The 277357-nt window shown below is 43.7% G+C and overlaps 2 protein-coding genes and 1 long non-coding RNA gene across 10 annotated transcripts; 2 read left to right on the forward strand and 1 right to left on the reverse strand.

Moving 5' to 3' along the window:
• The first annotated feature begins 2314 nt into the window (after positions 1 to 2314).
• On the forward strand, positions 2315 to 31422 carry KCNJ1 (potassium inwardly rectifying channel subfamily J member 1). Of its 4 annotated transcripts, XM_088800830.1 has the most exons (4): positions 2315 to 2557; positions 13499 to 13650; positions 24890 to 25052; positions 28990 to 31422. In XM_088800830.1, the coding sequence occupies exons 3-4, from the start codon at positions 25026 to 25028 to the stop codon at positions 30127 to 30129; spliced, it is 1167 nt and encodes a 388-aa protein (XP_088656956.1). In that variant the 5' UTR covers positions 2315 to 2557; positions 13499 to 13650; positions 24890 to 25025; the 3' UTR covers positions 30130 to 31422. The 4 variants fall into 4 exon arrangements, with proteins under 4 accessions (XP_088656956.1, XP_019570382.1, XP_019570381.1 ...); XM_019714823.3 differs by lacking the exon at positions 24890 to 25052 and having other exon boundaries at positions 2322 to 2557; XM_019714822.3 differs by lacking the exons at positions 2315 to 2557; positions 13499 to 13650; positions 24890 to 25052 and adding an exon at positions 13672 to 13816.
• A 24835-nt stretch (positions 31423 to 56257) lies between these two features.
• Positions 56258 to 177492, reverse strand: FLI1 (Fli-1 proto-oncogene, ETS transcription factor). 5 transcript variants are annotated; one of them, XM_019714818.3, is made up of 10 exons: positions 176987 to 177492; positions 175722 to 175802; positions 108142 to 108350; positions 98536 to 98690; positions 93837 to 94040; positions 85635 to 85700; positions 63346 to 63411; positions 61634 to 61693; positions 59661 to 59708; positions 56258 to 58274 (listed from the first exon to the last, which is right to left on the reverse strand). In XM_019714818.3, the coding sequence occupies exons 2-10, from the start codon at positions 175758 to 175760 to the stop codon at positions 57745 to 57747; spliced, it is 1377 nt and encodes a 458-aa protein (XP_019570377.1). In that variant the 5' UTR covers positions 175761 to 175802; positions 176987 to 177492; the 3' UTR covers positions 56258 to 57744. The 5 variants fall into 5 exon arrangements, with proteins under 5 accessions (XP_019570377.1, XP_019570379.1, XP_088656958.1 ...); XM_019714820.3 differs by lacking the exons at positions 175722 to 175802; positions 176987 to 177492 and adding an exon at positions 172988 to 173206; XM_088800832.1 differs by lacking the exons at positions 175722 to 175802; positions 176987 to 177492 and adding an exon at positions 169774 to 169909.
• On the forward strand, positions 169417 to 171326 carry LOC109436304 (uncharacterized). Its single transcript, XR_002136081.3, has 2 exons — positions 169417 to 169922; positions 170466 to 171326. It is a non-coding gene; the product is annotated as an uncharacterized LOC109436304 (long non-coding RNA).
• Positions 177493 to 277357: the final 99865 nt, after the last annotated feature.

Below are 277357 nucleotides of genomic sequence, written 5' to 3' on the forward strand. Positions count from 1 at the left end.
AGGTGCAGTGTTGCATCAGGCATAATGTCTTCACTTGCACATTATAACCCAAATCGTGGAAGTGGAAGGAGGAATGCCTCAGCCCTGCCCTCTCCGTTGCTTAGCAACAACCTCTTTCTCTTTCCCAGCAGATCCCAAGGGGCTGTTTGAAGGTGGGAGCAAGGACAGGGGGATAGGGTTAAGGTAACTACCTGGTCTGCATAATAATGGGACGTTTGACTCTGTTGTGCAGGAGGTACCTGCCTTGCAAAGGAATGAGGCACTTAAGAAAACATTTATTTGCCTCATTTGGGGTTTGTTCTGTACTGTCTCTGAGAACTAATGTTTACCTTTGAGAGGTGTGGGTTTGTATGTGTGTGTGTATTTCCAGTCGTCTGGTGGATAACTGGGAGAATGAAAGGCATACCCACAACTCACACTCAGAAGTTGGCCTGCGTGGGCCCCTGCTCTAGAATTTGGTTCGCGAGAACCCTTTTCTTCAATTGTCCTGTGCAAACCCAATGTTGCTTCCTGCCGAAGTTTTCTGACAGTCTCACCCTGTCAGAACAGACCAGGTTCCAGGCTGGGAGAAGCAGACACCAAGACGGGGCTAATAGCGTGCAGATGGGGAAACACCTAAGTGAGAGGAAATAGGGCAGGAGGTAGGAGAGCCGTCAGGCGTGATTCAAGGCTGACCCTGAGTGAAGGAGAGAAGGAGGGAAGGTTGACGTATCCTAGCCTGCCCTGGAGTTTAAGGAAGGTTCCACATAGCCATGCAGCGTTCTCCAGCCAGAGGCACGCTCAGAGGAGCACCCCCCTCCCCAGCAGTGGTCTCCCTGTGCTGGTACAGTGCTCAGCCATTTTGGAGAGGAGCAGCCAGGGCCCTGGACACTCATTTCCCCTCATGTACAGGTCGGCAGGGCACGTTCTCATGGTCCCACACCCGACTTGGGGAGACGCTCTGCTCAGAGGTGGAAAGGGGTGAACCTGGGGTTGGGAGGCTATCCTGAGAGGTGGGGTTGGGATACCTGGAAAAGTAGGTAGAGGATCACACAATGGAGCATGGGAAAGGAGGTGCTTTGGGAGACAGGAGGGAGCCTAGGGACAGGGGAGCAAGGGTGGGAACTGCTGTGCTCACAGGAAGCCCTCTGTGAAGGGGAGTCATGTTTAGCATGAGCTTTGAATTTCCCCTCATGTTCTTTTTCTCCCATGGTCCTGCTGCTCCCAAGAAGAGGTCTCTTAAATCAAACTTCACATGAAAAATGCTACTATAAGCTGTTTTACTTACAACTAGACTATTATTTCTCCTTTACTACAGCAACAGAATATACTTATAAGTGTTTGAAAACAAAATTTCTATTTCCCATATAATGATGCATTCATTTCCATTGTATCCCCTTTATGAAAACCATGATGTATTAATTCCCCTGTGCACTTGAGTGGTGTCAGAATCATTGGAACACAGCCTCCGCACTCCAGTATGACTGTAGCTTCTCCTGCTCTTTTAATCACGTAAGCTCAAGTAAAGTCTGATACCCCATGTTGTCTTGTGTCGTGTGGAGAAGGGGACAGACAGTGAAAGGATGTGTGGCCTATTCATATAACCCCCCGCCCCCGCTACTCTATAAAAACAGAGCGACAGCTTACTAAGGAGACTCTTTTCTGATGCTCGGTGGTTTCCAGTGATGGTCCATGGAGGGCACATCACAGGGAAAGACAGTGAAAACATAGCTACTCAGGAGGCTGTGAGATAAGACCTCTTCTCTCTCAATATAAATGAGAGGGAGATGACACCAGGGGATGGGGTCGGGAAGGAGGAAAGAAAGCTGATATGTGGGATATATTGATTTTCATGAGTGTTTACTCAATGTCAAGTGTGTACCACCTGCATTACATACATTGTCTCACTCCCCACCGCAGACCTCTGGGGGCGAGAAGCTAAGAATTGCCCCCAGTGACAAGGTTGGTGCAGCAGGGCCTCCCTCCCAGTCTGCTTTGCTCTAAAGTCTTTGCTACAAAGCCCTACACTGTGCTGGGACCAGGGAGACAGATGAATGGCCAAGGAATAGTTAGGTCTGCCTGACCCTCTATGGTTACTGAGTGAGCAGGAGAAATTTTGGAGGGGCTCCTTAGGGTCCCCCGATACTCCCACCTGGGAGCATCCAGCCTAGATGCACACATGCACAGCCTTACCCATTTGACTGGCACACTGTCAGCCCTAGCAAACTGGCCTTCTGGTTCCAAGCCATGGCTCCATAAACAAATCTTTCTTAATTAGCCCTGGCAGCTCAACACCTCTGGTGTATCTAGCTCATTTTACTACCACGCCTACTCTTGTTGGATCCGGTTCTAAAGTAAACTGTGTTTTTTGAGAGCTGTTGCATACAGATGAGGGGGCAGACAGTCTGAGCTGACCCACAGACTCATAAAACCAGCAGGACCTCAGGCACCCTCACCGGGGACACTCAAACTCTTGGACCAAAGGTACAAGGACTCACTCTCATCAAAGATCCGGCTGCTTTTGGGAGGACTAAGAAATCGAGGTTTTGTCTCAATATTCACTCTGGCAATCCATGAGGTAAGGAGGAGAAATGCCATATTGCCCTGGGGGTTGACAAAAAGGAGTTAATTCTGGTGGAAATTTAGCCCTCATTTCTCTACCTCAAATCTCAACAGAGTGTCCATCACTCCCTGGGGGATAAAAGTGTGGTTAAAACCACTCACTCACTTGATGCTCTTGATCTTCTGGTCGCATGTGGATTACCCACTGTGAGCTTCATCTTGCCCTCCCTTGGCCATTTCGCAGCCTGGAGCGGGAGGGCAGTTAAACCCTGTGGTCGCCCCACGCCTGGTGCCACGGTTCTTTTCTTAGTAGTAGACGTGTGTAGGTAGAGCTTCTGTCTCTGATGGCATCTTCGGTTGCTGCAAGATCTTGCATAATAGCGGAAACGCTCTCACACCTTTTCCATCATTCAGGTAGAGGATAAAGGTGCTAATGAGGGCTAGTATGGAAAAGGTGTAAGTCTTATCTGGGTGAAAGGTGTTAGGAAGACATTTCATTTACATTCATCAAAATGACTTTTCTTCATTTTTTGAAATGCTGCGTGATTCCCAGTGACTGCGTTTGGATTTCTCATCTTTTGTTCAGCTCCCTAAATATTGCAGTGACAAATGCTTGTGGCAGTGAATACCACTCTTCTCCTATGCTCTGCTTTATATGAGCACAAGAATGAATAGGCATGGGCTTCGTTCTCCAAACATCTCTGCTGTAGATTCTGTGCAGAGTCACTCAAAAGAAGTTTGTCTATTGCAATTGGCAAGCTTAAGGGAAAGTGTGGGCTTATTTTTCCTTTAGTGGGCACACAAAATGGAGCAAAACATGGTGACTGTGGTCAGGAGGCCGTGGTTGACAGGACTTACCCAACCCGGCGGCAGTTTCCCGTTAGGAGTCTGGCTTGGGTTACGCGACCTTGTTCTGTGAAGACGTGGCCTCACTAGGTCAACCTAATTTCCCCAAGAATGATGGGGGTAGGGGTATCTGGGAAGGTCTGAGCCATCAGCAGAGCTTTTTAAAATTTTATACTTAAGGCATGAAGATGGATTTTCTTCTGTGTAAGGAAACACAGCAAGTCAGTTTAGGTGCAGGGCTGAACTTGCAAAGAAGCACAGTGTGGATCACTTGTGACTGGTTCTTGGAAAATTGGTGCTGTTGGTGGCTTTTGGTTTTCTCTGATTTTTAAAAAAATATGCAATATGCTGTAATTGCCAAGTACGCTTTGCTCTGCAGAGCTGAGATTGGGAATTTCTCATGCGTGTCCCTTTCCTTTTCTCAGCGATTCATTTTTCTGTGCTAGGTTATAGATCAATCCACCTTGGACCTTTTCACAGGTCAGTGGTTTCCCAAGGATTCCACTTTGACTCCCGTGCTTTGCCTTTTTCCCTGTCCATGGCCTCCATGGATTGAAGGCTTCCTAACTCCTTCTCAGAGTTCTCATTGGATTGCTTATGTCTCAGCACTTTGATCCCAAGTTTGACTCAACTCTCACTCCTCCTGGTGGTTCTATCATTTCAGATGCTAACGATGACTATTGTCTTTCTTCTCTTTATTATTGTCCTTCTCATTAATGTTATGTAAATACACACACACACACACACACACACACACACACACACACGGTGCCAAAAAAATGTATACACATTTTAAGAGATGTCTTTGGCACCCCCGGTGTGTGTGTGTGTGTGTGTGTGTGTGTGTGTGTGTGTATACATATACATATATAAGTTACCATCTACATACATCTCAGGGTCACTATATATATATAATTAATTTTAATATATATATATATATATATATATATATATATATATATATACAGGCATTTTCTTCATTTGCCTTTCAACAAGCTTATAATGAGCACCCACTATGTTTTGGGGACTGTGCTAGGTCCTGGGCAATTACAGAATAGTCCCTGTTCTCATGGCACTTACAGTTTAGGGGGTTATGTACGTGCAAACAGGCTCTGACCCTCTAGCAGGATAAATACCGTGATGAATAGGGACAGTTACCCGGCAATGGAGCCATGATATAATCAGTGCATGCACAGGAACGACATCCTACTTTACCTACAGGAAACCTCATGGAAGTATGATCTTAAACTCCCTGGGTAGGCAGGAGGGGGCCTGGTGGGGGCAGGAATTCGGGCATTCCAGAACAAGGAAATGGCATTTACTAAAATACAAAGACATGAGGGAGAGTGGCATATACAGGGAATACTGAGCTGGTGTGGTTGGGGGAGGGTGGTGTGGGGAGGGGTGAAGACAGATGAGATAAGAGATTCTACAGAGCAAGACCACGTGATGAAGGAGCTTGTGTGTGATGCTAAGGAGCTTGGGCAGTGTCTTGAAGGTGGTGGGAGACCATGTAAAATCATATTTACATTTAAAAGATGTTGCTCTGTCTGCAAAGTACAAGGTAGATTGGGGAGGGTAAGACCATTGCCAGGGAAGCCGATCAGGAGATTGCCAAGAGGTAGAACATACAAAATCTAGTAGCAGACTGGCAGCTGGGATAAAGTGTGGCTTTGAAATAGGAACCTGCAAGTTGGTTGACCTCATTCAGGAAACTTCTCCAAAGTCCAAGTGATGAACAAACTTTGAATGGAGAAGAACATTTTCTTTACGTTTACCCTTCCTCCCCCACCCCCCCAACACCCACTGTGGCCTCTTGGCCACAAGGAGAAGAGTTGATGGCCCTGAGACATTATGGGGAGTCAGGGACTGTGTAGGTCAGGGGACTGGTTTTGCAGCTGCCTCCTCCTCAGAAACAAAGCCCACCATAGGCCGCTTGCTTTTCTGTACCTTTGAAATGCATGCATACCTGGGGGGAGTGTTTCTAGTAGAGTGAGCCCACATGTCTTTTACCTCGGAGTACGAGGCCCTAGATGAGGCCAAGGGCACAGTAGTCTTGGTACACATGACACCCCTAAGGCACACTATTGGAGCTCTGTGCTGAGGAAGCTGAGCCAAGTCACACAGGCAGAAAGTGGCAAGCTGGGACTCAGACCCACCTCTGTCTGACTCCAGTGTCCTCCATACATTCTTCCTCCTTCCACTTGGTAAGTGAAAAAATATTAAGTGAGCTCACACAGTCCAGAATATCTGGAAAAATCAGCACTTTGGGGTTTAATTTCTGACCTACTTACTGCAGGCTAGCCACTTTAAGGCAATCCTAGGACTTTTCTCCCTACAGCTGAAGTAACTCCTGGGGTTCTGACAGGGACTCAAAGTGATTCCAGCTTATTTGTTGTAAGGCCCATGAAGACTATGCCAGAATACATTTTGTTGCTAGGTCAAGTCACTACTGATGAATTTATTGGCACAGAAAGAAAATTTGCCCAATAATTAATTGAGGATAGTTGACTATAGTAATTAGTTTTAAAGACTTCTGTTTACCATCTTCTCTTTTCCCCATATCAGCAGGGCATTTTCAGAGGTGGAGGTGAGAGTCAGCTTGAGAAGGGGGTTGAAGGAAAGCCCAAAGTTACCATCTACATACATCTCAGGGTCACTAAAATCATTCCGATTTGACAGGTTGAGAAAAGAAAAGTAAAGAATTATGATAACTTAGGGTAAAGCCAAAAGTGAAGAGAAAAGGCCTTGGGCCTTCCCATTCTGCTCTGTCTCCTGGAATATATATGATTCATAAATAATATCAGCTCTGCTCTAGGTAGCAAAAAAAATGGTTGGCTTGATCATATAGTTTATAAATCTTCCTGAACAAGCAGGGAGTATGTGGAAATTGGAAAAACAAAAGAGCAAAAAACCCAAAAATCTTCAAAAAAAGAAAAAGGATGAAGGAAAAATTAGAATGGAGATATATAGGAGGGAAATGCCTGGAAAAGTCAACCATAAACAAAAAATAACCTTAAGGTGAAAGGGCTCACTGGAGTCTGCTCACTGATCCTAAGCCATCCTTGCTGAGTGTGTTACAAATGATTTTCAGAGAACGAATGTGGCTGTCCCGGCCATTGTTTTGTCAGAATCCATGAGCAAACAAAGGGAGTGATGCCTGAACCCATGGAACTCCCTGGCTCTGATTGAAGAATAGCAGAAAAATACCAAGAATGATGCAAACAATGGACAGCTTCGAGACTATTGGGAATCCAAAGGTGATCTACCCCAAGTAGTTGCTTCTTGAAAACTCTTACTAAGGGTTCTAGCTGCTAATATAAAACTCAACCCAATATCCTCACATTAAAAAGCAGAGCACTGAAACTAATTTTAAGTACTCATTCCCAGGGCTCATCAAGTCCATCTCACCCATTGTACAAATGGAGAAACTGAGGCCTAGAGGAGGCTATGACTTGCTCAAAGTCCCCAGGAAAAATATAAACCTGAATTCATCCAGCATTTTGGATCAATAAGTTCCTCACTCAAAGAAGCCTGTTATTTTCCTAAATCCATTCCCCAGTAGACAATAGTCTGTATCAGTGTGTCTGTATCTCCCCTTTGCTATGTTCTGCAGTTATCAAGCCTTATAAACTTTGCATTCTAGTTAGATGCATATTACCCACATATGCTTCTAAAACAAGATTCTTTTTTGAATACATTGTGAAATACAAGCTTGAAATTTCAATTCTTTTAGAATTTCCCAATGTCCTTGCCCACCCCCCCTTCCAATTGCACAAACACCAATGTTTCTTGGCTGGGATTCAGGAACTGTGTCTACCAAGGTATATCAACATGCCACCATATCCCCAGGGAGTGGATTTAAATATGCAACACAACCCAGTTGAAAGCAACAGGTTAATACTGTCTTTGCAGTTAGAACAACCAAAGTTCTCTCAGGTGACTACCCCTAGGGAAAGACTCATGCTTCACTGCCCTTGATTAAATTCTTGGGAACTTTCTGGCTCTATCCAGATCTGCCATTTGTCCTTGAAGAGTTCAACAGTACTGGGAAACTATGACTAACTGTTGTTAGCTTCTCATAGGGAAAGACTCCCTGAAATCTGGCCCCTTGGAGTCCAAGTCCAGTGATGAGATGTCTGGAGAGATAAGCATGGTCCCAGTCTTGTGCTGGAAGGTGCATTCGACCATTGCAGGGACCGGGGTATTCTGATGCTGTCAGGGGACGGACCACTGATTAATTATGCATTGAGGAGGGAGGGCTTGAGTCGGATTCAGAGATAAGTCACAGAAATGGTCAGAGGGTCACTAAGAAAACCTCTGTGGAAGGCCAGACATTGCTAAAGAGTAAAGACACAGTCCCTTCCCTGCAGAAGTTCCCATCTCACTGGGAGGACAAGCATGAACGACAGGCACATTGTACCTGAGGGGTCTCTCTGGCCCAGTCTGCTTCTTGGGCAGCCCCAGTAGAATGGCGTGGTTCAGGAGAGAAAGCTCATCTTTTCTTCCAACATTCCATCTCTTTAGATAGAGAAGAGCAAACGAGTTCTGAGAGATCCTAACCCAATGCTTACGTGGCCCAGGTCTGAGAATCCTCTGTCCAAATCCACTGTGTGAGAACCCAAGGTTACCTTCCCTAGCCAGTGTAGATGCTCACCTCTATTAAGGCCCAGACTGGATGAAGCCCTCTGGAGAAAAAGGGTAGCCGAGAAGTGGAGAAAAGTGTGTACAGGATTTGGATTTTATTCCCTTCTTATTAATACATATGTTCCTTTGGCTGGGTGTCTTACAGCCTATGGTGGTGTTTGCAGATTTGGATTTCCACAAAGATGCTTCTTTAACTCTCTTGCGGCAGTGAGGGAAGGGGTGTGGAGAGGGAGGGGAAGTGGCCCAGTCCAAGCTGGCACCTGGAGTGACGTGACTGGGGAGATTGGTGCTCAGGGCGTGAAATAGGCCAGTTTCTTCCCACGGTCTGACTGCAGGGACAGTGAAGTGAGGTTGGGAAACAGGTTGTCATTTGAGAAGCTCGGCTGAGGGTGGTAGGCCAAAATTGCTGACATGTGAAGGGGCTGGTTTTCTCATACCTACAGATGACAGAATGACATAGAATCAAATCTCGGCCTAAGGATTTGGGCTGGATGTCAGGAAGAAGCTTGGTCTGTAGAGCAATTGAGAGGCACAGGTAGATTTCAGAGGGAAATGGACATAAACTTCTGGCCACGTTCCTTATAAAGTCATGGAACCTACGTCCATCTCTCTGGAAGGTGGTGTAGGGCCACTTGTCTACAGGCAGGGCATGGCTTGGTGCTCTTGAAAGTCTTTCCCCACCGTCTTGGAAGGGGCTTATCATGAGCCCCTCACTCTTGGTCTTGTGTTCTTTCACCGTGGAGGTGAGTCCCCAGTGACTCCACTCTCTGTGGTGCCTCAAAGGAGGAGAAATATGTTTCTAATGACACACAGTTTAAGTGTGGACCAGGGAGAGCCACTTTGGGTTCCCTCTCCTGGTTAAGCCTTTCTTCAGGATGCCTGGGTCTGCCTCATAAATGAGCCTTGCAGCTTCCTTTCTGCCTGAGGCCGCAGCGACCCCAGAACTGCTATAAACCTCCGGCAGCCAATAGTCAAGGCGTTTCCTCTCCTCCTCTTCCCTGCCCTGCCTTCTGCTTTGCCCAGCTGCTGCTCGAATCTCTTGCCTCTTCACTCCAGCATGTTTCTTGTCCTGTTCTAAACCCTCTAGCACACTTCTCTACATGGTGCCATCTCAACTGACCCCCAACCCCTAGCTGGGTCCCTGATCATCCGTCCTCGGGCACAAGCTGAGCTGAGGGAGTGCTACTTCAGGAAGCAGTCCTCTCTAATCCCCCCAGCTGGTGCTTGGAAGCTGGCAGCGCAGTAGCTCCTGTCTTTGCCTGCTTAGCCATGTGGGTGGGGGGGAGCCCCAGGGACTCTAACAGCCAGACCCCAGGCAGGCTAATTTGCAAACGCAGATACAGTAAACGCCATCCATGTATATTTATTTGGTGACTAGAGACCAGATGCTGAGCCATTGCTAGGCCCTGTCTGTGACTGGTGATGAAGAGAAGACAGGACATCTGACAGAAGGAGGCTGGTTTTGCCTCACACGGTTGACTGTCCCTGCGCCAGAGTTAACAGAAGTAATCCTGGACATTGTGCATAGCATATCTTTGCTTTTCGAACAATTGCAGGCAGGCTCCAGCAACGTAGCCCCCACATCCCAGAGAAGGAAATGATTGCACCAGGAGACGGGCTGTGGATGGGCCCAGTCACACAAGTTGGTCAGTGAAGAGCTGGGTCATGTGGTTCCCATGGATCTTTCCTCTATATCACACCTGGGTTTCAGAGCCACCCTCCCTCTCGCTATTCTGAGCAGCTCCAGATAAAGTTGTATTCTTTCTGCTGTCCTTGCACCCTGCCATCTCCTCACCTGCAGTAAGAGTCTCCAGGCTGTTGTGTCTCCAGGCCCCTTCTTGGTCAAGCTGATGTGGGCTACCCTTGCAGTGGCAGTGAGCTAATTTTCAATATTCCAATTGGTAATGCCTTCACTTTTCTTCATAGAGAATTTTCTGGAATCCCTGACCTAGTAATAGCAAAGAGACTTCCCGAGTTCCTTAAGCCATCTCTGCTGCAAGTCATGTCTGTTTAAAAATTCATTCGTTTCTACACTTACTCATTCCACACTACGAAGCCTGTGAAGTGTCAGGTACTTACTTGAAGCAGACATTGCTTCTATTTTACGTTGTCAATTACACGTGAATTCTTCACTGGAAACCTGCCTCAGCATCATATCGTCCTTTCAGTCAAAAAGTTCTTCCGTGTGTCTGTTCCCTCTTGCTACAATCAATCCCATCTCACTTTTATGCAGTTTGTCACTCATCCACCTGAATTCTCCCAGACACTACATCATTTGATCTGCATGATGGCCCTGCGAGGTGGATATTAGTATTTTCATTTGACAGATGGGAAAACTGCCGCTTGATTTGTGCCCATCCCGGGTAGAGGCAGGCCTCCTTCCCGAGGTTTCCTAAGTCTGTCTGAAATCCTACGACTCTGAGCAGCGCCCTCAGCAGGTGCCAGCGGGTACTGCTGTAGGTGAGGAGGGAAACCACCCAGCCTGGCAGGCTTGTGAGGAGGCAGAGTCTGAGCTTGCCCCCCAGCCTGCATGAGTACGTGTCCTCTCTCATCTTGGCATTGCTACCCCCACCACCTTTGGCACCCAGTGCCCTTCTACTTACCGACACTTTTCAAGGTCACCCTAGTTACTGTGGCTTTCTTAGTCCTTATCACAATCTATAATTGCCGTGTTTATTTGGTTCTTTTTTATTATCTGTCTAGCGCTCTCTGCCTCCCTGAATATCAATCTTGTTAATGCTATCTCCGCAGCTCCTAGCACAGAGCTCAGCATGTGACAGGCTCTCAAAAACTATTTATTGAAAGAAGGACAAGAAAGGAAAGAAAGAAGGACACAGAATTGGGGGGGGGGGGGGTCTGTTCTTTACCTAGGCTCCTGGTTTTCTGCCCCTACCTTAGACCAGAATTCACCCATGTATGAGCCTTGTGTTAGAAGGATCCAGGAAGACTTGGGTTCCCATCGCAGCCCTGCCTCATAATAAGCTATTTATTTAACCTCCTTAAGCCTCAGTTCCCTCTTTTGTAAAATAGAGATCATTATACGTACTTCACGAGATCTCCATGAGGATTAAATGAAATACTTTCTGCAAAGCCCCTACCCTTTTCTGGCACGTGGAAGACATTCAATACGTGTCTCTTCTTTTGCCCTTGTAGTAATTTCAATCCTTCAGCCCCAATTCCGTAAAGTAAAATCAAACCCCGCCATATGCCTCCAAGCACATATGAGAGGTGATCTGCCTGGCGGTATGAGGACCTTTTAGAGAACACACCACCAGTCTTCCATCTGGGCCAAAGAAAGTCTCATTGGAAGGGATGCATTTTAACGAGTTTCTTGCGATAATTAAACTGAAGGTGGAAACATCCACACCAGTTGAAATTACAGTCGACTGCATTCTAACTTTCCAGCTCTGTGAACTTGGATCAATAACTTGGCTTCTCTGATCTCTTGTTTTCTCCTCTATACACTGGGAATAATAATGATGCTGTCTCTGTCAGAGAGTAGTTATAACCTTCGAGTTTGCACCTGGAGAGTGCTTGGAACATAGTAATATTCATAAATGTTAGTTATTCTTGATCCATAAAAAAACTACCCTCGGATTAACTAGATTCAATAAAACTTTGTGGCATGTTCATTAATTGCCAGTTGCCTCCTTTCATCTTCAAATAACACTGACATATACCCGTTCCCATTTTTCATTCATTCATCAATTCACTAATTCAATAAACACTAACTGTAGCCAGTGTTAGCCATATGCTATAGTAACAATGACTAATCGTCAATAAAATATGGTGCTGTACTGTTGACTTATTCAACTACACTATCGCCCTGTCACCCATTAGTGTTGTTGGCATTTAGGAACTCACCACAGGTAGTTTTCACACCATCCCTGGACATTTATTTGGTCGTTAGTTGGTTGAGCAAGTAAAAAAATGTGTTCAGCTGCAACGTCTCTCTCTCTTTCTCAAGGTTTCGATTAACGTAGTGGGCGATTGCGGCACTTACAGAGCTGAGGTTGGCCCAAATTAAACAAAATAAATATTAAATAAGTTGTGCTAAGTACTAAGAAGGAAAAGAAGTGGACATTAGGAAAAATTTTTTATAGTAGGAATTTCCCCCCAAGATGACAGAACCCAGGTGTGCTGCCCCAGTATGCCGGAGGTGGGAGGTGTACCTCTCACACCTGCCCACTGGTCATGGGATCTGAACCCTTGCTACCAGCTCTTAGAAAAAGGATCGGGATGGGCGTCCATCACCAAGCCCTGTGCTCCAGCTGCCTCTGGATCTGGAAGGCTGGTCACGCTAACCTCAGAGGAAATTTAATTGGGCTGCTACAATTGGATCTTCATGGTCTAATCTAATCTCATAATTCTATGAGCAATCTTTTTCTTTCTGATCCTCAGCCTTTTGTCCCTTTTGTTTATTTTTCTCTAGCAGCCAGATCAACAAAGACTTCTCCCTTTGGGCTTCATGTATGCAAAAATGCCCCTTTGCAGTCCTCTTTAAAGCAGCAGAGCCCGCTGTCTTTCCTCTCCCAGAGGTTCTGGTGGGAAAGTCTTCTTGATGACTCAGGGAGGACGGGGATAAGGTTGCAGAGAATCCTTTCCAAGGCCTGCCATCTCCCCAGGCAGGACTAAACTCCCTTCCCTGCATTTCCTCTGTAGTTTGTGAAGGCACTTCCGAGGTTGCCCTTGGATCTGGAGGGAGAGCCAGCTGCCACCGGCTCAAACCCAGACCTGGGAGTTAAAATTATTCCCCAAATGCCAGCTCAGCCTTTGGCTGTCTCTTCATCAGGGCTCCTCAGCCCAACTAAGCAAGGAAGGAAGCTGACATTGATGAGTTTTCCCTCTGCTGGACCCTCTGCTGGGTGTTCTGACACTGGATCCTGTTTCAGCGTTGTGAAACAGGTATTCTTATCTCCATTTGGATGGAGAACACTCAGGTTCAGAGACACAAAGGAATTTATCTTGTTGACAAGTAGGAAGAGTTGAGTTTAAAGCCAGGTCTATACCATTTTACAGCTTATCCCTCCTCTATCTTCAGGCACCTGTTAAACCCCATCTTGGCTTTGCCAACCCCAGTGCTGCCTAGAGCGCAGACGTCACCACCCTTCAAGTGCCAGGGAGCCAGCATTTCGGTCAGTGCTAAAGCCAGTTGTCCATCTCTTCGCAGTTCCTGGTGGTCTTCTTTCCAACTCCTCTTCTCCATATGGATCAGCACAGCTCAGGGAGCCTTAGCAAGATGGACCATGCCAGATCTAAAACGCTATGGGGAAAAATCCCATCTCTGAAAAGTTATTGGGAGTATAGAAGGGTGAGGAAAGTGACAATTTAGGTCTGGGCAGAGCAGCAAGACTGACACATCCAAAAAAAAAGCAAGCAAACATAAACAACTCACAATGAGCTCCGGGGTCTTTATTGCTCATTAGCTTTTCTTACCGACTTTTCTTTTCTTGTTGTTTTCCAGGTTAATCGATTACATTGGGAAAAGAGCTCTGTAGGAATACAGGAGGTCAGCTCAGTCACGCACCAGTCAGCAGCAGAGCTGGAACTCAAGTCAGACTCTGGAGCACGTGTTTCAAGCCGAGAGACAGCAGGGCGCCTGCACGCATTCCCCAGGTAGACTGTCTCGTTTCCTTCCAGAGGAAATAGTGCTCATAAGAGGACAGGGCTATCCTTTAATTTCTGCCCCCCAAACCATTAGTTATTTATGATCCTAAGTAAGATCCAGGTCTGGTCCTGATGGTGTGTCATCACACAGTCATTTTGACTTATGTTAATCCAGGTGAGTATTTTTTTAAGGTAGGCAACTGAAATTAAAGTAGGGGTGGCCTGGTGCATTCTCTCTTGCTCTTGATAATAATCCTTGTTCAGGAAGCACACAAGGAACACCCAGCCCTGCCTTTGAGAAAGGGGCCAACCTCTGGAAACACAGAATGCGTGGTTTCCTTTCATCCTGTGAGAGGCCCTGAATGTGGACTCCACACTCAGCCCAGCTGTCACTCAAGGAAGCAGTAAAGACCTGCCCACCCCTCCCAGTCATGCTTGAGTCCCTTTCTCTCTCCTCTGTGCGTGGGGCAGGAGGGAAGAAATGGTATGCGGGGATATGGGGCAAGGAGGGGTTTGAAATGGTCGTGTGGGATTTGGCTTATCTGTGAGGTAGTGTGGAGACTCCAGAGAGGCCTGTTTCAAAAAGAATTGGATTATTAATGTCACTGACTCCAGGACTAGAACAAGGGCTATGGACAAGGGACAAAATGCTAGAAAAAAAATAATTAAAATTTTAAAATGGACTGAGAGAAGGAGAGAGGGAGGACATGAAATTGAGCTCCCATGAGAGTTTGAGAGAGGATGAGTGAGTGTGAGAGGGTACAGTGAGTCTGGGGCTGTGGTGCAGCAGGTGGGGCCAAAGCTATGTGAAACCCCCTCCCCCATCTCCAAGGTATCCCATCAGATGGGCCCGGTCTGTAGGCCTGCCATGCTTGGGCAAAATGCATACTTGGCTTCCAAGTGCATGACTTTAGCCCAACCTACGGCCCTGGGAGGTGTGAGGGGCCAGTGGGCAGAGCTGAGATGGGGCTTCACCTGGAGTTGCCAGCTGTGCATTGTTCTCAATCCTGTGGAGCTCAGGTGAGGGTGGATGGGGGGATGCTCTGCTCATCGCTCCACCTGGACAGGTGGGGGAAAAGACTCTCTCCCATAGACACCGGGAGAAGAGATGTTTCTCCATGTGCTAGGAGAACTTCTGTTTAATAGTGAGGATAAGCGGAAAAATGCTTTCTGTACCCCCAGGCATTTGTGACCAAGAACATCATTTTGATGGTGGTGCCTCCAGAATCACAGTGACCATTTGCTACAGGAGGGAGGTGACAAGTTCAGCTGAGGGCCCAGCCAGGGTTGTGCTTCTGGCTGGTGCTGGAGGAAGAAGTAGAAAGAGAAGTAGAAGAAATGATGCAGAGGGATGAGGATGGGAGGGGGAGTTTGCTGAGTCCCTTCTAAGCAACAGGCACTTGACATGTGTATTTTTTCTGTACCAGCTTGATTGAGATCTAATTCCCATGTCACACAATCCACCCATTTAAATGCACAATAATGGTTTTTTAGTATATTCACAAAGTTGTACAATAGGCATCATTACAATCAATATTAGTATATTTTCATCACCTCAAAAAGAAACATCATATCCGTTAGCAGTCATTTCCCATTTCCCCCTTCAACCCACATCCTGGCAACTACCAATCTAACTTTCTCTATAGATTTACCTATTATAGACATTTGTATTGGCTTGCTTTTTGAACTTAGCACGTTTTTAAGGTTCTTCCACATTGAGCATGCGTCAGTATTCTTTTTTATGGCCAAATAATATTCCATTGTATGTATATGCCATGGTTTATTTTTTGTCCACCCATTGATTGACATTTGGGTAGTTTCCACTTTGGGGCTATTACTGGGCAGATAATGCTGCTATAAACATTTGTTTTTGTGTGCACATGTATATTTTCAATTTAATCCTCATAACAAATAAACTATCATCACCAATTTTTATGAAAAACTGCAGCTCAGAGAGGCCAAGTAACGTTTTTGAGTTGGAAAAGCTTCTTTTGATTTGATTATGATAGAAGGGCAAATAAGAGGAAATAAAGTGGAATCTAACTTCACCTTTTCCAGGTCATTATACACACCATTGAGTAAAAAGAAACGAAAGGAATGAGAGAACGTGCGTCAGCAGGTCAGCTGTAGGCTCCACTGGCCTCTCTCAGGAGCTGGGTCTCAGTGAGGACCTATGTTTTCCCTGTCCTGGTGTGGCTCTAAGGTCTGGGATGTGACTCATCCTGCTTACCCTCTTCATTTCAGTGGCAGACACGAGAATTTGTCAAGAGCAGTTCATGACATTTACTGGAGTAGCTCCTTGTGAGGATCCAGGTGGGAAGTCTCTGCAGCAGTGTCCCCATTCTGGGAGGGCTTCCTAGGGTGGGCTCTGCCCCGTGTCAGGAAGTGCCCCCACCCCCTGAGAGAAGAATCCAGCTTGGGCCCAAGAGCCGTCTATGGCAATGGAACAACAGGGTCACCGAGGCTGTTGGCTCTGCTTCCCTTTGCCTCCAGGGCTTTCCCAGAAAGCTCTTGGACATGGGAGGGTGGGTGACGTGCCGCCCCATTAATGCAACTGTGATGGCTCGGCAGAACGCAAGCCAAAGCTGGTAATCATTGACCCTCAGAAGCTCCCCAGAGCAGAGCAGTAGAACCAACAAAAACTAATCCACTGCCCCATGGTTTATCCTGAAGCCTTGCCCTTCTCAGGACCTTTCTGGGAAGTGTGATGCTATTGCAGCCTGGATACTGGTACAGAGATGCCCAGAATTAAAGACATCACAGATAATGGCATGACTGCATCTTTCATTCAATGCACCACTGGAACTTGAAGGAGAAATTGGAGCTGAAGGTGGTATTACTGCAGGTGTTAAAAGCTTGATCATTTTCCATGCTTAGGTGTTGTCTAAGCTCTTTCTAGCCATCTGTAAGATTGAAATGAATGTCCCCATTTTTCAGATGAGAACATTGACACATTGAGAGGTTATGTAGTACTCAGTATTAGAGCTAGTATACCCACTTCTTCAATCCTGTCTGGTAGGCTACTTGATGGGGCTGTGACAGGGAAACTTCAAACATAAGCTAGATTGTGGGACCAGAAGGCATCACACCCAGAATCCCTTCCAAACTCCAGAACCTGGTGTTCTGTGCCTGCTACTTTGCACACCAACCAGAGCTGGGCTACACAGACACAAACACCTTTAGCCATGCGCACAGCATCATGAGTACTAGTTTCCCAACGCCTATATTCAAAGCATTAGCTGAATTATTCCCCTATTTTATAAGTTGCCAAAATTTGCAATTCTATATATTTTCTTAAAAACAAAGTGTACTTGTTGCAGACGCACAGGGAAAACTATGTTCAGCGCCTCCAGTCCACATGGAATTCATTCATTTCTAGGCTGGAAAGACTGAATTAATATAACAACCTAAGCCACATAGAACTAGAAGGGTCAGACTAATACCAGGCTCTCTGCACACATAATAAATACAACTTTCTTTAAACATTTAAACTTTTTTTTTTATTAATCTCTAGTGCCATTTGAGGTGGATGGCTCAATAGATGAGATTTCAGAATTGTTTCATTGCAGATGTATCCAGTTTTCAGAAAAACAAACTTTTCCCCAACACAAACTTTTACAAGGTAAATAAACAAGTGAGGGATAATTATTTTATTTGCAAAAACTATCCTTCACTTTATAAAATAATTCAGTAAAGGATTCCTTTAAATACCTAACATCTTAATGTAATATGACTTACTGTATACAAGCAATTTCTGTTCACATATCATCTTTTGAGAACACCATATATTGTTTTCAGTCTAAGATTACGTATCTAGAGATATACAATGATATTTTCAATGTAATGGAGTTATTTTAAAATGGGAATGAGAATAAAGGCCATATGACTAGAAAAGCCATTGGATCATTGTGTTAATTTAATTTGCAGTTGTAAGTTCATCAGAAACTAGAATTCATCAGTTAAGAGAGAGACCCTCAGGAGGTCTGGCCTGAGTGCTCAGAGAGGTCTGGGAACTTGAGTTGGGGTCAGAATCCACTGGAGGCAGAACTCACCCTTTTAAGAATGCTTTCCTGCATGGAGGGGTCCCATCTGTTCCTGGGACAGACTGAAATATCACACAGGATTTGGTAGAAACGTGTCTTCTCTGTCCAGACAGCAACTATGTTTGTTGTGCTTTACTAGGTATTTTCCCTACTATGCTTTCACCCCAGTCTGAGTCCTAACAAAGGCAATTTAGCAATTCCAAGCCCAACAAGGGGAATTCCAAACCTTGCACCTCTTGTTCACCATTCCAAGTTTCATTCATCCGAGGTCGGACAATTAAATTCACGAACTTGTTACAACGATGTTGCTAACCTTTTTTGTTATCAAAGGGATCATTTATTATGAATCGGCACCAACTGGACAAACATTTAACCAAGTTTACTATTTGGAAGTGCTGAAATGGCTGCATGAATAAGTGAGACAACCTGAACTTTTCATCAACAATTCATGGCTCTTGCATCACGACAATGCACCAGCTCACACGGCACTGTCTGTGAGGGAGTTTTTAGCCAGTAAACAAAGAACTGTATTGGAACACCCTCCCTACTCACCTGATCTGGCCCCCAATGACTTCTTTCTTTACCAGGAGATAAAGGAAATATTGAAAGGAAGACATTTTTTATGACATTTAGGACATCAGGGGTAATATGACGACAGCTCTGAATTCCAGAAAAAACATTCCAAAATTGCTTTGAAGGGTGGCCTAGGTGCTGCCGTCGGTGCATAGCTTCCCAAGGGGAGTACTTCAAAGGTGACTATAGTGATATTCAGCAATGAGGTGTGTAGCACTTTTACTAGGATGAGTTCGCAAACATAATTGTCAGACCTTGTGTATGAAGCTTGGAAAATCATCTCCTGAACCTCTTCAGACAGAGGTAAGTGTCTTGATGTTCATGTTGCCTTCTCAGTAAATGAGCCACTGGACAATCCAGGCTACAAGAAAGCTGATAAGGATTAGATTGTGATGAGCCCAAGGCTACAAGGCCACTTAGGCCAAGTGTCTGTCCATAATCCAATCATCCACCTATGCGAGTGCTCGGAGACCAAGTCCCACCACTGGAGAGTGGTGTTATGCTCCAGTCCCCTCTCCACAGCCCCTTCTGAAAATGAAGCACTCTGAAGCATTCATACCTTACTGTATTTATTTATTTTTTGGCAATTATTTATTGAGCATCTACTCTTTGCCTGACACTGAGCTAGGTGGGCACTGGAGATACAGTAGTGGAGTAGATGGATAGGATCACTGCCCCCAGACCAGCACACAAGTATGTTTGTCAGTTAAAATCACTGTAAATACTACAAATGAAAAGTAAAGAATACAATAAAATATTGTGGAAGGGGAAACTTGACTTAAATGGGGAGGGAGGTGGTCAGGAGCTCCCCTCTCTTTGAGAAACTGATGTTTAAGTTTCTTTTTGAGAAATGACATTTAAGTTAAAAATAAGAAGTCAACCTGGAGGGGAGAGTAGAGGGCCAGGGTTCCCAGCACGGGAAATAGCATGTGGGGCAGGCTCAGAAATGTTGGGCCACTCGCCCAGGTTTCTATAGTTGGTATGAGGCAGGGCTGGGCCAATGTGTCTTCTCGTCTCTGTAGCCCCAGTCTGTTGCCTAGGCATGACTTTGCCACTCAATAAACACTGCTGAGCTGACTGCCTCCAGGCCAGGATGCTTTGCCCTCTGCTAGAGCAGTGAGTACCCAGGGCTCAGCTCATCATCACTGGCAGATGCTCTTTGTTCACTGGGGGGAAGCTCCCCATCCTCCCACACTAGCCCTCATCACCACAACAAACCTCTGACTGTGGAAGATGCAGTAACTGCACCCGTCGATGTCTATAGATGTCTCCACGTGGGAGATGTAATTCCCATCACTTCAGACCATTACCTACAAGGAGCTAAAGCCAAGACAATCTCTAGAAGCTTCCAAAGTAAGTACAGTGCTCAACAGAACAACATCTTCAGCTGCCTCCATAGCTGCTTCCTAATTACTTCGGCATTATGACCGTTTCTGAACTGTGCCTGGCATCAGGAGGCCCTTCCCACTATCAGGGCCTGTGACCGTCTCCTCCAACATGTACCCTCGGATCTAATCCAGTCGATCCTGTGCCCTCTCCAGGGGCCCCCACCCTCTCTTTTCTCCGTGTTTTTGCTCAGGTTTTCCCTTATCCCTGGGAACCTGTCTCCTCTCCACTAATCTAGACCCTCACTCTCCTTTCAGGTTCAGTATCTGAAAGAGGTCTGGTCTCTTGCCAACTCTTATCCTCGTATGTGATCTCTATGTTACGTAAGGAAATGTATGGAAAGTCACCATTCTTGGTGCACTGTAAGTAGGTTCTGAATAAATGTTTGTCTTCCCTCTACATTGTTTATTAACTATTTTGAGTACGCCATAGGGCTTAAAAGCAAGGCCTTCTTCTTCAGTCAGGCAGATCTAGATTCTTCTAGATCTTTTTTCTCTTTTGCCTTTCTGCTTTGTGACCTTTGTCAAATTGCTTAACTTCTCTGAATCTCAGTTCCTCATAGGGTTATAGTGAGAATTAAATATGTTAATGCATGTAAGAGATTTTGCACTTGTGTGGGAGCCACACAGTAGGCTTTCCGGGACAGGATAATTTCAGAGCTCCAGGGGACACCATTTGCACTGTGCTCTAGGGGGCGCTGTTCACACAGACTGCAACTGTCTCCTGGAGCTGGGAGCGGGGTACTGAAACTCTCCATGGCAGTTTTCGTTGCCATTTCACACTCTCCAGAGATTTTTCTCAGCCTTGGTCTTTTTCTTCATTCATTTTGAACTATGCGTCTTCACTTTTGCATTCGTTTACCATTTTAAACCTGGCTCAGTCCACTCACACCCAATAAAGCAATGCCTTCCCTTAGAAAAGCGCAGAACTCCTGAAGTTTAGAAGAGAAGAATTCTTAGCAAGTCTCTGGACTAGAAGTCACGTAGATCCAACTCTGTGTCTGTGAGTTTCTCATGTCCTGTAGGGCTCTCCCACTCTGCTGTCACCACTCTTCATGGCCCCCAAGGATGTGTTTGTTGTTCTCTCTTCAAAATGCTGAGATGGGCAGAGATGAAGTATCCCCTTTTGGTCTTTATTTGCATAGCTGAGACATGCTACATTTTCAAAATACTTTAAGAAACAATTATAAAGAACAATAAGAAAACGATATTGAAAATAAACACAGAATAAGTGTCAGCTTCCAAAGCGTAGGTTTCTGACTCCACAACAAATCCATGCTGCCATGAAAGGCTGGTAAGATCCTGCGGACACAGTTCTTGGGTCCAGCCTCACTAGCTCCCAGGCTGGCTGGAATGGTGGGAACATCACGCCTCCTGACACTTCCCACCGGGACCCAAGCCAGGTGACATGAAGAGATACAGGTCTTTGTGATGAGAGTATAATTATCTCAGAATGACCTAGGGCCCTGGCAAACAAGTGAGCTAGATAGAATTGAAGACCTGAACTTGATAATTTTAACCAATTTTAATGACTTTTTGTACTTAAATTTGGTTGTTTCCTTGATTCTTCACATCCTGATACAAAAGCAAACATATGTACAAAGTGTACATACGTTAGTGTGACTTGGAAGCAATGGAATTGAATTGGTTCTCACCAATTGGCTTGCATAATGGCTTTATGATCTTAGTCACACTTCCTCTTTTGTGTGCCCTCACATCCTTTGTGGTGGCAATGCCTTCCAGTCAAAGAGCACCAGGTGAAGAAGGTGAAGAAGTTGGCTGTAGAAGTTCAACTATAGGTGAAGAAGTTGGCTTTTTGTAGCTAGTGAGAACACACACCATGAAGAACCGTAGGGAGCCTCACTGGAGAGTGTTAGAAAGCACTTACATAGGATTTGGACTGGTTTTAGGTGATTTGGGGAATATTTAAGGAAACAGTGCTTTGTTCTGGGTTCAATGTCAGGAAGTAGGGGGAATTCTATGATTGAGATGTTAATAAATCTTATCTAGAAGGAGAGAAGACTGATGTGAGGCTATAGCTGTTATTTGTGAAGAAACAGCGGTCACTCATCACAGCCAGGAAAGGGGGATATTTTGGTTGTTTCTATGGTTTGGAATGTTCAAGTTTTTGTCTGTTCAGCCATGATTATGAAGTGCCTCGTCTGATATTGATGTTCTATGAAATTGTGTTTGACCGGAGAACACCAAGACCTAGGGCCAGGCCGGCTCTCTAACATCGGGGCTGCTTTTCTCCTTTTCAGTGGGCATACGTATGTTGTCAGCAATACCATCAAATCCTAGTTAATGTGTGTGGTGAGAGAGGACAGCATTGCCCCTGGGTACCATGGCCCTGGTTAGCTTTGCCCCTGATAATTCTCTCCCTGTTCTCACCTCTCCAAGATACGGCTTCTGCCCTGATCATAGACAAATCCTTCATAAAACACATTGGCAGTTCCCACGTCTTCTCTTTCACATTGGAGGATGGGCTCTGCTGCCAGGATAGTTCATAGACATTGATGAATTGTCACAACTATGGTCACTCTCTCTTAGAAGCCTTTTCCTTCATTTGGCTATCATCTCCAACACAGCCCATTAGACTCTGTATATGAGACCCCAAATGGCCTGGGTCAGCCACTCCTGGTTAAACTGCTGCTCAAGTTTCAATTTTCAAACGAATAGCAGTTGCTACTATTTATTGCATTGAGTACTGTGTTTTAGGAACTTTGTATATGCAATTGCATTTAAAACATACTACAACCTTTGAAAATATATTATTACAACCATTTCATAGGTAAGGAAACTGAGGCTCAGTAAGGCTAAGTGGCTTGTTTAGGTCACCTGGCCATTAAATGACACTACTGTGGTTCAGATCTATGTCTGCACTTACCCACGATGGAGTTCCTTCCACTCGGCCACACTGCCTTTGGTTGTGACCTGTGCCATGAACATCCTGACCAGAACTCCCATCCTCTTTTGGTCCCTTTGCCTGGCACAACTCTGTAGTTATTCAGACAATTCTACTGGACCACAGATGTCTACAGAACACGGCGAGCCTTATGCGAGCACCAAGACCCATAGACCTTGCAATTCCCTGGCTGTTGTTCCCAAACTCTCTTCTCTGGATGGAGCCAGGCACCCAGGAAGGCTCGTGCAGCATTCCCACCCTGGATATAAGACACATCGTTTATCTAGGGCCTGTGTGGACACTCACCCCGAGGAAAAGGTGGGATAGTCCTAAAGTGCATTCCCCCATCTAGCCTGGAAGAGTCCTAAAGCTCCTTTACATGCCCATGAGGCGAGAAAAAATTGTTTCCACCAACCTTGCCAAGTTCTATTTAAGAACCCAGGCTGACCCCAAGTGAGCTGCCTGATATTGCTGAAGACAGCAGAAATCACTTCTCTAAGAATTACTGAGCAAAAGACAAACAATGCCTTCTGTCTACAATAGGTTCCAGACGTGAAAGAGGTGGTCCGGGGAGCTAGATGGCTTGATGCTCCTCAGGGCTCTGAATGTTTGCAAATCCAGCTGGGTGGCTATCCTCCAGTAGCTTGAGACCATTTTCATAGAAAACAGGAAATCTTCTTAGTTAGGTGCATTTATTTTAGCTCCTTAGCAAAGGTGTGTTGAAGAGTATAAGCTTGACTTCTAGTCTGTTGGGTCTCCTCTTTGGTGGCTGCTTTAAAACCATGTTCTCAACCCTTTCAGGGAAGCAAACCTGCTGCACTGCAATTATTGAATTACTTACCTGAATTACTCACTTAAAACTTGAGAGCAGGGAGTGTTACCTTTTGGGTTTCCTGTCCTAGCACTCAGTACATAGGAGACGTTCAATAAATAGAGTGTTTGCTTGATTATATTGGCTAAGAAGGAAGAAACCATGTGCCATAATCCCATTTCATGCCTTGCTATGGCAAGTCCTTAAGAAATGTGTGTTGATTCAATTGATTGCTCTGAAACAAAGCAGTACATTTTCATTGAAACTTGAATTTCTTCTCTACCACCATTGCAAAGGGACTACAGAAAATCATTTGACTTCTGCTCTCCAGACCCATAACTCATATTTTCTACCTCTAACATATAATGTTGACTCTCGGAAACATCACAAAGGGAACTTAGGCTGTGTATGAGTTGTGAGAGGTTTGACTAAAAGGCAGATGATAGTAAATGTATTTTTATCTGTATGGAGAAATGATAGCCTTCATAATTCTGAAGGAGAGATAATAAAAAGCAATGTCTCTTTGCCCTCCTCTCTCTGATATAGTGTTTGCTGAGTGTGCTGGGGTGGGAAGGAGGCAGTGTGGTAAGTATTATATAGGAAACCCCAAATTCATAGTGGTGTATTCTCATGTGGATACCTGCAAAAGAACAGCCTCTGTACTGGTTTTTAAAATGTCATGAATGAGCACAAACTGCACACACCTCACTTAAAATGAAGAGGGATTGGTGGACATGGGTGTTGCATGCAAATGGAGTGTGAATTTTTATGGCAAAAAGGATATTCCGGAAGAAAATATGTTTGTTTTCAAGAATTTGAAGGGCTGTTAAATAGAGGAGACTTCAGACTTATTTAGAATTTTAATGAGTTGTCTCTGAAGCAGAACTAGACCAGTATTCTTTCTACCAGTCTCTCCTCTAGGTCTACAACAAAATGACCTCACATGGCACACCAAGTGCTGAGGGCCATGGCCCTTGCTTGTCTTTCCAGCCCAGTGCCTCACCGAGGCCCCAAGCACTCTGTTATCTATTTCCCCAGCACTTCATTCAGCTCCTTCATGCTCTTTCTTCTGTTGCCCCTGTCGTTGTCACATACGCAGTAGTGCAGTGTGGTTGGTATTACCACAGGAATGTCTTTTCTAAGATATTCCTATTAGAAAGAGAGCCACATAAGTGACAACAAACTCATTGCTCTTATGCTTACGGGATCTGACAATTAAATTCACTAACTTGTTGCAACAATGTTGCTAAACATTTTTGATATCAGAGGGATTATTCCTTATGAATTTGTACCAACTGGACAAACAGTTAACCAAGTTTACTATTTGGAAGTGCTGAAAAGGCTGTGTGAAAAAGTTAGACGAAAACGACCTGAACTTTCTGGCCACAATTCATGGCTCTTGCATCACAACAATGTACCAGCTCCCATGACACTCTCTGTGAGGGAGTTTTTAGCCAGTAAATAAAGAACTGTATTGGAACACTCTCCCTACTCACCTAATCAAGCCCCCAATGACTTCTTTATTTACCAGAAGATAAAGGAAGACATTTTAATGCCATTCAGGACATCAAGGGTAATACGACTACAGCTCTGATGGCCATTCCAGAAAAAGAGTTCCAAAATTGCTTTGAAGGGTAGACTAGCTTCCCAAGGGGAGTACTTCAAAGATGACCGTAGTGATATTCAGCAATGAGGTATGTAGTAGGATGAATTCGCGAACTTAATTGTCCGACCTCGTTCATTGATTAATTTATTTATCATCGGTCAACAAATATTTATAGAGGTCCTATTAGGTGTGACTCTAATGCCATCTTCAGGCCTTGGCCTCAAGGACACTTCTCTGCCCCTCAGATGAGGTGCTCTCTGGAACACTCCCTCTATTTCCTATCCTGGCCCTATCAGGCAGCATTTGATTGTTTTTCAGCTCATTTGCATCTCCCACCCCCACACTCAACTGGAAGCTTCCTCACTATGACAATGACTGCGTCCATTTGGTAAAGGACTGCTTCCCTGATGTGTCCCACGGTTCCCGGCACACAACACTGGTATCAACACATCAGTGTTGAATAATGATAGACATCCATGTACACATAAAGGCAATGAGTTTTCTGTCAGTTGCAGAGTTTTGGCTGAGGGTGGATACCCATCTAATAGATCTTTTGTACAAGATGTGTCTTTGGGCATCATGCAAATCATACCACGTTGTAATTGCCGATTTACTGAGCTCACTTCCTCATTGGACTGTGAGCAACTTGAGAACAGGAACAGAGTTCTATTTGTCTTTGAAATCCTACACAATAAGTATATACACAATATTTGGAAAGTTTACAAACAGTTTATTTCCTGAGAAAGAAACAAAAAGTTTATGGAACAAGAATGTTGAATTCTTGAATAATTCACTTGCTTTGCCAGGCTAAGAATATCTTGGTAAACATTAGCTAATATAGAGCCTTTTGCTTGCTATTAAGATTTACTGATTTCAGTAGAAAGCAACCTAAAAACTGTGCAAGTTACATAACCCAGACACTAGGGCCAATCTCGAATCACCCAATAGTTCAGAAAAATACATATTGGCTCTGTCTGTGGTCGGAGTAAATGCCATTGTCTAGGCAAAGTCAGATATGTGCTGTGTATAATGGGTCTGCTGCGTGAATAATGGGTTTGGTCAGAGGATGAATTTACCCTGTAGTCTTGCATTCTCTGGGTATAATTCTTCTCACACTTTGAATAAATAAATCAGCAGGATTGGCTAATCCAGTACATGTGAAAAGTACCTTCAGTGAATGCCAGATTTTATAAAATAAATCCAACAATAAAGGCTGCTTTTATATCTCAGTTTCTTACATAACAGGGACTGTTGTATAGAGAGATTAACATGGTATCTTGTTTCTTCCTGGTGTGATGTTACTTTCATCTTACAAATATGTATTTGCCCATGTCTATATATTCACCTGTGTCTCAGTATCTCAGTGTGTTTCAGAGACTAGGCTGGGAGATTGATGATAACTAATTGTTTCTGGTGAAATGTTATTAGGCTTGACGTACGAGAAACAGCAAGAGAGCCATAGAGTGAGGCAAGGAGAGGAGAGAAATGCTGGAACACAATCTGTGCCTGCTGCCCAGAGACCTCAGCTGGTGGTTTGTCATGTCTTAGCATGACGGTATTCAAGCCATGTGAAGTTTGAAAAGATAAAATACATACCGAGGTTGGGGCTTGGTCTGAGAACAACCAATTGCCTTGGTTTAAACCACACAACTCAACTACCCAATGAAGTGTTTTCAAGCTAATACAAATTAGCATCAGGCCACTGACCAAAGACTAAAATATATTAAGCTGGGTCTAAAATCAGCCCACATACAGAAACCAACTCCCAACACCAGTTCATTGCTTTTCCCAGACATGGATGCTTCAGGTCGGAATGTTTTTAGGATGTTGGTAAGTGCAGACCATCTGGGGAAAGCATTATAAGCTGGTTGCTTTTGGTTCGGCTCTTTGCAAAGCCAGCAGATAATATTTTATTAGTAATGTAGGCATGAAAACCCAAACTTATCCAGAGATAAGTCAGGGGGTAATTATCCACTCTACAGAAATACTCTTTATCTTCCAAAGTGAAATGAATTTAAGAGAGACTGGAGCAGAAGAGTAGTGGGGAAGAAAAACTCAGCAGTTGGTGTGTTAGGAGCCATCTCTGAAATTATAATGTAATGACAAAGAGCATGTGCATTCAATTGGTAAGTGTTGGCTTTAGAATTTATTATTTTAGGTGAGGGCCACTCTATGAAGATCTTTTTCAACAGCGTGAGCTTCCACAAACTTGGGAAAGGGAGAAAGTCCCAGTGAATGTAAACAAGTTTAAAGGATGTATGTGCAGAGAAAAGGGAGAGATTGGGAAAGGAGGAGACTCTTTCTTCCTCCATGAGCCTCCCTTGGGACCATCCCCTAATACTCTCTCGGGACTTGAGGTCAACGAGGGTTGGGTGGGATGAGGGCAGGATCCTCTGAACGTGTACACTGCTGTTTGCTCTGCTGGTAGCATATTCTTTCTTTTATGTCCTCAGAATTTTAAATCACCACAACTGTGGTTTTCTCTTCACCCCTTCTACTTGGTGTTAGTGTCTTGTGTTTCACCTGGTTTAAGACTATGAACAAGACACTGTGGAATATCAGTTTTGTTTAAAATTTATCACTAAGTTGGTTTCGCTTCCTAGTTTGTATGAATAAACACATTTTTGAAGGGGGATTTTGAAATCTATTTTAGAAACATATTTGCATTTAATTAAAAATACCACGAAGACATTGCTAACTGTGATGGACACACCTTGGAGTGGTGGTAGTCTAGGGGAGGTGGTAGTCTCATGTTTAGACACCTGGGTTTCATCATTCTTGGCTGCTTGGGGAAAAAATCCCTTCACTTTTTTGCTGTAAAATGCAAGTCAAAATAAGGTTGTTAATAACAAACCATTGGTCAGATAGTATTTTGAAGAGATGAAATCATTCACTGAATTATTCCATTTATGTTTTTGTAAATAAATGCTAAGTGTCCATAGACTGTGCTAGCAGCTGGGATGGAGGATTAAATAAAACATGGTTATACCCTTATGGAGTATTATTTAAATCAGGACTCCTCAGTCCTTCAGCTTGGGAGCAGGGAAGGAAGTGTGAGATATTGATGGTGACCTTCATACTATTTTGGGGGGGAGGGCGGGGATGGGGGAGTGAATCTTGGCATACCATGGAGAGAGAGAGTAGGAACAGTCTTGCAGACCAACTGAGAAAACTTCTGAGATCAAATGGTAGGATTTGACCAAAAGTATTAAAGAACTCTGTTGAAAAGGAAGTTGACTAATAATTGTCTTAAAATGTGTCAGGGAAATTTAACGTTAGAATATAAAATTTCATAACTGAGATGCAGCTTGGTAGAGGTTCTTCTGGACTAAAAGCAGGGAACCTTATGCTCTAGCTGTCATCCTGCCACTGGTTAGGTCCATGACTTTGGGTACGTCGTTAAAATTTTCTGAGTCTCAGTTTCTTCACTTAATAAATAAGAGAATTGAATTGGATCAGGATTTCTCTTGATTTGTGAGTGCCAGTAGCAGTACACAGATGATTTATGTAGTATATAGATGAGCTGGGTTTTTTCATAGTTATTTATTTTCATCTATTACCAAAAAAATGTGAACAGTGCATCAAGCTTCTGCTTTCACAATGTTGCTTAACATAAGGCTAAATTTATTAAAGAAAAAGGGAGCGCTAATTTAAAGAATTTTATCAAATAGATCATGCTACAGATTATAATGGTTATCACAAACATTTTTAAGGTTGTGTGTGACTGTCTAAGATCAAGAAACACTTGCATATACGCTATCTTAGGTTCCTAACATTTTTATCTCTTTGTAATTATTTTTCCTCTTTATATTTAAACAATATGGTCTTCTAGTGGAAAGTTTCTATTGAAAATAGTATTGGAGTATCCAGAATAAACTTGTCAGCTTGCCCAAATCATCAGTAACCCAGATTGTTTGGAATGATCTTTTTGTACATAGTTAGCTCTTTATGTGAGTCACCTAAGTCACTGCTGCTATAAACATATTTTTTCGTTGTTGTTTTGTTTTTCTTTGATGTGTTTTCAGATCAAGGTGGTGACAGAAAGAATGTTCAAACATCTTCGGAAATGGTTCGTCACTCGCTTTTTTGGGCATTCTCGGCGAAGAGCAAGGCTGGTCTCCAAAGATGGAAGGTGCAACATAGAATTTGGCAATGTGGGGGCACAGTCGAGGTTTATATTCTTTGTGGACATTTGGACAACTGTGCTTGATCTCAAATGGAGATACAAGATGACCATCTTCATCACAGCCTTCTTGGGGAGTTGGTTCCTCTTTGGTCTCCTGTGGTACGCTGTAGCCTACATTCACAAAGATCTCCCTGAGTTCCATCCTTCTGTCAACCACACCCCTTGTGTGGAGAACATTAATGGCTTGACCTCAGCTTTTCTGTTTTCTCTGGAAACACAAGTGACCATTGGATATGGATTCAGGTGTGTGACAGAACAATGTGGCACTGCCATTTTTCTGCTTATCTTCCAGTCTATACTTGGAGTCATTATCAATTCTTTCATGTGTGGTGCCATTTTAGCCAAGATCTCCAGACCCAAAAAACGTGCGAAGACCATTACATTCAGCAAGAATGCAGTGATCAGTAAGCGGGGTGGGAAGCTTTGTCTCCTAATCCGAGTGGCTAATCTTAGGAAGAGCCTCCTTATTGGCAGTCACATATATGGAAAGCTTCTAAAGACCACAGTCACTCCGGAAGGAGAGACCATTATTTTGGACCAGATCAATATCAACTTTGTAGTTGATGCTGGGAATGAAAATTTATTCTTCATCTCCCCACTGACAATTTACCATGTTATTGATCACAGTAGCCCCTTCTTCCACATGGCAGCAGAAACCCTTTCCCAGCAGGACTTTGAATTAGTGGTGTTTTTAGATGGCACAGTGGAATCGACGAGTGCTACCTGCCAAGTTCGAACATCCTATGTCCCAGAAGAGGTGCTTTGGGGCTACCGTTTTGCTCCCATAGTATCCAAGACCAAGGAAGGGAAATACCGAGTAGATTTCCATAACTTTAGTAAGACAGTGGAAGTGGATACCCCTCACTGTGCCATGTGCCTTTACAATGAGAGAGATGCTAGAGCCAAGATGAAGAGAGGCTATGACAACCCCAACTTCATCTTGTCAGAAGTCAACGAGACAGATGACACAAAAATGTAACAGTGGCTTTTCAACACAAGTAAAATTTCAAAGATAACTAGTGATTAGAAGCATTATGAAGCAATCAATAATTTGGGGTATGGAAGTAGGACTAAAGACTTTCAAGTCCACCAACACAATGCCCCTGATCTTTATAACCATGATCCTACGAGACCCATGGCTCTACAAGGCAAATGCATCAGAACATGAAACGTATTAATAGGAAATTGGAATATGGAAGTTGTGGGAGCTTACGTGGAATCTTGAACATAATTATTTGAAATCATGCAACGTTGATAGGAACAGACAAAATCATCAAAAGTCTCAGACAGGCCAAATGAAATCTTTTTAAGAGTCTCCGTGAAGAAGTTATGAGCTTTACATAGGATCAAGGAAAAACTAAATTCTCACTTTGATTCTACTGACAAAAAAGAAGCCATTTTTATTTGAACATTGGCTGTTATTAAAGAAAAAGTCTCCTGAGTTGGGGGAGATGAACCAATCAAAGACCATAAGAAAAGACGGTTACACAAAGAACACCTGTGAGGCTCTGACCTTTTTGAGCCCTGGTTGTTGGAGCATCCAGTCAGTCTGGGTCACACTGTGTTTCTGAAGCAGCAAGGGGATTCTCAGTCTATGGACTCCAGGTCTCTCCGTACCCAGCGTGGACAGGAGCAATGCGCCCAACCCGCTTCTTGGCGTAGCTACACCCTGCCACCTAAGTTGGATTTTGGCCCAAATGATCTCATGTGGTATACTTAGACAGAAGCTAAATCACCACTTCAGCATCTCAATGAACACTTTCCTGCAAGGAAGAAGGCTTGATTTGAAAATAGTGGTGATATTTCTTACAATTTGTATTAGATGGGATAGGGGGCGACAAATCTGTTAAAAGACTGTCTCCTAATCTTCCAAGAAAGCACTGAGGAGTTTGAAGGTACAAAGTCAGTTTAGAAGGAAAGGTACCTCTAGTGCTTCTGAGAAAAAACGTTCCTTGTGTTTTCCTGCCTGGGGTTTGTATTGAAACGCTGTTTCTAAAAGAGAGGTGTGAAAGAGAAAGAAATAGGATATGGCCCCACAGCGAGGAAAGTGCTAGGTCTTCCTTTCTCTGAGGGCCAGCACCACATTTCCTAAAAGGGACCAGCATAATATAAGGACTGATCTTTAGAAGAAGATTTTTACTGTGAATATCTTGTTCAGTTCCCCACCTATTTTATTTTAAATGTATTCTGGAAAGGATGGTACTCAAAGCTGCTTAGGAATCAAAATGTTTTCCGTATGTTGATTAATATATTAAATCTCTGAAACTATGCACATACTTTCTGAAAGTGTCAGTTATTGCATATCAATTGTGACAGGCCGACGGGTGGAAATCCTCTTGCTGAGGGTGGACTTTCTTCTGGGAGCAATGTGAGGGGTGGGAAGGTGGCAAGCAGGACGCATATGTTGTCTTGACTCCAGCTTCCCCAGAAGGAAATGGCCTAGGCAGCAGGCATGCCCCTTCCTGTGCAGCTCCGTCAAATAACTCCAGTGTGAGTCTTGGCACATAGAGTAGCAGCTGCCGGCAGTTGTCAGTAGGGATGTCTTTGTTTGCCTACGCACGGGGTTGAGTTTGTACAGATCCATCCAAACAGTCTGGTCCTTCTGACCCAGACCAGTGGGAAGTCTGATGGGTTCAGGATTACACACTTAGTCAGTGGCCATAACAGTGGACACAGCTGGCCCACATGGGAGACTACTTTATACTCATAGATGTGTTGGCATTGCAATTGATTCTACTGACAAAGTTAGAGGAAATCAGGTATCTCAAGGTTCAGGGAGCTAGACTTCTCTGCTGGCCCATTATTATGAGGGTGTATGACTCTGTAGTCCCTTTATAAACTGGAAGGGAAATGTATGACCTGGGTCCTTCACATCAGCACGCATGCCTTTGGTGTGTTCTCCTCATTAGCAGCACGTTGGGGACTGCTGGAAGTGAAGTGATCGTAAATAATCCGTTTCTTTTGATTGTTGCTGAACAACAACTGGAATCTTTGTGACTGACATTTGTTTCTGGGTTATTAGGTGGAAGCTTATCTGCTTCTAAATATTCTTCTATAAGAATTAAGGCATTCTGGAGTCTCCTTTTGAATGTAAATTCTCACTGACTCTCTAGCAACCGTTGACAGACATCAAAAAACCCTTAGGAAGTGAGGCCCTGCAGGTAATTGTTGATAGTTTTAAGGGGTGGCTGGATCCCCAAAGCAGCATGAGAACCCTGGACATTTGGATAGAGAAGGTTACTAAGGGCATAGAAGTTCAGTGAGTAAAGAAAATAAACGGGAAACAGAAGGTTCCGGAAAGCCAACTTGCCTATAGGTTAATGGCAGTGCTGAAGGCAGGCTTTCTATTGCAATGTGATACTATTGTTGCCAGTGGTACCTGACTGGGTACTGCTACTGCTATTGGTGTGCCATGTTATGACATTTACTGATTTACCCATTTTAAAAGGAATTCAACATTTCTTATTCAAGAAAAACTGTATCCCTATGTACACTATCATATTCAAAGTTTCCCTTGGTACTGATTCCCCTTGAATTGCCTAACTTATCTCTGTTGCTGTGGGGATTTTGACTTGGAGAGTCTGATCCTGGTTTATCTTTCTGGACTTAGCTTGGCTCAAGCTTCAGTATTTAGAGTTAAGATTTGGGAAACTGTCTAACAATTGATTCCTCAAGAGAGAAAGGGTAAGGAAAAGATCCTCTCTTGGTTGCCAAATCTAAGTGAGATGATTGGAGTGTCTGTTTCCATGGCTAATGGGTGTGTAACAGGCCACCAAAGAACATCCATGGTGCATTGTGTGGACAGCTGAAGGGGCGCCTTCCTTGGAGATTTTTCATAAAATGAGAGATGGGTCCTCAACAGGGTGATTCTGTGACTAGCATGGGGAATCTTCCCCTATTTAGAACAAACAGTCTGAAAACCTCTGAAGCAAAGTATGCAAATGAGCCCCTGGCCCTGCCCCTGGGCCGTTGTTGTCTGCCATTACAGGAAGTGTGTGTCAATCAAAGCTTGATAGGGGAGATAGAGCATTTTATTTTGGAAGCCAGAAGTTTGAGAACAATGACTGGAATTTCCTCTTTCTGTCCAGCAAGGGCTGTTTGTCACTGGGGAGATAAAAGTCCAGGGGTAGGGAATAAAGGTTATCGGGAACTGCGCAACACAGAGCCTTGTTGGGGGGGGGGGGGGAAAGAGGGAGGGGGCACGGGAGGAGGGGTTATGGAGGAAATCTATTTCAATGCCTGTCATTAAGTTTCCATTAAAAGAACATTCAGTTAGGAATTCAAAAATAATTTAATCTCCCCAGCCAGATGCACCCAGCTGGACTCCTTGGAGCTGAGCCCTACAAGAGGGAGATTTGCACTGGGGCTGCAGGGGTAGGAACTGGTGTGGACTATTTCTGCATCACCATCCAATACATCCTTGACTGCACTGGATGTTCTAGAAGACACATGTCTCTTTCAACCAAGTGAGAACCCTCAAGACTTGTGGTATAGAAGAAACTTACTGTAGGGGCTACTTACTGAGTTCTTACTAGGTCTTAGGTTCTGTTTTAAGCATTTTGTATACATGACCTCAATTAATTTTCTCAACAATCTTACAAGGTACTATTATTACACCTATTTTTCACTTGATGCAGCTCAAGTAAGGAGCTTGTTTAGTGTCACTAGCTAGCAAATGGCAGGACTCAGACTCAGACCCAAATGTATCTGTCTTGAAAGCTGATGAGTTTAAAATCACTCAGGTCTACATCCTAACATGCATCACCCTCTGGGAGCACTTGCTGGGGCGTCAGACATTTACCTGGAAGCCATAAATAGCTGGCGCATGTCCCTGGTCCTTTCTTACACTTTGGGAGAAACCCCTCATTGCTTTAGCACAGGGAGAAAGCCCTGGCCACTGCTTAGTAAACACCTGTAGACTTACATGTTCTAGGAAGAGGCTATGTTGTACCAGGGCCTATTGATAATCTGCTCATTTGGCATCTGGATATAACATGGGTATTCTGAAGATTTGCCTAGCCTGTTGGTAAAAACTATCCTCCTGTATCTACATATATGCTAACTATATATACTAATTGTATATGTGTTGTTTCATTTCAATCTTTGAGTAAACATTCATTTGAGCTAGAGACATATTATTCTCATTTTGACAGATGGGTGGATGGAGCCTCAGTTATTCCTAGAGAGCAATGTCTATATTCCCTATTCACATCTATGTTCCTAGCACCAATACCGTGAATCAGTGGATGAATGATTTGCTCAACTCAACATGGTTAGTAGTGGATATGAACCCATGTCTATCCACAGCACTTTTGACCAAGTTACATCATTCACTAGCAGTGGGGCCTTGACAAATGACTTAACTTCCTCGAATCTCAGTTACTTTATTTATAAAACAGGACTTCCCAATAGGGTTAAGGGGAGGATTCAATGAAATAATAGGTGTAAAAATCCCTTTGTAAAAATAAACAACTATTGACATGGCAAAATGGGGTAGGAGCACGGGTTTGAAGCTGAGGGACTGAACGGGAGAGCTTTGGTCCACAGGGCAGATGGCTGCCTGATGCTTCATGGGCCAAGAAAGCAGAGTCTTGGGGGTGGGGTTGTGACAAAAACCAGAGGCGAGGAGACCTCCAGAAATAAATGACAGGGCTCAGAGGCTTACTGGATATTAGATAGGCTGACTTGGGGGATTTGAGTTGAATTCTGATGACTTGAGCTTCATTTCAATCTAACAGATGCTCATTGAGGGCCTACTATGAGCCAGGCCCTGGGGATGCAAGAAGGAGGAAGAGAGGCTGGTTCCCGCCACTGCGCTAGTGGATCCTGAGGGGCTTAAACCAGTCTGGTCCAGTCTGGACCACAGCTAAACTGGAAAACTGCTGACTGTGAAGAACGTAATTGTTTTTTTTTTTTGCCTTGTGCAAAAAATGATATAGACCTTATTGCTAACAATAAGACTATTGATTATAGTTTTAACATCATTTGGGATTTAAAAAAAATTTTTTACAATATATACTACTAGGGATGTGCTATCAACAAATTGTTTTAAAGTCATTTAAAACTCTTTTCTCTGTAATTATGCACTGACTTGACATAGAGTTAAGTTCATTTATTTCACTTTATTTCCAGTTATTAGAGCTTGCTTGTTTTTCTTTTTTGATGCAACTATTTTCTTTTATTAATTATGCAAAGAATTTATATGGCTTCAAAAATGATAGAACAGGGTTTAGAAAACTCATTTCTATTCCTGTGCCCTCTCTATGCCCTTCCTTTTATAAAAGGTAACCATTTTTATTAGTTTTGTCATGCTGCTGTTTCTTTTTGAAAAATATAAGCAATACAGATGTATTTATACCACTCATTCTTCCACAAAAGGTAGCATTTTAGAAACATTGATATGCAGTGTTTTGTTCACTTCGCCATATACCCTGCCGCTCACTATGTAAGGATGATGGTTGATAATACCAACATCTGTGGGATTCCCCCTTCCACTTGCCTTCACTGATGTTTTTGCAATAGTTGTTGGAATCTTGCTCCAGAGGCCCCTGCCCTGCTGTTTTGAGCCTGACAGACTGTGGATGGGCCTGTTTTGCATTCCAAAAGGCCTGCCTCCTTTTGCAGGGTGCCTGCAGATCTTAGTCTGTCTACAGCTTGGGAGGAAGCTGGGCTCTCAGAACCAGGGTTCTGAGTGGGAGACCATCTGCCTGAGACTAGCAGCTCTTTAAGGATCAAACCTCACTGGAATAAAGTCAAAACAGGTTTCCTCAAGAGAAATAGCCTCACTCAAGTTCACTTTATTTCCAGTTATTAGAGCTGGTCTGAGGTCTCTGCAAGAGAGAGGGGGATTCAATTCCCAGGGAATTTTGGATGAGAGTCCAGAACCCACCATTGTCTGCAAAATTGCATGCACAGGTATTAAAATTAATTCAATGAATTAAATCAATGAGTGCTATACTTGAAGTAAGAAAAAAGCAGTGAGGGAGACAGAGTCAGGGAAAAGCTTCTCGGAGGAGATGGCAGCTGACCTGGGCTTAAGGGATGGGTAAGATTTGGAAGAAGGGAAGGGGAGGGGTTGAGAGGTGGGTGACCAAATGGGCACACGTCCCAGACTAACAGAAGAACAGGATGTACATATGCGCGGAGCTTCTGGGAGGTGATGAACTGGTTTATGAGGCCACTGCTGTAGCTTATGGAGGGAAGTGGCACTATATGGTCAGAGAAGTCAGACGTTTGGTGTCAGACTTAACTTGGGATCCTGGCTCTATCAGTCAACCACTGGAGTCTTTCAGGGGGCAATGGCATGATTAAGCAAGTATTTTAGGAATATATCTCTGGTGTTGGCATGTGGGATGGATTGGAGAAGAAATTAGAGGTGGAAACTAGCTTTCTAGGGCGGGAGGGAGAGTGTTAGCATTCCTATCTTTCAGGAGAGGAAACATGCTCAGAGACCATAAAACTTGCCCAGGTCACCTATCTGTGGAGTGGATAAGTAGGGGCCTGAGCCCAAGGCTTCTGCCTTCTAGTTAATTCAGGGCTCTTTCCTGAGGCCACCCACAAACCTCATGCCTGAGGGTCACTGTTCCTGAAAGAAAGCTTACCAGGAGGATGGGAACCAAAATCAGGGGCTTGCTTGCCAGGACCAAAGGTCTAGAGTCTAGGAAACAAAGAAGGTACCACATCCCTGAACTGTTTCCCTTGGGGGGGTGGGGGGGACACAGAGGCCACGTGCAACTGCCTTTGCACTTGGCATCCAAAGAGTCTGGGAAGAAGGTGAGCGGCTTGCCTCTATGGTCACAGAGGTGACATCATTCATACCCATAAAGTGAACAGTAGGCAATCCACTAATTACTGGGCTGTTTGGACCACCAGCAAGTTGGTTTCAGTTAAACTAAAATTGGCAGCTAGAGACCATAATTATCCTGATGGGTCTCAGTTCCCCTGGTCCCCTCCTTACTGGTGCTGGTCAGACACCACCATGATCCTGGGACTGCCTCTCAAAGATATACCCTGCTGAAACCATGGAAGGAAAAAACACAGGTAATAATAGAGGAGAGTGGAAGCCAGGGGTACAGTGTTAAATTCAGGAGCTTTGAAGACAGACTTGGTCAAACTCAGCTTCCCATCCACTGGCTGTGTTACTTAAAACTAGTTCTGAACCTTTCTGAACTGCTTTTTTCCCAGCTGTAAATAATTATAATACCTATCTTAAAGAGCTACTATAAGGACAATAGTATGAAATAACACGTAATCAAATAATATGTAAAGCACCTAGCACAGTGCCTCGCATAGGCTCCCAATAAGTGGCAGTTTGAGTGATGCTGAAGTTGAGATGACTCTGTGATGATGGGCAGACAAAGCAAGGTGAAGCCTGACCGGTGCGGCTTGGTGCTTGGCCCACACACTGTGATTTGTTACCTCTGCCAGAGCCTCACCATTCCCCACTCCCTAGATCCTCCTAGCCTTGATCTTAACCTGAGACAAAATACCTCACCTTCTTCCCATCACTGCTTGTGCTTCCACTGAGGATGCACAGAATCCTAGAAGCATAGCAGGGGGTGGACGGGGCGGGGGGGGGGGGGGGGGGCGGGGAGAAGGGCCTATAAAAAACGCTGATCCTACACTGTTATTTTACAAGTGGAGAAGCTAAGGGCTTCAGGAGGAAATGGCTGTCCAATGTGTCTTTAATGGATCTTGGAAAGTGTCGCTTGTTGACCCAGACTGTGCTTCAGACATTCCACCGGTGACTAGGAGAACAGAAGTAGGTAACGTGTTATTGAACAGAGTAGAGAGGAAGGTGAAAGAGAGAACTTAAGTTGCCTATACCATTATAGCGCAGTGTGTCTCTGGCCAGGAGGTGGCGCCATACACTTCCAGATCACAAAAGTGAAAGTGCCTGATTTAAAAATCGATTTACAACAGTTAGGTGGTAGAGAGAGGGCTCTGGCATACCCAGAAAGCTCTTTAATAGCCATTATAATGTTTAGAATATTTAACAGAGAGATATAAAATATCTGGGTCATATAATCATTGCTGGGCTGGTAAAATGACTGTGAAGGACTTTGAAAATTGTGATACAATTGTAGAGGTTTATAACTCTAGAGAGATTAGAGTGGCAAAGGAGAAAAATGTTACCATTTATTAAGAGTCTACTAGAGTCCAGGTCCTTTACATTTTCTCTACAATAAAGCGCAAATAACATTATTATTCCTATTTTACAGATGAGAAGACTGAGGCTCAGAGAGATTAAGATACTTGCCCAAGGTCCATGTGTGGCTAGCGAGGACAGAGCCTTGAGAGGCAGGAACAACCCACTCATCCAAGCACAGGTCTTGCTGTGTTAAAATTCACGGGCTTTCCTCAATAACAGGCTAACTTCTGACACCTGGAGGCCTGGGTTCCAATCCTAGCTCTTCCTTTCTTATGAATTTGGCAAGTCACTTAACCTCTCAGAGTCTTAGCTTTCTCATCTGTAAGATGAGGATAATAACCAGACAAGGTTGTGGAGAAGATCAATTGGGAAAACATGTTAATTATAAAGCAAGATTTTATTTTATGGGATTTTTTTTGTACTACAGATACCTAATAGTTTAATTCACATAAAGACACACACAAGGCTGTTTGCCACAGGCTTATTCGTACTGATGAAAAACCTAAGTGCACCATAATAGGGAAATGGGTTAATGTAGTATGGGGTGAAACACTGTGCTAATACACCCCAATACATAATGGGGTGAAATACTATGCTACTTTCACCAAATATTTGGGGACTCAGCAAAGTCCTGGAGACACGCTGGAAAACAACATACACTAGGAGCTCTGTGGAGCTCATATTCTAGAAGCAGCTGACAGGAAACACAGTTGTCAAAGGGGAGACAAGGCGCAAGGGGTCCTAACCTAGTCAGGGACACCAAGGAGAGCCTGCCTGAGGAACAGATGTCAAGGTGAAACCTGAGGCATAAGGAAGAGTTAGTCAAATGATGTGGGGGTGCAGAGGGTAAGGATCAAGAGAGGGGGTGCTCAGGAAGAGGAAACATATGTCCAAAGTCCAGGATATGAGCGCACAACACATTATAAATCACATTTTAAAACCATGCAATGGTTTTAGACAATGTTCTCAAAATGTCAAATGACAAAAGTGTCAACCAAAAATATTAAACAGTTTTTTAATTAAATTTTTTTAAATTTAAATTTGAAGTATATTTTAAAAACGTAGAATTTTGTTGCACATGTATGTATAAATACACAGATACATGTTTTATACATGTTTATATACACATGAAGAAAGACAAAGATGTAACCACAACCCATCCATCCATTCATTCATCATCGAATGTGTTTTGAGGGCTGACAGTTCTGGGGATTATTAAGGGTAGTGGGGCTACAGCTATGAAAAAGACAGTCAAAAGCCTCAACTTCGTGTACTTACTTTCTAATGGAAGGAGATGGAAAATAAACAAATGCATGTATACATTTAAGAAAATGTCAATGACAAAGGCCACAAAGAACATTAAAAAGAGTCGGGATAAAGAATGACTGGATGGAGGGAGGTGCTTTAGCTAGGTGGTGAGGGAAGGCTGCTTGAGGAGCCAATGCTGAGAACTGACCAATGGGAAGGAGCCAGCTCTGCAAAGATACGGGAAAAGACTATTCTATCCAGTGGTCCTCAAACTTGGGTACACACTGGCATCATCTGGGAGCCTCAAAACATACTGATGGTTGTTGCTCCCAACATCCAGATTCTGATTTAATTCCTTGGGTTGGGGGTACAACCTAGGCCCTGGGGTTGTTCAAACCTTCCTATGGACTTTTACAAGCTTTTCTGGTGACACTAATATGCAGTGAGGCTGAGAACCACTGGTCTAGGTGGAAGCAAGTATAAGTGATTCACAGTGATTATCCAATCATCTTTGTGGGGCAGCATTATGATCGTTTTTATTGCCATTTGAAAAGATATTCTGTATTTTATAAGTTGTTTATTATAGACATGCATTTCTTTTATAATTTTTAGCAAAAGGTAACTGAGAGACAATACATTATAATATCTAGAGTTCTAGATAAAGATCTAGGCCTGGACTAGATCTAAGACATTTGAATTCTAGCAGCTGTTGAACTAATAAATAGCTGTGCAATCTTGGGCAAATTAGGTTACCTCTCTGGGCCCCAGACATTAACTCTATAATTTTATGATTCTGTGAACTGGAGCTCTGAATGAGGAAGAACGGGCAGAGGCCTGAACAATTAGAAACCTGATTCCATGCAAGGAAGTTCTCAAAATAGCAACCATCTCTAAACTTCCAGGGCGTGGGAGGATCTTATCAGATGCTTCTTTTGTTTTTTAATGTAATTTTCCCATGAACTTAATTTCTGTTGTTTTCTTGGGTTGGCTCTGAATGAAATATGAAGAGATGAACCAGGCCCTTCTCTTTGTCCCATTTCTCTGGAGCAGCATGCCCTCACTCTGCTATCTACCCCACCATAGTGCTGCCAATGTCTAGGAGAGCCTGGTTAGAATTGTCCAAGGCCACCTGGCAAAAATGCCTTCTATTTGGCTTCTGGAATTTGCCAAGACTCTACCCACATTTCCCAGAATCACTCTCTTGCCTCTTGCACTTCCCCCCAGAGCACACGAGTCCCAGGAGTTGAGCACTTGGGTTCCTCCCCAGTCACACCACATTCTTAAGGACTACATTTCAAAGTGGAGAGGAAGGAGAGATGGACAGAAGTGTGTTTCTTGTCCCGCTTCCTGATTGTGCCCTGGCCCTGGTGAAAGGCTCCAGTGTGTGGGGCCCACCCCTGGACTCCGTGGTCATGATTTCTGCTAATAAGAAGACAGCGACGTGTGGTGTGGTGCTAAGGGCAGAGCCCTGAGTCCAGGTTCCTCTCCTGGCTCTGGCCCAAAGGAGCGGTGTCACTTCAGTGTTGTGGGTCTCTCAGGAGGGTCCAAGTGACAGGAGTCCAGTGGGTGTATCTCTTCCCCAGACTGAATTCACAGTTTTCACACCAGTCACCTGAAATTGGCCACGGTGGAAGTATTCATACCATGGAAATCAGCAAACACTTCAAATCAGGCCCCCGGCTTCTACCCACTCCCAAGACTCAGTTGTTAACATTTAGCAGCACACCACTGAGGGTGTCTGCCTGGCTCAGCTGTGTCCACAACCAAGCAAGAGCTCTTGTTGTAAGTGCAGAAGCCCCTGGGCTCCATTGCAGACCTCTGAAATCAGGATCTTCAGGTCCCCTAGGTGATTCCAAAGACCTGTACATCAGACACTGTTTTTCTGATGAATTGTGGAATCAGTGAATTACATGTCCTTAAAGGTCATCTTTAGCTCTAAAAAAACATCTGCTTCTGATTGCTACCTGATGTGTTCATAGACTGGTAACTGTGGCTGTGAATAGGAATCATCTACTACTAATATTTTTCTTGCAAATCTGGGGACTGCTTTGCTAGTGGCTGAGACTGCTGACCTGTTTCCACCTTGACAAGGTCATTTCTGCTCCCAAGTCTTAAGACAACCAGATCCTGCATTGGGAGGTCCCTGTAACTATCTGGTCCTCACTAGCTGTGCTGCGGCTTCAAGGCAAAGAACACAGGCAAGGCAGAAAAGGTTTCCTGTCAGATATGACTTCCCAGGGGAAAGCTAAGAAGCACAGGAGTAATGAGGCACCTGCTGGCGTCCTTCTGCGCCCGGGTCCCCTTCTAGACGGGGGACATCTTCCTAGCTCTTCAGGAGCTGGTCTACCACATGTTGCTTATGCCTCGTGGGACTTAATGGTAGTTCTTACTATGATTTGGGGAGGAGAGGAAATCACTGCCAAAGAGAGACAGAGGCAGAGATGTTCTTAAGTAGACATCACTGTCCTGAAATTCTACTTTAGAACACTTAGCACACTCCCAGCAAACCCTAGCTCAATAGCTGCCAACAGGAATGTCTTCTTCAGTGAAGACTTAGGATGCCTGGGTTAGGGAGGAGTCTGCAATTTGTCCCGGAGCCCGGGGAAGCACCAGGTGTGCAACACAAGGTCTTCACAGCTGCTGAGGTCTTTCTCCATCCCTCTCCTGCTTCTATCAGCCCAGTGCTCTGCCCTCCTGTGATCAGACTTTGACTTTCTGAACCCAGCTCTTCTCTCTGCCTTCCAGGACAACTCTGAGTTAGGTCCCTTTTGCTTCCTATGTCCCATAGCTTGTTCAGCCTCCAGACCTGCACCCTTGACATTGGATGACCTTCCCTGGATGCAGGTGCCTGCCCAAAGGCTCTTCAAGATGTTGGTTGTCGTCGCATGTTCTGGCCTCCCTACACCGACTGAGGGACATCTTCCTTTCTTTCCATAGACTCTCCCCAACCCCCTGGCCCACCCAGTGACCACTGGCGATTGAGAGGCAGGTTTGGGATCTGGAGGGGTAAGCGAAAGAGGACTTCTGAGACTGGGGAGGGCGAGAGACGCCAGGGGCGCCCCCGAGGGGTTGTCTTTGCTGACCTTGGGCAGGAGGCAGGGACAGAGTTTGCACAGAGAACCAGAGGGGGGACCTGAGTGAGGGTCAAAGTTTCAGCTTCCTCTTGAACTGAGTCCCAAATCTTACCCCGAATTACTCTCATCTTTTCAAGAAAGCCACATTATAACTGCCAGGTCACGTGAACTCTGGACTGGGGAGGACCTCCCAGTGCAGCTGAATTTCTGCTGCCCCAGCCAGGCAGGGGCGCAGCCTCGTACAGACCCTATCCTGCGTTGCCCCCCGCCCCCGCCATTCCTCGCCTCCGCCCCCACGCCCCGTCGTGTCCCCCGACCCCCGACTCCCCGACCCCCAGCTCCCGCGCCCCGGCTGCGCCCTCCCTGGGAGCCGGCGGCGGCGGCGGCCGGGCGGGCGGTGGAGCTGAGCCTGAGCCGGCTCCGGCCGTCTGCGCGCCGCGCTCCAAGGCAGCGGGGTGAATGGACTGCATCCAGTCCTGCCGGCAACTTGAAAATAAAAATAAAAGAGGGAAAAGAAATAAATAATAAGGAGCGCGTCAGAAAGCCAAAGAAAATACAATTGCAAGGCCCGAGCAGGCTTCGAGCCCGCAGCCGGCCTGGGCGGCGAGCCTTTGGCGTTGGAACCGGCGGGGCCTTTGTGCGCCCCCGGCCACCCCCTGCGCGGTCTGTCCCCATTGAGGAAACACAATCTGGGTAGCGCTGCGACGCGCCCGCGCCCGGGGGCCAGAAGGGGCAGCGAGCACGCCCCCGCCCCACCACAGGGACCGCCTTGTTCTTTGTGCGGGCAAATATTTATTTTGGTTCAAGTGGACCCCTTTCCACAAAGACCACCTGGTTGTAATCAATAACACCTATTTTCAGATAATCTGCCGCTCTCTAGGCAGAGCCCACGGAACTCACCCAAACAGAGACCTTTTCAAAGGGAATTGTAAATGGGCTGGATTCACAGAGGGTTGGGGGAGGGGTCGGAGTGGGGGCTCCGAAATGGGGGCTCACGGACCTGGGTGGTCAGGCCAGAGCTGGGCCAGGTAGCTGTCTCTCCTGGACCTGGCTCTCCCCCACACCCCAGGCCCTGGTGGGGCTGCTTGATGGGGGTGGGGTGGGAGAGAGGAGGGCTTCCAGGAACCTTTCTCTAAACAAAAATCAAATTAAAAACTTTTCCTTGATGGGCCAAATGTTGCTGCTGAGGGAGACGTCTAGAAATTGAGAGCAGTTTCCTTTTCTGTCTGAGAGAGCATCTACCTTGTCAAATCAGGGTTCTGGGATGAAGCGCAGGCAAGTGCACTCAGCTCCGGAGATCTCAGAGGGGCTTTCCATAGCTTACTTGTACAGTGGGCTTCCAACCGTGCCCACCTCACAGGGCACCATTCATGCCCGAATGTATGCTGAGCACATACCGGGGCTGGCATGGTCGTAGGTGCTGGGATGCCGCAGGAAACAGAATGGAAAAAACCGTGGCCTCATGGAACTTACATTCCAGTGGGGAGAGGTAACAATAAACAAGTAAAGGGGTAAAATTCTTAAGCGTGAGGTGTGTTACAGGAAAAAGGAAGTATGTGAAGATGCTTTGAAAACTGTAACGGGCTTTGTGTTTCAGCTCTGAGGGGGAAACAGCTCTCCCTCTGGGCCAGTTTGTCTCCTCTGTGGCTGGTGTCAAGGAGAAGAGACACAAGTTCACCTCCTAATATAACTTGAGAGCCTCAGAATCCGAATCTGTAAATTGGGCTGGGTAATGCCTGTCTCACTGGGTGTTGTAAGGGCTGAATGAAAATGGCGAGCGCACTTCACTCAATTCTAGTTCCTTCCTCCCCAAATGCCATATTTTAATCTGAGTCCAGTGGAAATGTAGTATCCTGTTGTGATACGACATTTTTCGACTTTCCATACATAATTTAAAATTTCTGCAGCGTGGAGACCCAAATAAGGCCTGGAAGCTGGGGCTTGGGGTTCCTTTCATAGAAGAGGCTGCACTATGGTCCCGCAGTCTGGCAGTAGGGATGGCCTAAGCCAACCAGTCCGGTGTCTGCCATGCCCACAGCTCCGCTTAGGAAGAAGCCTACTCTGTACCATGTGACCCTTCCGGCCACCACCACTGGGCCCTGACCTAAGGACAGCCAATCCATAGACTTCAAGTAAACCTTGAGGTGCTCACAGCGAGGTGGCAGTGATTAGCTTGGTAAGTAATTAGCTAGGCATGTTAACTGGGAAATATGGAGACTGAGGCACATGGTAGTGGGAGGACAAATGAGAAGATGTAAAGAGGGAATCTTAGTCACGGGAACGTAGGAGCATTGCCCCTTGAATTCCTTGGACTCTAGTAGCTTTCTCGTCCTAGGCTCCACAAGGCTGTCTGTCCATTTCTACAAGGTTCCTGTCTCCCTCATCCCCTCAAGTGTTTTACAGTAAATTCCTAGTACTTGAGGCAACCTGAGCGAGCGCTGATGCTTACCATCCAAATTCCCCATATTCTATGAAGTCTGTCTAAATACTGTGGAGATGTTCTGTAACCCTATATGGCCAGGGGACGGGAGGAGAAGGACAGACCAAGGACAAGCATGTTATATGCACAAGGCTGTTAAAGGCTCAGCAGATAAGACTGTTTCAAGAATTTTTCTTCTTTATTCATTAGTAAGGAAGGGCCTCCGTAGTGTCAGAAGATTCACTGTAAGTCCTGAAAAATAACTTCTCAGATCCCAACACTGTTTGCTTCGTCCTTTGAGATGGTTGGAAACAGATGACAGGACTGATTTACTTGGTCTTTGTCCTATTTGGGCCAGGCTGGGGCTGAATTGATGTCACTGCTCTTCAACAAGAACTTGGCTTTCTCCCTCTGATGAGATGTCCTCAGCATTGATTCTTAGCTCTGAGCTTTCTGAGAGATTAAACCTGGGCCCAGACACGCTGGTGGGAGTTGATGGTCTAGGACAGATTATGATGAGAAAGGGGTAAGGGACAGGAAGAAGGGTGCTGTGTTGGAATTTGGGATAATTGAATTTGCTGTGCAGCCATCACTTATGACCTGGGTCATCCGTGGCTGGATCTTTGGTCATAAATCCACTAAGACCAGGAAATTCCATGTTTAGGCCAATCTTCTAATTTTTTTTCTGAGACCAAGATGGTTGAGGATTTAGCAAGGAATGGTTTTTACCCTCTAAAGATGCTGTGACTCTGAGTAAACTATTTTTTTTTTTTTTTTGCATTAAGATTGTTATATTTATGTCCTGGAAAACCAAGTACCAGTCCCTCTGTCTTTTTGTCATAGTTTCTATCAGGAAAACCAGCAGGCCCTCATACATAAAGGACATTTGTCCATCTGTTGTGATTACCCAAAATGTTGGAGGTGGAAGAGACTCCCCCAGGGACGTGTGATTTTCAAGGCCACACTGTAGTTTTGACTCCAGTTTTCCCTCCATTGTCTTTTGGACATTTGCCAATACAAAGCTGTGGGGCCATTTGTAATGAATTCTCAACAAAATGAATAACTGATCTCATGAAAACTAGGTATTTCTTGCAAAGTAAGATTTAACCTGACTGCACATTGTACATGAATGTGATTTTTATGACACCTCCAGCTTTTTCTCGAAACCCTACTGTCATGCAGGAGACCCTGCTCGCTGTGCCATTTGTCGTGCAGGGCGGCCTGCGGGGTCTCTGGTCTCGCTCCCCACATAAGAACGCAGGATATGGCAAGGCCAAAAAGGAACACCTACGGAGCCATAGGTAGGGGAGCCATACCACCACGGTCTCACTGGAGGCTGGGTTCACTGGATGTGCGACCTGCCGTCCGCCTTTCCGCCAACCAACCGACGACTCTCCTCCACTCTCCTAGACTCTGTTACTCTACTCTCCTCGGCTCTCCTCTTCCGCTCTCCTCGGCTCTGCTCGGCTCCTCGGCAATCCTCGGCAGTCCTCGGCAGTCCTTGGCTCGCCTCTGTAGCCACAGCAGCTATACCAGCGGCCAATCGGCTAACCGGCCACAGCCGACGGCCAATCAGCCACATCCGAGGGCCATCCACCACCCGAGCCAGCACCCTTCCACGTGAGGCCGAGAGCCTGTAAACTACTTTCTGGGGCTCTGTCCCCACACCTACTAATATATAGTGTGTCCCTCTTGGAATTAGCAAAACCTCCCCATAGGTAAGAGGCTGGCACCTTCTAGGAATGCAAGTCTCCTAAGTGTGCCGGGCAGCTGAGGGGTGACTGTGTTCTCATCAGTCATCAGTGTCCTCATTAGCTACATCAGACTGATGCAGCTTATTATGGGGATGGAAACCCTCCTTTCCTCCACTGCTCCCTCTTTCCTCCCATCTGCCCAAAACCTTCCTCCAAATGTTGGCTGTGAGCATAAACTGCCACTCTAGGATTTGGTTGCTGGATTGAAGGCACTTAAATTAGAGCCACTGGAGTTTTGTGTCTTGTATTCTGATCAGGTAATCACTGAGATTTGTAAAGATTCATTGTGAAAAGAAAAGACTGAGAACATCAGAAATACTCTTTTGAATGGAGGTTTCAGCTATAATCCAACTACCTTTGCTTTTCAGAAGTTAGTGGCAAGTTCATATTTCTTCCCTATAGACCAAGTACCTCTGGATAGAATTAGCGTTCTCCACATTTTAAAGTTTCCAAATGGATGTCTGATACAACTTGGTTTCCTGGTGGTCATATGTTCTATTATGAATTTTTAAATGATAAAACTTTTAGTTACTCTGAAAAACACTAGATAAGTAGAAATTCCTTAAAAGACAGGAAGAGCAAAGGAAGAAAAAGCTGTCAGGAAAAGCTGAGGTGTCTGGAAAGTATTGCTAGAATACATGTGATGCCTGATTAAACATTTCTGAAAGCCAGAGCCTCAGGGCAATATCACAATCAGTGGGGAAAGAAGTCTCCTGGGGAAACCAATTAGCACCAAACCCTGACTCAGCAAAAATCGCGGGCAAATACAGTGCTCTGGGTTTATACTTTGTCTCTCCTGTGTACTTTATTTTCTGTATGTATTTCTAGAGATGGAGAAGCTGGGCTTTGGACATTTCTGCCTACTGGGTGCAGTTGGACAAACAAGTGTGGATCGGACCCTTCTCTAAAGCTAGGTACTTGCTAGGTCCTAGGAATTTTAAAGAAGAAATTAGACACAGTTCCTGCCTCTTATGTCCTTATAGCCTAATGGAGGACAAAGATCTTCAAACATGAATAGATCCTGCCATCTTTAATTGCTGTGTCTGAGCAACATCCAACAACCAAAGGTAATGGCAAAGTCATGCTCTTCTCTACCCCAGGCTCTATCAAAAAACATTAGCAGCATATCCCAGAAAATTGCTTTTCGGCACTCACGAGCCTTATCCTGTCCTCTGCCCTCTTCCAATCTCTCCCCTGGATACCTAGCATAAGATTTTTATTTCCTTTTCTCCACCTAGCCCCCATTCCCAACTAGTTCCTAGCTCGTTAGCCTCTCTAGTTAACTCTGATGCCTTTCTCTCACTGTTCTTCAGATTCTGCATATCGAAAGGTGCAAAGATGCAGAGGTGTGTGTGTGCCCTTTTGTACACACACACACACACACATTTGGATAGGGGAGTGGAGAGGCAGGCAAAACCGACAAATTACTGAAATGTATAGTCCCTTGTCTCCACTCACAGCCAACACGTACACACATCAATGAGATACGTGTAGTCTTAAATGTATATTCATGGGTCTTCCTTTTCTCCACTTCCCTTCCTTTTCCTCTTTCTTTTCCCTTCCTTTCCTTATGCTTCCCCTCTTGGAGAATTTATTCCTGAACTAATGCATGGAGCAGAGCAAGGAAAGTACCAGAGTACAGTGGTATCAGCGCCTGAACAGGGCAAGAAAGGCATCCACCTGAAGTGTCCGGGAGTGTGGTGTTAGTACCCAAGTGGAGTGAAGAGAGTACCCATGGGGGGGAGGGGCAGCAGCCTGTCATGGGAGTCAGGGTTAGAACAGGGTGAGTAGGGTGTCCCTGCAGTGGAGGGCCTGGCTTGGGACATCAGAGCTTGAACAGTTTTGGGAGGACATCCATATGGAGGCACAGCCCGGTGTAGAGTAAGGAGGGTACCCATGCAGTCAGGGTTCCCAGGATGAGAATTGAGAGTCAAAGCAGGGAAAAGAACAAGGAATATATCACCTGGGGGTGTGGGTGCAGCAGAGATGGGAGATGGGTTACATGCAGGAGGATCCATGAGTAAATACATATGCTATGCTTATTGGAAACCACATTTCTCTTTGTCAGATAAGGAAATCTGGAAATAGGGAAAAGGAAAAACTAGCTTGAACCCTGTGGTGTTAGACTGGAAATGGATGCATCAGAGTGAACTCCAGGTCTTCAATTTATGTGGTCTGACAATTCAGTTCGCGAACCTGTTGCAACGATGTTGCTAACCTTTTTCTTTTATATTAGAGGGATTATGCATTATGAATTTGTACCAACTGGACCAACAGTTAACCAAGTTTACTATTTGGAAGTGCTGAAAAGGCTGTGTGAAAAAGTTAGACGACTTGAATTTTTCCCCAACAATTCATGGCTCTTGCATCATGACAATGTACCAGCTCACATGGCACTGTCTGTGAGGGAGTTTTTAGCCAGTAAACAACTAACTGTATTGGAACACCCTCCCTACTCACCTGATCTGGTCCCCAATGACTTCTTTCTTTACCTGAAGATAAAGGAAATATTGAAAGGAAGACATTTTGATAACATTCAGGACATCAAAGGTAATATGATGACAGCTCTGATGGCCGTTCCAGAAAAAGAGTTCCAAAATGGCTTTGAAGGGTGGACTAGGCACTGGTGTCAGTGCATAGCTTCCCAAGGGAAGTACTTCAAAGGTGACTGTAGTGATATTCAGCAATGAGGTAGGTAGCACTTTTTCTAGGATGGGCTCATGAACTTAATTGTCAGAACTTGCATGTAGATAGATGTAGAAATCAATGTGTATGTATATATGATGGTTAATTTTATGTGCCAACTTGATTGGGCCCAGCGATGCCCACATAGCTGGTAAAACATTGTATCTGGGTGTGTCTTTGAGAGTGTTTCCAGGAGAGATTAGTATTAGAAAGAGTAGACCTAGTGAAGAAGACCTCCCTCACCAATGTGGGCATCATCCAACCCATTCAGGGCCTGAATAGAACAAAAAGCGGAGGAAAGGTGAATTCTCTTTCTCTGCTTGAGTTGAGACATCCACCTTCTTCTGCCCTTGGACAATGGCACTTCTAGTTCTTGGGTTTTCAGAGGCAGACTGGGACTTACATTTCAGGCTTTTGGACTCACATGGACTGAATTACAAAACTGGGTCTCCTGGTTCTTCAGCTTGCAGATGGCAGATTGTGGGACTTCTTGGCCTCCATAATTGCATGAGCCAATTGCTATAATAAATTGCTTCACATATATGTATATCCTATTGGTTCTGTGTCTCTGGGAACCCTGACTAATACAGCATGCATATGCATTGAAGTGTCTGTGTATGTATGTACATGTATGTATGTATGTATATATGTATGTATGTATGTATGTATGTATGTATGTATGTATGTATGTATATACATATGTTGCCTAACTTGATCCCCTGAGAGGGCCAGTAGCAGTAGCAATGAGCACATCTAGCACCCAGATATTGGCTTCTAAATATCATTTGCCACTAAAAAGTACCAGTTGTCCTTAGAGAAATGACTAATTCCAGGGCTGGGACATGGAAGCCCAAAATAAGTTGTGGGAAAAGTAAGGAAGTGCTTAAAGACTGATGGGAAGATGTCAAAGGATTCAGAAGCCAACTTGAATGGCCTCCCACTGGAACACTGTAATCCTCAAGGTAAATAATGATAAGAATATATCATATCTACTGAATAAGGCAGGAAACCATGAGTCTTTAAAGATACAAATAAATGAAAGAATACATTGAAACTTGATGATAAATGGATGTTTACATAATTTCAAAGTATCTTCCCACAAAATACTTATTAATTACAAAGGGGAAAAGAGTAACTTTACAGTGGAGAAGCCTGGCAGATACTACATTAATCAAATCATCAAAATGAACTTGATCAATAATGGAATAAATTGAAATTGTGTACCACATGCAGGCTTGCAGAGAGAAGGAAGTTACATCACTCCCGATATTCCTGTCAGAGATGCCAAACCTAATTCTAATCATGAAATACCAGACAACCCCTAGTTGAGGGCCATTCTATAAAATAACTGGCCTATAACATTCAAAATTGTTAAAGTCCTGAAAGCCAAGGAAAGACCTTGGTAGTGTTTCAAACTAAAGGAATGTGATAACTAAACGCAATGTGTGATTCTGAATGGGATCCTTTTGCGAAAGACAATAGTAGGGCAATTAGCGAAGAGTGACTGGTGCTTGAGGATTCTGTGGGGGTAATCTGTCCATGTTAATTTTCTGATTTTCATGATTGTACTGTATTATGCAGGAGAACATTATTGTTGTAGGACATACACACTAAAGTATTTGGTTGTGATGGAGCATCAGGGTGGCAACTTATTCTTAAATGGTTCAGTAAAAAATATTCTTTGTACTGTTCCAAATTTTCTGTAAGTTTGTGACTGTATCAAGCTTTTATAATTTTTAAAAGTTAAAAAATGTATTAGTAATATACAATAGAATAGAGGAGTATGGTGGAATTCTCGCTTACGGTATCAGAAAAGAACAGAGACCTGTACAGAGTTTTGAATGATAAAGAGGGCCTGCCTATCAACCAAGACACTATCTTGCATTGTCATAGTTCTTTTCAATAAACAGATCATTTTTACTTACAGTCTCTTATGTAACTCCTGTGATAACCTTATATGATTATAACTATAATCCTCCTTTGACAGAGGGGGTGACTCAAACTCAGAGAAAGTCAGCTATACTTAGGGCAGTGGAAATGCTGGGCTTCAGAGCCAGGTCTCTGACTCTGTCCCTGCTCTTTATGGATTCACTTAGCATCTATTTACTGACCAATTACTGTGTGCTGCCTCCTACGCAGCACAAGAAAGAGACAGAGTGTCTTCTCTCATGGAGTTTACAGGCTGCTCTGGGTATGCAAACAATCTGGGTCCAAGCTTACTAAGCATAAAATCCCAGCTTCCGACCTCTATTTCTCAGCCTATTGAAAAATCCAACCCAGCATGACTGACGAAGTGCATTTTTAGCATTCCTTCATAACAATCTTATTTTACTTGCAGCATCCTGATCTTGGCTGCATGTTCTGCAGACTTTAGGTGCACACGGAGCTGGGAAAGGGCAGAAGCCCAAGAGGGGCACGGTGGGGCTGGGGATGGGAGAAAATGCAGTGGCTCTCTGGAAAGTCCAATTATTCCCACTTTTCACTCATTTGGAAAATGCCTTTGCAACCGCAAAACAAAATCTACTTTACTCAACTCCCCAAACAGAGTGCCCACCAGTTAACAACGACTTAATAAAAGTTCTTGGAAAAACCTAGGAAGTACTAGCAGATAACAGTGATTATACACACACTTCCTGTACAGTAATTTATAAAGGGGTTTCCACATGTGTCATCTAATATCTCATAGGAACTCTTGCATGAGATAGTTATTTTTCAGCTCCCCAGTTCATAGGTGCAGATAAATTGCCCAGTAGGTGCAAGAGTCAGAATTTGAACCCAGGTCTTCTGGCATTACATCCTTGTTCATTTAGCTACCTAAATTGCCTCTCTCTTCCCACTAAGAAAACACATGAGGTAACTCAGCTAAAATCCAGAAGGTTACTTTAGCAATTGTAGGTAAGTGAGTGGTCTCACTGGAAACTTTTTCTGTTTCCCCCTAGAGCTTTTAATCTAAGTGTAAATTGACTATGTGCTTAGGAATTTACCAGCTCAGACAGACTGAAACAATTAGACAGGAGGCCAAGTAAGAGTGAGAGGGAGACAGACCCCAGGCATGTGAGCCGACATTCCTTTTAAAAGCTTCCCTCCATATCCTTTCTCAATTGGCTGAAACCCTAGCGGTTTGACTGGCTAAACCACTTCCTCTCAGAAGTGTCTGTCCCCCAAGGGAGCCTGGGATTTGTAGTCTTGAAATCAGCCGACCTTTCATAATTCTTTAGCTGACTCCCTGACTGAAGGAGTGCAGTGTCAATTTCAGTAGCTTTCCATATGATGAAGTGTCCACTGTGCCTTTTGCAAAACACAAAGTCCTTCCTGGATACGAGTTGAAGCCTCTGTTTATTCACCAGAAACCAATCCCCTATTCCCCTATTCGAGTTCTTTATTACCTCCTCTCGCTCTCCCATTGATACTAAGCACCATTTTACGGGCAGCTCCTGAGGGAGTGCTGGACATAAGCCCAGCACTGCTGTTAATGGTGGAGGAACCTCTGGGCGGCAGATCCCCAGCTGGGTGTGGGAGCAGGGCTGGACAGCAGGGGGGCCAGGCTCCAGGGTTGCTTCCCAAAGTGGTATCTTTTCACTAGTTTTTTGGGTAATATGTTTACATGATGGTTGTTAATGAATATATATTAGAGGAAGTAGAGTGTGAAATCAAGTCCACAGATGACTTACAGAAAGAACTGCATTTTGTTTTGTTTTGCTTTGTTTTTATTTCCAACAACCATTGCCTTGGCCTGGCAGCACCTTGGTGTAAGACAGACAGATGTTCCTTTCTACCCTGGTGTTCTGGAACCTCCTGATCTCATTTGGTCTAAACTAGTCACACCCCATCTGAGAGCCCACGCTTTATGCATTACCCATGGACTAAATAAACATCGGACACATTCATTGTTCAATTACATGCAGATAACCATTGGTTAAATAAAATAACCATCATTTTTGGTGTGATTAAAATTCTGGTGGTCCTAACCATTAAAAATGTTGCCAAACAAGAGTTATTGAAACTATAGTTTCCTTTGCATGGAAGTCAACAATACTTTTTAACACTAAAAAATCTGACCTCCTGCTCAAAAGGGCTGTTGGCCAGCATCCTAAACTGTGGGGAAGACCGATTTCCAGTAGAACTGCTCACAGCCGCCTCACGTTCCTCTCTGCTTGGCTTGCACTGTTTGTTAGAATGAATAAACTTCATGGCATAGGTGCAGAATAGTTGAGTGGGGGATATACTGAACTAGAAAGCAGGAGGGCAAAGATCCTGTTTGTCCTCTGCCACTAGTCAGCTGGATACCTTTGAGTAAGCTAGGAAACCCTAAATGTGGGCATTACAGGAGACTGAATGCCAGCCCTTCCTCCACACAAATGCTGTCAGGGAGTGGGCTAGCCTCCGAAATGTGTAATAAATCACAGAGGACCAAATTGGCAAGATTTGGCCAAAGTTCTAAGACTTTGTAGAGGTGATGAACATAAGTCAGTGTTTAAATAGGATGTAAATAATAATATAAACAGAGCCGTTTTAAAATGGAGCCGGAACTGCCATGCCAGGGGAACTGCCTTGTAGGTCTTTATGCCTCAAACATTTGGAATGTTAAAACAGAGCAAAATAACCTTTGAACTGGGCCTAACCGACCTTGTTTCCCAAGGAAGTGTTTGCAAGATAACAAAAAAGCAGGTATTCTGACTACTGGACTGATGACTACTGGACTGAAAATTAAAAACATTATTTAGAATTAGCATCACAGTTATGCTATCTGCACCAATTAGAAATACCTTCCTTCTATTGATGTAATTGTTCCCCTTCTCGTTCTCATAAATACCCATTACCTTTGTCTGCTAATTGGAACACTATTTGGGCGTCTGCCTGAATCAGTGCCTCCTGAATAGCTGTTCTTATTGGTCTCAGTAAATGCTGTTACCTCTCACTTTAAAAAACCTTTTTTACTTTTAGGTGAACAAGGGCATATAAAGAAACCCTCTTCATAGGGTGAAATCCCAATAATCTGAGAATTCTGTATGTGCCTCCATTTTCCCTAACAAATACTTTACAGATTTCGAGATTGATGCCAAAATTGTTTGGCTGAGATGGAGATTTGCAAAAGAATTCAGCTGAACTATTCTTAAACATACATGGGCTTCATCATTTCTTTCTATGCTTGGGCCACTAATACCAAGTTTTTATTTTCTCTTTTCTTGGCACTCACTAGAAAGCCCATACAGATATATACATACACACTTATTCCTCTAAAAAATAACTTGTTGACAGCAGGAGACATGCAATACAAAGAAAATGAAAGAAAACATTAGAATTTCAGTTTCAATTTAATTAATTAATTAATTAATTAGAGTAAGGAAAGTTTATTAGGATACGTTCTAAGGGAAGAATGGGACAAGTCAAGAAAGACAATGGCCTCAATTTATTTTTATATTGCTCTTTGAATTTTCTATTTTGTGTTAGCTTTATGATATAAATAATAATAATGTAACAATTTGAGTGTATGATGTATAAATCAATGTGCATATATTGAGAATATTTGCTTAACATTTTTTAATGGACGGGTGCTAGTTAAAAAAATATTGGAGACTAACATTCTGGAGCACATCCTATTTCATCTAGGTGGACATGTTGTCTGGAAGGTACTTAGAGTTACCCATGGAAAATTATAGTGTTACTAAGGCTGTAAGTCTAATTCCTCACAACATCAAGGACTTTCCAGGCTCCATTCTTTTTTATTATAAAATAGAGGAGTTGAAGACAAGTTACTTAACAGTGAAGCAATTGGAAGCAAGTTTCTTCCTTGAAAAGAAAAAAAGACCTTAAAAATCTGCATGGACCATAAAATCCTGGCATGAGGCCAGAGGAAGCTGGGCCATCTTATTCTCTGTTGCAGTATTAGGAAGATGGCCATTTGGTTTTGAGGAGCTTGGTGCATGCAACAGAGAGCAAAGTCTAATCGACAACATCCATCCTGGATGGACCTGTTTGCTTTGTCCTGGTTCTAGGACACAGGTTATCCTTGGCTGTGGCTGTCATCCTATAAAACCCTTTTATGCTGGAGGAAGATTTAAAGAACATTAAAAAAAAAAAAAAAAAAAAAAAGAACAACAACAAAAAACAAATTGCAAACATCATCAACAATGTGAAGGTTAGCTTTAAGCATCAACTTGACTGGGCCGCGGGTGCCCAGATTAAACATTATTTTGAGGTATGTATGTGTGGGTGTCTCTGGATGAGTTAGCATTTGAATTGATGGATTTAGTGAAGTAGATTGCCTTTCCCAATGTATAAACCAATCCACTGAGGGTCTGAATAGAACAAAATGGCAGAAGAAGGAGGAATTCACCCCTTTGCTTTCTGCCTGCCTGATTGAGCTGGGACATAGCTCTTCTGCTGCCCTTGGACAGGGATTTATACCATCAGTTCTCCTGGTCCTCAGGCCTTTAGATTTGGACTGGAACTAATCCCAGGTCTCCAGCTGGCAGACAGCAGACTGTGGGACTTCTCAGCCTCCATAATCACATAACTCAATTCCTCATAATCAATATATTCTATTTCTATCTCTATCTAATCTCCTACTGGTTCTGTTTCTCTGGAGAACCCTGACTAATACAAATAACAATAAAAACCACATTGATTTTGTACTTTCTATTATAATGCAGTATGTACATTTGAATTCTTATGGTGGGAGAGATAAATAGAAAACTTCCCCTGGGATGACCCTTTGAACTAACGGGGGGAGGGGGGAGGGGGGAGGGGAATAAATAAGAAAACAGTGTCCTCAGTTCTGACAGATGAAGGCACAATTTATTTAGGCAAATTATTTTACAACATTGTCTTCATTGACAGTTGTCAGCTTAACACTTAATATAGTTTTAAAAAAATCAATGATTACCTGCAAAATTATATATATTTTAATATCTAAAAAATATATTGCATATATAGGGCAGGAAAATCCCTTGTATCCACAAGGGAAGGTAACTGCTATTTCTTTTCCAAGTTGCAATGATTGTAGTACGGTTATTTACAAACATTTCCAAAGCATAAAGATTTAAATGGATTGCGTTTGCTTGCTTGTGCACAAGTTAAATAACTGTACCAGTGCTTCTCTTTCTAGTAAGTCAGTGACTTAAATGTCTTGTTTTCTTTTCAGCAATAGTCACATTATGCTTTTTAAAAACCAGCTATAAAAACGTACAAACAGCCCAAATGTACAGATTGACAAAAGATGTACAAATTACATTTAAAAAAATAACAAAGACTGATTTGATAGTAAAATTGTATTTGTGACCGAGGTCAACTCGTTTATTTATTCTTTTTAATTTTTTAATTATTTATTTTTAATACTGTGTGATATAGGAAAATAACTCTGCATAATTTATACAGTAAATTGCCTTCTGATTGGGTGACCCTGGACTGATGGTCTGACAAGCGCACAGCGCTTGCGGATCTGTTTGTTTTTAGAAATCCCTAAGACTTTTCTAAGTTCTGGGACCCACTGTCATTACTTAAAAAAAAAAAAAAAAATAGTTATTTAATTCTCTGTATTTCAGGAATGTCTGCATTTGCATCAACATTTCTTAGTTCATATTTTGACTATGTCTAAAGAGAATGGTCAGCCTAGTAGTTATTGCCCACTGAGAAGAATTTTGCAATGCCCATGGCTTCTTTTAAATATACACAGATGTCCTTTCTTTTAAATTCCAGTTGGGTGAAAACTTCACTGGCCTTACAACCAATGTTCCAGTTGCCATCCACTGAATTAGGTCCTCCTAAAACAAGATTATAAGCTTTTTGCCTCTATTTTCACTAAGTCTCAAACCAGAGCATAACTGGTTAAGTCCATGATTCTTTATCATACCGAACCTTACAAGGTCCATGATATGACCCGTGTGTTGATAAGAAACTGCTTTGGCCATAAAAATATAAAGAAAATTTACAGATTCTTTTGTAGAGCCAAGATATAACCATTCCAGTCATCTAAATATTCAACTCATAAAATGATAGGAGATTGAGAATCCAAATTGGCCTACTGGCCCACAGAATTATCCAACTCTTTGTTCAAGATAGAGGAAGGAAAAGTTAGCAACATAAAAAAAAAAAAGGAAAAAAAAAGATTGTTTTTAAAGAACAAATACAAAGGTTCTATCCAGCAAGAAAGAATATCCAGTTTTGTTTTCTCTTCAAGGCCACATATATCCTTTAGAGTCCAAAGTATTCCAGAAGTGTGAGAGATGGGGCTTCAGCTATAACATCACCGATGATTAAGCTTCTAGTAGTAGCTGCCTAAGTGTGAGGGCACGTGGGTGTTAGGATGGCGGGGGACATTGGGGTTGGGGTAGATTCCACCCGTGGGGGAGGTCCAGTATTGTGAGGCTGCTCCAAAGAAGCTGGAGGAAGTGACAGGCATGGAGGATGGGTGGGGAGGGACAAAGTTCACCTTCTGTTGATGGGCGTGGTAGGAAGGCATGTAGGAGATATCAGAAGGGTACTTGTACATGGACGACTCAGTTGGATGTGGCTGCAGAGCCTGGGCAATGCCATGGAAGTCAAATTTGTAGGCATACCTTTTGCCATGTACTTTGGTCATAATGTTTTTATCATAGTAGTATCGGAGGGCCCGGCTCAGCTTGTCATAATTCATGTTGGGCTTGCTTTTCCTTTCCCCCCAGCGCCTTGCCACCTCGTCGGGGTCCGTCATTTTGAACTCCCCATTGGTCCCCTCCCAGGTGATACAGCTGGCGTTGGCACTATCGGAGAGTAGCTCGAGGAGGAATTGCCATAACTGGATCTGCCCGCTTCCTGCAGGTGGTGAGATGAACAGGAGAAAACAGAGTATTTCAGCCTGGGGAAGTCACAATCCAATTCCCGAAACGCGAGGATCCTCTCTTTTATAAGAAACCCTTTATTTCCTTTTACATTCAGAATCTACTGGGGAGCCCCTTCTTTTCATTGCTGACTTGCTTTTCTGTTTGCCAATGAAATTGGCATCATAAGCAGGGTTAGATCTTAGGATAATTTGCCCGAAGGCCTGATAAAATGCACTGTGGGTAATGAGGAGCTGGATTATCCAGAACTAGATGTGTGATTTGGGGCAAGCCACACCCAACACTTTTGGCAAGATTTTTGAATCTCTTCTTTTATAAAGGCCTCAATCACTGTCAATCTCTGCTTAGTGATGAAGTCCTCCAAGGTATTCCCTGTCAGTGTCAAAGAGTTGGGGCCAGAAGACTGCTGTCAGAATAACAGGGAGAAGGTGTGACTCTGGCTTTAGGCTATAAGGGACCTGGAATGCTCCTTAGCAGAGCCTTAGCGTTTGGCTCTCAGCTCTAACTTCTACAGAGAAGAACCTGGGAGGACAGAAAAGTATCAGGAGAGGGAGCTGGGTGGCTTCTTTTTCCTCTGGGCAGGAATGGACAGGCACTAAAGAATGGGCCTGGAGACACTGGCGTGGGAGTGTCATTAGTTCCCTGGGATGGGAGGGTGCTGGCCTCGTTACTGCACAGGGCCTTTTAGCTCACATACCCAGTGCTCTTGGTTTAGAGCTTACTTGGGAGTTATTTTTGATAATAAACCCTTAAAATACATATTCAAATTTATTTTATCTGCAACTTTTCAGGGATGTACCTCTTTCATAAGGCAAGATAGCTCTGTAACACTTTCTAAAGTCAAGAATAAAACGCCTTTGGAATATTTATTCACGTGTGCCTTGCATGAGGACGTTAAATGAGGGCACACTGGAATTATTTCTGCTCCCCGCCCCCATCTTTCCCTACTGAAACTTCTACCTGTGCCATTTAAGACTCATCTAAACTTCAGGGCTAATGTTTGTTTTCCAAAAGCATCCTCAGTTGTGACAACATGGATGGATCTTGAGATTATAATGCTAAGCGAAGTAAGTCAGACAGAAAAAGCAGAGAACCATATGATTTCACTGATATGTGGTATATAAACCAAAAACAACAAAAGAACAAGACAAACAAATGAGAAACAAAAACTCATAGACACAGAGGCATCCTCAGCTAAAGGACATTATTGATACCGAAAAACAAGACCTGAACTCTCATTTGTATACTAAAGAAACAGATGTTGAACTGTTCAAGGAAAGGAGCACATGTTACTCCCAGTCAGGTGTCTGAACTAGAGAACATTCTGGAAAGAAAACCTTGCAGGTGAAAGTCAACTCACCGGGGTTGGCTAGGCGACTGCTGGTTGGCCCCAGGATCTGATATGGATCTAAGGAAACAAAAAAGGAAATTTGCTTTGCTGTTATTAAAAATATGAAAACAACAGCATTAACAATAAGAATACCCCAAGGATTTATACTTTTATTTCAATATCATAGGAAAGCCCAATTTTAAAACTTGACTGCTTTTATTTGCAGACCTCAAAAGATCTTGATCATAGTTATGGTTCATCCCATTATTTACAGAAAGAATATAGAATAGTAACAGCATGATTTCTTTCATATTTGGTGTCTAAAATATATAGATAATGCTGTCATTACGTAACACAGAGTAATAAAACCATTTGGAAAGGAGCTAATATTTAATCGTAATGAATAAACTGAACATGGCTTATTAAATGGGCTTAAAAAAGTGCTAATGACCTTCTTGAAGGTCATTAATAGCTTTAAATGGTCTTTAATAGTTCTACCTATTACCAACAACTTTACATGTCTCTGTTTTTCTGATGTAGCATAAAAAATATACGCCTGGAAATCATGTGGCCTGGGTTCTACCCCCAGGTATGTCATAAACTAAATAACTCATTGGACAATCTCTGGGTATCAGTTTTCTCCTCTGCAAAATGAGTGGGTTGGGCTACTGGATTCCTCAGTTCCCTTTTAGTACAACATTCTGTGATTTTAAGCTTGAAAATCTCAGCACTAACCAGGATTTGTATTTTAACTAAAAAGTTACTGTTATTGCTATCTTGGATTACTTAAAATTTATGTGATTATTTAGCCATTAAAAAGTCTTTGCAATATTGGTTTTAAGTGAGGTCTTTTTTTTTTTCAGGTAAGGATATCATGGTAGAGAGTTGGATCATAGCTTGGCCATGTTGTTAAATGTTTGGTGCAATTTTACTATTTTTACAGTTACAATTTCAGTTTTTAAAAATCAACATGATTTCTAGGTTTCTACTTCGAATCATAAATTAACATGAAGAGTCCTTAAGGACAGTCAGTCTACTCTTTTTCATAAACACAGTGTGACAACAAAAATTTTTTGGCAGGTCATGTCGAGTTTGTTGTTGTTGGGGAGTCTTTAAATCCTGTATGTCAAATCCTCTCTGTCTGGCTTGTGTTTCATAGTCAGCAAGTTCTTTTGTAACTTTCCTGATGAATTGTAAGTCAATTCTCTATTGCTATGTCTTCAGCAGAGATGGAAAACAGTGTTTGCCCATCCCAAAGCGAATGGCTTGTTCAGAACTTAATCTCAGCTGTGTCATATAAAGAAGCCACAGCTAGCCTTGGGAGTGGGCACAGAAGCCATCTTCAGATATGTGAAGGATCTTCATATAGAACAGAAGGAAGATTTCTCCAGACGGCAAACTAGGAAGCTTGAATGGAAGTTACGGGGAGGGGTGCTTGGGCTCAGATAGTGGAATTGAGCCCAGCTGGGTAGTGAACTCCCGTTGCTCTCAATATTTGAGCAGAGGTGAGATAATGATAAGATTGAGATGTTACACAAGGATGTTACGGACCTAGATGTCTCTAAGTTCCTTTCTAATACTAAGAATCTCCCATTCCATGGTTGTAAAAGTTCCCCTGCCTAAACTGTTAAGTAGATCCATCACAGGATGAGGGTGTTTTTGAAAATAAAGCTTGGAGAACAAGTCAGGAGACTGGGACTATAGCGCTCATAAATTAGCTGTGTGGCTTTTAGCAAATCACTTCACCTTTCTGGGCCTCAGTGTCTTTATTTCACAAAATGAGGTATTGGAATATTTTGTCTTTAATATTCCTTTCACCTCTGATATTTAACAAGTCTCTATCTCATTCCAGTGCCTGTTACTTGATTCACAGATCTAGACCCTCTGTGGAAGAGAAAAGTGATGACAAATGAAGCATATTGTTTAAATCCTCCCCAGCTAACCACATGGAATCAATGGCTGCATAAGAAGCAAAGGAGGGATTACACATCATGGACAGGTACCTGGTTGGGGCCGTTGTTCAGTATTCTTACTCATTGTTTGTGCTCCTGCAAGAGGGGGACCTGTGATAAGAGAAAAAGAAATATAGTAAGTGGGGCCAGTCTCCATGAGGGAAGAAAAACATCTTGTCAAATGCACTCCAGAAGGAGGACAAATGTGCTTTCTCATTCATTCATTCACGTACTTGCTACTCACTAATTTATTCATTTTATTTTATAAATATTTATCTAGAATCCACTATGTGCTGGCACTGTTCTTGATGCTAGAGATTCAGCAGTGAACCAGCAGTTCCTGGTAAAACTTAGATGTTAATGGGGCAGACAATGATAAACAATAATAAACACATAGTATAGCATGTCTAACGGTATTGGGGCTGTGGATTTCATTTTTTAAATAGGAAATTTAGAGCGGTCCTTAATGAGAAGGTGACATTTGAGCTTAGATCACCTGCTTTCTGTGTTTTCATGTTTCGTGAGCTCCCCTCCATGGTATCCCTTACATACACCCTTTCCTTTCCCGTCATTGCTTCTCTATTTTAGACCTGCACCACTTCTTGCACAGTCTAAGGATTAGTTTGACTGTATCTTCACCATTCCTCTCTCTTTCCACTGACCCATCATGTGCTATGTAGCCAGTTTAATCTCCCTAAACCATTTCACTCCACTGTTTCAAAAACCTAAGTGACTCCTCATTGACTAAAGAATTAAAGTCTATCCTCCTAATGTCCTTCACGCCCCCTTCCTTACTTTTACAGACTTCCTTTCTTTCACACGTCCTAAACTCCAGGAACCCAGAGCCCTCACTGACTGTCAGACATCTCAACCTTGATGTCTTTCCCTGGACCCCACTCCTAGGAGGGTCTGGCCTCCCCATCTCCACAGGTCCAAATCCTGCTTCTCCTTCTAGAGCTAACTCAAGTGGACCCAGGATCATAGGGCCCTCCTCAGTACGACCCAGATGAAGAATGATTTGTGTGCATGACCCCTCTGCCCTGATGCTGTGCCTGACTCATCTTTGTGAACCCCAGAAGGTTGGGTGCTGGGCACATAGTGAACAAATAGTTAATACATATTATTAAGGAATCTTAGTTATTGCTGGGGCATAAATTTGTCATCCTAATCTCTTTCTTGAAAGAATTCCCTGCACCATCCAATCGTGTGCATGATATTTTACTTCCTAGAGACAGCAAGACTGACATATTTTGGTTCAGGAGTTTGAGTCATTCTCTTTCCCTCCTCCCCTAATGGGAAATGTTGGGTCAGACTTAACACAAATTCATGTCTCAGACCCCTTCCATCTCCTCATCAGGTTATCCTCCATCTCAGCTTTTCATGAAATAGGAATAGGGACCTTGGTGTGGCTAAGCCTCCACAGTTCTAGGAGCAAAGCCATAGAGGGTAATTTTCATCACTTAAATGATAGAATGCAAATCCAGTGGCCTTTCATTCACACAGAACCTTGTCCTGAGAAATCTTCTGACTTCAATGCTTCTAAAACCAAAGGCCATGAAGTAAAACTCAAACGTCTGAATGAAAACACCCTCTTTCAAGGAGCAAGTATAGCTGACAGGCCCTAAATTGGCGGTTAATTTTGATGTTCACTCAAAAAGCAGGAAAACAAATGCTCGCTCCTATCCTCCTGTATCTCATGACCCTGTTTCCCATGCTGTCCTTGGAAAAATGTTTTCCTCCCAAAGACAGTGACATTTACTTACTTTTGTTGAGGCCAGAATTCATGTTGTTGCCCCATCCTCCTCTCCTGACTGAGTCGTAAGAAGGGTCTAATGAAAAACAACAAATTGTCGTACATCAGCATCTCCTGCTTTTCAGAAAGTTTGCATGAAGATGACCTTTCAGTAATCAGGACAAATGAAATTTAATTCAGCAATAACTTTCAAGCATCACTGTATTCCAGAAATGTGTTCTTCCCCTGGGGTAAGTGTGGGGTGAGTGAAAGGAACATGAACTCTCTGACTGGGAGCAGAAGTAACCAGAAGAACTCTGAATTTGACGTCAGAGGATTCATGGAAGTTATGTCCCTAGCATTATGTGTTGTGAGACCTTGGATGAATCATAAGACATCCCTTGAACCTCAACTTTCTTTAATATGGAAATAAAAATTTGCATGATTTATCTGCCTTATAATGTTATGCACTAAATGTTTGTGTTCCCCCTGAATTCATTTGTTGATATCTAATCTCCTATGTGATGGTATCAGGAGGTGGGGTCTTTGGGAGGTAGTTAGGTCATGAGGGTGGAGCCCTGAGGAATGGGATTCGTGGCCTTATCAGAAGAGGCCATAGAGCTAGCTTGCCTATTCCTGCCATGTGAGGATACAACAGGAAGTCAGCAGTCTGCAATCCAGAAGAAAGCCCTCACAAGAATCCGACTCTGATCTCAGACTTCCAGCCTCCAGACATATGGGAAATAAATTTCTGTTATTTATAAGTCACTCGATCTATGGTACTTTGTTATCGCAGCCCCAACAGACTAAGACAGGTAATGATCAAATGAGACAACTGATGTGAGGCATCTTATAAAGCTTTCTAAAAATATAAACTAATAAAAGTTTAGAAAGAAAAATAAATGTCTATTGCAGCTCTGAAGAGATGGGCAGTGTCCAGATTCAAGACGCCAGGAAGAATGTCTGAAAGCCCAGGCCCACGGTGTTTCAGGAGGCCGACTCCAGCCCCTTCCTTCAGCACACTGATGTAGTGGGTGATATCTCAGAGGTATGAGCACATTCCAGGATCTCCTAGGCCTCTCATGCTTTTCTACGGAGAGTGGAGAGGGCTGGGCCTGATGACCACAGAGAAAGGAAAAAGGCCAGAGGTGTGGCTGGAAAGGGGGCTGGGAACAAGAAATGAGGGGATGGAGAGATACCTCCTGCCTGGAAATGACTAGAGCCTCACCTACAAATTGTTATGGAAACTACTCCATTGAACCCGAACATTTGTGATCCCAACCTTTTTCTTGAAAAAATCCACATGCCTCCATAACCATGTTCAGAAATGGCTTCACTAAGTGGCTGGAAACTTCCTCTTTTCCTTTCTGGTGGTGTAAGTCCCGTTGAGACATTGAGCAGGAATAGCAGAAGAGCTTAAGGATACAGAATTATGACTTTCAAAGTCTTTCCATGAACAACAAAGAAACCATGAAAACCATCTGAACAAACGGAGCACAAACCTCATCAAACAACAGCCTGACAGGGTGAAACACAAACCATCCCCTCCACCCCTTCTGAGCCTCTCAAACAAATTAGAGTAAGATCTGCAAAGATGGATGGGCTCATCTGATTGCCTGTTCTCATTGTTTCTGGCTAAGAAGAACCAAAAGACAGGGACAATTTTCTTGTGGAAAAATCCACGTGCGGATGCACATTCCTCCTGGCTCTGGAAAAGCCAGTGCAGTTTTTAAATTACAGTCTTTAGCAACTGGCATGAAAAGCAAAACAGAAAGTGAGGGGGATGGGGATGGGGAAGAAGAGCAGGGAAGGGGACAAAAGAGAGACAAAGCTCAACTTATTTAAGATGTCTGTTCTTATTAGACTTTTTTTTTTTTTTCTCACAATTCCTCCTGCAAGTGTATTCTTCTGCTTGCTTAAAAACAAAATAAAGCAAAAACAAAAACCCAAGTTGTTTACAAGCTTGGAATGAGGTTAAAGGCTCTCCTAGGCATTTTCTGGACTGTCTTCCACGGGGCTGTAGAGTCTGTGCAATGCAGGTATCAGCCAAAGGAAAGGTGAAGTTCCTCAAAGATTTTTCTGTGGTGAGGAGATGCTGGTTTGTTCTCCAATAATTTATTTCAGAGTGACTTTTGCAATGTATTGTGTGCTTGGCCACAGAGTGGATATGAAGTAATATAAAACATGTTCCCTGTCCTTGCATTTAAATATGAAAAGATAACTAAGATTGTGAGGAATCAGGTCATGGACCAAAGGAGTGGTGGACACATTAAGGCTGCTGGAGGTTAAGGAGGGAGAGGTGAGTGTAACTGGAGCCATGTGACCTGAGTAAGACCTTCTTGGAGAGAAGAGAGTGAGCAATACAGAGAGGCAAAAGGAAGAAGTGGGTGGTGGGATGTGAAAGTGATGTCTGCGGGATAACCATGGGAAGAACTGCACAACTGAAGTAGAGGGATGGGTGGGAAGAGAGGGCTAGAAGACAGGGCCGAGGGCATGTTCAAGGCCATTTTGATGGCGGCTAGAAAAGCTTAATGACCTGGGGTTACAGGTGATGGAAGCCCAGAGACATTTTGGGCATGCAGCGATGCCATGAAAACAGGGTGTGGGGGAGAACGAAACTTGTGGTGGTGTGCAGGATAGGTCGGAGTGCCTGGGGGAAGGAGGTGAATCTGGCAGGAACAGAATTGAAAGTGGAATAGAAAGTGATAAACTCACGTCAGAAGGAAAAACAAATCACCAAGTTCCAGGAATTGGTGTGTGTTATCTGAAGTCCTGACTTGCCTTCTGACTTCCTGCACTGTTAAAAATCTCTGTCTCAAAGATTTCTAATCAATTTTTCTACTCAATCATTCATTTAGTGAAGGCTTCCATCCTATATGGAAGCTATGCTATATGCATTCTGAACCACTTTTTTAGTCCAAACATGGCTATGGCTATCATTACCATTGACTTCTTATCAACTTTTCTTGTTTATTATTCTTTTACTCTAGGTCCAGGGACAGAACAGACGTAGAAAAGTTACAGAATGCATGGATGAATTAGCTGTAACCAACAGAAAGTGGGTGATGGCTGGCATTTTCTGTAACTCTAAGTGCCCAATCATGGTTTGAAGCTGATGCCTTATCAGGAAGTGTTTGGCAACCGCATCTTGGTGGCAATGCCTGAGGACCTGGGGAGGGCTGCAGAGCTATCAGACATGATTCTCCTACAGGCCTAGTGGGGAAATGGGGCAGAGTCTGGCTGAGAGGATGACTGAGGTACCAACCAACCCGGAAGTCTTCTAGTAGGTAAAAAAAAGGAAGCAACCAGAACAGAGAGGCCACCAGCAAACAGCCTGAACCTGTGTCCTCACTGCAAAGTTAACAGAGCAATCAACAGCAATGGGCCATGCCAGAGGCTGGTGTCTTTAGCCAATGGTCTGGGAGCAGCATGTGGAATCTGAGCAACAAAGACCACAAGTCTCCCTCCCATTGCTTTTTCATCCCCACCTATTTGCATGGAAAGTCCTGCCATTGGCACCTGAAACCACAAAAGACAGCCCGAGTCTGTTACTGAGGAGTTTAACAAATGCACTCTGTGGGCATTGGGGTTTGTAGGGACATCCACTAAATGTAAGATTTAAACGGGAACCAGTGTTTCTGGAGTAAGTCCTACTGCAAAGCCAAAGCATAAAGATGGAGAAGGCCAAGGCCAAGAACCAAGGTCTGGCATTCTGCCTTGGAGGTTTGAAGAACCCAGGCAGCTGGGTTCTTGTAGACTAAATGAGATATCCAAGTAAACACCTGGCACAGTGCCTAGCATCATGTCTGCTGCGGAAAATTGTTGGCAATTAATATTTCTATTGGCATCATTATTATATACCTAAAGAATGTTCGGACCCAAAAGCATGTTCGCCACCCCTACCAAATACACATTTACTTCCACCTCCCCTCCCCTCTACTCCCTGACTCTGCTCTACTTCTTATTTTTCCACTGATCACCTAATTTAATGAATAATTAATTCATGGTTGTTGTTTATTGTCTGCATCTCCCACCTAAATATCAGGTCCACAAGGGAAGGGATCTTTCTTCTGTTCTCTGATATAACCAAGTACCTAGAGCAGTGTCCACCCCAGAGGAAGCACACAATAAATATTTGTTGAATGAATGAATCGACTGGGCCAATATTTTCTCCTTCTTGCTAAATATACACACTTCCTCTTATCGTTCACTATTTCGCTAGTTGAAATGCATCAGAGCCCTGTACCCTGACTTCTCCCCACTAGTTAGTCTCCAGGTGACTTACGTCTGGGTGATGAGAAGTACAGACTCTACTAACCCTGTGTGCCCTCTGAGCATACGAGACAACAATCCACCCATTACAAGGCTAAAAGCTTGTCCCCACAGGGATGTCAATGACCGGATGTCACTTATTGAAGTGGCCTACATTTTACTTTATATATATTTTAATGTCATTGTTGAAGTGAGGGTTTGTTTCTCTCCTAATAGTCATACAAGTGAAAACTTAGCAGTGTGGTCAGCGCTAGTCTCAGACACACAAACAGAAATATGTCTATAACCAAAATGAAAAAGTCTGGACCTGAAGGTGAACCCAGCTACTCACATTTCTGCACAAACTCTATCCCTCCCTGGCCTGACCCCTGGCTCCGTCAGAGCTCTCTGACCCTGGCTGCTGGTCAGCACGTGGAGAGTTCTCCAGTGGGTGTGCTGGTCCATGAAGAAACCTGAGCTCCCCCACCCCACCCCCCGGCCCCACCACGCAACTATGATGTGTGTTGTCTGCTTTCTGAGAACTGACTTCTGTAAAAACAAGCTGAAGGTAGCAGCCAAGGGCACAGTGTGCAAAAATGTGAATGTTAGGGACGAGCAGCTGAGTTGACAGTCTCAGAACTTTCGTGTGGTGGCAGGTGGTTTTATCAGCAGAAAAGTATCCCCTGATTCTGACAAACTCACTTTTTACTACAGTGAAGGCTGCCACCCCCTCCTAGCTTTATAAAGCACCAAGATGACAAATCTTATTGTGATTCTTTTCCAGAGGAGTCACCAAGAGGGCTTTGCTTGGAGTTTGTGGTTTCGGGCAGTCCTGAGATCAGCTTTGGCCAAAGCAAACAGAGACCAGAGCCTTGTTGTGGAGAGTCTGGGCACTGCCAGGCATTGTGGAGGGTTCTGCCTCACGTATATAATGGCCTGAACAGTATCTCCATTATGTGATGCTCGGTGTGGATGAATGTGACACTAAATGGCCTCTTAGATTCCAGGAGAGCCTCCCGGGGAAGAGAAATATGAGCATGGAGATTTTTTTTTTTGAAAGGTCCCTGCTGGAAGGGGAAAGCTTTTTCTGGATATGACCTTCTCATAGACATCCCAGTGTTAACTCAGTTTCTGTGTGAAGCTTTTAAACGGGTCTTGGAAATCTGGCCAAGAGTCTCAGGCAAGACGTTTCTTTCTGCTCTGATGCCTACAGTTTGCTGTCTGAAGGCCCGGTGTCCCAGGCAACATGCAGCTCTCCACTTTGTCATGACCTCACCCAGAGGCCATTGATGCAGTGACACCAGCACACAAGAGCCTTTCTCTTCATTCCTGACGACATAAGGCCATGTTCTCAATTACTTGATGGAAAAAAGATGAATTTTCCCTGAAACTTCTCATCGAATTTCTGGTTGCTGCTGAGAAGGTTGGCAGCACCTAACCCTGTTTATCCTTGGAAAGCCCAGCTTCTGAATGCAGACCTTTCAGCTGAGGAATGGGTAATTGCGTGCCATGCTCAGAGCAGAAACTTCTCTTAGGAAGGTCTGAACCTCTTTTCTTGAAAGAGTAAGGACAACAAAGGAGAAAAGTTCTAATAAAGGGGACCCTGAGACCCATAGCCCTGAACTTCCTAAGAAAGAGCCAAGCCCAGCAGGAGGAAGACACATGAACCAGAATCTCACAGGGAGGATTGCATATGGGGCGCCATCCTTGTTGTTGGTAGGGGATTGGGCTCCATGATCACCCTTAAACCGCTTCTCCCTCAGAGGTCCTGCTTTCTAACAGCCCAGTCGTTGAAGAGGAGCCTAACGGCCACCAACCCAACTCAGGCTGCTTTCCTCTGGGCTCATCTCCATGCCACCTTTGACGTTGTGCCCCACCTGTGAAAGCCTGCTCTGCTTCCCGGAAACTTCCCAACCCACAACTCAGGACCAGCTTCTTCTCTGCTGCTGTCTCCACTATAACCCGTTAGATACCAGATGTCTGACCTGCCGGCCTGGCCTCCCACTTCAAAAGCAGTGCAAGGGCAACTAGCACATAAGCAGTGAACAGGTATACAGGTGTAGGATGCCCTCGTGAAGGGGTCCTTCTCTCCAGTGGGCCTCAGGGTTACCTCAGTGGTTACGACATGGTGTTTAGAATCAGGTCGCCCTGGAGTCAGATCCCAGCTCTGCCATTAACTTCACTGAGTAACCTTGGTCAAAAGGTTACTCTACCTTTTGAACCTCAGGTTCTGCTTCTCTAAAATGGTTTAAAAACAAATGCTTTATAGGGTGGCTATGAGGATTAAACAAGCATTGCATAAATGGCAATTTACAAATATACACAGTATACGTGTAGTCTATACAATCTTGCTGGTACCTCTAAAAGGTTTATCTTGGTGAATTGAGCTTAAAAGGCTCATCAAAGAAATACTTGGAAAGACAGAGAAGCCATATAGGAGGAAGGATAATTCCCTTCCTGTGCTCCTAGATTAGTGATTCCCAAATTGGAATAAAGGGTGGCTCTCTTTTGAAAGAAATGGATTATCCCGGACCCCAGCTTGAGGAACTGTCTTGAAAGACAGTGAGGGGTGGGGTCTATGGGCTGCCTGCTGGTCTATTAGGCTTAGGTATTATCCAGCATCCTTCTTGCTCCCCCAACTGTCAGCTCCCCCACGTGCCTGCCCAGCTGGCCCCGAAGCTCAGCTCGGAGCTGGGCCCTCACCTCATTTCAACCCATTCTGTAGGGGCAGCCCAGCCTTCGCCTCAGTGGCATCTTAGTTTCCAAAAAGCAACAGAGGATCCTGGCTTCCATTGAGACCTCAGGAGGAGGGAAATATCTGGGGAAGACTTTCTTCAAACTTGGAACTCATAGAAAAAAAACATCCTGGATCAGATTTCCTTTGCTCAAGGATCTTGTCCTGGAATCCAAACAGTGCCTCAGCTCAGAACCGGCCCTGCTGCGTGGAGTATAATGGAGGCACTGTTTAAGATATTATATGTGCAAAGGGAAAAAAAGACATATGAGAAAAATGCTAGAAAAAATGGATGGTTTTTAAATATGAAAAGTTTGGAGAGGCAAGTGGCACATTCGCCAGGCACAGCCCTGCCACAGTCACGCAAGGCTGCCTGCTGAGCCTGGACCTCTTTTATTTTTTTTCTCCTATGGGCTCCGTGTCTAAGTGACACAGAAGTCTAAATGACCTCTTTATTTTGATAAAGCCTCAAAATGGGATTTCTGAGCCAGCCTTATGTGGAAAAGCAATTCATACTGACTACATTAATTGGATGTTTGCCAAAACTCGCCTCCACATTGGGCCATGTAGACACAACTCAATTGCATACTTCTTTGGTCAAATCTGCCAGGTAGAAAAAGAAAACCTAACAGTTCACTTAGGCAATAGGGCTTGAGGATAAATGAGAGGTGGTCTGTGTTCAACCCTCTCCACTCTGCTGAGAGCCCTGATCTGAACTTCTTACGTTGACATTTCACGGTGAGGTTACTTTCTCTGGCAATAGGGGATGTAGTCTTGTGTCTGCTCCACAATTCAGTTTTTGCATCTTTTTCTTCCATAGTTCTGTAGGTCAGGGTTATTTGTGAGAGTCATGTTTATTGCCTTTGTCCTGTTCAGTCTTCTAATGTAATTCTTTGTGCACTTACCTCCTTTGCTTGGTGATAATCTTTTGGAGGAGAGGGATTGTGTCTTAATCACTTTTGTTTCCCTCTCCCACCCCAAGATTCTTCCCCTACTAGCTTCTCAGACTCAACTGATATCTCATATCGCCCAACACATTCATTCACTTAACAAAATTTTATTGAATATCTATTATTGTGCCAAACACTGTTCCATGTGCTACAAATACAGTAGCCCCACCGTCCGTGGTTTCACTTTTTGTAGTTTCAGTTACCTGTGGTCAACTGCAGTTCAAAAATATTAAATGGAAAATAAACAATCATAAGTTTTAAACTGCGTGCCGTTCTGAGTAGTGTGATGAAATCTCACACCTTCCCGTTCTTTCCTGCCCAGGATGTGAATCATCCTTTTGTCCAGCGTCCCCGCGCTCTATCCTCTCCTGCCCCTTCGTCATGAAGTCGCCCCCTGGGACATTATGTTGACTGTGCTGGTTACGGAAGCACTTGTGTTCAAGTCACCCTTATTTTACTTAATAACGGCCCCAAAGCGCAGGAATAGTGATGCTGGCAATTCGAATATGCCAACGAGAAGCCCTCATTTAAGTAAAATGCTTCCTTTAAGTGAAAAGATGAAAGCTCTCAACTTAACAAGGAAAGGACATAAATGTATGCTGAGGTTGCTAAGATCTACAGTGAGAAGGAATCTTCTATCATGAAATTGTGAAGAAGGAAAAAGAAATTCCTGCTAGATGTGCTGTTTTACCTCAAACTATAAAATTTACAGCCACATGATAAGTGCTTAGTTAAAATGGAAAAGGCATTAAATTTGCAGGTGGAAGACAGGAACAGAAAACGTGTTCTGATTGATGGCAGTGTTGCCCCAGAAAGCATTGAGCCTCAACGAAGACTTCAGCAAGGGATCCCCTGGAGAGATACCAAGCCATTTACCGCAAGTAAGGGATGGTTACAATAAAATATTTTGGGAGAGGGGGAAAGAGAGAGAGAGAGACACAGAGAGACAGAGAGACAGAGAGAGAGAGAGAGAGACAGAGAGAGGAAAGGGAGAGAACATTCACATAACTTTTCTTACAGTACATTGCTATAATTGTTCTAAATTTTATTATTAGTTATTGTTGTTAATCTCTTACTATACCTAATTTATAAATTAAATTTTCTCATAGGTATGTATACATAGGGAAAGAAAACATAGTATATATAGGACTTGGTACTATTTGGAGTGTCAGGCATCCACCGGGAGTCTTGGAACGTGTCACCCATGGAAAAGGGGGACTACAGTACAGTGATGGGTAAATAAACATCCTTGCTCAGTGGAACTTACATTCAAACAAATAGTAAACTACATTGTATATTAGAAGACGATGAATGCTATGGAGAAAAAGAAAACACCGAGTTGGGGAGGGCCTCCCTGAAAATAAATAATTTGAGCAAAGACTTGATCTGTCCAATGTTATGAAAGTGGAGCTCTCCATAGCACTATCATTTTCTTATGAAAAGTGACTGGATCGCCCTACACTGATCTCAATGCCTTTCTGGAAAGTCTATTCTTTTTTATTTCGTTCTTTACCTAGTGAGAATTACTTTATGTTGAAAGACAACAACATCAGCTTAAAAAACTTGACAGTATCTTTTCCATGTTTGGGTGAGGGAATGTAAAAGGTGAGATGAGCCTCATCTATGAAAGAGTTCACCAATTTTTGTCACGTGTAGAATCAGGGTAATTGCCAAATGTGTTGTCTTAGACTCACACTGACTTAGAATTGCCATTTAAATCAAGAAACTTAAAATGCCAACGCTTCCTACAATTTGCCTTTTGACACGCATCTGAAGTGGTTTCCAGGAAAGGGCAATTCTCTGGGGTCAGCGTGGGAAAAGTAGACAGGTGAGTTCATCCTGAAGGAACAGGCCATCTTTGTGGCCGGGTCAGTGAATATGAAATGCTTCTAATCCTGAGTCCTGCGTCCACAGAAGAAGAGCACAGTTGTTAAAGAAAAAGAACCATTAATTTTTGGTAGGTGGGACATGGTGTCACTTTTATAATAGAATCAGAGGCTTCTTTTCAGACTGGAAGGTACCTCAGACATTATCTAAACCAGACATGCAAATTAGCACAGGCCTGGAGGCCCAAAGCCTGAGAGAAATCATATGTGGCCATATAAGAATTTTAATAGAAATTGAAAGTATGACTCATAGCATAAAAACTTCCTTTCTCTAAACTCCTCTAGGATATTGGGCAGGACTGATAATTATTTTATAGGCAGGTCAAAGGCTTTTTAAGCTCAGAGATTTTTCAAAATAATACCAAGAACAATTTTCATCTCTTTGGAAGACTGGTACCTAACTGTTATCAAGCATAAGGGTGTTTTTGTTGTTATTAAAGGCTCTTAAAGATTTTCATGAGAAGGAATTCCATAATTTCTATTTAATCCATTGCAAACAGGAAAACAGGTCATTGCAATAGAAAGAATACTGGATTGGGGTTTAGAAATCCTTGCTTTACCTCTGCCTGCTATGAGTAGTGTGAACTTAGGCAAGTGACTTAATGTCTCTTGCGTCTCAGTTAACCTATCTGTAAAAAGGAGATACTTGGGGGAATATAATTCCTCTAAAATTTAAGAGTTTGGAAAAGCAAATGACCTATTTAATCCTCACAGGGTTCTGTTGAGAATAAATGAGATCATTCATGTGAAAATGCTTCATATACTGCAAAGTATCTTATAGAATTATAGCTGCTATTCTTTTCCAGAGTTTAATTCATTGGAGATGAGAAGTTAATCTTCCTGGTGTCAACCAAAGCTAATTTCCAGGGTTCGTTTTTAGTGGAGCAAAAGGATTGAGTAAATATTTATTTAATTATCAAAGACTAGATTTTCCTTCCCCAATGAATCCATTAACTGTCAGTGGCACTTACTGAATATCTACAGGTCTGGAAAAAAGAAACATGAAAATAATTTACAATTAAAGACTATCAGGTAATCTTGTAGTAATTAGGTAATTAGTCCATAGATAGCTTGTGAGTGTGGTAAGGTTCTGAGAAGAGACTGTAATCTTTGGGAATAAAGAAAAAATATCTCAAAGAGGGTGGAATATGAATTGGGCTTTGAAGTATGGGTTGGATTTTGATAAAGTAATAATCCCACTTAATTACCGCTTTCTCTTTAGCATATGCCTGACACAACAAATTGAACTTCAGCAAAGAGGCATGTTAAACTTTTCATTGACCCTCAGCTTACAGATCCTTGAGACTAGAGGGGAAAAGCCCACACAGGTCCTGGTTAGTGTTTTCAGTCATAGTATTTCTTCTTCAAAGAATTTATCTTCTCCCAAAAGAAATAAGTTCTTTATTATGTTAGATAAGGGCTACTCTAAAGAGAGTAAGTTGTTACATCTATAAAACGAACTTGGGAAAAGTTTTTATATTAAAATAGCAAGTGATACTATCTATGCCTTGACTTTTCACTAGAAAATGCCCCAAACCCCTACACCTCTGTCTCCAAATAGAAAGATAGATGGATAGAATGTGGTTTATGAGCATGAGACTAAACAAGCTTCTTTTAAACACTTTCCAGCTACTACTGCCCCCAAACAACCTCCCTGTAGAATTTCTAAATCAGTTTGTTTAGCAAAACAAATGTATGTGGAATACTCTGCATTGAGATGGTCACCAGTGGGCTACCTGGATCCCTTGTGGACCTAGCCTTTTCTTTCCAAAGTACTTTGGGACCCCACTCCTCAAAACAGCCCACAGGGTCACTTCTAATTTACATTACAAACCAAGACATGGTGATGGAAATGGAGTTACGTCAACTAAGACCAACTTCATTTTGAGTCTAAGCTTTGCTATCTGGAATAGGATGAGAGGTCTGCGTCAAAGTGAAACTTGGTAGCCATGGGAGACCTAAAATAGTAATAGTCAAGATTCTGGAGATGAATTGGAAATGCGGGAACCGAACGGCCCACTTAGTAAGTGTGAAATGCCACCGAGACACTGGAGTAATCATGTAACTGTGTTGGAGCTCCACCTCACCGAGCACTCACCGTCATGGGAGGCCCCTCCCTGGCAGTGGTGCGGGGAGCAGTTGTCTGGCTGCTTCAGATTGGAAAGGTCCTCTAGAGGTCAAGTTGCTTCCAAACACCTTTCCCACAGCCTTGCACCTTTCCCCCTTCCCACCTGAAGTTTAAAACCATTTTCCCTTATTAAAATACAGCAGGGCGCGTGCATTCATTGTCAACCGTTACTGCTGTAGAACAAGTTGGTGCCTATGAGGTTCCTAATTTCTCCAGGAAGCATCTAAGAGCAGCTTTAATAAACAAAGACAAAAGACAGGTCCAGGGAAGGCAGGAAGGCCAACGGAGGAACTTCTAAGCAGCCAGTAATAGGACCAGGGGCCTGGGTGCCTTCTGGCACAGGGACAAGGAGAGGCCAACACTGGTTGCAGAAAGGGAGCCAATGCAGAGTAATGAAGGCATATTTCTTCTCCATTAATTATTCAAGTGGAACACTGGCTCTCAATCGTGGGGGTGTGTTGGGGGGAGAAGATTTTAGAAGCAATGGAAGGAGCTTATTCTGAGAACAAAGATGCTCAACTCCAACTTCCTCCTTGGCTCCTTCACCTACCAAGGTCCCAAGGTGATTCTGACACCTTTCTTTCTCCTTGAGAACCATGGGTCAGTGAAGCTTATAGAGGCAAGGGACTGCTTACCTGTTATAATTTGAGGGAGATTTCACAGCTAGATTTATTGGACTAATATCCCCCCCCCCCATTTTTTAAATTAAGTTTATTGCAATTCTTTTTTTTTTTTTAGTTTATTGCAATTCTTATTGATAGAGTGTTACTCAATATACCAGCTCCTTTTCTAAATCTTTTAAAAATTCTTTTAAATGTAATATTAAACACAAAAGGATGAATAATATTATGTAAACTATAAAGCATAGTAGTGAAAAGAACCTCTGTGAAATCACCTAAAATTAGGCTTCCTGAAATGCAAGAACTGAGTACATTGTCAGATTCTTGGGGTTTTTTTGGACCATAGCAGAAATCGATTAATCCTATCATCCTAACAACTAGATGAGATCAGCTTTCTGGAAGAAATGGACCTTTCCATAATGTGATGGAAGGACTAGGAAGAGGCAATTGTGGAGCCTTGTCACTGCTGGGGTGAAGCGGGGGGTTGCATTAATGGAGCCTGTTCTGCTTCATATTAGCTTTGTGATTTGGGCTTAACCTATCTGTGCTCCAATTTTCTCATATGTGAAATGGAAATAATAATAGTACCAACTAAATAAGGTTGTTATGAAGTATAAGTGTGAAGTGAATAGAAAAGTTCTTGGCACACAGTAAGCATTTAATGAATGTTAGCAGTTAGTGTTATGGGGGACAGTGAGAAGAAAGGCAAGGAAAGGAAGGCTAAAGTGAGCAGAAGTTAAATGTACCCTGTAATATCACTTTCCCTTGGCCTTGTTCTGGCCTCGGTCTCTTTTTGCATTGGCACACATAGCAAGAGGACCCAGATCTGAAGGGTCTCCAATGGGAGTTTAAACTTATTTTTAAAAGGAAGGGGGGTGCCAAAAGGATGAAGTGGATACCATCTTGTGATTGAAATCTGCTCTTGGCAAGCTCTTCCCTCGGTTCATGGGTGGGGCTGATCACAGCTTTGGAGGAATCATCTTGGGGTCAAATGAAGGAGAAATTTAAGGCAAAGTAGAGAGGAAGGGTAGACACTGCAGATACCATGCCCATATCTGCAGTAGACAAAACCAAAATATGATTCCCATATTTAGAAATATCACAAAGAGTTAGAAAACTCTTGGGGAGTAGTCCAAGGCATTTTACCTATAGTTTTCATCCATTGATCCAATGACCTTGTCTAAATTCCTACCTCCAATATACTTCAGGTGTTGCAAGACAAAAGAGTGTTATGATAGAATCTGTTGAATACTAAAGTGGGAAAACAGTAAGTCCAAGAAAATCACAAGGGGAAGAGGTAGATGAGACCCTATTGAGGAGAGGTCATCTGACCTGGGCCTTAAAGGAGGAGTATGACTTCCTAGGATATGGATGGAGTGGGGGGATGACACAAGAGAGAAAGGGTATAACTGGCAAAGAGAAAACGGGGAAACATTCAATATTCTCTTTGAAAACAAATCCACATTTGAAGGACAAATTTTTCGGTCAGATCTTAAATGGGCAAAACTGTCCTATTGGGCAAAGGTGTCACATCTCTGAACCCCAAAGTGATCTAGACTATTCTGGGACTTGTGCCTCTACGGATCCTGCATAGATCAATCTGGGCAGCCTTCAAATACACACACCGGAAAGGTTGATTTTGCCTCACAATCCCTCACACTCTGGTTGCAAAGTCAACTGGTCTGAGTAAGTGGAGGGGACAGAACAAAGAAGTGCCCGCCCTGAGTTCTAGGTGGTCACCCTGGTTGTGCCTGTCAGCCCCACACAAACCCGGGGGGGGCCCAAGGCTGACAAGCATATCCCTCTGAAATCTGTCTTGCAGCAAGATGCATGGTGGTATATTTCTTTAAAATAATCAATCAAACACAGAAAGTGAGGGGAATGGTCATTAGGAGATATCTTTGCATATATTTTTTAAAATCCTCAAAGGAATAAAATGTACACAATTTGAATTATTCCTGAGATGGAAGAGCTCCTTCAAATACGGGAATTCATGCCTCAACTGCAACAGAGGGAAGAAAGTGCCCCAAATTCCTCTATACCTGCCTCAAACAAGGGCATGGTACAATAATGGTCCAAAGTCGTTTGCCTCATTATCCTGGAACAAGTTTACACTTGTCTTAGGAAACAGGCTAAGTGTTTCCAATAATTTAGAGAAAGCGTGTCCTAGTCACTGTGTAACCCACACATGTGCGATAACAGCGCACATAGCACACCCACGGAAAAAAATAACAGTTCTTTTACTTAGAGAAAGGAAGGATAATGGTTACTTAGAAAGTGTCCCAGACAAGCTGTCAAATTGAATTCAGAGAGCTGGAGTCTGACTCCGGGACAGGGCTGGCTGGCTGAATTCCCTGGGGGTTGGGGTTTCCTGCCTGCTGCAGCTTAGAGACAACGATTCTTTGTTTCCAGCTCTCTCTCTCTCTCTCTCTCTCTCTCTCTCTCTCTCTCTCTTTCTCTCTCTCTCTCTGTCTCTCTCGCAGTCTCTCTCTGGTAACACACACACACACACACACACACACACACACACACACACACACAGCTCTCCAAAGCAGGTCAGATTGAAAGCAGACAAAACATTAACTCTGGAATTTCAAAGGAAAACAATTAAAAAAAAAAAACAACAAGAGAGCAAGCTACTGTCTATTCTATAATCATAAATCTTGCCTTTGGACTGCAGAAACAGCACACACACATTCAGCAATCATCCCTGCTTTTGCTAAAACTGGATTAGAGGTATTTCATCATAAAGGAAAAACATATAATGACAAAGTTCTTAACAGGCCCTCCTGTGAGGCCTCAATACCCTCAAATTTAAGTGCATGTTAGTTGACATAGACAGAGCCTGTGGAGCCACATAACCTGCTGCATAAGAGATGTTATTTACTCCCTAAAAATAACAGGAGATTACCTCACAGTATTACAGGCCTTTTCCTACGGGCACACGTGTTCCGACCACCCCCCACATGCCGCCCCAGCCAGGGCAACAGTACATAGCCCTCGCCCACGCTGAACACTCCCTTACCCCCTACCAGTCAGGAGGCTGCCGCAAACCCACCCTCCCACACATGGCTCTCTCTCACATAGGGTGCATGGCTATAGCAATAAATATTCTGCACTCACCTACATTTTCTCCCATCAAAACAAAACATCTTGGGGCATCTTTTAAATTATAGAAAATTTCAAAGATATAGAAAAGCAGAGAGAAAGTCTACTGGATCCCACAGGGCCCTTCATCCTGCTTCAATAAGCATGAACTCATGGCCAATCTTATTTTTAGCTTGACTCCCACCCATTCCCCTCCTCAGCCCTGGTTATTTTGAAGCAAAATCCCTGGCTCTCAGCTCCTTTGCTGAGCTTCCTGTCTCACAGTGAGACATCCAACTGTACTTGGTCTTTCAGCTTCGTGTAGGCCACCGAGAGTCCCAGCCCAGGCTCCCTTCTTCACACTCACGTTACACTGAGGTCTTGGTGCCTCCCAGGAGCTCAGCTGGGTCCCTTCCCCCAAACCCAACCTGAAGACTTACAGCCCCCAGCACCGCAGCACCACCACCCCACCCCACACACAACAGACCCAGGCACACTGGCACACTGGCTGGTGTCTTTGGTGTCTACCATTCTCCCTTTCTTTCACTGTCCATTTCTAGCACTACCATGCTGCATCTTTCTAGAGGCCTCCCATTGGCCTCTAAAATTAAACCAGAAAGGACACGCCATAGACGATGTAAATGCAGGAGGAAACGGCCAGATTTAGTGACACATCACCCAGACTCCAATATACAATATTGATCACTCACTGATCTGTCTGTATGTCTGACTATACGCTCTGTGTGAGTAGGTGCTGGTTGTGCACCATATTTCCTGGGCTCAGCCTAGTGTCCCATGCACAGTGTCCCATGAACAAGTAGGTTCTTAATAAATGAAGAGATGAGGGAATGGGGTGGAGAAGGGCACAAATCACAGACTTTAGGTCCATTCCTGACTCGGGTACCGAGTGATTTGCTGTTCACTCCCCATGTGGCCTTGGCTGGACCCACATTTTCTCCGGCCTCATGTCTCTTTTGTCACATGAAAAGTTTGGAGTGCACGTTCACCTTTAGCATTTAAGGATTTTTCATCTCCTCATTAATCTCAGAGAACTTCTTGTGTGCATTTTTCTATTTGATGATCTGCAGTTTCATATTCTTCCTTAATAGCTCCATATGTGTCTCTCCCTAATAAGATTTGAAGCAACTTGGCTGTTTCATCCATGATATCACCACGTCATGTTATATGGCATGGTATCACTCACAACCATTGTGTTATCATATTGTAAATCCTCAAAAATATTCTCATTATTTTGCAACGATAATAATGTAATTACTGTTATAATTCATGGAGCTGACTTGTATTGAGCACTTATTGGTGTGTCAGACCCCATTCTAAGTTACTTGTGGGTACTATATTATCCCTGAAGGGGCACTAAAATTATCCTTATTTTATACATGAACTGAAGCAGAAAAGATCAAGTGACTTGTCCAAGTCACACAGTATGTTTGCGTCCAGAGCCTGAGGACTATATCCAATATGCTATAATGCTGAAATATGAGCTCAATACCTGCCTCAGGTGAATTAAGAGCATTAATTAAAGGCTGTTTAAGAAGCTGTCAGATGCTTGGATTGAGTATGCTGAGATAATGATGTGAGCAGCAGTGTGGAGGAAGGAAAGAACACCAGAGACCTACACTTGAGCTCTGCTCTGCTCCAAGAACCTCAAATGAACCCTGTCATCTTGTTTGCTTTATCTACGGAAGGGGATAATAATAATACCAGCTCTGCCATCTCATGGTAATGGCGTGAGGCGCAAATGAGATAATGGGCCTGCCAATGCTTTGCCAGCAGTAAAGGGCTGCAAAGGGTTGTTGCTACGTGCACAGGCCCCTGCCATCTGGAAACCTCCTTGACAGAAGCAGGGCTCTCGTTAGCACGATCTTCAGTGCCTGTGAGGCATTTCACTATAAAGGACAGCAGAAAGGAATTTCTCCCGCCCGCTTTCTTTCCCATACTTAACATGTAAGCAGACAGACCTTTTATCCATTAGCCAAGGCAACTGCTGGAGATGGCCATTCTGCAGGCAGGCAATCTACCTGCAGTGGAGAAGCGGTTTTGCATTCAGCAGCGGGTCCTGAACGGCTTCCCAGGCTGGGGCTGGAAGCTCGGGGCTACACGGGCCATGGCGGATTTATGAGTTCCAGGAGTTAATAAACAAGGAGCTCAATATCCTCTGACTTTTGGAGAGTCAGAGGTATTTAAACAGATCCAGCATGAGGACCTGAGGAAATGAGGGTTTAGGCATGCAAAGCAGCTCTGGAAGAGAGATCTGCTGATTCTTGCAAGTTGGATGTCCAGCTGAGGGAATGGGGAGCGCCCCAGGGAAGGGTTTACCCTGAAAGCAAGGTGGAGCTCTGATCTGTGCCCAGAGCAGACGGCACTTGCATCCCAGTGTGGAAGGCAGAGAGAATATTTGGAGAGTCAGTGGTCCTGGCTCCAGGACACGTATGCACTTGGAAAGGCCACTTAACTTCTAGAACCCCAGTGTCCTCCCTGTAAATGCAAGTCACCACGTGTCTACTTTCCAGATACATATAATGAGGACGCAGACAAAAGGAATTTCTGAGATGTGAACTGATAACACCAGTGTAAAGTTGTCAGGTCAGTGACAATTACACCACCATCAATGACAATGGTGAAAAAGAACGAATCATGATCAGGAGGTTGTCCCTTCACTCAGCCTCCATCTTGGTTAGTACACCCATAGGTCCTGCTCTTCCTTTTCAAGGTTGATTTCAGGCCACGAAAGGTCAAGATCAAGTGCCTATTGTGTCTCCAACAAAACCTCGAGTGGCTCTGAGATGGATCTTGTTTTCCTCTTTTTAGTTTGTGTCTGCACTGTACAGCAGGGCTTCTCAATTTTGGCTGCAGGTTATCAGAGTAACCTGGAGAACTTTAAAAACATTTCCAGTGCCCACGTGTCCCTCCGAGAGATTCTGAATTCACTGTCATGTTTGGGATCTGAACATCAGTGTTTTAAAATGTGTTTTTTTTTTTGGTTTGGTTTTGTTTTTTGCATTTTTATTGTGGCGAAACATACATAGAATTTACCATTTTTCAGTGTATGTTTCAGTGGAATTAAGTACATTCACATTGTACAACAATCACCAGCAGAACTTTTCATCTTTGCAAACTGAAACTCTGTTCCCATTAAATAATAACTCCCCATTCCTCCTCCCCACAGCGCCTGGGAACCACCAATCCACTTCCTGCTTGCCTCCTCAAGGTGTCTCCTCTGAGTGAGGTCAAGCAATATTGGCCCTAGGACATTAGTATTTTTAAAAGCTCTCTGGTGATTCTCTGTGCAGGTAGGACTAGAGGGTAGTGCCAAGTAGGTGTTGCACATGAACTCATTTTTGGCAAAAGAGAATAGACAGAGATGGAGATGATAGTGGGAAAATGGCAGAGAAAAATAATGGGAAAAAATTCAAATCTGCGCAAACTACACTTAGGTCAGGTATTGTTTTCATGAAAAATTAGCTAGAAGGGTAAGGCTGTATTTGTCGGGGCGAACTTCTGAAGCAAGGGATTTTGAATCCTACAACCTGGGTTTGAGTCTTTGCTGTTGAATCGCTGTGTGCCCTTCAGTGAGCAACTTATCGCTGAGCCTCACTTTCCCTGTCTGTCAAATGGAGATAATCATATCTACTTCCCAGGGATGTTGTCAGGCTCAAAAGCAGAGACACAGAATGTGAATGTGTCTGAGGCATTTCAGAATCCTACATAGATGACAGTTGTGATTGATATTGCAAATGGGCAATAATTGCTTCCAACCTATTTTATTTAAGTGCATTAGCCTTGATAACTAAAGGTAGAGAGAGCGCAACTGTTCTAGCTGGGTCCAATCTCTGACCACAGAACATTTCATATAAAGGGGCTTAAAGACTGTTATAAATTAATTTTTAAAGACCAGTCTTACTTCTTGAGCACAAATAACCTTTAGAAAGTGCAATCATTTTTAAGAGACAAGCTGGAAGGGTCATTATGCCATGTTAAAGTCAAAAGGCATTCTAATTTGATAAATGCATTGAAGAAGCATTAATAGAATCATCTCTTCAACTTCTTTGTGTTCGATGCCAGCACCTGCCTTATGTAAAACACACACACACACACACACACACACACACACACACGCATGCACACACACGCTCTGGTGCTTTAGATGAACTCTGGGTTTGTTTGGGGCTCTGTGTGTGTCTTATTTAAACAAGATGGAGCTAAGGTTGCATGATGTGTGCTCTTTATTTTTCCATTTAATATTTTAAGAAATAAAGGTAGCGATTAGAGAAAAGCAGAAAAGAGCAAGGTGGGGAGGAGGGTGAAATAGAGGGAGAGAGAAAGAAGCTTGGTTAGCTTTGTCTTGCTAATGTACTTTGTTTTGTGGCTGATGGCCCTTCAGACAGATTCAGACCACCACACAAGGGGGAGGCTACAGAGCAGCAAGACAGCTCAAGTGGAAAGCGTTATTAGGGACAAAAGATGCACCTGCAAAGCTCAGCCTTAATCGTCTCTAGAGGCCAGGGCCGATGTTGGGAGATAAATGCCCAGCACCACCTGAATGAGGTCCTGGCAGCGTGTTTGCCTGGATACTACAGTTAATTCATTGCAGAAGAGGGGTTGCTACCCAGCTACTAGAACGAGCTGCTTCCGCAATGCCTGGATAAGCCCGGTGGCCTTACAAATGCACTCAGTATACACAAAAGGACCAAGGGAAGGAAATGCAGCATGGCAGGTAGAGGAGAGGGCAAAAAGCTAAGGCCTCTAGAGGAGGAGTAATGAGTTGGTTATTCATGCAGTTCAACTCAGACTAACTAGCTGCTAAACTAAAATCTGTATGTTAAACCCACTATCAATAATTCTCTCATTGGCTCTGCCCCAGGGTCTCATTAGTTAATACCGATATTGTCAGCAGGCCTTAGCCTGTGGAACTGGAGGAAATTCCAAGGATCTCCTTCCTTCCATCCTTCCTTCTTTCCTTCCTTCCGTCCTTCCTTCCTTCGCTTTTTACTTCCCTTCTTCCTTCTCTTCCTTCTTCCTTTCCTCCTTCCTTTTCTTCTTCCCTTCCTCTTTCCCTTTCTTCTTCCTTTCCTCCCTCTCTTCCTTCTTCCCTTTCTTCCTTCCTTCCTTCCTCCTCCCTCCCTTCCAAGAAGAGGGTCTCATCTTCAAATGAAATGAAGTTCCATAACTGAAATAGATCAAGCAAACTGGCTCTGAATAAAGGCAGAGCCCGCACCCCATGGCTCCCAGGTGATCACCTTAGAAGCCAAGATCTCGAGTGTCTGGGCTTGACTCAAACTGATTTAGTTCAGCCCCTTCATTTGACAGGAAACTAAGGTTCAGGGGATGAAGTGCTTTCCCCAAAGTAAGCCCAATGTGCCCTGACCTCCAATCGAGTATGTTTGTCACTATAATACATTTTCTCTCTTATAGACATTTGCAAAATGATGTTAAACAGGTCATCAAGTAAAATGTGGCTTGGACTATAGAATGAATCAATATAACTCAGTTTTCATGGCAAAATTCAATAAATCTGATTTGGAAAGGAAAACAATAGCATAAATAAGACTGGCCTGGGGTCGGGTAGGGGAGAAGGAAGCAAATGAAAACCATGAAAGTTTACAATCAGATTCATCATGTGGTATATTTTCTCCACTAAATTTTTGGTCATCATCTGATTTTAACATGTTAACAGGAAACACAAAATCCTATGTGATCAAAGGTGTGACCTTGGCCAAGATACCCAGGCTCTTTGGGTGTGTTTCCTCCATAACCCATGAGGATTTTGAACCAAATGGTCTTGAAGTTTCTTCTTGTAGAAGAGCCCTACGTTCCTTTAAAGTAGTATGCTGTGCTATTCTACATGGAACCAAAACCGAAAACTTCTGCCTTCATTCTATATTATTGCAGGTGTGCATTAAAGAAAAAGTAGCAAAGCAGAGAGAATGCCTGCCATACTCCTATTCATTCTTCAAGTCCCCACACAAAATTTCCATCCTCCGAGGAATTTTTCTTTTGCCTTGCATGGATATTTTTATTCACATTTTTTCTCCCTTAAACTATTCTTCACTTGTTTAAATGCCTAGAATCTAACACAGTGTCCAGAGCAATAAATCTTTACAATGTTGTTTCATAAATAAAGATGCTGAGAAATGCTCTTGTAATGTTTGCTAAAACCCTCACTGGCAAAAATCGTTCGCTGAGATTGTTTTATTTCTCTCACAACCAAACTAAACCAACTATACCAAATCCCCAAATCACCACTTTGGAATTGCTAAAATTTGTTATAAAACCAAAAAAACCTTTAAAACGTGGCATTGTAAGAATCCCTGAAATCTTCATTTCATTATCTTCAACGAGAAGACCCAACTTTCAGCTTTGAAAGTGAACAATATCCATTTCATTCTAAAGCCAACACATTTTCATTCATAGAGTAACAACTTTAAGCCATATCTTTATATTATTGCAAGCTATTTTAAAACCTTGTCATAGTTTTGCAAGGAGTGGCACCAGCAGGATAAGCTTTGGCTTCTTGTCTCATACGTTAGAAAAAAGCTGAGTGGAACAAGAGAGTTGGTGCATGGACCTGAGGTCCCCAGACCCATCTTAACAGTGTGGAAATTGACATGCCTGGTACTGAAGAAAATTCTAAATACAGGCTCACCTTCTTTGACACTCAGTCGTGGGGATTGGTCTGTGTGGGAGGTTGTATTATAGGCCAACAGTGAACCTGAAAGGCAAAGCAAAAGCAGGTTATAACCAAAATGTTCTTCTGAGATCAAGAGCAGGAGATGTAATGAGAAGGGAGTAGGAGGGGAATAGACAGGGAGATGGGATGAGGGACAGCTGACTCCCTGAGAGAAAGAAAACATTAATGTAATCCATTTGGGGTTAGCTTCCTGGAGTTAGGGTCACAGTAAGTTAGCACAGAATGTTTGTGGGTCAGACACCCACAAGCTCTCCCCACCAGCCATTTATGGTTCAGAAGTTCTCGGGGTTCACACCATGTCATGGCAGGAACACAGGACAGGGAATCAGAACACCAGGGCCTATCCCAGTTCTGCCACTAACACCCCGTAAGCGACTTTATATGTCTAGACCTTGATTTCTTCATCATAAAAATGAAGGGGCTGAACTGGCAAACTTAAAGACTAGATAGTAACTATTTCAGGCTTTGCAGGCTAAATATAGTTTCTGTCGCACATTCTTCTTTGTTTTTGTTTTGTTTTGTGCATGGGCCAGAGTCGGCCAGAGTTGACCTGCAGCTTGCAGTCTGCCAGGCCCTGGAGAAGACAGTACAATCCTTCCTGCTATGATAGCCTCTGGGTTTATGTGCAAGTCCTTTCACTGGTAGGTGAGGAGCTTGGATAGTCATGTGGGGGAGGGGACTTAGGGGTTGGAAAGAGGTTGGAGATGGTAGTTCTCCCAATGGTAACTTTTGCATGTGTCTAAGAGAACACAGCTAAACATGAAGCATATACAATACACTTTTCTGCCATCCCTGAGTGCTGATATACAATCTTTTAAAATTAAACTTTAATGCAGACCTAGTCTGTATCGCGCACGCGTGCCGGAATTTTAAAGACTTGATAGGGGTTTTTTGTTGTTGCATATTAAGAAACAGTTTCCCTTCTTTCTTAAAACTAGTCTTGTTCCTTAGTTTCAAACAAATTCAAGAGTTTTATTTTGTGAAGTGTAGGTATTTTTTTTATTTTTATTTTTTTCGCAATTCTCCTTGAGAGTCACCTGGGGAAACTCTGACGTGCTTTCAAGATTTCAAGACCAGGGCTAGGGTCAGATCTTACAAAGGACACGATAAGCTCGACATAGTGTTTAAGGCTAAAAAAAGTCTTTCAAAACAATCCTTTTCCCTGTTCCCTGTGGATGAGTGGACTGACTAGGGTGCCAGGGCTTGGAACAGGGAATGGGCTGTCAGACACTCTTATTTTTAGTCTCAAGTCGTGGAAGGGATGCAGGAATGGAGCTGCTGCCTCACCCAGCTGTGGGCGTTTGGTTGTGTGCCTCAAAGAAAATGTGTGCCCTTCCCAGCCAGACCGTGAGGGAGAGAATTTTATGAAAATCATCCAACTGCCTAGAACCTAGGACTTCTGGCTTGGGCGACTATTACTTCTAACTCTGAAATAGTTCCAGACAAAAAAGAGGAGGGGGTTGGTGGTGGTATTGAGCCCGCTAGATGCCAAAGTGTGGCTATGTAGATACCACTTTAGAAATGAGACAGTCACATGCACATCACATCCAAGAACCAGATGCGTTTGGTTATTCCATTCTCAAAAGCATTATGGGCAAAGTGAGGCTGGCACAACCTCATCTTAATATAGTCGTTACACAAATGAGAATTTAAAATTAGACCCACCTCTTACCACTTACTAGCTTTGTGACCTCCATCAATTTACCTAATCTCTCTAAGCCAGAGCCTCCCCATATATAAAGTGGGCTAATAATAACACTCACCTAATATGGCATTGTGAGGATTGAATAAAATAATATGTATAAATTGCCCCGAAAGACCTTGGCTCATAATAAGTGTTCAATAAATGCTAGCTATTATCATTACTATTTTTATATCACTTCTCCCACAGACACCACAATTACATACAATAAACCCTTTATAAAAGAGCTTGCCCAGCATTAGTCTTATCCTCTGGAATTAGAGTTATGAACGGGTTCTGCTGCAATAAGAAATAATCCTCCATGACTGGAAGGAGGTTAAGAAATGGAACCAAATGTTCCAAGGGAATAGAAAAAAGTCTCAGGAGTAACCAAGAATGTCTGCCTCTCTGCTCCTGACATTCTCTCCCTCAGGCTGAAACCTCACGGCTAGAGCAAATAAAGAAAAATGATGGTCTCGGAGGAGCACACTGCCTGAGTCATTAGTGCAGATTTAGCTGAGAGCACGAAGCTTAGATAAACCACATTTATTAAATTTCCCCCGTGGTGAAACTTCTTCTTTGGGCACACGTGAATTCCACAGGAAACTCCCAGAAAGCCAGGGTTGTTTGACCTCTGCAAAGCTTGCATGAAATACATATTTCATGGTAACCTCGGAAAAGGATTTTGCCCTGAAGACTGTTCGTGGTTCAAGTTTCACTCCTACAAGGAAAGGCTGCCTTCCCCGAGGAGGGGCTGATTAGGGGCAGCTGACCTCCCTCCCGAGGGACCAAGATTCCCTTCTCTTCACTGATTCTTCTTTAGTTCCTCAGGCTATGGAGGGTGGCACAGCACACTCTTTTCTTAAGGTAACTTGTTCTGATGTGAGGAGATCCTCCCTGGAGCCTGGCCTCCTGCTCTGTGGCTGTGGATTGCTTTCTCCTGCTTTGAGTCTCCTTCTGCGTGAGGCTAATGTGCCCTGAGCTCCTATACTTTTCGGCTATCACCTCTTCAGAGTAAATGGGCTGAGATGAGGAGGGAAGGGAGCCAACACTCGTGGAATGCTCACCGTGCCAGACACTTTACATCTATTCTCTCACTTAATCCTTACATGAGCCGGGTAAAGCCAGTAGCACACGATTCCCTTTCACAGCTGAGGAAATCAACATTCAGAGAAGTCAAGTAATTTGCCCAGGATCACACAACCAGAAAGCCCGGGAGGCAAGAGTCCCATTCTGGTCCAGTGGACCTTGCAGCCGCCAGGCTAAATCTAAGAAACAGACAGCACTCGCCTATGGTGTTGGAAGTCAGCACAATAGTCACCTTTGGGGAGGAAGGGGTGGTGACAGAGAGGGGGCACAAGGGAGCTTCTAGTCTGTTCCTTGACCTGGGGGTGCTTATATGAGTGAGTGAATTCACTTTGTGATAATTCCTCCAGTTGTGCATTTATGATTTTTGCACTTTTTTGTGTGTTACACTTCAATTAAAATGTTTATTTGCTTCTTTGCTTATGTATTAGTGTATGTATGTAGGTATATGTGTATTTCTATTTATTTGGGGCGCTGAAAAGCATGTGGCTGCTGCAGAGAATGGAATGATCCTCCCAATGTGAAAACATAAGGACAAAATAAATCTCCATTTTTGAGTCCATCCACCACTAGAGACCGTATTGGGATCTGAAAGAAGATGGAAATGAGCAGAGTGAAGCTTTGCAGGTGTGGGGTAGAGCCCAACAGTCGGACTTTCTTCAGCTTTGTATTGTCCCCACCTAACCTGCTCTTCATCCCAGACACCTGGAGTAGAGGCAACAGCAGTGTCCCAGTGCCAAAGCCTTTGTCTCCTGCCTCAGAGAGAATTCTCCCATCTCCCACCCTGACAGTCAGCCTATCAAATCTGGGTCTCTCTCCCCTTTCTCTGTGCTGTGTCAATGGCTCGGGTGGGGAGGGCAGAGGGAGGAGGGAGGCAAGGCCCAGCTGACTATTGAGTCCAGGGAAACCTGGCCCTTTGTTCCGCTGAGATCTTGTTCTCCTTTCCTGGTCAGACCTGGGCCTGGAAGGGATAATACTTCACCAGCTTAATGACCCGGACCCATCACCTTTGCCCGACCATCTGAGGCTGCTGGTGGGAATGCCACAAGACGCAAAATGTGTTTTTCATTTAGTTTAAATTAAAAATGGGAATCAAGATAGATACCTTCTCTGTGGTCTCCCTGTCACACAACATATTTCATTCTCTTGGGCCGCCGCTATTTAAAAACAGTTTCTTAGCATTTTTTCACAGGCCAGACCCAGTTGTACATATAGAACCCAACTTTTTGTGCAATGAAAAAAGACTCTTTTCCCTGCTGCCTCTGGTGGGCCCCACCCAGGACCTTTTGGGCTCCCAGAAACCCCAAACTCCCCCCTGTGGCCCTGAGTCTGAACTGCCAGTTGGGACAGCTCTCACTTTGTTTGAGGTCCGGCCCAATCTCATTTCCCGCAGCCCGCGGACTGTAAATATGGCCTCTGCCAAATGGGGTGTGCCTGAGAGAGATACTGCAGGGCTGCCAGTCAGGTTCAGAGTGTGGGGTGCCGCCGGGAAGAGAGAAGGACAGGGTTAGTGCGGTGATAGGTTTGGCTTAATCTGCTTCATTCCAGGAGACCACAGGAAAGTTTTCCGAAAGCATTTATCTCTTGGTACAAATAAAAACAGAAAATGCTGTGGGGAAAGTGGCTTGGCTCTTAACATGGAAGCCCCAGGGGAGTGAGGCAATTCTAAAGTAGCAAAGGGAACTGTGCTGGCACTCTATTGGGTCATCTCCCCTGACAGGTGAGGCTGTGAGCCTGGTTTCAGCCTGGGACTTAAGAGGCCTGGGTCTTAGATATCAGGCTGCTCTCCAAGGGTTGTATGCCTTGGAGACACATTTCTGAAGCACTCCAGGCCTCAGTAGCTTTCGCTTTAAAATGGGGATTATAAATAGGTGCCTATGTGGTGTCCACAAGGGGGCATCCTGTCCATGTACAGAGAATGACACCTGGGGAGACGCACACCTGAGCCCTGGTGTCCCTAGGAGACTCCAGAATCATCCTGAGTACTGTGTGCGCCTCCTCCTCAGGCCCAGACCTCACCATCCTGCTCCCATTTCAAGTTTGGACAATGTCACAGAGGGACAGTATAGGGTACAGCCACTCCGTCGTGAATAGCTGAAAAGCCAAGGTCTGAAGAACAAGCACCTCCAGGCAGGCTGGATAAATGCTAACATGCCAGGCCATCGGACAGGGTATAGTGGGGCCTGGGGCATTGCTATTTCTTCTCTGCCCTGGGAAAATACACTTTTTAATTTAAAATTTGGTATTGAAAGTATAGCTCCCCCCGCCCTGCCCCCAGACAACCAGAATAAGTACTCAGGCACTTTTTGTGAAAGTGTAAATGTGATGCCAGAGCTTCTTAACCTATCAGGTTTCCTTTTTTTCCTGCTAAAATCCAGAAAGATCAGACACTGGAGAATCACAATGAATCTGGAGCCTTCTGACATACAACTAAGTTCTCAGGTCTCCAATTCTCCTCTGATGACTTTCCTTAGCCTCATAGTATTCCTCCATCTGTGTGGAGGGGGAGCTCAGCTGTTTTCCTTCCATTTCTTGCCGAAGTGGAAATGTTTGAACCCCAGACCGCTACTCAATAAAAGCACAGGTGATAAAGCACAAGGCATTAGCGCCCCTTCCCTCTTCCTCAGCTCAGCTACCCCGACCTCTTTCCCCAAAGCACTGGCCTCCCTGCCTGAGCACAAAACATCCGCTGGAAGTGGGTCTGGAAAAACAATAAAGCATTTGAAGACACTCTGGTCACACTAGGGAGTTCCCAGCAACCCAGGCAGCAGACGGCCACGAGGCATATGACCTCCCGCAGTCGTTTAGCAGGCCTCCCACCACCCAACGCCACAGGGTCCCAGAGGAGGGACCCTGAAGGTAGACACCAATTAGAAAGAAGCATGAATCCAAACTGTTTTCCAGGATAGTGGATCATTTTCAATCCAGATTCCTCAAAAGGCCTCTAGACTATTACAATACTATGCTGGGGCAAGTGTGTTTGAACCTTAATACAAGCATTTTAATTTTTGCTTTTGCAGGCAGATGTGGTTTTTATATCAATGCACAGGCCACTATCTATTTAGCTGTTTCAACATTGTATCATTATATGTGCTTTGTTCCATCTTCTTTCAACTCTGGTAATTTGCTCCACTAATAATCTCCTTTCTGGAAACTTCACGTTTTTAAAAATTTCATTGGGGCATCTTCCTTAATGTCTACAAATATTCTTAAAAAGAAAGAAGGACAAAAGAAGCCACCCCCACTTTTCCTTGCCTGCTACCTGTACCCCCACAATACGACACTCTCTGATCGCCACTTCTTCACCACCTGCTTACTCCTTTGCCCTGATTATTTGCTCTCCTCCAACAGAGATCCTCCTTAATGGTTTTCAGTGACCACCTTATCAAATTCCTGGGCCCTTTGAGCAGGTGCTGGTCTTACTGCAGGCTCTGTGGCGTGGGTTCTTGTGTGATAGGAAGTCCTAGTGGGGACTTGGGTTGTTTATGACCTGCCAGAACGCAGGCCCTTGGGGATCACATGGCACGAATGGGCTTTCCCTGCATCAGGTCAGAATCTGCTTGAACATTTCGCACACAAGGGCATCTGCCATGGAGCCCCAAATTATTAAACCCTTTCTGTGTTCTGAGCACGCTGACCATGCAGCATCTATCCATCTCTTGTCCCACAAAGGCAGAGAAGGAGCCAGTGATGCCTGGACCTCCTGCTATGTGATACCAGGAGAAACAGAAAGGCAGACTCGGCCAGTGATTTTGCTTTGCTGGTCTCTCTGTCTCGTGCCCACTTCTACCCCTGTCCTGCCCATCTAGCATTATTATAAAACTCTATTCAAAGATTCTATTTAAAAAAGAAAATTCTATAAATACTTAAAGGCTGAGAAGTACAGATTGTTAGAAAATGCGAATTCTCCAAAGCTCAGAAACACTGGGTGGAAAATTGCCCCCTCTTTTGAAATGGTTGTTTCTTGGGCTGACCTCATGTTGCAACAAGACTCAGACATGAGGTAATTGCTCTGCTGTTAATATATACTGCATCATCCACACTCTCCCACTGGTTACCAGACGCCTTGGAGAGGTGACCAAAGAGCCCAGAGGCACCGGTGGAAACTTCTGAAGGCATTTTTAAAATTTTTAATTTTCAAAGCCAGTGTGTATGTGTCCCTACCCCGCACAGACGGTTACACAAATAGCGAGTTGAAGACCCACTGAATAACGGAGGGCAAATGAAGAACTAACTAACCCGAGCCCAGGAGATCAGGAAAAGTGGCCCACAGGCATTGCCCAAAGATCTCAGCTTTCAAGGGGCTTTAAAATCATGCAACTCCTTCCTTCTGAAGCTTAACTTTTTTAAGAATCCCAGCGACCTTAGCCTCTGACAGCAAACGCTGCATCCTGAGGCTGTGCCTATCTTTGGCTGGCTATTAGAAAGCTCTCTCGTATGATGAGTCCACATCTGTTTTCCTGTTGCTTTAACTCCCAAATCTTAGTTTCATCTTTTCTGGCCACAGAATCATCCTTCAATACTTGTGGTCATTGATATATCACCTGGCCTGGATTTCTGGTGAAGAATTAAGGCCGAGGTTATTAACGGGCCTAAAAGAATTCTGTTCCTACCTCTGTGTATGTTTTATATCAAATAAAATTGTTGGTTGCTTGGTGCTAGAGAACCCTTATACTGGAGAAATCCTTTGGACAACTGTGCACGCTCTTTCATAAACTCTCCCTTTCCAAAGGTCTTCTCCTTTTCACTGTGCCAGGAGAAAGCTTGCAACAGATCCTAACAGACCTGTAGCATCTGCTACTTTCCCTGTTTATCTAAGAAAGGTGTGTAGGTAGCAGCCGTAAGGGTGGGGTAGGAGGTATCAGGGTGACCCCAAGAGTAAGAGGAAGCTAATGTGTAAATTTTGAAAACCTTAAATCCTAAATCCATGAATCTAGATTTACTGAAGGAACGCTAAATCATTGCTTAGGAAAATTTCAGCCAGGGCACCCATCGATTTACAATTACAGGGCAAAGTAGTTTCTGGGAAAGGGTCCTCATGGGAAATGTGTGACCAGTCTCTGGCAGACCCCTGTAGACCACAGCTCCTTACTACTTCTCCGTTCCTCATTTTACTTCCCTTGACACTATGGGACTGAGTCAGCCCCCTTGCAGGGTCTGTAGAAGCCCATATGACCTTGGTAACTTTACAGGCCCAAACCTTCAGCTCTTGCAGCATATACCCAACATAAACTGATGGATGGCAGGGGACCCAATTTCTTTTCCCGGATTGGCTCCAGGGGAAGCTGGTCTTTGTCGGGAATGAGCCTTGCAGAGCTCTCTCCCAGCCCTGGGGACTTGGGCTATACCATAGGGCTGTTTCACTGCCCAGAAACAGAGAGGGCACTTACTTTCCCTGAGGTAATTGAGGTGTGATAACAGCACTTCTGTGTTGTAGAGGGAGGTGGCTCGGAGGAAGTCCTCTTTGTTCATTTTACACAGTTCCTTGCCATCCATGTTCTGGAAAAAGGCTGTGTCGATCTCCATCAAGCCGTACTCCTTTATCGCCCACTCCAGCCACTGCCGCACGTGCTCCTGCGTCCACAGCGTGGGGTCTGCAGGGGAAAAGACCTGTTAGCAAGGGCTGCAGGTGAGGCTCCCTCCACTTCATGAAGGCTGGAGAGCCTCTGTCTGTCTTCCTCCCTCCCTCCTTCCTTGCCCTCTGTGTCTCTCTTCTCTCCTGTCTCTTTTCCTCTCTCCCTCTCCCTGGAACTTCATTGGGAAAGAGGGGTCCCTCCCAGATGCTCCTCCCAGCACCCCCATCTGGCTGCACGGCATCTGTCACTGCCTGAGCCATTTAGCACTCTGGGGAGCCTCTTAGCTGCCTCACTCTGGGCCTGACAGAACACTCTCTTTAAAGCTTTCAGAAGGCAACTGAAACCTTTGCCTGAGAAATGGTGGCATGAAAATGAAAATAAACACAGTTCCACAGACCCAGGGACCAAAGTCTCTGGAAAGGGAAACCATCTGTATCTTGAGAACATTGATGATTTCACAGAAGAAAATGGATCTCTCAGATGGAGAGAGAGATGTACACATCTGTACACACTTTTCCTGCAAGTCCATCTGCGCAGATAGGAAACCCAGTGGCGTTAAGTCCTTAACATGAATCCAGCCTGGGTTTTCTCCTTTTGGAGACAGCTGTGTTCATTCTCCAAGCGTTTTTAAGATATTTCAATCCCCAAAGATGAAATGCTGTCCGAGAGAAAACCTTTAGCCCTTGAGGGAACTTCAAAAATGTAAGGACCTGAGGCCACATCCTCGTAGGACCCTCATAATTCCTTCTCACCCAGGTAGGTGTATGAGAGGGAATGTGTGCACTGCGAGTGCTGGTGAGGAGTCCAGCATGTTCCACAGCAGGTAGAGGCGCTCCACCTTATCATTTATCATGTTCTGGAGGCCACCTCTTTCCTTTCCTCGGCAACCAATTGTTAGCGAATCCTGTAAACACTTTAAACATGCTCATCATAGATGAAAACAACATGGCTCTTGGCCTCATAAACGACCTATCCACGTCAGACATTCCGGTAGGAAAGCACATAATTAGGCAATAGATTTTGTGGTGGCAGGTGAAGCAATCATAAGTGGAGGTTAATAGTGTGAATTTGGGAAGTCATGGAAGGCTTCCTGGAGGAGGAGAGAAAATTGGACATTATATGTCAGCTGTCAGCCCCAGCTTCTCCTGAGCCTGTTTCATTAGTATATTTATTTGGTAGGAATATCTGTGCTACCTCTCAACCACCTCACCCTCTCCTGCTAAGAGTCTGTGAAGTTTCTTGGAAAAAATAGGAATCAGGTTTGAACCATTAGGAGAGGCCAAGCGGAAAGAAGCAAAGTTCTGTTGTCTCCCTCACAGCCTGCAGCTGGGCTGCCAGAGGTGATTCCCCTGTGCTTTTACTCAGAGCTTCTGCTGGTTGCCCTTGTCTGATACGGGTTCTCCATTTCTCCTTGGTTTTTATATGTGAGAATCAGGGTGGCAGGGGCTGCGTCTACTTTGTAAAGTGCCCGTCAGTGGCCCATTCGTGGAGTGGTTGCTGTATTTGTGCTGAAGGCAGAGGGGCTGGCAAAAGAGGAGGATGAGGAGAGGAAAATCTGGAGTTATAGTTCCCAGGCTGCTGCTGACTGTCATACCACAACCCAGTACCCGGCAACTAGTAATTGTCCAGATTTTGGGTGCCTACTACGTGCCAGCTGCTCCACGTGTCCTATTTTTCACTTATCAAGAAAATCCTGCAAAATGGCTTTTGTCTTCATTTTACAGATGGAAAGTGGAGTCTTGAAAGGTTAAGTACTTAGCTCATCTGTAAGTCCCATGCTGAGCTGGGGTTCCAATCCGAGTCTTCCCAGGACCTCACTTAGTTGAGGGGGGACATCCCCTGACCCAAAACCTGTTCTCTTGCCTTCTCATGATCCTGCCTGAACTCACCTGTGAGTTACTCTGTTATTAAGCAAAAAACAGAGCTCCTCTTAGAGCAGGGGTGTCCAAACTGCGGCCCGCGGGCCAACTACAGTCTGCAATCCATTTTTAATTGGCCCACAGCAAATTCCAAAAATATATTTAGTTTACTTAAATAAACCAGGTGAGGCAATACGTACTTCACCTCGAGTGAGTGGCCCGGCTGTTTGTGTATTTTACCGCATATGGCCCTTGGTGAAAAACGTTGAAAAAAGTTTGGACACCCTTGTCTTAGAGCTTCGTTATACAAGTTCAAAACAATTAGGCATGGGCCATTGGTAACTGGAAATAATTCTGTACAACTTCAGAATTCTAAAGAAAAATGGTGGGGGCTGGGGGGTTGGATTTCATAGCATATTACTTCATCTGATCTCCTTGGCTTCTCCAAATTCCTCACTTTCAGTCTCCAAGGCCTCAGATTAGATTTTATACCCATATTTAATTAATTTTATTATTTCCTCCCTTGCTTTGAGCTCTATCATAATATCATTTCTCTGCCTTTACAGCACAATGAATTATAAATCTTCCATTCTGGATCATGCTCAACTCTTCCAAATGGGACTTCCTAGATGATTTAGTCCCAGTTTCTTCCCATCCAAACTTAGACCTGGCGGTTAACTAGGATCCTCATATATACTTGTTTTAAAATCCCACCACAAATTCAATTGCGTCCTCCACCAACGTTTTATTTCCTTGATCAGTGGACTTGCTTAAATGAGACTTTTCCTCATGTCCAGGAGGCTCTCCTGGAGGAAGCCAAACTGAGGATAATGCTTAAAGAATGAGCCAGAGGTAAAATAATGAAGTAAATCCATAGCTCATGAAATCATTACACAAAGTGTTTTAAAAAACCCTTTGATATCAGTTTATACTATTTTCATTATTACTGCTACAGTTACCTTGGCCCACTGAAAACTGATATTTTGACATTCTTTTTGAAAGCATCACAATACAAATTCAGAGTTGAAGGGCCAACCAAGCACTCTGACCACCTTTGTCCCCTTTTCCTATCTCCCCGCCAAAGTGACTACAGAAATGAGATGGTGTCAACATCTGGTTCAGAGACAATCTCTGGTCCCCTAACGCCTTTGGTCCTGAACCTCCCCTTCCCATGCTGGCCGCTGTTTGGCGAGGCAGGGGAGTTTGACACTAAATAAGCAAAGGACTGGTGAGGCTTGGCTTGGCTTTGGGGAGTACGGAGGGTTCCCACCATGTCCGCTGTAGTACAGTTTCATTGTCTGCCTTCTTTTGATCAGAAGGGAAAAGACACAGTCCTCTTGGACCTTACAAATGCACCCGAGCTAACAATTCCTAGCTGAGGTCCCGGAGGAGATCAAGCTTTAAATGATACAGGTCATGCAATGTGGATAAAGCAGTTTCCATGAGGCCTAGCACCTGGAAAGTGCTCAATAAAGGGGAGCTGTGCTTCCTCCTTGTGAGATCACATGATGCTTGTGGAAGAAGGAAACTAAAAGTGCTTTATGAAGAGCTTTCCAGTGCTATAGGGTGCAGAAACATTCCCATTAACCCACCTCTCTCCTGCCTCACTCATCCCCATACTTCCCATCCCTGACACCTTGAATTTGGCCCAGGACACATGGGTGTGGCTATAGTTCCAACAGATGATGAGACACAGCTTCCCATGGAAAATAAATATAATACAAAGGGCCAGGGAGGAGAGGCCCACACAAAACCATGCCTCCTAGACCAAGAAGCAAGTGCCTTTGGATCACCTCAAAGAGATGTGTAATCGTTGCCCTCATTCACGACTGTATTTACACTTTTCCAAATGGAAGGGGCTTTGCCTTTTTGGTAAAGTTATTTTGGTAAAATGAATTATAATCCCTGCCCTATAATTCACTTTGTTTAAGCTTTGGATGTTCTAGTTCCTTCTACCTGGCACTAACTCTACCCGTTGCAGTTTTCAAACTCCCTTTTGGACCAGGCGGCTGAGCTTGCTAGTCTAGCCGAGGCAGAGTGTCCAGCCAATACGCTGAAGGCTTAAACAATGATTTTATTTTCTGTAACCAACAGTACCAATACCTATGAAAAAATAGGCTATTTTTACATAATGACATAACTTGCTGCACACATGTTAAGGCGCTCTATTTGTTAAATATAGTTATTTCTATTTTGAAGCTGGCTATAATTTTGGAAAGGTGGAACCCTGCAGATGCCAGGAAGCACATGCCTGATGGGCATGACAGATCTCTGTAGCCACGTTTCTCCTTAAAGGCAAAGGGTGGATGTGTCTGGAGGTTCCTGGGACTCCTGTTGGCTTCAAACGGCCTTGCCTCTGCTCTCTTTGCAGGCCTCATCCTATGGGACCAGGCACTGACATAGGAGTAGAGTCTGTGATGTGACCTGTTTGAGGGTGGGGCTTCTGGAATCTGCACTTGAGGGTTTTGATGACATTGAGATACTGCCTTGGAGGGCAGCTAGGGGAGAAAGTAAGAAGTGCCACTTTCCCAAGTTAGCATTTCCACAGAGAACAGGGTACCAGGTAAAGGTTTAGATGCTACCAGGACAGGCCTACCCTTTAACCCAGAAGAGTAAGGATGTGGATGCAAGCCAGCAGCCTGGTTCCAAAGTACCTGCGGGGACGATGACCCTCCTCTCGTTGGTGGTCATGTTGGGAGGAGGGGGACCGTTCTTCTCATCCATGTAGCTGTTGTAGTTCATGGCATTGGACTCGCCTCCACCAACCAGCTTGCTGCACTTGCTAACACTGCAGTCCACTGGAGACTCCCTAGAGCGAGAGGAGACAAAGCCCGGAGGAAGTCATCACTGCCACTGCCATTGCACAGCGCGGGAGCTCGCCCCAGCCAATCGCTCAGACAGCGGGGAAGCCGATTTCCCAGACCCACCTGGTGCAAGAAGGATGACAAGATGATGCCACCTTATTTCTATCCTCCATGCTGCCACCAGAGTTTTCTTCAAATCCCATCCTGATCCTATAATTATGATACTTAAAAACTTTTGGCAGCTCCAACTGCCCTGAGACTAGAGTCTGGTCTTCTCAGTACGAGATCACAGCTCCCACCTGCCTGCAGTTGACACGTTTCACTTTGTTGCCAGGCAGTCCCACACTCTGGCAGCCCTTGCACAAGTCTGCTCCCCATAGTGTTTCTGCCTCAGTTCTGGGATTGTCACTCTGTGTGACTCTTAGCTTGGCAGGCGCCCTATCCCCTTGCTGGATGGAGGTTTTCCTAAGATGGTGACATTCCTTAGTCTTTTTAACCTTGATGTCTTATATAGAGCCTTATATAGGAGGTGAGCGATAGATGTTTCCTGAGTGAATTATTTCTATTGCATGTATATAATTTCAATGCATTTCTCATATACTGTTCTATTGGAACTTCCCAATAACCCTCCAAGATAGGCACAACAAGGGTTAATAGCCCCTTTTTACGGTTAAGGAAACCAAGACGTGAGTGAGGTGACTGGACCCTGGGCCAGATCTTCAGTGTTAAGCTTCCCTATCAAAACATACATGCAGAAGAGCGGGTCACTGGTTGAAGGAGGAATAGAATCCAAGAACTTGAACCTGATGGGGAGTCTGTGGCCCTTGTGGCATTTTGCAGCCCTGGCCACCCAACTTACAGGGGAAGCATACAGACATGCACAAGGGACAAAGTGAGTCATCCAACCTGCCCTCAAAGTACGTAGCCCAATTAGCACCAGGAATTTTGCAAGCTGGGTGCACAGAGGCCCTCAGTAGCTTCAGCTCAACAACGAGCAGCCACTTGGAGGTCTGAGCTGACACCCAACTTGTGGTCACCTGGTGCCTGGCTCAGGCTGGCAGGACACGCTACATACCCCCACCCAGTGTCATGGAGCCTGTCTGTATGCCCAGAGGCAGTGCCGTCCTGCCTTGCCCTAGCTTCTTCTCAGCCACTCGGCAGTGGCAGGACCAAAGGAGATGGCTAGCAGGCCAAGGAGAGGCTGCAGCCATTCTACGGAGCAGGAGACTTCAGTTCTGGCCATCTGGGAGAGGGCGCATTGTCCCAAGCGCTCCACACCTGGCCTTCAGACCAATGAGTTCAGATAAGGTTCAGATTATAGCCGTCGTGCTCTGGGCCGCAGAACCTCTCCAGGCTTTCCAAAGGCATGGCCCTTGCCCTCCCTCGCTCTGCTGTGGGCAGGGATGGACCATCACGAGGCCTTAAGGATCAGGGTCGTGCCACAGAGGGTTCTGCCCCTCCTGCAACGTGGTGGCAGCAGCTCCAAACGCAGGGAGAGCAGCCACTAACACAGAAGAAGGGAGTAACAGCGCCAGAGGGTGGGGACTCGGCAGGGTGGGGGAGGCCTGAACACATTCAATAAAGAAAATTAAATGAATTTGTTTCTTAATCTGAAAGGAAAAAAGTATTGAAGATCACTTATCATAGCTAGGAGATAAATGCTCCACTGAGATATTAGAAGGCAGACGGTAATTTTTTCCTGATGTCTTACAGAGGGGAACATGGGCTGAAAATGAAAATAAGATGTATAACTTACACATGTTAGAATTTAAGGTTTTACTATTCGCCTACTGTTTTTCCAGGCAGAGAACCAAGAACCAGCCGTCAGAGCCCCAGATCGTTGAAGGTTTAATGTCCCCATGGCAGTGTGAGGGAGGCAGTAGCTCATCAGGGCTTTTCACCAGGGTTTGGCCTTTGGCTTCTGCTGTTGAAGGACTTGGCCTGAGATGAAGCCGTCCCTGAAAGACCCTGGTCCTGGGTCTGAGCTGGGCTCTGGTCGAGCTCACTGTGTGCCCCCCTCCTCATAGAGAACTGCAAGCAGGCATATGTGCACACATACACATACACATGCATGCATGTGTGCATGTACACACAGGCACACACATACACATACACATCCCAACGCACACATGCAAGCATGCACACATGTACACACGTGTGCACACAACACACACACGCATGCATGTATATACACATACACAGATGCACGCCCAATGCACACATGCATGCACACACGTGCACATGTGCACACATACACACCCGTGTGTGTGTGCGTACACATGCATGTGTGCACACATGTACACACACACACACATACACACACACGGCCACCATGGTCTGGCAGACTTTCTCAGTATACTTGTCCATTGTGAAACAACCCAACTGCTGCAGAAGTTTGGAGGATTAAGCTGGCCTTCGACCAAAACAGCAACGTTGTCATTGGCTGGGAACTCCATGGCAGAGGGTGGGGCTGCCAGAGCACACAGCACTCTGGAGGAAGCCGGAGCCCCAGGGCCGTGGGCAGGGGCAAGAGAACTTTCAGCCAGGAGAGCACGGCTTGTCCAGGCGCAGGCGTGGTGGAAGGGGAGGTGCTCCTCCACAGGCTTCACTCCCTTTTAGAAACATTGGGGAGACGAATTTCAACAAATTCTTTTCCACATCATCCAGGCCTCTGGGGATTTCTGAGCCCCAAACTGACCCTGTGCCATGCAGAGGTGAGAAGTCAGAACCTAAGAAATCACTAAAGTGAAGTAATCCTTTAGCACCTGTGGCAGGGCCAGTCCCTGGTGCTAGGAGTAGAGAAAAATAAATTTGAAAAAAGGAAACATTTGGTAAAAGCTGCCTGGTGTATCATCTAGTAAGAAGAGGAGCTGTGAGCACCCCAGTGAGATAGGCACCTGCTGGGGAGCTGGGTACCAAGGAGGCAGAAGCTCCGGCTCCCCGAGGACGGTGTCAGCACCATGATCAAGACCGGGGTTCTCTTGCTGGGGAATTGTACCGTGGTTGGAACCTCCTCGTTGCCTGTCCCATAGAAGCTCATATTTCTGTTTCCTCCTCTTTCCTTCCTCCAGCCCCTGTGTATGCATCTGCTCCCCAGCTGGGCAAGGTGATATGTTTGGGAGCTTCTCTGGATTAAAGCCCTGTTCTCAGTCCCAGAACCCTCAGCTAGAATCTGCAGAGGGGCGCCCTTTGGGAGACGCCAGGCCCCCACCCTGGACCACCTCACTTGCCCAGGCTGGCCTGCTCTGATGGCTCAGGAAGAGAAAGAAGGGAAGCCATACTTTTACCGCTGGCCTGCCACACTCCCCTCCATCCCCAAGCTCTCGGCCACTTTGCCTCCTCCCGACAGCACCCACATCGCATGCAGCCATTGGGTTCGACAGCTACTGCTAAGAGGGATCCAGGTGAAGCACAGCATAAAGGCTGCTCTTTAATGAGGCAGCTGGCGCCTGTGAAGAGGCCAGATAAAAACAAGAGGGAAGGGAGGGGGAGCACAGATGGAGGGGAAGAGGTTTGGCCATTCAGCTTGTCTACACTGCTGCTAATTTGTATTGAGAATTGCACTTACAGCTAGCATGGGGTTGGGGCCCACAGGCAGCTGATAGCACTGGGACAGGTGACAAGAGGGCCTGAGACTGCCACAATAGAACAGGGAGGAGGTGGTGGCTTCAAGAGGGTAACTCTCCTCTCAGCCATGACTCAGAAAGCCACAGCAGGGGAGGCCACAGCAAAAGTGATGTGAACCCTGTGGCCTGGTCCCTTTATTTTCATCCCTCTGCGTAAGTTTTCTACTCCTCTGGTTCTATGTTTCTGTGTTTAGTGAACGTTGATTTACAAAAACTGCTACTGATTTCCAAAAGTGCCTTGCGAACTGTTAAGCAATTTAAACCAAGGTGAGAAATCTTGGGTATTTGAATAAAAAGGAGATTTCAAAGACTGCTCCCAAAGAGTCCCCCTTTAGACTATTCAAACGTCTTCTCTAGCTTCCCATTCAATTCAGGGGGTGTCACCCAGATGCAGCCCAGGCTCACCATCAGTGGGTGCCTAGTACTCACACAGCTCATGTGAGGGCTCAAGACTACCCAAGCCACACGGTTACATTAGGACCTGTCATGTGTGTCTCCCACATAATGTGTACATTGTATAAAAATTAAGCACATCTGTGTTGGCCTTTGAATTTTCTTAGGATCCATGCATAGATGTGTACACACGATTTTTCTGGTTTTGAAAAGGAGATGCAGTAAGTTAAAAGCAAAATTCAAGAAAAGAAATCACCCATAATAAAGCCATCAGCCTGAGCCAGTAGCTGTTTTCATCTCCATACATAGCAGATGCTCATGCTTCTCGGGAATCCTGCATACGGCTTCCCACCCAGGTTATGTGTGACATGCTTCATACTGCAAAGTTCAGAAAGTTAGGATACCCCTTAGGAAGAGGCTTTGCAGTCAGAGAAGCAGGAGTTACAGGGTATGGGAGGGTGACCTTCTTGCACATGGAATGTGAAGTCTCTAGGTGTCTCATAAGGCACCCCGGTCCTGCCGGCCAGTCCAGGGGGTGTTGGGGCACACTAATACTAAACTTAGGTCCTGCACACCAGGCACACACGGCAAACACATCCTCGCATTTCCCCTCCATAAACTGATACTCTTTCCTTCACGGATGTTTTTCCCCAATCCCCGTGGTTGAGACAGGATGCAGCTGAGTTATTTGCAGACCACAGCTTGGATCAAGTTGCTGAAGTCTACACCCAACACAGAACCTACGAGCCTGGCTGTTTCAAGAACAACTCACCCTAACAGACTCAACCACAACAGGAAGAGATGGAGAAAGAGAGCAAACCTTACACAGCGTGAGCAAGCTACACTTTCTCTGAGTTCTTCAGACCTCGGTCTCTCCACTGGACCCTGTGGCCTGGTCCAAATGACTAAGTACTGGGATAAAAAGCAAGAAGGGCATTGTAGCTCTAGGCCCACAGAATACCTCCTCCAGAGACAGAAATATCTATGGAGGCTCCAGTAAGGCTGAAAGAGTAACTCACAAACCCAAGTTATCAACGAACATGGAGAGAATTCACTGTGAATCACAGGGCAGTCCAAAACGCTCTAGCCCAGCACTGTCCACGTGAAGTAGAATGCGAGCCACATACATAGTTTTAAACTTTCTAGTAGCCACATCGTTAAAATTTTAAAAAACAGGCGAATGAATTTTAATAATGTATTAAAGTATATTAACGTAATACAGCCAAAAGATTATTTCAACACAATCAACATAAAAACAATAAATGAGCTATTTTACCTTTTTCCCATAGCAGCTAGTAGTAGCAGTCTTCCCATAGTACTCTTCTAAATCTAGTATGTATTTTACATGCAGAGCACCTGTCAATTTTGAATTAGCCACATTTCAGATGCTCAAAAGCAACAAGTGGCTTGTGGCCGCTGGATGAGATAGCACAAGTCTAGTCCGTGAGCCAAGAGATCCCAAATTGTATCCTCTGCTTTGGTTTTTCTCCTCTGAAGTGAGGACTAATCTTTTGCATCAAAAGAGCCATTATCTGGGCCGGCCCGGTGGCTCAGGCGGTTGGAATTCCGTGCTCCTAACTCTGAAGGCTGCCAGTTCAATTCCCACATGGGCCAGAGGGCTCTCAACCACAAGGTTGCCAGTTCGAGTCCTGCAGCGGATGGTGGGCTGCACCCCCTGCAACTAGCAACGGCAACTGGACCTGGAGCTGAGCTGCGCCCTCCACAACTAAGACTGAAAGGACAACAACTTGAAGCTGAACGGCAACCACCACAACTGAGATTGAAAGGACAACAACTTGACTTGGAAAAAAGTGCTGGAAGTACACACTGTTCCCCAATAAAAGTCCTGTTCCTCTTCCCCAATAAAATCTTAAAAAAAAAAAAAAAATCCATTATCAATAATACTCAGGGGATAGGAGAGGCACAGTGTTGAGGATGAGAGATTTCAATAGCGGCATCTATTTGAACATGGGATTTCTTTTTGCACAAATAATAGGATCTGACGTGGTTCCAGCCTCAGCAAAGACATTTTTCTGAAAATCCTTGCTTCCTCCTGCCCACCCGTCCAGCTTACATGTGAGCACTTAGAGAATATTTATGAGGTGCTGGCAACGGCTGTGCCTAACCTGTTTGGCTCTGAGAGTCCACTGTGTCTTCTTTGTTTCTCCAGGGGGGTTGAGAATACATCAGTCTTTCTGAGCCTACTTTGTCACCTGCTGATGGTCTAGGTCAAGAAAGGCAAATCAAAAGCAGGGGCTGCTTTGTGCAACCAGAGCCAGGTGTCTGTTCTCTGGGTGTTCATACAGCTCTCCTCCAGCTGGCTTCTGGTGTGACCGGAGCCTGGGGTGAGCTGACAAGTGGGTTCTGAAAACTGATTTCCTTGGAGGACCCTCTTTGCCCAGGATCAGTATCTTGGAGTGCTTGCGCCTTCCTTGAGCAGTTGTGACACAAATGCAGCCTGGCTGAGCACAAACACAGACTCCGTCTGAAGCACTATCAGCAGACCTTGGTCTCTGTCCCATCGGCTTATACATTCATGCCCTACATGGCTTTGAATAAGCATCTTCACTTTAAGTCTGGTTAGCCACACATTCATTTAACGACTATTTATTGAGCACCTATCATGGGCCAGGCACTGCTCAGTAAAGAAAAAGAAGACTGGCCTACATTTAGAGAGGGATGTGATGAGAGCCAGAAAGAGCTAAGAAGATTCAAGGCAGGGTAGAGTGACAGGTGCTGTTTTAGATTGGGTCATCAGGGAAGACCTCTGAGAAGGTGGCATTCAGGCAGAGACCTGAAACAAGTGAGAGAGGAATATGAGTAGATAAAGTAGGAATGTCCCAGAAAGAAGGAACACAAGGGAAGAGACTTGGAGGCAGGAGTGTGCTTGGGGTCCAGGAGCAGCTCAAGTCTTGTGTGGCTAGTATAGAGGAAAGGAGTGAGATGGGGAGGGGGTGGAAAAGGGGTTGTCAGAGAAATGGTGGGGCTATGTGACGGAATTCAGATTTGATCATACGCCAGTAAAGGATTTTGAGAAAAAGAATTAAATATTTTGAAAGGATGATTCCAGCTGCTGTCTGAAGAACAGACTTCAGGAAGGCAAGAGGAAGTGGGGAGAGCAGGATGCTACTGGGGTGACCGAGGGGAGGTGTGGCTGGCTCGGACTGGGGTGGGCTGGTGGAGGTGAGTGGTGGTTGGATTCGGGCTACAACAGACCAAAGACTCTCCAAGAGTGGAATCTGGATTTTCGACAAGTAAAGGGAGCTGCTGTGGGCAGGCCAATTTGGGAGGCGTTGCTGATTAGCCCTCCCGGCCACCAGGGTGGCTATTGGCAGAAATGAGAAGATGAATGCAAAAGCACAACACATAGGCAGAGAAGGAGGGGGCAGGAAGGTGGCCCACAGACTAGGAATCAGGAGGCCTGGGCCCTGGTGCCAGCTTTGCCTCCTCAAATCCTTAGACAAGTTATTTACCTGCTCAAAGCCTAATTTGCCTTTATATGTCAAAAAGTAATTACAATATCTACCTCATAGGATAGTGGTGGGAAGCAAATGATAAGATAATATGGAAAAACTGTTTGACAAACAATACCCTACCTATGTTGTGACAAACTAATTATCATTATCTATGTGAAGTGACCCTCTTTGAGGGGCTCCCGGCTCAGAACCTCTGAGTCGTCCTGAAATCCTAGACTCTGGGAAGGTGGCTGGGATCCCAGTGACTGGTTTTGGTTAGTGGGATTGAAATGTGGTGGGGCTGTGTGTTCCCACAGGCAGGTCTGAGACCAGGGGCTGTCTCCGGGGAGGGGCGGGGGGGCTCCCTCTCAGCCGCACGCACACTCTTTCTGTCTTCTCTCTCTAGACTTGTTTCCTCAGTGACCTCATCCACTTCACAGTTAAAATGCTTTAGAGACGATGCCCAAACCTAAATTCCAGCCCCCAATATTATCTGAGCTTCGGTTTCCAAAGCCTAGTAGACATTTTTATCTGGATGTTCTACCAATTGCTCGGAAGGAATTGCACAGGGAACATTGACATCTCTCCTCAAAGCATTTCCTCTCCCACCTCCCATGGCTGCTAACAGCACCATCCTTCTCAGAAACATCCAGGCTTCAGCCATCTTTGATTCTTTCCTCTCTCTTACCTTCCTCCTCCCCACCGCATGCTTCAATATTTGTTGGCCTAAGCCCTGTTAATTATCCCTTTGATATGATCCTCATGTCTCTATCCCTTTTTATTCCCATAATCATTACCATTACCCTCTTTCAGAACTTTACAATTTCTTTTCTGGGATATTTCACTAACTTCTTAAGTTCTCTCTCTGACTCTCCCCTTCCTACCCTCTGTATACAATGATTCTCAGTTCGCCAGTCTGAAATCACAGCTCTGATGATGTTAAATGTCATGTATGCTTAACGTCAGTCTTTGCAAGTGGAATAAATTCCATAATTTCGTAGCCTGCCATTCAAGACCCACTCTTATTCTCAGGTTTATCTCATGCTGTAGGCCCATTTGATTACCTAAAACCAGTGTTTTCTCTTTCACACCTTCGCTCATGACAATCACTGTCACTATGGAGCACTTTCTGAGTCCTCGACACTGTCCTGGGTCCTTCCCCTAGAGCATCAGTGCTAACCCATGGAACAAGCCTGTGAAGAAGTAAATGCTCTAGCACTGTTTTATAAAGGAGGAACCTGGTGCCCAGAGACACAGACAGCTTGCCCAATGGCAAAGCCAGGACCGGAACCTGGCTACCTATCCACCAGGTGTGCTCTTCCTTGCTCCTGTGACTTTTCTCTTCTTGGATTCTCCCTCTACTTCTACGAGCGCAGACTTTCCTGCCCCGGAACCACCAACCTGAAACACACTTACTAATGATGGTGTGTCCTCCCTCACACAGGGAGTCCTGGCATCAGTCCTGGACTTTTATTATTAGAACGGTTTGGTCATCTTTGCTCTATTTATTTCATAGATGAGGCCAGTGAGACCCGTCCAGAGCAGTCAAGTATGTTCAACAGACCATGGAAGAGTATTGTATCACTAAGTTATCCCCATGAGGGGCTGTACCTGGGCCTGACGCAAAATAGGTGTTCCATAAGTGCAGAGGAGGTCGTGGGCCTGACTCAGAATGCCAGGTGGGCTTCCTAGCCCTGCTTTGCCCCCAGCCTTCACTTTTGTAGCTCTCTCCTTTCTCTCTCTCTCTCTCTCTCTCTCTTTCTCTCTCTCTCTCTCTCTCTCTCATATCAAATCTCTAGGGACAGACTCAGGTTCCCTGGCCCAGTACCAGAGCTCCATTTGCTGCAGACACCCTAAGTGTCACTTAGGTCAGACCTGCCCGACTCAGACACCTGGGAGCAAGCATGCCTTGAGTCTCCCCAGCTCCACTCCTGGCAGCTGCTATACCCGGCCTTGGAGATACGCAGGCCTGGTGGTCTTACCTGGATCCATTCATGTGGTCGTACTCCCGTTTGACATTGACCCTCACCGGCTGATTAATCCACTCCTGCTGCGGTGGGAGGGGGTTGATTTTGTGGGGCTGGCCATAGTCAGGACTCCCTGAGGCGGTCATGTCGGCCTTGGGGAGATGGGCCGAGCTGTACGCGGAGTCAAAGAGGGACTGGTCGTCACTCACCACCGAGAGAGCCTCCTGGAGGGTCAGAAAAGGAGAGAGAAAGTCCAGTGTCACACTTTGCCCAGTGTCACTCTTCACCTATTCTCCCTTTGAGATAGCAGGGTGGCCCAGGGCTGCCCCAGGCTGCTTCTCCAGATGCTGACTGATTCACACTGGGGGCAAGTTTACCCTCATGCAAACCTGATGGGTTCTTCGAAGGTTACCCTGGGTGAGGAGGGAGTGTGGGCATTACAGTGGGGATGGGGAACTTATAGGAGTGTGTTCGTTTGCTGGGTCTGTAGCTGGGACCCCCAGAAAAGAGGGGGAGGAGTGGGAGGCCAAGAAGAGTAGTTACACAGTGTGCACACGTAGTGATGAGACGGTGCTGGAATGCTGGGCTCTTTCAGGCAGAAGCAGAAATGCCTCTGACTAGCTGTGTAGAGAAGTCAAGCCACGGGGGATATGAGAGTAAGTATTTATTTCACAGGTGAGGACAGTGAGACCCACCCAGAAAGGTTAAGTATTTAACTAAGGTCACACAGGGGAAGGGTGGGGCCCAGGGCTGTGGTCCCATCTAATTTCAGTTTCCGTATCTGTAAACAGGAATAAGAATAGCTCTTTCACAGTTGATAGGTGGATGAAATGAAAAGATCTTGGTACAGGTGTTTAGCTTGTAAAAACTGCTCAGCAATTTGCTTAGGGGCCGTCCAGGGTGTGCAAGTGTCTGTCACATCCACGGTTCCAATGGACGGCTGCCTGCTTCCCTGGGACAGAGTGCTCCATCACACTTTCTTGCCTGACTCCTTGAGATGACAGTTTCCTGTCTTAATTCTGAGGATTCAGCCTGCGCAAGAATGGGGATGGAGTCTGAGCTATGTGGATGGGGGAGTCAGGGGAAGACCTTCTGAAAGAAGGTGCATTGTCTTCCCACTCAGACTGTCCCATCATCTGACACAGGTTTGGCTTGTGGAGATCAGGACTGAGAAAGAAAGCGTTGCAGAGATCTACCAACCAAAGCACGATAACAAGATTCTCCTATTATTCCAAGTCACGTCAAATCACAGGGACCCCAGGTCATGGCCTGGGATGTGATGCTCACTATATCACATCATTACACCAAGTTAAGTTGACCATTTTTCAGAAAAGAAGGTTGTACTCTATAATTAATTATAATCTATAATTATATCATCTACAATTGTGAAGATGAGATGAAATAATACATGGAAAATGCTTAGAACGGTCTCCGGCCATAGTAAGTGACACCCCGTGAAAGTTAGTTATGACGAGCATTAGTGTTCAAGTAAAGATTCTCTTAGGCTTCCTGTTATGTAGGCTGGGTTGTTCCCTTAAAATTCATGTGCTGAAGCTCTCACCTCAGTGCTTGAGAATGTGACTGTGTTTGGAAGTAGGGTCTTTAAAGAGGTGATTAACTTAAAATGAGGCCTTTAGGTGCCTCCTAATCCAATCTGACTGCTCTCCTTACAAGAGGAGGGTACGTGGGCACAGAGAGAGAGACACCAGGAATGTGCATGTACAGAGGGATGGCCACATGGACAGACAGCAAGAGTGTCACCCTCCATAAGCCAGAGAGAGGTCTCTGAATCCCACTGGCACCCTGCTCTTGGGCTGCCAGCCTCCGGAACTGTGAACAAATAAATGTTGTTGATTAAGCCACCTAGTCTGGTATTTTGTTAGGGCAGCCCTAATACATCACCTTTACTTACACCCTTCCTACACCTGTGAAATTACAATCTGCTCCACTAGCCCTTTCTCTCAGGGCCATTCTCAACCCCAGCAGGAGGACAGCCAAACTTCAAAGAAAAAGGCTCTTCTGTGACTGTGGCTGGGATCAGGGAACATGCTGGAACATGCTCCAGGAAGTCTGCTACTGTACCACAAGGCTTTGGATAGTATAGACACAGCCAGAGATGGCAGTTTCAAAGCGGAGCTGCCTGCACAGTATTAAAAGGCTCACATTATCCCCAGTCGGGTGTCCCTTGATTCAGACCTAAAGTCTGTTAGGTTCCTTTTTCATTTCCACCTGATGTGTCATGCTCAAAGGAAACCTCTGATTCTTGGGGCCATTTGTCTTTTGGTTATTGTATCCATTATCCATATGTTATCTCCACATAATAATGATTTTTGGTTTTTATATCCATTCTCCATTGCAATCTTGACTCCATATCTCAAACCAGTGTTGAACTGTCATCTACACAGTGTTAAGATTTCAAATTGAAAAGTGTGATATTGTAGTTCTTTTGAGAGCTGAGCCTGAGTTCATGAAATTCCTGGGGAACAGTTCATGACCAACACTGGGAACGGGGTCACATTACCACCTAAAACCCACAAATATCCTTTCAGTGATCAAGGTGAATAACAGTCACTAGTTCTGCTATAAACAGAGACCACCTTTCAGGAACTGGGTGTTGTCTTCTGCTGTGGAGAGGGGCTTTCAAGCTGGGTTTGCCATGTACAAATCTTAGAGTTTCCATTTAAAGAAATTCTTTCATCTCCCTTCCTCTAGGTCAGGGGAGAAGATGATGGAATAACTGTGGCCTGGGAGGCAGGATTGGGCACAGTGATGCTCTGGTGAAGGGGGTAAGATCCCTACCATCACTACCCCCACAGAGGGTAAGGCGGGAAGCAAGAGAAGGCAGGATGGTCAAGCCCAAGGTGCCAAGCAGATGGCAAAACCAAGGTTCACTGCAAGAGGTCGCAACAGAGAGCAGATTAGACTAACTGGGGGTTTGGGAGGCAGACTGTGCAGAGACTGCTTAAGGAAATGAGTGATATGCAGTGAGAAGAAATAACTTACGGGACAGAGTGTAGGTGAGGTAAAGGACACAAAACCAGTTTGAACTCATTTTGGAACAGGTGTCTCCTTTAGAATATAGTTCACAGTCAAAGGAAACTTCAGTCAAGTAGCAACCTCGCAGGAGGAGAAAAACCCAGATTTATTCCAGAACCTCTCACATTTCTCCTGTCTGTCCAGTCTACATCCAGGGGTCCAGCATGCGTGCTTCCTCCTGCATTTCTCTTTCAGACTCTATCCTCTGTGATGACACACTTCCACACTCTTCCCTTTCCAGTCCTTACATATTCCCTGGTCAGATCGAGCTCTCTTAGAAGTTGAGGCTATTCCTGTCATCCTGCCACAACCCTTGCTTAAATACCTCTGGGAGCTCGCTTATTACCGACCACAGCAAATCTATTCTCATCTGCTTGTTTTCTAGAACTCAGCTTTGGCCCAGCTGTCACCCTCATGCTGTGTGATTCCCGATGCCGCAACTCCTGTCCCATGTTAACTATTCTCACTGCTCCACTAAGCAAGCCCCACTCACGTACATCTCTGTGTCTTAGAGTTTGTTAGTCCTTGTGCTGGGAGTATCCTTTCACCTGGTTGCACAGCCAGTCCTTCCCTTTTTGTAAGGTAACCAAGATATTCCTTACTCCACAAAACCTTCCCTGATAATGCCCTGTGACTCATTCAAGCTTCTAAAAGCCTGGAAAGAATACTGCTTAGGTACACACACACACACACACACACACACACACACACACACATACACACACATTCCTATTCACAATCATTGATAGACAAAGGGCTTTTTCTTTTTTTCCATAACAATATGGATAAAAATTGGTGGTTGAAGGAGGCTGGGTAGAGGCGGATGGTGAAGGAAGGGTTCCCTGTGTGGCCTGCTGAATTGAATTAGAAAACCTAATATGGGCAGGGGGAGAGAGATGAAGGCCACGGAGGAGGAATAACAGATTTGAATAGACTAGGCCCCAAACAAGTTACTTTGGGACCCCGGTAATAATAAAAAAGTTAGACTTGGAGAGACCACTCTTACTGCCTCTGCAAGGAAATAACCCCCTTTGGCCATTCAAGGCTGAGAGCTTTAGGAACATCTCAAGACCACATTATCATGGGGACCTTGGTAAGGACACCACTGTCTTTATTACGGGCAGGGGGTTCTGCTCCAAACTTCTTTGGGGGCAGCGGGCACAAAGAGGGGAGCCAAGCATAGGGGAGGACGAGGCAGACGTGGAGCATGGTGCTGGGTGGCTGCAGCTGACAGACTTATGTGAGCACCCTGTGTCACTGTCGGGGACTCACAGAACTCACTGGGGGTAACTCGATGTGGGTATAGGCACCGAGGCGCTGCTTTTATTGGGGAGGAGCCCCTGGGCAGGCAGACATTTCAGTGCCATGCTTGTAGTTATTACACATGTGCAGCCCCTGCCGTGTATGTATGTGTTGTAAAGCTGTTTACTTTTACTGAAACTTTTAAACTTTAAATGTAAAACTCTAACGTGAACTTAAAACTCTTTATAGGGATGAGTACATTGTTGGTGTTCAAGAACTTTTGACTGATGAATTGTTCAGTAGTTAAGTTGGAAATGATAGAGTGACTACAGAACAACGTCAACATAAAAATTCACAAACTCTTTCCAGCGTGAGTAAATTCCTTTGGTGTTTAATGACTTCACTTCTCTAATTGACTTCGGACACTACACTCATCCTTCCATTCAGAGGAAGACAAGTTATTCTTTTACAGACTTATTGAGTCCAGATTGCTTTAGAGTTATGCTACTCTAAAAACTGACTTCCACGTAGGAAACAGAGGTGAGGGCTCCCTAATCCTGTGTGGCATCCAGCTCTGGGGCTACTTCTTGCCCCACTGTTGTCACCGTGGAAGGAAGCCCCCATCGGCTTAGTTAGATTCTGAGAAGCACTCTTCCTTTGCTCTGCTGAATGCTGGAAAGGCTAGGCCCCAAATTCAGGATGTTCTAGTCTCCCAGCCATTGAGTCCTGGAGCCACAGGGAGGCACGCGGTCCCTTAACTCCAAGAAGAGAAATGGCCCAGCACACTCGGTGACATTACCAGAGAACTCAGGCAAGGGCAACTGCTTAGAGTGGCAGTTTGAGTCCTGGGGTAAGTAGATGGCGATAAATGCCTGTGGAAATGCTGAACAAATTGTCTCAGCTTTCCTTCCCGTGATCCCCTACCAGCCCAGGGAGCCATCAGAGGTACACGGCCAATGGGGAACTTGTCTTGGTGTGGCACTCTCCTTCTTATCCAATTTGGGTAAGGTGCCTTTAGCACATCACTTATAATATGTTCTGTGTCCTCACTGTAGAAAACAGATCAAAGCAGCAGACAATAATCCACAGCAATTATCAAGTGCAAACCACTGTTTACGCACATGAGTAATTTAATTTAATCCCCAGGAGTTCCATGAGGGATGTATTATTATCACCCCTATTTTTTTTCAGATAAGAAGATGGGCATTCAGAGAAATGAAATAATTTGCTCAGGTCACACAGCAAATGAGTGTGATCTGCTGTGTGGGCACTTAACCACCACCATTCATTTCCTCATTGGAATAAACTCTTTGAGGGTCACTCTGGTGTTTATTGTAACCTCGAGTACAATCTTGGGAGTCAGAGAGATGTGAGTTCCAATCCAAGCTAGTGTATCACCTAGTGCGATTTATTTATACTTTATGAACTTCATTTCCTCATCTGTGGAATGGACATAATAATAGTGCCTAACCTGGTAGACTTTGAATACAGATAAAATGAGTTAATGTAAGTGAAGTACCTAGATCAAATGTCTGAATTTCTTAGGACATGGTAAATACATCAAACAAAAAGAAAAAAAAAATTTTTTTTTTTTTAAAGAAGCACAATACTGAAAGATGGCATGGGAAACTTTGGGTTGGAGATGGGGGCAGAGGAGATAGATAAAGCCAGTGAGATAGCCCTTCTCAATTGTGTTGGTACCTGAAAAGTAACCAAGGTTGCCTAAGATTCAAAATTTGCAGGTTTGGAGATAAGAGTTAGATTTTGAAATGCCAATTCCACGGGCTTCCAGAGCACAGAGCTTACTTAAGTCATCTGTTTTCCGCTGTTTCCATTCAAAAGTTTTCCATTCTTCCTTTTCAAACTACAGACATTGTTCCATTGCAGCCTCAGTCCTCTTTATCTTTCTGGATTCTGAGTTTCAGGCCTCTAGGTGGCATAGATAAGGCTCTGTTAAATAGCCATGCGAATGAGAGAAGGAGGCATCTATGCCTAGATAATCAACATAGTACTTGGCTAGCACCCACTCATATTGCTTTTTGTACATCATGTAGGCAGGAAGAATGCTGTGTACATGTCTGTGAGTTCACCAATAAAAAGCTCCCTTTATTTTGGAATTTATTACACACATCTCACACACACACACACACATACACACACACAGTGCCAAAAAAAAGTATACACATTTTAAGAAAGGAAAACGGTATGAATATTGTAATACTCAATATATACTGATAACAAAAGATAGTACAAGTCACGTTTGACTTCTGCAATTACAAGAGGTGCTCAAAGTGGTTACCATCAGCGTCCAGACACTTCTGATTACAGTGAACTACTGCTTGAGCAACGTTGACCAAAGTGTCCACTTGTGTACATTTTTTGGCACTCCTGGTGTGTGTGTGTGTGTATATGTATATATTTGCATACATATACATGTACATATATGCATATATATACATATATATATATATTTCTTCTCCTTTTTTATACTAGCAGATGAATCTGCCAACATTTGTTTTTCTTAGATTAAGTCAAAGCTTATTTTCCATGTGCACATCGGTTGAGTGATGGGGGATGTGGTCAGAACGTTGCCACATGATGGCCCTGCTGATATTAATGATGAACAAAGGATTACATCTCCAAACAGTTTAGCTGAAGCAGAGATGGAATCGCCTCGAGAACAGCAAGAGAAGACTGAAGAGGTGCACTGACGATGCCCCCATTCTATCCAGGCGTACATGAAAGAAATTTCTGCCATCGTCCCATGTGCAAGGATACATACATGATCCACAGTTGTGATCCAGATGGAGTTAGAGAAGGAAAAGTCCCGATTTTGTCCCAACCCTTTTCTAATTCTTGCAATTAGGCTGAGTTTTATTTCTAGCCCAGGGAATACCCCGAGTCATGGGCCCATGTATTTTCCTCCCCTTCTGTATCCCCTTCCCTGCTGGGAATCTTTAAGGACAGGTTCTGTGGCTGAGGAGTTCTGCTGGAGGTGAATGAAAGGAATGTCCAAAGTATCCACACTATGTCCCCTGCTGCTGCTCCTGCTCAGTGGGTCCCCCTGACTCCCAGACCAGGCCTCTGGAAAGCTAACATCCGGGTTGCTGCAGGCAGCACCAGCTTTGCTTTTTAGTGCATTCTTTGCATAATGATATGAAGTCCCTTCTCTTGCCAGCCAAAGAGCATACAAAATGCAGATAAGATTCTAGAGAGCAATGTCCTCTGTCTTCTCTGTTTGGGAACCAGCAGGCTCTGCAGCAAGGGAGGTATCATCACAGTCATGTCTGACGTGTCAGGAGAGGGTGGCTGCTGTGAGTTAGCGCTAGCCTTTTGCTTCTCCAAACTCTTTTCTAACCGCCAGCCCTCTTCTTGCTCATTATTTTCATCCCACAGAGGGCAGGTGGAAAAAGGGAAGAGAAGATACATTTTTTGAATGCTGGATAAGGAAGAAGGTGGAAAACATCAGTCAGTCAACCAGATATGAACTGAAAGTGCCTCTGCACAAAGACCAGTGCAGGGGCTGCCTATGCCCCGTTGGCAGGTTGTCTTTGCCCAAAATGGCCATGGCGATGTTTCCAATCTTTGCTACTCCGTCAGGAGTCAGGGTGGGTTTCACTTCCCCATGAACCCAGAAGGGACTTTATGACTGCCTCAACAAATGGAAGGCGGCAGAAGTGACCTCGCATGACTTCCAAGGCAAGGTGATAAAAGGCATTACGACTTCCACCTGCTTCTTGTTCTCTCTTGGGCCCCGAGTCCTTGGAAACCAGCCACCATGCCGTGAGGAAGCCCAAACCAGCCCAGGCAGAGAAGCTACAAGGAGAGGCCACACCGAGACGACCTGAGTCTACCAGCTACCAGCCAGCATCTGCCTCCAGACTCAGGAGTGACGAACCTCAGGATGAAAGTCGACAGACTCATGAGCAAAACAGCTGTGTTATGTCACTAGATGTTGGGCTCATTTCTTATTTAGCCATAGTGGAACATCTTATGTTGCCACTGAAACATCTGTTATCACTTTAATCAGCAACAAGGGAACCCGTATTCGAAGGAGGCAGAAGATGATTGTTCAGTGTCCTTTCACTGTGGTTATTGGCACCGGCTGGCAGGAATCAGCACCATGGCTGACTAGCTGGGTAAGCTGAGGCACAAAGCATAGCCTCTGTAAGTTGGTAGTGGGGAGACTTAATATCAGCATTAAGGTCTAAGTCCCCTGATAACCATACAGTGTAATTACCCCTAAACAACAACCAGAAAACAAATGAACAAAAAACAAAAAGGAACACTTTTTTAAATTAGAAAGAACAACTAGAACAAGGATTATTTGATAGCATAAAGCTTACAGGAACTTTTATAACCGTTACCTCATTTAGCCGTTCTAAGGCTTTCTAAAGCCACATCACAAAAGACGTGAGTTAGAATCCTCATATAATTGAAAAGGAAACTGAGGCTTAAAGAATCACAGTACAGTGGTACCTCGGTTTTCGAACATAATCCACAAGTTCTGAAACTTTCAAAAACAGCCGACAGCCAGGCCTCAGGATCTTGCACTCAGCGGAAGCCGTGTGGCATGTTCGACTTCTGAGGTGTGTTCGAAAACCGAAGCATCTACTTCCAGGTTTACGGCCTTCGTAAACGGAGATGTTCGTCAATGGAGACATTCAAAAACCGAGGTACCACTGTATTTACCTTAGGCCCCTCAACTCGTAACCCTGTGAGCTGGAGCCTGACTGCAAAGCTTCTACTCTGCCCCCAAACTGTTTCCAGTTTGCTAACTAATCCTAGGTTGTGCCACACAGCCCACCTGCCCTGGAAATCCAGAGTGCTTGGCTGATTTCTAAAGTATCTTATTGAAATGTGCCCCCCTCTTCCCTTATCCCCTTCCCCCATCCTTGTCCCTTAAATCTTCGTTTACTGGGGAGGGGCCTTCTGCTGTGGACGACCCAGAGAAAGGCAGCCAGCCAAGTTCCTAGAAGATGGAATTAGAGTCCTCTGTAGATGAAAGTACTTTATTTAATGGAGTTTAATAAATTAAGGGAATGAGTCTAAATGAGTTCAGAGAAGAGGGTCTCAGTCCTATAAAGGCATGCATGTAACAAAATCCAGAGCGTGGCCCTCTGTTAATCACTGTCTCCCATTTAGATGCTTCTCCAGGTCTCCCGTGGGTATTTACCTTTGCCCATTGACTTTGAGTTTTCACAGTCACTTTTTTGACCATAACCACATTTAAAGGGCATCTCTAAAGATCAAAGTTAAATCCTCCTCCCACAGAGAATGATTTTACTGCTGAGAAGAAAAAAGTGCTGAATATGGAAGGTAACCAGAAGGGGGACAGAGGTTAGTCTGAGCCTCAGGAAGGGAGCATTTGCAGTCTGCTTTCCTTTCTGTTTCTTAGCAGTGGGTCTGGCGGCGCTTCAAGATGCTTTTTCTCCATGACAGTGGGGACAGCAAAAGGATCAACAATGATCTGGTGTATACGATTCATTACCTTTGACAGCCCATGGGCCAAGTTCCTCTCTGATAATAGGGGGTGACCTGACCACAGAGGTGGACCCCAGAATGAGGGTGGGACATTGAGGCTCACTATGGTTAGAAAGCGTAGGTGTTCTCTTGTCTGAAATCGAGCCCATATTCTCCTTTCGATTCTGATGGCCTGGGAGGGTTAAATAAAACCCTCACTGGAGCAGAGAGTAATGACAAAAAGAGAACTGCCAAGCATCCGAACAAAGCCCTCATGCCATGGGGAGAAGCTGGCAGGGAAGGCAGCCATCCTGGTAGGAGACCCAGAAACACCAGCAGAAGTAGTTCCCTATATATTTTATTGCTCAACCCTTGTATTGGGACTGTATCTGACTGTGTCATAGAGCTGGCTGTACCAGTCGTTAGAAATACTGGAATACTTCCATACCGGTGGCTACAGTGCTGCTGCTCTGAGCTCCGTCCTGTCCCTTATCTTCCCAGGGACAACTAAAGAGTCAAAAACTGACATAGCCAGTCCTCTGGACCTCTGCTCCAAGACAAGGGGTTGGCGCCCTGGTGCCCGTGCCATATAAATGGTTATATATTTGAACGTCTTCCCTGAGCTAGAGCACCGTTTTCTGATAGCACAGGTGGTGCCATGTGAGGATGGTTGGAGACTAGACTGGGCTGGCAGCAGGCTCCGTCCCCTGGAGAGTTCCTGAACATGTTTGCTGCAAAAGGGTTCAAAAGGCGAAGGGCAAAGGAAGCAAACCACTTCATCGCTCTCTTCACTCTGTAGGGTGCTACTTTAAAACTCTGTTCCAATAAAAGGCACCCGCTACCAGCTGGGTCAATGTGGAGCTTTATTGGCTGTGCGATTTTGGGCCAACTACCTAACCTCTGGGTTCCTGGAAAATTTTAACTGTCCTATACTGAATGTTTAATGCTCTTTGACGATGATGAATGGCCACACTGCCCTGACCACAGAAAGCTGAGAGCTGAAAGCTTGGAAGAATCCTCCTTCTTGGGGCTTGGCTGCAGTGTGTCAGCAGAGTCTGTATGTCACCCACAGCAGGGATGATAGGACAGCCTGGGAGCCAGGATAAAGTTCCTGAGCTTTCTTATTGTTTGAGAATGGGAGTTTGAAGAATTTCCCTTTGGGCCCAGGCTTTATGGGTCTAGACTGGTAGCTGGACCAAAAGGAGCTCAGTCTGGCTTGTGTGACAAAAGAGGACTCTGAGTGACAAGGAAAGGGGGGAAGTGAAGCAGTTCAGGTCTGAAATGATGGGCTCCCCCAGGGGGCGAACAGACTCTAGTCCAACAGGGGTGGGGATGGCACATTTTGAGATGTTCTGTAAGCATTGGGGAGAGGAGGAAGTGTAGGTGGCATGTGCCTTTGGGTGCTTCTTTGACTCCTGGGGTCATGGGAACTTTCCCATCTTTTTCTCAAAGACCAATTCTGCTGCTAGAGGCACCTCAGGGAGAGGCACCCCATCCATCTTATTCTTATTATTCATCTTATTGTTTTCATCCCAGTTGCTCCCACAGTTCCTGACATCTAGTAGGTGTGCAATGCTTTTTTTTTCTCCAAATAGATAAAAAAAAACCTAGAGCACGATGGGAAGTGCAGAGACCTTCCCTCCCCTGCCAGCACCTCGGCCACTAGCTAGACTTCCCCTTCTATCTCTTGGCTATGAGCAATTTCAATTAAGCCTTGCACTCCAGGCTTGTCCATTTTTTAAAATCAGCCACACCCAGTGATCGTTTCTTGTTCAAATTTAAACAAGAAGCCACTGACCACTCTCCCCAACAACTTCAGGTTCTTTTCCTAGAAGTTACGATCTTATCGGACAATTTCCTCACGTGACAGTTCCCGTGGCAACTGGTGCCCTTACAATCACAGGAAGCTCATGTGGAAACATGCACATGGGGGACCCCTGGCTCTATTCCTTCCAGCTATACCCAAGGAGCACCCTGGCAGCAGGACAAAAGAAAACCTAGCCTAGAGAAGCAGGATGCCCGGCTTCCTGCTACTTCACCCTGACAGACAGCCAAGGCAGAGCGGGAGAGACTCCATTTTAGTTCATTTCCTCACAGGGAATTGGGAAAAGAGGCGTCCCTGAATCCATTTCCCAATTCTTAATGGCTGTTTCCTCTCCACGATTCATGCCTGAGGAGCCACGCTTGGTGACCTCATGCCCATCTAGTCCTGAGTGTGCGGTATTTCCAACTTTCACATCTGGACGAACCATTCTATCCAAGGTGTTTAGTTATTTTGTGGCCCCAGGGCATATGGTTACCATACTGTTGCAGCAACATGTGGCAAAAACTTTGACGATAGAAATAATGGAAGGAGGCGGTGCCGAAGGAGGTCCACTCTCTGGACCGGCTCAGGAGCCCTGGCCCTGACGCTGCCTATTTTATTCTGCTCCTCCCTTCTGTTTGCACTCTTTGTTCATTTTTTCCTTCTGATTTCTTTACTTATTCCTGCGGCCTGCTCTCATTTCTCTCTCTCTCTCTCTCTCTCCCCCTTTTCCTCCCTCTTCCCCTCCCTTCTCCTCCTGCATTTTAATGACCTATTTTAAATAGTTTCTCTTCCTGTTATGTAAGACTTCCCAACCCTTTCTCACCTTTAGACACCTATTTGATGTACACTTCTGGATTGCTTTTTGGGTGTCTGCAAATACCTCTGTGAAAACTGACATTCCTTTTCTTCTGCTCAGTCCGGCTGTCCCTGAGTAGAATTGCCTACCTTGTCCCCTCTGCCTCATCAACTCTCATTTATTCACCAAACTTTTATGGAGGACTTACTAGCATCAGGCATTCGGCAAGGCACAGGGGATACAAAGATGAATGAGACTGAAAAATCACATCCTTGCCCTGGAGCTCGGGTCTGGGGAGACAACTGACATCAAAACATATTCATGCGGGGTTAGGGTGAGAGGGCAGTGAGTGAGGGGCTTAGGGAAAGCTTCCTGGAAGAAGTAGAGCCTCAGATGGGTGAAAGGGAAACTTCCAGAACTCCTTGAGGATGTTTCCCTGCCCTCTGAATCCCACCACAGTAACCTTTCATTCTGCTGAGTCCTCAGTACTTTCTATCTCCTCCCCCAATTCAGCACTTCATTCTAGAGTGCCTTGTCACACAGCTTTTATTTTTATTTAACTCCTGCCTTGTACTGCAGTTTTTCACAGGCTTATGTTCTGTCTTTCTAACTAGACTGAAAATCTTTCAAGAATAGATTTTATTTGTGGTTTTCCACAGACATCATTAACACTTACTAGCAGAATATCTTGGTTCCCTCATCCTTAGAATGGGCACAATGACAGAAGCTACTTCAAAGGGTTAATGTGAAGGTTGAGTGAATTAACATAGTAAAGGCAGGCAAGTGCTGTCATCTTTGAGATGTTGATTAAGGAGCCAGACTGTCAGGATAGGAATTCTGTACCTACCACTTGTTGGTTCTGTGATTTCAGGCAAATTCTTTAATCTCTCTCAGTGCCACAGTTTCCTTTTAGTAAAATAATGATGATGATGATGATAGCATTCTAACTCATGCCTGTCACATAGTAAGTACTCCCTAGGCTTAATTTTCTTAGAATTTACAGGTTCTAATACAAAAAAAAAGCACTTCATTTTTCTGGGCCTGTTCCTTTACCTATAACATAAAAGGGGTGAAGTCAATAATCTAGAAGACCCCTTCCAGTGCTTCAATCCCAAAATACATGAGTGGATTGATCCTACAGCCCCATTTCCCTGGGACAGTCTCAGTTTACACCTATTGTTCCAGAAAATGGTTAATCATAGCCCCTTTCAACTCTCGGTTAGGATGATGCATTCTGCGGCCATGCTACCTCTGAGTAAGTTCGGTATCTTAGTATATCTTAGCTTCATGGGCCCACTAGTTGCCATCGTGCTCTCCCTTTGAGGGAGGAGTTAAGGGGAACCGAGGACAGCCGTGTCTACACACAAGAAGCCAAGCATCCACTCATCTTGGAGCTCAGACTCCATCTCCGGTACACAGCTGGTCTTTCGGTTGGCAGCCACCCTCAGAGCAGTGGTCCACTGGGTTGGCCTTCATCCTTATTTGATTTGAGTGCCAAACCTAGGCAGTCTGGCACTGGGCCTCCTGTCTCTCGGCATCCATCTATAGGAAAGGCAGATATTTGTGAACAAGTCCTGCCATAGCCTTACAACGAAAACATCTCAGTGGGATTACATGGAGATATTTTCTCTGTCAATCTCAGTAAAGCTCTTTGAACAGAAAACCCAGCTGAAGCCCACTGACAGCTCTGAGGGACTTGGGACTGATTGAGTTACTCTATAAAGGGTACTTAGTGTTCAACTCTTGGAAGCTTCTGGAGATACCGGCCTTGCCCAGTGGGATAAGCCTGTCTATCTGTCTTAAGGCCTCGTGTCCTGGTGGCAGTGAGGCTTAATCCTTCACATTCCTAAAACTGATGGGAAATGGGTACCTAGCCTACCAGGTGGGGATGCTCTTAGGAGATGTCCAAATACCTCATCAAAAAGCTTCTGAACACCTCTTCCCTGCTTGGATCCCTTTACTTCAGGATCCATTGGCAAAGGCTGTCACATTCTTATATGGCTCCTTCTGCTTGGATTCTGCATGCTTCAGATCTCCTACGTTCATTACGGGTTTGGGGATTTTCATAGAAGGTCAAACTCAGTGATGTCAACCTTCCCAATCCTGCTCTTCTCAGGAAACTGCAGGAGCAAAATGCCCTTGGGGGAACCTTGGGGTCACTTTGCTCCTTCTAATCCTGAACCGGGAAATGTTCTGGTTTAATAGCCTGAGTGACTTTTCTAAAGGTTTGAGGATTCTGGGAAAGAATAAGAACATATTCTTCAACCTCTGTCTTAAAATAAAATCAGAATCAAGAAATAAGAAAAAGAGTTTATCTAAGCCTATAATTCTTTCATACAGAAAGAAATCAAACTCTTTTCTTTGATCCTGTAGACCAGTGCTGTCCAACGGAAATTTCTCTGATAGGAAATGTTCTAAACTCCGAGCTGTGCAATATAGAAGTCTCCGGCCATGTGTGGCTGAGCATTTGAAATGGGGCTAGTGTGACTAAGGAACTAAATTTAAATTTTTTATTCAATGTAAATTTAAATGGCCACATGTTGCTAGTGGTGACCACACTGACCAGCATAGGTTCTAGACACTGGCGCTTGGTGACCACAGTATGTGCTACTCAAAACATGCAAAGGTTGCTTTGGATACTCCTTTAACACATCCTGTCTCTTATGGGGTCATGAAACATATATGTCACCAAAAAGCATTCATTCATTGATGCATTCATTCATTGGACAAATATTTACTGAACATCTGCTATGTACCAGGCACTGTGATAAAAGTCGGGAATGTGTCAATGGACAAATGACACTACCGAGTTTTAGTGGCATTTGTTGGTTACTATGAAATTAAGAGATTTATAGAAACTTTTCTTCTACTGATGTGACTATGTCTCTGCAGTGAGCTAAATATTTGACAAAATGCAGACGATTTTGTAAATATGAGGGTCACCCTGGACAAGTCAGCAGCAGCTACCCATCCGCTGTGTAATTACTGCCTGTGCTCACTGGTTGGAAGGTGATGGTGAGAGAAGATCCTGAATTAAATATGGTGGGAATCATAGTATATTGTGAGGATTAAATTAAATAAGAAAGGTCCACCAAAGAACTCTGGAAAGGGGAAGGCATTATGTTGTTAATGTTACCGTGAGCTGATGAAACAATCTGAGGTGGTGGCTTCCTGGCCACCCAGTGCAGCATTTCTGAAAGCAGTAAAGCAGCTGGCCCATTGCCTCATGAGAAGGTGGCAGAATGAAGTAAAGAGATGGCACAAGCAACTGCCAAGGCAGGGGGATTTCAGAGGAGGAGAAAGCAGTGAACTGAGCAGGAATGTAGCTTAGGGGTAGGGTGTTAACACTTCATTGACTGTCAACAAATGTACTGAGGGACTTTCCTGGTCATAAATAGCCGGCTCTTAAGGCCTCAGGTAAACATTTGCTCCCATCTTCTAAAGGCCACCAGCACCATCGAAAGCTTATTCTTATTTGTAAGGGATTTGCAAGGGCACTGTCTCCGTTGAGTAAAATGTTGTGGCTCTCACTGGAGGGTCCTAAAACGACCTACATCTCCAGTGATCTGTCAACAGCAGTACGATCCTACAGGAAGCTGCCCTGCAGCCTGACTGACTGGAAGGCACTGTTTGCTCAGGGCCCCTCTGGAGCCCAAGTCCTGGTGGGTGGGTGACTATATTTTAAACAGGAGCTCTCGTAGACGGTGCACTCTTGGCCCTGCAACAGGTCACTGGTGCTCTTCAGACCTTCACACTACAAGAGCAGCAACTCTGGGGCGTGCAGCCTGGTGGCTCTGGCGTGCCAGCGCTGCCTGGCAGCCCTTCCCTTTTTCCCTTTGGGCTAACAACAACATTTGCATGAAAACAGGATCTTTGCTGCTGCACATTCTCTTCCTCCTCTCCACCTCCCTTCCTTTCTGTTCACCCAGTCCCCATCCCTTCCAGGCTGTGGCCCAAACATAATCGAAGCAACTACCCACCACCCCAACTCAAAGAAATGGCCCCCAACATTAGGATGTTCAGATTACGTTACCCCTCTGCAGGGAGGGCTGTATGGTACTAATCCACTCCAGGCCTCAACTGTCAGCATTGGATGGTCTGATCTAATTGAGAAAGATTTGATCTAAAACATTTACTCTTATAAACCAGAGGGATTACCGAACTGTAGTTTTAGAGGGGTTTCCCCTTCCCTCCCAGAAGGTTAAGTCTCCTAATTATTTTTAATTTAGGCTAATGTGAAAAGATTTGTAGTCTCTAAGTACACAGAAGACAACCTGGGGCAAGTAGGGGAAGGAGTGGGTAAAGTGTGGTACAGCCAGCCCAGGAAGGAGGGTGGCCATGTTGACGGGTCGGGGTCTTGAACCCAACATTATTTTTAAGGATTTTTCCAACTTCATTTCAGGGTTCCCTGTGGGCCACTACTTCCGTGAGCACCCAGTGTAAGCTCTGAGGAGAAAAGTGAGGAGATAGAAAAGATGTCCTCAGCTACCATTACTTGTGATAACAGCTTTATTTCAGGCCCCTGTGGGTTTTTCGAGAGCTTTATGGAGCACACCCTTCAGTTTAGAGGCACTCTGATGAGTTTCCCTCCAGGTGCACATACATACGCATTTCCGAATAGTCCTATCAATATACAACTTCTCTTTCAGCCCCCACTTTGGGTCAGAAAGTTTCTAGAGAGATTAGTCTCTGCACTTACAGAGCACAGACGTGTGTAGGAATTGATGGCAAGGAAGCATCAACTTCCCTCTAATATCAGAGTAAGTGAATCAAGGCCCATGTGTCCCTCACACGTGGGGACAAGAGGCCCAGCCGGAGGGTCTGGCCAGGCCTGATGCAACTCAGACGTGGCCCTTTGCTCCTGCAGCAAGAGGAAAATCCTGTCAAAATGGCTTAACGATCTTCTAATATTTCCATGCAATTAAGGCCACATCTGTCTCCCAGGCCCCCGCACTCCTTTGCTAGTGCACAGACATGAACCAAACAGTCTGTCTTGTTGATCTGGAAGGTAACAAAGGGCTCCATTCATAACTGTAGGCACTTTCACCATGTTTTTTTTTTCAAAGTAAAATAGAGTTTTCACTTTGAGAATAACCTGTGCGGCAAGCAAGCGAAGGATTTTTCCCCCCTAATAAATCAAATTCAACAGCCTAATAAAATGCTGGCTCCCCCTCCCCCACCCCCCCTCCCACTGTCCCACTCTCTGCCAACAATGGCTCTGAATAGAGAGTAGTGGGTCCACCCAAAGGAGGTAGGAGAAGGTAAGCTGGGAGCAGATGAAGGGAATCAAAGCAGTTTTTTGAAGGTGGTTGGGCTTGTTTGGCAGATTAAGGATTGGGATGGGTGAGGGTGGGGTGAGGTGGGGGGAGTGAGTAGGTAGGTAGTCTGCCTTCTACTCCCCAGCTTTACCTCCTTTTCTCAGCCTTTCTGGGCTTGTTTCAAAATACTCCTTTTCTTCTGCTGTTCCCTCTACAGCAGGACCCATCCCCAAACATTGGGTAAACTTTTTGCTTCCTTCTTTTGCATGGGGAGGAACAAGAAAACCTTGTGCCTAAGGATGGAGCAAGGACTCTTGGGCCACACCTGCAGCTGAAGCCATGCTGAGCCGCCTCCCTCAGAACCAGGCTATGAGATCTCTCCCCCTGCTTTGAAGCCGAGAGAGTGAGTTTGCAGGAGATAAGTGCTGATAAGCATCGGGTTTGGTGCTTATCCGCAGCAAACACAATCTTTTGAGGTTCTCTCTGCACTCACAGGCCATAGAGACTCTAATCAGAAAACAGAAGGGAAAATGCAAAACCAAGCAGTATTTGCTGCTGCTTTTTCTTCTTCTTTTTTGTTTTGTTTTGTTTCGGTCTACACACTGGAAAGCCTGACATAGAGACTGTAAACAGGGGATTCCGGAGCAGAAATGCAGCCCTAGTCTCTGCATTGTTCAACTTTTTTGTTCTGACATCAATGGAGGACATATTTTCAGTCCTGGACATAAGAGCGAGAGCCAAACATTGATAACAATTACGATCTGCCTAGAACACTTTCTTTTCCAAAGTGCTTTTGCAGGCCTTGTATTATCTAGTCCTCACGACAACTCTCTAAGATAGGACAGATGGTTTATAGGCGAAGAAACAGCCTGAACTAGGTTATGTGACTTGTCCAATCTCACACCACTTGTACTAGAGGTGCCAGAAGTAAAAGCCAGATTCTTCTGCCTTTTAAGTGGGTTCTATTCCTCCTATTCCATGCAGAAGCTCAGCAGCTAGAAGACTCCTAGCAATTGAAATGGTCTTGAACCTGGGCATCCCGCCTTGAAGGATTTGGAAAGCGGAAGTGGCAGTGGATGAACCAGGGAGGCAGGGGCTCTGAGCTTTGCAGCACTTGAGTAACTCAAAAAAGGCAGAGCTTGGCCGTCCTATATTTCAGTGTCTTGGTTATACCTAATTTTTTTAGTACAGGACATTAACAAGAAGCATCTGTTGAAGACGCATTGTAGAGTAGAAAGAGCACCAGGACAGGGGATCCTGATTCTGGCCTCTGCTCCACCAGTGACGAGCTATGGGGTCTTAAGCAAGAATGACTTCTCTGATTTTCCATTTCTCTTTCCATAAAATGAAGGAGAGGGACAAGATGGAACCCAAGGCAGAAGGGCGGGGGTATATGAGGGTAGCATAGAGAGTATTTGCTTCCCCATGAGCACATTCTCTAAAAATTATATAATCACAATGACAGTATTAGGGTAAAAGTTTGACGTGACTAGTTAAGACTAAGATGAAAAACACACTGCTAGAACCTGGCTACACTTACCCCTCCTAGCTCCAAAGTTCTTGGGAGTCTTAGCTCAGGGAACTACTGATGACTATTTATTTATGTCTATAAAGATTATTAATTATTTCCACACAGATTTTTATGAAGCAATTGTGTTCCTGATTGCCAAGCCCTCAATATAGCATATATATATATATATATATATATATATATATATATATATATATATATATAAAATACCAACCAGCTCAGGTTGTTTCTTTGCTTATAAATCATCTGTCCTACCTTAGAGAGTTGTCATGAGGGCTAGATAACGCAAGGCCTGCAAAAGCACTTTGGAAAAGAAAATGTTTTAGGCAGATAGTAATTGTTATCAATGTTTGGCTCACCCTCTTATGTCCAGGACTGAACATTTTATACACACACACACACACACACACACACTGGGGGTGCCAAAAAAAATGTATACAAGTGGACCCTTTGGTCAAGTTGCTCAAGCAGTAGTTCACCGTAATCAGAAGTGTCTGGATGCTGACGGTAACCACTTTGAGCTCCTCTTGTAATTGCAGAAGTCAAACGTGACTTGTATTCATCTTTTATTATCAGTGTATATTGAGTATTACAATTTGTATTTTTTTCCTTTCTTAAAATGTGTATACATTCTCTCTCTGTCTCTGTCTCTGTCTCTGTCTCTGTCTCTGTCTCTCTCTCTCTCTCTGTCTCTCTCTCTCTCTCTCTCTCTCTCTCTCTCTCTCTCTCTCTCTCTCTATATATATATATATATATATATATATATATATACATAAATGTGTGTGTGTGTGTGTGTGTGTGTGTGTGTGTAATATTGACCATCTGCTGTTGGATAGAAAGTAAACCCTTCACAGAATCCTCACAAATAACATTATAGCAAAAGGAACTAGAACTGAGCCTGAAAGAAAGTTTCCTGATGGAAAAGGTGATATATTGTTCACATGCTCTGTCTTAGGAACCTCAATAAACCTGTAACGGCCACTTCTAGGATGGGACGTGAGACTGTGGGGTATGGTGAGGCAAGGGGGCTCCTATTTTATCTCTATTGGAATTTTTTACAAGAATGTATTCATGTGTTACTTATTTCATTAACGATCGACTTTAAAAAATGGGTGAAAAAAAAGGGACATCTTGTTCATGGTTGAGTTCATGGTTTGGAGACAGAGGGCTGGCTGAGATTCCCTTCAAGGGTTTATTCAAGTTGTAGACAGAGTTCACTGACCTTGGAAAGAACCACCATGTTGCACCGGGCCAGTGTTCATATGTGGAGGGAGCTATCTAGAGAGACGCAAACCATGCCCCACTTGTGTCTATCATAGAGGTTTCATTCATGAATACTTGATTTTGTGCTTCGTATTCTGTGTTTGCAGTTGCCAGTTAATGTGGTCCTGAAGATAACACTGTGAGGTAGGTCACTTTACCGATAAGGGGATAGAGCTGTGCTGGTCCCCAGATCTCCTTTCCTTTCTCAGTTTTATATCAGGAGGCCTTTCTCCTGTTCCTACTGAGGGCCCACTCCATCATTACTACGTAGCAAGCTGGATTCAACAAAGTTTGAAAGGAGTCTTCAGAAACCCCTGTCCATTTAAAAATTAAATCTATTGCAGAAATAAGCTTCTTGAGATCAGAAAGATGCCCATACTCTTTTACATACACTTGTAGATCCTTTAGAATATGTTTGCTTGGGGTATGTAAAGGAAGGCTCAGCATTCCCCTCTGCTTGGTGTCGTCCTTTGGGACGCAGACAGGGGCTACACTGATCTGGGGTGCTGAGTCAGGTTCTACCCCCAGTGACAAGAGGTCTTAGTCTTTCTCATGGTCCCGCACACACAGCACATGCATAGATACCCATAAATTACAATGCATTTTGAAACTACTAAATATTGCACCATAAATATTTAACTTATGCAAATAGTATTGTGGCAGAAAGTATGCACATAGACAAAGGGGTATTTATCTATACTAGAATCAGAAAAACTTTCTTTCTAGTTTTCTTTTAATAATATATACAGTATTCACTGAACATTTGCATTGGAAAACCAGTAAACAACATAGTTTATTGGCATACTATTAGCCATAGGCTTCTGTTTTTAGATGTTATAGTGGAGATTTGTATCTGTATCTGGTATGTTTCGGGTGTGTCTGAAATGGGTGTGTCTCAAAAAATCTCTCTAGGTTCCTATATTCTCAAATTTGCTTAAGTGACAAACCCATCCAGGATATCAAGCCAACAATGAGAATTTCAAGTGTGACAAGTCTGCGACAAGTACATATCTTAAAGGATTTCAGAAGCCAAAGTGCTAACGCCACCTTGAAAAGTTGTAGCTTATCAATTCATATTTACCCCTTCCGTTGGAAGTTTCCTGAGTGTAAAAATTAGTACCGGGTCTTCTTTTTCTAACAATTTCTAACGGATTGCCCTGCATATATCAAATGGATGTGTACAACTCATCAGAATGGAAAATACAGAATAATGTACTTATGGTGGGCGGGGTGGGAGTTGGGGCCCTGGGGGGCGGTTGTCTGTTCAGCTCAAGTAGCTTCTTGCATTTCCTGTTTAGTGGGGTTGGGTGAAGGGTTTAAGAGGAAAGTCTCAATGCTAACCCAGATAGATAGCCTCACTGGTGATGCCCAGTGAACTGAGATTTGGCCTCTGGATACCAGATGGAGGTGTTAGTATTAGTAGCAAACTTCAGAATCAACTAATTCCAGCTGCTTGCTTCAACTGTCCTTTGTGCTATTCCTTCCACGGGCTTCCCTTTAAAGTTGGATTGAACAATTTCTCAGACCAGCACATGAGACCCTTGAAGGTAAAATTTAAAAATATCTTATTCTTAATACTATTTTCTGTCTGTGGGAATCATATACATTTCCAAGGGGACCTGACATATAAGGGGGGGAAGGCTCAGAAAGGCCTATGAAATTCATAAGCACTTCACAATTTATTCTCCAAACACAACCAAATTCTGGTTCATTCAGCTAGGAAATCTCAATCACACACGTGTTAAAAAGTTACCTTTTGTTTGCCTATCTTATCTAAGGACCTATAATACTGATAATCATTGTGATTAGTTCTGATCACCAAACTGATCTCTCAAGGAATTATACCAACTACACAATCACCAAGTTCTAAATTGGAGGCTGCTCCCTGAAAATTAAAATCTAATGGTACCTGAGGAACTACATTATTTTTTGAATTTCTCTAAATCTGAGAAATGATAAGCTCATCTTAAATCTTTGAAAGCAAATGATAACCACCATTACCTTTAAGTTACTAAGAAGAATTTTAGCATTTAGCAAGGAGCCAGAACAAAGTCCTGGGCTGGTTTAATTCCTACGTATACTCAGCTCACGCTCTGTCTCTCTCTTTTTAATGGAAATGGCAGAAGATGCATTTTTAAGACTTATTTCCCGCCACACTGTTATTACAGTAATAATCACTAAGATTTTTAGACTGTTTTATAATTAAAAACATTACCTTAATAGGAGCCTTCCCACACCTAAATTGTATTTAATCACCTTAATAAACTGGAGAAGTGGTAGCATTATTTCCCTCCCCCATTTTGCTCATGAAGAAAGAAAAGTTCTGCAAGGCTAAGACCTCACTCGTGGTCACGAAGCTGGTAAGTAGAAGGATGTGAGGCCAGCCCTCTGGACTCCAGATACCCAGCCCTTTCCCTGGGGCCACCCTTTCTCTGATACATTCTTTGCCCAAAAACACCATGTCACTAAGTACATTTAGTTTTTCATATCGATGGCATCTTTCTTTCCCTTTTGATCTTGCTTTCTTGGTTAGACTGTAGGCAGTTTTAAGGCAAGATCTTTATCTGGTCGTTAGCATTTTAACTTGCAGTGGCCTCATTAGGGTCCAGAGACACTTAGTGATTGATGGCATGCACTGGACATGAGGCTGCTGGCTTTGACATTTTAAAACTGCACACTTCCTTCAGTGACACAGCGTGCCCGAGCAGCAGGCCTGGCTGCCATGTTCTCAAAACCAGGAAACGAAACTGGCCACCAAGAGCAAATGACCACCAGCCAGAACATTAGTGCAAACCAAGCAGAACACACCAAAATGCAAACCGCGTGGGTCAGAAGGACAAACACATTAAAAATCTTTGAAGAAATGTACCACGTTGGGTCCTCTCACCCTGTTTTGAGTCACAATCATCCTTGACTTTTAAACAGGTTAAACTGTGTACCTGTATATAAACTCATCCTTAGACCTGCCTTTTGCTAACATCTCAGGCTCTGCACATGGTACAAGTACAGCTTCCTCTAAATGTTTCAGCTGAACGATCTGAGGAAAACAGGGTAGGGCTGTTTAATATGAAGAAGAACACTATTTTTTCTCCCATTTTCCTTCCCACCTCCTATCTCTCTTGTAACCAAGTCAAATCTCTCGCGAATAGTATTAAGAGTTTTTCAGTGTGACTGCAAAGGGGTTTTCTGTCTGAGGCTGCAGAGTGCGTGGCGCTCTGAGAGGCTAGTGTGGCATAGGTAACAGTAATCTGAACCCTGGCTTCTTAGTAGCAAGCCCCGTCACGATCATGTGCTCTGTCACTTTTCCTCCTCTGCTGACTAAAACCCAGATAGGAGGGGCCCACGCCGCGCTGAAAAGAGGCAGTTTCTCCAGCCTTTTTCATTCTGATAGGCTACCAGGAGAGGGAGAGAAAATGAGAGACACAAACTTCTTTGCATATGAATGCATCAAGATGTGTCTTTCTGGGTACCTTTGTTCCACTTGAAAGGAAGGGCGGCGGCCAAAGAGACGTGGCTAATTAGACAAAGACAGATGGCCACATCAGAAAAAAATTCTGCTGGATCCTGTATTTGCACAGCTTCTTATGCCACACGTGATGTTGCTGCCAAGTGAATCCAAATGACAAATGTGGTCTTTGTATTAATAGCTCGACGCATGACACCCAACAGATTCTAGACCAAGGTTGGATTTGCTCTCTGTGACTTACTTTGCTTATTATTATAATTACTTAAAAATATATCAGTCTTGGCCCAATAACTTAACTGTGTTCACTCAGCATACACCCTGTTAAAAGGAATGAGGGGAAGGCAAGAGAACTTGCCTTGGAAAGGGGTAGAGCTGCTGAGATGTTCCTTGGAAAATGAATCCTAGCAGTTTTTCTCAGTCTGATTCCTGCACTAGCTGCATCAAAATCACTTGAGGTGTTAATTAAATACAAAGCTTCCTGGGACCATCCTAGATCTAGTGAATTAGAATCTCAGGAGCTGGAGCCTGTGAATCTTTTACACTTCCCAAGTGAGTCTTAGGTGGGTTCAAGTCCCAGAACTTATGTTAGTGGCTCAGGGTAAAAAATTGTCCCACCATCACATTTGTTTGGAAATTACTGCAGATGATACTGTCCCTCTCCTTCCCTTGGAGATTCGTGATGTATGTTCACATATGCAAGGTTCTAATAAGTCCCAAGGCAAAGAGGCCCATGTGTTTATAACCCAGTGTTGCCCACACTCAGTTGTATAAGGCACCTTTGAACATCCCTCAGACACATTTAGAAGCAGTGAAATATCCTAATAGAAACTTTATGTCATCATTGGAGGACGCTACCTCCCTAGGTCTCACTTTTCTCTTTTCCTGCCATAACCCACCCAAACTAATGTGAGAAAAAGGGGTGGTTCCCTGGGCAAAGACAAATGCACTAAAGCTCAAGGGAGCAATTACTTTTTTCCGGGGTGGCAAGAATTAACTTACTGCTTCTTAGAATCCTAATTTGCTTTGGTTATGTGTTGAATGCAATGTTTCCCATTCCTTCTCCCATCTTCATCATTTATGTGTATATATCATATCTTGAGACGGGTTTTCCTTGAGTCCTCCAGTCTAAATTATCTCCAGCCTTAAGTTCTTTCTCAGAGCACTCTTTACTTGTTCTTCATCTAATATACCACATTTATAATTATATCTTCACTTGTGCAAAAGTGTGATTCATGTCTCTCCCCCATCAAGGTAGGGTCTCTGGTATAGTTTGTTCACCTGTGCACCCAGGACTTAAGCACAATGCTTGCTAGACAGTAAACACTTAATAAATATTTGTTGCCTGAGTGAATTACAGAGTTTTAATCTAGCCATTCATACAGAACTTGTGAATCAAAATGATTAAAACTAACAGTGTTTTTGTCGGAATTTCCTGGAAAGCTTTTTAAAAATTAGAGGTGCCACCCCAGACCTCCTCTATGAGAGGCAGGAGAGGAGGGCACAGGAATAGGGTGATAATCACGGCTTGGTGGGCAAAGAAAGGGGCGTACTGGTGAATTTTATTCTGGTCTCTTCTCCTGATTTGTTATAGGTTTTGGACAAGTCTCTGCATGTTTTGGTGCCTAAATTTTACTATTTAGTGAATCCCATTTGTCACTCCAAAGTGACACTGTGAGATGTCTACTTAAGCATTTTGAAATCTTAAGATGAGAGGTGATTCTGAAGTTAAAACCATGGCTACTGTTTCCAGCATGGTGGGTTTCTAGCACGTGATTATGAACCTTGAGTTCTGCCAAATGATTTTTAATACGATTTCATGAAGGAAGATTTTACTGACACTGCCCCTTTAATGGAAAAAGGACTGCTTAATTTGTTAACCACCCTTTCTTACTTGACCTCTTGTTTTGTGGTACAAAATATATACAAGCAGACCATGAGACATGCATGCTAGGTGGTGTTTTTCCCACCTAACACGTCTATCTATAGACAGGCAACCTGTACCCAGAGAAGGTGAGAGCACACCTTGCTGACACCCTACAGGCAGGTCTCAGGGGGCACCCTCCCCCTGGGCAGCTGCCACAGAAAGGTGGGCTCTTCCAACCCAGGTTGTCAGCAGCACAGGAAGCAGAGGGCACTGCTAATGTACATGTCACTGTGTGGCTTCTGGTCACAGCCTCACCCTACCTTCAAGACTGCACAAGCTGACAGCGACAGGAAATGGCCAAGGGTGTATATATAGCCACATTGTGTTTATCCAAAGGTGCTGTTTTGCACAGATTATTATGAACTTTTTGACAAGGAGAGGACATGCTACCTGCCTGTTCTGCGGGAACTCCTTAGGTGCTTGTAAAATTAATCTCTCCACCTAAGAAGGAAGGGGAACATGATGGCTTTTTGGTTGTTTCATTTGCAAAGTGATCAGACCAGTGCACTTTCTTTTCCAAAGGATTTCCAGATCCGTTCAGCCAAGGCTCAGAAAGGATGGGAAACAGCAATGGAAACACACAGGATTTCCAGGAACCTCTGAATACAGCCCATCTGGGAAAATCTCTCATTCGATAGACTGAGTTTCCCCTGAAACTCATTAATTAGGCTTTCCTTCCCCTCATTCCATTCTCCTGGCAAATAAAGAACTGCATCCCTTCATGGTATGTGTGTCACACACCCTCCGTCTAGCTCCCCAAATCCTAGCAGCACAGAACCAACAGAAAAGTCTTGGGTGTCAAAGGTTAGAGGGCCGAACCCCACAAACCACTTTTGTTCTCAAATGGAAGCCAAAACCGGGTGGCAAGAGGAAAGGAGAAAGGTCTCTTCCTTCCTCAGAGCAGAGCCCTTTTTCACTGCTCTGGAAGTGATTTCCTTGGAGTGCTAGTTTCTTTATCAACATTCTAGACTACAGGCATATCTTTGAGGGGGGCCATGGCTTTAGCAGTTCTGACTGGCCCTTTACCATGCTCCTCTCTCTGCCACATAAACAGTGAATGAGCATTCTCAACAGTGGAACTACAGAAACACTGGTCCCACAGGGGTTGGTGTAAGAGCTTCTGTCTCATGTGCATACTGGGTGACCCTGAGCAAATTAGGATACTTTTCTGAGGTTCAAGTTTTCATCTGTACAATGTGACTAAATGAGCTTGTAAGGATTAGATGAGAAAATATGAGTAAAGTTTTTGACACAGTACCCAAACACATTATACATAACCAAACACATTATGCAGCAGGCAGGGTGGAGGTAGCAAGACTGTGAAATCAAAGTGGGACCTGAGGGCAGAAAGAATCTCTCAAAGTGTAGATCCTGATTTCAAGATTTTCAACTGTTTCATGTCCTACCACTTTTTGTGCTAGCTTAGTTGGCTGGCTCATTCCACATGGATAAACGCTGTATTCTGAGATTAAAACAGCTTAGAGGTTAGGTGTTGTTTCTATATACGGTAGTCTCTCAGAGCACTCTCTAAACAAAGGGTCACTTAATAAATGTGACACCTAAAAGTTGTGTTTCTTCCTATTCTGAAACGACATTAAAGTTATATTTGGATTTGGGAAAAAAAAAGGCATTCATTTAGTGCATACATTCTGGAGAACATTTTATAAGTTTTCCCAACCTCACAGTCCCATCAGCCAGTGCCTAGGACACGTTCTTCCAGACTGCTCCAGAAGAACCCAGCTCAAGAATGCTTCTTGTTTCCACCCTTTTAAAAATGGTGGAAAGCATGTGTGTGTCTATTTTGTATACTTCCTACCCGGTACTAATACGCCACAGGGAGTAAAAGGGACCCAGGCTGGAGTTCACCTGAGAAGACTGCTCAGTGGACCTGCATTTCCCATGGAAAGCTCCACATACCTCAAGCCTGACCCTTTGCTTTTCCCAGCTTTCCCTGTGCTGAGTCCCAAACCATTGTTCAGTCTCGTTACTGAAAGTTGAGCACACAGTAGCAGGAGCCAAATCCTGCGGCTGTGTGTGCCTGAGATTAAGACTTTTATCTGATCGTCGACAGCTTGCAGAGGAAATCCTGTTCCAAAACTCAGAGCCCTGAGAGAAAGGTTGCCAGCAGTTCTTCCCTCCCACCTGCGAGATAAATCAGGACACCTGAAATCCTAACATGGTCTCATTGTTTATAAATATAATAAGCTCACTTCCTGTCACTCTATTAATCCCTCCCTTACCTTTTTTTTTTTTCCTTCGTCACTGAACATAAAATGTCTGGCAGAGCCCGCTGGTGTCCTTAGTGTCCTCTCATTCACACCAGGTCACAGAGCATTGGTGCCTAGCAAAAGATGCTCCTTTGAGATGAAACTCAAATTGCTATCCCATCTTTAGGATCCACACAGGAGCCCAGCCAGGTCTTCATGAGCTGAGACAGGCCCAGGCAGCTCTGTCATCATTATGGAGGCCCAATGTGGGTCTCAACTCCTTGAATCAGAGAACACCAGACAGAAGGGCGTGTTCTCTGGTGGTTGGAGTAGAGTTTGTGGAGAGGTGTAGGTTCCTTTCATTTCCCTCACCCCACACCCTAGCTAGGGGGCTATTTCAATGTGGTTAGTTTTCCATGTTTCTTATATCCTAGCATGATGTGATAATGCAGGGTTACCTGACAGTCAGGTAAAAGTGGTGATGCTCCCTGTGACTGAAGGGAGGAATCCAAACAGGAGCAGATCTGTTTATCAGCCAGCCCACAAGTCTGCCCAAGGCTATGCTCGGTGCCTGTGGGACACCAAGAAACAGAAGGCATAGAACTTGCCTGAGGGACCTCGTACTCACAGGGGCCATGGGAATTACAAAAGAAATGATGCAAGAAAAATGTAAGCATGTCAGCCTATAGGAGCGCCACCCAAGCAGGCAAGAAAGGGAGGTCCAGTTCCAGATCTGATGACACAGCTGAGGAGTCTGACCTCAGTGCCCTCACCTGGGCAGCAAGGGGGCACATAGACCATTCCTAAGATTTTTTTCAGCTCTGGCATTCTGTGATTCCGTGATGGCCTCTGCCAGGTAATTCATTAAGGATGAAGCCAAACCCTGCGGCCACCTAAAGGGAAACCGGAAGTGCACTGCCTCATTCTCTGCCTTTTGCCCAATGTGACCAAACCGTGGCTGGTCCACTAGCCGGGGAGATGGGGCAATGTTAGCTTCCTGGCATGAGTGCAGTGGGCTTGGGGCTGCACCTTCTGATTCCACTTCGAGGACAGCTACTCTGCTCAAGGCCCACTAGAGAGAGCCGTCCCCTTTTTGTTTTGTTTTGTTTTGTTTTGTTTCAGCTTGTGAGGAAAATGAACTTACTAGTCAGTATGGAACCGTCCTGTGGGGAAGTGAGTCCTGGGAAGGAACGTTTACTTCTGCCCAGTGTGGGACAGAAAAGAGAGCAGGAATGCTGCTCTTCCCTCTCCTTCAATTCCTTACCGCTCTACGTAACAAACAAACAAGAAGCAAAGCTAGGGCGGGCATGGAGGACGGGAGCCTGCTATGCTCTGCAATGGCCATGGCCAGCCCTTGTGGCAGGAATTCTAGAAGCACTAGTGTGCTGGAACTGGCTCATCTAAGTTTGTGAGAGCTGACTGCACATTCCGTGACATCCATTGGTAGCTGGAAGTCTGCCATGGCGGGTGTATTTATACCATGAACGTTACACAAACCTGGAGAGCTGGTTGTTAAACATTTGTCAGCACATATTGTTGGATGTACCTACTTTGCAATCAAATAAGACTTAAATCCGTGCAACAAGGCCTCAGTCTGCAGTAAGCCAGTTTCTGAAGCTGATGTACCGACCACTACTGTACACCTAGCACTTGGATTTACCAAACTCTTGGCTGGTTTCATCACACTGAAACGTTGAAACAGGGCCTGGCCCGCTGACATTAGTTAGCATCCAGGCATCCTAATTGCTTATACTTATTCCCCTGGGGATTTAAAGCAAGGTATTCCCCTGTGGCTGCTTTTCTAATCTATAAATTACAAAATATATATTACTGGCCACTATCAATTTAGGAGCTACAATCTGCCAGGTACGAAACTAAGCATTTTATCTCATCCAATTTCATTCTTACTTAGCCTTGTGAAATAATTTCCTCATTTTATATAGTTCACAACGTGAGGTGTGGGAGGTTACCTGGCTTTTAACAGGCAGAGCTAAGATTTGAACTCAGATCTGTCTGATTGCAAAGTGTGCTCCTTCCAAAGTCTATGCTCTTCCCACTATACAGCATGCCTATCATTAATAAATAATATTGTCTTTCCTTCTTGAAAATATACCCACGTGATATTAACTCTAGGTAGGACCTTCAAGTACGGCACAGCTCCCAGGGCCACCATAGAGTCAGCGTTACCCTCCCCCACAGAACACACTTCCTCTTCCCCCCTCTACCCCAGCCGTTGTCCCTCCCCTCCTTCAACCTCTACTCAGAACTTACTTCCTCCTTGAAGCTTTCTCTTATTAACCCCACCCAGTTTTGATCAATTCACCTCAAACACTCACGCTCAAATTTACACTAGATTTCTTTTGCCTTGTGTTCACCACGGCAGCCCATGTGGGTTTTCTTTATTAAGCTAGACCGTGTCCTCTCGTTTGCACTCTGCCCATCGTGCCTGGCAGTGGGTGTTGTCCACAAGGACCTCTTGGGGTGGGTCTCTTTTGTCTTTGTCTGTGGGTCTATGAATGGCCTGCTCTCCCCATCCATAGCAGGATGCAAGGGTGTTCTCCCAACCATCTGGCCAAATGATTCAAGTGCCCTCTTTGTTTTGGACGAAGGTGATGTTGGTGTGAAGCTTGGGCAGGAGGTCAGGAGAAATAGCCTAGGCCAGTTAGTATCTCTCAAGAAAGTCTTCTTTCCAGCCTTAATAGTCGAGGAAACTTCTGAGGACTTCCTTTTCAGTCTTGGGTCAGACAGGGACTTGATTCTCACTAAGAGGTCTTAGAAATTCCCACCACGCCCTTCCTACACCCCACTCCCTTAGATCGAGTTGTAGGTTTAAATTAGCAGTGGATTAGGAGTTTGGTGCTGCGTTTTGGGGAGGTATCTTTCTGTTTAATCAGTGGTGCTGTGAAAGGTGTGAGTACGTGGGTGAGTATGCGTGGGTGTTAGCTGGGAGGATGGGGTGGAGATAAGAGTTGGAACTCAGTTACATATGTTACTATGTGCTTCAAAAGGTTCCAAGTGGACTTAGCATGGAGGCTGGATCTTGGGTCTTCTGGAAGAAGATACCAGTAATGTGGTAATAACAGCTGGTCTGATTTGCATTTGGGAAGCTGGGCTGTTTCAGACAACTCAGCTGAGCCATTCCTCTGAGGTGACCCTGGCCACTTAGGACTCCAACCCCATCCCAGACTCCTCTCCGGCCTCATCTCCTACTCCCGCTGTGCCCTGCTCCTCCCCACTATCAAGACCCAGTTGTGATCCTCACACTCCCTGCTTCTGTCCTCACACGTTAACAGGTTTTCCTCCCGCACGGCCTACCACTTTTAGACTGGCACACACAGTTTTCACAAGACGGGTTTTTGTGGTTTGAGTTTTTTTTTTCCCCTTCATAAGTTTGCAGCTGCTAGTTTTGAAACCACCAACCCTGAGGCAACTCAGTCAAAAAGAGGGCGAGAAAGAAAGAGAGAGAACAAAGAAAGGGATAACAAGATGTCTTTCTGTAAATCATATATTACATTCACAAGGTCTGTGTGGCAGTCTCGCCCTTACTCAGCCTTTGCCAGGCTTCAGTTAGTGAAAGGCTCCTGGACACCTTTAGAGGGCTGTGGGCATTTGCCTCGGGGGAATTTCATGAAGTGTGCTCCGTAACCCAGAGCTCCTGGCTGCCTGTGGTCACAGGTGAGTTATGAGAGGTTGAGACTTTTGGTTATGATCTGAAGAGGTCATGCCAGCTTCCTAGGTATTACTTGAAGGTATGCGCATGTGTGGACATACCAATGTGCCCGTGCTGGGGACAGGAAGTGGACAAAAAGAGAGAGACAGAGAATTTCTGAGTTTCTGAGTATTACGTAGGGATCATGTTCAGGCCCATCTAGTGGGTCACTTTGCAGATGCAACCATAGGCATTTAGCTGAACACAGACTTGAGGCAAGAAGAGGAGCCAGAAATAAACGAATCCAGAAAAAGCTATTCACATTTAGGTCTCCCCTCCCCCTCCCACATTCACTCACATTTGTGGCAGCTAATTATAGTTTTTATCTAAACCAAGAGAACACCTAGAGTCACAGCCTAGAGTCTGAGCAGAGCATGGAGGCCTGTCAGGACGGCCAGTTACCAAGCTCATTCTGGATGACTTTCGTGTGTTACCTATTTGCTGGCCTTCCGACCTGAACTCCGTAGTTCTCCGTGGGCCAAAGAAAAGCACTTTTGCTGGTGGGAGGAGGGAGCATTGTGGTGACATTATCAAGGAAAGGAAATGAGAAATGGTTGGGCCTCCAAATCAGGCCTGCTTTGACCTGAAGTCCAGGGCCAAATCTAGGCATCTCTGCCTCCATAAACCTTTGTTTATGTCTCTCCTGAAACAAGGAGCCCACTCTGATCTTAAAGAAAAACCATTCACGATCATGTTTCTCCTCACCCTTCCTCTCTACTCACATCTTCCCAGATTTATTGGGGGTCCCTTCAGGGGTAAGTTTTCTTTGCATAAAGCTACCCAGCACAGTGAGTACTCTGCATGTAGTAGGTGCTCTATAAATGCTTATTTAATGGAATTGAATACAATTTTGATTGTCACACTCTCTTACAAAAAATGTGTACTTGCCATCTACAACATAAAAATGTAAGCTCTCTATAGCCTGGTAAAAAAGGTTTTTTTGGCTCAAGGCCTAATAATTTCCCAGCTTCTCCACCTGCTGTCCCACACTTGTGGGGCTCTTACTAACATGGCACACTTCTTTCTATGGACATGCACCTGTCCATGCTCTGCCCACTCCCTGGAATGCCCTGACAGGTAAATTCCAATTTATTTTAAAAATCAACTCCATTGTCACCCGTACTTTGTGAAGCCCATTCCAGAAGAGTTAGTTGTTCCTTCAGTTTGTCTCTTGTGACACTTCATGCATATTATATTGTGAAAGCACTTGCTGTTCATGTATTATGCCTGTTTCCTTCAGGGTACTTTGCATTAATTGAAGACAGTGACCATGTCTTATATACAATTGTGTTCTCCATGTTGACCAATAATAGTAAGTGCCCAATAAATGTTTGATGATTAAATTAATGGAAGAAGGAATGGGTTTCATTCATTTATTCCTTAGAATTTCAAGCTGGGTCTCCCTGTACCTGTCTTTCTACTTTCTTTCTCTTTTCCACATGTGGCCATATCCTGGAGCTCAGCACACATATGATGCCAGAAATGCAGTTTGTCTATTTCCATTTCTGAAATGTGTACATCTTTTTGCCCAAGTTACATAAAATTACTCAGAGCCATTGCTGTTCACTGTGTTCTCGGGCCTCCAACATCCGTAAAGACATTAATTCAGGCCCTTTCCTACCCAAGGCTGTAGAAACCCATAAAGATGAGCTTTCCTGGGTCACAGAGCACCTCCTCCAGGAAGCCCTCCCACACTAGTCCAAACCCACATGGATTTTCCTTTTCTTCTGAATTTTTTGGACTTAAACTGCCTGCTTCCCTCTTGCTCCTCCGCTCTGGTTTAACTGCTCCACTGTTGTTTTGAACTTGTATGCAGTTGTCATGGATATTTTTTCTCCTGATTCTTTGGAGACCCTCCACCCCACGGTCCACAGTACTTGATACATGGTCAGAATGCAAAATTAATGACTGCATTGGATATTCTTGCATTGCCTTTCTGCACACTGCCTCATGTCTCAGACTATGCGTTTTCCCAAGGGAACTTTACCTCTTCTGAGTAGTCAATATTAATTAGTGACATCTCAACGACTACAATTTTTGTTGTGGAAGAAATCTCCATCATTTGCACATTTTTTGACCCACATAGTTACATGTTACTATGGAAGCATTACTACTTAGTCCCTTGGTTCAAATATTGATAGAAATTGTAAAATTCTCTCCAGCAGAGAGAGCTGTTTTCCCCAGAGCTTGAGCAGGCAAATCCCTGCAGAGTTTGCTTGTGCCCCGGGGGGCGCAGATAAGCATGAATACCCAAAGTGAGGCCAACTGTAGTTAAGCAGGCCAGGTGGGGTATTTTTGATGCGGACAGTCATGAAATTGGTGTCTCCAGCTTGTTTTGCCCCTTGTAGGAACATTCTCCTCCTGCCTTCCTACCCTGGTGTCCTCCCTTCCCTCTGTCTGGCCTTCCTGGAAAGCATCCCTTTACAGCTGTGTCCTCTGCCTTCTTTCCTTCCCCTCCCATAGGCCCTGTCAAAACTTTCCGAGTTTGCCATATTTGCAGGACCTTGCTAAGCTAAGCTCACATAGTAAATGCAGTCACTCAAGTCATGTCAATGAATAACTTCTGCATTTTGACATGAGCCTCCTGGAGGCTCAAAGGAATGAGCTCATGGTGACCATTTCAGGTAGATGGGATACTGGTGATGGAGACTTTGGGGGGATTAATCTTTCAGAGGTTCCCTCCATAGCAACCTGAGACACCTACATCTATGGCCAGCTATGGACAAGGAAAAAGGTCTCCCCACCCTATCCCTGCTCTGAGATGACCGGGAAGTCTAACTCTAAACCACTTAATTGGGTTTTAGGCTGGAAAGGTAGTAAAGAAGTGCCCCCCATTAATACCTGGCCTGAGTCATCTGGGGTTTGGAAAATCACCCAAATGCCTTAATTCCCAAACCTGACCTTCTAGAGAATCTGGAGCTGGCGAGTTTCAGATTCATTTGCGTCAACATGTTGTTTGGTTAATGCAGCTGAGCATCTAAGCCCATTTTCTTAGAAACAGGAAATCCCAGTGTGCCAAGAGTAAACAGATCCCAGCCCCCAATGGTTTGAGTTCATTTAGGAACTCCCTGACCACAAGGGTCTGTGGGGCTGTGTGCTTGAGCCAGGCGTGCTCTCCTGCCCATAACCAATCTTGCACAAAGAAATGGTCTATCTGCCGCTCAGTGGCTGGAAGAGCTGTGAGCCTGAAGCATGCTCAAGAGAGTCCGGGGATAGGCTAAGGACAGAATGCCAATGTTAAATATAAGATAGATGAGTATCAAAGGATTTTATAACTTGGCAGGCATTTCCCTTGAGATCTCTACCATAGACTCTTCAACTTTAGTTGCTTCCCTTTTTATTGTTTGTATCTTCCTTAAGAGTAGGAATTGCGTCGTTTTCTCCTCCATCCCATTACTACTATCAGCACAGTGCGTGGAACAGGAGGCACTAAGTACATACGTGGAATGAGTGAATGATTAAGCGGCACCACCTGACTTGAGGCATTAATGAAGGGTTGGACTCTCCCAGTTCTGTAGGGAGGGGTGAACTGGGGTGAGCTGACATAGCTGGTGATCTTGAGAGGCTCACAGAGAATTCTCACTCACAAATTTGTCGGCACCTATTTGGGAAAGACACATTCTACGGAAGCTGCAAGGAGGCTCCAGCTTCTCAAGGTTAGCTGAGCAAGTTCAGGTTAGTGGGGGATGGAGGAGAAGAAAATGGTTGGCTGGGTGGAGGAGGCAGGGCAGCGGGGTGGCCAGAGGGGGCTCCTGCTGTAGAGCAGTCTGCTCCTTCCCCAGACAAAGAACCCTCAGAAAGCTACCTTCCCAACCTCCGCCACACACAGAGAAGGCAGAGAGGGCCTGGCCTCTTTCTGACAACAAGCCTGGCGGACCCCCTTGCTGAGAGGGGCAGAGGAAGAGCGGATAGCTGCACCAGACATGGGGAGTCACTGAGCAGTAGCTGAGGAGCCTGACAGCAGAGGAAAAGAGGAAACTTCTATTAGCAGTAGTTGCTTTCCACGTATGTGTAAGTCAAACAGCCAATGCGAAAAGAGCCTCGTGGCAGTAGGACACTAAGAGCTGGGGGTGACTTCGTGCTATCAGATCAGGTCTTGGGTGTGCCTGTGACCCAGTCTCAGCTGGGGTCCCCTCTGGGCTAGCCCAGGGGGGTGAGGGAAGGGAGCTACAGCCAACTCCCACTCCCCAGTGCCACCATTTTATGGCACTTGACTTCTTCAAGACCCTCCTTTCAGCATTCCATGTGGGTTCATTTCTAAAGCCTCTAAAGACTATTTTATTAAAATAAAAATGACATAAGTCTAGCCCTGTTACAAAAATGCCATCCCAGGCCCAGAAGTTGGCGAGAAACAGATGACCTATACTGTACAAAAGCCCAGCACGTAACACTCATTTAATGGTGTACTTACTGTACATCCATTAGAAGTAGTGACGTGAAATAATATTTAATTATATGAGACAATATCTATAATTTAATATTAAGAGGAAAAAAGAGATTACAAAATATGATTCTGGTTATGTAAAATAAGACATATATCTCTATATACTTGCATTAAAAAGACTGGGGAGAAATACACCAAAATACGAATAGGTTGTTTTCCAGGTTGAGAAACTATGGGCGCTTTTGCATTTTTCTTTTGTGATTTTTCTGTATTTTATACAAAGATGATGTACTACTTTGGAAATCATTATTTTTTTTTTAATATACGTAAACAATACATTTAATGAGTAAAAGAAAATGTTAAGCCAACAAACAGAGAAGGAAAGACGTAGCAGCAGGCAGTGTAGGCTTCAACGGAGCCTGTTCTCTGTCTCGGCGGGTTTTGATGTACCTGACCTTCCTGTCCGTGACTCCTTCCCCTCCCTTCTCAACCCACACAGCTCTGCTCATGTCAACCGATGACTGTGCAGTGCTCCAGTAGCATCTTGTTCCTACAGCCCCTGCCTGCCTGGCATTATTCTAGCTTGTTCCAGGAAAGCAAGAGAGGCCCTGGAAGCAAAAGCAGAAGTGATGAACATTAACAGCTCCCCTAGTCCAGTGTACGTGTCACTTGTCACTCGAGACCCCCTGAGATCTCGCCATTCCCACACAGCTCATCCTTTCTGCGTTCAGAGCTCTCACAGCCTTAGTGTAAATACAATTTGACAGTTAAATAGGGAGATTTCAGCAACTTCCAAATGCCACATCTATCAGAAATTTGTTGCCTTAGACTCCCAGGGAACTTACTTAAGGTATAAATAAATAAATAAGTAAATAAATAAATATGTATACACACACATGCACATATATTTGTACATATGTATACTGAGATATGTACGTGTGTGTGTGTATAGAGACACATATCATATATATGAGAAAAGAGGAGAGAGGTCAAGCATGAGCACACACACACACATACACCATTTTGTCCTCACAACATTATGAAATGATATATTTTCTTCATCTAACTGATGAGGAAACTGAGAGTCTCAGAGGTTAAGTCACACGGCCGGAAGTGGCAGAGCTAGAATCTGAATGGAGTCCTGCCTGTCTCCAAAGCCCCGACTCTTTACCAGAGTCCTGTCTCCCTCCAACAATGCAGTCCCTGCTGGCTGCTGTGGTTGTAGTGAGTCCTAATGCTTCATAATCACTGGTTCGACTTGGCCTCCAGAAAAATCATGACCAAATTTGTGGAAATGTTCACAACAACTCATTACTTCCAGGTTCTGAGATCAGAAACGGAAGTTTCAAAATACCGAAAGTTCGTTTATGTTGAACATACTGCTTAGGCTAAAAGCAGGAAGTCCAAGAAAGCCTGATCTCATGAGATTTTTTTCAGCCCAATTTGGATCCACATCTGCACTTCTGGATTTTCCACTAAGTCCAACTTCAGCTGCTCTGCAGCTTCTCCCATTTCACCAACTCTCCACCTACAGCGTGGGGTGCAGATAAATAATAAAATCTGTTGTTATTAACTAAGTGATCAGCCAGTTGCAAGGTGGTGAGATGGGACAGGCAGTAGAGAGGAACAATTGACATTTGAGTGATATGTAAGGTTCTTTCTGTAAAGTTAAACACACACACACACACACACACACACGCTCTAAACAATAAGTCATCCAAATAATGGCCTCTGTTCTTGTCTCCAGGTGCAGGAAACAAGTAGAAAGGAATCTTGCCACCCCCTCTTTTGTACAGATCTAACCTTCCGTTGGTCAGGCTCCAGAAGAGGAGGGGAAGGTGGTGGGGCTCAGCAGTGCACCTTGGATTGCCAGCTTTGGGGGAGCCTCAGAAGGTTGGGGAGAATCATTTCTGTATCCCAACTCCAAGTCTCTCATATTGTGGATGAGGAAACTGAGGCTAGGAGAAACTAAGTGATTTGCTCAGGGTCACCCATCTAGTTGATGGGAGGAGCTGGGAGTAGTACCCATACCTACTGCATCAGGTTGCCTCTTTTCCAGCTATAATAGCTGCCCTACCTACCTCTGAGCATTCAAATGTGTTAGCAGACATCAGAGAAATTTTAAATGGCAAAGTAGAAAGTGCATGTTAGCTGTCATAGTTTTATACGTATTCTGATTAGTGGGGTAGTTAGTGTAGCTGATGCTGTCTTTCATTTGAGTCCCTTTCCATTCCAAACATAGAGTTTTCTGGAGATGACATTATCTATGAGGCTTCCTTGCCAGAAGGGTTCGGAGGCTCTCAGGAGCACCCCCTTCCTACCCCCACCATCCACAGGAAGACCTTGGATGTCCCTGGGGCAACATCTGGAGGACTTTTGGATAACAAGAACCCACAATTCATTGTGGTTTGGGCTTTTCTGCTCATGGACAAGAGCACATTCTCTTGAAGCACAATTCTGAATCAGCCACACCCAACTGAAACAGTCCAGGAGAGGTAATAGACCACACCTGAGGGCCTCCCCCTTTCAGTTTGAAGAGTATGCCTGCACTCTTCAAACTGACTCACTCTTGTAAACCCGTGCAAACTGGGTGCAAAGGAAATGTAGCCTTGACATATTTAGAAGCTGTGTGGCCTTGAGTGAGTTATTTAACCTCTCTGGACCTTAGTCTCCTCATTATGAAAAGGTAATTGCACTATACACCTCACTGGTTGGTGTGGTAACTAAATGGGGTGTTTATAAAGTGCCCAGAACATGCATGGATTCAGCCTCCTCCCTCTGTCACTTGCAGACCAACACTACCCTTTGGAGTGAACCCTAGGGACCTAGATATCTTGGAAACAGAACCTCTGAGCTCCAAAACTGCCAGAATCTGGAAAAATAAGTCTTCAAATTTACAGTACACTTTTTTTGTTTTGAAGAATTTCTTACACTTAGCAATCATTAAATAAATGCCACCTTATAGCAAAACCTTAATGAGTCTGCTTTCCTATTAGAGAGGGCCTTCTGGGAGTTTCCTCTCTCTTTACACAGGTCCTGTACTGTTTCCTTGGCCACATCACAGGTGCACATTCTCCGCTGGGTACACTGGCTTGGGGTGCCCTTGGAGCAGGGTAAAGAGGGTAATCTCTCCCATCGCTCCAAGGTGCAGAGGGAGGAACAGGGCCTTTCATGTGGCAGGGTCAGGCATTCTCCCCAGAGCAGTCTGTTACCCCGGAAGCCAAACCAGTGGGCAGAGGCTGAGGCCGCCACTGCTTCCTCCCCAACCTTGGAAAATTACCCAGAGTGCCCCTTTGCCTACTGGCTGGCAGGCAGATGCACTGCTGCTTTCTGAAACCATCCTACCTACTTAGAACAAAAATACAACAAGGTGCCATGCTCACAGTGATGAGCTTGCCCTTTCCTCTTCCTCCTCCCTGCACTGGAAAAAGTACAGGATCTGTAAACAAGTCATTAGATTCAAGATCCTGCCCAATTTAGACTCTTTGTCTCAGTTTTCTCCAGAGTGAACGTGTGGTCACACCCATTCAAACCAAGCAAAGCCCAGAGGAATGCAGAGCTGTGCGGCCAGGCTAACCACAGCTGACCCCACCATGCCCAGGGCTCAGCGTGCTCTCAGGCTGGGAGGGAGAGCTCTGGCTCCATCAGGAGAGCGGTATCCTTGGACAGGCAAACAGCTAAGAGCTCAGTCTCTGGGTTCCATTCCCCAAAGCAGTTTTAATTTGGCCAATGCCTCCCGAAACGATCAAAAATCAAAATTCCACCTCCTTTGAAGTCTGGCAAGAAAACCCCCAAGATCAGCTCCTCTTTTGTTCCTGCACTTCCCGTACAGGCTTCTAGAAAACAGAGGTTGGAGAAAATGAAAGTCAATGCCAAATACTAACCAGACAGAGGATAACTGCTTCTCCCCACCGCCCCCCACCCCCAGCTCTGCATTACGGGCTGGGGAACTGGGCCCCTCTCCTGCTGCTGAAGATCTGTTTATTTTGCACCCCATAAAGGGAAACCAGGCCCTTTTCTGACATTTTGGTTGGGAGGGGGTGGGGACAGAAGGAGGTCCAGAATTTAAACTCAAAACCAGATCAACTTCTCTAAATCTCCTGGTGCTTTTTCTGTGACTCCTCAATGGGCTGCATTGTACGAATCAGGCGTTTACCTCCCAAGCCCATGGTTCTCCATCACTAAGCGTCTGGCTGTGAACCCCTATGAATGCCACTCACTGCAACGACCTCTTCTTAATTTCCAACCCTGCCAGTGCACCCCACATGAAATTAGGGACAGACATGCTCCCAAGCATCTGGACAGCTTTCCATTACCACTGCACCCTCAGCCTGGCACTCTGTCTCCTGCCCATCAGCAGGGAAATCTGTGCCTATGCCCAAAACAGCACTCTTGAGTGGACCGTGACTTCCTTTAAACAATGAAACAGGGAATTTCCTTTGTCCCGAAAATGTTCCGCTTGTCAGCCCGTTATCCTTATCAGCAGAGCACAGTGCAGTGAGGAGAGGCCCCAGTGCGCTCAGGGCCCGTGGGGCATCACTACAAAAAGTTTTCTTCGCTTTTTCCTCTGCCTTGAATTCATAGCATGACCTTTACGAGTGGAATTCAATCAGGTCATCTCTCAGATTCCCCAGTGGGGAAATAAAAGTAGCACGGCCAAAGCCTATTGTTTCCATTTCAAAAAGGTAAAAATGTTGTTTTCTCTCTAGAGCATCCAACAAAATTAGCTGGGGCGGGGAGAAGGGAGGTAATAAAAAGACCCTTAAAAATTGTTTAAGATCTTGGTAATAAAACAGCCTGGATCCTGGCATTCCCTCTCCACACAGCCGGTTCTCACCAAACGTGATTGACACCTCAACTTCATCAGTCCTTCAGCATTCGCTAGTTTCAACACAATTCATTTTCTATTTGAACAAGTTTGAAAATAGATTTTTTTTCCCCCTTTCAACAACAGGAGAGCAATACAGTTAGGAAAAGGGGTGGAGGCATGTGGGAACACCAGAAGGCCAAAGGAATTGCAAAAATAAACTACTGCTAATGTTAACACTCTTGTATTCCAGGGCCGGAATAACTAATTGTATATGTTTAGTCACTTAGCAACCCCGACCGAGCTCTTATTCTGAAAAGCTTGAAATATTTCACATATGTAGTGAGTAAAGTCTTTGGGATCAGACGGACCCTGCTAGCTGCATAACTTTTGGCAAGTCACTTGAGTTTTCTATGCCTCAGTTCCTCTTATTTGTCTAATAATAGATGTGTTCCATAGGCGACGGTGGCAATGAAGTGCTAAATGCATTAAATGCTCAGGACAGTGCCTGGCTCATTGGTAAATACTCAGTAAATATTATTATTACTATTATTGACGTTACTGATAATCTCCTGCCAAAGGTATTTTAAAGTAATAATGAAGTGAAGGGTACAGTAATTCCAGAAAAGATGAAAGCCAATCCCAGTTCTTAACCTCTCTGGTCTTAGATCAGAGAGTTCTCTCTGAAATTCTAGCAAACACCACATATAGATAGCATGCCTCTTCAGTAGGCGTTTTGGGGTGTGTGTTTTTTCTTTTGTTTTTTTGATCTTGCAAAATGCTTTTAGCACCATCTTTATTACAACATCACTTTGAGGTAAAATTATCATTGGTAGAATCTCCCTGTTCTGCAGTTTAAGAAATCGAAGCGTGGGGAGAGCCAGGTCCTTGTTTAGGGACAGATAGCCGTTCATATTAAAGCCAGCAAACACATCTTCCAGAGCTCAATTTGCCAAGGAGCTGCCTTTTTCTGCCAGTGAGGCGTTGTACTAAGCTGAGTCCAAGCTGATTCTATAGGCTGGGATTTTCAAAGGTGGAAGTAAGCCTTCCAGAATCTTTTTGCCTTTGAAATTTCAAATTGTATTGCATATTAGAAGCTTATCAACGGATACATATGTAATCTATGCACTCAGTAAAACACTAGCCTGATAATGTCTCCAAAAGTAATCGTCCTCTCACAATATTCTTTATTACACTTTATTTGCCTTTACTGAAGAGAGTGGCTAAGAAAATGACTTATGGACCCACAGATAATGACTGGAGGGATTTCATTCATTCATTCATTCACTCACTCACTCACTCATTCATTCATTCATACATTCAGCAAAGCCTTTTCCAAGGTCTGTTCTTTTTCATGCTCACTCCTCTTATCATTCAGGGTTCAGCCTAAATGTCACTTCCTTAGGGAAGCCTGTGACCTCTGAGGCTAGGTTAGGTCCCCATATTATACTCTCCTGCAGCACCCTGTACTTCCCTTTTCACGGAGTAATTTGTACTTATAATAACTGACTAAATATCTGTTTTCCCTCCTTGACCATAATTTCTGTCACAGCAGGAGTCTTGCCTGTCTTTTTTTACTGCTGTCTCCCAGCACCTGCCTCATCGAAGGTTCTCAATAAATACATGAATATGTGCAAGGTGCTACAGTCTCAAAGACAAACTGGTAGAGTGTCTGCCCTCAAGACACTTACAGCAAACATTACAAACATTTTAAAACATTAAAAACCCACACTTAGATGCTCAAGAGGATGCTAACAGGAGTAACTAGGTTACCATAGTCAGAGAATTGTATTCTACACACACTTCTTCACCTTATTCCAAATGCAATCTGAAAAAAAAAAGAAAAGAAAAGAAAAAAATGGTGGAAGATTTCAATCTGAAGAGAGATGAGAATGCATGAACTGCTACAATATTGAACTAATGATGGACTATTTGTAATCAGGATGAGACTATCAAAGACTTTATGGACATTCACTGGGGTCTGTGGGCTGACCTATATGTTATCTTTTGTGGAGGGCAAGTGTGAGCGAGAAGAAGGGCTACGATGGTTCATCACTCTTAAAACAATTATGTAGTTAAACCTCAGAGAACTTGGCCTTATTTTTTCTGTGGTTTCCGTCCATCTTGGTTTTAAACAATTTGACTCAGAAACGCGTGCCACCGATTAAGTGATGGACACAGTGCTGGCCTTCACAGTGTGGTATCAACCTGAAGACTTGCACAGCAAAAGCCACCATAGAGAGGCTTTTAGATGCCTTCCCATTAGAGAGGCCTTAGTAACAAGGTCAGATGTCCCCTGGAGAAGGACTGGGGTGTTTATTCCTCATGGTAATTCCAAAGCCACAGCGGGTATAGCATGTCATATGTTATGTTCCTATTATCCATAGGTGAGGGCCACAAAGAAAAGAGAGAAATTGCATTATGTCTTGGAGATATCAAACATGTGGGTCTGTGCAACTGAGGGTACCACTGAACAGTAAAAAGCTAGGGAACACTCACTGGAGGGAAACTGAGCTTCAAAGGCCACCATGCTAGCTAGTTATTTGCTAAATTAAGTTGCTTTGTTCACATTTATACTTAAAGAAAAATCTTCCTACCATGAGTTATAGGGATCTGGGAACTAGAAAAGTGAAGCATCTGTTAATGAGACCTACTAAATGACAGGAAACCATATATTCGTGGCAGCACAAAACATTAGAGCTGAAAACAACCTTAAAAATATTTTAGTACAGTGCCAGTGCTTTAAAATTAGGACACTGAAATCACCGTGGTGTATGGGATTCTCTTTGGCCGAGGTCATTTTTTCAATGAAGAGGTATACAGAAAAAGCCTATACCTTTTTCTGACGAGCCCAATATACATTTACTCATAGTTTGTGACTATCTCTATGATAAACTCCAAATGCCTGTATTTCATAGAAGGGAAAAGAAAGCATTATGTTCCTAAAGGTCAGCATGGAATTGGTGATGAAACCGGGAGACTAGATGGTAACCTTAGCTCCAGTCCTAGGCCAACACTGGGGGTGCCTGGTTAATGCTGGACGTTCACTTTTTGTTCTGTTTTGTTTACTGTTAGTCATAAGAGTAAACTGGAAGTGCTAGTCTCCATGTGAACAACACATTGCTGACTCAGATAAAAATAATCCATGTAAGTATAGCTTTCTGACTGAATTCAGATTTTAGACAATGTTTGACCCGAATTATATAGACTTGCACTGTCCAATATGGTAGCCACTAGCCATGAGGCTATTTAAATTTAGATTGTCTGAAATAAAGAAATGAAACGGAATGAAACATTTAGTTTCTCTTTGCACTAGCGACATTCCAGTAGCCACTTGAATAGCTAGGCTAGCAGCTACTATATTGGACAGTGCAGAACAGGACACTTCTATCTTTGCAGACAGTTCTATTAGACAGCCCCAATAGAGACACTTTTCTTAACATTCCACTTCCCTTTAGATAAGGTTGCAAAAATTAAGAAGTATTGATGAAGTTTCCCATCTCTTATCCTAAAACTTGTGCAGGAGCCCTGTCTCTCGCAAAGCTTCCTATCCATCAATACTTTTGAAAGACAGATATTGGAGCATCTATAGCCCAAGAAAGTATTGCTCCCTTCTACCCAAATCAAATGCAAACCCAGAAATTTAGAGTTACTTGAAAAAGATTAGACAGTATTACTTCAGCTATTTCCAAATCTTTAAATGCTTAGGCAAGACATGGACCATGCCTAAGATGGTAGGATGATGCATTTGTCCAGAACCTTTAAACAATCCAACCTCACAAAGACAGACACCACTATCAAACAAATGAGTTTCTTGCAAGGCTGCATTTACTTCGCATTTACAAGGTGCGAGATGTCCTTCATCATTTAAAATATGTATTTGAAATAGCATGTCATTCATCATTGGAAGTATGTATGCACGCTAATCTCTTTACCTTCACTCTGTGGTTTTGGTGTAGAAAAACACACAGAATTCTCCTTTAAATGCCACATCAAGATCTTGGTGTCATTTTTTGGGGGGAGCAAGCTTGGGGGATAGAAGTAATAGGACTGGTCTTGGCTAGGTTGTGGTTCCTGAAGAACGACAGGTCAGGGTCCAAGCAGCTCAATGTCCAGCCCCATGGGTTTTGAAATTCCAATTCTTCTGGCTAGAAATAAAACCCTAATACACAATTCAACACGCTCAGAAAAAAAAAAAATTTAAGGAGAAGCTCTTCATTCAATCCTAAATGCTTGGATGAGCGCTTTAAAATGAAAGGGTCAATTTCATTTTCCTTTCTTTCTCTTCATTACTTAGCTACCTCAATGTGGGTTGAATACAGGCAAATGTTCTTCACTTCACCTCTGGTCACATCATCATATTTGGTTGTGTGGTGTAGCATGGAAGACAGAGATACAACCCTTCCTGGATTATTGATGGTGCGTGATGAGAATAAAGGCTAAATTTGCCTAATCTAGTCTCATGAGGCGGGAGAAGAGTCACTATCATTCCCGACTTTAACACTAACAGAGGACCATCTTCAAGGCAAAGTACTTCTTTCGTTCTGCTGTCTCTTCACTCACAGTTAAGTCAGTTCTTCCTATTAGTAGCATGGACACTTAATACAGATCATCACAAGCCAAATTCACATCCCTTACCAGGGGAGTTCAGTCCTCCTGTCCCTCCTAGGCTGGAAAACTCTTCTTTCTGGCAGGGGATGGTAAAGCAAAGCATAGAGAAGGACCGAAACCTCTCAATCAACCAACTTCAGGTCTGGCCCTGTATTCCCTTTCCCCATTACCACAAGGACACTGAGACTGTAACAGGAGGTGGCCCAGGTGAATGAGACGGGGTAGCCAGTGGATATCTTGCTAGCCAGATGGGCATTTAAAAACTATTAAGAAGCAATGTCGTAAAAGATGTGTATTTTATGTTCTAGATGACTCTTGACTCTTTAAAGGCAGAGACAAACCTGAAAAAAAACCTGAATAGCATAGGCTGGACAGGAGAATTTTGTTTCTCTGGTGTTTCTGTTTGACACAACTCTCTTTATCAGTAGAACAAGCCTGGAATTCCTGAAGCTGCACTCATATCCTGCCATCAGTTTTTACGCAAAACCCCCATTGATTGGGATGGGAGTTTCAGGAGTAGAACAATGGCCGGATGCGAGGGAGGGAAAGGAGGAATATGTGGTGTTTGGTCTGTATTGGTGCATTTGTAGGAGATGGTGTCTATACGGGCAAAGAGATATGAGCTCACTGACGAATTTAACCAAATGCAAGTAAGTCTTGGAAATCATTAAAGCCAGAAGAAAGCAATCCAATGGATTAAATGTAGGCAACTTTTATGATCTATTAGGTTCAGACATCAACCTGGATAAGAATAATAAGGTAATAATAACTAGCATTCACACAGCATTTTACAATTACAAAGTTTTTTTACATCCCTACTTCTTTTGATTCTTATAATTAGTCAGGACGGCAGGTAGAAAACTTAATGTTACTTATTATTACTATCCTTACTATTCTTATTTTACAGACAGGAAAGGAGAAAATTAGAGAATATCTGGCCCAAGATCACACAGCTAGTAAGTGGGTTTAAACCTAGATTTTCATACTTTAAATTGCACATGACTTTCACAGAACCATTCTGCCACCATCACAATAATTTGCAAAACACTCCACATGTCATTGCCAGCCTTAATAAAATTTTTGTGTCACCTCTTTTAGGCAAGAAACACGACACAGCACATAACATTCCCATGTTACGTTGAGTGAACACAAAGTTAGATTTTGTTAGTCTGGTTGACTGAATATTACTAACTAGCCCCTGACAATAAAGAGAGAGGGATGATCTGTCTTTAGTAAAACATCCAAACAAGGCTCAGAAACGGAAATGTTCATGATTTACGATTGACAACCAGAAAAACCATGTAATGAGCTAGCCAAGAGTTATTCAAATTACTGTACTTAATTAATGCCTTTCTTCAAGAAACTTGAAGCAACTCATCACTCCAGATTTTTACCAGATCCATGGGAGAAGATTGTGTTACTATTAGGCTTAATCCTTTTGAATGGATGGAGAAACTGAGGTTAAGAAAGGGAGAGTAACTTGCCTGAGTAACTGTTATTCAGTCACCCTGAGGCAAAACCAGAACTTAGATTACCCAAACCCTCTGCCCACTCTAGCACTTCAAAGGGCAATACATACACTAAATCTGGGACCTCTCCCAGGGAGCATGGATGTGCTTTGCTAGTCTCGTTGGCATTTAGTGCAGAGGTATACCCAGATAGGTTCATCATCAAAGCATTTTAATGAGTATGAGGAAGGAGGTGGAGAATGAGGCTTGTTGTAATTGCAGACAACTCCCTCTTTCCAGTCAGAAGGGAGTTGAAAGTAGTGTTAGCATCTGGAAAATTCCACTCTACCTGTTCCATCTCTGATGAGAATGACCACTCAACTGACAGCTTGTTGATGCTGATCGGCTGTATTAGGAGGGACCTATGTTTCATGTAACACTCTCCTGACCTTTCCAGAGAATGTGAGCTCAGAACCACCCCTCCCTCCCTGCGATGGGCACACCGAGGGACCCGCCTTCAGTAATAGCCCTTAGTTTTCTACAGGAGTTCACCTTCACTGAGGTATCATCTGTCTCTCCCCCTTACAAATGTGCATGTTTTGAGCTCACTAGGAAAACATTCTCTCCTGTTTCCAATTATTTTGAACAATTAAGCATGCAAATGTCTGAACAACATTTATTAAATTCTGTGGACTTTTAGGATGAAAAAAAAAAGGAACCAACAAGAATCTGAATCATCAAAGAGCTCTTACAAAACCAGCATTTTGAGCCTTTAATTGGAAATGAATCAGAAACAGGCGTGTGAAATTTCCCATGAAATACACACAGGGTTTAAGAATCAAAAAAAGGGTGCTCCGGGCAGACAAGAGTCTGGGTCATACCCAGTCCAAACTTACGGGAAGGAATGATTAATTCCAATGAGCTAAAACCTTGCCCCACTGCTTCATCATAGCTTTGTCTGTACAATCTTCGGGGGCTAACTCTGGGAAGGCAAGGAGGGGTGGCCACAGTATTCCTTTACCACACTGCAGACCCAGTGAGTATATAGAGATCCACAAATTTCCAGAAGGAATTGCTGAGAGGCCCTAGTGTCCACAGCAAATCCATGTGCCCGGATACCTTCTTTGAGGCACCTTGGGAAAATTCTCCTCATGCCAGTTTCCTGAAAGGACATTCCAGAAAAGCAGTCTGCTCTTTCCCTCTCCCCTTTCTAAAAGAGTACAGAAAGCACAGGGCCCCTCAAATCCCTGGCTTCTAGGGAAGGCCTATTTTCCACCAAAGACCCTGCTTGAGCTGGATTACTTGTGCACTTTGACCCAATATGCTCTTTTTGTGGAGAAGGCCAGTGCCAGAATATGGGTTCAGTACAAAGGGCATTAGCAGGGCTGGGAGAGTTGTGTGAGAGATGACATGGATCTTCGCTCTAGGATTCCTGACTAGTCATGGACCTGGGTAGAGGGCTGGTGACCGAGTACAGTGCCAGGAAAAGAAAGATCTCCTGCTCACACATGTAGATGCAGTCACTCTAAACCTTCCCCTTGGCGTCACCAAAGCAGGTTATGGGAGGCTCTGCACCCCGGTCATGCCCACACCCCCCCTCACACATGCCCCTCCTGCCATATAGTTTCCAAGTTACTTTCCTCTTTGAGAACACTCGTCCAACCCATTTTCATCTCGAGATGGTTACACTGAGCACTGGGTTGGATTGAATCAGTATGAATTAGCCATGATGCATTATCCCTCGTGCCTTAGAAACCTGTCTCTTGCCAGGGGAACTACACTTCAGTTTCGACAGTTTTTCATTCTAAATCAGTGATCCTAGTAAAGAGTAAAAGCTGCCTCAGTAACATTTGGGTGGCTGCACGATTGCTTAGAGGCCTCGGGGGTTCCGACGGAAACTGCCATCTTTGGTTCCCCAGGAGCGCTATGACAATGGTCAAGGAATAAGGCCGATGAATAAAGGAAGTGTGAACACATGTGGATTCAATGTCTTGATGGCATCCATCATGATGCTGTACAGAATGCTGTGGAAAAATGCAAAGGCAGGCACTTGGCCCTACCCATCGAGAATGAAAAATTTAAAATAATAGGCTCTTCAGTGGTAAATTATGTTTGGTCCCAAGGATCCCAGGAGCTATGGTTTTCTTTGTTCTGCCAAAGGAAAAAGGAAATACATCAGGAAGCTGGGCCAGTCCACAGGAAGTCTCACTTGGGCTGATAAAAGGAACTGATGTGAGGTGGCTGTGGATGCAGTTATAAGTCAATCAGCCTTGAAATAACAAGAAATGCTATTCAGGAGAAACTGGAGCCTGAAGTTAGCCTTTCTCGATGATTTCCTTTTAGCCTTGCAAAACATTCCCTTCTTTGTTTTTTAGAAACCCCCCTACCACCATTTGTTTTTTTAAAGTGCGTGCGTGTGTGTGTGTGTGTGTGTGTGTGTGTATGAGAATGAAAAATAGAACAAGTGTTAGAGCAAAAGAGAAAAGGAGAGAGAGAAGAGGTAGGAGGGTGGAAGTGGAAGCATTGTCAAGTCAAAGAACATGCTATTCTCTATTGAGCTACAAACGTTTTTCTTTTTATCATCTCATCAGCTCGTTACAATTAAACAGAACCTGTTGGTTTCATCTTTGCTTGTCTGCTGCCCAGTACACAAGCCCGGCAGCCTCTTACCTGGGAAGTATAGGGCTGAGGCCTTCTTCATAAAGGGTGGTGGAGACTGACCAATGCCATAAATCTGAAGGGTACAGACTGTGGGTGGGGGTCACTTAGACTGGAGGACAAAACATACAACAACAAAACCTACATGGTCCTCAATAGATGGGTTAGGTTTGGAGCCTAAACCTCATGGATGTGTGTGTCCATCTGGCAGCGTATCACAGTGGCTAAGCTCTATGAATTTTGGAGGCAAACAGGATTAGGGTCAAACAATTGCTTTTCCACTTTATACCTGAATGAGCTTGGGTAAGTAAATTCACCTCTCCAAAGTGAAAATAATACATGCATCATAACATTGTTACAAGGATCAAATGTGAGTATGTCTGCAAAGGTTAAAATAGTATTGGCACACAGTAAGACTTACAGAACCTTTGATGGAAGGTAAGTAAGGCTCTTGCTCTTAGGTGAGAAGCAGGGATAGAAAGGCCTTCACTAAGGCCACTGGGGCTTATGCAAAATGGTGGGTGATACAGTTTCAAACTGAATTGGGGCCTTTCGGGGTAGACTATGTTTGTCCATAGCACAGCACCACTTCCTGTTTTAATAAGAAGAAAACAAGCCTTCCAGAATACTCATTAAGAGGCTCAAGTTCTTCTAGGACATCAAATAAGTCCTCAAAATGTTGTTGTTGTTGTTGTTGTTGTTTTTAACTTAAGTGTAAATGAATCAAAAACAGACAAATTCAATTTCCCTTCAATTAAACAGGATTTTTTAAAAGTCCAGGGGAAAAGCTCTTGGGGCCAAATGTGTTTTGGGTTTTACATGAGACCAAATTTTGGAAACGAGTGTAAGATCCCAAAGCAGAGTCAGGCCCTATTCCTAGTTTGCATTAATGTAAAGGAATTAGCACAGCTCCAGTGTCACTTGGTAATAAGAATAACCAGCTCACAGAAATTCACAAAGCACCTCCTAAGAGCCCCAGCCTTGAACTGGCCTTGAAGATCACGCTATAATTTAGGACTGGGATTGTGTAGAAGAGCCTCATGTGCCCAGGTAGAACTTCTATGAGAGGTTCAATCATCCATACCCCCAAATAAGAAATGTTTTAAAAGCCAGTTTGGGATCCGAGTCTCATAAACATAAGAGTTAAAAGGAAATTTTGAAATCATACCTTCGTTTTATACACAAGAAAAGCTTTAACATGAGAAATTTTACACAAATACCGAAGGAGTGAAGTGACTTGCCTAAGAGCTCATAGGTCATTTGGGAGAAGGGGTTTAGGGCTACCATTCAGGTCTCCCGATCCTAGACTGGACAGATTTTCTCTATATTTACTATAAAATAGGATCAAAACGTCTCCAAGATCTGCACATTTGGGCTAGAATGGTGGTGCTCAGCCCATTTTTTTATAAGTCTATTTCTAATAGTCTCTCTTTATTTTTTACATCCGTTTTTTAAATTATAAGAGTAATATATACTAGTGATTAAAAATCAAATGCTACATAAGTTTATAGTATGAAAAGTAAAAATCTACTTCTCCCTGCCCAGAAGCAGCTACTGTTAATAGCTTCTTGACTATCCTTCCAGAAATCATCTATGTATAAATAATCATATATACGAGTATGTGTATTTTCAATTTTTTTTTTACGGAAATGGGAAAACATATTTCATAACCTGCTTTTTTCCATGTAATACTAACCCTTGGAGAACTTTCTAAATCAGTGTAGACAATTGATTTTATTCCATTTATCAGTGGCATGAATCTTCCATAATTTTTTTATCTAGTCCCTTATTGGTGGACATTTAGAGTCTTTCCAATTTTTACCATTACAAACAACATTATAATAAACATCTTGTGCATATATCTTTGGTATCTGAGGGAACACATCTGTAAGATAAATTTTTAGAATTGAAATTATTATCAAATTTGTATCACTATTTAACATCTCAATAGATGTTTCCAAATTGCACTCCAGGGTAATTGTAGCAAGTTATGTTCCCACCAGTCGGGTAAGAGAGGGACACATTCCCTTAGTCTTTCTAATATAAGGCATGATTAAGCAGTTCTAATATTTGCTATCCTCATAGGTGATAAACATTTGAATTTCATTATTTTAGTTAAATATCTTTATGCATGTACTTGAGATTATTTTCATACATTTATTGGCCACTTGTATTTCTTTTTCTAGTCTTGTCTATGCATAGCATTTTGGCCTATTTTTCTTCAAAGTGGTCTACCCTTTTCTTGTTGATTAGTAAGTAGTCTTTGTATACTAAGACATTTGCCCTTTGTTGTGTGCATGAGAAATGTTCCTTCTCAGGGCTCATTTATCTTTTCCCTTTATTTATGGTATTTTTCTCTATATTAATATATGAAAAGAGGAACTAAAGCTGAGAAAGGGAGAATAAGAAGGAGTTTCCTTGGCACGCCTTAGTTTTCGAAAAATGCCCATACAGTGAACTAGTATCACCAAGAATGAAGGGGCAAAGAAAAAGGAAAAATTATAAGCTCTGTGTTACCCTTAGGAAAATATGCCTAAATTTCCATATAATAAAAAACTACAAATAAAGATTTCCCCCAATGAGTATTGCTTCTTTTGGAATAGCCAAAAGTCAGAACTTAACATCAGAAAGCAGAGAAATCTTTGCTCTCTAGAGGTCTGGAAGAAATAGTGGTATAGGCATCTTGTTCTCGTTCATTTATATGGAGTTCTGTGAGAATTGTGCCTGGCAGTGTTCAACTTTTGGTTGAATGAGTAAATGAATGAGTATGAATTAAGTGATAATGACTCATCAAACATAAAAATTTCAATCTAAATATGTGCATTTATATAGATTTTAACAACATTATCTTAAAGACAACTCATAAGCTGAGTAATTTTATTATATTAACCTGTTTTCACCTTCCTGCTACATGAACAATACTGCAAAATCATTCACTCTCAGACTCCTTTGCACATAAAATCAATGAACACCCTATATGCAGACCTAACACTCTGCTACTGGAAGGTTAGATTCCAGTAGACATGTGAAACCCGCACATGTCTAGAAATGTAGGGTTAAAGCTCCCATGGCACCTGTAATTCTGGCCTCTTGCATGTGTGCACTGAGATGTGACATAAGGTCTTTCATTACCTTGGACGCATAGTACTGTCTGAGTAAATGGACCCTGCTGCTGGGAAGGCATTCCAGTTTTCAAGTCTGCATTCTCTCGGAGGTGGCTTAAAAAATTACATACTCTGCAATTTTGATCCTGAACTCAATGGCAGGTACATTGTTCCCCAAAGATGGGAACTACCTTAAATATTTCAGCATCTTGGTTCATTTTTGTAGGTATTAGCAATTTTTAAGCTGCTGTAAAGTTGACCTGAGTTATCTAAAAAAGAATTTGAACACTTCATCTCTGATCCTAATTGGATGATGATGATAACTTTCTGAGTTTTGGGTTTGCTTGGGTGAAGAGTCAGTATTTTTAAGTGAGGTGATGGACCCAACCAACCTATGAAAGTACGTCTGAATTTCCATAGAAGTTTTATTTGCATCTCAGGGAAACAACCTTTCCTTTTGTCTCTTCTCAATTAGTATCTGCCTACTCATTCTCAAAAGGAACTAAAGTAGTAGCCCAGGAGAGATGGCCCAATTGAAAAGATAACTTATGGTGGAATCTCCAGAACACTGGAGGTAAAGGATAATCACATCTTTATGGGAGCTGGTGAAATAGAGTTTCTCTTCCCTCCCCAGACTCCATATTTAATAAACATATCTTTAAAGACAACGGACAGCATGGTCTAGTTGCCTGAACCTATCACTGGTTGTTTAATTTTGTCTGCTATTCATCTCTTGTGGTCTCTGATAAGCAATGGAGTCACTCCCATCTCCCTTTCCTAAGGAGAAGGGTGAGAATAGGAAGGATTTGGTTCCTAAGAGATTTGTACAGTTCTCTTGATCATCTCTCTCTATTAGAAATTTTGTGATTCCTCTTCTCTATATATTTTATAAAACCCAAATTCATTGTTATGGTATTTAAAGTGCCACATAATCCAATTCCACCCAATCTTTCCTTTCTATGTACCCTACACGCATACCAAAGTATTCCACTTTCCTAGAAAGACTGAACCATATCTTCCTGTGCAAGTCTACCCATCCTTCAAAGCCACCGTCCAGGTCCATTTATCCACTTATGCTAATAGGCAGTGTGGCTTATGTGTAGACAAAGCAAATATTCCGGAATCAGAAACACTGAGCTTGAAACCCAACTCCATCGCCTATTAGCTGTCATCTTAGGCAAGTTACTTAACCTCTCTGAACTTTAGTTTCTCCCATATAAAAGAGAGACGTGACAATATTACCTCCCATAGGGCTGTTGTGAGGATTAGGTGCAAGGGTGTATGTGACAGTCTTTTGTAAACAGAAGGGACTATATAAATAACTACTGTTATCAGGTCTCTCTATCTTTCCATTTGAAACTGCTCTTCCTTTCCTTGAGGCTAACATAACACTTACTGTATTCTGCTGCACACATACATGGCTTATCCTCCTACCGGGTCCCCAGGACAGCAGCCCTTTTGCCACCAACCTTGTATCTTGACAGTACTTAGTCACCTAGTTCAGTCACACATAACAGCCATGCAGTTGACCTTACTGACTTGCATCAATATGGCCGGCATCCATTTATGATTCCAATGCGGCTAAGGTTACAGATTCCCATAAGGCCAGCCAGCTTTGCACAGGGTTATTCCATAGGTTGCCTAATTCTGTCAAACTTCCACAATATTGGCCCTATGGGTGACAATGTGAGGATAGACAAACTCCATTCATTGTCTCTTGGGAAATAACTCAAAGTACACAGGCTACTAATGTTGGGTCTACCAGGTCAATAGAAGAATTAGAGTGACATCACTTAGTAATATCATCCCACTGATGAGTTAACACATGAATGAGATGAACACTATAGATATAAATCATAAAAGCAACAGAAAATGAAACAGGGTGTAGTCTTCTGCAGAGGAAAAGACACCTGCACAGCTCTGAGATTGCTAAAAAACTACGTACTATGGCTGGTTGACGAGTGTGTGTGTGTGTGTGTGTGTGTGTGTGTGTGTGTGTGTGTACACAGTGGCCAATGTCCTTTAGCCTTAATTTGTCAAAACAACAAGCAAAAGATAGACTTAGAAAAACTGTCTTAAGTACAAGCCAAAAAAAAAAAAAAGAAAGTGATGCTATTCAAAACAAATCAAAACAAAAACATTATTCTATACCTTCATAATGCATCTGGTTGTTTACAGTTAGCGAAAATAGCAGATTTTCAATTCTAACCCTAGACAGTTGGTTGCTTGTCTGCATATCTGTCTGTCAAGCTGCTTCAGATGGAATGAAACTTCCCCCAGAGAACACTAGGACTTTGGCAATGACCTGAATGTTGACTTATAATTTGGGGATACTTTTTGAAGTTTGAGGCAGGATAGAGCTCTCAGTCCATTAGAAATCCTGCCTGGAGGCTCATCATCATAAATATTTTCCCATTTTTTCCCCCTGGGGCAACTCAGTATTAACATTAGACTAATGTTACAGTTCTAGAAAATGGGCTTGGTTTAAATCAACTACTTTTTTAAACCAATGCCAAGGTAATTGGTTGACACCAAACAGAAGAAGACATTGAAATCCAATATCTTATTTAATGTGTTGTTTTTCAAGACCTACTTACTATACAGCCTAGAAGGTAGGTCCATAAGATATGTTCTAATGCATCTGAATATATTATATTTCAATAGTCAAATATACAATTATTAAAATAATTGAAATAGGAGTTCAGCCCACCTGAACCCTGGTCTGCAGAGGGGCCTATTGGCTAGTTAAGTAAAATACTGTATTTTTTGTTGTCTCCTGTTTGTCTACAAGAAAAGAAGAATTTATTTTGGAAAACAGTTATGTAAAAATCCTATGAAAATTTGGAATTTTTTAAAAGTATGGAACTAATTCAAGATGATAGTAATACATTTTTCATTAAATAACAGAAGTGTGTTTAGTCCAACATGTCTGATTCTCCATGATTTTCTTTTAAATGCTTTTGTCTGTCTTTTTCTGTCTCTGTCTGTCTCTGTCTTTTTCTGACACACACACACACACACACACACACACACACACACACACTGCCTCCAGGATTCTATAATTCATAATAATGTAATGAAAGAGAATGCAATCTTCATAGTATAGTGGAAAGAACACTAGCCTGACAGTTATGAGTCCTTAATTCTCACCCTGACTCAGTTGTCTGTGTGGTTCATTAAACAATTCTGGGCCTCAGTTTTCTCACCTATAACATGAGACTATCAAGCTAAATAATCTCTGAAGTTGCAAATCTATAAACTTAAATTTGAATAAGAGCAGAAGTAGAAGGCAGTTTTTCTGGTAGAAATTATTCACAAAAATAAACCAAAACATTACCAATTCACCATTTGGTGATTACCTGAGTGAAGCGATTCTACGTGGTCGTGGGGACAGATAAATGAATCTTGGTGATATGAAGGTAAAAATGTGTATGTGGGGGGGGGCGGGATTCATTCTCCAAAGTGAAGGCAACATCCCTTTTTGAAGACAGAAGTAAACTCTCTGTTCCCAAGTATTCTTCCCGCTGCTGTCCCCCTTATAACCCCCACCCCCCCAGACCACTCTAGTCCCCACTGCACAAGCCCTGCCCTGCCAATGAACAATGATAACCTGCTCTCCTGGGTCTATTTGGCATGGGGACTCTGCTGGTTTGCAGAACCCAGCGTTAATCCCAACCTTTCTTTCCTGTTTTGTTCTTCCATAATTTGCTGGCTGAGTGGTGCTGCTCTTTCCTGAGGTAAAGGATGAAAACTGAATAGCTCTGTTCAATCGGACTTTGTCCGAAGCACCTTCCCCAACCTTTCTGGCTGATACAACAACATCACTTTCTATCCCCTAACCTGCTTTATTGTTCTTCAGAAGATGTCATCTCTGGACACAGAATTTTTATCTATGTGTCTGTCACTTCCACTGGAGCGTAAATTCCAGCAGTGTTTTGATCCCTGTTGTATTCTCAACACATAAAGCATGAGTTTTGAGCCCTGGAGCATAAGAAACATATAATTAATATTTGTTGAATTAATGAAATATGCATTATGGCAAATCCAAACCTATAATCTAATTTTCTGACCAATCAAACCCCAGAAACCCTATCCCCAAGGAGAAATTAAATCAGTGTGCATTAACTAAGGTACCAGACTTTACTTAATCCTTGCAGTGACTTATGTCAAGATACTTTGGCCCCATTTTATAGATGAGGAAACTGAGATCCAAGAAGCTAAGTGCCTTGCTGTAGGGCAATCAGTAACTAAGTAGCAGAGCTGAGAATGAACCCACGTTTCCTGACTCCAAGTCTGCTGTTTGTTTCCCTATTTCATTCTCCATGTCTGCATCTTCTCTGATTCTTTCGCCATCTTTAATGGCACCAGTGCATTGAATCAAGCTTCCACAGATGAAATAATTAGACTCGATTGAAGACTTTTTAGAACTAAGATGCAGTTTTTGAAACCAGGTCATTTCTTAAAGCAGCAACCAATATCACGTGCTTTTCAACACTGATAATATCACTTCGGGGAGCAAGGGTGGGGTAGGGTGTTGTTTAATACTGCAGGTTAACTGTCTGTGGCAGAAAAAGAGTGGAATGGCCCCGCACACTTCGGTGTTCCCAACATGATGCTCAGAACCTTCCCAGGGACATTCTTGGATATGAGAAGAGAACATGGTACAGAGGGACATATAACAAGGGCAATAAGACTGAGATTTTGTAATCAGATGGAATTATGCACAAAATAAAGGACTTCTGCAAAGAAATCCAGACTTCTTTGGCACCCTGGACAAAATACCTCTTCAGTGCTGAGGCTGACAGGCATTTTGAAATTTAGACATGCCTTATATTTGAGGAAAAAACATGCAGGTGCATAAAAATCACATCCCAGAATTACTCAAAGATGATTTTTCAAGGCCATTAAAACTGGGAAAACACATTCTGGATTTGTGTCTGCAGATTAGATATGGTATATAGTATCTTCAGACCTCTCAGTATAGAACAATTTCATAGATATGTCAGTATATGTTCTTGTAAGAGCATATAAACATAATATTTTAGGAATAGAGAGGATTGGGAAAGATACTATTGTAGAGGTGATTTAGTCCCACTGTTTCATTTTTGCAAAGATTTTGAAGCTCAGATTTAATGAACTGTGCATTGTCACACAGAGACCAGAAGTTAGCTGACTTCTCCTTGCCCACTCTCTTCTCCAAGGACAATGTATAAACTATTGAGGGAGTGGGGTCCAGAAGCCCCAAGATCCAAAGGTCACACATGAACAGGAAACTGTGGCTTTCACACAACTTAAGTAACGAAGTATACACTTAAAGACTCAGTCCTTCAGAACTTTGGGGACTGAAGGTAGCTTGAAAAGTCACTGCTCTGTGGGTGGGTCTGTACAGGCAGATCACCTGGATGAGAAACAAGGGTGCTCCTGTGGAGGGTTTGGAGGGACTCACAGGCTCCCATCGCCCACATGAAAAAGAAGACCTTCATTCCCACCCTTGGCACAAAGTGCCAGAGTCCTGGTCTGAGCCTGTTCTTACTGCCTGCCATGCCAATCCCTGTGTGTGTGTGTATCTAAAGAGGTTAGCACATCCTGGGTACACAGACCACAGCTTCCTCCCTTTGCTCAGGGCCTGTGCTTAGAGGTCTGAGCATCATGGAGAAATTGCTTCACTTCTCCTTAGAGTGTCCACACCAAGACCCTGGAGCCATCTTACCACCCTTCTGGATCAGAGGGGCGCCTTCTGGGTAAGTGGTAAATAACCAAACAAGGGGGAGTTTTCTAGAGTGGAGCATCTTACTCCTAAACCAAAGATACAGAGATACTTGCACGCACACACCAACATGAAGAAAAACAAGCACACAATGTTCAAGGACCACCCCACCCTGGCTACAGGAATCCTCTCTCACCCACTCCTCACCCTCACACTTTAAACTTGAGGAACCCAGGCTCACAGAGGCACCCTTTAACCCATTACAATCAGTTATCTCATCTCCAGATTTTCAAGTTCTTTCTGTTGGCGCCTTTTACCTAAGTCAGCATATTTCAAACTTTCAAAAAAAAAAAAGAAAAAAAAGAAAGAAACCTTAGAAAATAAAAACCACTACCCCACCCAAATGATCAAAATCTTTTGAATTCTCCAAGCTCAGGCTTCTCTTACTCAGTCAGCCCTGAGCGAGGAGTCGATTCCTTTCGGTTCTGGGGGAATGGCGGGCTCTGCCAGTCCTCACTTCACCAGCCTAATAGTTTTTCCAGACCGACTCCTGCTTGGTGTTGCACGACAGCCTCGCAGCCCAGCCGACTCCAGGTCCCATTCATTCCCCTCGCTCCTCTAAGGCCAGTAGCGTTAGGGGGTGTCCCTACTCTCTGCTTCTGGCCCCACTTCCCCTTCTAGAGGGAGAAGGCAGTCACCCTTCTGAGGTCGGGCATGAAAACCCAGACCCTCAGTAAGCAGTCCCTCTGGGCTGCACTTTGCAACCTAGACCCAGGTATGGGGTGTGGGGTGAGGGTAATGGTTGGGGACAAGGTTTGGCCGGCCACCTTAGGGGAAGCGGCTCGGAAGGGCGCGGGACCATCTTTGAGAAGATCCCTGAAGCCTCTCCCCGGAGCAACTGCCTGCGGTGGCACCTTGTGAGAGAGCCAGGCTCCGGGCGCAGCGCGGACCCAGGCTAGGAAGAAACGTCCTGCCCCTGCAGAGGAAGCTGGGAGGCCGGCCCGTTAGTCCCGGGAGCCGGCGCCTCGGAGCGCCGAGAACCGGCAACAGAAATACCAAGAGGAAGGGAAACCAGCCTGCGCTGACATGTAAACAGGGCTTCCATCTGGAGGAGCCCTCTCAGACAGAGCCCAGAAACACACACTTGCACCCCGATCCCCCTGTAACCAATCCACTTGCCCGTCCCAGGGCCCACCAGGCAGGGACCCGAGCTGGTGGCGGCTGCAGCTCCCGGCCCCACCGCCTCCGGCCTCGGGTTCGAGAGGAAGCCCGCCGCAAGCGAGTGCCCAGCGCTGGGCCAGGGTGCCCTGCTTGCGGGTGGGAGTGGTGGACCAGAGGACTCCAGACCCCTGCTCCGATCCGCTTGGGGGTCTACAGGATTCATACCGGCCCCGCCCGCAGCCCTGTGGCCGCGCGAAGGGAGGGGGCCGGGCTCCACTTTGGGGCAAGGGGTGCGGGGTAAATCGCCCTAGGTGGGGAGCCCGGCGAGTCGCCCCAGCTAGTGAGACTGGCCACCCGCACGCGGGAGGAGACGGCGTGAAGACGGGCGCGGAAGCAACTGAGAGTGGCCACGTCTTCCAGGACCCCGGCGCCCGGCGCCCAGCCTGCCCGCCGCACCGCCGCACCGCCGCACCGCCTCCCTGGCCAGCCCCGCGGCTCCGCGCCCACCGCGCGGTCTCTTACCTTAATAGTCCCGTCCATTTGGCCAAGTCTGCAGCCGAGCCCCCCAATATTCCACACATTGACCCGGTTACAGCCTGACCTCGCAGCCTTTTCGGATTAGCGGGGCGCGGCCTCCCCGGCGCCCTGGGCCCTCCCTGCTTGCCCCCCGCGAGCGCCCTGCTCGCGTTCCCCTGTGCACGTTTGTTGTTGTAGCGAAAAAGAGACAGTTAACCGGATGAAACTTTTTTTCAGCTAATTTTGGGAAGTGACTTCACTTTGCGAATCGGGGAGGAAGTCCTATCTCTCTCTCTCTCTCTCTCTCTCTCTCTCTCTCTCTCTCTCTCTCTCTCTCCTCTGTCTCGCGCTCTCCTCTCTCTGCTCTCCCCCGTCTTCCCTCCCCCTACACCCCCTCTTCCTCCCCGCTGCTGCTCCTGCTTTTCGCATCACACACACTATATAAATATACGCGGAGATGCCCAGATACATCCATGCACTGCGCACACAGGATACTTGCTCCTGGGAGATAAGAGCGAGCTGGGAACAATGCCTGGGTCCGCGCCCGGGGCCCGCGCCCTGATTCCTGCAGTTTGCATCCCCCCACCCACCCCCGCCCCAACACCTTCTCCCAAAGTCCAAACCCAAACGCCTTTGGCCTCCTTCCTTTTCCCGGGGCCGTTGGCCGAAGGTGGCCCTCCTGACTCATTCACTTTCCGTTTCTTCCCACAGATACGTTCATTAATGCTTTTTCCAGCCGGAGTCAAACTTTTTTTTTTTTTTTTTTGCGGGGGGGGCGGGGGAGGCGGGAGAGTTTACTCCGGCTGGGGATAACCTAGAGCCTACTACTGCCCGGGAAGATCCAGACGCAGACCGAAGCAAACCAACCATTGCAAAATGAATCCAATGGGAATTTTTCCACTCGGGAGCTGGGCTGCTCAGTCGCCGCCGACTCCCCGAGCGGCTCACCCACACAGCGACGCGGGTTCGGGGCGGTTTCGGATCGACGCGGGCCGTCGGGGGCGCGGACTCGACTCCCAGCTCATTGTTAGCAGAGCGGCGCCCTCCTGGAGGCGCGCTTCGACCCTCTGCTTCTGGAGAGCTCCCGGCGCCTGCCGAGGGCGGGGACCAGCGGCACCCCAGGCCACCTATCCGCGCCCTCTAGGGTCAAACCCCTGGCGCTTACCCGGACCCGGTTGCCCAAGCCCAAGCGCCCAGGCGCCCAGGCCAGAGCCGCCTATGCAATGCCACCCCGGCACCAGGAAACCTACACTCCAGTGGGACGCTGGTCAGCAGGTCTCCAGAGCGCAGCACCCAACATCGCAGCCCAGATTCAGACTTCTCTCGCTGAAAGACCTCAGGGCCCGGGCTCCGGACCACCATCCCCACCCATCGTGAGGCCGGCCTCCCCTCGCCCTCCAGGTCGGTCCCCGCCACCCGGAGGCCCTGGTCCCCCTGCAGTGCCGACGGAAGCTTCAGTTGGGGCACCCTCAGGAGTCCGGGAGCAGCGAGGGGACTCCTGGGCGCTCTCGGTCTGACTCCCTTCTCCCAGACCTCCAAAACAGGTTACCTTGTCCACGCTCTCCAGACCACGCTTTGGACTTTTTCACTTTTATTTAAGAGTCCACCCGGGGAAGAAGGAAAAAAAAATCCAGAGGAGATCCGAGTCAATCGAAAAGAAAAAAAAATTTCAAAAGGGTGTCCACAGCGGCGAAAAAGGTGACTTATTAATTCTTTATTTCTTCAGGAGCAATTGAGCCCGAGAGCTCGCTCGCCTCCCTCCCTCCCTCCCTCCCCCCACCCTCCTCTCGAAATTAGTCTCATCAATTCAGCTCCAATTTTGGGTTCGAATACAGACACGGGTCTGAACGTGACCAGACCTGGAGCGGCGGGTGCAGCCTGCCAGCAATTGAGACTCGGTGTGTGTATGGGGGAGTGGGGGAAGGGGGTGGACTGGGGGCCGGGCCGACCCCCCCCCCACCTCCTGTCTGCTTCTCAATCCAGGGGTCTGCTCCGGGGCTCCCCTGGGACGGCCACATCTGGTTACCGCTAGCGGGGTCAGTCCCCCCCTTTGCCTGGGGCCACCAGTTCTGGAGTTCAATTAAAAGAAATCAGGCTTAACCCTTTCCTCCCCTCGGCCCAGCCGCCTTCTCTCTCACTCTTCCCTTCAGAGTTTCCACATGCTTTCCAGAGAGGAAAGAGGTTAAAGGGAAAGGAAGAATGAATTACATCCTTTCAAACCCCAAATTGTTTCCTTTTCAGCCCAGACTCTGCCGACCTTCAAACGACAACAGAGCTTTCAGGAGGGTGCGGGGAGACCGCTTCCCACCCGGACCTGACCAGAAACCCGGCACCCCCAGCCACATTGCCCCTCTTTCAGTCAGAAAGGACTCTGCCTCCACCATCGGGAGGCCCCCTTCCTGGTGCTGGGCAAACAGCGAGGCCCTTAATGGCCACCCCACACCCTGCTACACACGCTCCTCCTAGTGCTTGAGAAGGCTCTTCTGTGGCAGAAACGTTGGCTAGGTTTCTCTTCCCAGCTCCTATTCAGCCTGGCAAATGACAGGTTGTCTGCACTGCACTGATCACTACAATCACCCCAACATCACTAGCACCCCCCAGCTCCTTTTAGCAGGAGCTGCCTCTCCCATTGGGAGTTCTCAATATAGAACTAGTTTGAAATGAAGACTTGCCCTCCTGTTTTAGGTGTGGAACTCAAAAACACTTTCTGTTTCTGCCTGTAAAACCAAAGCTATGGCAATTTCGTAATTCAGAAGATGGTGGTAGGGAGAGCAGCTGGCATAGGCATAACTGTCACCAATTTGTGACTCACCCGCTGGCACTCGTGCCATGTCTTTTGCTATTTATCAGGCCCTCCATGAGGACCTCCTGTCCATTCACAAGTTCCTCCCCTCACAACAAAGAACCCACCCACCACTCTGAACAGCCTCTAAGGGAATATGAGACCCCCACCATCCAGTGTTGACATTCTGGTGGGCAAGTGTGCCCACTTATGTAACTCTGGGTTTGATGCTCAACTCTACTGCTGCTGCTGCTTTTTTAAATCCCAAAGGGGGAAAAGCCCTAACCAAACACAACAGTAAACAAGTCTGTGCTGTTTAATGTGGTTACCACCAGACATCTGGAAAGATGGTTTGATCCTGGCAGCTCACATTGTTTTCACGAGCAGCCAAAGAGAATATTTGGAATGTTTGCATTGAGACAAATTGATAGAGAGCCTGTGGTGAGGCCTGCTACAAATGGAAACTGTCCCAGAGTTGGGAAGGGGAAAACCCTTGCCCTCGCTCTCCTTTCCAGCCCCGTCTCTCCCCTCACTCCACTTCCTCCCCTTCCCCTTTCCCCTTTCCCCTCTCACCACGGGCCTAGCTAGGGACAGCTTACCCCAGCCCACGCACTTACACACACCCTCTTTCCTGGCTTACCAGAGACTGCCCTGCCTCTCCCTTTCCCAGACTGGGCAGGGCTGCTAACCAGGAGCTAATGCCGGCTACCATCGGTGACCAGTCCACCAGCCCAGCTGGCTTTCAAGTCAGGGGACGCTCACAAACAGGAAAGCCGGTCCAGTATTTAAGACAAAAGCGACCAACAGGGGCGGAGGGTTACTAACAAAACAGACCACCTCACATTTCTAAGTCTAGGGTCACTTACAGAAATCACGCGCATGGGCGCGAATATTCAGGAAAGATTTGGATTTGGAGCATTTTCTTGGAACTTTGCTGGGATGACTTGCCTCGCACCCTCCACACTGGACAATATTTTCAAAGACGAGGAAGTCCTGCTTCCCCTGGGAGGGAGCGGCAGGGTGAAACGCGGCTTGGCTCGCTCAATGTCAGCCCTTTTGACCCGGTCAAGACTTTCCAGACGCAGCTTCCTGGGCTTTTTCAATCCCAGCCCGAGTTGGGGGTAGGAGGACGCGACAACCCGAGCCCGGTCCCTGGGGTGCCTCTGGACCCCGGGCCCGTCACTTGGAACCCCGAGTGATGCCGGCCCTGGCCAAGCGTCCTGGACGGATCCGCCGCCTCGGTCCTCCCTCCTCCCCGCCCCTCCCGTTCAGCGGCTGCAGCGGGTATTCGAGCTGGCAGGGGCGGGGGGCGGGGAGAGACGCGGGCGCGGGGGAGGGATGGGCGAGCGAGCGCCAAAACTCCAGACTGCACAACTGCAGCTTCAAGTGTCTGGCCCCTCGCTCGAGGCCATAATTAATTTGAGATTTATTTTTATTGGAGAACTCGAGTCTCGTCTGACCTTAGCCAAACAAGGCAGCTCGAGCCGCCCCTGGATGCGCTTGAATGCCGGGGCATATTTCTGCAGGAAGGCTCTGCAGGCGCGCCTGCTTTGAATTTGTTTCTCAGACTTCATCTACTCACAGTTGAAGGAAGATTTAGAGCCTCTGCTGGCCCTGCCCGCTCCCCGCGCTGGTTCCTCCCCGAGCGCCACGCGGGTTCCAAACGCTACGTGGGGGGCCGGGCGGCGGGAGGCCGGGGGCGGCCTGGGAGGGGAGGGTCTCTGCGCCCAGAGCCCCAGCGCTCCACGGCCGGGTCCCCAGACCACGCGGCGTCGAGAGGAAACCTCAAGGGAGTCCGAGTAAGACCAGAGAGCGCAGCTTGAAGAGAGGTGGACACCAGCCGGGAGCAGGACCCTCACCCTGTGGCGACACCTAGAGTGGGACCTTGGGGGTGGGGGTAGGGAGGGAGGCGCTCAGCCTCTCCAGTCTCGGTCCCCCTGTCTCCCAGCTGTCCCAAACAACGTTCATTCTAAGTACAGACCTGTGTCCTTGAAACGTCGCTTCAGGACCTGCCGGCCAGATGCTGCCACTGAGCCGGTCGCTGTGAACATTTGGGGGCTAGCGGCCTCCTTCCGTCGGTTTGGTGGGGTGTGCCTCCCTCAGAATGCAGCCTGAGCTGAACCCGCAGGCTATTTGGTGGGGAAGAGGGAGCAAAGGGCCTGGGAGACTGGCAAAGAAGGAAAGTTGAGGACCCTGCCAGTTTCTCGTGGGGCGGGCGAGGGGCCTGTAGGGAGTGCCCTGTACGCTGTGATTGGCAAGTGCTTTGCGCACGGCTGGCACCGCGCGAGTGGGCGGTTAGGGTTAGTTCACACGGTCTCCTGTGCCCTCCACCCCTCATCTGCAAGTGGAACACCCCAGCTGAACGTTCCCGTTGGGAGATCGGCTCCTTGTGTTTGAATTCTACCTCTGCACTTACCAGCTTTGTGGCCCTGAACAAGTTCCTTAACCTCTCTGTGCCTCAGTGTCCTCGTCCATATATTCCCGTTATAATACTAGGACCTACTCCAAAGGCGATTGTAAAGATGAAATAAGTGTTTAGAATTTGCCTGGCAGTCAGCACACCTTTGCCCTTGTTATTTGTATCTTGGCTTTGCCCCTTACAACTGTGTTACATTAACCTCTCAATACCTGTTTCTCATCTGCAAACTGAACTACTCCTGGGGTTGTTCTCAGTATTAAATGAGTTAGTATAAATACAATGCTTAGAACAGGGACTGGCAAAGGTAAGGGTCATCTTCATGTTAACACCATGATTCACCTACTGTGTTGTGTGTCCGTGTCTAATAGAGTCATCCGTGTTCCCCCTCTCCCTTTCCCTCACTCTTCACAGACTCATACCCGCCCTCAGCTCTCTTGTGGGTGTCTCCCTGAGCACTCGCTTCCCTGGGGCCGTGGACATCCTTGGCTCCCGGGGCCAGGGCGCCTGGCCCCAAGGTGTTTGTCAGCAACCTCCGAGCCGGTGCCTGACGAACGGCAGGGGCTTGGCAGCCGGGGACTGTTTGTGCCCCTCTGGCAAATGGTCGGAGCAGGGAGCCGGCGGAACAGACTCGAGATTGTCTCTGCCACGCAGACCTTTCGCCGTGATCAATGCACCCCTTTGTGCAACAATACAAACTTTGTGGCTGCTGAAAAATCCATTTTTTCCCCTTGAAAAGAGCTCCTGCGGCGAGCGGCTCCTCTGGAGGCCCATAGCTCCCGGACCCCACCTCCTCCTCCCGGAACTGGACCTCCACCCCCACCCCCAGGCCGATTTGCTTTCTCTCCGACTCTCGGCCTGGGTGGAGCTCTTGGACTCCCACTCGCCCCTCTAGAATTCGTCATCCTGAGGTTTTAGGTCCCCGGCTGTGTGCAGACTCGAGGGTCAGGGTGGGTGGGAGAGACTGCCCATCTTCAGCCCCGCGGCAGAATTGGAAGCCAGAGCTCCTGAGCAGGGCTCCGAGTACTGGGACTGGGGGTGAGGGGTGTCGGAGGGGGTTACAGATGCCGTAACCTCTCAGGAAAACTGGACGCAGGGAACCTGAGTGCGCTGCAGTCTGTGTGTGCTCTGCCACCTCCTGGGAGCCCTCGTCCACCCATCCGTTTACTGATTATCGACACATTAGTTCACTCATTTTTCATTCATTCATCGCCGATTAAACACGCCTTCCCCTCCAAGCCTCCAAGACCCGGCTTCCCCACAGTGACTACAGATTCCTTCAGACCGCAGGCTGGGGGCGTGAAGAAGCTACCGTGTGTCAGCGAATTTCCCTTTAGAGAAATGGGAGGAGGGATGGACTTAAAACTGGCGCTCCCAGGATCAGACCCGAGAGTCGGCGTCCCATCGCCTTGGCCAAGCGCCCGCAGCCTGCACGCACAACCCTGGCACAGCTGACCCAGCAGCAAGAGGGTGGGGTCCATTCCGGGGCGGAGTTCGGGAAGGAGGGGCGGGACCGGGACCTGATGGAGGTGGGAGTGCGTTTTCAGAACCACTGGGGTCCTTCCTCCTCCCCACCAAGGAAGGCTCCACCGTCCTGCTCTCCGTTGGGCTACCCTGGATGGCGTGAGGACCTTGTCTGAATCCCCACCCTGGGCAGCACCGGCGGGTCCGCACCCTCAGCCCCGCCCCGCTGGCCGATTTTCGTTAAACGTGTAACCCAGATGTCCTGGCCTCGGTTTGTTTACATTTTTGGGAATTGTTGTGGAAAAGAAAAAAACAAACCCTTCGATGTACTGTCAAATTTAGCCATCTGCGCTTTTGAGGGGCGGGTGGGGCCGAGGAAAGTGGGTTTGCAGACTGGGTAGGGGGTGTCGAACCAGGAGAGGTGTGTCGCGTTCACACACCCGAGCACACTCAGACCCTCAAACACCCGTACACACTGACCCTTAACGCAGGGAGTCTGCAGTGCGCCACAGACAGAGAGCACACCCACTGTGAACCTCGCGGGTCCGGGGGCCGGCGTCTCGGCTTCCCTGCACAGCTTTCACTGAACTGACCTACGTCCGTCGTCCTCCCAAACAGAAGCAGTCAAAAGCGTTCCTACTCAACCCGAGATTTCTGAGGGTCTGTGCCACCCTCATCTGGTTAGAGCGCCCCTAGCTCCCAAGCCACCGTCGGAGAGGGCGGACCGTTCCCCCCACCTTTACCCGGGGAAAGGGGCGAGGGACCATAGGCCCTGGGGACGGTGGTGGAGGTGTGTGGAAGTCATTACCTGTTTAAAGATGCTGTCAAGTCTTACCTTGACGTAAGACGATGTGTCGGGGACTGTCTGAAACATCCTGGGTTGACGAGGAAGGGTCGGGAAGGCCCAAGAACCAACCTGGGTAGGAGAAACCTCAGTCACCCGCGAGTGGAGCACGGGCGAGACGGTGGGCGTGGGGGGATGATAAAGGGGGAATGCAAAGAGAGAGGATGGCAGAGTTGGGAGGCCACCATCCGTTGGGACCAGCACTGGTCCCTTCCCTGCGCCTGTGCCGGGGACTTCAGGCTAAGGGGGTAATGAAGACAGCCAGCTCATACCGCTGGGTCTGTTCCCTACAGTTCTGTAACTTTCTTCTGCCCACAGTCGGAGGCACCCGCCTCCCCCTGGGCCTGGGTAATTTCACAGCTGGGGACGCCGGCTGGGTCCGTCCTGGCCAGAGTAGAGGACGCCTCCACACCCACGCAGGCTGAGGAAGGTCTCCCCACCCACGCAGGCCGAGGCCCCCAGGGAATAGATATTTACAGAGCTGACAGCGCTGGGAGGCACAAAACTTCTGCCTGACTACCCCACCACACCTAGGACTAGCCAGCGTCCAGCTGCTGCCTTCTTTCCTGCAAGAGGACCACTAATGGAGAAAGACTGGCTCAAGGTTCCGGAGGTCTACCGAGGCCCCTGTCTCAGGGCCCCCGTTTCTAAAAGAAAACAGGATTGAGGGCAGAGGCAAAGACAATAAATGGCACGGCCTCATTTTTTGTGGCGGGGAGATGGTGTCTGAGGTCTAAGTTTTAGGACTGGAGGGCACAGAAACTACCCTAGGATGCCAGGTGCCTCTGCGAGAGTCTCTCTCCCTGCCTTGCCAAGTCTGGCGGCTGTCTCTCTCCTCTTCTCTTCTTTCCTTCTCTTAAACCATCTTTAACGTGGCAGCGCAGCTTCTCCGGCAGCCAATGTGTTTCTGATAAAGCACTTTTCTCCCTACTAACAAATTCCAGCTTTTTGGCTCCTGAAGTCACAACACACAGAAGTTCAGGGACCAGGTACCTTTCTCCAGGGCTCCTAGATTCCCATTCACTGCCCCCTCCTCTGGCACCCTTCCTTGCTCCAGTCTCCCCATTTTCTTTGTAAGTTGGAGTGAAATTTGCAAGAAAAGAGAGAGAGGGAGAGAAAAAAAGCTCTGGAGATAATGCGAGAAAGAGCCTCAGAAAGCTTCCCACTTCCCAACTGCAACTAGAGAAGGCAGAGAGGCGGAGAGGGGGTGCTGAGACCCTGCATCGCCCCCAACCAAAGATGCTACACAAACTCACCTTGGATACCCTTTCCAGCTAAGCCAGCAGGAGCAGGACTCAGGCAACTTGAGGATGTTCAAATTCTTGGTGCAAATTCTCTGCGCCCAGAGCCCACTGGTCCTTGGCAGTGTGGAATTAGACCTGCTGGCTCTTTGTAGTCAACATTTGCCTTTCTTTCCAGCGCATCCAGACAGACGGCCACAGCCTCTGCACATGCTGGGGGGCTGCAGGCACCACTCAAGTTTGTGCGTCCAGTAGCTTTCCTCTCCGCTGCCTCTCTCCAGCTCTTTCTGTCCCACTCCCTCTTCCTCTCTCTTTTCCCGTCTTGTAATTTGATTTCCGTTTTCTTATCAATATTTCAACTGCTGTCTGGTGAATTGTTTTAATAGACAGCCACCCATCTGCCCCCAGCTGCTTTTCCAGAAACCTCCCTGTGTTACTAGGAAATGTCAAGGAACACTAGAAACCACATGTACATATCATAAATGTAAAGACTGCGTTCTCTGTTAAACCCAGGGGAGACATGGAGACCCAGGCCTGCTTTAAACTGATTATTTAGTTTCGGATGACTATTCCTCAGACCTAAACAATATGAGTAAAATCTTTGATTTTTCAGGCCCTTAAGTTTTTCCTACTTAAAGTCCACTCCTTCACCTTATTTGGTCCTCTCCAGGAGTACACCTCCTCTGACCTACATTTTTTTAGGCAGTATCTAGAAAAGCAAAGTGTATTGCATATGTCAGAGAAATAGCTTATTAGGGGGGGTTAATTAAAACACACACACACACACACACACATTTAAAATACTCTTGCTATGACAACATGAATGGATCTTGAGATTATTATGCTAAGCAAAATAAGTCAGACAGAAAAAGTTGAGAACCATATAACTTCACTCATATGTGTGATATAAAACTGAAAGAGACAAAGGAACAAGACAAACAAAGAAACAAAAACTCATAGACACAGGCAACAGTTTAGTGGTTACCAGGGGGTAAGGGGGGGTTGGAGGAATGGTAGAAGAGGGTAGGTCAAATATATAATGATGGAAGGAGAATTGACTCTAGGTATCACACAATGTGAAATATAGATGATGCATTATAGAACTGTACACTTGAAACCTATGTAATTTTACTAACCATTGTCACCGCAATAAATTTAATTTAAAAAACACTCTTGCTAAGGAGTCATTGCTGGGTTGTCAAATTTGTGTTTTCTTGACATTTGGAAAGTTACTTATTTCTTCCCTACTACTTGTAGATCTGGCCTTGAATGGGGCTCGGGTTTCTGCGTCCACGCTCACATTTGCTCTTTCAGTTGGCCAATCCCAGAGCTGTCATTTTCCACAAAGCAGACGAAGGTGTTGGTGGTTTTCACACCCCTGCTCCTGCCTCTCCTCAGTCTCCTGTAACTGGGAACTGCTCACCAGGCCACTGCCCAGAACACACGGCAGGGACTAGAGCAGATGATCTTGGAGGTGGGGAGAGGGATGCAGAGGGGACAGGGAAGAGTAGAGATGGGAGTATGTCAATATATAAGAACAAAACTGACAGCTTTGTGCGCCTCTGAGAATTGGCCTCAGTATCTCAAGCTTTCCCCTCCTCTTTCTTTACTGGGTACCCAGATCTCTGACTGCTTTGGTTCTGGACGCTGAGAAAATTTGTTTAGTACCTGCTCTTTCTTCTCCACCCCTCCCCCATCTTCCAACTGTCTCTGGAGATTTCTGACCAAAAGGCAATTGCTAGGATTCCATTTCTGGAGAAAACACACTTATCACCCAGATCTCCCCACGTGGGGGGTATGAGGGCTGCTGGCAGGGTTATTCATTATTTCCTTCTCAACAATATCCCGATTTTTCTCTCCATCCCTCCCCCAAAGCTCAACATATTGAAACATTTTGCTGCTTAATAAGAGCAGCCGGGAGAGCTATGAGGTGAAAGGCCAGCCCGGGACCGTGACTGGGGCTGCCTGGGCTTGGCGCTGACTGCGAGGCTGCCCGCGCCCCCCCCCCCCCACGCCCAGCACATTCCTGACCATTGCTTAGGAAAACAAGACAGAGCTTGGGAAGGGGAAGGGGCTGAAGTACAAGAGCCTTTGCCCCTGTATTTTTATTCTTGGGATTCTTGGAGAGATCATCTTCCCTCTCAAGGGAACAAACACAGTATCCCAAACATCCACAAATAAAACACGAGGTGCTTCTACATCACACAATACATCCTGCAAGGTTGTCATGCATTTTAAAGAGAAGTTCTCTTAGGAAAGTTGGAGATTTAAAAATGAGGGCTTCAGCTATACTAGAGGAGGTAAGAACTAAACAATTGTCTGATTAGTAACCTACCATCCAGATTAAGGACCCTTAGTCCTATTTATTTTCCCCTTCTTTCCTCCCTCCTTCCCTCCCTCTCTCCCTTCCTCCCTTCTTCCTTGCTTTCCTTCCTTTTCTTGAAAGGGATTTCTAAGAGATTACTTGAGTACCTTCTTCTAGATTTTAAGCTCTTACTTCTTTATGTCTTCACAGTTATTGCATCCTTACTTGTAGACATAGCTAAGGTTTCTCTCCCTTCATTAGATTGTAAGCTCCCTGAAGGCAGCAGTTGAGTTTGTTTTGTTCATTGCTGGATACTCAGTGTCCACAAACTGAAATTGACAGGCAGAGAAGTGGAACAATTATTTAGTTACATTGCCCCCCACCTTTTTTTGACCAAGAACTAAAGAAGGGAATACAAAATAAATAAAACCAACAAATCACATGTTACTAAGGAAAAACTGACAGGAAAATTTCACCTGACTGATAACTGATTCATTTTCTGCTTTGCAGGGTTGCATGAAATCAGTGCTCATGCGTTGGCTTCATTTTTACATAAATGATTTAACCAGGGTGCCTGAGATCATCCCTATTCTAAAGCACCCTGGGTGTGGTCAGCTGATAGAGGTGTTCACTCCAAGTTCTGTACCAAACGCCGTGTGTGTGTGTGTGTGTGTGTGTGTGTGTGTGTGTGTGTGTGCATGTGTGTGTCCTATTTCCTACTCTTCCTGTGATTTTAAGTACCAGAATGGGTACTCATACCAAGGGTCATGCAAATAATAAAATCTTGGTGGTCCTCGGAAAACAAATGAGCTGAGAATGAAGTGAGGAATAATCTGGAGTCCCTTTCAGATAGGATTTCAGAGCTGGACATAGACCTGAAAGCCTGCCTTGTTTGTGCTTATGTGGGAGGTGGGGAGGCTAATGAATGGTTGGTTGTGGATGCCCACTGGGGAAGTACCTCTAGCCCTAAACACCCAGTCTGGGAGCAGGGATATGGTGGGAATGGGACTGAGGCTATCTCATTCTCTAGGAGGATATGACCAACTCCCTTTGTCACCTGAAGCCTTCAATTTGCCAGAAGAAAATTGCTGAAATTGGTAACAGCTGCCATAAGGAGCAGCAAAAAAAGAGGAGGATGGGGAAGAAAGAGGCAGGAAGACTCATTAAAGCCAGCTTGTTCCTCCAACTGTTTCCAAAGGGAGACAGGACTAGGGCTTTCTTGCTCCATGTTTATTGCTCTCTCACCAGCCTGTGCTAGGCTATTACTTTGGGCCATAGAATTCATAGATTAGCAAGTGACCCTCATGTGGAGTTCAGGAGAATAGGAGATTGGATCTAAGAAAGGCTCCCAATAGGGAAGCAGGAAGAAGACACCTGGGTAGTGCCACTCTGGGTTACTCAGGGGTTGTATGATTCCAGGCAAGACAATTAAGACTCAGCTTCCTTATTTGGCAAATGAGAAGGTTACAATTAGATCACCATGAGATACCTTCCAATTAGTGCATGCCGTAGCTCTGTGAGATTATTTAACCTGGGAAAGGATATGAATCAACAGCAAATTGATGTTCTAGGGTTAGAAACTTTTGGGTCCAGCCTTGGTTCTGCTCCTGATGGCTAGTTATAGGATGAATTGTGTCCCCCTGAAATTCATATGTTAAAGCCCTATCCCTAAGTTCTTCAGAATGGGACCATATTTAGGGACAGGGCCTTTCAGGAGGTAAATAAGGGAAAGTGTGTAGAGACCCTGATCCAATGTGACTGGTGTCCTTATAAGAAGAGGAGATTAGGACTCAGAAATATGGGATCACAGAAGAAAGACTATGAGATAACGTAGTGAGGAGGCCAACTGCAAGCCAAACAGAGAGGCCTCCGGAGAAACCAACCCTGATGACACTTGGATCTTGGACTTTTAGTCTCCAGAACTATGGGAAAATAAATGTATATTGTTTAAACCACTCAGTCTTTTATACTTTATCATGGCACCTCCAACAAAATAATACTTTGGAGATATAGTATTTTGCCATGATTTGGTTTCCTCAAGAAAGTAAAAGGGAATTGACAATGTTGACCCACTTTATTCAGCTCCTTTAGAACCCACTATGGTGATCAATATCTACTGCATACTCACAAAGTTTTGGGTGATGTGTGGCCTGTGTGTAAAGCAGTGTTCCTATCTTTGGGGTTCTTTCCACCCCAAATAAAGTCCAAAGCCACACTGAGTCTCAGCTCCTCTAGGTTTTCTATTCATTTTGCTGTTAATGATGGGAAAGGAAGGAAGTTGCTTCCTGGTCTTCCAACAAGCAATTTCAGATTTTAAAGGGTAACCAATAAGTTGTCCCGCTCCTTATCTCTCATCATCTCTGTGCTCTTGTAGCCCTTGACAGGCTGCAAACCTAGATTGAGCTCCTGGAAATTACAAGGAGAGATGAGTAGGAAATCTGTTCAGGGAGATAAGTCCAGGAAATGGAGGCAGTGAGTAGAACAGGGTTCATGAGAAAGAAGAGCTGTCAGATGGGGTTCTTTAGATTCCACCATGTGTGTGACCTGGCCAGTCCTTTGATTTCCATCATAACACACACACACACACACACACACACACACACACACACACACACACACACAGAGGCACATTCATATATATCCTCAGTGCAAAGAAGCTCTTAGGGTGGGTAACATGAGGTACAAAATTGGGAGTATTCAGATTGAGATGAAAAATTACTGAGGCAAGAAATGTTCTCTCCAAACAGGAGTAAGAGAAAGGGCCTCCCCCAAGCTAACAGATTCAACCCTCACCCTACCCACGAATGAAAGTATGTGAAATTCCCCAGGATTGAGGAAGAAGAGGTTATTGGAGAATGAAAGAGACTATGCATTAAGGCAAAGAGAAGTTCTTACGACCAAAGATTTGGATACACTTTATATTCATTCCTCCCACACCCTTAGCAAGTTTTTCTCCTCCTTATGTCATCTATTCATGGATTCAGTTAATTAATTTTAATTTTTAGACAATTCCAAGGCCTATTTTAGCTTAAATTTTCATAATTTTAAGGAGCATGATACTAGTCTCATCTATGGTTATATTTTTCCAGGTTAGTGGGATACAGTATCCATCTCTGTTCTTATTTAAAAACTGTGAAATTAAGCCTTTGTAATAATTCCAGTATGATTCCAGATAAGAATTATTATGATTGAATGGAATCATTTGTTCTTTCATCCATTCATTCATTCCTTTGCTGGGGTTTAGAAGATGGGTCATCTTCTAAAAGGACCTGAGGGATATATCTTTGCTACCTCTAAGAAGGCAAAAGTTTGCAAAGACTATGTTCTCTTTGCTCTATCAACCTGGGCTTCCTCAACCCTTAAAAAGAGGAAAGAGAACAGAATTGAAAGAAAGCATCAGGTTCAGGAACTCTTGTAGAAAAAGTTGTCATCTTAGTTTGAGGGTGAATGCATCAATGACTTTAAAATATTCAAACATAGTTTCATGGAGTGGGACAAGTGGCCTATCCATTGCAACTTTGATGTGGAAGATGATTGCATTAGTTGAAACAAAAACTAAATCCTTTGGGACACCATTGAGAAAAATGCCACAGAAATTAAAATGTGCTTTTTCTGGCTCCTGAGGATAACAGAGAGCAGTGCTGGCCAAAGCATAGATGCTGTGGTCTTTGTCCCCTTCGTTCCCTCATGACCCCAGTTAATAAAAAGGGGAAAAAAATCCACATAAAAGTCAATCTGGGCCAATGCCAATTATATTTGACGTGAAGGTCTTTTCGGTATGTATTTTAATTGGAGTGGTAGGAGTGAGAGACAGTTGAGTCAATAGAGGTACAAATGATATCCCTAATACTAATGCCTGAGGGTAGTCTTTTGAGAACTGAGATGATTTTGGCCAAGTGCTTCCAACTTCTAGAGGGAAAAGAAGCTATGTAAATACTTGCCTGATGAAATACTGGTCTGATGTATCATAATTATTATTTTGGTGACTTTCAACTTTGACAGATAGGGAAGAGTGGGATCCCAGAAAGAACACGGGCACTCAGTGTTACTTCAATGCACTTCACAACTGAACACAAACAATGTACCCCACTTAACACAATAAACACTGGGGACTCACTGCCTTGTAAGTTCCTCTGAAGGAACCTGGTTTCCCTAGATAAGAGATCAAAAGTGGAGGGTATGTTTTCATTTTCTTGGTGTGTGTTTTTAAATAAGACTTTGTGATGTAAGTCTCCTAGCTTTTTGGCTGAGGAAAAGGGAGACATAGATTTATTCCAAATCCTATTTTCTCTTCTTAAAAGATCAGACTTGTGAGTGATGTAGATGAACAGAGTGTTTGACTCTGAAATTCTCATTGCTTCAAAGTGATTGAAGATGTGGAGGTGGAAAGAGTAGGACATTATATTTCACTCTCTATGCAGCCTGCATGCGGCTCTTTTGGGCGATGATTTTGGTTCTATTTGGTTCTAAAATGGACTAGAGGAGAAGAGCTGGAATGAAGTGGACCTTGAAAATATAGGGCTCTCCTTCAAGAGGATGATGCCCCCTCCAACCCCCATGTCTCCCTTCCCCATGTTCTGACCTGATTGTGGGGAGCCTGTGTGGCTACCGGAGCATGCTTGATTTTCAATTGAGCTAGTTACGTGCATCCTTTATTAAACTCAGTTAGTGATCTCTGCTGGCTGTCTTGTTGTTTTGAGGCCCCTGTCCTTTTCTTTTCTACTAAACCATTTATACAAGCATTACCAGCAGTGGAAAATCAGAACCAAGGGAGGAGTGTTGCCACTGAACATTTCACAGATGAGCTGAGACAAGAGTCAAGTGGGTACCATGAGTACAGCCGCTACTTGGGGAACTAAATACCCAATATTTTTTACAGCATCCCCAGGTCACTTCAATGCACAGCTAAGGTGGAGAGTGACATTCTATTAATTTTCTAGGGAATTCCCAAGACAAGAATATCACTCATGGTGAAAACTCAGCAAGTTATTTGGAGTGGATTCCTTGCAAGACTGACAAGTTTGGATGATCATATTTTTCAGTTGGGGAGTCCTTTCGATTTGGAACCAAACTGAATTTTGGCCTACATCTCTAGAAGAGAAACTGGTCATGGTTATGGGGCCCAGAACTCAGGGAGATGATAAGCACTTGCAATCTTGAGTGCTTATCTCCTCCGGTATCTGGCCTTCTTGCATTTATAAAGTAAATCGGGAAATCTCACCACAACAGGCTTTCCTGTGAGGAGGCTGGCATTTCCTGCCTGCCCCACTGGGGACAGGAATAGAAGGAACACAGTGCCGATGCTTGGGCCTTCACATTTCAGCTCCTCCACAACTCCTGGGGCAGGAAAAGTGGGCACCCACCAAGGGCAGCAATGGTGTGAGTTAGAGCAAAGAGACACACTTTCATGCAGCTTTGTTACACATTTCTTAAAATAGGAAAAAAACGCATAGTTACTTGTTTAAATACACACATACACATGCACAAATACACATTCAGTATGTATGTATTGCATGAATACTCAGCTGACATTAATTGATGAAAGTTATATATTTATGACAAACTACCATTAAGTTGGTTATATTAGAATTATGTCACATTTTAATGCACTGGGAAACAGTTATATAAATTTAATGGTTTAGCATTTTAAAAATTTTGTAAACAAGTAATACTTTGTAAAGAGAATTGCGTCTCCCCACCTCTTGCATTTATCTTTAGGGTAAATTTTATTCCAGTTTTAATGCGTGTGCTATTGTAAAGGTCATCCATGCTAACAAAATATTTGACGTATTAATACTGTCAAAGAAAGATATGGAGATATAGAGCAAACTCGATCATGCTCTACTGTTACAACATTTGTATGATATAGTTTACGTGGCACGTAGAGTCATATATGATTGGAAACAACCCTAGAGAAATTCACACTCAATTTACAAATGAAGAAACAGAATCTAAAACAGAAATTACTTATTTTTTCATGGCAACTTTAGTATATGTTATTCCATTAAGTGACATGATTATCACTATTACCATCTTTTGCTCAGTGAAACGGAATCCCATGTGAGAAAACTGAGTCTCTTAGAATCACCTTTTATACATTATTTAGGTAGTGTGTTTTAGACATTATGTAAGTAATTAAATAAATAATTTGTCAGGCTTTACCAGATGAGCCTTAGAGCCTGGCTAGAACCAGGTCTTTTTTTTTTTTTTTTAATTTTTTATTGGGGAATACTGGGGAACAGTGTTTTCTCCAGGGCCTATTAGTTCCAAGTCGTTGTCCTTCAATCTAGTTGCGGAAGGCACAGCTCAGCTCCAAGTCCTGTTGCTGTTTTCAATCTTAGTTGCAGGGCGCGCAGCTGACCATCCCATGTGGGAATTGAACTGTCAACCTTGTTGAGAGCTTGCGCTCTAACCAACTGAGCCATCCAATCACCCATAGAACCCAGGTTTTTAAACTTCTAATCTCCTATTTCCTTGTTGAGTTTCTATCAACATGTCCCATAAAATAGGTTAACTTTCCATCTTCTTTAGGTGGTGGTGGGGTTTTTCACTAAGAAAGCCAATTCACTGATTTCATAACTCCCTTTTCTCTTTCTATGTTTACAACATTCAATATTGCTATTTCCCTTCCTTCATCCCAGGAGGAAGAGTTGCAAAGGTAGTAGAGATAGTTCATGCATACCCTTCACCCAGCTTCCTGTAATATTACCAAATTACATAACCATGGTATGATTATCAAGACAACATTAGGTAATACTATTAATTAAACTATAGACTATTCAGATTTCATCGGTTTTCCTGCAATGTCCTTATTCGGCCCCAGTGTGCAGTCTGGGACCCCACATTGCGTTTAATTGTCAGGTTTCCTTAGTCTCCTCCATCTGTAGTAGTTCTTCAGTCTTTCCTTGTGTTTCACGGCCTTGACATTTTTGAAGAGCATTGGTGAAGTATTATGCACAATGTCTCTCAATTTGGATTTGTCTGAAGTTTCCTCATGATTAGATTGAGGCTTTGTATTTTGGGGAAGAATACCACAGAGGTGTGTGCCTTTTGCAGCACATCACTCCAGAGGGTCCATGACATCGATATGTCTTATTACTGATAATGATGACCTTGAGCACTTGGTCAAAGAGCTTTGGCCAAGGTACTACACTGTAAAATTACCATTTTTCCCTTGAAATTAACAAGAATTGGGGAGTGGGGAGATACTTTGCAATTAACAAGTATTTTGAGAAGGAATACTTTGAGGCTATGCAAATATCCTGGTTCTCCTTACTCTTTTGCTCACTGATTTTAGCACACATTGGTGGATTTCACCTTAAGCAATAATTACTGTGGTGCTAATGGCTAATCTAATGGTGATTTCACTCACTCCTTCTGTATTTAAATTGGAATTCTGTTGTAAGAAAGAGCTGTCCCTGTTCCTTTCCCTCCCTCTTTCCTTCCTCTCTCTCTCTCTCTCTCTCTCTCTGTCTCCCTCCAGCATGGACTCATGGATATTTCTTTTTTTCTTTGGCTCGTAAGCCATTAGTTTAATTTATTTTGTTGCTCAAATTATTCCACTTGGGCCATTGAGATCTTTATGAGATTTACTCCTGAATCCTTTTGACATGCCCCCTTCTTTTTTATTTTTCAATTTTCCTTTGTTATCTTCTTACTTTCTGGCATTACATGATACTCCAGGATTATCTTGTGTTTTCCAGCCCTGAAATCAACTGCTTCTCCAAGGATCCCAGGTTCTTTTTGTTGGAGAATAATATTTAGAATCCAAGAGTTGGGAATTAATTTTGCTCCTACTATGTGTTACTGCTTCTAGGTCCTCTCAACAGACAGAACAAAGAATTATATGCATGTATACTAACCTAAATTTACACATATATTGATAATTCTTTCTGTAACTCTCCATTTGTGTCTTGGTCTGTTAGGTCTTCCATAACAAAATACCACAGACTGGGTGGCTTAAACTTGAAATATTTATTTCTCACAGTTCTGGAAGCTGGAAGTCCAGGATTAAGGTATTGACTAGGTTGGATTCTTCTGAGGTCTATCTCCTTGGCTTGAAGATGGATAGCTTCTTGCTGTGTCCTCACATGGCCTTTTCTCTATGTGTCCACATCCCTGGTATCTCCTTTTTTAAGAGCACCACTCATATTGGATTAGGGTCCCACCCTTATGACCTCATTTAATTTCAGTTACCTCCTTAAAGGCCTTATCTTCAAATACAATCACATTTCAGGTTAGGGTTTCCTCATATGAATTATACAGTCCATAAAAATCTATATATAAGAAACAGAAAGAAAACCTGAATAGACTGATTACCACCAGGGAAATAGAATCAGTAATCAACAATCTCCCAACAAACAAAAGCTCTGGACCAGATGGCTTTACAGGTGAATTTTACAAAACGTTCAAAAAAGAATTATCACCTATTCTCCTCAAGCTCTTCCAAAAAATCCAGAAGGAGGGAAGGCTCCCAAACACTTTTTACGAAGCCACTATCACCCTGATCCAAAAATCAGACAAAGACATCACAAAAAAAGAAAACTACAGGCTGATATCTCTAATGAACATAGATGCAAAAATCCTCAACAAAATGTTAGCAAACAGAATTCAGCAATATATTAAAAAGATCATACACCATGATCAAGTGGGATTCATCCCTGGTATGCAAGTGTGGTTCAACATCCGCAAATCAATTAATGTGATACACCACATTAACAAAATGAAAAATAAAAATCACATGATCATATCAATAGATGCAGAAAAAACATTTGATAAAATCCAGCAGCCATTTATGATAAAAACCCTTAAGAAAGTGGGAATAGAGGGATCATATCTCAACATAATAAAGACCATATATGATAAACCCACAGCTAACATCATATTCAATGGGGAAAAGCTAAAACCATTCCCCTTAAGATCAGGTACAAGGCAAGGTTGCCCACTTTCTCCACTTCTATTCAACATAGTGCTGGAAGTTCTAGCCACAGCAATCAGACAAAAAAAAGAAATAAAAGTCATCCAAATCGGTAAGAAGGAAGTAAAATTGTCATTATATGCAGATGACATGATACAATATATAGAGAACCCTAAAGACTCCACCAAGAAACTATTAGAGCTGATAGATGAATTAAGTAAAGTAGCAGGATACAAAATTAATACTCAGATATCAATTGTGTTTGTATACACCAGTAATAAAACATCAGAAGGAGAAAAAAAAAAATCCCATTTACAGTTGCTTCAAAGACTATAAAATACCTGGGAATAAATTTAACCAAAGAAGTGAAAGATATGTACTCAGAAAATTATAAGATGCTGAAGAAAGAAATGAAAGAAGATACAAATAGATGGAAACACATACCATGTTCAAGGATAGGAAGAATTAATATCGTTAAAATGTCCATACTGCCTAAGGCAATATATATATATTCAGTACAATTCCTATCAAACTACCAAGGACATTTTTCACAGAAATAGAACATATAATCCTAAAATTTATATGGGACCATAAAAGACCCTGGATGGCCTAGGCAATCTTGAAAATAAGAACAAAGTGGGAGGTATAACAATACCTGACATCAAACTATACTGCAAGGCTACAGCAATCAAAACAGCATGGTACTGGCATAAAAACAGACACATAGACCAATGGAACAGAATCAAGAGTCCAGAAATAAATCCAAGCCTATATGGCCATTTAATCTATGATAATGGAAACAAGAATGTATGGTGGGGTAAAGACAGTCTATTCAATAAATGGTACTGGGAAACCTGGACAGACACATGCAAAAAAAATGAAGCTGGACCACCTCCTTACAGCATATAAAAAATAGATTCAAAATGGCTTAAAGACTTAAATGTAAGATCTGAAACCATAAAATTTCTAGAAGAAAATACAGGAAGAAACTTTACAGACATTACCCGGAGTAAGATTTTTACTGATATATCCCCTCACACGAGGTAAGTAAGAGAAAAAATAAAGATGTGGGATTACATCAAACTAAAAAGTTTTTTCACAGCAAAGGGAACCATCAATAAAACAAAAAGGGATCCTACTGAATGGGAAAAGATATTTGCCAATGATATATCTGATAAGGGGTTAATATCACGAATTTATAAAAAACTCAACTCAACTCCAAAAAAACAAACAACCCAATTAAAAAACGGGCAGAGGACATGAAGAGACATTTTTCTGAAAAGGACATACAGATGGCAAACAGACATATGAAAAAATGCTCAAACTCACTAATCATTAGAGAAATGCAAATAAAAGCCACAATGAGATAACCACCTCTCCCCAGTCAAAATGGCTATCATCAATAAATCAACAAGCAACAAGTGCTGGCACAGATGTGGAGAAAAGGGAACCCTTGTGCACTGTTGGTGGGATTGCAGATTGGTGCAGCCACTATGGAAAACAGTATGGAGGTATCTCAAAAATCTGAAAATGGAACTACCTTACGATCCAGCAATTCCACTCCTAGGTATCTATCCGGAGAAATCCAAAACTCTAATTCAAAAACTTTATGCACTCCTATGTTTATTGCAGTACTATACACAATAGCCAAGACATGGAACAACCGAAATGCCCATTGGTAGATGACTGGATTAAGAAACTGTGGTACATTTATACAATGGAGTATTACACAGCCATAAAGAAGAAACAAATCTTACCATTTGCAACAACATGGATGGACCTAGAGAACATTATGTTAAGTGAAATAAGTCAGACAGAGAAAGACAAATTCCATATGATCTCACTTATACATGGAATCTAAAGAAAAGAATAAGTGAATGAACTAATCAGAAACAGTTTTGGAGACATAGAGGAAAAACTGATGGTTGCTAGATGGGAGGGGGGTGGGGATAAGGGGAGAAGGTGAGGGAATTAGAAAACAGTCAGTAACCACAAGATGGCCATGGGGTTTTGAAAATTAATTTGGGGAATGTAATCAATAATGTTGTAAAGATTTTGTAGGGTATCCAATGGACACTTGTCTCATTAGGGAGACTACCTCAGGGATGATGTAGACGCCTGACCACTGCATTGTACACCTGAAGCTGAAGCTGAACAATAATGAATGTCAACTACAAGTTTGTGTGTGTGTGTGTGTGTGTGTGTGTGTGTGTGTGTGTGTGTGTATGTATATACTTACAAGAAGCAGAGTACAGCATTAGGAATAGAGGCAGTGGAAATGTAAAGGCTCTGTGCGATGTCAGAGGAATAGTGGATGCGGGGTGGTTCACACAGTGTGAGGGATATAAATGATAAAGGTCTAAGTATGACTTTGTCTTGTGCATCTGAAACTAATAAAAAAACTGTATATATATTTTAAAATGAGTTAATACTGATACTTCTGATGTATCCAGTACTATAGAGTTCATTGTAGCATTTCCTCTTTGCTGATTTGTAATTTCTTTCTCCAACAGTGAGAAATCTGGCACTTATTATCTATATTTATATATTCAACCATTGTATACCTGTGGAGCTGCTTCAGAGTTGCTAATTCATATTCTTGGGAGAAAAAATTCACCCAAGTAAAGTACAGTACTTATTTATGGTTCTTTTTCTTTTTAGCCTTATAGTATCTGGTCACCACACTGTTTCCCTAAGTTACCTAGGTCACCTTTTTCCTCACCCCTTCAGTGTGGTTATGCCATTCATTTCTAATGCAGTTACAATAAGTTATAATAGTCTGCATTTCATTTTGAGTTCCCCAATTTTAAGGGCTGAGTATTAAAATTTACATAAAGTAAAATTGACTCTTTGTAATGTACAGTTCTGCATTTTTGGCAAATGTATAACATCACCACAGTATTATACAACAGTCCCATTACCCCCCAAATTATCTTCTGCTGCCCTTCCTTCTGTCCCAAACCCCTGATGACCGCTGGACGTGCTTTCTATCCCCAGAGTTTTGCCTGTTTCACAACATCATGTAAATGGACTCATACAATAGTAGCCTTTGGCTTTAGCTTCTTTCACTGAGCAAAATGCATTTAAGAGTCATTCATGTTGTTTTGTGAATTAACAGCTTGTTCCTTTTCATTGCTGAGCAGTATTCCATTGTTGAGTAGTACTCATTGTGTGGCTACACCACATTTTATTTATCCCTTCACATACTGAATGACATCTAGCCTGTTTCCAATTTTTGGTGGATATGAATAAAGTTGTGAATATTTGCATACAGGTTTTTGGTAGCATGTAAGTTTTTAATTTGCTTGGGCAAATACCCATGAGTGGGATTTCTGGGCTTTATGGCAAGTGAATATTTAGCTTTATAAGTAACTGCCAAACTATTTTCCAAAGTGGTTGTGCCATTTTGCATTCCTTCCAGTAGGTCTGAGAGCTCCACTTGCTCTTAATATTTACCAGCTAACATGTCAGAATTGGTGAATACTTACCAGCATTTGGTTTTAATTTGCATTTTCCTAATAACTAATGATGTCTTTCCATATGTGTGCTTACATCCATACATCTTTGGTGAAGTGTTTTTTTCAGATTTTTTTGTCAAGTATTTGATTATTTTGTTCTTATTTTTGAGTTTTGAAAGTTCTTCATGTACTCTGAAACACATCCTTTATCAGATTTATGTTTGTAAATATTTATTTCCATTTTCTGGCTTGTCTTTTGATTTTTTTTTTTAAACAATGTCTTTCTTGGAGCAAGACTTAAATTTTGATAAAGTCCAATTTATATTTTTCCTTCTATGAATCTTGCTTTTGTTGTCATATCTAAAAACTCTTGGCTACACCCAAAGTCATGCAGAAAACATCTCCTATGTTTTCTTCCAGATGTTTGATAGTTCTAACTTTTACAATTAAGATTATGATCTATTTTAAATTAGTTTTCGTATAAGGTGTGAGGTAGGTAGTTGTTCACTCTTGAATTGCTTAATTTATTTTGCATATTCACACTAAATGTTTTCGCACCACTTATTGATAAAGCTCTCTTCTTCATTGACATGACTTTGTACCTGGTCAAAAATCAGTTGACTATATCTGTGTGTGTGTCTATTTGTGAGTTCTCTATTGTATTCCACTGATTTATTTGTATAACCTTTCGCTAATACCACATTATCTTGATGTTGGTAGCTTTACAGTAAGTCTTGAAATCATAGTGTGAAAAGATAGCATGAGTCTTGTGACTTTGTTCTTTTGCAGGATTGTTTTTAGTTGTTCTAGCACCTTTGTCTTTCATATAAATTTTAGAATCATCTTGTTGATATCGCAAAAAGATTGCTGGGTTGTGATAGGGATTATGTTGAATCTATGGATAGAACTGAGGGAACTGATATCACAACAATATTGAGAAACATACAAATTTGAGGGCATCTTTTAAAGAATTTATATTTACAGCACTGCTGCTTATTGCTACATCTGACCTTATCATGTTATTATTGCTCAAGTTTGTCACTAGTGGCTGAGTCTCAAATATCAATATTTAATATCACATAAATACTTCAGTAGTGAGACACAAAATATAAACATAAATTTATATGTAAATTATATATAAAATTACCCTAGATTATTAAAGAATTATGGGTAATAAATTTCCAAAGTGAGACGTGAACAATCATGCAATGCTATACACACACAAAGACTTATTTGTGTCTATATTTTTATTATAGCAGTAATTAAAAAGAACTTCTCCCCTTTCTTTCCACTGGAAAACTCCTTGAAAAAGGAAGATAAGTAGAAATTTGAGAATATATGAAGGGCTCAAAATTTTGATTGAGTAATAGTGCTGTCAAGAATGATTTAGTAATTACAATTAAACTAGCATTACTAACAGTACAGTGAGGCAATATAGTGTGGTGGTGAAGATTCTAGCTTTGGGTCAGATAGGCCTAGGTTTGTGTAATGGCTCTGCTACATACTGGCTGCATGATATCGGCCAGTTATTTAACTTTCCTAAGCCTCAATTTCCCCCCTCATAAGGTAAAGACAGTAACAGCAAAGGGTTCTAATAATTCAAAGAATATTAATAAAGATTAAATTATCTTATGTATTAAAGTACTTAGCACAGTGCCTGGAACTTAATTCTCAGTAGATATTAACTATATCACTAAGTAGCTTTTTATCTTAAATGTTATAAATATTTTTATTATAATTGATGAAATATGGCTACACCAAGCTCTAAAGAATTCAACAGCTGCAGTTGCCAAAGTGGATGTCTTCTGAAATGTAGTAACATCCCAGAAACACTTCTAATGAAAACCATCACTAAATTATTTCCATTGGAATCAGTCTACATATAAGGGGTGTATGCAGAAATTGCCATTTATCAGAAAATGTAAGTGATTTGAAATTGTGATTGAATGCTGACATTTTAAAACAGAGCTAGGCAGCAATGTAACAACGGTCCCTTCAGTTTCACGTATATACACACAGTGTTGAAAAGTGAGTTGTGTTTGGCTTTAGGAATTCATCTCCTTCAGTTTATAAACAATCTTGTTATGTTACTTTAAAAAAAAATCATTACTGTAGGAAAAACTGTCTCTACTGACCCCTAAATCTTCATCATTTAGGTGTATGTGTGTCACCCTACTGCTTCCATACACATGCAGTATTTGATCAAAGGCAGCACTAGACACAGAAAGGAAACTCTGAATGTCAGGTGTTGGCAAAAGCAGTCTCCATCACCAGCTCCACAGGACTCTGTCTTTTACTTTTAAATCCATAACATGTCAGAATTGGTGAAAATTGAGGATAAAAAGGAAGCGATTTGCATTTGGATTTTTTCATTTGGTTAGGAGCAAGGCTGGGGCCATGCCACCTGAGTTTTATGCATTACTTGACCCTGTGGAGCCAGTTTTTCAGGAAGTTCAGGACATCCTTCAAAGGTGACCTGGGCAGCACCAGCTAGTGGGGTTCCAGACACAGGTTCACAAGGAGTTTGGGAAGCGTGGTGGACCCTCTGAACCCTAGAGGATTTGGTCAGGTGCAAACCTGGCTGGGGACCTTGGGACTTGGAAGAGCTTGTGGCACGGGGGGGGGCTCTCCATGGTGGGTAAGTTTAAGTCTCTCTTCTCCAACTCCATTTCCTGCCTCTAACTGCCACAGCTTGATCGTTGAGACTTAGCCACCCGTGACTGTTGAGGGAAATAGAGGGAAAATTGAGTGGCTGCATTCATCTCCTCTCCTGGCAAAAGGGGCAGGGCCCGAGATAACTGAACCCTGGCCAGAACCCGTTGCTCATTGTCACTCTCTGTTTTAAAATCCTTCTGTTAGAATCCGGGGACAGAGATTCTGAGACCCTTACAAGAGAGCTCCTTCTCCACAAACTACAAAAAATACAGCTAATATCTTGGTTTTTCTTTGACGTTAAAGATGAGGAACTCAGTCTGTGATGGAGAAAGACAAATTAATGCATAATAAAGGGGCAATATTTAATTCTAGGGAGGGAGCCAATGAATAAACACTGAGAAATGAAGATCAGAAATGATGGAAGTTAGACTCTGCTCTAAGAGGTATAGTTAGTTATCAAGGGGTTGTCACATCTAGACATTCATTACTGCTCTTCAATCACTGGGAACTTATGCAAGTCTTCCTTGCCCTATCCAGGCCTCTGTTGTCCTAGTCTTTTAAGTGGGGATACTACTCACAGTTGAAAATGAGGTAAGGGTAGCGCTGGATAGCAGAGGCCCTAAAAAACATACCCTAGGTCCATGTGCAGAGAACCATGCCTTAAAACTTGATTCTAAGAATTCACTGATAGCTAAAAATACCTTGTTGACACAGGCCTGTCTGCACCCTCTGATTTTTCATTTTACGTGCAAAAATTTATGTTTTTCCATTTTCGTTGGCTAGGGTTCTGTTATTTGAAGGTAAGGTGTGGGAAGTCCTTCAGAGGTTCAATGGGAGACAGGGAATCGGATATAGTTTTTCTCTCTGGAAGGAACTTTCATCGAGACTTAAAAAAAAATTGTTTAGGCTCTGCTTGCTACTGTAACCTCTAGTCTTCTGCCAAATGGCAACACAAGAAAGAAAGCCTCCTTTTCAAGTTTCTGGTTAATAAAACAACACAACGCAAGACAAATAAACAGAAACAGAAGGCTTGAGCTCACATAACTTAGTGAGCACATGTGTGGAGTGAGGAGTCACTGCTCAGCTTGGCCGGGGCAGGCGACGTCTCTGGTTAGACCACCAGACCTCAGACCTGAGCCTCAGGTCTGAGACCCACTGCACACATTCCCAAATGAATGAAATAGTGGTCCTGGAACAGTCTCACAATCAAGTTGTTTCTTCTTTTTGTTCTTTTTCTCACTGCCCACCCCTAACTTTGTTGTTTTTTTTTTTTTTTTTTCCTCCTTGGAAATTTGAGTTGGTGACTGTCTTTCTGGAGGCTGTGGTTACAGACATGCTGGTTGAAGGGCTTATTAACTTAGTGCTAGAAAGGGTGGGTGTGACTGGAAGGGTAGTGGTGGCAAGTCGTTTGGGAGAGTTTGGGTAGAACTTAATGGGCAGTTGACTTATGTAAACTCTAGTATCAGCCTTCTCAGGCTTCTGTTCTTTCATCTTTGTGATTTGTGAATACGCGAGGGCTTGAGGCCTTGTGCTAGAATGAAGGAAGAGTGGAGGTTGCAGAGGAGCTGGTTGCATGGGATGCCAGGGCCATGGTCTGGGCATCCTGCAGGGACTTGGAAGGTGCACAGTGCTCCTGTAGCTGTCCCTTCCTGCCCCAGTGTGTTCTGGGTGGGGAATTGGGCACGCTCAGAAAGTTGTGCAGCAGCAAAATCTACTCATTCCTTCCATACTTCTCTCTCTCTCTCTCTCTCTCTCTCTCTCTCTCTCTCTCTCTCTCTCTCTCGCTCTTTTTGTCTGACCTGTCAGAATGCTATCTCACTTCTGGCTTCCACTGGATTCCCTCTCTCCACCTTCCACCAGGACACAGAGAGCACTGGCTTTTACCACAGAATGAACATAAGTCCCAAAACATAAGGGGAGCATTTCTAGTAGTCATTTTTCCCAGGCTGGCAGAGAACGGTTTCTCAGCTCTTCATCTCTGTTCTCAGGGGATGTGTCCCGACCATTACAAGGTAATATTTGTGGGTCAGCTTCTGCTAAACCCTGGAACAAAGAGTATACCCAACCCTTGAAGAACCACTAAGGATTTATGATGTTTCAGGGGAGAAACTGTTCATAAAAAGTTGATGAGCCAACTTCTCCACAACGTGTTAAATAAATAACAAACTGAGTGTGTGAGCTGCTTTTGTTACTCAGAGCAAATTAAATGACAGGGAAGACCAGGAAGCAGTTGGTGGGATGTCTGAGACTTAGGAAATTGATGACATGGAATTTTTATCATTTTGAGGATTTCATGCATTTAGCTTCTCTTCATTTAGATCTGATGCTTCTTCTGTTGTTGATAAATGTCTCTAGGAGATCTTCTGGGCTATAGGATTCCCTCAATTCTCTCAGAACTCTCCTCAAATCTCACTTCCTTGTTGAGGGCTTTATGAGATTTATCTAAAACCCTTTCTTTCTTTCTTTCTTTCTTTCTTTCTTTCTTTCTTTCTTTCTTTCTTTCTTTCTTTCTTTCTTTCTTTCTTTCTTTTTTTTTTTTTTGCTTATCACCACAAAGAAAGTAGAAGCTGGACAATATCCTCAAGAGGAAGCTTTAAGTCTTAAACACTATAACGGACTTGATGGCTGCCTACCTGGCCTCCCTTTCCACTTCCCCCCTGAGCAAATCTTGGCATGGTGCATGACTCTTTCCCTCGCTGCCTGAGTTTCTCAGGGACAGTTGAGCTATCCTCAGCTCCAGAGATGGGCTATGACTTGACTACACAAATCAGGGCAATTCCATCCTTCTTGAACAATTTGGTTCAGGAGTGGTCATGGGGCCTTATTCTGTTCAAGATTGCAGAGATTTCTGGCAAAATTCTTACTCAGTTTTAAGAGGAGCTATAAATAGCCAATCTTTTTTCTCTCTCTCTGCCTCAGTTTCTGTTGGTGGTCATTTTAGGACCATGAGGGGAGCAACTCTGAGAAGAAGGCTGATACTCAGAGGAAGGCAGCTTGAGGGAATGTGGGAGAAGTGTAGCCAGAGTCCTGAGTGCATGTTCTTGGAATCTGCCCAGGCTCTGGACATCCAAATTTGTGAGCCAAATATAATTTCTTATTGGCTAAGCTGAAATCATCCTAACTGATCTAGGTTATACTCTCAGCATGGTGTAGGGTGGGCCTGGTGAAAAACTCAGATAGGAATCCGAGGGTCTAGCCTGGAGTCTTAAGCTCCCATGCACTGAATATGTGTCTAGGAGCAACACTGGTCAATCTTCCATGCTGACTCCTGTGTTAAAGGTGTGTAATGATCACTGTGTCTATGTCACAAAGCTGAGAGAGCATCAGATAAATCAGAGCTTCAAAACATGTTGTGCAAAATGTTATTAACATCACTTGTCACTTCAGTCCACTATTCCATTATAATGAAAATGACAGTGGCTAACTTTATGGAGAGACTTTCAAGTGTCAGGCCCTGTGCCAATTGCTTTAATAACTTAGCTAATTTAATTTGAATTGCAATCCTATAAAGTGTGTTATTATATCCCCATTTTGCCAATGAAGGAAAAGCATTAGAAAAATTAAGAATTTTTTTTCCAATATTATACATCTGGAAGTGGGAGGGGGCTTACTAATAAGCATTTGAGGATAATGATAATTGCCTAATCTGTATTAGACTTGTTCTTATTGTCAGTTTTATCACTCATTATCTAGCTTCCTCTTACTGCTCCCTAAATCCTTAATTACAGCACTTAGAAAAGAAGTAGTTTATGCAGGAGTTGGTTTATACCACATCTCTAAAAGTTTGTGTTGTGTTGTGTGTGTGTGTGTGTGTGTGTGTGTGTGTGTGTGTGTGTGTGTTGGGGTATAAATGGAAGTAGTAAGTGCTTCAAATATTTGGACACTATTAAACTAAAGTGAAAGTGGCTTGCTGGTCAGATTGTAGCTGTAAGTGATCTAATGCCTTGCCCTAAAATACTGAAGGTAGGTACAGATGCAGTGTACTCAGTGAAGGCCTCCTTACTGTCCAGACCAATAGTTCTCACATGGGAACAGTTTTGCACCCCTAACCCCCACAGGAAGCTGTTGATTGTATCTGGAGACATTTTGAGTGTCACAACTAGGAAGTGGTGCTGTGCTATTGGTATCTAGTAGTAGGGATGCTGCTAAATATCCTCCAATGCACAGGATAACCCCCAACAACAAAGAATCATCCAACCTCAATAGTGCTGAGGTTAAGAAACCCTGGTCTAGATATCCCCCATGACCAGTGCTGAGCTTATCTTAATGTATCATTCCTGCTTGGTTCGGAGTCAGGCAATCCATCCTGTTCTAGGAGATCTGTATGAGTGTCCTGGAATGTTCACAAATTCATCCCCACACTGAGGCCTGGCAAAGCCCTGGAGCCTGGCCAGTTGTCTTTCTACTGGAGGTGCCACTGGCCTCTTGTGCAACACTGATGATGGAAGACTCTTACATGAAGGAGCTGAGATCAGCTGATATGCATCTCTTGAACAGTGTGGGATGGTCTTCAGGCATTCAGTTTATACAGGGAGCCCCTAATGTGGTTAGCTGCTGGTGATGTGTGACCACCTCTATGTGGCCACCACTCTCTCCTTTTCATCCCCTCAGGTTTATTTCTGCTCTCTTGGTCCCTGACATATTCCAAGGTCTTGATCTCAGCACCTTTGCTCCTCTCCTCCCAACCCGAGATACTATAATCAAGTCTCTAGGATAGACGGTATGATCATTTTCTTCTCCTTCTAATCCTTTCTCTCATCTTTACTCTGGCATACACATTCTGTCTCATTACACTTAGGTCCTTTCCTTTTGATTCCCAGGAGTTTAAGTTAGAATTTTTAAAAGAATAGAATATTGAAATGTTCCTTTAACCCCCTCGATATAGAAGTCAAAAATTTCCTTACAGCCATGTGGATGCCTTAGAATAACAAGGAGAGATACAACAAAGAAAGAAAAAAAATCACAAAGATGAATACGTCAAGATCTTATTTCACTACATCAGATATTTCATAAGTTGTTTTTTTTCTCTCCTTACACTTTGGAGTTAGGAAGGAGGTAGTGGTGGTAGAGGATAGTTTTATGGCTTTAGCCAGATGTTAAGAACATCTGGTGACTGGATGTTTGTTTTTTAAGCATTTCTGAATGTTATACTCAGAGAATGGAAACTGAGAGTTGAATGGTGGTTGCTCTGGTCACTCTAATAGTATTTGCTTCAAGAGTAGAGGTTAGAGACAGTAGTAGCAGAGGTGGTTTTGGCCTGGTAACAGGCAACATTTTCCTCTCTGTACCGCCATTTCTTTATTTGGAGACGAGACTCCACCTATCCCTTATATAATGAGCATAATGATTCTAGCTGTAATTTACAGAGTGCTTGTTATATGACAAGCACCATATTAGATTCTGCTTACGTTTACTTGCTTACATTCAGTTCTCATAGGCTAGAATCTGTGATGCTCTGTAGAGATGACTTCTAATTCTTCTAGAATTTACATCATTTCCCCCCACCATTATCCAGGTGGATATCATTCTTTAGACTTAAACATGTTTCTCACATTTACAAATTTTACTGTTACCAACCCCAGTATATATATTTTTGTTTGCTTGTTTTCCACATGGTGTTAATGGATTGTCTTAACTTATCCACATCCGTTAGTCCAATTTTCTTGGAGAAGTTGCTAGGTTAATGGTATTATTTGTGGCTGCAAAAGTCTTTATGTAATAAAAATCTCCCCACCCCAAAGTCAAACCTTAGGACCTTTGCTTCATAAATTCTAGACTTCAAACAGGTGAATAAATTGATATCTTTGAAGAAAGGGCTAAATTATCTGGAGGAATATCTTTTGGACTTGAGTCTTTGTTCCATCAAAGGCAACCTGATGAAACAGAGGTTTGCATTTGGTGCTCAAATTCATACTTCAGGAAAGGAAATGCAGCCATGGGAATACACTGGATGTGTAGCTTTGAAAACTGAGGGAAGAAGATTGTGAACAGAATTCTTTTCACTTCTTCCTAAACACGATGGGCAACAGGTTTTGACTATTGTCCCAGGGAACTAAGATGTCTCCTCATGGAGATTTTCTAGAATTAGACAGAGGTTGTCCATGGCAGTAGGGACAAGGTTCTGAGGTAAATAGGAAAGAAACAAAGATGGATAACATATGTTGAGAAAAATGAAAAATCCAGAATCTTTCAAGGAAAAGAGTTGAAGAAAAAATATGAAAGATTTAGTTGGTGGGAAAAGATCTTGATTTGGGGGCCAGAGACTAGTGGCCTAACTAGAGGAGGCTGGGTCTAGAAGAATCTGGGAGATGTAGATCCAACATAAAACCATGGTCCAGACCACACTGGCCTCCCACATGCTGCTCCCCCATCCCAATTGTTACAGTGGAGTGACACTGGAAGGAGTCAGTGCAGAATCAGAGATGATTGGTGGTAAAGGGCTAGGGAATTGGAAATACAGATGAGCAAGCCTGCACCCTGAGGGCTGTCCTGACCTATCTGCTTCAAGAGGATCTGTGCATTATTTGAAGAATAGGGACTTATCACAGCTTAGAGGATTTGTTAGGGATTTGACCACTGTTGGAGCAGGAGGCTTAATGTGCTCAGATGGGCAGCAGCAGACCATGGCGTCTTGTTTTCTTAAATGGTGGGAAGGGTTTGATTTATCAGGAGGTCCTCAGCTTCAGGGAGTGGGGAGAGGTATACAATGGGGTGAATAGGAATAAGACATAGAGTGGAAGACAGAATGTGTTTTGAAAGTTTCTCTGCATAATGACATATACATACACCCTCTGCTTTTAAGAAAGGAAGCTGATTTTATAAAACAACAACAACAAAACACTAACATAGGGATTTTTGAGAAAGTTTATAAAGCAACTTTGAAGACCAAAGAGAACCCAAATAATTCACATCTTAATTTTCCTGTTTTTCTGTGACCTTTGCTTTGTATTTTGAGCAGATGGAGATACCAAGAATTGACTGTAAGGCAAGACTCCATCCCTGTCACGTCCTATAAAGGGGAAAACTGTTTTAAAGTTTGTAAGTCTTAAAAATAATAGTTTGTGAATAGATCCTTATAATAAACAAGGAAAACAGAATGATTACCTTCTATGATATCAAATTTCATATACAGTTTAAATATTCCTACCGCTTAAGGATCTACCAAATACTTTAAACTCTATCAAGTTGCTATTATTTCATTTAGCCAGAGAAATCTGCCAGATAATACTTGACTAAGCTTGAAAATTTTTTAACTAGCCCTTTCCGCATCTATCAAATTCAAAGATATGATTTAGTTCATGTATCAATATTCTATAAAGTTTAGTCCTAGAAATGTGGATTATACTTTCAATATTTATTAATTTTCTTCTTTGTTTATTGGCATACTTATGTTAAGCCTATCAGCTCATACTTTTATTGCATACCAGGCTTAATTCATATGTGCAGCTTAGATGACCCTAGCATTTTTCTGTTCATGAAGGTCATTTAAGAGGAAAGGCATTAAAATAAGGTAGACTTGAGATATCTAAGCATCTGTTTAATACAGTGCCTCTCTATTTTACTTATTTCTGGTGCTGGGCATCAAAGAAAAAAATGAAAAGTCGGCACTGCTCTCTTAAAAATACGTCAAGGGCCCCCAACTCTTTAACAACACAGGAAATGTCAAATATTATATGGATATAAATAACTCAGTAAAACAGGGTTACAAGAACATCTGGCTTTGCACAGTTCCACGCACTCGGCTGGCGCAAAGATATTTCAGTAATACTATCCAGTCGTTGGGTTGTGTGAGACTGTGGGGCACAGAAGGGAATTTGAGTGTCGAGTGAAAAATGTGCTTGTAAAAGGGTCTGAGTTGTTATCTGTCTAATCCGTCCTAATCTGTTCAGTCATTTGCTCTGGGGTCTCTTAAGAGGGAATACTGACCCCCTCTGGAAGCTAGTCTCTTAGACAGATACCCCTGGAGTCCCAGGGTTAGGGATGGAGGGCAGAAGGTTAATGACCCTCGAGACACAAGCTGCCCCAATGATAACTGGAGTGATCATTTTAAAAAGGGACATTTCAATTTTCTGGGGGAACTCACAGCTTTATTTCAGTTCTAACACTGTGGAAACAATCTGAAGGGAAAATGGTGACATACATCTCCTTTGTTCTTGCCAGTATTGCCTCTCACCCTATTTGGTTCCACTGTTTGGTTTCCCTTCTCTCTTTACTGCATCATATTCTCCACTGTAGGTTTTCCTTTTATTTTTAAGATCCAACTTCTTTGGGTTTTGGGCGTGCTATCATTTGGGGAAGGCAGTTTGTACAATTTATTGTTTATTTATTTATAAAATTAAAATTTATTTATCTATTTTATATTCATTTCACTTATGCACACTTAAAAAAGAAAGTAAAACCCCAAAACAAATTACACAAAAACTACACACAAGGCACGGTTTATGGTTTATGGTTTTCCTCTAAATAACAATGCTCAGCCTTATTAAGGATAATAAAGAGCAACATCATCCATTTCAAGGAAGACAAGGCCAAATATAAATGATAGGTAAACCCTAGATCCTTTTTGCATTCATTCCCAAATAACTCTTTTACTTGTTTATTCTATAAATATTGAATAACTATTATGTGCCAAGCACTATGATAGGTAAAAACTCAAGGCCCTTCCTTACCTTTAAGGAGCTTACAGCCTAGTGGAGGAGACAACATATGGAAGTAAACTATTCCAGTCCAATCCAATCCAATCCAATCCAGTCCAGCCCAGCCCAGCCCAGCCCAGCCCAGCCCAGCCCAGCCCAGCCCAGCCCAGCCCAATCCAATCCAATCCAGTCCAGTCCAATCCAATGTAGTACATTCTATTAGGTTGGTGCAAAAGTAATTGCAGTTTAAAATGTTAAAAATAATTGCAAAAACTGCAATTACTTTTGCACCAACCTAATAAAATAAAGTGAGCCATCAAAAGAAAATAAACACCAGGTAAAGATAACTTGCTTAAATATCTCCTACCAACCTTTTGAGTATCTAGTGATATTAATATCTTTCTGTCCCTTCAAGAGTCTTCTTGGAAATCAGTTGATCCTTCGTAAAATCAAACTAGGTGGGGGAAACACAGGTAAATCAACAGCTGAATGGCAATGTTGCCCACCACTGGAACAGGAAGTGGAGGTGAAGCTGATTTCTCTCTGAAGCAGTTGGAGAAATTGTATTGAGGTGAAAAAAAACACACTTTATTTGAAGTATGGTTGGTAAGCATGCACAATAATCTGTTTGTGCAGTGGTTCCTCCAGACCCCAAAGTGCCACCCGTATGGCATATTTTTTGTTTTTTCTCAAATGACCTTATTCTATTAATTTATTAATTGGTTTATCTAATTACTCTGTATCTATTGAGCATATTCTAGGAGTGAAGGTCTGTGGCAGATGAGAAATCCTTGCTTTCAAGGAGCTTAGTCAGACTGAGGAAAGCCATGTCAAGTGCTAAGGGGTCTGTTCTAGAGAGAGAGAAAGATCTGGATAGAAGACAAAACCCCAAGGTGGATGGGTTAGAAATCATCATCGAATGGGTCAGAGTAAATAGTCTCACACGAAATATTCATATGTTAAATTGCATTTTTCATTCAAAATTTTTCTTGTTTGCATTAATTGGGTAATTTCCCAATTTCCTTTCACTGTGTTCTCTGTGGACTTGACTTGAAAGCAATGGCCTGTTAGTCACCTGAATTACAGACTGCCTAGAGTGTGTGTTTGGTTCTCTAGAACCGTGAAAGTGTGCCTTCTTAGGTTTATTTGTTGGAGGAGTCCCAGCCCCCACACATCCAGCCCCTCCCTAGATGGACACTGTTGGGCATCACTTGCCAACCTGTGCTTCTGTTAGTTTCTTGCACTTACTCTCCCCTTTCTCTTCTCATTCTGTTCCAGGGATTTGACAGAACAAACTGCCCCCAGACACCATTGAGATCGTGACACAGGCCAGTACACTGCAGGAAATTCAAAATGACAGAAACTCCTGCCTTCTGCTATTGCAAAAATGGCTTGGTGTAGTAAGACGCCAACTCAGAGCCATGGGCTGTAACTAAAGGTTCTTGACCCTCTCTGCAGAGATGGGAGTGCCTGGGGGGTTGAAAACTTTGGCAGGGTTGAGATAAACACTCAGGTTAAGGCATTTTTCATCTGTTTAGCCAGATCTCATTATATTGTCAAACAAGACTGCAGTGTTCACAAGAAACAGCCATGACATTCTTATTGAGAGTTGGGATGAGAGGTAAGAATTTATTTTTTTCGCTGAGGTTAATTTCCCTGATGCTGAGATGCCAGGCAAAGTTTTTATTGGGATTGAAGTGGGGTGGAGGGAGGGTAAGCTCTTGCAGCCTTTGAAGAAAAGCCTAATGGCACTTCATATAGTCCTGCCCCGCCTGGTGTTGGGGAGAAAATAGAATTTTAGTAATAATCTTGCTCACATCCTGTGCAGAGAACTTGTTTCTCTAGATCACCTACAGAACTTATCCTTGATCGTATATTCCCTTGCTATGTCATTGTCTTACAGTCCCCTCTGTTGACGCCAAGAAATGTCACTTTGCTTTTTTTTTTCAATAGTTTTTCTTATCTTTCCAGGTTGAGTTAAATTTAATAGTTGCTTAGTGCTGACGATGCTCAAATGTTTGGGAAGTTACCATGCTCCTCAGCCACTAGTCTGAATTGTATAGGAATCGTGATACAAAGTGGTCTTACTGAAATAAAGCATCAGCATTTTAGAAAATCTAAAGCAATTATCTATTAAGTAAATCCTTTTATTAACCACTGACTTCCATCCTAATCCTATTTTATATTTGTATAGTGCATTTCACACTTACAGCTCATTTTCTTTTAGTCATAAAACTATGATACAGCTTCCAAAAATTTTTTAATTTAAATTTAAAAAATAAAAATAAAAAATTGAAAGCTATTCTTTATTCAGGAAATATTTATTGAGTTACTAGTTTGTGAGGATAATCTTACTATGTTCCTCTGCCACTTTTGCAATAACTATTTTAAATCTCTGCTTTCCTGGTACCTCCACTTCTCCCACTGCACCTCCTGCCCCACTGGTGATCTTGGGTCCTACTTCACTGAGAAAATAGAAGCCATGTGGTAGAAACACGTTTAACTTTTTGCCACCAAAAAAGGCATCTTCTGTCTGCCTTCATATTACTCTCTTCCTTCCTACGACAGTGGAGAAGGGTCTCCTAAGTAGCTATCATGTTTCCCTGAAAATAAAACCTAGCCGGACAATCAGCCCTAATGCGTCTTTTGGAGCAAAAATTAATATAAGACCAGGTATTTTATATTATATTACATTATGTTACATTATATATTATATTATATTATATTATATTATATTATATTATATTATATTATATTATATTATATTATATATTATAGACCCGGTCTTATATTATAGTAAAGTAAGACTGGGTCTTATATTAATTTTTGCTCCAAAAGACGCATTAGAGCTGATTGTCCGGCTAGGTCTTATTGTCGGGGAAATACAGTATTTTACAGAGTAGGGGACATGCAGAATGACCTGGAGAACTGTCCAATATCTTACACATAGCAAAAGGCAGCAACAAAGTTTACACTCAGGTCTCCTGATATTTGGTCCCAATGCCCATTTTCTTTTTTTCTTTTTTTTTTTTTTTAATTAAATTTATTGGGGTGACAATTGTTAGTAAAATTACATAGATTTCAGGTGTACAATTCTGTATTACATCATCTATAAATCCCATTGAGTGTTCATCACCCAGAGTCAGTTCTCCTTCCATCACCATATATTCGATCCCCCTTACCCTCATCTCCCACCCCCCACCCCCCGCCCCCCTTTCTATTTTTCAATTTTTAATAGACTTATTGTTTTTAAGAGCAGTTTAAGGTTTACAATAAAGTTGAGAGGAAGGTACAGAGATTTCCCATATACCCCCTGCTCCCACATGCATAGACTCCCTATTATTAACATCATTCATCAGAAATATATACATATATACACGTATATGTTATATATACACATATATATAACATATACACGTATATGTGTATATATATACACATGTATGTGTATATATATACATACATATATATGCATATATATGTAGTTTATTCATTCATTCATTCACTCATTTATGTATTTATTTATTTTTACCAAGGATGAACCTTTATTGACACATCATAATTACTCAAAGTCTGTAATTTACCTAAGAGTTCATTCTTGGCACTCTATATTCAGTGGGTTTGGGAAACGTATAATGATATAGATCCATCATTATAACATCACATAGAGTATTTTCACTGCCTTAGAAATCCTCTGTGCCCCACCTATTCATGTCATCCCTACCCCTGCTTCCTGGCAACAGCTGATCTTTTATTGTCTCCATAGTTTTGCCTTTTTGGCAATGTCATATAGTTGGAATAATATTATATAGCCTTCTCAAATTGGCTTGTTTCACTTAGAAGAGTGCATTTAAATTTTGTCCATGTCTCTTCATGGCTTGATAGCTCATTTCTTTTGAGCACTTAATAATATTCCATTGTCTAGATGTACCAGAGTTTCTTTATCCATTCACCTACTGAAGGGCATCTTAGTTGATTCAAAGCTTGGCAATTATGAACAAAGTTACTATAAACATCTGTGCAGTAGGTTATATGACCATAAGTTTTCAACTCCTTTGGGTAAATACCAAGGAGCATAATTTCTGTATCGCATGGGAAGAGTATGTTTAGTTTTATAAGAAACTACCTAGCTGTCTTCCAAAGTGGCTGTGCCACTTTGCATTCCTACCAGCAATTAATGAGAGTTCCTGTTGTTCCACATCCTCGTCAGCATTTGGTGTTGTCAGTGTTCTGGGTTTTGGCCATTCTAATAGTTGTGTAGTGGTATCTCATTGTTTTAGTTTGAATTTTCCTGATGACATATGATGTGAAACATCTTTTCATATGCTTACTTGCCACCTGTATATCTTTTTTTGGTGACCTCTCTGTTAAGGTCCTTGGCTCATTTTTAAATCAGGTTGTTTTCTTATTGTTGAGATTTCAGAGTAGATATTAAATAAGAGTCCTTTATCAGATGTGTCTTTTGCAAATATTTTTCCCGCAGTTTGTGGCTTGTCTTCTAAAATTCTCTTGATACTGTCTTTCACAGAGCAGAAGTTTTTAATTTTAATGTTGCACAGCTTATCAATTATTTCTTTATTGGATTGTGTTTTTGGCATTGTACCTAGAAAGGCATTACTATACCCAAGTTTACCTAGGTTCTTTCCTATGTTGTCTTCTAGGAATTTTATAGTTTTGCATTTCATATTTAGATCTATGATCCATTTTGAGTTAATTTTTGTGAACAGTGTAAGGCCTGTGTTTAGAACTGCTGGGTTGTAAGGTAGTTCTATTTTTAATTTTTGAGGAACCTCCAGTCTGTGTTCCATAGTAGCTGCAACAATTTGAAATCCCATCAACAGTGCACTAAGGTTCCCTTTTCTCCACATCCTCACCAACACTTGTTAGTCTGACAGGTGTGAGGAGATATCTCATTGAAGTTTTAATTTGCATTTTTCTGATGATGAGTAATAGTGAGCATTTTTTCATATGTCTATCGGCCATCTGTATGTCTTCTTTGGAGAAATGTCTATTCAGGTCCTCTGGCCATTTTTTAATTGGATTGTTTGGGGGTTTTTTGGTGTTGAGCTGTAGGAGTTCTTTATAAATTTTAGTTATTAACCCCTTATCAGATACATCATTTGTGAATATCTTCTCCCATTCAGTAGGTTGTCTTTTGGTTTTGTTGATGGTTTCCCTTGCTGTGCAAAAACATTTTAGTTTTGATGTGGTTTTGTTTCTTCATTTTTTTCTTTTGTTTCTTTTGCTGTAAGAAATACATTAGAAAAAAAATATCACTAAGAGCAATGTCAGAGAGTTTACTGCCTATGTTTTCTTCTAGGAGTTTTATGGTTTTGGGTCTTATGAGTATATTTAAGTCTTTAATCCATTTTGAAGTTTATTCTTGCATATGGCATAAGCAAATGGTCCAGTTTCATTTTTTTGCATGTATCTATCTGCTCAGTTTTCCCAACACCATATATTGAACAAACTGTCTTTGCTCCATTGTATATTCTTGCCCCCTTTATAATAGATTAAATGACCATATAGGCATGTGTTTATTTCTGAGCTCTCTATTCTTTCCCACTGATCTACGTGTCTGTTTTTATGCCAGTACCATGCTGTTTTGATTACTATAGATTTGTATTTTGATACCAGGTAGCATGATAACTCCAACTTTATTCTTCTTTCTCAAGGTTGCTGGGACTATTTGGGGTCCTTTCTGGTTCCATATAAATTGTAGGATTGCTTGTTCTAGTTCTGTGAAAAATGCCATTGGTATTTTGATAGGGATTGCATTGAATCTATAGATTGCTTTGTGTAGTATGGATATTTTAATGATGATAATTCTTCCTATTTGTGAGCAAGGTATATGATCCATTTATTTGTAACTTCTTCAATTTCTTTTTTTAATGTCTTATAATTTTCCAAGTATAGGTCTTTTACCTCTTTGATTAAATTTATTTCTAAGTATTTTATTTATTTATTTGTTGATGCAGTTGTAAATGGGATTTTTCCTTAATTTCTCTTTCTGAATATTCATTATTGATGTATAAAAATGCAACTGATTTCTGAATATGAAATTTGTATCCTGTTACTTTACTAAATTCATTTATCAGTTCTAGTAGCTTTTTGCTGGAATCTTTAGGGTTCTCTCTATATAGTGTCATGTCATATGCAAATAATGACAGTTTTACTTCTTCTTTTCCAATCTGGATGCCTTTTATTTTTTTTTCTTGTCTGATTGGTATGGCTAGTACTGCCAATACTGTGTTGAATAAAAGCAATAAAAGTGGATATCTTCGACTTTTTCCTGACCTTAAGAAAAACACTTTTAGCTTTTCACTGTTGAGTATCATGTTAGCTGTGGGTTTGTCATATATGGCTTTTTATTATGTTGAGGTATGTTTCCTCTATTCCCACTTGGCTGAGAGTTTTTATTATAAATTGATGCTGGATTTTGTCAAATGCTTTTTCTTCATCTAGTCGTATGAGTAAAGGATTTTTTATCTCTTATTTTGTTTATATGATGTATCATATTAATTGATTGGTGGTTGTTGAACCAACCTTGCCTCCTAGGAACAAATCCCACTTCATCAGGGTGTATGATCTTTTTAATGTATTGCTGAATTCAGTTGCTAATATTTTGTTGAGGATTTTTGCATCTATGTTCATCAGAAATATCGAACTATAAATATACTTTGATTTTATAATGTCTTTGTCTGGTTTTGGAATCAGGGTAATGGTGGCCTTGAAAAAGAAGATTGGGAGCTTTCTCCCCTTGAATTTTGGAATTGTTTGAGAAGGATAGGTGTTAATTCTTCCTTGAATGTTTAGTGAAATTTATCTGTGAAACTGTCCAATCCAGGACTTTTACTTGATGGGATTTTTTTTTGATGACTGATTCGATTTCTTTTGTAGTAATTGATCTGTTCAGATTTTCTGTTTCTTCTTGATTCAGTCTTGGGAGATTGTATGTTTCTAGGAATTTATCCATTTCTTCCACATTGTGCAATTTGTTGGCATATAATTGTTCATAGTGTTTTCTTATAATTCTTTGTAATTCTATGGTGTCAGTTGTCACTTCTCATCTTTCATTCCTGATTTTATTTATTTTGTTCCTCTGTCTTTTTTTCTTGATTAGTGTGGTTAAAGATGTATTGATTCTGTTTACCTTTTCAAAGAACCAGCTTTTGGTTTCATTGATCTTTTGTATTTTTTAAAAGATTCTATTTCATTTATTTCTGCTCTGATCTTTATTATTTATTACTTCTACTCACTTTGCATTTCGTTTGCTGTTTTTTTTCTAGTTCCTTTAAGTGTAAGGTTAGATTGTTTATTTGAAATTTTTTGTTTGTTTGTTTCTTGAGGTAGGCCTATATTGCTATGAATTTCCCTCTTAGGACTGCTTTTGCTGCATCCCACAGATTTGGGGTCATTGTGCTTTCATTTTTATTTGTCTCAAGGTATATTTGATTTATTCTTTGACCTCCTTGTTTAGTAGCATGATATTTAGCCTCCATATATTTGTGTGTTTCCCTGTTTTTTTCTTGTAATTGATTTCTGGCTTCATTCCATTGTGGTAAGAAAAGACACTTAATATGATTTCAGACTTCTTACATTGATACTTTTTTTGTGGTTTAACATGTGGTCTATCTTGGAAAGTGTTTCATGTGCACTTGAAAAGAATGTATAGTCTGCCTTGGAGTGGAAGGCTCTAAAAATATCAATTAAATCCATTTGGTCTAATGTGTCATTTAAGGCCTCTGTTTCCTTATTGATATTCTACTGGAAGATCTGTCCATTGTGTCAATGAGATGTTAAAGTCCTCTACTATGACTATTACTGTCAATCTCTCCCTTATGTCAGTCAGTATTTGTGCTTAGTTGTTCCTATGTTGGGTGTATAAATGTTTATAAGGGTAATATCCTCTTGTTGGATCGATCCCTTTATCATGATGTAATGTCTGTTTGTCTCTTATTATTGTCTTTGTTTTAAAGTGTATTTTATCTGATATACTAAGTATTGCTACCCCACCAGCTTTTTTTTTCATTTCCATTTGCATGAAATATCGTTTTCCATCCCTTTACTTTCAGTCTGTGTGTGTCTTTCAATATGAAGTGGGTCTCTTGTAGACAACATATGTATGGGTTTTGTTTTCTTATCAATTCAGCTACCCTTTGTCTTTTGATTGGAACATTTAATCCATTTATATTTAAAATTATTATTGATAGGTGCATAGTTATTGTCATTTTATTATTCATATTTATGTTTTCCCCCTTCTTCTTAAAGAAGTCCTTGTAACATTTCTTGTAATGCTGGTTTGGTGTTGATGAACTCCTTTAGCTTTTTCTTGCCTGGGAAACTCTATCTCTCCTTCCATTTTAAATAATAGAGTTACTCGGTAGAGAGATCTTGGCTGTAGGTACTTGCTTTTCATCACTTTGAGTATTTTGTGCTAATCCCTTCTTTCCTGCAAAGTTTCTGTTGAGAAATCAGTTGACAGTCTTATAGGAACTCCCTTGTAAGTAACTAGCTGCCTTTCTCTAGCTGCTTCTAGGATTCTCTCTTTGTCTTTAACTTTTCTCATTTTAATTATAATGTGTGTTGGTGTGGGCTTGTTTGGGTTTGTCTTGTTTGGGACTCTCTCTGTTTCCTGGATTTGTATATATAATTCCTTCATCAGGTTAGGGGATTTCTTCATTATTTCTTCAAATAGGCTCTCAATCTTTTGCTCTTTCTCCCTTTTCTATTTCTGATACCCCTATGATGCGAATGTTGTTATGTTTGCTATTGTCCCAGAGGTCCATTAAATTATCCTCATTTTCTCAAAATTCATTTTTCTTTTTGCTGTTTCCTTTGGGTGCTTCCTGCTACCTTGTCTTCCAAATCGCTGATTTGATCCTCTGCTTCACCTAATCTGCTGTTGATTCCTTCTAATATATTCTTTATTTCAGTTATTGTATTTCTTCAATTCTGACTTGTTATTTTTAGGGGTTTTTATGTCCTTTTTATGCTTACTATTTCTTTGTTGAAGTTCTCACTAAGTTTCTTGAGTTTCCTTACAACCAGTGTTTTAAACTCTGTATCTAGTAATTGCATGTTTCCATTTTGTTTAGTTCTTTTTCTGGAATTTTCTTTTGTTCTTACATGTGGGATATGTTTCTTTGTTTCCTCATTTTGGCTGCCCCTCTCTGTTTGTTTCTATGTATTAGGTAGATCTGCTAAGTCTCGCAGTCTTGGCCAGGTGGCCTTATGTAGTATGTGCCCTATGGGTCTCAGTGGCATAGTCTTCTTGATCACCTGCACTGGGTGCTCCAGGAGTGTCCCTTATGTAGGTTGTGTGTACCTTCCTGTTGTAATTGAGACTTTCTTGCTGTTGCCATGTCAGTGGGTGAGATTTACCCACAGGCTGACTGGCTGTGAGGATTGGCCATACCCACAGCATATGAGTTGCTCTGTGTGGGCTGACCCCATGGAGTGGGGTTCAGCTCAGCAGACTCAGGTGCTGCTGAAGCTACCCTTTTGGTGTGCCACTTGTGGGATTAATCATGTCATGCTCTGTTGTGTTCTGAAGCTGACTTGTGTTGGTCTGGGGTCTCTTGGGTGTGGCTCCCATGCAGGTGAAGGTCAGCTGCTGCTTGTGACCAACCTGGGGCTATGTGGTAGGAGCGACAGAGCAATCAGTGGTTAGTCACTGCTTATGCTGGACCTGGGGGCCTGTGGGAGAGGCCACACTGTGAACCAAGGCAGCTGCCATCAGTATTGGGCCTGGGGCAGCTCAGCAAGAAGACAGGGCACCCTGAGGCCTGCCACTGCCTGCCTGCTGCTTGTAAGGTTCAGCTACTGTGAAAACCTCATGTGGTATGCAAGTTGGGTAAGGCAGGAGTCTCAGGGAGACACCAGGGTGGGGTGAGTGGTGTTTACTAGGTTAATGCAGATTCAGGTCTGGTGCCAGTGTTGAGCTTGGTATTACTTAGCAAAAGGCTCAGAGCACACCAAGGCCAGCTGTCCCCACCTTGAGCTGCAAACCCTGAGAATGTCCAAGATAGGCTGCAGTGCAAGCCAGGACTGGCTGCCTGCTGCAGAAAGTGCCTCCAGTAGTGCATGAGTTGTGTTGGGCAGGATCCCAGGGAGTCCTCAGGGTGGAGTGAGCAGAGATCACCAGGCCAATACAGATTCAGATTTGGCTGTGTGGGGGAGAGCTCAACACATGAAATATGGCATCTGTCTGCCAGCTGCATGGGACAAGAGCTCAACACAGGGATAATGGCATCTGAACCTCCAGCCTTCACCTTGAAGCCACACCACAGTCTGTTCCTATATGTCTCTGGTGGTTTCTGTTCCACCGTCTATCTGCCAGAGCACAGGGTGAGTGCCTGGGAATGAAGGAGTCTGCACAGGCCCTTTAAGAGGACTTCTGGGTTTCCTACAGCCTTCTTTCTCACGTGGATGGATGGAATCCCCACTGATTTCCACAGCCAGATGTTGTGGGGGCTCCTCTTCCCATCACCTGTGCTCCTAGCTTGGTAGCCCCATGTGGAGCTGGGACCTCTCATTCCTCCAAGGAATCTCTGCAGCTGAGATATCCCTCCCGATTCTCAACTGCCACACATGAGTGTGGGGCCAGCCTGTTTTGCATCTTGCCCTTCCTACAAGTCTCAACGTGACTTCTTCTTTATATCCTTAGTTATAGGACTTCTATTTAACTAGTCTTCAGATAGTTCTCTAGGTGGATTATTCTATAATTTAGTTGTAATGTAATGTGGTCATGGGAGGAGGCAAGCATAATGTTTACCTACTCCACCATCTTGACTGCACTCCCAATGGTATTGTGTTTCTGATTTAAAATTCTACCTGTTCACTTTTGGTATATAGGAAAGCAATTGGCTTTTATATATTGACCTGCATACTGCAGTCTCTTATTAGTTCCAGGAGCTTTTTCTTAATTCTTTTGGATTTTTGACATAGACAATCATGTCATTTATGAACAAATAATTTTGAGTCTTCCTTCCCAATCTGTCCTCCCTTTTCTTTCCTTATTGCATTACTATTACATTTAGTATGATGTTGAAAAGAGTGGTGAGAGGGAACATTCTTGTCTTGTACTAATGCCCTTTTCACTGTATCATAGTTCCTTTTAGTTTTTTAAATTAGGTAAACAAGTATTTTTAAATGTTTATAGCAGACATGTCTGTCAAGCAGCCATCCTTTCCTTGCTTATTTCCAATAACCCTGAATTTCTGTTTGGTGATCTATATGGGTCTTGGGAATCTGATTGCACCTCCAGCTCTACCTATGGAGAAATGAACTAACAGCATCCCTCAGCCACAGTGATTTGTTCAGAAGTAGGCCTGTGTCTTAAACTGGTCCAATCAGAGTGGCACACAAATGCTTTCTCTCCTTCTGTATCGCTTGGTATAAGAATGAGAAGCCTAGAGCCACTGCAGCCATTTTGTCATTATAAGAGAAGTCAATCTAGGACTGAAATTAAACACAGAAATAGACCAAGTGCAAGATATTTTCAGGAAAAAAAACACCAGGCTCCAATTAAATCATAACCAAACATTCTCATTTATGTTAGCCATAAATTCCAGTTATTGCTTAAGCCACTTTGAGTTTGGTTTTATGTAACCTGTAACAGAAAGCATAATTGACTGCTATAACTTTTTTCTAAGTAATATATTTTTTCTTGGAAATAACTTAGAAAATTCTTAGAAATATGAAGAAAAAATAAAAACCATCCATAATTGTACTACCCAGAATAATTGCTATTAATATTTGGGGGATTCTTTTATAGTTTTTTTAAGGAGAAAGTAAAAATTAAGATTTTTATTATATAAAGTTTTATGTCCTTATTTTTTCCTGAACACTATATTATATGAAAATTTACATGCCCCTATGTAATCATTAAAAAACATTTTTAAATGGCAGCGTGTTTCAACTATTTATATTAATTTTCAAAGCTGCCAAGATTGAACTTAACATTATTTAGGTTTGTGTTTTGTATATTACTTTGTAATATCTTACAATTTAATTTTTTATCACTTGTGTTATATGAAATAGTTTTCAGATTTGGTTTTCATTAAATAAACCTTTATTGAGCATGTACAACATGCCAGTGATAGGTTCTGGGGCCAGTGAGTAAAAACTGACACCAGTCCCTGCCTTCATGGGGCTAAGTCTGGTGCAGGAGGCAGGCATTAATCATAAATCCACAGAGGAATTTATTATTACACATTATGCCTATGTTAAAAGAAAGAATGTGGATGCTGTTAGAATGGTGCGGAGTGTAAAGCGAAGGGAAGGGTTCCATGCAGAAATGACGTTTGAGCGGATCAGCAAAGATAGGTGGAGTGAGGCAGGGGGGATGGGGTCGGGGAGACCCTTCTCTTCAGAGGAAAAAGAATGGGCAAAGGACATGTGTCAGGAGAACTCAGCACATTTCAGGAATTGGAAGGGCACTATGGTTGGAATGCAGAAAATGAGGGGAGAGTGGTACTAGGGAAGTCAATAAAAGGGCAAGGACCACAGCAGAAAGGAAGGACCTTCTCTTTTCTCTTTAAAATACATATTTTTTCCTTTTCTCCCTTCAGACAAATGAAAAGTCGTCAAAGAGTTTTGGTGGGGGTGGGGTGGGGTTGATAACATAGACCTGTGGGTTGCTGAGCTCCTGTGAGACAAGGATGAGTGGGAAGGTACCAGCTGGGAGGCTTTTGCAGCCACTAGAGGACTCTGGCTGCTTGTTCAGGTTGGTGGTCCTGGAGGTGGGAGGGGAAGTGGATGAAAAGGAGATAATAATAGAGCTTAAAGACAGGTGGAATGTGGAGAGTGAGAGAGACATCTTGTTTCTCGCTTAGTGCGCAGGGATGGAGTGGTGCTCTGAGAGAGAGGATCACACATACAGTGTGGGGCTTGGAGAGGCTGAGGAGATGGAAGGGTCATGTGGAGGAGGCTTTGTGGGCCCGCAGCTCACAGGAAAGGTGTAGAGAAACACACTTGTAAATCATCAAAGATAAGATGGAAATTGCAGTCATGGGCATGGAGGAGATTGTCCTTCAAGGAGAATGAGAGCGAGATTAAGAAGAATCAACTATTCATGCCTGGTCAGGTGGATGAGAGTCTGAAGTCCTTGAAAGGGGCAGCAGAGAAGTCAGAGAGAAAGCTGAGCAGCGTGGAGTCGTAGCTTCTTAAGGAAAACAGCACAGCAAGAAATGCAGCATCATAACAAATATCTAGCGATGCGCAGAGGTCAGCTGTCCATTGGATTCAGCAGCATTTGGGCCTTTGGTGACTTTGGCAAGAACTATTTCAGAGAAGTGATGGAGCAGAAACCTGATTACCTGATTGCTGTGGTTTATGAGAGGTTAGGAGAAAAGGGAATGGAGACAGGTTTAATGAAAAACTTCTAGAAATTTGCTGAGAAGGGAGTAGAGAATTAGGGCTAACGTAGTTCTCAACCTTGTCTGTACACTAGAATTATGTGAGGCGCTTTAAAAAATCCCAGTGCCGAGGCCACACTCCAGACCAATTAAATCAGAATCTTTGGGGGTTGGACCCAAGCACTGAGATGGTTTACAAAGCTCCCTGGTGATTCTAATGCACAACAAAGACTGACAATTCCCTGGTTAGGAGATGTAGTATTGGGGGGGGGGGAAATAATGTGTGTGTGTGTGTGTGTGTGTGTGTGTGTGTGTGTGTGTGTGTGTGTATTAAGTATTGAAGAGACTTGAACATGCTTAATTGTTGATGGGAGAGGTCTAGGTAAGAGAAAAAAGAAGGCCCAGTTGATTTGGGAAATCTCAAATTGCAGAGCAGAGAAAGGCCTCAAAAAGAAGTGGTTTAAAGGAATGCACTGCGTTTTTAAATGTGCTATTGGTTACCTTGACATTTTTCAAAAAATATTTTAATCTACATTTCTTTAGTTATTCAAAGTCGAGTAAAGTTGCTTTTTGAAACGCTTCCTATAGAAGATAATGCAGTTAAGCCATTTTTACTTCTCCATATACCTTTACCTTTTATTGAGTTTTTAATCCACATAATGGTTACAAAATACTTGCTCCTTCCATTTCCTTTTTTAAAATGTCTCTGCACATTTGCATTTAATTTTGTAACCATAGTTTAAGGCAACTATTTAGGTTTAATTCTAGATGTAACACTGCCTGCCGATACGATGACACTGTGACACCCCCATTCCTAGGTTCTGAAATTCCTCCCTCATTGGGTACATGTGTTCAAAAGATGTATATGGTATATTTTCTGAACTCTTGAAGAACTGAAGATTTTATTATTACCCTCACAAGTAAAAGACAACATGAATGAGCATATAATTCTTTTATTTCAATATTCTCCATAAGTACTCTGCCAACCTTAATTTCTGTTCCACTATAGGTAGCATGGTTTCCTACCTGCATACTTATATGGTGTTTTCCTGTTATCCATATGTTTACAATAAATTTCCAGAATATAGCTATTTGTAGCGGATTTAGGCAGAGACATGGTGAACACTTTTGGTCTCAGGACATTTCTATCCTCCTCAAAATGTGTTCTTTAGTTATGGTTCTGATTATTACTCTGTTTTGAGTAGCTTTGATTTATTCCTCAGGGACATACTCATGCTTATACAGTTGACCCTTGAACAATGAGGGGGTTAGGGGTGCTAACCTCCACATGGTTGAAAATTCGTGTATAACTTTTGACTTCCCCAAAACTTAGCTACTAATAGCCTACAGTTGACCAGAAGTCTTACCAATAACATAACAGTAATTAACAGATATTTTGTATATTATATACAAAATATATGTTATAGATATATAATAATATACATAAATTATATATAAATATATAATAATGTATAATATTGTGTACTGTATTCTTACAATAAAGTAAGCTAGAGTAAAGAAAATGTTATTAAGAAAATCATAAGGAAGAGAAAAAAATTTATAGTACTCTATGTACTTGTATTTATTGAAAAACAATCCACATATAAGTAGACCCCCGCAGTTCAAACTCATGTTGTTCAAAGGTCAACTGTACTAGAACTTCATTCTTTGTCCTCCATGTCTGGTATCTTTTCTCGGTTTTCATTTTGACTGATTTCCTTTACATTCTGGAATAACTTTTCAAGTTTATTCTCCAATTACCAATTGTCTTTTCTGCAATTTCAATTCTACTTTTTCCTGCCTTCAATGTAATTCTGCTACTATTTTTTTCTTTAGCTTGTAATCTTCCATTAGTGTACATATCTACTTTTCATTTTTTTGTAGTTTTATTTTTTATTATGTCCTGTCTTTTCTTACACTTGCTGTTACTATTTCAAAGAGGCAATATCTTCTGGCTTTCTATTAAAGTTGCCATTTTAGAAGTCTGATGTTTTTCAGAGTTTTTAAGATGATATACCCTATCTCACGCTCTTCAATGTTTTTATTTTTATTTTCATAAGACCTGTATAAAATTCCAAATGTGCAGATTGCCTATGTATACCCTCTATATCCTTGGGCATATGTTAAATTCTCTTTTTTATTTCAACAGGTATATGTATGATTGATATACACTCAGGCCTTAGCTAAATTCCCAGCGTTTGGTAGCTCTTCACCTTAGCTTGTTCTGTTGGCATGACAACATCTTCAGTTTATTCTTCTCCATCAAGCTGATCATATAAGCTACATGAAAACCTGTAAATCCAGTATTGGTGGCAATGGGGACTCTTCTTGCTTAGGAGAATGTGTCACTCCACATTCCCTTAGACTTTTCCTTTTGATTCTTATGTCTCAGGGGAGGCAATGCATTGCTTCCAGTCCCCTGCACCCAGATTCTGCGCAGTTTTATTCTTGGATTTGCAGTATCTAATTAGTTTGGGAAGCAGATACTGAGGCGAGTATGAGAGAGGGGTGGGGAAATGGCACACAGGGATGGAAGTGCCTGCATTACAAGGAGAGCTGACTGGTTTCCCCAACTGGTGATGACCTTGCAGCCCTGAAGCAAAGCAGAGTGACAAGCAGATTTGCCTTTTTCCCCACACCACTGACTATTTCTGTCATCAAGTTCTACCAGGCTTCTAGTCAGTGGGAAGTCCTCTCAGATTCTGTCAATAATCTAAATTTTTGGTACTGTGAATTTTTATCTTTCCCTGTCTTAATAAGAATGTTAAATGGGAGGCCGGCAGAATCTTAAATCGAGGATTTAAATTGAGGCCAGATGCCATTTTTCTGACATCTCATTTAAAGTTTTATTTTAAAATTTGAGTAGTGGTACCCTAGAAATACATCTTAATTCAGTTGAAAGTCTTTGGCAATGGTAAGGAAATGGTGAGAACCAGCCTAATGCTATGCAGCAGATTCTTGGTGGATGTGGAACCCTCAGCATTGGATAAACATTCCTTTTTGCCGCACTCTGAAGGACTCTTCCAACTCCAGACTTTTGCCTCTTAGCCTGCATAGATCTCTCCTCTCTTGGGGATTCTGGAATCTTCTACATCTCCCCAAACTATTCCTTTCCTTTTAGTAAGGTGTTTAAAATGTGCTTACAACATAGTGCTACAGAGTTTCATTGTGTGGGAAGGTAGAGGAGAGGGTGCTGGCCAACTGAGAGTGTTGAGTGTGACCCTGTAAGACAGATGGGTGCCCACCAAACATTGCATAGACTTCTGGCTCCCTGATAGAAATACTATGAGCCCACAGAAGGGAAGAACTTGGAGGTCTTTCTAGAGTATTGGCCAGCAGCACATAGTGTACAAGATACCGTGTTACCCGAAAATAAGACCGGTGCTTATATTAAGTTTTGCTCCAAAAGATGCACTAGGGCTTATGTTCAGGGGATCTCATCCTGAAAAATCATTTTCAGGATGATTTTCCTAGGGCTTATTTTCTGGTTAGGTCTTATTTGGGAAAACACGGTATGACAATTAAGTACGTGAACTGATCCTAAAAAAAAGTGCTACATAGCTCATTGCTGAATATCACTATGGTCACCTTCAAAGTACTCCCCTTGGAAAGCTATGCACCGACGCCAGAGTCTAGTCCATCCTTTAAAGCAATTTTGGAACTCTTTTTCTGGAATGGCCATCAGAGCTGTTGTCATATTTCCCTTGATGTCCTGAATGTCATCAAAATGTCTTCCTTTCAATATTTCCTTTATCTTTGGGTAAGGAAAGAAATCATTGGGGGCCAGATCAGGTGAGTAGGGAGGCTGTTCCAACACAGTTATTTGTTTCCTGGCTAAAAACTCCCTCACAGACAGTGCTGTATGAGCTGGTGTATTGTCGTGATGCAAGAGCCATGAGTCGGCGAAAAGTTCAGGTCTCACTTTTCACGCAGCCTTTTCACCACTTGCAAATAGGAAGCTTGGTTAACTGTCCAGTTGGTACTAATTCATAATGAATAATCCCTCTGATATCAAAAAAAGTTAGCAACATCCTTGCAATAAATTCGCGAACTTAATTGTCAGAACTCGTATGTGGAAGCCAGAGGCTCTTCCATTCATTAACAGTAGCCGATATTTACTGAGAACCTACCAAGTGTCAGCTATGGAAAAAGATATTGGGGGCACATTCTCTGCCCTTAAGCAGCTTATAGTTTATTGTGGAAATTGACAAGTAACAAGTAATTTTATATGCTAAGGCCTGAAATTGAGGTAAGTCCATGGTTCTGTGAAAGAGCAAAGGAGGGGACAGTTTAACTCATCTCAGTAGAGCAAGGAAGACCTTCTAAAGGAAGTGATGCATAAACTCTAGAAAGAAAAGGGACACAAATGAGAGAGTCCATACTAAAACAAACAAACAAACAAACAAACAAACAAACAAAACTCTAGTATAGAAGAATGTATTCCTGAGTTGAAAGAAGACCTAAATCTGTAAAATCAAAGGAGGCAACAGATCCTGTCAAGTTTAATTTTTTAAAAAGTACACATGCGGTCAGCAGTAAGCACAGGTTCTGGAGCCAGACCACTTGGACTTGAAGCCTGACTCTATCGCTTCTGAGCTGCTTGAATTTAGGCCATGTAGTTAACCTCTGAGCCTCAGTTTTCTCACCTGAAAAATGGAAATAACAATCATATTTACTTGAAATGTTACTTGGAGGATTAAATGAGCTAATACATGAAAGTAGTTTAGAGCAGTGCCCAGCATATAGTAAGTATGTCTTCAATAAATATTGGATGCTGGTGGGCATATTCTTGTACAATCACAGAGCTTCAAAGTAAAGGGGAAAATCTCTTGAATTTCCCAACAAAAAGAACGCATGATATATAAATAAGAAGCAATCAGACTAGCATCTGATTTCTTCCCTGCAACAGTGTAAGTTAGGAGATGGCCAAATAATCCAACAACCAATGAATCTAAACAGAAACCAAGTGGATTACTAGTGGCTTGTCTGGAGATGTATAGTAAGTGCTAAATAACAGTGCTTAAAACAAAGATGTAGACCATATAGACTGGAAGGGAAATTTCAATAATGTCCTGGAATTACATAATTGACCTGGTGAAGTGGGGAAGGAAAAACATTGCAGGGATCACTTTTATTATTAAGCAGGGCCAATATTTGATTCAGTTCAACAAATATTAGTGGAATATCTGTCTTGTGTCAGGTGGATCGAAGGCAAATACATGTGTATCATGTGCCAGGCTTTGCGCCAGGATATCAGACTAAATAGGACATAGCTTCTGCCTGATTTGAGTTTATATATTAAGGGATTCAGATAAGTAATCGGGTGACTATAGAGCAAATTACTTTATAACATGGTCCTGGAAGCTGTGGGTGCACATAGGAGGGGTCCCTTCCCCAATCTTGGGCAGTCAGAAATTATTTCCTACAGAAGTGGGGTTGAGCTGTATTAGAGACTCTTTGTGCCTATAGAGGGAAGTGAGGAATCGATATTCATTCAGATTATAATGCCATCAGATTGCATTTGCTTGAAATATGAGGTATTTAAGGAAAAAGCAACAAGGTGGAAGTGCTTATACATCTAGATCATTGTCTCAGCAATCCCCTTTGTGGCAACAACGGTGGCAGCTGCCAGGACCACAGCCTCTGGGGTCCCCACTTGTGGAGATCTGCTATACTCTGTTTGGAGGATCATTTGGTGTCCTGTTTGTCTTAGCTTGTGCCCCACCAAACATCATCTCTGGGTTTACAGAGTATTGATTTATCTTCCAAAACATTCCTTCCTCCTCTAGACGCTTCCTCACAAATTTCCTGTTTCCATCAGGACCGACATATCCTGTGAGGACTTTTGGCTCATGGATAAAGCACGTGCAGCAGGAGAGTCAAATTGCATGGAATGCTCCCGAAGGAGCTCTTTTTCCCTCCCTTTCTTTCCTTGCTTCCTTCCTTCTTTTCCCTTATCTCTCTGCTCTGTTCCCCACTTACCCCAATCCTCAGACTTCCTCTGTAAGTTCCAAACGAGGATTTCAGAGATGTTGAGATCCAGGGCCTCTATTGGGGGCAGGGGTCCTCATGGTCCTATTTTAGCTTTGGATAAAGTAGTTATTTTGGTGCAATCACACAGGCTGTACAAAATCTGTAGGTAATTAAAAAGGCCCTGAATGTCCCTTCTGCCCTACAAATATATGCCTCTGGCAAAGGAATCGATATTTCACAACCCTTGCTCACTGAGGTTCAGACAATAAAGACTGCTGAAATTTCAGGTGTAAATAAGAGGCGATAACTATTAGTCACTGACATCACAGGGTGAATTAGCTTCTCTACTAGCCCTGGACCCCAGGGTTCCTGAAGGTATGAGACCCAAAACATGTGATTTTTATAGGAGCTGATGTATCTGGAGCAGGGGAAATTACCTGAGGGACAGATGTGTATGCCACAGTGGAAGGTCCCTGTTAGCACACACTTTGAACATCTGGAAATGGAAACAGGCCAGTTTCTTTCTCTCTCTCTCTCTCTTTCCTCTCTCCTTATCTCTTGACTCATTCATCTATTCATTAAACAAGAATTGTTGAGTGCCTCCCACAACGAGGCAGTGTTATTTCTACATTCTGGGGATTCAAGGATGAACACTGCCCATGAGGATCTCAGTGTGGTGGGAAGGACAGAGTGAATGGATAACCCTACTATACAGTAAAAAATATCCCAAGAGCTGGAGACCCACCCCAGCACAGTGGAGCAGGAACTTCAAGGTAAATAGAAATTTTCCAGGGGGACTTGATGGGGAAGGGACTCTGGCTGAAGTCGTATGGGAACCCGATATGGTCAGGAGGGGAGAGCAGCTCCCTGGGTCCAAGTGTAGCCTGTGTGAGGCAGAGGGGGGAGAGGTGGCATGTGAAGGGCTCTGTGTGCCAAGCTGGGTTCAGTTACTGTCTTAGAGTGGCGGAGACACGGATGGGTTGAAGCAGAGCGCACAGAATGACGTGTTAGTAAACATGACCATTGTGTGGAAATCATTATCAATGATACTCATAGTTTTATTATAGAAGGGAGTTGTGGATTTTCCTTTAAGCTGAGTGAGTATTTTGAGAGACTAGAAAGACTACCATGTTTCCCCGAAAATAAGACCTAGCCGGACAATCAGCTCTAATGTGTCTTTTGGAGCAAAAATTAATATAAGACCCGGTCTTATTTTACTATAATACAAGACCCGGTATAATATAATATAATATAATATAATATAATATAATATAATATAATATAATATAATATAATATAATATAATATAGTATGATATAATATAATATAATACCAGTCTTATATTAATTTTTGCTCCAAAAGATGCATTAGAACTGATTGTCCGTCAAGGTCTTATTTTCAGGGAAACAGGGTATTAAAGATGTTTTATTCCAGCCTGTGGCTGTGTCAACACAGTCATCAAACAAAGTGAAAAATATGACAAATAGGAGACACATAATCAACGTGGGAATTAAACCCCAAATCCAATAATTCGGGTTTTATTTCTCTTGTATTTTCCTGTATGGCTTTTGACAATGGTTGAATGAGCTTGCTTTCCCTGTGGACTGTGGGCACCAATCTTTGCCTCCTCAGGATTCATCGTTTTGTCGGAGAGAGAAGGAACGGAAGCTTAAAGATTCTCCCTGGCCAGTGGCCAGTGTTGGGGAAGGGACACTGCGGTGGGCACCCAGATTCATCTTGGGTGACCCATTCTTATCGGTTCCGTTTCTCTTAAGACAACACAGACTTACTACAGGAGAATCCTGAGGGTCTTTTGTGGGCATGCATGGAGCGTGTGGGAAGATGGCCCAAATGTGCGGTGGCCCTGCTTTTAGGGGGTCCTGGGCAAGGCTCTTGTTAAGGCCAGAGGTGATGGGAAAAGAATCCAGAGGGAAGGGCAGGGGAAGTGAACGTATTTCTGGTCAGTGTCTCCTGTTGCTTTTGGCACCTCCAGAATGAAGTTCCCAAGCTGCCAATGGTATCGCAGCTGGGCAGGAAGGCCAAGGGGACACTCAGGACAGGTGGGGAGAAAGGGAAAGGAAAAGGCAGCGGCGTAGACGAGGCTCTAAGGTCTTTCTGAAAGACAGCCTTTACACATAGCTGGGTGGAAGACACGGACGCTGCAGGCAGAGGACGTGGCCACCAGGCGGCGCTGTCTGTGACCAGGAGGCCGGCGCTGCTTCTCTGTAGTCTGAGTCCTACAAAGGAGAGCTACTGGGCTGCCCCAGGGTTGACTTGTCAAACTGAAAACTTCCAGAAACTAAGGACCCTAGATGCATTATCATGTCAGGCAAGTGGGAGGTGTTCAATAGATGCTTGTTGTAGGTGTTAGGAGTAAATTCTAGAGCCCAAGCTGATGGTGGTTGGATTCTCTCAGTGCTCACCGTTTATGGACACTGAAAACAGAATATGAGTGTACTGGAGTCATAACTCATCTCCAGGCAAAAGCAGGACATGTTTGTATCATTGATGATTCTGTTTATTAGAGTTTGTTTAGTTGTCTTTTATGCCTGTTTCGAAAATATTGCCAGTGTTAGTCTGCACGTTCTAAGATCAGGCAGCATATTATTTTTCATTCTTTCTACACCATTGAGCACCTGCGAGCTCAGACCAGTCGTTTTTGCAGGGGAGCAATGACCCGACTAGCACATCACCAAGAGTGAGGGCTCTTGTGTTTTGCATCCTGGGCACCTGGTTTGCCTAGTCCCAACCCGGCCCCTCACCACTGCTCCCAGCAGGGAGATAGTTCATCTGGGACAGATTCTAGGAGATAGAGCCTGCGGAAAATGAGAGGACATTACCCGAGGGACAGAGGCGGCCATGACAGTCCTTTTGCTTTCCTGAGGCCAGCCCTAATTCTGTCCTGGATCCTAGGTCAGTTTGGTTCTAAAATAACTTGAACTAAAGCTTAGGTATTTAAGGTCAGCAACATTCAGCCATGCTGTGGAGCCCTACGGCACGGGGTCATTGCAAGACGGCACCCCTTTCCCCACCCCTCTGTCAATTTTCTTTCTTTCTTGTTCCCTCAACCTTCTACTCCTCTCTGCTTCACCCAGCTCCCCTCCCTCTCATTTCCTCGTCCCAACGCTTGCACTGAATCCTCAGGAGTTCTCAGTGCAAACTTTCATTGTCCTCCACCATTTTTTAATGACATTAACCCCCCCTATGAAAATTCATGGTCTCCTAACTCCACTAGAACTCAGAGGTTCCCATCAAGTCCCACTTGTTTTCAGTAGCTCCTTCTTCCACGACCCTCCCTGCCTGGTTCAAACCTTCTCCTACTCACTTCCGACGTCCTTGAAATTTTCAGTCCCTGCTCACAGCCATTCTTATTCCCATTTCACAGAAGAAAAGTGAGACTATCAGGACTGATCTTTCCATGTGTCCACTGGCTTCTCACATATGTCTCCACATGTCGGCTGCCTCCTTCCCACTCAGCTCTGAGCGGAAGGAGAATGTATTCCTGTAGGGCAGGGCTGTCATTCAACTCTGCCTGACTCCATGGCCACCTGTCTCTGTCAGTGTCATCTCAGAGTCACACTTTCCTTTCCTGTGTCTTAACCTCTCTCTGTTGCTTGCTCCCTTCAGCTTATAAATGTATAAAACTCCTTCCCATCCTTAAACACCCCCTCTCTCAGCAATACACCTACTCACAGCTACCATCAAATTTCTCTTCCTCTTTTCATGCACATATCTCCAGAGCGGTTTTCATTTGCTGTCTTCATTCCCTCGCCTGACATTTATTCCTTGACCCAGTCCAAACTGTGTCTTGCCCCAATGGATGCTAGCCTCTCCAAGAACACCAAAGGGGAAATTATTTGACAGATGTGAACTGAGGCTCAGGAAGTTCATTAATCAGTAAGTGGGGAAGCTGGAATTCAGACTAGGTTTTATTCGTTCTATTTTCTGCATGTTTCCCATGACTTGATGCTTCTGGGAGGGGTTGACAGTGGGTACCTCAGATGCCTCACTGAATGTCACCTAGAAAGGCAGGCTTTTGGAGTGGGGAGGTGGTGGTTGTGGGGCAAGTAGATGTTAGGGGTATGGAGGCTAGTTTGAATAGTTTCCTGGGTATTATAATTTCTTCTGATCCCTCTCCATACTCACTCCCACTCCTCTCGGTAAAACACACAGACACAAACCTACAAAGGCACATGTGTGTCGTGTTTACTGTGCATCTCACCGGCCTAGCAGAGCACATCATAGGCACCCAACAATTATTTGCCAGATGAATGGAAGATGAGGCAGGAGAAGAGGAGAATGCCAACACTATTAGATCCCATGTTTGCCAGTGGGGAGGAGACTCCCTCCCGGCTTGGTCACCCGCTTTGGCTGGAAGGAGATCATTCTTGAAGCACCTTTCCAGGGCCTAGCTCTGAGGGGCCTGCCTTTGAAAGGCAGCATGCCGGGGCGCAGCCCCGCTCTGTTAGCTACTGCTCCCATCTAGTCACTTCTGTCACCTGAGAATTGGATGATCATGGTGTCCACCTCATGGGGTTGTTAGGAGATTTAAATGAACTGCAGTATCACAGTGTCTGGGACACAGGAAGCTCACAGAGCCTTAGGTGCTACTGTTGCTGCTGCTGTTGTTTTGGTGACAGTGATGATGGTGATGAACAAGATGTAACTCTGCTGTCAACTCAGTGCATTCAGTACACAATAATTGAGCACCTATTGCATGCCTGAAGTGTACCAGGCAAGGGAAGTGTAGGGATAAACAAGACAGAGCCCCTGGTCTTAAGAAGGAGGAAACTGGACTTCGTCAAACCTGGGGGTCGCTGTGAAGCCCCAGACTCTGGCATGATTGGGTTGGTCCTTCCTAACAAGAGGGCACTTCCAGCCTGGTAAGAGCCTTTGAGGAGGAACCCCCCTCCTCCAGGATCTCAGGGAGCCCCATTTCTTGCCCCTTCCCAGAAAGACGACTGTCAGCAAGGTTTGAGTCTGTCTGCCCCAGGCATCCAGGGTTAGGAGAAAGCCACAGGGTGGGGACCTGGGAGGGATCACGTTACCTGACTTGGAGCCCCTGATTGGTAACAGGAGCTTCAGAGGCCATTACTTCCCTCTGCTGAGCTTGTGGGAGAGGGCAGGCCCTTGAGGACCTGATGCAGGTGAGGCTCTGGCTTTGGGGTACTCCCGGGGCTGGGGGTCAGTTCAGCAGCTCCAGGGGTCTGAGGACAATAGTGCTGCTTTCTAGATGAGCAGAACAATCCCTCTACTTGGTCCTTTTTGCCAAATGGAATTTTCACTTCTTTCGACCCAGGATGTCCAGATGGCAGGAAGTGGAGCCTAGATAGAGCCCAGGGAGCAAAGGCAGGCAGCCCCCAGTGTCTGTTGAAGGTTGGAGACTTGCTAGAACCACCGGTGTCCAGGCATCCTTTGGGCTGGGACTCAGGCTGCTGATTTCTGGTCAGTTATTCCATTTGAGTCTTATAGGGACCATTGTTTTTATGAACGTTTTAAAAAGTTACAGAGATGCTAAAGGTCTGTCCTTTGGGGACACGTGTCATTTCTTTACTGGTCCATCTGTCATCTCTTCCATCATGAGGGTCACCCAGAGTGGCTGGGTTGATGTGAATTATCTTACTTAAAACCTTATGTTTTCTGGTGGTAAATTGAGTAATGCCTTTCTCTCGTACTTGTTTTTTCATCTCTTTCCCCTGTTTTGTTACAAACCTTCTCCAAGTTGGGTTAGCGTTGCCTCAGAAGTCCGGTGGGGGACAGAGACTTTTCTTTGTGCTGATTATGTGCTTTGAATTAGAAATTGACATGGGCCTCCATAGCCAGCCCCTTTGTCGTAAATGCATTGTATTGTCCTCAGAAAAGAGGTGATAAATGATATTTAGACAAAAAAAAACAAAAAACAACACACACAAAAAAAACAGAGGCTAAAGGAAGATGTCCCTGGCTACTTGGGAAGCCACTGCTCTGTCACTTTGTCCCTGTGTCATTCCAACTCTAGGCCAGGCATACATCCTTGAGGAGTTTCAGTTTTTCTTATAAATCTTCATTATCCTCTAAAAACCAAACAGGCCATGTGTTGCCTATAGGACAAATTGCAAACTCTCAGCTTGGCACACAGGACCCTTCCATAAGCCCCTCATCGTGCCTTCCCAGCCTTGGTTCCCACTCTTCCTACTGCATGCCCCACCCTTGGCCTGCACTATGTCCCACCCTTGGCCTCCCTCCCCCAGGCCTTCTTGGCTTTGCGTACTCTACCCATCTGTTCTTTTCTCTGTTCTGTTTGGTGGACCATCCTCTTTAATAGCTCGAATAGCTCCTCTGATGAAAAGGCGTTGTGTGTCCCTTAGACATGGTCATCACTGTCCTGCTATGTCCTTTGGCAAAAAACCCCCACCTACATTGCAGTCCTGTGTGCCCAGCTCTCTCCTGCTGTGGGCTCTGAGTGTCTCAGAGGGACGCTCCCAGCACAGAGCTTGCTGAATGATGTGGTGGTCTCAGGTGTGCACACGAGGGCCAGAGCAGTGCTCTGACTTGTCAGAGATGAGAGGGGCCTGCCCAGGTCTGGGAAAGTGGGTGGATTTTGGACAATGCCTGTTTCCCTGCCATCTCCTGTGAGATCTAGCAGTTGGCTGCATTGCACCTCCAGCATTTGAGCAGAAGGGGTCTCTCCAGGCGCAGAACACAAGTTCCCAAGGCTGCAGTCAAGGGAAGCTGCTGAGAGGGGCATCTTCCAATAAGGGACAAGAGCCAGACTTCCTTGAAAATTCGGCTTATGCTCATTAACTGCTATACTAAGAGGAACTCAGCACCTCTCCTTTCTCAAAGGAAATGCCCCCCAAATTTGGCCTCCTTCTGGAAGGCATGTTTCAAGACCCCCTTCCCCATAGAAGACCGCTCTTGCCTCTCCCCTCCCACCCCTAAAGTCACCTATCCTTTTCTTTAAAATAAAGTATGCAGAGAAGGGGTTTCTGTTAATGATAGTGTGTGTGTGTGTGTGTGTGTGTGTGTGTGTAACACATGTAATTGGGAAGTTTTCCCTGAACTGTATTTTTCTCCTATTGTCACAGGTTAATATTAATAATAACAATACGAAGAATGTATAGTCAGAGTTAATTGATTTTTTTTAATTCATACATATTTTTTTATGTGATATGCCAGTTGTCCACATACTATTTACTGGTTTCTTTACTTATTAATTTAACACTCTACTTTGATATTTTATTTCCCCACATGAAGCTATCACCTCATATCTGAAAGAATGGCTGTTATCAAAAATATAAAAGACAACAATGATTGGCGAGGATGCGGAGAAATTGGAACCCATGTGCACTGTTGGTAGGAACGCAAAATGGCACAGCCACTATGGAAAACAGTATGGGGTGCCTCAAAATATTAAAAATAGAACTGCAAGATGATCTTGCAATCCCACTTCTGGGCTTTTATCCAAAAGAAGTGTAATCAGGATCTTGAAGAGATTTCTGCACTGCCATGGTCACCGAAGTACTATTCCCAGGAGTCAGGATGAGCAAAGAATCTCTGTCAGTGCATGAACGGATAAAGAAAATGTGGTAATATATGCAGTGGAATATTATTTAGCCTTTAAAAAGAAGGACATTCTGCCATCTATGACAACTATGGAAGAACCTGGAGGACACTTTGCTAAGTGAAATAAGCCAGTCACAAAAGAGTTAATAGAGTTTTAAAATGCCATAAGTGTCTTCTTAGTTATCTCTTTTTACCGATTTCTTGCATGTAGGGTAACTTTCATGGCAAAATGCTACATCATTTTGGAGTCTCTAGCCCACCTGGGAAGTAGAGCTCAGATCAGCCGACTGGAGACCCCATTATACACTATGTGTATGCTTCCTTCTTCTGCTACATCAGGTTGAGTGGTAGAGAACATAAATGCTGTTTGACAGAAGGACAATGAGCCAGAGGGTGGGTCACAATGCTCGAGAGCCTCTGGACCACCTCTCTGCCTCCCAGCCTATTCCTGATCACGCTGTAGACTCCTAACCAGCCTTCTTTTTGAGAAGTTCCCAAGAACCCCAGTAAGGAAAGAGCTGAGGGGGACCCCAAGGCTATTGGCTTTCATGTCTGCAGTTCATAATGTTCTATGTCTTTCTGAATGGTCAACAGAAAGGATTTAAATGCGATTGAACAAGAGATAGCCTTAAGGATCACCTACCACTTCTATTCATCACTGAGGAAGTGTCCTGAGAGGTGATTGTTTGCCTAGTAGTTCAATGAGATTCTTAAGTCAGCATAAAAGTGTATATACTAGAAAGTGCTGTGGGGGAGAAGGGAGGCACATTTCCATCGATCAGGGGTGTCCAAACTGTGGCCCGAGGCCAACTGCGGCCCGCAATCCATTTTTAATTGGCCCGTAGCAAATTCCAAAAATATATTTAGTTTACTTAAATAAACCAGGTGAGGCAATACGTACTTCACCTCGAGTGAGTGGCCCGGCTGTTTGTGTATTTTATTGCATATGGCCCTTGGTAAAAAACGTTGCCTGCCATAGATCCGTTCTCCAGATGAGGGAGCTGAGGCACAGAGAAGTCAAAATGTTTTGCCTATGGTCATGCACATGGACGTGGTCAACCAAGAGCTGGAACTTAATTGTAGCTATTTATTGAGCATTAATTCTGTGCCAGGCTCAGACGTAGGCAGTTCCCATTTTTCTTCCGAGTGTTCCAGTGGCCTGGCCGGTAAGTATGGGAGGCAGTATGATGTGTGGCTGAGTCCAGACTCCCGACCACATCACCAAGGTCCAAACCAGGTTCTGGTCATTAATTACCAGCCGTGGAGGTTTCTAACTCACTCTGGGCCTCAGTTTTCTCATTTGTACAAGGGGATAATAATGGCACGTAAATCGTAGGATTTTTGTGAGGATTAAATGGGTTAACACAGTGTAAGCACATAGACCAGTGCCTGCCACATCATACGCAATCCAAAAATACAGTGGTACCTCAGTTTTCCAACGTCTCCGTTGACGAACATTTCGGTTTACGAAGGCCGTAAACCCGGAAGTAAATGCTTCAGTTTTCGAACACGCCTTGGAAGTCGAACCTGTCACGCAGCTTCCGCTGAGTGCAAGATCCTGAGGCCTCGCTGTCGGCTGTTTTCGAACATTTCAGAACTCGAAAGGTGTTCCAGAACAGATTATGTTCGAAAACCGAGGTACCACTGTATGACTTTGCATCCTGTGCTATACAGAAAGGGAAACTGAATCACAGAGGTTAAGTACCTCATCTGTGTTGAAATTCAATCCAAAGCCTGTTTTATGCCAAAGCTCAATCTCTTTTCAACTACGTGGGCACGTCCATAAACAGCTAGCTGGGGTCAGTACAGCTACTTGCTTTTGCTGACTCTGCTTTTGCCTCCCCTGGCCAGAGGGCTCCTAGTTCCTCCTCACCTTTTCCTCTTTTACTGCACTTCTCCTTTTTGGCCTTCAGGGGGCACCATTGAGCCGTACTCACCAAGTTCCAGACCAAAGGACCTCAGCACAATTGGAAATTACACATGACGACAAGAGAAGACAAACTCGGAGGCTGAAATTCAAACTGTTAAGACTTTTGTCTTTATGACAGAACAGCTCTTTTAAAAAAAAAAATTGCTGTCCTGCAGGAATGAGAGGACTTTTCAGAAGTTCAGATTATTGCAACATATAGTATATCTTTTCTTTGCTCCATGTACTTTAAAAAGAAAGCTATATAGCTAGCTTAAAACACAGACACACACAACTCTGGGGACAATATCAGTGTCAGACTCTGCAGCCTTCACCTTGTCAAGAATGGTGTTTTATAGCCTGACTGTCCACCTACATAATAAACCAAATGCTTGACTCTGGTTAATGCTATCAGGAATCTAACACATCAGAGAGAATGGAAGCCCTGGAAAATAATTAGGACCAATTTTCCTTTGCTTGTTTGCCAGATCACAGGTTCCAATCTGGGTGGCTTCCCTGGAAGCTTTCAACAGGAAAGGCCAAGTGTCCCGATGCTTGGATGCTTGGAAGGCTGGCCGTGCCCACCTAGGGCACTGCCATGTCCACTTCCCTGCTCTCCTGCCTGACCCCGCCAATGCCAGCCTCTGCAGTCAGTCTTCTGTGGTCATGGCCTGGGCTCTTAGGGAATTGTCAAAGGCTCCATAGTACCTTGTATCCCATAAATGTTGACACTCGTGCGCTCACTATTTCTCTCTCCCCTCTCAGGTGTAAGCCAGGCTTAGAGGGGAGTTACCCTGCTCTAAACAAAATGCCTAGTCCCACTGCTTCTGGAAGTCACTTGGCAAACGTTTTCTGATCATCTCTAAAGAGAGGCACCTTCAAGTCCTTAGGCCGTTTGATCTGCATCAGCGATTGTGTGATTGTCCCTGCTTTACAGGGTGCAGAGGGGAAGGCGACTTGAATGTTACCCTGCTGCTAGAGAGGCTTTCTGGAGGTGCTAGCTCTTTTGATTTAAATCCAGGGGTCTTTCAATGACCAGACCCTCAACTTTCACTGAGCAGCAGCCAGGCTGAGGAATGGAAGTCACTCAGCTTCAGTGGTTGTCTCTTCTCTCCTCTCCTCTGCAGGATTTCCCAGGGCAGGTGCTGATAAGACCATATTTGCTCTGCTCCCTCTCCCCACCCCCAACTCATGCCTCTTCTCACTCTCCAAAGTTCATCCTGACTTCTAGCAGAACAATCAGGGCCAGTCTGGTGGAAGCTGAGGTGCATTCAGGAGGCCTGTCCAGATTTCCTCTGTGGTCCCTATTTTGGTCCAGGCTTCCTGGCTTCACGGCCACCGCCCACCTTCTATAGCACCAGCCTGAAGTCTTCTGCTTGGCAAAACACAAACACCTCCATAAGGGAGGGCTAATATGGTCCCTAATGTCTTAGCGTGATCTAGTTTACACCTCCTTTCTTTGCTGAAAAAAATTAGGAGTAGGAAGCAGAAGAAGGAAGGTCAGGGACCAAGAGAAAGAAGGGATGAGGGGCTGCCTTTCTGGGCAGACCCTGGTCCTGAGCAAATGGGTTCTGAGGCCACGCTCAGTGAAGTAAAGTGCGTTCAGAGACAGGGTGTTGATGTCGGTTTCAACCCCCCCCCTCCACCCCCGCACCTCCCCACATAAGCAGATCCCCACAGAGTGAGTTGCAGGCCTGAGCTGCATGGCAGTTATGCACCAGCAGTACTTTGATGGCATCAGTGTGGTCTAACAGTATGTTCTGTTTTCTGCCACGCGGTGCGGGTGACCAGTAAATGCTCCTGGTTAAGCTGGAAGAATCAGACTCGGCTCCGGGAAACACCTCATTCTGTTCACAGAAGGGTCCATCCTGGAAATGGAGCTTTCCCTAAAAAGGGCTTTAAAGGAAGAAAGAAAAAAGAAATCGAACCTTTTAATTTATAACAACAATAACAAAAAACACAAGTCCATCTGCTTTTCTGAACTAAACAGAGACGTAATTAACAGTTTACAGACTTTGGCTGGGGTTTTTCCCTTTTCATCAGTATATGATATGTATTTGCTCCTCATCTTTAAGAAGAAATGTCACACCTCCTTTTAAATTTGTCATTACTTTGAATGCTGAGCTGAACCTTACATTCGATTCAGCTTCAAGGGGCCCTTTCAGAATCTCATCAAATGCAATATTTAGGACTTAAATCCTGGAGAATCTTCAAGAGGCCCTGCCATGCCATTAGGAACCCCAATTCAGAAAGCACACCCCTCTGATGGACAAGGAGATATAACCATGTGTGAGACATCTGAGCAATGTCCAGGGTCACTGGGAAACCCCAAACACACACAGCCTGGTGAGAAGTGGCCTGGCGTATTTTTTTTTCCCCAGGCAGGAGGCAGCTGGATTCTAACTTACTACAAACAGGTCACATTCAGTGACTTGGAGCACAGATGAGGCATTGCAATGTCAAGCAGCACTCTTTCCTCCTCACTGTCCCTATTTCTTCTCTCAGTGCTCATCCATTGCCAGCAGTGGTTCTTTCCTTCCAGCCTGCATACCCTGGCGGCTCGGAGCTCACCGTGGGTGCAGGAGCTGGGGGAGGTGGAAGGAGGTGAACAGGCCCCTGAAGGCACTCCTCATCTCCCCATCATTCATCTTTCCTCCTCTGCTTTTCTTCCCCACTGTTCCCACTCTAGTGGCTTTCCTTGTTAATTCCTTCCCCCATAGGTGTTAAGGTCCCCGCCTACCCCTCTGACTCCTCACAACATTCTCGATGAGGATGAAGGAGGACTGGCCTGCTCCTTGTGGTGGTCATGCTTTGCAGAATGCCACCGAAGACTCTTACATTAGCACAAAGAGCAGGCGTTCCCTTTGATCTCTGGGATGAGCAAGCTCTAATCAGGCCTTTGAGACTGAGCCAGGCTCACCGTCTCCGTTGGGTCCCAGGGCGTCCCCAGATTCTAGCAGATCTCATGAGGGCCCACCAGCAGCACCAGGTGGGGGGGGCGTGGGGTGGGAGGGCAGCTGGCACCCCCCCCCCACCCTGTGCTTCTTCTGTTTCTGTTGCATCTGACCCACTTAACAACAATTCATGGCACCTAATTGCTCTTTTCCTTTTCATTTTATTTTAGTAACTGGGTTCAGCCCAGGAAACTCTGGCTTCCAATCCTTGACTGTTTTGACTCAGGGACCGTAAACTGTCTGATTTCTTGGACAAACACAATCTTGAGGAATTTTTCTCTTTACACAATGGCAGGGCTCTGTGAATGTCATGGTTCCCCATTCAGGCCCTGGTAGTGTGTGTTGTTTTTTTTTTCTCCCCTTCCTACAGACGTCAATCTACTTAAAATAAATATTCCCTTTGGTTTTGGGGGCCTTTTCCTTTGGATTACTCACCTTTATCTCTGGGATTAGAAAGCAGCTGGGAAGCCAAGATAGGCTTTGTAATGATTCTCACACTACAAGAAAAATAGACTATGCTGAGAAACCCAACTTACATTTTAGACTTTAGTGACTCTGGAGTTCATGGTTGGCTTTCAAGATTATACTCCTTTACCATGGGGACCACCTACCTATTTTATTTTCCCACCTAGAGTGACGACTAAGTCCCTGCTCCAACTTCCCCCTTTTGTGACCCCCTCTGCAGCCACCTGAGTCCTCTGTCTGAAGCAAATCTGGTCATGTGTCCCCCATTCCCCCGGCTGGAACCTTCTGAGAACTCAGATAAAGTCCCACTGCTCAGTCAGGCACACTGAGCCCTTCACGATGCTGCCCCACCTGCCTTCTCAGTCTCATTTCTCAACACCTCCCCGTGTACTCCATGACACAGGCTACCTGGACAAGGGCTCTCACCTTGCTGCCTCGGTATGTGTGACTCCCGCCTAAATGCCTTTTCCCTCCCTGGTTGAATTTCGACTTTCCCCTCCTTGTACATAAAGACCCATTTCAACTTTTATTGTGGGAGACCTTCCTATACAGACAGTCTCTCTCCCTCATGGGTACCTCTGCAATAGCACTTAAAGCCATACCGTGGCTCACAACTTTTCCATCCATCCAAATGGACTGCTAACTATTCTTAATTCTTCTTTTTTCTTTTTCTCCTTCTTCGTTTTCCTCTTCATCTCTTCCTTCCCCTATTGAAATCTCTGCTGGGACGTTATGGTACCTGGCATTCTGCCAAAAAAATAAATACATAAAAGGTTTACATGCTAATTTTTGCATTATAGAATATCTGCAACATCTAGAGACCGACCAGGCACCTTCTGTTTGCTGTCTCACTTAAATATCACCCCACCCTATGAGCTAGATGTTGTTTTCTCATTTTCACAGAAGCTAGACTAAGGCTGAGTGAGTTTGAATTACCTTTTGAAGGTCACACTGCTAGCAGATGGTATAGTTCCTACGCAGGTGTCTGATCCCAGAGCCTGGGCCTTCTGGTACTGCCCCTTAGTGAAAGGGAGCTGAGAGGACCTGGGCCCCAGGTCTGGTTCCTCCTGCAACTCACTGTGAGCTCTCAACTTCTCTGGCCTCCATCCCGTGTGTGTGAGATGGGGATGCAGGCCTCAGGATGGTTGCTAAGGGCAGCAGGGTCATGATAAATCCTCTGCCATTGTTAGGCATTACAAAAAAGTGAGCTAATGAGGACTTTTCTACCCAATCCGTTCTTATTTCCTCTTCCACCCCAAATTTATTGTGCTTCCCTGGTCAAAACAGCATCCCCTGGGAAAGTCTGCTGCAATTGGTCTGGGTTGCTGGGTGAACACCAGGGGCAGGAGTGGGTATGGTAGATTTTGGTATAAGAATACTTAGAGACTATGTGGAGGCCAGGTAACAAATGCTGAGTATGGAGAGGAAAAAATTATGTAAAGAGTGTTAGAGGAAACTGGGAGTTGGTGGGGGAGGGGAACGTGGCCGCAACACAGCATGCTGTGTGCTGAAGAAAGAGACCCAGGCGGGGGGTTGCTGCATGAGGACCCCAAGCCCAGGGTCTGATGGGGCGTGTATTCTTGGTACTACTGAGCAGAACCAGTTGTGCGTCCTCCCGCTATCTTGCCTCTTGTTCTTTATTCCTCTCTTTTCTTCCAAAAACAGAATCCACTAGAATCAGTCATGCACACTTATTACGTACCTACTGTATACAGGGCATGAGAAAGATACAGGATTGTAAGACACAAGCCCTGTTCTTAAGAAGCTAAGCCTGGGAAGGGATAAATAATAAAGTCATATACAGACCACTATTTATTCACTGCTTTACAATGTTTCAGGGGAAAGGCGGGGGAATACCAAGGAACAGAACAGTATGTCAGGTGGTCAGAAAAGGAACGCGGTGTGGAGGGTTAGCAGGAATGGGGTGGAGCATGTGTGCTGTTTTCTATGGAGGGGTCAGGGCAGGCCTCACTGCCTGGAGGGGGGCAGGGCGTGCCCGACCCAAAGCCAGATCCTCCCTAGCCCATCTAGTGCTGTCCACGGTTTTGGTGACATCACCCCATTGTTGAAAAGGACACATGAGCTAACACTGGGCTCTATTATGGACACATCCGGACCAGCAATTGAAAACTGGGTCTTGCCCAGAACATCCAGTGTGGGTTGTCACCCTGCTGAACCCATAGTGCCCATGAGCCCCATGGCACCTGGCCAGAACCCGCCATACTCCATTAGGTCTTTTCCTGCGATTAAATGGGGAACACACAGCAGGAGCTGGTGTGTCTCTGATTCTCAGCCACCCTCTTTTAGCTTTGCTGTGTTTGTTTCGTGCTGGGAAAAGGCGACTAAAGCTGGTCGCCTGTGAGCTGTCCGAGCCCTGTGCCAGCCTCTTCAGGCCCGCAGAGCCTAGGCCCTGCTTTGGATCCTCCCCTCTCCTAAGCACATGGCCTATCTGGGTGTAAAAACTTCTTGTTTGGGCAGTAATTCTATCTCCCCATATCTGCCCCAGTTATGCTGAAGTCAGGAGAGGCCTGTTTGTCAAAGCTGACTGGTACCCAGAATGTGTCTGAGCTTCTACCCACCTCTTTTCTTCAAAAACAGGAAGTCACTTCAGGCCAGTGTAAATCAGCCCCAACACCCAAGGGTGTAGATTTCGTTAGAGCTCAGAAAATCAGTTTAAAACTTGGCAAGTTAGGTCTCTCAGGGGCCCGGCCATTTGCTTTTGTCCTCTTCCAAACTTCTAGATTTCTCTTGTTGCCCTCACCCTCACCTTTGGAGACAGACTCCAGCTTCTTGGGTGGAGACAAGACAGTGGTGAGCTGGGAGAAGCTTCCATGGATTTGAAGAGCACATTCATTCTGCAGGTGGGCAGTTTTCCATGGTGGTTGGAATAGAGGATAAGGCCTCAGATTCCGGAATCCGTTGTGGTTTTTATACTATTTGGTTGATCCTACTGCCTTACGGCCAAAGTGATACATTCGCCGATTTCATCATCAAGAGTAAAATACCAGTAAAAACACCAGTTTTGCTTCTCAAGAGGAATGATTTTAGCTTCATCTGACACTGCTCATGTTATGTTGGGGTAGATAAAGGCACAGACACAGGGAGTCACGTGGCTGGTGATCAGGGCAGGAGGGAGGGAGTGTGCCTGAGGAGTGGTCTGACTGTTCTTGTCAAGGTAGGAACACTCTTCATAAACATGAGAGCGAGGTCGGAGTTAACCCCCATGAGTCAGGTGATGAAGCGTGTCATAGACATTGCTCTGGCATAGCTTTTCCCTCTGTGTCTGTCATCTAGGTCGCTTTCCCTACCCCTTCCTCTCATTTCCTCATCTCTATCCATTCAGATCTCTCGCTCCCCCTTCCGAATCTGAATTCCTTTCTGTGGAAATAAGAGATCTATCATGCTGAGGATGGAATGAATAATGAGTAAATTTGTTCCTGCCCTCTGTCATCAATGAGATACCCCTGCCTCTTCCCCCATTCCAGTTGATTATCGGTTGCAGAAAAATGTGATAACACGGAAAGGACTCCAAAGATGAAATTGATTGTTAGGGAAGGAAGGGAGTAGTTTAGCCAAGACCCAACAAATCCAAGAAAGTCTTAAGCCAAGACCAACAAATCCAAGAAAGGGATGCTGTGGGAGAGATTCATGCTGGGCAATCTTTGAGGGCTGCCATCGCAGAGTCTGTGCTTCTTTTCTCTCAGCGGCACCCTGGGGAGCAGACCTTCTACCCCGACGCCATCTCTGCAACTCCCAGTGTGTGCCGTCTTGGAAACATGCCTGTGGCTAGGATTCCAGACTCCTCCACACTCTGACATACCTCATGGTCAAGAGGAGGATGACCAGTTGGGTCCCAAAGCTCCCTCTATGAGAGAAGTTGAGGACATTTACAACTTTGTCCTGGGACATTTGCTAAGTCATGTTTTAAGAGACAAATCCCACCCCATGCAACATGAGCCCACAGCTGAGCAGTGACATGCATAGGTTCTCATGCTCTGAGACCCTATGGGAAATTGCCTATAGGGCGCCTCAGCCTGAGAAACTGGCCTAGCGGTTTTACAGTGTGACTAATATCCTATAGGGATCAGTTTGGTCCTAGGACCTGCATCAGGGTCAGCAGACCTGCACCTCTTTGAGCAATACTCCTGGGACTGTTCGTGTTCGTCTGGAAGAAACTAGATTCTGACTCTGGTTCAGGACTTATTTCTTTCCCACCTCTCACCCCAGCCATGTGATTTACACATCACTTAATGATTTATACATCATTTGATATTTTCTGCCAGGAAATCCCAAAGCATCTAAAAGACAAGCGGTGTTACTCAAGTTGCAGCCAAAGGTATATGTGCTCTGGTTTGGAGGAAGAGAGTACTGCTGAGGAAAGGGGAGAGAGAGAGAGAGAGAGAGAGAGAGAGAGAGAGAGAGAGAGAGAGAGAGAGAGAGAGAGAGAGAAGAGAAGAGAAAGAGAAGAATGTAAAAGGGAAATGGCCAGTAGGAAGCTGAGTCTCCGAGGTTTAATACTGTAATATTAAAATTGATAATCCTGTCACATTCAACAGTGCATGACAACATTCAATAGAATTTACTTTTTATAATTTGGATTATAATTGGATGAAACAGTGTCACACAAATAAAATGTCTTTTCCCCCCCATTTGGGGATGTTGGTAGCAGGGCGTGTTATGTGTTTAGATATCTAACCAGTTGTCCCTGACCTGGGCTTGTTCCCTATTGCCTAGCCAAACATGGTACCTGTGAAGCATCTCCAATCTCTAATCACTGTGAGCTCCTGAAACCTGTAATTTCATGGGCCAGCCCGAGTCCCTGGCAAGTGGATAAATTAACAAGACTTGGTTATTTCTCTGTAGTAAGGATAGATAAAGCTTGGAGCTAGAAGCAGCCCAGGGGTCAGAGTGGTGAAGCAGAAATACCTGGGATTGGAGGACACTACAATGACTTTAAATCCTGCTTTGTTGACCATATGGCTCTATTAACCCATTTGGGTTTCAGTTTCTCCCTGTGGATAATGTGTCTCTGAGGGTTGTAGGTTGCACTGCACATGGAAATTGTTCAACATATAAAAGCCCTTCTTATAATCTAGTATAACATCTCATGTTGTCAGGTGACACTGGAACCCAGAATGGCACTCTGTACAGAGGAGGGGTTCTATAAATACCGGTTTAGTAGAATTGACAAGCTACCCAAATCTTTGCCCTTAAATTCAGGGCTCTTTAGAATTGATTTCGCCTTTTTTTTTTCTGAACAGGCTTCTTCTCTGCTTTCAATCACACAGACAGAAGAAGTTCCTGCACAATCCCGTTTCCTAAAACGGGCTCTGTAGAGGATGCGCTGTAGATCCAGTGAGTTTAGATCAAGCTGCTTCCTTGGGACCAGCAGAAGTAGCTGTTTCTATGACTAAGAGGCTGAGCTGGGAGGTGTATCCAGAAGAGGAACTGGCAGATAAAGCTCTCTCCCCGGCAGGCCTGGCTAGAGGTTGATAAGTGATCTTCAGAGATGTCGAGGTTGCTGTCTATCCTCGCTTCCTTGAAAAACCATGACTCAGGAATATCGTTCACATCCTCAGGATGACAGAGGGACTAAAAATAAATCACGACCAAAAAGACTGTGGCAAGGGGTGGGGTGGAGGTAGTGGGGAGCATGAGACAGTGAAGATCAAGGAGCAGGGAGTTGGAGGGATGCCAGTGGAGCTGGGGGGTGGGGGAGGAGAGAAAGAGGAGAAAAAGGGAAGGAGAAAGTAATTGGACAGAGGATGCACAAAAGGAGAGGAAGAGATGGAGCTAGAGGAAGGAGAGTCCTGGAGAGAAGACATGGCCACTGCACACAAACATGAAATTAACATTTTTAAAAATTAAAATTTATTGGGGTGACAACTGTTAGTAAAGTTACATAGATTTCAGGTGTACAATTCTGTATTACATCATCTATAAATCCCATTCTGTGTTCACCACCCAGAGTCAGTTCTCCTTCCATCACCATATATTTGATCCCTTTACCCTTATCTATCATCCCCCTCCCCCTTACTCTCTGGTAACCACTAAACTATTGTATGCATTTATGAGTTTTTGTTTCTTTATTTGTTTGTCTTGTTCCTTTGTTGCTTTCAGTTTTATATCCCACATATCAGTGAAATCATATGGTTCTCGACTTTTTCTGCGTGACTTATTTTGCATAGCATAATAATCTCAAGATCCATCCATTTTGTCCGAAATGGCAATATTTCATCTTTTCTTATGGCAGAATAGTATTCCATTGTGTAATATACCACATATTCTTTATCCAATCATCTATTGAGGACACTTTGGTTATTTCCATGTCTTGGCCACCGTAAATAAAGCTGCAATGAACATCGGAGCACACGTGTCTTTACGGATAAATGTTTTTTTGGGTATATACCCAGGAGAGGGATTGCTGGGTCATATGGTAATTCTAATTCTTAATTTTTTGAAGAACCTTCACACCGCCTTCCGTAGAGGCTGCACCAATCTGCATTCCCACCAACAGTGTATGAGGGTTCCTTTTTCTCCACAGCCTCTCCAACACTTGTTACTATTTGTCTTGTTGATGATAGCCATTCTGACTGGGGTGAGGTGATATCTCATTGTGGTTTTTATTTGTATTTCTCTGATGATTAGTGATGTTGAGCATCTTTTTATATGTTTATTGGCCATCTGTATGTCCTTGTTGGAGAAATGTCTATTCAGGTCGTCTGCCCATTTTTGTTTGTGTTTTTTGTTGTTGAGTTTATGAATTCCTTATATATTTTGGATATTAGCCCCTTATCAGAGGCGTTGTTTGCAAATATCTTCTCCCATTCAGTTGGTTGCCTCTGTTTTATTGATGATTTCTTTTGCTGTGCAGAAGGTTTTTAGTTTGATATTGTCCCATTCATTTATTTTAACTTTTACTTCCTTTGCTTTTGAGGTCAAATTCATAAAATCCTCTTTGAACCCAAGGTTCATAAGTTTAGTACCTATGCTTTCTTCTATGCAGTTTATTGTTTCAGGCCTTATGTTTAGGTCTTTGATCCATTTTGAGTTAATTACAGTACATGGTGACAGACAGCAGTGTAGTTTCATTCTTTTGCACGTGGTTTTCCAATTCTTTTAGCAACATTTATTGAAAAAGCTTTCTTTCCATTGTATGTTTTTGGCTCCTTCATCAAAAATTATCTGTGCATATTTGTGTGGGTTTATTTCTGGGTTTTCAATTCTATTCCATTGGTTTGTGTGTCTGTTTTTCTGCCAATACCATGCTGTTTTGATTATTGTTGCCCTGTAGTATAAGCTAAAGTCAGGGAGTGTGATACCTCCAGTATTGTTCTTTTTTCTTAAGATTGCCTTGACTATTCTACTCAAATAGAATAGTGGTTCCATACAAATCTGATGGGTTTTTTTTTTTTTTGTTTTTTTTTGGTCTACTTCTTTTTAAAAACTGCCATTGGAATTTTGATGGAGATTGCATTAAATCTGTATATTGTTTTGGGTAATATGGCCATTTTAACTATGTTGATTCTTCCAATCCATGAAGAAATTAACATTATTAAATGGAAAAACAGGCAGGCTGGAGGCTTAGTGGAAGGTCACTGCTACTCTCTCGTCTCTAAATGGGAGTGTCCTGGCAGCTCAGTAGTGGGCTCTGTCTTCCTCAGAAGTGTCGTAAATGTCTCAGTTATCAGTTCTGTACTGGGGACCCAAATTTCATCTCTGACTCTAATCTCTCACCCGAGTTTGGTCAGTATCTTCAACTGCCAATAGCAGTGGGTTTCCAACGTAATTCTGGGGAGGCCTCAGGCTCTGAGGGGTGGCCGTAGGGTGCCAAGGGACTAGGGCTCATGGCACAACTAGTGTTAAACTAATGCATCTCCTTTTTACTCTATTTTATGGACCAGGTTTTTCCTAAGAGTTTGTCTGCTGCTTACAAAAAGTTTGGCGAAAGTTTCAACTTTTAGGTTGAAACTGTCTTTGCTTACATTTAAAATGTTCCCAATTAAATGTGCCCCTCCCACATCTGGCCCCCATTTCCCCTCCTCTTCCTTCCTCTGGTTTTGGAACCATCCTCCCAGATATTCGGACTCCAGATCTGGGAGTGCACTAAGGAGTGTGATTGCCCCCTCCACACGAGATCCCGGCTGCTGCCTTGGAAATATGCCTCTGGGATTGGGCACTTTCTTGTCACATCTGCTGTGGTCCCCATGGTCCCATCCTGCTAGGGCTTAGGTTGCTGTGGTGTCTACCTAGCTTTTCTCTCCTTCCCTTCTATGCTACACATCACTGTCTGACCAAACTTCTCTTTCCACCTGCATTATTTTGATGCTCCTCTTTCAAAATCCTTCAGTACTCACCTGGCCTCTCCCGGAATTCCTCTGACCAGAATTCAGAAGGCCCTCCTGGCCCAGGACCTGGCCAGATGGACCCATCACTCCAACCCCTCATTCTCTCGTGTCAGGCTTCCCTCCCTGGGGGGGCAGACCTCTTTCAGTCCTGCTCTTCTCCTCCCTACCCGGGAGTGCTCCCCACTCTTCTCTAACTATCCCCATCTCTCCCAACCTTTGGTTTTCCTCAAGTCCAACCTTCTCTGCTTCCTTCTCCAAGACTCCACTAGTTATTTTAGCCCATTCATTTTCTGAATCCTTGCAATCTCTAGCGTCTATAATACATAGCTTAGTATTTCTTTATACACACGTTAACGAAACAGCTGGCCCATGGCCCATCCGTCCCCTAATGCCACAAATGCTGCTCCCCGGCCCCTACGTGGGGGCCCTTGGGCCTCTGGCTCTGTAAATCTCAACTCCCTTTACTTCCCCGCCTTCTCGAGGTACAATGGTCCTCTTAGGCTGACTCACCTTGCTCCTGAGCCACAAGTGTCAGGTGAGTACAGGCCTAGACTTTACATATATGCACATCTATTGCTTTCGATTGCTTTCTAGGTCCTTGAGTCTACAAGTAAAAGTGTGTTAGTGTCCCTAGCCTTTCTATTTTCTCATTCTCAGTGGAGCAACCCAGGTACATTTTCATCCACAGCGTCATAGCCACGTTGGCCTCTTGTCCTCTTGGATAGGCCAGGCAACTTCCAACCAGGGCTTTTGCATGTGACCCCTCTTTCTACTCTCTTTGCCTGGGTCACTTCTACGCATCCTTCACTTTCCAAGGGAACACGAAAAGTCACTTCCTAGGGGACACCTTCCCTGACCGAGTCTGACCCCCCTATTATATTCTCTTAGAGCTTGCTGTGCTGTTCCTTCATAGCGCTTATCACAATTGCAATTGTACAGTTAGTTCCTTGTTTATACACTTTCCCCAGTGGCCCATATGTGCCATTTGGACAAGGACTAGATCTGCACTATTTTCTGCTTTGTTCCTAGCACTAAGTACACACAGTGTCCGGCTCAGAGCAGAATATATTTGTTGAAAAACTACAGAAGACATACTTTGGATTTGACTTGGGAGTCGGGCCAGTGGTTGCAGGACTCAAGGATTCTGCCTCCCACACACACACGTTGGTGAGGTGGTTTGCCTTTCACTTCCTGTTGAGCTGGTGGTCAGTGTAGAGAAAATATCCCTGAGCCACTGCATTTTCTCTTGCTCCTTGCAGTACAAAGTCATTCTCTGGCTTAAACTCTCCGCTCTTCTAATATCCATGAGAGAGCTCCTTTCCCCCCACCCCCCACACTCTCTCCACTCCCCCAACCCTGGTACATATTAGAGGCTGGCAGACAAAAGAACACGTAAGACAACTCTTCTGCCAATCCTGCCTGTCTCATCTCTGGGCCAGTTTCTTTTCTGTCTCCTGGCTCTGTGGGAGGCTTCTCACACTAACTGTGGGAAAAGCAGTGCTGGAAATCAGGAAGGGGAGAGGAGCAATCACCCAGTAAGAGCACAGCCCCAGGAAAGGCAGCTAGGAACCCAGAGGGACAAGGCTGGAACCCTGGAAACCTGCGGAGGATGAGTGGGGCAAAAAAGCTCCATCATGCATTCATTCATCCATTCATCCGTCCAACCAGTGTTTATCAAGTGCCCACCATCCTTCCTGCCCTCAGAGAGAGGGGGACTCAGACCCCCAAAGAGGTCAACAAACCCTGGATTACTATAGATCTTAGGGCAGGAAGGAACCAACAGGGTCCTCAGTAGGGACCTGTGGGACCCCTGCTTTGGACCTGAAGATCAAGAACAGAAATAAAGTTAGGTGGTCAGATTCACCTTGCTTCCCACCTCCATCTCACTGATTATTTTGTCTTTCAGTGGCTTCCTTCTTAACTCATCTCTGATCCATTTGCACTGTTCACATCCCTATTTTCTGTTTTCCAAGTTCTCGCTCCGCTGGTCTTTGCCTATCTTTGGTTTCAATTTATCAAACGGTTTGAAAACCTAGAAACTTTCCTTTTTTTCCCTTGTTCCCCCCCTACCCCCCCCACCCAGCAACAAAAGCCCTGGAGTCCCAGGTTCTGTCATACTCCCATATCACCAGTTTTCACAGACTGCGATGGTCCGAAGAGACCTTGAAAGTCAGTGTACACAGTCCTTCCGTCTTCTGGCTCTCTGTCTGTCTGTCTCTACCACTCATTCACCATCACTCCATCCCTTTCTTTTCTCTGGTTCTCTCCTCATCTCCTTGTGTTTCTGTCCCATCTGTCCTGCAGGATAACCAGCGGTCACAAGATAAGAAGGAGAGCAAGTCCCCACGGGCAGCTCATGGTTTCCCCAGGCTCATGGAAAGATCTTGTTTCCATTATTGCCTTTTGATATAGGTCAGGTTGATTTGCTTCAGTTCTATGCCTGTCACTTCATCTTTGCCCCTTGTGTCCTACGCTACTTTGTTCTGTCAAACTCACAGAAAGAGGAACTAGCCAATTTACTTTCCCTTTTCTGGAGAACGGAGCATGAAGGACCCAGAAATATCTGGACTGTGTTTTTTGGTATGTGGTACCTAGTAGCTTTGTTTAGTCATCCCTCCCTTTCTTCCTGATGTAAAGTACTTTAGGAGTAAGAACATGCATGCCATGTTTGAATACTCTTTCTGACTTGATTATCAGGGAAGTTAGGCTCAGTGGCCAGACGAGTTAGCAAGCCTAGGAAATTACATGGGCTGGATGTGAACCACAGTGTGGCCATTTATCAGCTGTGCAACCTTGGGAAAATTACTTCATTTCTCTGAGCCTTGTTTTCTTATTTGTCAAATGGAGACAAAATAGTAATGACTTCATAGATTGTGGGTGAGGATTGAATCTATTAAAGTAGCCAAAGTACCTGGCACAATGCCAGATGCATACTCCTCATTTCAATTATTAAGCAGGTGGTAAACACCTCACATTCAATTCCGCAGATGATACAGCGCCTGGACCATGGCTTTGGGGGGAGGGGGGTGTAGAGGAGAAGCAGCTAGGACTGGGGAGATTGGGTTACAGACACGGTCTCCTCCCTTGCCCAGGCAGCCTGGGACTGAGCTGGGGACCGCAGGGCCTAGCCAGGTCTCTCTCCCCAGGAGCTGGAGAGCACATGAAAGCCTGTCATACCTCAGGAACCAGGCCCGCTGTGCCAAGCATCTGGATGTTCTTAGATCTCTGTCTGGATTCCGTCTGCTTGTCTTGTAGAATCACTTATCAGCAGCAGGCAGACCAGGGCTTTGGCCTTCCTCTCTGTGGGCCAGCCCCGCTGCCTTCCTATCCATAAACATGAGAGCAGGGGACAGGAAGGTGGCTCCAGGGTCTGCGGAGCAGGCTGCCCTGCACACTCTCCTCTCCCGCCTCCTGACCACAGCGACTGCTGTCCCAGTGCTAACGCAGTGCGTCCCTTTGTACCCAGCTATCCTCACCTCCCCACATCTTCAGTTGAGAGGTGCTTAGGGATCTGACGGAAATTTCGAAAATATTTGGAAATCCTTAAGAGTTGAGGGCTGTCTTTAGTCTCGGCTCACCACCCCATTCCTACCAAACGACACCTGCTACCAACCCCCTTCTCTCAGGGTCGCTTTCTGAGGCTACACCAACCCTTCTATTCTTGACATTAATGGACATGTGGATCTAGGGTGAAGACTGGTTGTGGCGTTGGGAACAGACCGTTGCATCGGTGGTGTCGCCTCAGCCTTTGTAGCTCTGTCCCTACGAGGCACTCGAGGCAGGAATATCAGCTTGGAATGGGGCAGGGACTTCCGAGAAGAAGAAAACTATTTTGGAGGACGAGGCCCTGGGACACCCCTCAGGTCACTCTGAAATAAGAATGTTAAATCTCAGTCCTTGTTTTGGTTTCACACTGAAGTGGCCTGGGATACAGCCAGCCCCCTCCCCCTTCCTTGCTCTGCTTTCCTCACTGGGCCTTCAGGATGCTCTTTTCTGGTTCTCCTTCACGTTACTGGTCTCTGCTCAGCCCCTTCTGCTGGGTCCTCCTCTCCTCCACCTCTTCACTTGGGAGGGTCCTTGGCTCTTGTTCTTTTTGATTCTCTCTCCTCCTTGGTGAACTCAGCCAGTCTTGGCTTTAGAAAACATCTGGAAGCCCGCAAATCCACATTTATAACTCCAGCCCAAAGTTCCTCTGACTCCAGACGCACACGTGAAACTCACAAAACAGAAATGTTGGAATTCAGGTGCCTGGTCTCCCCATGTCTGCCTCACTGCAACCTCCTCCCTGGCGACCACACTGCCTGCTTCCCAGGTCTAAGGCCCAGATCTTTGAGGTTCTGCTTGACTCCTCTTCTTCTCACAACCATGTCCAGTGTGTCAACACATCCTCTTGGCTCTACATTTAAGCTACACCCAGTACCCAGCTGTGTGGTGTCCCCTGCATTGCCACCTGCCCTGGTCTGGCCCACATCACGTCTCACTGTGTTTCTACGATGGCTTTCTTGCCAGTCCCCCACTCCGCCCGTGCTTTCCTGTTGGTGTTTGCCTCTCAGGAGAAGCAGGAGTGGACAGACCATGATTCTCTTCTCCCCCCTCCTTCCTCAAGTCCCTACCCTTCTATAGGGAAGAGCAGCCCCTCTGTGTCCCACCCTCTTCCCAGCCCTGTTGCCCTTCTGTTTCACCCCGGAGTTCTCACATCACTATTTCTTATACTCTTTGTTCCCTCTTTCCCTTCCCTCAACAGGTTGTAAGCTCCACTAGGGCAGGGACCTTTGTTTTCATGTTCCAGCAGCCTGGTGACACATGGCAGGTACTCTGTAAGAGACAGAGCTCTGCTGTGTGTGAAGGTGGCAGATTCTTCCACTCAGGTTGTGACCTGAACACAGGGACCATCCCAGAGACAGTGGGGGTCTCCACCTCCTCTCAATTGTTCTCCATTGGGACCTTCCTTCAGAGCTTATTGCCACAAGCTATAAATACACATTTACTGTGTACTCACTTGTTCGTTGTCTGGGTACCCCCAACTGTGTAACCCCATCACAGTGTGTTTGTTTCCTTCCCTGTGGTGTTCCTAGCACCTGGTGTAGGCCTACAGAGAGTGTGTGCTTAATATGAGTTGACTACACATGAAACACTTTTATATGAGGTTGGACAACTAAGTTTGTGAACTCATCCAAGAAAAAGTGCTACATGCCTCATTGCTGAATATCACTATGGTCACCTTTGAAGTACTCCCCTTGGGAAGCTATGCACCAACACCAGCGCCTAGTCTACCCTTCAAAACAGTTTTGGAACTCTTTTTCTGGGAACGGCCATCAGAGCTGTTGTCGTATTACCCTTGGTGTCCTGAATGTCATCAAAATGTCTTCCTTTCAATATTTCCTTTATCTTTGGGTAAAGAAAGAAGTCATTGGGGGCCAGATCAGGTGAGTAGGGAGGGTGTTCCAATACAGTTATTTGTTTACTGGCTAAAAACTCCCTCACAGACAGTGCCATGTGAGTTGGTGCATTGTCGTGATGCAAGAGCCACAAGTTGTTGGTGAAAAGTTCAGGTCGTCTAACTTTTTCACGCAGGCTTTTCAGCACTTCCAAATAGTAAATTTGGTTAACTGTTTGTCCAGTTGGTACAAATTCATAATGAATAATCCCTCTGATATCAAAAAAGGTTAGCAACATCATTGCAACAAGTTTGGGAACTTGTCAGACCTCATATGTTATCTCTGAAGCTTATAGCAATCTTGTGAAATATTATTATAATAACTTTCTTGTTTTAGGGCAGGGACAAAGGGATTGGAGGCACAAAGAGGTTGAGTAATTGGCCCATACACAGAGAGCCAGGTGAGGGAGCCAACCTTGAACCTAGGTCTCTCAGACTGTGTGTGTGCGTGTGTGAGGATCTGTGTACTTTCTCCAGTATTGCACTTGCAGGCAACTGCCGTTCATGTATGGAGGGCTGTCCATGGCTGCCTTTTCTGCTTTACCCAATGCCACTAAGAGACTTCTTCTCTATCCTTCAGGGTCCTTTATTCTCAAGAAGCCTACTCTGGAGTTTCGATTGTCCAACACTGTGAGGTCCGGTGACTGCCTGCTGCCCCCTCAGCCCTACCAAATCCATGGCTTCTCAGGGAACTAAGGGCCCAAAGTCCCATCTATTTGTACACAGAGCACACACATCCTTGGGAGATTTTGAATATTGCATGGCAGAGGTAGCCACTTGAGTTACCTCCAACTGTATGATCAGCTCTGTCCAGATCCCACCACCGAGCAGGAGCCAGCTGCCCTGGCCTCGCTCAGTAATCTGAGGCCACTGTGGGCACAGCTGAGACGGCCCAACGGTCCTCCCCTTCCTTCCCACCCACAGCAGGTGTCACGCTCACATCTGCATCCCACAAGGAATACACTGGTCTTTTCTACAGGAAGGCAAAGGGTGAGGCGGAAGCAAAACGGGGCTCTTTAAAAAGCACATGGGGCTGCACTCCCAAGCCAAATGGAAAGTGCCCTGAACGTGCCGACAAGGAAAGAGAGGGGAAGAGGATCACTTCGCCCAGTGCCTGCAGCCAGACCCAGAAGTGTTGGCTGTTCCAGCTGCTTAGCAGACAGCCCGCCCCAGAGCAGCAGCAGACACTTTTCCAGATAGGCCCAGGCCTGCCTGCGGGGAGTCCAGTGATGGCTCCATGTGTACCCCACGTGACTGGCAGTCACCGCTGCAGGACGGGCCTCCCAGGGGCTGGGGAGTGGGGCTGGGACGGTGACAGGCACCCATTCAGGAATCTGTTGGTCATTGCCCAAGCCTGTTGGTGACGCGTTGCCTGATATACGGAAGCTGAAGGCTTATCTTTTGTCAACCTGGGCAGACAGGGTAAGAGTCAAATGGCAAATGAAATGGAATCATTTAAAAAATATTATCTATGAAGCTTTATTCTCCAGTTATTATACAATTTTGGACACAACCATAGGACCCAATTGACATGAAGTCATTGTCTTTTCTTAGTTAAGTGTGCTTTTGCTTCATTAGTAGTAGATGTGCTTTGCTTGTCAGCTACACTACAGAGGGCCAAGTCTGGGCCTGGGCTTCTGTGCGCAGTGGCTGGGACAGAGGGAGGGACAAGCCTTTGAGCAGGGTGGGGACTCAGGAGCTGTGAGCACAGCCCAAGTTATGCATTATGGTTTGCAAACGCGGCAGACATAGAAATGCACACACACACGTACACACACACGTACACACACACACACACACACACACACACCCTTGATTTGCAACAGGCAATCCTTAAAGCAGCTCATTCAACGCTGTTGCTATTCTATAAAATAAATGTAGATTTATAAATAGACCTCACATTTTGCTTCAAAAATTGACAAGTGTGCAGAAATGATTTCACAAACAAGCTGAAATGTTGGCTGGCTTAGCTTCGCTTGCTCTGATATAGCAGGCCTCTCCTGAATTGTGGGTGTTCAGGCAGATTATGTGAGGGTTCACAGCTTTCGTGGGATTGTTTCTTCACTGTAACTGGCATTTGGCTTCATTGTGTTGTATAAAATATTAATATCTTTTTTATTAAACTCTTCTCAGAGTGTTACCAATACCAACTTAATACTAACTAGCTTTGAGAGAGAGAGAAAGACAGAGGGAGGGAGAAAGAGAGAAGGGAAGGAAGGAAGAAAGGAAAGAAGAAAGGAAGGAAGGAAGTCAGGAAGGAAGGAAGAGAGAGAGAAAGGAAGAAACAAAGAAGGAAAGGTGAGCCCTGCTTCTCTCCTGCAGGACGGCTGCTTGGCTATGTTTGGGGAAAGACCACAAACAACGATGAGGACACACCAGCTTCTGCTCCTGGTTCTGCTCTTACAATCAGTCATGATACCGTGTTTCCCAGAAAATAAGACCTACCCTGAAAATAAGCCCCAGTTAAGATCGTCAACCAGACGGACGCATTTAGTACGTTATGACGATGTTCCAAAAGAAGATGACATGACTGTATTTGAATAAATGTAGATTGTTGTATGTGAAAAAATATGACATCCCTTGAAAATACGCCCTAATGCATCTTTTGGAGCAAAAATTAATATAAGACCTGGTCTCATTTTCAGGGAAATACGGTATCCACCTAACTGCCTGCAGATCAGATGCACGAGGCACCATTACTTTCCATCCAATCACAAACTACAATGGACATGAAACATGGAAACCAGTTTCTACCCAAACTGGCGAAGTCCATTCTATACCAACTGAGAGATGGCACCTAGGACATAGAGACCTGAACTTGGGAAAAGGGTCGCAACTCATCCTCTGTCAGCTGTGCATTGTTGGCCCCTCTCTTCACCCCCTGTCCACGCCCATGCTTACAGGTGGGTCCCAGGTTCCATCTCTGTTCTGAGCTGATCCTGACAATGGCACTTAGAATGCCATGAATTTGGTTTCATCACTCATTTTGAGACAGTGTTAAATCTTGAGGCCAAAAGTATGTGCCATGTGAGGCCAGTAGGCACAGGCCACTGAAGAACGAACCCTTTGTGCTCTGTAATATCAGTGTTCCATGTCCGCTCACCTGTTGTGCCAACTGCTCCTTGGCACTGAAGGCCTGTCCTAGAGAGAGGTGTCCCAGGCATTTTCTTCCCCTGGGGGACTGGATCCAGCTTTCTGTGCCCCTAGCTGTTGACTGGGGCTTGTATTCATGATTAGATGTCAGCTCCTGCACTGCTGGCAATGCTGGCTCTGCCCAGATTGGCCCCTCAGCCTAACTCGGGCACTGAACTGCCCTGGGTGCCTGACTGCCCTGGGCAGTTTCCCAAACTACATCACACCAGTCCCTGGCTTCCTCCTCCTCCTGCCGTCTGCCTTGGTTGCAAGGCCCAACAGTTTTTGCACCAATGCGTATTCACATTAAGGCAGCCTACAACTCAGAAGTGAGAAGACAGGGTTGGAGAAGTAAAACGTCTTGTCAAGAACCCTTGGCTAGTTGGAGGCATACTCTGCATAGTACCTACTGGGTCTTTCGACCTTGTGTCTGTGATTTTTCCCCTGGACCAGCAAACTCCCACGTTTTTGCCACATAAACAAATGGGAACCTTATGAATACTCAGACATAACACAGAACAAAGCACTACCAGATACCAGCTGCCCTACATGCCACTCTGCAGGCAGCTGTCCCTGCCAAACCAGTAGAGAGAAATTCACCCATCTATGGGTCTGTGCACACACCAAGGAGGCCTGCCCTGCAGGTGGTGATTTGCATGGGGCAGCATAACCTCCCCTCTGAGGTTTTGCCTATCTAAGTTTCTTTTCTGCTGTGGGGAGATGAACTGCCTCTTAAAAAAAAAAGAAAAGATAGAAAAGAAAAACAAGACACTGGTCACTTTCTGCTGGGACTTGGGCCTTAAGGTGTTTCAAAGCCTCCCATGGCTATTTCTGGCCCCATTGTCGTCGGGGTCTGAGAGGAAGGCCTGATGGCTGTTCTTTGCTTTTAAAGGCAGAAACAGAACATTGTTTCTCCAGGCTTTGATTTAATGGCCAAAAACAGTTATAGGAAACTGTTCAGCAGATGTTTTATGAAACTCAGAAAAGATTGGGTCTTTTAGAAGAGCTATTTTTAGACAAATGCTTCCTACCATTGGGGGTTTAGTGATCACAAAAGGGACAGAAAACGGGTGAGAAGGAGAGAGAGAGAGACTTGGAGGGAGCTTTGAACATTTTGGTGATCAAGTTTAGTTTTTTAGTTTTTTCCCCTTCTCGGCATGAATTAAAATGTACCTGGGAAGCTATGGTGGATGGATGTAGAGGTGGTTCCAGGGAGGAGGGGATCACTCAGCGTTTCCTTTCTGAAATGAAGGTTTACTAGGTACAAGGAAAATCTGTATTTTTTATGATTCTCCACTTCCCATTAATGTTGCAGGAATACAATTTTTTCTCTTTCACACGTTCCTTTCTTACCTCCCTTTGCCGGAATTAACCTTTCTTTCTCTGTTCCTATCCCTTCTGCTTCCTTTACCTTTTTCACTCTGAGCCATCATCATTCCCACTCAGGCCAGGCCCTCCCTCCCCCAGGGAAGCTTCCCTGAGCTCTCTAGGATGAACTGGTGTGATTCCTTTGTGATACGCTGCCTATATTTTAAGCACTGCATTTACTGCCTGGCTTCACAATCTATTTATGTATCTGGCTCCTTCCTTAGGCTGTAAGCTCGATGGGGTTGGAGACTTTGTCTTAAATATCTCCTCGTGTTCATCATCTAGCGCTGTTTAGTGTAATAATAGGCAGGCACAGAATAAATGTTTTATTGAATGAAGGGATTGAAGAAAGAATAAATGGAAAGAGCAGGTTAAGGAATTTTATCTAGTTGAAAAAGTTTTACTTCATCTACAGGAGCAGAAATTAATCTTTTTTTTTTTGTCTCTGCTCTTCAAATCAACCCAAAATCTGATACTATTATAATAAAACAATTACTGTACTTTGAGGTGGTTATTCTTATTTTCAGGAAACTGAGGCTTTGGGACAGTAAGTTAAAGAGCTGATGTGACAGCATTCAGAATCAGATGTGTAATTCCAAATCTTTTATTTTCCCCACTCTACCAGGGAGAATAATGTGCAAGGAGGCGGAGCTTTAAGAAAGCACGGGCTACTCATGTAAGATACCCTGAAAGGGAGGAGGTATGGAAAAGGGAGGTGGGACACTCAAAGCAAACTTTTCTTCTTTTATTTCTTTCTCTGGGGCTGCCGTCAGCTGAAACAAGAAGACAAGCGTGGCTGCCCCAGATGAAGACAGACAAATGACCTTCCATGTTCTCACTAGCCCTAAGATTTCTGGCCAAACTCTCAAAGTCAGGTGAACAGAACAAAGGCCAATCACCTCCCACTGTCTGGAAAGTCCGGGAATTCAGCCCAGGAAAAATGAGGTTCTCACTTTATTTGACCCTCACTTATCACGGTCTCCCTGGTTTCTTGAGCCCTTATCGGGCACTTTCCAGAGAGCCCTTTTAACTGGCTGAGGTTTAGGTAAGTTCTGATATCTGGGAAAAGGATCTTCGTTGCTTGTGTGAGGGCCAATGATCACATCAGTGTGCTCTGGGCAAGAGTTTTAACGTTTCCTGGAAGCTGAACCCGGGCAGAACTCCCTTTTATGTTCCATGGCCCTTTTGTGAAGTTTCCATACCCTTTTATTTTCTTAGAGCTATGTTTTTTTTTAAAGGCTGACTATGTTGTAGTTACTGTGCTAAGTGCACTAGAAAATGACCTCAGTTATCTTTAAGACTTTTTTTTACGCACGTAATATAAAAATGCTTCCTTATTAGTGAGGAACGTTATGTTTTGACGTCCTCAATCACTCTAAGAATTGAGTTTTATTCTTACCTTCTTTTTCCAGGTGAAAAAACCAGGTTGGTTAGAGTGGTTAAGTAAACTCGCTCAGAGTCACCCGGTGGGTGAAAGAAATGCTGGAATTCAAGCTCAGGACTGGTTGATACCACAGGCTGAGCTCCCAAAGGCCTCACCATTGATTTCAATTTCCCAGTGGTTTTTACCTGAGGTCCCCACAAAGCTTTCTCTTTCCGATCTTTGCACACTCATTCAGACAATCTCTATTTTTAACTTCCCCCAAAGTTCTCTGCCCCTTTCTAGGACACTTTCATGGCATTTCTATTCTGACAGCTAAAATTTGTAGGCAAAGAAAAAAGAGACATTCCCTACCAAAGTAAAATGGCTTCAAAGAGAAAGAAACGCTGACAGATACAGAATGTTAATGGCTTTGCGTGGTGCCTTTTTAGAAACAGAAACAAGAGCATATTAGAGAGGGCTAGTAAAGTATTTTCCAGTGAAGGAAGCCTTCACCCAGGCCATTGCCAACCTAATTTATTTACCTCCTACTTATCTGCTACGATCGAGCTATTGGGACAGAGCTCAGCAAATATTCGTTGAGCACTTCTGTACGAGTCAGGCTAGGTCATGCTGTGGTGACAAGGGCCAAACCTTAGTGGCTTGAAGCAATACTTCTTACTCAAGAACATCACAGGTTAGCAGGGGGCTTTTGTTCCATGGTATCTAAGACACTCAGGGCCCCAGCTGATAAGCAGCTGTCACCTGACACGTGCCAGAGAGAAAAACAGAATGGTTGAAACTAGTCACTGGTTCTTCAAGCTTCTGCCAGAAGTGCTCTAATTTCAGCAGTGAAAGAAAGTCTTGAGGCCTCTCCTAATTTCACGGATGCGGGGAAGTGAGGTTCTACCACGTACCGATTGGGGAAGAACGGCAATTTTGGTGAACAAATCTCATATGCTTAATATTAGATTAGGCACTGTTAAAAAAACAAAATAAACTAGAGTCCTGATCCTGCCCCCAAGGAGGTTTTTATGTGGCTTGGGGCAAGTAGAACTTACTACACATCAAATGCTTGAAGAACACTGTGAGTTAATAGAAAATAATGTATCCTGCTAAACCATAAAGGAGGGAGTGGTAAAGTTTCATATACAGTGTTTCAGGCCTTGAGGCAGCAAATGAGGAGAATCTGATCTGCAAAATAAATGCCCTAGATAGTGTGATGTTCAAACAGAAAGAGCAATCATACAAATTTTGGAGATGAAAGGACCTTCAGAGATGATCAGATTCAGTTTCCCTAACTCTTCTCTCATCTAACTCTTTGCTAATAGAGCCTCCACTAAAAAATTTAAATCACCTTGTTACTTGTTGCCCTGATAAACTACAAGATGTACAAACAGATTTTACTTTATCTTTTATTTTCAGTTCTTATCAAATATCTGGAACACAGAAAGGCTTATTACATGTTGTCTGGATGAGTTAATCCTGCGGAGCCCATTTTGTATCAGGTTTCTTAGAAGAAAGAGAGCTTGAAGGCCACCCATGAAGAGCCACCAGCAACAGCAACTGTGCTCAAAGGACTCTTTCCTCAGTGACGGTGACATTCTCAGCACTGCTGTTTTTTCCCCAGCAGACCAGCTTGCTCTTACTCAGCCCTACCACACACCTTCTGTTAGTTGGACATCTTCTTACCTACACCTTTTGCCTGGCCACCCTGGGAAGAAAACACCACAGTTTACCACAGGGTAATTATTTAGAACAAAATATGCTTCCCCTTCTCTGATTGGGGTCAGCATAGCCACGAATCCTAAAAACACCGAGTTCTTTAAAATGTTGAGCTCCATAGGGATCCTCTAGTCCATGTTGTTGTTACTTTGCAGAAACTGAGGCTCGGAGAGCTTAGGAGACCCTCCCAAGGCGTCCTAGAATTCAGTGGGAGGTCTGGGCTAGACTCCAGGTCTTTTGACTCATATTTCACTGCTTTTTATACTCTGTATTTATAGATGCATATTTCTGTTTAGACTTGTTGATAAACTTTACATTGATACCCAAGACCTTATATTTTCTCCTTTCTATCAAGACAATGTTTAAAGCAATGCAGAAATGACTAAAAAAACAAAAAAGAAAAAAGTAAACATAATGTGGTTTACATGGAAGAAGAAGAAAAATTCTACACCCAACGTCAACATGAGATCGCATAGAGCACCTCTGCTCACCAAGCAAACTTCACCCACATGAGTGACAGCAGCGCTGCTGGGTGTCCTGGATATCTTTGATGAAGCCGGCCGTCTCTTTGATGACATGAATGGGCGGGCTCTGATTCTCATTAGAGGTTGTTGTAGTTCTGTGGGAAACAGATGAGATTTGAAACCAGCTTTGACTCAAATCCAACCTGTCTCTGATTTCTGAGCTTCAGTTTTGTGGTCTGTAAAACAGGTTAATAATCCTGCCTGGCCTAATTTATACAGTTGCCCACACATCAAATAAGACAATGAGAATGAAGGTGCTAAATGAACTGTACACAAACATTAGTTGTTGCTAGACCCTGATTCATGGAAATTAGCTCACATGAGATCATTTCTTCTCTTGAGCTGGAGGCAGAGAAGGAAAGAAAGTGGAGTTATCCAAGATCATTGACCATGATCCCACTTCCTAGTTCACCCATAATTGAGGGTGTTATAGGGTAGAGGCTGAAAAGAGAAAATGGGAGGGTAGAGCAATGGAAGACATGGTGAGGGTAAGTTGAGGACCAAGGTGGGTGGGAAAGAAGACAACTACGTCTCAGAAATGGGGGTAGAGTTAAAATTATCTGACAAATAACAGCAATGATATTGCCTCTCACATCTCTTCTCTAAAAGCACGTGTTCTCCAAAAATAAACCAAGAGCAGAAAGGCAGTGTCGCATTGTGGTCAATATATGGGCTTAAGAGTCAGATTAGCTTGGATCTGAATTCAGACGTACTTGTATATTACCCTAGACAAATTATTTAATCTCCTGTAGCCTCCTTATTTTCTTTCAGCAGAATGGGAATAATACTAACTCTCTTACGTGTGTTGTTAAATGAGATAATGTATCAGGTTGGACAACTAAGTTCGTAAACTTGTAACAATGCTGCTAACCTTTTTTGATATCAGAGTGATTATTCGTTATGAATTGGTACAACTGGACAAACAGTTAACCAAGTTGACTATTTGGAAGTGCTGAAAAGCCTGCATCAAAAAGTTAGATGACCTGAACTTTTCACCAACAACTCATGGCTCTTGCATCACGACAATACACCAGCTCACACGGCACTGTCTCTGAGGGAGTTTGTAGCCAGTAAACAAATAACTGTATTGGAACACCCTCCCTACTCACCTGACCTGGCCCTCAGTGACTTCTTTCTTTACTCGAAGAAAAAGGAAATATTGAAAGGAAGGCATTTTGATGACATTCAAGACATCAAGAGTAATATGACAGCTCTGATAGCCATTCCAGAAAAAGAGTTCCAAAATTGCTCTGAACAGTGGACTAGGCACTGACGTCAGTGCATAGCTTCCCAAGGGGAGTACTTCGGAGGTGACCATAGTGATAGTCAGCAACGAGGTAGGTAGCACTTTCTCTAGGATGAGTTCATGAACTTAATTGTCCAACCTCGTATGTCAACTGGACAAGTAGTAACTATGCAGTTAGTGTTAGCTCTTATTATTACTAACAATGTAGCTATTTGTAGGGGAATTGCTTCTTGAACTTGAGCTGAGACATTATCACCTAGGCTCCCCCCATAAAAATGAACCCAGAATCCTTGTGTACTTTCTCTTTTCCCTCCTCCCTGATAAACTTGGACTCATTTTCAAGCGGTTTAATTAAAATTTTCTTGAGCATTGGCCACAATTGAAGGCAAATGAGACAATTCATTTCGTTTACCTGTAAGAATTACCTCAGTGAATTACCTCCATGAATTAGGACCAATTTAGGACCTTCAGAAGCTGATAGAATTTTCTCTTTCTGATGGCCCAATAGAATGTACATGTAGAAATATACAATACTCCCAAGGTCCTATTAGGGTTGTCATAGCTTCACACTTCAGCCCACTGATAGTAGATGAAGTTCCGTCACAGCCTTGTATGGACGTGTAAGATTTGCTCCCAGAAAGCCTTTACTACATTGTTATAACTGGTATCGTAGTTAACTAAGATGAGACTCTATTTCCTGTTTTTTAAAGCCATGTTTGCTGTAACCTAGGATAAATAAACCCTGAAATGGTTGTTAGACCAGGAAGCATTTTTAGGGCCCATATCCTGACCTGGCAGAGAGACAGGATCAGATGAGATAATGGGTCTTTCCATGGCTAACTGCTATGACAGCTGCCATGTTAATAATGGCAGAAGCATCAAAACAGCAAGCTGTCCAGTGAGAAAAGTGTTGAATTTTAATTTCCATCACCACAGGAAAATGACATCTCAAGGCAGCCATGTTTATTCTGTTCGTGTAGGAATTAAAATTAGAATGAGAGATATTTGAAGCCATTTGTTCTAGGATGTATAGCAGACACATCATGATCAGAGGGGATAAGTAAAAAAACCAAAAAACAAAAAACAAAAAAAAACTAAAATAAATCATAATCATAATAATACAAAAATAAACCCTTTGGAATTACATTTTAGATTTGGAGGGAAAACCTGTCGTCCAACACCTCCATTTTTTTTTCTTTTTCTTTTTTGGTGGCAGGGCTTCAAAAAGATAGAAGATCTGAATGTCACTGAGTGTCGGTAAAAAAGAAGTAATCTTAGTATCTGGAGTTAATATGAGATTTAGTCTTCCAGCTCTGTGTAGGGAAGACAGGCCTCAAGTCTCACCCACTCTAGTAAAGTTCACCCTGAAACGTATTTCTCAGCCAAGTGGCTAGTATTTCTATTGTCTAGCATTTGTCTGCTGGTCAGATAATGACAACTACTGGTAATGTGGTCTAGGAAGGCCCATAAAACAAGAAGGCCAAGGAATAGAATGTAGTCCTATTGCATATTGTTCCTATTACATTTGTCCCATAGCACGTCGACCATGATCCAAATCAACTCTGAGCTCTGATTTCATTATGTATTACATGGAGAACATACAATTTGCCCCAGAGATTTATCTGAAAGACAAATGAGTTAAAAGTACAAGCGTTTTAAACTTAGAAAGGAATCTGCACATGGATAAAATGATTCACTTCCCTCTCTTCCAACCCCACGATCTTGTCTCCAGTCAAACTCTATTGCTTGCCCACGCTGGAGAGCTTTCTGGCTGCCTTCTCAAGCTACGTTTTGGCTGCAGGGTGACTGGGAAGGGCAGGTTTGGCATTCAGAGAAAGTATCTAGCCCGTGGATGTGGGTGGCATATAACAGAGCCAAGAGAATTATTACTCTTGCTGGCTCCCTTTCTCTGTTCCCATGGAGGGACCATTTTCTCACCTATTTTCCAGTTTTTTGGGAGTGCACAGTCATTGCATAGACTTTGCCCCTTTCATAAGCCTGACCACAGGGGATACAGCTGTGTGGTCACCCTTTCTTACTCTTTCTGGCCTAGTGGGAGGAGAATGGGCATTGGACACATTTTAAAGCCATTTCTATAAAATCGGTGCTGCAAGTCAATGAGAAGCCTGAACTCAGCTTTCCAGGCAGGGTTTGCCAAAGAACAAAGATCTGATTCATGCTAACTCATTGACTGCCTTATTTGTAATTTCCCCCCTTAATATTATAAATGCAGGCAACTAGGAATGCAGGCTTCCCAGATGAGGATTTGCACAAATCATTTTTGTTTTCTATTTTCTGTATATTTCCTGCCCACCCCCACCCCCAACTCAGGGCACCCGTAGAAACACCATCATTCTGGGGAGAGGAACTGGAGAGCCCTTTGTTTAGAAGAGAGGAAAGCCATGTCTGTGAGGGGGAGACAGAAATTTTGCATGGCACCTTCCACTGTCCTCTTTGAGCCCAATGCAATTAAGAGTGGGTGGTTATCCTGAGTCTGTTGACAAATGCCTTAAATCTAGCTCTTTGAGATAGGAGGAGGAGGCTGGCTGCAGGTCTCTGTGAAGATAGTTTCCCCTCCACCATCCTGCCCCACCTGAGTGTTTTTGAGGTGCGCTGTGAGCTGTGTGGGTGGCTGGCTGCAGAGTGTTCAGCAAGTTGGTAGCTTCCTCAGAAGATCTTCATGCAGAAATTTGATTCTGCCACAGGGAACACTGGAACTGTTGACTCAGAAATCATACTGAGGAATTCATTTGGCATATTTATTTGCATGCCAAAAATGTATAAAAACTGCCCTGCTCTTCTCCACTAGTCCTGGTTCATATAGATGGAGAACAACCCACTGGCACAATTTTCTATAGCTTTTCTATAACTTAAACTTCTCATTTCCTTGGGAATCTGAATAAAGGAATAAAACGTCATGGGCAAGGACCCTATTGAAGGGTAGAAAGGTTATTAAAAGAAATTTATTAAAAGATTTGTCTAAGATTACTGTTTCTTTTGATTCCAAATTCTACAGTCTTTTCACAGGTCTTCACAGCTTCCTTGTAACCTATATCAGAAAAATAAAGCCAAATTTTCATTTTTACATTTTTTGGGAGGTCAGATTTATCTATCCTGACATACCAAATGTCACAGGGGAAATGACATAAGCCAGCACCTTCCGATACAAACAGTCTCTTCTTTTAAAAACAGAGATGTTTTAAAAGTATAAAAATAATGTATTTGTGTGGTAATGAAAAGTCAAACAGAAGAGACTATTATGAAATGAAATGTGAAAGTCGACAGTCCTATCCCACAGCCAGTCACACTCCCAAGAGGCAGCAATTTAAACTATTTCCATTTTCAGTTTTTGGGTAGTTAATTTCATATTATGTATAATATGATTCTACTGTTACTTTGTAATACTTAATCACTTAAATCATATCAATTGACCGAATACAAAGCATAAAATATTTAGCTCACTTACACTACACCCAACCCTATCAGTTTTCCAATTTTTAAGTAATTTAAAAGATTTTTGTTTTAGTTATCTTTATAACTTTGAACATACACTTCAAATTTTAATTTTTTGATTCATCATCGTTAGATATCTCTCATCTCATGCCATGTGAAATGAGAAACTAGCACTCCCATGTTTCTTTCCACCTTTTTACATACCCTTCCCCTCCTAATATCATCAAAGTTATAATATTTGCATTTAATTTTGTAGCTAGAATTAAATCATTCATGCTTTGTCTATAGATTGATTCCAAAAATTGAAATCCCATTTGTATTAAGACAATCACGTATTTATATTAAGATGGCTCGCCACAGAACCAAACTGTGTAATTAGACTTTATAGACTGAGATACAATTCTATGCCACTAAACCTGTGTGCCAATGAAAAATATTCCAAGTTTTAAGATTAAATGAATTGTCCTTCTTCTACTCCATGAATTGGTTAAAATCAGATCACATTCTATTTTTCATTATATGGCTTTCTTATATAGTTTTATTTTCCTGGTGTTTCTGATTGCTTATTTTATTAATTAAAGCAGTTTATGCTTTCACCTATTATCCAACTTTTTAATAATTTTATGTTATAAGTAAATCTACTTTCTTTTAAAGGTATTCTCCTGTTCTGTGGTGGCTTTTTATACCTACTGTATACATATTTCTTGGATAAGGTCCACTTTTTCTTGGGTCTTATTTTCTCTTCTTCCTTTGTTTCTATTTTCATTTAGCTAAAAAGTACATCTTATTTTTCCAGAAAGCCTTCATGAGAGGAAAACTTTTGCATTCTTTTTGTGAATGAAACTGCTTTTGTTTTGTTATTATACTTGATTGATAGCTTAAGTATGAATTTTAGATTCAGAATAAGTTTTCCTCAAAAATTTTAAGACTTTATCTCTCAGCATCCAGTGCTGCTAATTGGAAGCCTGATGCTAATCTTAGTCTCATTCTTTTGTGGATAACTTCCCACCTTCTTCGTTTTTTTTTTTTTTTTAATTAAAATTTATTGGGGTGAGAATTGTTAGTAAAATTACATAGATTTCAGGTGTACAATTCTGTATTAGATCATCTATAAATCACATTGTGTGTTCACCACCCAGAGTCAGTTCTCCTTCCATCACCATATATTTGATCCCCTGTACCCACCTTCTTTCTTTTGTATCTTCTATTATCTTCTTTTCTTTCAGTGATTATTCAGATTTTTGTATCTTCTTTTATCTTTCAGTGAAACTTCAACTTTAAGATTGGTGACTTTCTAAAAAAAAAAAAAGAAAGAAAAATGATTGGTGACTTACTTCAGCTCTCATAAATTTTCTTCTAATATTTTCTTCCCTGTATTTTCTCTCTTTTCTTTTGGGAAACCTCATGAGGTGAATGTTGGATATTCTTCTATGTCTCTTAACTTACTTTTTAAAAAGATCGCTTTACAATTTTGTTCTTTGTTTCAAAAGACTTCTTTGACTTTTTTCAGGCATGTTATTGAATTTTTATTGGGCAATCATATTTTTTTAAATTTCCAATAATTCATTAACTCATTAATCATTCACTTGTTTAGTATAACGATTATTGAGCTCTTTAATATGCCAGGCCCTCTACTAGGGGATATAGCAATGAACAAAACCTACAAAGTATCTTTCCTCTTGATGAGAGAGGAGGCAAAGAAAACGATGAACAAATAGACACACAGTGTATCTGATGATGATAAGTGTTATGGAGAAAAATAAAGCAGAGGAAGGTGGATAGGAAGCACTGAGGGTGGTGATGGATGCTTTTATTTTATACAGGATAGTCAGGCAAGACCATCCTGATAAGTGAACATCTTCATGTGACATGTATGAAGTGAGGGAGGACACTATGTAGAACCGTATCAGGAAGGAAGTGCAAAGGCCCTGAGGTAGAAGCTTCCTTGCGCTCTGATCACTTTCCATAGCAACTCAAAAAAGCTTTTGGGGAGATTCTTAACTATATCTAAATTTTAAGATACTCATGTTTTGCTGCATTGGAGGCTGCCACAGGATCCATTTACAGGTAACCTTCTAGGTTCTAAAAAACATGAAAACTTATGCATATTTTCAATTAAATTAACCTATACTGAGAAGCCCCTAAGGGCCAGGCACCAAGTGAAATGCTGGAGACACAAAGATAAATGAGTCATAGTCTTTACCTTGAAGGTAAGCAAATAACTGATGTGTAAGGCAGTAAATACTTATTGGCTTTATGTACAAGGTAGTTGGGAATATGAATGGGTAACAGGAATAACTGATCCCACAGAGATGCTGCTGGTGGTTCCAGAAGAGGGTGAAGTCAGGAAGGGAAGATTCAGAGAGGAGAGAGATAAAGATTGAACAAGATTTTGCTACAGGAGGAAAGTGGAGGAGGGCATCCAGCTGGTAGTAGCCACATGCAACACTCGACAACAAATAGACAATTCCTGTCAAGAGTTCTCATTCAATTCAATCTAGTTTTTACAGGTCCGAGAGTAGCCCAAGCATATCAACTTAATTTTGCCCCAGAGAGAAAGTCCAATAAAGGAAGGAGTTATAAGGCAGCAGGACGAGAAGAGGGCTCTCAGCAAATGGTCACCAACACGTGGCTTCCGTTTCACTTTTAAAATACGGATTTACCAAGTGTGGGCAGCCTTGGATTGGGGGAGGCACATGCGACAGGGAACCCAGAGCCGAATTAAGAATCTGAGAAGAGCAAATTAGCTTTGGACAAATTATTCTTCCATAGTCACGTCTGCTCAAGTTTGAAACAATTAATTATAAAACATTTCTGAATGTTTGCATACTGTCCCTGTGTTGTGCCAAAGCCTACCTTCCTATAACATCTATCAACCAGGTCTAGTTTGATGCTTTCGAAATAAAACACCTCCTCTTCTGCATTACAGCCCTTTACATATTTAAAAATAGCAGCAGAGAACTTTAATAGTGGATTCATAGATTCTTGGAGCTGGCTGAACCTTAGCTGTCATCGGGTCCAGTGCAAGAAAGTTCTCGACAGCATCCCTGCTGGTTGGGCCCGCAGCTCTATTGCAGTCTATCAAGACTGACCCCCTTCCCACCCGCAAACTCATTTTTGTTTTTGAATGGCTCTAAATGTTCAAAAGCACTTCATCATTTTGATCTGAAGGATGCTTCCCTGTAATGTTTATCTACTGAGCCAAGTTCTGTGACACTTGTCTAGTATGAGGCAAATTCGGTTTTAACAATGAAATACTATAACAGACTGCTGTAATGAGACAACGTGGGATTCCTGTGAGCTATCATAAACAAAATCTCCAATCCCTTTCATATGCAAAGCATTTTACTTGCAAAGCATTTTCTCTATTATCTCATTTTGTTTTTCACCATCTCCATGAGAAAAGACCTGCTAGGAGCACAGGCAACAGTAGGGAGTGCTGCCTAGTTCAATGACTATGATTTCTGTGTTCAGTAATACTGACATGGATGGGTGAAAAATAATCAAGAAGGAAATGTCTCAGAAGATGCTCAGTGGTCTGATGCCATCGTTCTTTGGAATCCTGCTTGCTGATCATGTGGGAATATCATCACCTCTTGAGCTAATGAAATGTGCCAGGGCTATTCCTCACTTTCCTCCCATTTCACACCAGAGTTACAAGTTTCTGGGGTCAGTGGAATTCATGACAAAAACCAAACATCAGAAGCTTCTACCTATCTTCTCCGTGGCTATGCTACAGCAGACTGGTGAGATGTTGGCTCTTCTTGAGACACCCAAATTGATAGACTCCAGAAATATGCAGAGATAAAATTCAACTCTGTACTTAATCTTTTGACTTTTGTTAGTCTTGGGCCAGTTACATGAGTAGCTTGATCAGACCTGAAGGGGCACAAAGCGGGGAGAGGAGGACACCCTTCCTTTCAGGCAAATGAACATGAAAAATACCTTTAGAACTTAGTTGTGCAGGATTGCATGTGGAAGTTTCAGGAGACATAGCAAGTCTTTCTATGAACTACTGTATCAGACCTCAGGAATCCCTTTGGATTCCACATTATGGGCAAATTGAGTCCCTTATTCATTTTCATAGGCTGCAACGGAAAAACATTGTCTCTTCCTAGCTTCTCTTTGATGTGGGACACAAAATCCTTACTGGCCCCTTTAAAAGAGGAAGAGATTAACGTTTCTGTTTCTGGTCCAAAGAAAATGAATGTGCCTTTTACATTTTCTCATAGTCTCTCTCTGGCTGGAGACTTTAAGAAGGGAGAGACTTACTTGAAGCTCCAGGAGTCAATTTTCTACACCAGGGATATGGAGTTCAGGTGAACCTGGTGGTAAAAACACACAGAACTACCTGCCTTGTGCTTGGGGCTCAAAACAGGCCTTGCAAATTCACAGCAGGAGAGTGGTGCCGAGTTTGCAGAAGCGTGGAAGAAGCCAACCACCCATCTTCTGATGAGCAGATCAAAGGCATCATATTTCATTGTTTCAGGGGAAAGGAAATGGAAAAATAAAAGGAAAACAAATCAAAAGATGAAGGGAAAGGGGAAATCCCTCTCATATGGAGGATACATAGTAGGCAAAATGGAACAGTGAAGAAACTGTGCATTGTATGATTTATGTATCAGAAGTCTTCCTCTTGGACTTTCTAGAAATCAACTATGTAATCTTGACCTCATAGATGAGAAAACCAATGCCCAGAGAACTTGCCCCAAAACATACAACTAGTAAGTAGAACTAGGAATTGAATCCAGATCTCATAGTTCTTTTCATTACTAGGAGAGTCAGCATAAAAGGACGGTTTAGTCTTATGCTAATAGCTTTAAAAAATAATATAGAAGGCAACCATTTAATGGATTAAAAGGAGATTAAGATTTATAAGACAAAATAGGTATGTCATTTGTGGTATAACCTATTTTATTTTAAATAAAATAAAAAATACCTATCTACATAAAAGACTGGAAAGAAACTATCCATTGAAATGTTATCTCTGGCTGTCTCTGCATGGCGGATTATAGATGAATTTAATCTCCTGTTTTTACTCCTTCCATATTTCCCAAAATTTAAACAATAAATGTATTACTTTTCAATTAAAAAGAGTAATGATTATTTGGAAAAGAGATAAATGGCAGAGTTAATCTGGGATTCAAGATTAAAATCCTTGAATTGCAATTGTGGATAGTGATTTTAGAGGGAGAGCATAATTTCAGTATAAATTTTTCACTCTAAGCTTCCTTGAATTTTGACCACCTTGAGAGCTGACCTTCTCAAGAATCTGGACACGTACCAGCACTCCTGTTCCTCTGACCCATCAGAAGATTTTGCCCTACGCCTAGCAAGGAACAGCACTGCTGCTGTTTTCACTATGACTCTTTTTGTTTCTTTTGGCCCTCTTTAGAAATATCTATTATCCAAACACCCAGAATTTCCAAAAACTCATTTTTGAAATGCCACCAAAATAAGATAAAACGTGCTGGATTGTATCATGTGTGCTTTGGCCAGGGATGAGCTATGATGCAAATTGCAAGAGACAGCCCTAATTAGGAGTTCAATTTCATTAGATAATGAGCCAGGTTTTCTTTGGTCACAAGCCTCTCCCTTGGAGCAAGGTCAGCATCTTTGGTTATTCCAGATGCTGTCTGGTTGGTGCAAAGGTTGAGTTCAAGCTTATGTGATTTCTTTAGCAGGCTTAAAAAAAAAATGGTTCTGTTAGTAACTGATTTATATGCTTATTAGGGAGTTAAGATATTGGGTTGCACAACCAAAGTGTTTCTTTCACACTCCATGCTCATCCCGCTCCAAATCACTACTGGGATGTCATTTCTACACACCCATCCACTAGGAAGGGTTTTTTTGTGGCCAATAGCATTGAGAGGAAAGAATAACATATTTCAGGGGTCTTTCAGATCTGAAACTCCAGGAAAACAAACTAGGAGAGAAATAAAACCCAAAAGTCTAGTATAAGGCCAGAAATCACAAGTCAATTGCTTCTATTTTACTTTTTATTTTACCTTAAGAAAAAATAAGATGAGGGATGTATTGAGGCAACTACTCAAACGGTAATGGAAAAACACACAGATTTAGACTGAATTACCCAGATAACAGGCAAAAAGAAATCTGGTGTGAAGTGATGACTCATTCTGTCTGTTTATACTGCCTGAATTTTTTGGTTAATTGTCAGTTCTTCACTTTGTGCTAATAATTTAAAAAATAAATTATTCTCTTGACAGGTTTATTTTTGTGTCAATTGGGAAAAATTCATGCTAAAACAGTTGTGTGATGTGTGCTCTAGGGACAGAATTGGATGCCAGAATTTGGTATCATATGTAACAATAGCACCATCAATGGGAGAAGGATTAAGGATCAAAGAACCAAAGTTAAGGAATTACAGGTAAATTAGTATGTAGCCAACATTTTAATATCCATCTTTTCATCTCTTCATTCATCCAACTATCTATCTGTCCATCATCTACCCATCCATCCACACCTATCCATCCAACCATCCATCCATCCATTCAGTTTTTCAACCATCTGTCAGATATTTATTTAGCCTTTACTTTAGGTTCCAGGCACAATTAAAGTTGTAGAAATGATGGTAAACAAGGCTAATCCTTTTTTTTTTTCCTCTCATAATTTACAATAAACAAAAGAGACAGACATGGCACAAAAATTGCAATATAATTCTTCATAGAAAAGAGAAAGTAGTACAGTAGTAAAACATATAATGAGAAGACATAATCTAGTGAGAGAAGGGAGATGAGGGTGGTCAGAGAAAGCCTCCCTGTGGAGTTAGGCTTCAGGTAGAAACCAGATACACATAAATGTCTGAGACATCTGGATCTTCTTAGATTGTCTTCCTGGTCCCTGAGTTCAGAGATAGTTTTTGGCTATGTTGAGGAAGAAAGGGAAGTATCCAGGATAAAGATGTTAGCAGCCAACCTGGCATTTGTTGAAACGGTGTTCTAAAAAGGCTAAAAAAAAAAAACCCCAAACAAACCCAAATCTACTTCTAATCACTGATCAGCACCGGGCCAAAATAATGAGTACATTAACGACTGATAAATGTGGCTTTCTATAAACCTCTCACTGTATCCACGACTGCAGCTGACTATGTTAGTGGACTTCTGGACCTAAGCATATTTTGAAACAGCAAAACCCACGATGATCTTTCATGGTCCACTGGATCACTCTTCCCTCTCCTTGGTCTACTGCAGACTGAGCTATCCACTGAGACCCCAGACATTTGGTGTGACTGTGGAAGCATTGTTCAGTCAACAGTTCAATTAATTTGAATTTCACTTCTTTAGTACCGGTTACCCCAGCTCCAAACAGATCTTTGGTCTCTCTTAGGTGCTCAATATGGATCTTACCTATAGATAGGTAGGTAACCATTTAGTTTGAAGCGATGTGGCAAATGTATTTATCAGCTTTCCCTTAAATAAGAGATTAATCTCTCTCTCTGATTCTGGTTACTTCCCTGAAAGGTGATGAGATTGCAGACTCCCTGAAGATTCTGCACTGCTCACAAACTCATGGCTTCTAGAGTTGTGAGTCATGTTCATCCTGCCCTGAGAAGCATATCTTGTCTGAGCAGGTGTTTCCAGGTTAGTCCAGGCCTAGGGCACAGGTAGAGAGATATCGGAGGCAGAGAGAGAGAATACAGTTGGAGCTGAGGTGGCGACTTCTTGAGCTCCTTGGAGAAAGCAGAGTTCAGACTGTCTCCCAGAAGTCCCGACAGCCTCCCATGAAGAAGGGGGAGTGTAGGACCCCTTTGTCCAGAATAGACCAGGAAATACATTAGTGGTCTCAGTGTCCCTCCAATGAAAGTGAGTTGTCTTCTGAATCGGGATGAGAGAACGTGCGTGGGGGATGTCAAAGCGTTGGTCCTGTCATAGCCTTGGGGAGGAGGCCCTGGCTCTACGGCTGGACTCAATCTATGAGCAGTGAACTGTTTCAAAAGGAAAAATTAACCTGGTCCACGTTACTTGGTGTGAACCACTGAAACACAGCGGCAGGCGTTCTTCTCCAAACTCAGCAGGGCCCCTTCTCTCAGCAAGCATGTCCTAATTCCATTATTGGGTGCTGCGTCAGTCTCTTCTCTCCTGATCAGCAAACCAACCCTCCAGTCAGGGGGGCGGATCAGCCTCTGGGTTCTCCTCTTCTGAGGATTCATGCAGTGTGGTGAGATGACACTGGGTTGCGAAGTAGAAGCCTTGGACCCAGCCCTGGCCCTGCCATTGATGACAAGGATTAATATTATTGAGTCCAAACACAATGAATTAAATACTCACCACTCACTACTCTTTAATCCTCACAGTTATCCCTGAGGTGTTTAGTATTATTGCCTCATCTCACAAACTAAAGATCCGAAATCTTAAATAAAATATCCATGGTAACACAGAAAGAAGCAGGGCTGGGATTCAAACTGGGCAGTTTAACCTCAGAGTCTGTGCTCTACTGTAATCTCAAGCAGGCCAATAAAAATGACATATTTAAAAATAAAATTTGCCTTTTTTCTTATTACAGATGGAATATAACACTGTATGAAAGTCACAAAACACAAACATAACAAGAATAAGACAAAAAACATCTCCCCTACCACCAGAAATGACCACTGACTAATTGGATGATTTATGCTTTTAGATTTCCAAGAAATGGTGTCATACTGTATGTACTATATTTTTACCAGTCAAGCCCTAACTTTCTACTCATCCAGACCATATTAATGTGCATTATGTTCAAGGGAGTATGCTGGGGAGGACTTTCTGTGACTATTGGTCACATGAAAAGCACAGAGGGGAGATAAGGCAGGAAAGACATGGGAAGGAGAAATGAAACTTAAACTGCACATTGTGAATATATATGAACAAGAAGACGGCTACATGGAAAAGTGCAGGAAAAGAAGACTGGGGTGTTTGAGGAGATACAGAAGAAAAATGAGTTGAGCTGGAATTTATGAGATAGGATGGAGGATCACGGCTTGGTTGCTGAAAAGAATGAGGTTGTTGGGACGGGGGCTGATATGGAAGGACAGCACCAGTAAGTGTACAGTCGAACACCGGACAATAAGACCCAGAGACCAATACATATAACACAACCCAACGATAAAGGCATAGGAAAAAACTGAAGGGCTGCATATCAAACTTTGGTGTGAGATTGGGTGAAAGGGGGGCAGGGGTGGCAATTTCTCTTTTTAATTCAGACTCTTCTGTATTGTTTGAATATGCTACAACCAAATATTAATGTTGTAATTAAAAATTGAGATTTAATAGGAATTAGATTGACAGAAACAATATAACAGTATTTTGAGGAAGGAGGAAATGAGGTGGGTATAGGGACAAAAATACAGGGGACGAAATGGAGTCAAAGAAGGTGGTGGTTAGAGAGAGGTTTTCAGTGAGCTGTAATCCCACAGTCGTCCGCGCTGTTGGAATGCTTTGAATTTATGGAATCTAAAGGATGTTCAGCAGGTCCAAGAGAACCAGGGTGGAGAAGTATCTCTACAAAGCCTGTCTAAGCTACTTTGCAGGATGTCCATCTGGGACCCTACCTCCAGTGCATTTTATACTGCAGAGAGGGAGGAAACAACAGAAAGTTGGTGCAAATGATAATGGACCAACACACCGTGGGCTCCTGGGAGGACTATGCCAAGAACTCCAGCATCTCCATAGGCTCTCTGGCACACAGAAGGACCAGCGCCTGGGTGCCAGATGTGCACACACACATACGTGTGCCACTGCTGATTCATCTGTGGCTCAAGACAAAGGCTTGGCTTTTGATCATGGAAAGGAGATAGATTCATTACAAAGCACAGGATAAGAAGTTCCAGAGCTGGAGCATGAATAGACAAAGGTTCTTTCCTCCTCGCTTTCCTTTCATCTTATCTTCTGGGGCCCCTTCGACATTTGGTGACGACTGCACTTGTAACAGTATCTGGATTTTACCCCCATTCAGTTTTGATAATTTGTTTAGATACTGTTTTCCTGCATGTATGGAGTCTTCTGAAGCATCAGAAACAAGAGAGAATATGAGAACTGTAATACGTAGCTAATATTTTGTTTTGTTTCTCATTAAATTTAACATCATTGTTCAGTACAAACTTAACTCTTGCTGTGTATGACAGTGGTTTAAAAACTCATTATACGAGGTGTGATCAAACAATATGGTGAATGTTTAAATTTTTAAAAAAATTTATTACAGTAAAAGACACATTGCCATTAATCCCTCTCAAAATACTCCTCCTCGCTTTGAACACATTTATCCCATCATTCTTGCCACTTTCTGAAGCAGTTTTGGAAGTCCCCTTATGTGAGTGTCTTTAGTTGCGCTGTCGTGGCCACCTGGATGTCTTCAACAGATTCAAAACGTTTACCTTTTCATGGTCATTTTGAATTTGGAGAAGAGCCCGAAGTCGCATGGTGCCAGATCCGGTGAATAAGGTGAATGAGGACACATCATAATGTTTTTATTTGACAGAAGTTGTCATCTACCAGAAGCAATGTGTGACACGAAGCATTGTCATAATGGAGGGTGATTTACAGCACACTTTAAGACACACCTTCTCTTAACCATAGCTCACACCCAACTGACTGCACAGAACAAGTTGAAACTTGTCACACACTGTTACTAAGGTTTGACACACTGCTTCCCATATTGAAGATCCCTGCCTTTCCATTGGATGGCACGCGGCAGCAGCAGTCACCGTATTGTTTGATCACAACAGAAAAGCTCCATGTCCCACTTTGCTTCTGGTAAGGCAATTTCTGTCAAATAAAAACATTACGGTGTTTCCTCATCCACATTATTTACCCGATCTGGCACCGTGCGATTTCTGGCTCTTCCCCAAAGTCAAAATAACCATGAAAGGTAAACGTTTTGAATTCATTCAGGACATCGATGCAGCCATGACAGCGCAATTAAAGACACTCACGAAAGAGGACTTCCAGAACTGCTTCAGAAAGTGGCAAGAATGATGGGATAAGTGTGTTCGAAGCGAAGGGGATTATTTTGAGGGGGATTAATGGCAAAGTGTTTTTTATTGTAATAAATGTTTTTTTTTATTTGAACATTCACTGTATTGTTTGATCACACCTCGTAGGTCTCTGTGAAGGCAATTCCTGAATTTTGGGGGTTGGAGTGGAAATGAGAGAAGGTTGATGATGGAAGGGGTAGGCACAGGGACTCTTGAGCTAAGATTCTGGGAATTCATCTTCCCCATTTTTCCTCTTAGGAGATACTAGCAATGTAGCTTGTTATGCTGAGAAAAGGAAAATGATTTACTCACAGTAAGAATAGCAAATAGCTTGGTGGTAATTATTCTAGAAATTAACTCAGCCCCTATTCCAAATGTGTCTAAACTGTACTGAAACTACCATTCCTCACTGGGCTATGGAGATACTCTTTCAGAGGAACAAACAACTCTTTCAACATATCTCTTTTACATGGGGGCCCAAAGGTATAGGAGGCCTGACAATTAAGTTCATAAACTTGTTGCAACAATGTTGCTAACCTTTTCTGACATCAGAGGGATTATTCATTATGAATTTGTGCCAGCTGGACAAACAGTTAACCAAGTTCACTATTTGGAAGTGCTGAAAAGGCTGCGTGAAACAGTTAGATGACCTGAACTTTTCACCAACAACTCATGGCTCTTCCGTCACGACAATGCACCAGCTCACACAGCACTGTCTGTGAGGGAGTTTTTGACAGTAAACAAAGAACTGTATTGGGACACCCTCACTACTCACCTGATCTGGCCCCCAGTGACTTCTTTCTTTACCCAAAGATAAAGGAAATATTGAAAGGAAGACACTGTGATGCCATTCAGGACATCGAGGAAAATACGACAACTCTGATGGTCGTTCCAGAAAAAGAGTTCCAAAATTGCTTTGAAAGGTGGACTAGGTGCTGGCATCAGTGCATAGCTTCCCAAAGGAGAGTACTTCAAAGGTGACTGTAGTGATATTCAGCAATAAGGTATGTAGAACTAGTTCTAGGATGAGTTCGTGAACTTAATTGCCCCACCTTGTACATGCCTCCTAGGTCACTGGATTTTAATTTTTTTCTCAAGAATCTTATAATATGTAGTCATTTCAACTGAGGCCCTTTCCTATAGAATTCAATATTGCAGAGCATGGAAAAGAACTGTTAGTATTGCCTTTTCAGTTTACTGTTTACACAATCATTCAATTGTACAGTAATTTCAAGAAACTTGTGAAGTTGGGCTGCTACTTTTATCCCCACCTTGAGAGACCAAGGGAGTGTGTGTAGTGGAGGGAGTTTCCTGCGATCCTTCCTATGAGTTCATACCCTCTTTTTTTTGGAAGATCCTTTCTCTTTGCCCTGGACCATCCATGTCAATAAGAAAGCATTCCTTCTGTGGACGGTCTACTTAACCCTAATGCTATACAGTTTTTTCTTCAGGACATTTTTTGTTGTTGTGTAAAATATACATAACTTAAAATTTACCATTTACACCGTTTTTAACTGTACAATTTAGTGGTATCCACCTCCATAACTTTTTCATCATCCCAAACGGAAACACTGTTCCCATTCGACACTAATTCCGCATTCCCCCATCACCCCAGACCCTGGTGATCTCTACTCTGTATGCTCTGCTCTAAAATTTGACTATTTTAGGTACTCACATAAATGGAATCATACAACATTTGTCCTTTTGTATCTGGATTATTTCATTCAGTATGCTATTCTCAAGGTTCATTCATGTTGTAGCATGTATCAGAATTTCATTTCTTTTTAAAGTGGAATAATATTCCATTGTTTGGAACATAAACATTTTGTTTATCCGTTCATCTGTCAGTGAACATTTGAGTTGTTTCTACCTTTTGGCCACTGCGAAAAATGCTGCTATAAACATTGGCATATAAATATCTGTTCCAGTCTCTGCTTTCGATTCTTTTGGCTATATACCTAGAAGTGGAATTGTTTGATCATATCTTAATTCTATGATTAATTTTATGAAGACCTGCCATACTGTTTTCCATAGTGGTTGCATCATTTTACATTTTTCCAGTAATGTGGAAGGGTTCCAACTTCTCTACATCCTCACCAACACTTGTTATTTTCTGTTTTTTGTTTAGCATCCATCCTAATAGATGTGAAGTAGTATCTCATTGTATTTTTGATTTGTATTCCCCTAATGATTAGAGATGTTGACTATCTTTTTATGTGCTTGTTGGCCATTTGTATATCTTTGGAGAAATGTCTACTCATGTTCTTTTTCCATGTTTTAAATCGGATTATTCGAGTTTTTTGTTGTTGCTCTTGTTGTTGTTGAGTTGTCAGAGTTCTTTATATATTCTGAATATTAACCTCTTATCAGACATATGATTTGCAAATATTTTCTCCCATTCTTTGGGTTGCCTTTTCACTTTCTTGGGTCCTTTGATGTACAAAAGTTTTTAATTTTAATTTTTTATTGGGAATATTGGGGAACAGTGTGTTTCTCCAGGGCCCATCAGCTCCAAGTCAAGTCGTTGTCCTTCAATCTAGTTGTGAAGGGTGCAGCTCAGCTCCAAGTCCAGTTGCTGTTTTCAATCTTAGTTGCACAGGGTGCAGCCCACCATCCCATGTGGGAATTGAACCGGCAACCTTGTTGTTAGGAGCTCACGTTCTAACCAACTGAGCCATCCGGCTGCCCAAAAGTTTTTAATTTTGATGAAACCCAACTTATCTACTTTTTCTTTTGTTGCCCATGATTTTGGTGTTATATCCAATAAATCATTGCCAAATCTAATGTCATGAAGTTTCCTCCTATGTTTTCTTTTATGAATTTTATGATTTTTACCTCTAACATTTTAGGTCGTTGATCAATTTTGAGTTGATTTTTGTATGTGGTGTAAAGTTAAGTTCTGACTTCATTCTTTTACATGTAGATACCCATCTAATGCTATATTTTTGAAGATATTGTTTAAAACAAAACTTGCTGCTTTTTTGGGCATTCGCAAAGCAACTTATGCCAGGGGTGGTTTATTGTGTACCATTCAGATTTCTAGCTTAGGCTTTTTCATACTATGATAGGTAGTGGTAGAGGACAGAGTTAAGGTCCTAAATGGTTGCTGTGTATATGAACTTTGTGTAGACAACTCCAGATGCCAGAGCTCCTCAATAATCACACTGTACACCCTCATAGGGCAAGAATCCCAAGTTTTCTCTCTATTTTGTTCAACTCCCTTGCAAACATAGTGAATAATACAGTTATAATTAGTTGTGATTAGTTTAATTGACCTGGGCTCTTTAAGAGTATTTTCTTTGGGAAATACCAGTATTTTTTTGTTTTGTTTTGTTTTATTCTTTTTAAGGAGGGCGGAGCTCACAGTGGCCCACGTGAGGATTGAAACGGCAACCTTGGTGCTACCAGCACCACGCTCTAACCAATTAGGCTAACCGGCCACCCCCCGACCTGGACTCTTTAAATGGAACCAAGTGAGGTATAGGGGATGGGCCAAGTATTCTGTAGCTCGATTCATAAACTTCTCTCATCCGAGGCTTAACAATTAATTTCACGAACTTGTTGCACCGATGTTGCTTACCTTTTTTTTTTTTTAATATATCAGAGGGGTTATTCATTATGAATTTGTACCAACTAGACAAACAGTTAACTAAGTTTACTGTTTGGAAGTGCTGAAAAGGCTGTGTGGAAAAGTCAGATGACCTGAACTTTTCTCCAACAATTCATGGCTCTTGCATCACGACAATGCACCAGCTCACACGGCACTGTCTGTGGGGGAATTTTTAGCCAGTAAACAACTAACTGTATTGGAACACCCTCCCTACTCACCGGATCTGGCCCCCAATGACTTCTTTCTTTACCCGAAGATAAAGGAAATATTGAAAGGAAGACATTTTGATGACATTCAGGGCATCAAGGGCAATACAACGACAGCTCTGATGGCCATTCCAGAAAGAGTTCCAAAATTGTTTTGAAGGGTGGACTAGGTGCTGGCATCTGTGCATAGTTCCCCAAGGGGAGTACTTCAAAGATGACTGTAGTGATATTCAGCAATGAGGTAGGTAGCCCTTTTTCTAGGATGAGTTTGTTAACGTCATTGTCATACCTCGTATCAAGCGCACTTTATTGGGATGGTTGACTTATGTTCCCACCATAGTGTGAACTTGTTACATTCCTAGTGCCTAGCACAGTGCTTCGCATAGATATTTATTAATCTAAACTGAACCAATAGCACTATCTCTTCCTTTCTTTTAAATTAAGCCATGTTAATCTGCAAAGGCAAAGGATGAGCAGTAAAATCTTGTTTTAATTACAATACCATTTTAACTGCTTTGCCAGCTTTATACAATGAAGGATAATGATGATGTTGCTCTGAATGACATTTATTAGATTTTCATAGACTTTGAACATTAAGCATTATGTCTTCATTAGAAAGGGAAAGGAGCCAACCATGACAAATTGTAAATCCCTTCTATTACTCAAAGAAAAAGGAATCTTTCAGGATAAAAGTGTTAAGTTAAGCAGCCATAGTGACAAACATTTCTGTAAGGAAACAGCCCTATTCATTGAAATGATAGTCCACTGCAACATTCTTACCACAGTTCTGACTATGTGAATAAAAGATGCTATACTTTCACCTAGGACAGACG

The sequence above is a fragment of the Rhinolophus sinicus genome, chromosome 9 (assembly GCF_057876585.1).
Source record: "Rhinolophus sinicus isolate RSI-liver-muscle chromosome 9, RSI-T2T, whole genome shotgun sequence".
NCBI lineage: Eukaryota > Metazoa > Chordata > Mammalia > Chiroptera > Rhinolophidae > Rhinolophus > Rhinolophus sinicus.

Excerpts from the sequence above, each read along its gene's own strand:
- KCNJ1 (XM_088800829.1), top strand. The coding sequence starts at position 26,759 with ATGGATGCTTCAGGTCGGAATGTTTTTAGGATGTTG. Across the intron at positions 26,795-28,989 it reads GGAATGTTTTTAGGATGTTG|ATCAAGGTGGTGACAGAAAG; the intron begins GTAAGTGCAGAC and ends ATGTGTTTTCAG.
- FLI1 (XM_019714818.3), bottom strand. The coding sequence starts at position 175,760 with ATGTTTCAGACAGTCCCCGACACATCGTCTTACGTCAAG. Across the intron at positions 94,041-98,535 it reads GAGGGTCATCGTCCCCGCAG|ACCCCACGCTGTGGACGCAG; the intron begins GTACTTTGGAAC and ends TTTCCCCTGCAG. Across the intron at positions 63,412-85,634 it reads ACGACTGAGTGTCAAAGAAG|ACCCTTCTTACGACTCAGTC; the intron begins GTGAGCCTGTAT and ends GTTTTTCATTAG.